This window comes from Macrotis lagotis, chromosome 1, assembly GCF_037893015.1.
Source record: "Macrotis lagotis isolate mMagLag1 chromosome 1, bilby.v1.9.chrom.fasta, whole genome shotgun sequence".
Classification (NCBI taxonomy): Eukaryota; Metazoa; Chordata; class Mammalia; order Peramelemorphia; family Peramelidae; genus Macrotis; species Macrotis lagotis.
In genome coordinates this window covers 343,919,842-344,161,722 of record NC_133658.1, presented here as the reverse complement: position 1 = coordinate 344,161,722, position 241,881 = coordinate 343,919,842, and the positions used below count along the sequence as shown (strand labels likewise).

Sequence of the window (241,881 nt, the reverse complement as noted above, 5' to 3'; positions counted from 1 at the left end):
TCCCTATTATTTTTTTTTCCCTGGGTCAACTTTCCTCCTTAGAATGTTAGAGCGGGACATATGCTCAGAGATCATCTACTCCAATGGGAAATTCCTTTGCAAGGTTCCACAAAGCTCATTGTATTAAGGTCCCTGTGATTGATCAAGTTGGCACTTGGGGAGGGGGAGGGGCAGAGAGAAGAGAGTAAATAGAAGAACGTATAATTTCCAAAGACTTAAAACTGACCCAAATCCCTTCTTTTCTGGCTATTTCTTTGGAAATGCTCCCAGTTGTCATTTTTTTCTTGACTAGTCTTGTGATTTCAACAATGCTGGGAATTCCCAATGAGGAACTTCTTCTTTTATAAACCAATACATATAGGCACTCTGCAATTTATAGTCTGAGAGAGTTTTCCGGGGGCAATAAGAATTTAAATGATTTGTCCAGGGTCACACAGTCAGTATGAGTTAGAAGTAATATTCTCTCTCTCTCTCTCATTCTCTTTCTTTTTTTCTACCCTCATCTCCCCCTGCCGACATTGCCTCTCCAGATTGTCAATGTCCTTTTACAAATGTGCGTTTTAGAATTAAACACATGGAGCATGATCTTCAAATTTTCTTTAAAAATTCATAAAACTTAAGAATTTAAATGGACCTCAGAAATCATCCTTCTAGTTATTTTCTCTACAATATCTCTAGATAGAGCTTCTGTGTGAATACTTTTGGTAACAGGGAATCACCATCCTCACTAATCACATTTTTTTTTATCTTAATCTATTATATTTCCTTGTGTTAGGAGCAAAGAATTAGGAGCTGGACAGTGCTTAGGTAATCTAACCCTATAGATTCAAAACCACATAAAATATATAACTTATAACTAACTAAAGAAAGAAACTAAGGAACTAAGACCACAACTCAGGTTAATGTCCTTTCCATACTGTCTTTCTAGGTGATTTCTAAGGTTCTTTCTAGTTCTGACATTCCAAGTTCAATGTTCCAAGGTCTGTTTGGACTCTCATGCTTTTTGGATGGGAGGAAGGGGAAGAGGAAAGGCAAAATTACCATTGTCCAAAGCTCTTATGCTTTGCCACATATTGTTGCCTTTACCTACAAGGTAAAGGAGAGGTTAGAATTATCTTGAATTCTGGGTTCACTTAGAATTCTGGGTTGGGAGGCAGGAGGCTTGGGGTTAAGTCTAGCTTAGACAGTAAATTTGCTGGGTGACTTTGACCAAACTTTCCTTCCAGTTCAGATATGGCATGCTCTAAGGTCAATCTGAGCTCTAATACTATATTCTAAGTTTTCTTCTAGCCCTGATAGCCCATTTGTAATTACAAATTCTCTTGGTGCTTTGATATTTTAAACTCACTCATAGCTCTAATATTCTGAGTCTGGATCCTTTAACTAGGGCACCCCCCCCCAAATAACTGTGTCTCAATTTCATAATCCAGGAAAAAACAAATCATTATTGGACCTGTTTAAAAAAATAGTTCTTTTGCAGCTTTTGTATTCCCAGCAAAGCATTCCTGGACTCTTTAGCGGACATGCCCATACAGGCAAACAATACATATATAATATATATCATGTATTGGCATGCAAATACTTACATATAGGTATATACACACAAGGCAATTCACCTAGATGGACAGTGCATATACAGCTTTCACAAATACTTAGATATTTGGGCAGATATACCTGCATGCCCACAAAGGGATATATAAATGTATAGCACAAACTTACACATGCAGACATAGATACATAAGCACACCCCCATGTACACACGTAAAATGCATAGTGTAGGCACACAAACCTCTTATGTATATACAGGGACCCTCACATGTTTGTACATACAATGTGTCTTGCTTTTTGGGAGCTTACAGCTTCTCAAATGAATCAAGATAAGTCTACATGGGTGAAATAGGCAATAAGACCAGGGAGCAGACAGAGATTAAGTATCCTACCTAAAGTGAATGGTAGAGATTCTAAGAACTATTTATATGGTCATTACTATAAGAATTCTGAGGTGGGAGAGAGGTAGAATTTCCTGTGGATAGGAGAGGTCAAAGAATACTATTCAACAGGGCTGTGGAGAGACTTGATCTGGATAAGAAGAATGGGAGGAAGAAAAAAGGCAAGGAATAAGGAAAGGAGGAAGGAGGGAGGAGAGAAGGAAAGAAGGAGGAAAGAAAGGAAATAAGCATTTACTGTCAGGCACATTTTTTTTTAAGAAAGATTTTGTTTATTTTGAGTTTTATAATTTTCCCCCATTCTTGCTTCCCTTGCCTCACCCCCCACAGAAGGCATTCTGTTAGTCTTTACATTGTTTCCATGGCATATATTGATCTCAGTTGAATGTGATGAGAGAGAAATCATATCCTTAGGGAAGAAAAATAAAGTATAAGAGATAGCAAAATTGCATAATAAGATATTTTTTTTGTCCTAAATTGAAGGTAATATAGTCTTTGGTCTTTGTTTAAACCCTATAATTCTTTCTCTGGATACAGATGGTATTCTCCATTGCAGATAGCCCAAAATTGTTCCTGATTGTTGTGCTGAAGGAATGAGCAAGTCAATCAAGGTTGGTCATCATCCCTATGTTGCTGTTAGGGTGAAAAATGTTTTTCTGGTTCTGCTCATCTCACTCAGCATCAGTTCATGGAAATCCCTCCAGGCTTCTCTGAATTGCCATCCCTCCTGGTTTTTAATAGAACAATAGTGTTCCATGACATACATATACCACAGTTTGTTAAGCCATTCCCCAATTGAAGAACATTCACTTAATTTCTGATTCTTTACCACCACAAACAGGGCCACTGTGAATATTTTTGTACAAGTGATGTTTTTACTGGTATTGCTGGATCAAAGGGTATGCACAATTATGTTGTCCTTTGGACATAATTCCAAATTTCTCTCCAGAAAAGTTGGATGAGTTCACAGCTCCACCAACAATGTATTCGTGTCCCAGATTTCCCACATCTCTTGCAACACTGATCATTGTGCTTTCTGGTCATATTGGACAGGCACATATTCTGTAAACCAGGCACTATGCTTAGCACTTCACAATTATTATCTCATCGATCCTCACAGTAACCTTAAAAGATAGATACTATTATAAGTTGAGGAAACACAGGAAGGCAGATTATTTAAATGACTTTCTTGGAGTCACACAGGTAAGAAGTATCTAAGGTTGGATTTGAACTCAGGTCTTCCTAACTCTAGGCCCAGCACTCTATTTAATGTACCATCCAGCCATACTGGACTGGGGAGCTTGAAGGATATGGATTAACAGACTAGAAGCAGGGGCATTCAAATTGGAGGATCAGTGTGAGAAAAGAAATAATAGGAACCAGGATTTAGTCCTGGAAAAAAGCTTAACCTTATCTAGAGTTACAAAAATAAAAGCTGCTAGATTTAGACCTGGGAGGGAGCACAAGTGCCACCTAGTCCAACTTCTTTATTTTACAGATGAGGAAACTAAGGCAAACAGAATTAAATGACTTCCTTAGGGTCATATAACTAACAAGTGCTTGAAGTTAGATTTGAACTCAGATCCTCCTGACTCCAGGGTTAGTGCTCTATCCATTGTACCACCTAGCAAATATTCAGTCTTATACAATTCAGGGATTAACCTAGATGATCTCCTTAGTTCCACTGAGTTTTATGTTTAAAAATCAGTGCTGGGGTGGCTAGGTGGCGTAGTGGATAAAGCACTGGCCCTGGAGTCAGGAGTACCTGGGTTCAAATCCAGTCTCAGACACTTAATAATTACCTGGCTGTGTGGCCTTGGGCAAGCCATTTAACTCCATTTGCCTTGCAAAAAACCTAAAAACAACCAAAACAATAAAGATCAGTGCTCTTGGCTCCAGCCTCCTTCATTTTCATTTTCAGTCCTTATTAAAAAACAGTCCCCACAAGGTTGATTGTACCCTATAGCAGGGCTGCCACCAGCTCTTTAGAAAAATTATTTTCATATTTCCAGTGACATTTGCATTTAATATTTTAGATTCCCTTGAATTCCTATTGATTGTCCAGGCATTCAATGCAGGACTGACTTGGTGGGGGAAGGGATTAAGGAAAGACACAGTTATTATTGCATAGTATTCCTTTGTTCCCTTTTGATTTACCAGATGTTCCTGCCATCATATGGGATGTTAGCATTATTTTTCTTTGGGTTGACAGGCAGGGGACCTGGGATGAAGATCAGATAGTGACCACTAATTTTTTTGTATGACCTTGAGAAAATTCACTTCTTTCTGAGACTCACTATTTCCCCGCCCCCCCTCCCCGTAAAATGAAGATATTAAACAGAAACAACTTATTGTACTTCTGAGAGCTAAGATGAAAATAGTGAGGAAAGTTCTTTATTAGGACACTGCAAAGTAGAAGAAAGATCAATTGAAATAGGAGTGAATCCTAGCATTGTCATTAACCCCCTGGGGGACCTCAGGCTTGCTCATTGCTTCCTTGCTCCAGGAATCAGTCTCTTCTTTGTTCTTGTTCTTGATCTTTTTCTTATCCTCTCCCTCTTCTCCTTCTTCTCCTCCTCTTTCTTCTTAAATAAGAAAGTTGGATAATATTCCTAAGTCATATGTGTACAGTTTCTAAAACATTTTCTTCCTACTTGCAGTGCTCTCAATATCTATTATTGCCCCCTTTTATAGTTAAGGAAACTGAGGTATGGAGAGGGGAAATAACTTGTCCACAGCTAAGAAGTATCAGGAATAGGGTTTGAATATATTTATGTATAGAAAAGCTTTTTTGATATATATATATATATATATATATATATACATGTATATGTACATGTACATGTATGTGTGTGTGTTGAGTTCCAAATCCAGTGTGTCTTTCAGTACCAACTAGATAAGCTCTCTTTAATGATTCTTTCTATTTCTAAGGGCTTATGATTATGAAATACAAGTTGTTAGTCCTGTTTTAGCAGCACAAGAGAGTCCAGTGAGTCTCAGAATGATGTGAGCTATCTGTCCAAGGTCACATAATAAGCCAGAGGCATAGCAGAAATTAAAACTTATGGCCCTGTGTAAAAGGAGAACATGATGTCCCATGGGACTCCTATGGTCAACTTGTTTATAGTCTTCTTTGCCACTGCTAACCCTCTTCAGCTGTGCACCCTGTGAGGTATGAATTTCTCATTTCTTCCTTTAAAAATTTTTTTGTGTTGCTTTTTGTTTTTACATCACAGTTATTTCCAGATATACTCCCACCACACACTCATCAATGAGTGAGCATGAAAAAAGAAAAAAATAATTAAGTAAAATCAATTAATACAGAAATGCAGCCTTCAACAGGCGTAGTTCACTTCTCCATGAAAGCAGGGAAGTATATTTCCTCATTTCTTCAATTTTGTTTAGGGGACTTTTTATATATTTTACTGTAGTCTCCCTTTAAATCCCAACTAAAATCCCATCTCCTATAGGAAGCCTTCCACCTCTCTTCATTCCAGTACCTTCCCTCTGTTAATTATTTCTTATTCACCCTCCATATAACTTGTTTGTAAAGATTTGCTTGTTGTCCTCCCCCCCCCCCCTTAGATTAGAAACTCCTTGAGGATAGGAACTGTCTTGCTGCTTTTTGTATTCTCAGAATAATGTCTGGCACTTGATAAATATTTATTGACTGTTTCTCATTTCATTTTTCTTGCAACATGGCTCATAAGGAGATGTTTTGCATGACTTTATAAGTAGAATGTTTATCATAGTGCTTGCCTTCTGAATCAGTGAGGGAGGTGATGGAAGAAGGGAGGGAGAGACTTTGTAATTCAAAATTTTAAAATATGAACGTTAAAATAAATCAAATACATTTCTTACAATATGTTTATTGATTATAAATATATATATATCTTTTTGATTATTCTTCTTGGTTTAATAGCATTCATTACACAATTATACTTCTCTCTCAGTTAAATTCATTCACATCTACTACTATTGCATTCCCTTCTCAATTTTTGAGAAAGGCTGGAAGACTGCTACAGGTCCCAGTCTAGTGGATGGGACATTTAACTTGTGTGATTTGCAAACCTGCTTCATGGCCAGACTTTTGTGAGCAGGACTGATGTTGAAATACAAACCAGGATTAGACTTATTGTACTTAGAGACCTCTATAAAGCTTTTCCTTCAGTCAGGCTGTTCCTCATTGTTCTCTGTGCATGTCTTGCATCTTAATTCACTCTTCTTCTCCCTCTACCTTTTCAGTCCACATTTCTTTAAATCATATTCATCCTTTAAAACTCAGTTCACATCTCTTTTCTCCTGGAGGCTTTCCTTGACCACCAGAGTCCACAAAGCTGTCACTCTCTTCTAATTTCCTATAACTCTTTAACTATTTGTTCTAGTCATGTGATCCTGATCATGTACTTCCTAGGAATGTGAATTATAACAACATTATAGGAATAACTTATGTTTTTATAGCATTTTAAAATCTGCAAAACACTTTCCTCGAAACAATCCATCATGGGAGGGCAGGCAAATGTTATTCCCATCTTATACATAAAAAACCTGATGTTCAGAGAATGGAAGCAACCTTCTTGGGGTTCACAGGAAGGGAGAGAGGCAAGATTAAAATCCAGGTCTTCTGACTCCAAGTCTTATGATTATTCCAATACAGTGTTGCTGCTTTTCTACTGAGTATATATTCCACATTCACACAAGTGCTAAGTTGGGGGTGGGGCAGAGAGATAGCTAAGACACAGTCCCTTTCCTTGAGAAACTCAGTTTAGTTGGAATGTATGATGATTTAGGTATAGATTTAAAGAGAAAGACACAGGAAACTTACTCAGTTATAATGTATTGATAATATAATGAGATTTCATGACAGTGGAGCAGTAATTGGCTTGGAGTCAGAAAGACTGGAGTTCGAGTCCTGACTCAGATACTGACTAGTTGTGTGATTCTGGGCAAGTTATTCAGTTTCCTTATCTGTAAAATGAAGGAATTGGACTTGATGATCTTTATCATCTGTTCTGATCCTGAGATCCTATCATGCTGAGGTCCTTTTGTCCTGATTCACAGCATACCTGGGCTCCATTCAGAAGCTGCCCAGATCTGCATCCTGACCTGAATGACTCCTGAATATTAGGGCTGAGGCTATCCTCAAGAGAACAAGAATTGTTAAAGTCCTTTTGACTCACATTGACCTAAGGTAAGCTGTTCCCAGGCACCTTTGAATACATTAGTCAGGAAAGAGCTGTATACAGGGGTTGAGAGAATTCTTTTGGTAATCACTGATTATACCTATGAATTGTGTTTTTCCTCTTCATTATGTTCCATGGTCAAGTAAGTGGTATAGGCAGTCAGGGATATGGAAACTCATAAAAAGGAGAACTCTTTGGGCCAGCACACTCAGGAAGTCTTCATGGAGGAGGCAAGACTAGACTTGGACCTTGGAAGATGGAAGAATATAGATAGGCAGAAAGGAAGAGAGAAGCTTTTAGAATAGATATGAACAAAGACTCACTGATTAGGCAACACTGTTTGCCCCAGAAATAGATAATCTAACAGTATTCTCCTTAACCCCTAACCTAACCCAAACCTTAAAAATCTTTAAACACTTTTATTTAAATTTTTGAGTTTTAATTCTTTCTCTCCCTCCCTCCCCTTCCCTGTCCCTGAAATGGTAAGCAATCAGACACAGGCTTCATCATTAGTCCTTTGGAATTGTCTGGGATCATTGAATTGCTCATTCACAGTTCTTCATCGAACAATATTGATGTTACTGTGTACAAAGTTCTCCTGGTTCTGTTCAATTCATTTAGCATTGTGTAAGTTCATGTGAGTCTTTTCAGGTTTTTCTGAAATCATCCTGCTTGTCATTTTTTATAACACAATAATATTCCATTACAGTTATATACCACAACTTGTTTAATCATTTCCCAATTGATGGGCATCCTCTGATTTCTAATTCTTAGACACCATAAGAGATTCCTTAAATATTTTTTTTGTATTAGTAAAGTCTTTTCCCTTTTTTGAATGTCTGTGGAATATAGGTTTAGCAATGGTATTGTTGGGTATGCATAGTTTTATAGCTCTTTGAGCATAGTTTGAAATTGTTCTCCAGAATAGCTGAATCAGTTCACAACTTCACCAATAGAGGATTAGTGTTCCAGTTTCACCACAATCTCTCCAACATCCAGCATTTTCCTTTTTTTGTCATATTAGCCATTTAATAGTGTGAAGTGGTACCTCAGATTAATCCAAATCTTTTTTTTAGGTTTTTGCAAGGCAAATGGGATTAAGTGGCTTGCCCAACGCCACACAGCTAGGTAATTATTAAGTGTCTGAGACTGGATTTGAACCCAGGTACTCCTGACTCCAGGGCCAGTGCTTTATCCACTATGCCACCTAACCACCCCCCCATCCAAATCTTTTTTAAAAAGTTTTTTGCAAGGCAATTGGGTTTAGTGACTTGCCCAAGGTCAATCACACAGCTCCACAATTATTAAGTGTCTAAGGTCAAATTTGAACTCAGGTCTTCCTTACTCTAGGACTGATGATCTATTCACTGAACCACCTAGCTGTCCCAACTAATCTAAATCTTAACCTAGAAGATAAAATTGACTGGAAGATAAAATACAAATATATCAGCTTGACATTAAAATTCCTCCATAATCAGTATACAAATTCCTCTGTTTCTCATGCTGCTACCCTGCAAACACTCCATCTCATTCAGATCTGTGTCCTCTCTAACTTGTAAATACATTATTATGTCTTATTACTACATCAGTACCCTACTTATACCCCATGGTCCAGACAAATATGCCTTATCTCTCCTCTTCCTTGTGGAACACTTTATTTTCATCTCTAAGTGTTCCATGCCTGAAATATATTACCCCCCCCACATGAATCACCTGCTAGAATTATTTTATTCAAAATTCTACTCAAGTGATACCTTCTATCCGAAGCCCAATTCTCTTGGCTGTTAGCATTCTCTTTCTATCTCTCTAGCATCTTTTATTTATTTTTGTATAAACTTATTTTTGTATGTGCTATTTGCCCTGATGGAATTTGCCTTGCTCTTTAAGTTTTCATATTCTATATTACATTAAACTACTTAGACATTTGTCTTATCTATTACCCATACTAGACTGTAAACTCCTTGAATGCAGAAACTGCTTTTTTTAATTTAAAAATTTTATTTTTTTCCAATTACATGCAAAGAGAGTTTTCAGCATTCATCCTTTTGCCAGCTTTTGAATTCTACATTTTTCTACTATGATCCCTTCCTTCCCCAGTCCTCTTGGCAACAAGCAATCTGCTATAGATTGTACATGTATATTCGTGTTTGATATATTTCCATATTAGTCATGTTTTGAAAGAAGAATTAGAACTAAGGTGGGGGGGTGGTTTCTAGGTGGTGTAGTGGATAGAGCAGTGGATAGAGCACCAGTTCTGGAGTCAGGAGGACCTGAGTTCAAATCCAGCCTCAGACATTTAATAATTACCTTAGCTGTGTGATCTTGGGCAAGTCACTTAATCCCACTTCCTTAAAATAAATAAATAAGAACTAAGGTGGGGAAACCATGGGAAACAAAGAAAAAGCATAAAAGAAGTTATAAAAAAGGTGAACATAGTATGCTTTGCTCTATATTCAGACACCTAGTTTTTTCTCTGGATGTGGATGGCATTTTCTTTAAAAGATCTGATAATATTGTCTTTGATCACTGAATGGCTGAGAGGAGCTGTGTCCATCATAGTGCTCATCTCCCAATGTTGCTGCCAATGTGTACAATATTCTCCCTGTTTAGCTTATTCCACTCAGCATCAGTTTATGCAAGTTTTTCCAGGCTTTTCCAAAGTCCAGCCACTCATGATTTCTTACAGAACAATAGTATTCCATCACATTCATATACCATAATTTGTTCAGTCATTTCTCAATCGATGGACATCCCTTCATTTTCTAATTCTTTGGCACTATAAAAAGAGCTGCTATAAATATTTTTGTACATGTGTTCCCTTTTTATGATCTCTTTGGGATATAGACCTAGTGGTGCTATTACTGGGTCAAAGGGGATACACAGTTTTATTGCTCTTTGGGAATGGTTCCAAATTATTCTTCAGAATGGTTGGATCAGTTTACAACTCCTTTGACAGTGCATTAATGTCCCAGTTTTCCTACATCTTCTACAACATGAATCATTTTCCTTTTCTTTCATATTGGTCAATCTGATAGGTGTGAGGTAGCACCTCAGAGTTGTTTTAATTTGCTTTTCTCTAATCAATAATAATTTGAAGCATTTTTATATGACTATAGATAGTTTTAATTTCATCTGAAAAACTGCTTGAGGAACTACTCTTTAACTGCCTCTATATCTTCAGAACCTAGCACACAGAACACACAATACATATTTATTGATTGAACTATTTGCTGCACACAGTCGTAGCTACCAAGGAAGATGCAAAAAAAATGAAAAAGGCCCAATTCCTGTTCTCAAGGAGTTCACAATTAGTATGAGTGATAAGACACATACATATATGTAAGTGTGTATATATGTGTGTGTGTGTGTATTTTATATATATATATATATATATATATATATATTAATGTGAAGTAGAATATGAAAGTTACATAGGATTAGCCAGGTCCAAATTTGAATAGGAAGAGAGTGGGGGGGCTAGATTGCATTTGAGAAACTGGGAACCATTTTCTTTCTTTTTTGGGGGGGGAGGGGCAGGGTTTTTGCAAGGCAGTAGAGTTAAGTGACTCGCCCAAGGTCACACAGCTAGGTAATTATGAAATGTCTAAGGTTGGATTTGAACTCAGGTCCTCCTGATTCCAGGGCTGGTGCTCTAACTACTGCACTACCTAGCTGCCCCATGGGTACTACTTTCAATGATCCCAAGTTGATTGCTGTTACAAAACCTTTATTTTTAATAGCAACATTCTCTTTGTGATGCTCTATAGTTGAGGACTAGAACTCTAATACTCAGAAGAATTAAAATTGTGATCACCTTTGCCCTCACAGATAATAGAAAGATAGCTGGTGGGTGTAAGGAGATTAGCACAAGCTACCAATGAGGACTTGCACAGAAATGACATAAAATATATCAGTGAAGACCTGTGACCCCAGGAAGAGATGGGTCAGTCATACTGCCTGCCCAGGAAACATACTAGCTTTGATGTCAGACAGATAGGATTCTAATTCTATCTCCTATACTATCTGTGTGACCTCAGGCAACTCACTGAACCTCTCTAGGCCTGGTTTTCCTGAATTGTCTAGTTCATCTAGAGTTTATGCATCCAAGAGCTATGGGCCTATCATAGACTATCAAAGGCCATTTCTTGTCAGCAAGAGATGAGAGAGAGTGACCTACAAAATACTAACAGGCATAGACAAAGGTCTAGCAGGTTGGGTAGAGCTTCTCATGGGGTTTCTGGAAGAGCACAACTAAGAAGCTGAAGGATGAAAAGTGTGGGTGGGTATCATTCTACCTAGTAGAATGATTCTCAACACCAAGTGAAATCTTGGATCCATCAAAGTATTTGGGGATAATTGCATAGAAGTATAGAGAGTTTTGTTGATGATATAACGTAGGAATTCTTTTGGTAAATCAGGAAAAGCTTCGTGAAGGAAACAATATTTGAGCTCAATCTTGAAGGATACAGAGCAAGGGTTCTCTTTTGTGAAGCTACATGGTACAGTGGATAAAGCATCAGGCCTGGAGTTAGGAAGATCCGAGTTCAAATTTGGCTTCAAACTCTTACTAGTTGTGTCACCTTAGGCAGGTCACTTAACCTCTCTTTGTCTCAGTTTCCTCATCTGTAAAGTGGAGATAATGACAGTACCTCAAAGGGCAGATAATAGAGATAATAATTCTAAAGTACTTAGCATGATTCCTGGTACATACATAATCACTATATAAATGTTAGCTACTATTTATTATTTTTAACATTATAGATTCTTTTTCAGTCTGATGACATCTCTCTCAGGATATTATTTAAGTGAATAAAATTAAAACATAGGAATGTGAGGGTAGTTAGGTGGTCTTGGAGTGGGGGTGGACCTGAGTTCAAATTTTACTTCAGACATGTAATACTAACTTAACTGTGTGACCTTGGGCAAATAACTTAATTCCATTGCCTTGCAAAAAACAAAACCAAAAAACATAGAAATGGAAAGGAAATAAGTTATATATTAAAAGTTATCAAAATATATATTTTTTAAAAGCAAGTTTATAAACCCTCTGGGTAGGAGATTTTGCGAGCTTCGTGCCCTTTGTTTTTATGCAATTAGTCTATCTTAAATGTCAGCTATGGGGGTTGATGGGATGGGAGGGAGGAGGGTAGGGAAATGAAGGGGGAAGTGTAGAGAGAGAAAGGAGTGTAATGTAAGTTGTTTTGCTCTCCCAGCTGCACGGACACCTCCAGCTGGTGGCCTGTCCCCCTAGGGGATGGCCAGTGGTGGGGAGGGGAACCAGGAACATGGTTCAATTACACAATTTACAGGTTGCTCCCTTCAGAAAAGAGGAAGTACCTATGTGACTTCCCCATGGGTTGGGGATGTCAAGTTAAGCACTCTTGGGGGAGGGGGAGCCCCAAAGGCCTGGGGAGAGGAAGACAAGAGGCTGCTGGAGCTCTGGGCCTACAGGGTACAGGAAGGACCTCTGGGACTTACCCGGCCCAAATTACCATCAGACATGAGATAATGTGTGTGGTAAAGAAACTGACATTTTTAACCTATATCAGATCATTTGCTTTCTTAATGAGGGGGACTGGGGTGGGAGGAAAGCAGAACATTTGGAACTCAAGGTTTTAAAAGTGAATGTTGAAACTTGTTTTTGCATGTAACTGGGGAAAAATAAAATAAAATTTGAAAGAGTGAAGAAATTAATCCCTACCATAAAATGTGGGTGGAGTGAAGATGTTAAAAGATAATTTTGTCCTATTTCTGAGATAATTACCACTTACATCATAATAACATCAGCTTTCATTAAATACCTTCTCTTGTGCCTCCTTGTGGTATGAAAGTGGACTATGTCAGTAGAGTACAAACTCCATTTAAATCCTACCAAACTTCAAAGACTTCAGGTTCAGTAATGGTCTAGGTGCTTGCTCTCTACAGCCCATCCAAAATTCATAGGAATATAGATTTAGAAGCTCAGAAGTCATCTAGTCCAACTCCCCTTGCTCTGCAAACTGAGATCCTGAAAGGTTGACTCTCTCAAACAGGGAATAAGTAGGAGAATGTGACTATAAATCCATCATGCTTTCCTCTGTACCATGCTGCCTCTAATAATTTCAGAAAGCCTTATTATGAGTTTGATGATGAATTTTTTAGTCATATCAAATTAAAGAATATCTTCTTTACTTTCTGAAATAGCAAAGATGTTATTTCGTTTTTTATTTGTCCTTTGTTCTCGAAGACAACCATGATATGAGGGTAGTGATGTCATGGCATACATGTGAATTGGATTTGAGTGAGAGAGGGTTACCCTAAATCACCAACCTCACTTTCTCTTCCAGAGTCATCTGGGACTAGTGGCCAGATATGTATCAGGACAACTGGAGATAGCCCTAGATGCAAAGCAATCAAGTTTAAGTGACTTGTCTTAGGTTACATATCTGTGTCAAGTATCTGAGGCTGGATTTGAACTCCATCCCTCTAACTCCATATCTACATATGCTAATCTACATATTCACTGTTGTTCAGTCATGATTGACTATTCAAGAGCCCATTTGTGGTTTTCCTAGGGCAAAGATACAAACACACACAGACACACACACACACACACACACACACACACACACACACACGAGATGATATAAGTTGTCTTTTGCAAAACTCAAAGTATTGTGTAAATGTCAGTTACTATTATTGTTATTTTAGGAGGGTTGTGCTCTATGTTGGTGAAAAGAAGACCTACTCTGACAAAATCACAGCTTCTTCAAGTGCTCATATAAAAAGAACAATAGTCCATATTTCTGTATTGCTTTACCAAGTCCTTTTCTTTTAGCACCTCCATTAGGTTAATAGTATTATGATCCTCATATTACAGATGAGGACATTGAACCCTAAAGAAATTAAAGGACTTGGCCTGGTTCACATTATAAGTGCTATATCCAGGTTTTTGAACCCAGGTCAGAGACCTTTACCCTAGACCAGGCAGTTAGAAGAAGGAAATGAATGTCCCTGCCTTTTCAGTGTCCTCCTCTTGAGCAATCTCCATCCTTGAAGGTCCAGTTCAAAACCTATACCTTCTGTGAAGAATTCCCAGACTACTGGATACTTAGTGATTTCTTTCCCCACAGTTCTAATCATCTCCATATCTTGAAGGTTACAGAGGGTAAATTGCCTGAGATTACTTAACCATAGCATCCTTTCTCCTCAGATACACAATGATGGTGGTGGACTTTCTTCCCTGTAAATAAGCCTCTCCTTGCCCCCCACTTCACTGTGTAGTTAATCAATAAGGGTTAAGCAAATGTCTGTTGTTGTTGTTATAGGTGGTACACTGAATAGTCTCAGACTCGGCGTCAGGAAGATTCATCTTCCTGGATTCAAACCTAGTCTCAGACCTTTGTGAGCTGTGTGAAACTCTGGGCAAATTCACCTTAGTTTCCTCATTTGTAAAATGAGCTGAAGAAGGAAATGGCAAACCATTCCAGTATCTTTGCCAAGGAAACTCCAAATGGTATCACAAAGAGTTGGATGACATGATAGAGACAGGACAGCAAAGCTGGGAATAATGGAGAGAGCACTGACCTTGGTTTCAAATTCTAGTTCTGCTATTACTAGTCCTGTGACCTTGGGAAATCTTTTTTCCAGCCCTCAATTTCTTCAGATAGTAAATTGGAGAACTGGCTTCTGAGGTGACCGCTAAGTCCTCCCAGCTTTAATTCCTGTAATCCTAAAGATAAATTAATATACTTTCCACTCACTGCCTCTATATGTTCCTCTCTTCTTTTTACTGGACCCTGATGCACTCCCCCAAGCTCCATACCCCTGGGCAGAGGCAACTCAATGTAATGATAGGGTCAAGTCAAATCAATCAACATTTATTAAATACCAGTCATGTGCCAGGCCCTGTGCTAGTATCTCACAGAATACAATATTTGTAAAGCCCTTAGCATGTTACCTGGATCAGTAGGTATTTAATAAATGCTTGTTTCTTAACTTCTCTTGTCATTGCTCTGGGAAGATCTCTTTTTATCTTTCTTTGCAATAAGAAAATGCCCTTCATCTCTCAACCAGATACAAGTCATTCATAGAACCATACTCTCAGAAGAGGAAGGGACCACAGAGGGCATCTTAATCCATCTCATATCTGCCTAGGAATCTCTTTTTGGAACAAATGATCAATTAACTTTCGCTTGAGCTTTTCCACTAATGGGAACTCACTGCCTTATAACTATTCCTTATACCCCTCAGCACCACTGCTTTTGGACAGTTCTTATTTTAGGAACTTCTTTTCCTTGAGGTGAGTTCGAAATCTGCCCACCTTCAGTTTCCATCCAGTATTCTCTGAGTTTAAGCAGAACAAGTCTCAATCCTCTACAAGAAGATAGCTCTTCTTATCCAGACTTGAACTTGTACTTTAGCATATCCTTGACCCTTCCTGGTCAGCAGGTAAGTTAGAGTAAGGGAGGGTGGGTGAGAAAGCAGAGAGCTTGGGGGACTTGAAGGAGAAAGTTCTTTCCGGTGTTGGGGAGTGTAGGAAGCTCTGAACTGAGAATAAACGTCACCAACTTCACAATCTTGCTTCAGGCTGACTTGACTCTATGTCAGCCTGAGGGGAAGTTCCATGCTTGCTGTTTCATTCACCGGACAGGGAACCAACTGCCCCTACCAGCGACTCCAAGGGAGAGATGGGGGGAAGTGAATGATGGAATAAATAAGAGTCAGTTGTAGAGGATGAAATGGGAAGTCCTGACCCCTTTGGGGTCAGTGAGACCTCCATTTCAGGAGAGTAACTTGTTCAATTTTTAAAAATTCTTTTAAGTAAAAGGGAAGTTTGGGGTGGGGTGAGAACTTCCTCAGCGATCAAGGAAGTTACCCCATTCTTGAGGTAACAGGATCCGATGACAGGACAAAGATGAGAGTCCTTTCATTTTCTTGGGGGCTGGGCCCTAAGCAGGGGAAGGTTGGTTAGGGAGGCCAGGTTCTATGAACACAGACTGAGCTGACACTGTTGGGCTTCTCTGGTCATATCTAGAGTCCTTTAAGATTTACAAGACATTTTCCTCACAATTACTCTATAAGGTAGGCAATGTGAGTTTGCCAACTTCATTATCTACATAAATGTTAGTTGTTATTGTCATTACTGATATATCATTCTTGTCTTAATGAAATTATTACTATAATTTCATTATAATTAGAATATAATGATTACAGCATCATTATTGCATCCTGAATTAAGTCCAAACTTCTCTCTTCCAATCTAAGGACTTTCCATTATGTCAGTCCATTCTAGCTAATCAACTGTATTTCCCTTGTAGAGCAGCTCTCAGCTCTATCCTGGTAGGAACCTTCACTACCTCTGAAAACACCAGGTCCAGTGGAATGTAGAGTACCTCAAGACAAGAAATGTTTGTTCTTTGTCTTTGTCTCCCCAGCATCTAGTACAGCTCCTGACTTAAAATCATTGTAATGCTTGCTAATCAATTGATTCCCACCCATGCTTTTCTTCATGCTGACTTTCCCTTGAACATCTCAATTTCTCTGTCAAAATCCTATCCCTAATAAGTCCCACCTATTATAAGACTTTCCTAACCATATCTTAGTAACCCCTTCCCATTCCTAAGATCTAATTTTGACCCTCCATTGCATTAAGTTTAGCATTATGATTCTGCCCTATCCTGTTTTTCACATGTGATTCTTCCTAATCGTCTCCATAACTGGATTATGAACATCTTATGGTCAAAAAAACCTTATTTTTTCCTTCTCTTACTCCTTTCCTTCAGGGAACTGCACACTGGGCCAAATACATGAAAAGTACTCAATGAAGATTTAGAAGGTTCTGGAGTGTGGGGTATATGTGTGGTACTTGCTCCTGGGGAGGATGCTGGTGGAGCTTCTGAGAATTCTGAGCTTCACTAAGGCTAGAATTTAGGAGTTCAAAGCTACATTAGAGCTAAAAAGCCAACCCAGCATCCACACTAATTTTGGTATCAATATAGTGATGGGGTGTATTGGGGAGGGAGGGTTACCAGGCTGCCTAAGAAGAGCAAACTAGCCCAGGTCAAAACTCTCATACCAGTCAGTAATGGGATCAGGCCCATGAATGTATTCAACCAGGGTGAGACAGGAAAATTCAGTCTTCTCCCTCCACCACCCCCCAAAAGATCAAAAGCTAAAGAAGGTCAGAGCTAGGAGAGACCTTTGAATATAGAATATCAGGGCAAAATATAATCTTAGAACAAACATATAACATGGCATATCAGAACTAGAAGGAAATTTAAAGTTCAAAGGGATTCCAGAGATCATTTAATCCCAATACTTGCAATTTACAGATGGAGAAATCACTTTCCCAATGTAACACAATGAGATGGTGGGAAAACTAGGTATAGAACCCAGGTCTCCTAATCTCTAGACCAAAATTGTTTCCACTAATCTCAATTTCTTCATCTGTAAAATAAGGGGACTTTATTAGATCATTCTGAAGATCCTTCTCAGTCCATATTCCATGATTGTCATTGAATTCCACCTTGGGATCCTATATAAAAATCACCTGTAAACTTTTGTGCAACAGATGGTGAGTGAAAACATCTTTTAGTTTTTATTAACTATAGGCTATTCCCATCTTCTATAGATTTCCTCCTTTAGTGCTTTCTTTTGGTCCCAAGGATACCCTGAGGCACCAAAAATATAAGCTCTTGGGCCAGCTAGGTGGATAAAGCACCGGCCTTGGAGTCAGGAGTACCTGGGTTCAAATCCGGTCTCAGACACTTAATAATTACCTAGCTGTGTGGCCTTGGGCAAGCCACTTAACCACATTTGCCTTGCAAAAAAAAACACAAACAAACCTAAGAATATAAACTCTGGTAGGTCCTGGAAAGTTGGAGGGGCTTTGGGACCCCAAGATATATCTGTTATTCAGCTTTGCTTATTATTGTTATTCAGTTTTATTATCTGAGGATTGGCCACCAAAGGATGGTTCTTTGGACCAAAGTAACTCCTGAACCCAGATTCAAAGGTTTGAAAGAATCAGAGTCTGTATCAGGAGGAAAAAAAAAATCTACATTGATGAAATAATGAATTCTTGAAAGTCTTGTAGGTTTTTCTATAATTCATCTTCCTATTGGGATGGATAGAGGGTTGTCCTGGGCTCTATTCAATCTGGCCCTGTCCAAGCAGTATTTAATGTTCCCCCTAGTAGCTGCTACCTTGTTCTTATCCAGTCTCGGGGCGGGGGGTACCATCCCTCTTTCCCAGCTGCCCTAAGCGAATGCAAGCTGGGAAAGAAGATGGTTTGTTTAAGGAGTTCTCCCTTCGGCTCCCTGCTTCCCCACCAAAAGGACAGTATCAGGTTGGGCTTCTGAGAACCTATGTGGGGTGGTTCCTAAACTGCCTGACCAAGGACCAGAGCCATAGGCCCCCTGCTGGCAGAACTCAGTTCTGCATAGGCACTGAAGCCCTAAACTAGGAAGGGGCTAGGGAGGCAACTAGAGCTTGACCATCTCACTATTAGGACTAGTCTCAGTGTTCTTGCTCCCTTGCCGGATCTGGATTCAAGGGTTCCCTGGGGTATGTGCCTCTTTCACTTCCTCAGAAATTAGTCCCAGATCTCTTTTCTTGAGGTACCCATTTCCTCACTAAACCCCGACACACCCAGCCCCCACTTCAGGTTCTAGGAACATTTTAAAATGTTCTGCCTTCTCTGAGTATATAGATCCCAATATTTAGAACTGAATAGGACCTTAGAGATTATCTAAAACAGACATTATTAACCATTTTGTGTCTGTTGGACTCCTTTGGCAGTTTGGTGAAAACCATGGACTCCTTTTCTGAATGGTATTTTTAAATGCTTGAAACAATATCCATATGATTACAAAGGAAACTGAAGGATAATAAAAATAAAGATATAATTTCTTTTCTCATTCAGGTTCAAGTACCCCCCTAAAATTTATTCATGGACCTTTAACTCTTAACCCCTGATTAAGAAGCCTAATAGTCCAGATCTCCCATTTTACAGATGAGAAAAATGAGGCCCAGAGGGGTTAGGTTACTTGTCCAAGGCTACTATGTAGTAAATTCAAATCTAGGCCCTCCTCCTCCAAATCTAATTTTCTTTTCATTTCACCACATCAAACCTTACCCAGTGAAAATCTCCCAGGACGCTTCATCCCACATCCCAAACACAGATACTGTTGTCATAGCTTCATCATTCACACACTCCATATGGCCCCAGTATATATGTGTTGTAGGCGAGGTTCTCACAGGTAGTTGTCCTCTCCTTCATCAGCTCTTCCCTGACCCCCCTCTTCCTCCTCACTACCCTCATCCTCTCCCTCCTGTGCCAGGGCCTCAATGTCATGGGTGATGCCAGTGAGAATACGATTGAAAGCCTCAGCCTCTGGGCGGGGAGCTCGGCTGTCATAGCTGCGTACAGCTGAGGCTGATGTGGAGCTCATGCTTCGCTTGATTCGACCAAAGCTGTCAGTGAGTATGCCACCTTCTCGAATGCCCACACCCTCCAGGAAACCTTCAAAGTAGCCGATGTCCTGGTCTGGGATAAAGGGTCGCATCCCTGTAGGGGCCAAGAGGCAGGTTTGTTATCTTCACTGTCTCTTGTCCCATACTTCCCAGCCAAAGGGGGAAGTCTGAGCCTCTGAATCATCACACTTCATATCTTCTGCACTATGTAGAGGGAATGACTTGAGAATTATAGGGTTATAGGTTATAGAAGTTAAAGATCATAGAAGAGGTCTTAGGCTTCCAGTCTAACTCTCTCATTTAATAAATAAGGAAGTTGACATCCAAAGGGTGTCACTAGTAAATGGCAGATTGCAAAGTTGAACCCAGGTCCACACAGACTTCAAATCCAGTGCTTTTTTTAAAACATTGCTATCTCTCTTAGAGCAGGTGTTAGAAAATGAACTAAGGTAAACTTAACTCAATATACCATTGCTTTCTGTGCATTGACTAGCAAGATCCCCCACATAAATAGACTTTTAGTACATTTATTATGTTACTAGAGGAAGCTCTAAAACAGTAGATTGTGTCCTTAGTCTTATCTCTTTCAACATTCTGCATAGGCTTCTTACACACATCATGGATGCTTAATAAAGGCTTACTGAATTAGATATAGGAATGCTTTTCTTATGATGGTGATGCTAGTGATAATTATATTCATTGACTGATGGTGATAATGGTGCTAATATCTAGAGAGTTCAATAAATTTTTGATGAATTGAATGGTGATGGAAAAAGGCCAGGGATATATATTAGGAAGATAGTGGTATTGATGACACTGGTGTAATGGGGTGATAATGGCAGATGTGATAGTGATGACCATGATTATGGTGAGAGGGATGATGGTGGGGAGAGATAATGGGGCAGTAGTGAAGACAGACATGGTGATGATGGAATAAGATCCCATAGGAACCTTGTGATCATCATGTCTCATCCCTTCATTTTATGGAGGAGGAAACTAAGACTCAGAATGAAATGATTTGCCCAACATTATATGGAAGAGCTGGGTTTTGAACTTAGTTCTTTGGGATCCATATCTAGAATTTTTGCCACTATGCCACATGATGGTAACAGTAGTAATGGGGATGGGAATAGTAATGATGGGGGTGGGGTCCAGGTCTGACTCTTAGAATAGGAGGAGGGTTTAAAGGAGGCTCACCCAGGAGAAGGAACTTCCTCTTGTCCCCATAGAGTTGAAGAAGATGCCCACAGTATTCCTGCACAGACAGCCCCAGTCTGTATTCTCGAAGCAGCAGAGCAAACTGCTGTATCTCAGGTGGTGACAGCTTATTTCGCAACTGTGGGGAAGAGCCAGGAGAAAGACAGAGGACAGACCCACTGGGGACTATGTATTCCACAGGGTTTGGTAAAGCTTATGGCAAATATGCCTGCTGGAGTGAGGACATAGGCAACACAAGGGGCAAAGGGTACTCTGGAAAGGGGACTGGATTGCAATCTCAGGGCTCTGTTAGAAATGTTTGGGGAACATGGCCCCCTATATCCCCTCTCTCACTTGCTTCCTAGAGAATGAGGGAGAGGATAGAGGATCAGGACAGAACCCATATCTCTATCCTCTGTCCTATCAGAGGACTCTGTCCATTGGGGGGTTTGGACATAGGAGTAAAGCAGGGATCCCATAAGGTAGGAGAGGATGTAGACTTCCAGGGAAGGAAAGGGGCAGATGGAAGCTCTCACAGGACACATGGAGGAAAGAGGCAGAGTTTTCGTAGAGCTTCACAGGATGTGGTTATGTGGGAGGGGAAGAGATATAAGTAGAGAGGGACATAAATGGGTATGGGGGAGAGTGGGGAGAAGCTGTGAGTGAGAAGAGGCTTTCACAGAGTACAAAAATATAGAGAGGGTCAGAAAAGAGATTAGATGAGCTTGGATAATCTCCAGACCCTGCCCAGGTCTTACCGTCACCATATAGTCCTGTAGCTGCTCCAAACCCAGGCTGCTGCCATCACTTTCACTGCAGTGAGAGCCCTGGAAGGAGGGTGTGGATGTTCCACTATAATAGGCTTCAAAGGTGTCGTGGGAACTGTTACTGGAAGGTACAAACAGAGGCAGATGTCCTGACTTACTCCACCAGGTCCTCCCTGCCTTGTTGACTACTCCCCACTCCATCTTCCCCCTCTGCTGGGATCCCTTCATCCCAGTGTAGTTTCCTAGGGGGTCTACCAGATTAGTCAGTCAATCAATAAACATTTAATAAGCAGTACGTGCTAGAATAAAAAGAAATACAAAAGACAGCCTAAGCTATCAAGGAGCTCATAGTCCATTGGGGGAGACAACATGCAAACAACTATGCACAAACATGTTGTGTACAGGATAACCTGGAAATAATCAACAATTTAGAATTTAGAAGAGAAGCATCACATCTCCAACATAGATTATGAGCTCCACTGGGGCAGGAATATTATATATTTTAACTCAACTTTGCCTCTTCACCCAGGGTCCTTTACATAGCAGGTACTTAATAGAAATCCCAATGACCTGAGGAGATTGCTCAGTTTTTTGAAAGCCATCTTAGATTTTCAGTCTGAGCCTTCTCCTCTTTCCCCCTCCCTTAGACAGACAGACAGACAGACAGACAGACAGACAGACATACACACACACACACACACACACACACACACACGCACACACAGAGATGGTTGTGAGGGGCTGAGCCAGTGTTACATTTTCAGTGAGTATTTACGCTGCAGAAATCTACAAATGCTGTAAATCAAGGCTTGATTTATTGATTATCTAAACTAAAGAACATCTTAAAATGCAGATTAAACTTTTAAGTCTATGTACATATAATTTTTTACCCTCTGAGAGCCCATTTGTTAAATATTAACCAGCACAGCACTGGTTGAGAGTGACAGTGACATTGTTGATGATAGAGGATTCGATAAATCTTCGATGAATACCATTGAATAGTGCTGGTGTATGCACGTGGGGGGGATTTAGTTACTGGAATGATCATAGGATCATGGAATGAGATCTGGGAAAAACTTTAGTCTAATTCTCTCATTTTGTCGTTTAGGAAAGTACATCATACACTGCTGATCAGAGACTGTTCCCCAGATGCAATCTCATCTTTAATCCAGAATCAATGGATAAATTTTAGACACAGAGAAATCATAAGTACATCACATATATCAAGGATAATTCAAAATAATTTCTCAATTATATACAGGGTTAATCAATCTATCCCATCGAAACAATGTAAAGACTAACAGACTGCCTTCTGTGGGGGGTGGGGGGGAGAGAAGCAATATTAGGGGGAAAATTGTAAAATTCAAAATAAATAAAATCTTTTATTAAAAAACTTGGGGTAATATAATTGATATAAGGTAATTGAAGATTAATAAATGCTTATTCAGTGAAAAAAATTATATATACAGGCTTAAAAAATTCACTGTTTGAAGGAAGCTCAAATGTAGCAGAAAGGACCCTGATCTTAAGGACAAAAGAACTGTGTGCCCCTGGAACAACTCTTTCTACTAATATGATGTGATACTTGTTGATTGGTGTGGATAATTTGTGAGATGACCCTATGTTACCTTGTGCTTACTTTGTGCTATAGTGGAAAGTGCTGGATTTGGAGTTGGAAATAGTTGGATTCAAATGCCAGCTCTTCTAGCTATTTATTATAAGATGATAGATAAAGTTCCTCTCAGCTCTTCTATTTATTACAATTGTTAAAATCCCTCCTAGGTGTTCTATATACTGCAACTGATAAGGTCCTTTCACTTTCTCAGACCTGTGATCCTGTAGCATGTGTAGCATTGGATAAGTTCCCCCCCCCACAACTCCCCTCCCCCCAGGTCTCAGTTTTCTTATTGATCAACTAAGAACACTGGACAAGATGAGCTCTAGTCTTTCTAGGCTTGACTTTCTAAGATCTGTGTCTAAGTCCGCTCTATTCAATGAGTTTTTGCTTAACTTATGTTTTACATCTTTCTATTTTTTGACTTGGTAGGTTTCAAGCCTGTTAGGTGATAGCTGAGCATCTTTAGTTTCCTCAGCATTCCCCACATTGTCTAGAGCCAAGCTAGCACACAGCAGAGACTCAGTCAGGGACATCCTTTTTGCCAGATAGTGTGAAGAATTTCCCAAGGTGTCTGGGGTATCTACTGGGTGTCTGGGGTATCTACCAGGTGTCAAGGAGAGGGATGGGGATTGGGCTGGAGTCAGGGGAGGAGAGCAAAAGTTCTGGTGGAAGTTGGTACTTACAAAGAACTGCAGCAACTGAAATCAGCATCATAGCCATAGGTCCCATCTGTGCGACAGCTCTCACCTTTGTCAGAGAAGACAAAGCAATATTCCATCATTTTCTGGGGCCTAATTCCTTCCCTCCACTGGCCCCTTTCCCAGATGGTATCATAGGCACCACTTCCTAATTCCTATACTCATGAAATTCTCTGTCCCTTGATAATAAGTTATTTTTTTCCTGGCCATCTAAAGTTTACAAAGAATTTTGCAGAGTTTTTTTTTTTTTTAAAGTACAGTGGATTAGGTAGTCAAAATATTGTTATCTCCATTATACAGATAACGAAACTAGGGAATCAGAGATAGGAAAAAGACTTACCCAGGATCATGTAATTAGTAAATGTCAGAATCAGAATTTGAACACAGATCTTCTGCCTCCAAAACAATCATGAAATATAAAGAATCTAGTGGTGTTTAGGCTAGAGAAGAATAGATTTGAGAAAGAATGGGGATAGGACCTCTCCATGAGTTAAAAAATCTTGAAAGTCATCACCAGATATAAAATTGTTCTTTGTGGTTCCAGAATCAGGAACAGTCAGTGGAAATTACAATGAGGCAGATCTAGGGCAGAAATAAGGGGAAATTTCCTTAAAATAGGTTGCCTTAATTAGTAGGATTCTACCTAGAGTCATCTAATCCAACCTCCCTGATTTAGAGGTGAAGACACAGAAGCCTGGAGAAGTTCAGGACTCTAGGCTCACATAGGTCATACCAAGAAGACATGGGATTCCAACCCAGGTTGTTTGTTTCCAGCGAACTCCCTGTGACTGGAAGTGTTCAGACTGGGCAGATAACCCTTAATCAAGGATACTGTAGAGGAGATTCTTTCGAAGGACAGCAAACTGATCTGAAGACCTCCCATATCACTTTTAACTTTGGAAGACTATAATTCTAATCTTAGATTTTACTCCAAAATTAAACCTCAGATCCTGCCAAAGGAGGAAGCAGGTATATTCCTTCTCCTCTTGGGTATCTCCCAATATAGCACTCAGGGCAGGGTACACAGGAGGGAGGTGCTCAGTAAAGATTTCTTGATTAGTTGATTAAGTCTGGAGTCTTTCAGGACCAGGCTCTCTGGCTCCTCAGTTTCTAGCTCCATTCTCCTTTATCACGATCTACCTTTTTCTTGGTCCTCCAACTCTTGCATGTACAATCAAACTTCTGGCTGAGTTGGGGTGTGAAAAGACTGGAGAGACAGATGGAGTCTAACCAAGTTGCATGACTCATTTGTCTGCTTCTGTACCAGTTTCCCCCCACAGCATCTAGAGCAGGGCTACATTCAATGGAAGCTTATCCAAAGAGACTGCCTCCTCTGACTAATATTGGCCAAGAATTTTCACCAGGAACAGAAAAGAGGAATATGGAACAACAGTTAACTACAGGGACAGAAGAAGGGATCTTTGCTCAGGCTCCAAGTCTTTTCTCTGTCCTTCCTCCTATTTCTACCTGCTGAAATCCTTTCTTTACCTCAAAGTCCAGATCAAATGCTTCCACTACCCCCCAAGCCTTCCTTGACTTTCTCCCCAATCTCTAAAGATGAAAGTTACCGCTTTCATTTAATCTTATTGTATCTTGTTCACACCCCACTTGGATACTTATTATTAGAGGGACATTTGCGTGTAATAGGAAATTACTGGACTTGAGTCAGAAGTTCAGGTTATGAGTCCAGAAGCATAGCATCCCAGAGATAAAAGGAACTACAGAGCTACTTGGTCCAGTAAGTAGAAGAATAGATATTCCTTCTATGCAGCCAACAAAGAACTATCCAGCCTCCACTTAAAGACCTTCAGCGCTGGGGGAGGCATTACCTTTCCAAGTAGCCCATTCTACTTTTGGACAGCTATGATTATTGTCAAGGGGATAGCTAGGTGGCGCCAGAGGGTGGAGTGCCAGCCCTAGAGTTGGGAAAACCCTTTTCCCTGACTTAAAATCTGGCCTCAGACACCTACTATGTGACAAGTCACTCAATCCTGTTTGCCTCATTTTCCTCATCTGTTAAACGAACTAGAGAGGGAAATGGCAAACTACTCAGCATCTTTGCCTAGAAAACCCCAAATAGGGTCACAATGAGTCAGACTTGAAAAACAACTGAACAAATTACTGACAAAATTTTCCTTGTATGGTTCTGAAGTCTATAGTATGTAGATTATTTACATTTATTTACAATTATGATCTCATTTGAACCCCACAACAACCCCTGTAAGGAAGGTATAGTTATTTTCCCAATCCTACAGATGAGGAAACTGAGGCAAACAGGGATTAAATAACTTTCCCAGGATTACACAGTTAGTAAGCAACTGAAGCCACACAAAATCAGGAAGATAAGTTTTCTGAGTTCAGTCACACTCTCTAGTGTACCCCCTGACTACTCCTTTATTTTTTTAATTTTTATTTTTTTTTTTGGTTTTTACAAGGCAAATGACTTGTTAAGTGACTTGTTCCAGGTCACACAACTAGGTAATTTGAATCCAGATTTGAACTCAGGTCCTACTGATTCCAGGGTCAATGCTCTATCCATTGTGCCACCTAGCTGCCCCTTAGCCTCCCTTTTATACAGAGAGGGTGCTGAATAATGTTTGGAGGGAATTGATGGATGAAGAATAGTTCTCTTGTCCTTGATTTTTCTAAAAGGTAGCTGATCTGTACTCCCAAGTTAGATTCTCTGACCTGGATTCAAATTTTATCTTTGAATCTTATTACCTGTGTGAGCCTGGTCAAATCACCAAACCTCTCTAGGCCTTATTTTCTTCATCTGTAAAAATGAAGGTTTTGGACCACAGAGAGGCATGATGGAGAAGAGAATAGTACTTCGGACTTGGAGTCAGGAACACCTGATGCTGACTAGCTGTGTGACCCTCAGTCCCTTAATGCCTCTACATTTCAGTTTCCTCATCTGTGAAAATAAGGAGGTAGATTGCTTGATCTCTTGAAGTCCCTTCCAATTCAAACTTCTCTGATCCATTTGGGTTATTTCATTTTGGTTCAGGGACAAGTGAGAGGAGAGTGACACTGAAGGAAAGCTGCCTCTGACCCAGGACTCACTGCGGCTGATAAGCCAGGGCCGTTCAGGGGTGGAGGTGTAGTGGTAGCCAGCCCGATCCACACATTCGATAGTTTGGTCACCATAGATGATCTGGAAGACCTGGCAGATGAGAGCACAGGATTCTTCTGCTGCATCCTGACCGCAAAAGAGAGGAAACATTAGCAACTGAGATTAGCTCTAAGCTGGAGTATGGGGATACTAATTTGAGGACTGGGCAGCTCTAGCAGTCTAGAAAGTGAGGGAGGGACAAAGTGGGGCTGAGAATAGAGCCCTGGGCCAGAGATTCAGTAGACTCAGCTTTTAGACTTCCCTCATTTTTGGTGTTTTTCCCATCATTTTTCCCCTCCCTGAGGGAAACTAATTTCTCCTATTTGTGAAATGAGTGGATTGGCATGTATGATATCTCTAGACCCTTTATAGTTTTAACATTCTGTTTTACATTTCACATAACATATGTAACATTTTTAACTGGTTGTAACATTCTTCTCTATTCCTCTCCTTTAGCTACCTTGAATATTCCCTACAAAGAGATATTGGATGGAGCCTAGAGTCTCAAGGGCTCCAGAGGAGAAAAAAAAGGTTTTTTCTCATACTGGGTTTTGACCACCAGGTTGGGGATATATTTAAAGCAGGCTCATTCTTTGAGGGAATCCCCTTTAATTACAGTTATCCCTTTCATATTACAGGAGTTAGGGGTGTGGTGCCCCATGATCTCGAAAATCCATCTAAAATTTTTTGGCTCTCCCTTTATATCAGAGAAGTCTGAATTTTTTCTTTTTCTATTATGGAGTACTTATAATACTTATTATAAAATTTGGATTGATATTATACAATATTCTATCTGTGTCTATCATCTATGTATAATGCATTTCTTAGTTTTTAAACTTTTCCTGTATCATCTGCTGGTCTTTGTTTGTCTAAAAAAAATTCTCATTTAATTTCCTATACTGACCCATACTATATTGAACCATGATTGGGAAAATCATGATGTAGAAGAGATAATTGTCTAGTCATTGTTTTCAGTACAGTTGTGATAGAGAATGAAACTTTGGGGGCCGCTCAGCTATAATGCTATACCACTGTCTTTTCTCTCTACTTGTAGGCATCTTCTTGTAGCCATCCTAGTCTGCCTGGTCTATCAGAATAACTGCTTAACCAATCTTCTTGCCTCCAAATCTCTCCTCTTTTCAAACTGTCTTTTCTGTGGTGCTAGAACTATTTTCCTTATGCATAGATCTCTTCATGTGACTCTTCTATTCAAAAATATTTAATGGCTCTCTATTGCTTCCTAAGTAAAACTCAGACTCCTCACCTGACATTAAAAGTCCTACCTTTCTAGTCTCTGAATACTCATCTTCTTGCATTCTATACTCTAATCAAACCATAAAACTTTGTCCCTATAATGTACCCTGTACCTTCCCAACTTCTGCACTCTGTTTATACTATATTTAGAAGGTACCTGTGTCCCTCACCATTTGAACTATTGAGTCTTTACCCACTTGTTAAAGAAATCTTTCCTGATTCTCCCAATTCGTAGTAATGACCTTGACCCTCAAGACTTCAAATTGCATTCTTCACCTCTCTAATGGACTTATTATATAATATTTTGCATTAGTTTTTTTTGGTTTGTATCATAAACCCTTTTTAGACTAAGAGTTCCATGGAGGTAGGGACTAGACAGAGTATTACATTTAAAATCAGAAAGACTAATTTGAATCTTGAGCAAGTCACTTAACTTCCTTGAAAAAAAGATTCCTTGTCTGTAAATTGGGGATCATACTAATTACTTCTTGGTTTATTGTACGGGTCAAATAGATGCAAAGTGCTTTGTGAACCTTAAATTGCTATAGAAATGAGTGTTTAAATTTTGTATTTTCCTCAGTTTTCAGTACACTGTACTGCAAGCAGTTGGTGCTTAATAGATGTCTGTAGAACACATTGTAGTGGTGAAGGCATAGTAACAAAGGTGGGAATGAATAATCAAATTTTGATACATGAAGATGATGGGATATTGAGTATAGTAACAAACAATGAATATGATGAATACAGAGAAGTATGGAGAGACTTGTGAACCAATGTAAAGTGAAAGTAAGCAGAACCAGGAAAACAATATACATAATAACTACATATTGAAAAAGGAAACAGTAGCAACAAAACAATCAGAACTAAATGTTGTAAAATTATAATGACCAAGTGGGGCCCTCAAAAAGAAATGTGGAAATGTACCTTCATTCCTTCTTAGCAGAAGTAGAGGATTATTGGTGGGGAACCTTGAATTTAATGTTGGATTTGGTTGATATATTAGTTAATTTTGCTGAATTATTTATTTCTCTTTTATTAATTCTTTGTTATGAGACAACTGTTTGGGGAGGGGAAAGGATATATTGGGGAATGCAGATGATATAAAAATAAAAGATATAAATGAGTTTTTTTTTTTTCAAAAAATGTCTGTTGAATTGAAATTGAATGAATGCTGTGACCCAGACTGGGGTTCTATGACTCTCCAAGGCCATAGCTCTTTAATTCATCTTGGTTGAGAGGCCAACTCACCCTATTGGCAACTGCCAGGATGATGAGGTTACAGTAGGCATCAGGGCTGGGGTCCTGAGGATCCAGGGGATTGAGACCAGGTTGTCGACGCTCCCAGCTGCCACCACTGAAGGTCTGTCGACGCTCCCAGCTGCCTCCAGGTTTGCCCCCTTGCCGCAGTTCCCAGCTTCCTCCAGGTTTGCTTCCCTGCCTCCGCTCCCAGCTGCCCCCAGGTTTGCCCCCCTGCCGTCGCTCCCAGCTGCCACTGAATGTCTGGCGCCGCTCCCAGCTCCCAAAAGCCTTGCCCATGGCCTTCTTCTCACCAGCACCTTGCTTTCGTTCCAAGCTGCCCCCACCACCTCCAGTGACACGACCCTCTGTGCCTCCCCATGCCATCCTCCAGTCCAAGCTGCAGATAGTATGGCGTCGCTCCACACCACTTGAAGGTGGTCTAGGCTCAGGACCACTGCCTGTTGACCTCTTCTCAGGAGTCATGCCAGTCACTCCAGTCTCCCGCCTGCCACCAGGGCACACATCCAGGCCAGCAGGCACTGGATCCACACCCAGACCTAGGAGAGTATGAAAGAATGATCACATGCTCAAGACTAAATGTTAGAGCATGGGGAAGAAAAGGACATGTCACCATTCAGAACCTGTTGGCACCTGATGCCAACAAGATCATTCTTTCTTTCTTTCTTTCTTTCTTTCTTTCTTTCTTTCTTTCTTTCCTTCTTTCTTTCTTTCTTTCTTTTTCTTTCTTCCTTCCTTCCTTTCTCTCTTTCTCTCTCTCTCTCTCTCTCTCTCTCTCTCTCTCTCTCTCTCTCTCTCTTTCTTTCTTTCTCTTCCCTTCATGTAAAAAGTAAGTGTGGGAGAGTGGAAAAATTTGGGGGCAAGGAGTCAGGATCTTTGGATCACAGTCCATATTATCACTAAGGCACTTCCCAGTTTTAACAACATACAACTAAATTTCAGCTTTTATCACTTTATCATTTATCACTTGCTAAATGGATGAACCCTAAGCAAATCACTTGATTGTTGAGCCTTAGTTGTCCATCTGTAAAGTGATGATAATTCCTGAATTATGGATCTTATAGGAAGGATCAGAGTACCCCAGATTTACAAATGGCAGGAATCTGAGAGGTCATCTGGTAAAGAAATAGGTCTAGAAATACCGGGTGATTTATCCAAGCTTGCACAAGTAATGAAAGGCACAGCAAGATCCTCTGCTTCTCAAGATCACTAAATGAATGATGAAAGGAAATCTGACTCTTATCAGTTGGGTGGCTGGTAGAGTGGAAAAAACATTAGATTGGGGAAATGATAGCTCTTGCCAGCCTCAGTTTCCCACTATGAGCCAAGTATTATGATTTTGTTTTATTTTATTATTAAATTGTGTTTTACTTATTTACTTTCCCCCAATTGCACATTGTGAAAATTTTTACATTCCTTTTTATAAGTTTTTGAGTTCCAAACTTTTCTCCCTCCCCACTTCTGAAAGTGTAGGCAGTTTTGATATAGTTTCTACATTTGCTATCATGTATGATATATTTCTATATTATTTTCATTTGCAGGCATTGTGCTTTTTACAAATATTAACTCATTTTTATCCCCATTATTATTATACTCATTTTTACATTTGAGGAAATAGGCAAGCAGGGTGATTTTAAGTGACTTGCCCAAAGTTTCACAGGTAGTCAGTGTTCTTTCTGACTCTGGGCTTCCTGCTCTTTCCACTGCACCACCAGCAATCTCTATCTATCTCTGTCATTAATAAAATAAGGTAGTTGCACCACTGAGATAGCTTGTCTCCTCCTCCTAGAATATAAGCTCCCTGAGAGTTTACATTTGTATTTGTATCATCCCCATTATCTCAAGTGCATCTGGCACAAAGAGGAGCTTAATAATACTTGTGGATTAATTGATGATCCTATAACCAATGTGTTTGTCTTTCATTCTCAAAGAAGACCATGACATCAGGGAGGGATGTCATGATAAGCATATGAATTGGATTTCAGGGAGGGGGTGTGTGCTAAGTCACCAGTCTCACTTTTTCCTCCGGGGCCATCTGGGTCCTGTGGCCAGATAAGAATAAGAATGACTAGAGATAGCCCTGGGTGGGAGGCATACAGGGTTAAGTGACTTGCCCAAAAGGCATATATCTAGGAAGAGTCAATTATATGAGTTCAGCACTCTTGTCTGCCTGACTCCAAGACCTGTACTGTATCCACTATGCCACCTAGCTACCCCTAGAGATGCTCTGGTGAGAAACCAGGGTGGGGTCAAGAGATGACCTTAAAGATAGAATCCTTAGGAAGAATGGCTTTGGTTTGGCCCCTAGGACACAGAAACTGGCCACATGTTCATTTCTGGAGCACTCGCAGTCTGTTGGCCCCTCGCCCCTCCTCCTCCTTCCCCTCCCCAGTCCCAGGACCAGTCTTCCCTCTGTTCCCTGTGTCTTACCAGTCTTGAGTACCAAGAGGTGAAGTGCATCATCCTGCAGGTAGGAAGCAGCCGCGATCTCGTGTGTGGGAATGCGCAGGATCAGCTCTTCATTGTCCCGCCACGTGAGGAGCAGGCATCTGGCCGACAGACTGAGGATGCTATCCTGCTCCGGGGTGCTCTTCAGAGGCAGCTCTTTCAGTTGCTGAGGGGCCAGAGCCAAGGAGTGTCGAGGGTGTTGTGAGTGGAGCCTCAGTCAAGTTCCTCCCCCCACTCTGCCAGCATGCCCACACACCCACGGCCTGCCCTTGCCCCTGCCCCATCTGAACTTGCCCAGAAGCTCCAGAGGAGGAAACTGAGGGTGGGATGAGATGGGGACAGTGCCCTACCCGCCCTGCGCACCCTCCCCACCCTCTCCACTCCTACCTTCCTCTCTCCTCACCCTTGCAGTGTCCAACAGCTGCAGGAGCTCATCCCGGCTAGAGGGGTTCAGGGAGGAGTTGACCCAGGTTAAGTGGCCTAGAAACTTAATAGGAAGCCCAGAGCAATCACTAGGGCCCTGAGAACCCAGGTTTCAGCTTTTGCTCTCTTCCCTTGAGTTGAGACACTCCCCTAAAGGGGAGGATCTTAGATTTAGACTTTAGAAGGGAAGAGAATAAACATGTATACAGTATCCAACTAGGCTAACCACCTTTTTCAACATCTCCATTGCTTCTCATTGGACCCTTTTGAGGTAGCCATTATTATTATTATTATTATATTTTATATTTTATATCTAAGTGGTACAGTGAATTGATAATTAACTATGGAATCAGGAAATTCCTGTGTTCACTAGCTGTGTCACCCTGGGCAAGTCACCAAACTTCTCTGTGCAATTATTTCAAGTTTAGAAGATACTTTTTTAGAGGAAATTGTGTTTTTAATTTATTTTGGTCCTCAATTTCTTCATCTGTAAAATGAGTAGAAATAGCAGCACCTACATTCCAGGGTTATTGTAAGGATTGAATGAAATGATCATTGCAAAGTGCTTAGCAGAGAGTAGGTGTTACATAAATGATAGTTTATTATTCCCCTTTTAAAGTTGAAGAAACTGAGGAATAGAGGTCAAAATACAGAGATGTGCCCAGGGTCACACGGTTGGATTTGAACTTGTATTTTCCTGATTCCAAATCCAATGCTGTATCCATTGAGCTACCAGATGCCTTATTTTACAGATGAGAAAAATAGAGGCTCAGAGCAGTTAAATGACCTAGCCAGCATCATGGCTAGTAATATCAGAGGTGGGCTTTAGATGCATCTTCTGACTCCAGATCCAGCAACATCTCTACTCTATTTCTCTGCTCCTCAGGAAATGGTGTAGGGGTGGTGGAGAAAGGGGAATTTTTTCCTGATAATAAAAGAATAATGCCTCTCATTATGTAGTTTTTTATCAAGTGATCACAGAGACCCCATGTAGTATAAATATATCTCTATTTCACAGAAAATTCAACTGAAGCTCAGAAAAAACCATCAAGGTCACAAAACTAAAAAGCATAACCAGGGTCTGAATCTAGGCCCTTTTATCTCAGATCCAGTATCTTTTCCATCATATCACTGCTGCAATTTCAGGGATTGGGAAAGCAAGGCAAGGGTGAGGCAGAATATTTGTCATTTGGCCTTCTGCCATTCTTTCCCCATTCACACAGATCCACTAGCTCCTGTCAGATGAGACTTTGTCCTTAATGAGACCATCCACATCATGGCTCTGCTGTTAGAGGACCCAGAATCAAATCTCATCTCTGACACTACCTGTATGATGCTCTGGGCCTCATTTTCCCCTTCTGTTAAGTAAGTGGATGGGACTAGATGACTTCTGAGGTTCCTCCTAGTTCTAGCTCAATGGTCTTGTGGATAAAGGACATACTTTTCAATCTGGAAGAACAGGGTTCAAGTCAATTCTCTGATATATACCAGCTCTGTTATCATTTGGAACTCACAACTTCTCAATGCCTTAGATAATTCTTTAAAACTATGTATACTAGGAGCAGCTAGGTGGTGTAGTGTATAGAGCACTGGCCCTGGAGTCAGGAGGACCTGAGTTCAAATCTCACCTCAGACACTTAATAATTACCTAGCTGTGTGTCCTTGGGCAAGTCACTTAACCTCACTATCTTGCTAAACCCCACAAAAAACAAGCCAAAACAAAACTATGTATACTAATGAAGGGACTGTATCAGAGAGGCAGTTTTGTATAGTGGACAGAGTGCTGCATAACTTGAGTTCTAATCCTGACCCTGCTATGGAATCTATCCTGTATGTCCTTCACAAAGACTTCTGTGACCTTTGGCACATCATTTTATTTCTTTGTGCCTTGGTTTTTTCATCTGAAACATGATGGGGCTGGGCTATTAAGGTTCCTTCCAATTCTTTATCTATGATCCACATCAGAAATTTCCCCATACTGAGGAAGTTGCAGGTTAGTTCAAATTCCCTCCCTCTCAAATACTTTCTTCACAACTCTGTAAGGTACAAGGACAAGAATGATTATGTATAATATATTATGTTATAATATAATAATAAGCAATGATATTATAAGTAACATGTTTAACTATTATAATATATAAATAATTATATAATTAACCCCATTGCACAGATAAAAAGAATAGGATTAGGGAGGGGTACTGACTTGCCCAGGGTCACATAGGATATTTTTCTTTTGCTGGATCTTCATTCAGGGCAAACTTCCTGATGGTGGCTATCCCCCAAGGCTCTGTCTTGGACTCTCTTCATTTCTCCTTCTATTCATTTCAATACCTGCCATAGATTCAGTTATCATCTCTATACAGATGTTTCTTAGATCTGTTTATTCAGTCCTAACTTCTCTTCTGATTCATCAGTATCCAATCTATAACTGTCTATTTGACATCTCAAACTAGATGTCCCATAGTCATATGAAACTCAAAGTGTCCAAAATAGAACTCATTATTTTCTTCCACAAACCCTTTCCTCTTCTGAACTTCCCTCTGACTGTCAAGGGCACTGCCATTTTCCCAATCAACTAGGTTTACAACCTAGGTATTATCACTGACTCTCTTCACTCTCTGTCCCTTCTGTCTCTGTCTCTCTCTCATCTCCTCCATTTCCAATCTGTTTCCATATCCTGTCAATTATAGGATTATAATTTCTCTTCTATATGTCTCCTTCTCTGCTCTCATTACTTCAATTGCTTTTTTGGCTAGTTTCCCTTCTTCAGGTCTTTCCCCATTTCAATCCATCCTCCACTCAGGGGTCAAATTAATCTTCCTAAAGCCTGGGTCTCATTGTATCATACAGACAGACAGCTACGCACACATTATTAACAATAATGAATTTATCCAGTGCTGTAAAGTTTACAAAGTGCTTTATAATGATGTCATTTTATTTTTATAACAAGTGGTATTATCATTTTTTTGCAAGGAAATGGGGTTAAGTGACTTGCCCAAGGTCACACAGCTAGGTAATTATTAGGTGTCTGAGGTTGAATTTGAACTCAGATCCTCCTGATTCCAGGATTGGTGCTCTATCCACTGTACCTCCTAGTTGCCCCAAGTAGGTACTATTGGTATTATTATTATCCCCATTTTACAGGTGAGGAAACTGAGCCAGGCATTGGTAAAATGACTTGCCTGGGGCCACACAATTAGTATTTGATGTTGGATTTAAATTCATGTCTTCTTGACTCTAGGTCCAGAGCTCTATCCACTGTGATACCTAGCTGCCTAGAGAAACCATTCAGTCCTGTACAGCAAATTCTAGTGTTACCTATTACCTCTAGGATTGACATAAAATCCTCTTTGGATTTTAAAGCCCTTTATAACACGGCCCCTTCTTCCTTTTCCATCTTACTCCCCTTTACATGACAGCAGCTTTCTTACTGTTGCTGTGACTGGACTCTTTTCCCACACTCTTGAGTATTTTCCCTGACTTTCTGGAATGCTCTCCCTCCTAATCTCTAACTCCTAGTGTCCCTGACTTCCTTCAAGTCCTGGCTAATATCTTACCTTCTGCAACACAGTGTTTTTACTATTCCCATAGTTCTACTGCCTTCCCTCCAAAATTAGTTTCAAATATATATTTGAAACTAATGTGTATATATATATATATATATTTATATAATATATAAATAAAATATGTATATCTATATATCTTGTTTGTATACAATTGTTTGCATGTTTCTCCCACTTAGAGGCACCTAGAGGCAGCTAGATGTAGGGGAAAGAGAGAAGTATTTATTAATCACTTACTGTATATCAAGCATATCAAGTATATCAAGTCCTATTCTAAGAGGATGATCTCATTTTATCCTGGGCCTATAGTGCTGAGCCTAGAACAGGAAGACCTGAATTCCAATCTGGCCTCAGATACTTATTAGCAGTGTGACCTTGGGGAAGTCACTTAGCCTCTGTCTCCCTTAGTTTTCTTGACTATAAAATGTGGATCCTCATAGAACCTGCCCTCCCAGGGCTGTGGTGAGGACCAGCTAGCACAAACATAAGGTAGGTGCTCAATACATGCTTGTTTTCTTTCTTTTCTTCCCCATTAGACTCTGAGCTCCTTGAAGGCTGGACTGACTTCTACCTTGCTTTATACCCTCTGTGCTTAGCACAACACCCAGCATATAATAGGTGTTCAAAATATGCTTGTTGACTTGTTGACCCAGAAAGTCAACACCAGAGCTGGGATTCAAAGCCCAACTTGTCTTTTTCCTCTTTTGCTTTTCATTCTTAAAGCATTTTTGAACTTTTATGAAGCATTTTCATTCTCTTATTTAATCCTAACAGAATTCCTGTGAGACTGAAAGGGCTGTTCATTCACAAAATTGAAATTTATTGTGGAAAGAACCTTGGATTGGATCCAGAAAACCAGAGTGGAACCCACTCTGGTGAGACTCAGACCTTCTTTGGGCCCATCTGTAAAAAAGGGAGTGTGGAAGAGGTAGTGCCTTGTGAGACCCTGCAACTCAAAACCCTTCCAAACTCCTGTGTGGAAAATACTCTGCCAGGGAGGGAGAGAGCAGCAAAGTAGAGATAAGATTTGGTTCCTTCTCTCCTAAAACTTAGAGGCTAAAAGAAGAGTAGAATACAAATGCACACACACACACACACACACACACACACACACACACAAACACACACACACATACATTCACAATACACATGTATACATATACCTATAAACATACACATGAAGACACATATGCATACATACACATGGTTGACCTTCATTATCAAAGACCACCAAAATGACATCACTAAGTTTGAGACAAATTACAGTGTGTCTGACTGTGGATGATCAGACCAATACAAGCTTGAAATGCTCTACCACAGGTCAGGCACAGTCCATGTACATACTTGGCATGCCTACTCTAAACATGAAAATGTCTAGAGCTGCTCCGATTCTGCCTTCCTCATAGAGTACAGCACCCTCACTGATGAGGGCATGCCATGCTGGGCAGTCCTGTGCCAGTGTCTCCCATGCTATACAATCAATTATTTTATTATTATTATTATTATTATTATTATTATTATTATTTTAGTTTTTGCAAGGCAATAGGGTTAAGTGGCTTGCCCAAGGCCACACAGCTAGGTAATTATTAAGTGTCTGAGGTTGGATTTGAACTCAGGTCCTCCTGACTCCAGGGCCGGTGCTCTATCCACTGAGCCACCTAGCTGCCCCCTATGTACAATCAATTCTAAAGTTCTTCAATGAGACCTCCAGGGTATCTCAGTAACCCTTCTTCTGACCCCCTTGTAAGTGCTTGCTCTGTGTGAGATCTACATGAAATAATCTTTTTGACAAGAGCATGTCTGGCATTCTAACAACGTGGCCTGCCTATCGTAGTTGCACTCTCTGAGGTAACATTTGAATGCTTTGAAGTTTAGCTTGAGAAAGGACCTTCTCCTGCCAGGAGATCTTTGGAATCTTCCTAGGACAATTTAAATGGAAATGATTCAGTTTTCTGACAGCACTGGTAGACTGTCTAGCTTTCATAGCCATATAGCAATGAGATCAGCACAACAGCTTTGTAGACCTTCAGTTTGGTAGTCAGTCTAATACCTCTTCTCTCCCACACTTTCTTTTGGAGCCTCCCAAATAATGAACTAGCTCTGGCAATGCCAGTGTCAACCTCATTGTTAATGTATACCTCCCTGGAAAGGACACTGCCTACCTAGGCAGTAAACTTGTCCACAGTGAACTTGTTCACAGTACTCACAACTTCTCCATTTGCTGAAACCAATGGTTCCACACAAGAATGGTGTGATGCTGGAGATGAAGCATCTGTGTTTTCTTGGCACTAATTGTTAGGTCAAAATTAGTACAAACGGCAGAGAATCAATCCATACTTTGTTGTATCTTGAGCTTCAGAGGCTGCATTGAGTACACAGTCATCTGCAAACAGAAGATCAGGCACCAACACTCCCTCTACTTTTGACTTGGCTTGTAGCCTTTTCATATTAAAGAATTTGCCATCTATGTGGTGCTCATCCTCAGTGAAGGCATTTGATACATGGCTGAAAACATCAAGCTAAAAAAGCGAGGGCAGCCTTGTTTCACTCCATTGATGACTGGGAAATCTCCAGAGCATCATCCACTATCCATAACCAGGACGAGCATGTCATTGTGAAATTGATACACAATCCTGATGGGCTTCTTGCCAACATACACACATACACACAATATACACTCCCATGCAACATAATACACACACACATGCAATATATACACAAAAATACATGTAACACACAAGCACATGCACACATGCACACCATTGTTCTCATTTTCCAGATAAGGAAACAGAGGTCCAAGGGTCAAGGTCATCTCTTAATCTAGTGGTCTCCAGTCCAGTTTCATAAGGGAATTTACCCAATCAACTAACTAGAAGTGACCAAATTCCTTCTCTGGGCCAAACCTAGGGGAGAGAAGATGATGATTTTTGGGTGTGGGGTCAAGCCTTTATATCAGTGAGTCCATAATCATTTATTAAGCACCTACTATGTGCTAGTCTAGGAGCCAGGGATACAAAGAAAGGTAAAAGTCAGTTCCTGCTCTCACAGAACTCAGTCCGATGATGGAGAAAACATTTAAACAACTATGAAAAAATAGAATAAATGCAGGTGCCATCTAAAATATGATAGAACAAAGAACTTCATTCTTAAGATCCATCCACTTTGGACAGCAATGTACTCTCTTCCAGTCTCTTCCTGAAGCCCCCAATCATCTCTAACCACAGGATTTAGGAGTCTAGGAAACAGACAGAGGCCTACCTCTCTTGATCTGGAAAACTTTAAAACAATCTACAAATGTGAACTATTATCAGTAACTAGATAATGAGACTTATTAGTTGTAGTCTATATATCCATTGCCAGGTCAGATAGGTGATAAAATGGATAAATCACTGAGCTTGGAATCAGGAAATTCCTAGGTTCAAATCTGACCCCAGACATTTACTAGTTGTGTGTCCCTTAACCCTGTTTGCCTCAGTTTCCTCATCTGCAAAATGAGAAGGAAATGGCTAACTACCCCAGTATCTTTGCCAAGAAAAGTTCAAATGGAGTCATAGAGACTTGGACACAAGTGTAATCACTCAACAGCAACAAAATGTCCACTGCTGAGGGCATTCCATTAAGTTGTAATGCTCTCCTGGAGGGAAGAGATTAGCTTTATTTGTATTTGTATTAAGTGTCATGCATGCACTTAATAAATGTTTATTCACAGACTGACTATGGAAAAAGCCTTAACAATTTATAGTTGTTACTATACAACTGAATACTGGATGTATACTGGAAGTCTACTGGACATCAGGAGTGGGTTTGGATAGGTCTCTGTGAGTGTGGATATATGTATCATCTGTGCTTGTATATGACTTATTGGAGTTAGAAGGAATCTGGAGCTTATCCAGGAAACCCTCTGGCGACAGATCGGGTGAAACCTTAGGAATCTTCTAGTTCAGTATCTCTTGTAATAAAGGAGGAAACTAAAAAATATAAAATAAAAAAAATAAAGGAGGAAACTGAGGTCAGATGATAGGGGATGTGTTCAAGGTCACACAACATTTCAGTGGTAAAGAAGGGGCAAGGACTAAAAGTTCCTGATTCCTTGGAGGGGGGGTGGGGAGGGAAGAAAGGGAAGACAGTCTAGAAGAGCTGACAGAGGAAATGAGGAGGAGGAAGGAAAGAATTAGCATCTGGAGTCAGAAACCTAAGTTCAACAACCAGCTGTATCCTTTACTACCTCAAGAACTTTCGGTAAATTATTTAACTTCTATAAACCTTCATTTCCTTCTCTATAAAATGAGAGAGTTGACTAATAGAAACCAGGAGGGATGGGAATTCAGGGAAGTCTGGAGGGATTTTCATGAACTGATGCTGAGTGAGATGAGCAGAACCAGGAAAAACACTGTACACCCTAACATGGGGGTGATGTTCAACCTTGATGGACTGGCTCATTCCATCTGCAACAACCAGGGATAATTTGGGGCTGTCTGCAATGGAGAATACCATCTGTATCCAGATAAAGAACCATGGAGTTTGAACAAAGTTCAAGGACTATTTCCTTTAATTTAGGAAAAAAAACCCAGATATCTTATTGTCTGATCTTATCTCTTATACTTTTTGTTTCTTCCTTAAGGATGTGATTTCTCTCTCATCACACTCAATCTGGATCAATGTACAACATGAAAACGAAGTAAAGACTGACAGATTGCTTTCTGCGGGGGTAAGTAAGATTGGGAGAAAAATTGTAAAACTCAAATAAAATCTTTAATAAAAAAATAATAAAATGAGAGAGTTGAGCCAAATCCTATCTAAGGATCTTTTCAGCTCTAGATCCATGCCCCTGCATTGTCCCTGCCCCCAATTTCCTACTCGTGTCTCCTTCCATCAGATTTTCTTCCTCACTCCTTACCTTTACTTCCTTTTCCAGGTAGTCACACAGCAGAATCTGGGGGTCAATGAGGTAGTCCGGGGGGTACAGGGGCACAGAGTGGAGGGGTCGTCGGCTCACAGGACTTCTCCCAGCTGACCGACGCCCTGTCTTAGGGAATACCAGCCTGCGAATGGGAGACACAAAGCCCTAGGGAGACAAGGGGGGTGGTGGTGGTAAGAAGCTTGGGGAGAGCCCTCAAAACCCAAGACCCAAGGGCTCAGCCAGTGGGTCTCCCCTGTTCTGTGTATGACTGGGGAATTCCCAGGAAGGACAGAATTAGGGCAGGGCTAGGGGGATGCTGGAGGCATCTCATGCCTCTGAATTAATTGTTAAATTTTCAGTATGGTTATATACACCTGGAATTGGTAAATGCTATAAATCAGGGCTTGATTTATTGTTTTGTTTAATCATCTAGATTGAAGAAAGTGACTCAGAAAATATTAATAATGCAAATCAAACTTAAAATGTATCATGTGTTTTTTTTTATTTTTAGAAAATTGTTGGGACTGTACTATTGGGACATTAAGTGGAACCAGAGTCTGTGTGAATGCATGAGTTGTGTGTATTTGAGTGTACAGGTATACTCTACAGGAAGTGTGAATGTGTATGGATATCTATGAGTGAGTGTGGGTTTAGGTATCTTCTATATTTACATATAGTTCATAGCATCACAGATTTAAAGATGGAAAGAAACAAAGTGGTTACCTGCCCAGAGGAGTCAAGTAACTTGTCCAAGGTCCCACAGGTAGGAAGTAGAAGGGCTGGGACTGGACTTTGAATGCCAGTCTCTTTTCAATAGACCTGTCTTATGTGTGCGTGTGTGTGTGTGTGTGTGTGTGTGTGTGTGTGTGTGTTCTTACATTTGAGTTTCTTCGTTCCTGTATACTTGTGAATGTATTAGTCCATGTTCATTCAAGTGGGTGAAAAAGCCCATGTATGTTCATGTGTGAATCTGTGCATGATCAAGGACATTTGCATACCCTAAAATCCTCCCTATGAATCTTAGCTTGTTTAGGTGGAAGGCTTGTAAGAGTTGCTTGGCCTCCACAAGGAAAGCCCAAGTCTCCAACCAGAGGAGAGAGGCCTATTCTGAAATCAGAGCCACATGGGACCTTTCCTAGATGGATAGACAGAGAATAATAGTTGTCATTTACATAGTTCTTAACATGCATTATCTCATTTGATAATGGTCAACTCTACTTTGCAAGTTTGAATCTATGGGTATTATGATCCCATTATACAGATGAAAAAACTGAGGCCCAGAGAGATTACTTGACCTATTCATAGTTATGTGGTTAGTAAATGTTGAAAGTGGAATTTGAACCCAGATCTTCCCAATTCTGAGTTCAACACACTAGTCATTAAATCTCATTGCCTATGAGTCTAGATAGATACAAAAAAATAGGCTGGCTTCTGAGAGCCAGAATTCCTAGGAGGAACTGAATGACCCAATCCCCCCCCCCCCCAAAAAAAGAGTTGGGGTGACTAGGTGGCGCAGTGGATAGAGCACCGCCCTGGAGTCAGGAGCACCTGAGTTCAAATCTGGCCTCAGACACTTAATAATTACCTAGCTGTGTGGCCTTGGGCAAGCCACTTAACCCCATTGCCTTGCAAAAAAAACTAAAAAAAAAAAGAGTCACTAGGAGAGAATTCTAAAAAAAGAGATTTGAGAAAGGAATTCTGAGGATGGATAAGCAGGAAAGTCCAGTAAACAGGGTCTGTTAGGAATATCGGAGAAATAAATTTGGGGTAGTGGGCTGGATCATTCACTAATCCATCTGGTACTTGGGACATAGTCCAGAGTCCAGAGCCATTGAGAGAGCAACAGAACAGAAGAAAGTTTGGGGTTTGCTTGCCTGTATTTTCTCTGGAAAAGATCTGGGAACAAGAACCACTTAGAGCAACTGGTGAATACGTTTGAGACATTGCACCTTAAGTATTAGCACAATCAGAAAGACAAGGCTATTGATATGTGAACCGATAACTCTGACAAGAGTCACAGCCTCTTTACTTCTGAGTTACCCATAATCAGCTTTCAAAAATAAAGCAAAAAGTAAACCAACAGAGGTTTCTGGGTCAGTGTCCCTAAACCAAACTTCTTACTGAAAGTTTCACAGTTAACAAGAAGCAAAAAGCCATTTATTTCATGAGAGACAGCCAAGAACTTCAAGATATGTTCTACATCTGGCTCACCTGCCCCACTGGCTCTTCCCAGGGACATCCACACACAGCTCTGGGAAACAGACAGGCAGTCTAACCCTCTCCCCCCAAATTCAGACTCCCGAAGTAGCTCTTCTGTACCTCACAAAAATGTGACTCCTGGTTCTCCCTCTTATTAACACAAACAACTCTGCACAAGGGCCAGTTTGAGAAGCTGCTTTTATTCAGCTAGTTATAGGCAGTCTTAGGGAGGGGAGAAGCTGGTGCCTTTGTTAACCCTATCATTAGAGTCTTAACTGTGCTAACATTTGACTCGAGTACACTTTTTTCCCAGAGCTTCAGTTTTTCTTCTACAAAATGAGGGAATTAGACTAGAACTGGGGTTCCTAGTTTTTCTCCAGCAATACATTAGTTCACCCCATCAGCAAATTTCAATGAGGAAAATAATTACATCTTCATTTCAATGTAATGGATTACCTTCGTAATCCTATATATTTTGCTTTATGCTGTTAAAGACATTTTGAGAAGGGCTCTGTCTATAGGATTCACTAGACTGCCTGAGGGGTCTGTAATATACAAAAAGTGTTAAGGAACCTGGACTTTAAAAAAAAAAAAGTTGCTCTCCAGCTCTAAGTTCTATGATCAGTCTATATCAGGGAGTTAGGAAAGATAACAGGATCCTATCAATTAATAGGAGAGTCCCTAATATCAGTCTCACCCTTCCAGCGGCATCTTTTCCTCCTCCTCCTCCTCCCCCTCTAGGATCCCCCCATTTCTGGGCCCTGAAACCCATTCCCAAGTCACAGCTCCAAACATACCTTTCTCCCTTTCTTCCCTTCGAACTCCATGCTGTGTCCCCCCCAACCCCCACCTCTCTACTGACTGAGAATTTTCTTTGTTATATTTCCTGCCTCGGAAACTCCACCAAGCCGACCAGGAATTCCTGCCCCTCCTGGCCAGATAAGAAGCTATGGACTAGAGTGGGTGGAGGTCCTGGGGACCCTAGGCCAGGGAAAGGAGTTCTGAGCAGGGGACAACCCCTCTTGAGGAGAGCTGGGTAATTACTGAGAATAAGGGGGAAGATATGGGAACTACTCTCCCAGAGGGCTGACAGGAGATAATCAGGGCTGGTAAAGCACACCTGCCAAGCCCTCTGTGGCTAAACTTTGTGACTAAGGATGAAGTTTAACCTCCTTTCAGTCTCCTTAAAACCACAAAGTTGCCCTTTGTTCTCGTGTAATCCCTGACTACCTAGAACCCAATACCCTACCCCTACTCAGAATCTCTTCCTATGCCTTCATTCTTCTCCATCCCAAACTATCTCAGACCTAATGAACACCCACAGAACCCCCAAGATTTAGAGAGGGCTTTGGAGGGCATCTAGCTCAATTTATAGATGGAAGTGAGGCCCAGAAAGGGCTCTCATCCAAGGACATATAGGTGGCAGCCATGGCTTTGAATCCAGTTCTGCTTCCAAACCTAGACTGTTTATATTACACTATGGGTAGAGATGGGCAGTTAAATATTTAATAATGTCATCAAAGGCTCTTCCTCCTTCCTAAATCTGCTTTCAGGATATACTTTTAAATTTAATCTGCCTTATTAACACCTTCTAAATCTATTCAACAAACAGAAAAAACAATTAATCATGCCCTGGTTTGTACCATTTGCAGATTTCCAAGCTGTAGATGCTCACACTGAAATGATGAGCTGTGGCAGTCTGGTAAGAGCTGGTTCAAGCAGAGCCCTGATCCTTGAGTCAGCACTAGATTGTGAATGGTTAAAACTAGGTGGAATGAGCCCAAGAATGGCCTCAAGAACCTGGAATTCTGGTTCCAGGTCAGATACTGAATTTCTTCACTTGTTGTGTGACCCTGTATAAATTGCTTAACTTTCTTGTGCCTCAGTTTTCCCATCTGTTCAAATTGGAATAATTATTTACTTCAAAGCAGAGTTGTGAAAATCAACTGGGAAGGAATGGAAAACTATCAAGGGTTGAACAAAATAAGAGATTATTCAGGAGAAATTGCAATATGTATATTGATGATTTACATAGTCTCTTCTAATCCCAGTTCTGCCACAATTACTGAGTGCCTGCTCTGGGCTTTACTTACCTTAGCTTTCAGATGGGTTAGACTTTAACAGTTGTCTTGGGTCTTTTCCAGCTCTGATATTTTGTGATCAATTTTTGGAAAATATAGGTACCTCCTTAGATTCAGGGCTTCCTCCTCTAAGACATAAAGGCTTTTGGAGGAGTTCCTGGCCCTTCTCCCTCTCCCCACCTTTCCCCACCCTCCCCACCCTCCAGAGGCCAGATGGCCTGGGCTGGGAGGGACTAGACCCTATAATTGCTTCCTCCTTCCTCTTGTTATATCCTGTGTTCTAACCATGGTGGCAGGAAACTGGTCTGGATCAGGCTTCAGTCCCAGGCAGGAAGAGAGCAGATTTAGTTCTTGTCCTCTCCAACAAACTCTCCTATAGTCAGCTCAGATCTCCTCCCAGTACAAATATCCTTTAAGATCTTGGGTGCTGTCTGCAATTTCATAGGGTTGTGAATGGAAGGAAAACCAGGTTTTCTTTATGTCTGTAGTGAAAAGCATAATGAGATCAAATCCTTCCTCAAGCACTATTTCCTTATCTGTAAAATATGGAAAGTAATATTTATATTGCTTAACCTGTAGAGTTGTTGCGAGGAAGGTGCTTTATAAACTTTGGGGCATTGGGGAGACAATCTGTATTAAGTGACTTGCCTAGGATCACACAGCTAGTAAATGCCCAAGGCTGGATTTGATCTTCCTGATTCCAGGGCCAGTGTTCTATCCATTGTGCCACCTAGCTGTCCTGATTTCTAAACTTTTAAGTGCTATAGGAATGTGAGAAATGATTATTTTTGTGCTCTCTAAGCATGTCAGCTGGTAGGAAGATCCTCTAGGGATTACTTAGTCTATCTCTTCTAGCATAAGCCTCCACCCCCTCATCATTGGAATATTTCTAACTAGTCTCTAGTATCTTCTCTTTCTATTCCTACTGTACTTATTTTCCTGGTCATATTCCTAATGTATCATTTTGTTCATGTCCTTCCCCTTGCACAAGACCCTTAAGAAGCTTCCATCTATTCACAGGGAAAAATTCAAAATATTTAATCTTTAATTTAATGAAATCTTCTTTAAGGCTCAGCTCTGATGCCACCTTCTCTAAGAAGCTCCCCCCATTTCCCTCTCTTCTCCTCCTTTTTCCCCTACATCTTTTCTAGCCAAAAGTGACCTCCTGTCCTCGAGTCATTTGACGACATTTTGTTTCTGCTTCTCTTATGTCACTTACCATGTACCAAAAGTCCTGACATTGAAGTCAGAACTCAGTTCAACTTCTGGCTCTACCTAAGAACTAGTTTTCTGACTCTGGGGCCTTTATCTTTGGGTTTCATTTTCCCCTTCTGAAAAAGGAAGCGTCTGGATGATGATCTCTAGTTGTAAGGTATAATCCGAAAGCAGCAGCTCAAAGCAGTCTAGTGATTGCTTTATCCTTTTGTCCAATCAGTAGATGAAATCAAACACAAATTTCTCCTCCCAGCCTCGTTCCTATTCCTCACAACTGAAGTAGGAGACACACAGGGAGAGAATCACTTCTTATGCATAGTAGGATTTGTAGATTTGGGAGGAAGGCCCTTTAATCCTAGCTGGCTTTCTCCCATCCCTATTCTCAATTTTCTCCTAAAGATACCCCATTTCTTGGCATATTTCCCAAGGGTGGCTGTTCCTTCTCACCCCCCCCCCTTGATGCACAATACCAAGAAGAGGAATTAACATAATTCTGGCACCTTGCAGAGTCCCCTTTAGACTATGTCTGTGATAGTATCACCCCATCCTGTCCAGATCCCTGTGGCAATGATCCCTATCTCCCTCAGGGTTCCTGGTCCTTCTCTCCAATCAGTTCAGTACCTGGCTCATATCTCCTCCCCAACCTCTAACCACTTTTAAATATACAAATCTTTGTTTCTCAGCTCTCATGACTTCTGCTTCCAGACTACCTCAACCTTTCATAGGACTAGATTCAGGTTCTCAACCTCACCCCTAAACCCCACTGATTTTCTCCCCAGATATCAGAATTCCTAGTTGCTGCTCTGAGGCAGGCCCTTTCCCCAAAGAGGGAAACCTGGAAGGGAGACCGAGTTGTGGTCTCTAATTCAGGAAATATCCACAAGAGTCAGGAGGGTTTGTACTGAAATGACTTTAATATCTCATGTTGCAGCAAAATTAAAAATATACAAAAAGTTTGTGGCATACAAAAAAGTCTCAGTACAGAAAGCCTGGCCTGGGGATCCCCCAACCTCCCCCTGCCTAGGCCCAAGAAAGGAAGGCAGAGGAAGAAGAGGGTGGCACCAACAATATTGAAGTACATGGAGGGAGACATAAGGGCTAAGGACAGAGGGAGGGTGCAACGGACTTGAAAAGGGAAAAGGGGAGGGTGTAAGGGTTGGCAAGGCCAGTACTCAATAGGGCAAATGAGCTGACAGAGAACCCACTGAGCAGAAGCTGCTGGGGCTTAAGCTGAGGGAAGGAGTCCATAACTAGGGATTCCTGTCAGTCAACAGCCAGGCAAGGAGTAGGGGATAGGGAGGAAAGAGGAGGAAGAGGAATGAGTTCAAACTTGAACCATGTCTGAATTTGGAATCACATATAAAATGGGGACTGCATCCAGAATCAGATCTTTATATGGCCCCTAGAGCCAAGTCCATGAACTCTGCAAAGAACAAGAGCTTAGGAAATGCTCATTGAATTAAATTCAATGTATGGACAAGCTCAGGGGCTGAGGAGATGTCAAAGCACTGAACTCATCTGGGAGCTTCAGCCCTAAGAGAACTCAAAGGCAGCTTGTGGCTGATTGGGATACCAGCCTGGTTGGGGGGGGGCCCTCTCTCAGCTGAGTTAGATGCCCTCTCCTACACTGGTCTTAAGCATTCACAGAGTAGGTAGAGCCTAGGGGCCCCCTCCCAGCCTGCAATGTAGCTAGGCCCCAACCCTCTCCCCATTATTGCAGGTGCCTCCAGCCCCTTTGAATATGCATAGAAATGTGCCTTCTCAGAGTGCCTCCCCAAGAAAAGGGGATCCCATCTGCTCAGGGCCTTCCTGGAGAGAGGGAGCTGAGGTTCCATGACAATGTCCACCTATTTCTCAGGTTTCTCATTCTACCCTACTTCCTGGCAGTCATATTCCTAGGGACAGTTTTGGGTTGGGGAGTTTAGTTCTTCCATCTGGTTTCTTCTTTTCTTGGGTAACCCCTTAGCAGAACCAGACAACTAATTCTCTCTCTCTCACACACACTCACAGAGCACACACATGCAACTCATGGCAGCTTTCAAACCTTTTCCTCCCACCCACATCTGCACCCACACCCACCCATCAGAGCCCTCCCAAGGTCACAGTAGACCCACGAAGGAACAGTGTTCATCCCAAACCAAAGCCTGCAGTCCAAGGAAACTTTCCATATTAACCCTCTCTCCTCAACTTAGAATATTCTGGGACGCTACCCACATGGCTTGGTGATTTCTGGGCCCATTCCTGCAATGTATCTTAAAGCACTTTAGCAACCAGTTGGTGCTGTCTCTTATCCTCAAAGGAGAAGGGAGGAAGAGAAAGGGCAAAAAAGGGGGCCGAGTCCTTGGAATCCATTCCTACTTGTCACTCACATACTCTTTCTCAGTATCTCTTGAGGCAGGGGTCTAGGGGAGAATCTGACTTAGTCCCTTCCTTTACTAAATGACCCTTGAACCCTAGTGGGTTTAGTGTAACTGTCCCTGGATAGGAATAGTGTACTGGGATCTGGCCTCGTTGGGCACTGAATGTGACCCTAGCCCTTTAATCATGGTTATCCCTGAAGAGCCAAGGGGCTCAGGTGGTGACTGTCTTTAGTCTCTGAGTGGGAAACAGCTGGAATGGAGATAGGGTTAGGACTCTATTATTGACAGGCATGTGGGGGGGGTAAGGTTGTCAAGCCCCATCAAAGTCAGCACCTGGCAGACAGGAGAAACAGAAGCAGAACCTAAATTAGCAGAAGACAACGAACTCAATCACCTAGACTCAAGTTTGCTCAAAATTAAAAGCCTCTAGGCTCTGATGCTTTCTGCATTGCTCCCAACTTCCAGCCCCCAAGGTTAGAAACCAGTAATTAGGCCAATTCAGATGAGGCAGAGCACAAGAGCTGGCCTGGTGCTAAAGTCAAAGCAGGAATGATCTCTGTCTCTGGGTAGGCTCTAAAGCCAGGTGTTCCATTCCAGGTAGATTCTCATTCAAGCCCCTGCATCTGTTCTACTCTGGAAACTAAATTCTCTTTCAATTAGTATCTAAGTCTCATTGGATTGGGAGAAGACAAGTAACAGATTCTAAGTTCTCTCCAGCTCTGAGATCTCAGGAGACAGCCCTACCTCCCTTCCTGGTCACTGGATCTTCTCTCTAGGAACCTGATGGAGATGCCTCCCTAGGGAAGCAGAAACTCAGTTTTTCAGCCCCTCCTAGCCCTGCTTTTAAGGGGAAGGACCTGGGAAGAGTTACAGCAGCAAGCTTATCCTGTACATCTACACTTGAGAAGCCTTTTCCTTAGTCCCAAGGAGCTGTCACGAGATCTCCAGCTTCTCCAGGAAACTTGGAGGGATCCAAGGTTTTTCAGAGCCCCATGGGGATAGAGAAAAAAAAAGGGGGTCTAAGCTGAATTCTGAGAGCTCTTCTAATTCATAAGATGTTGAGAATGATAAAAGAATTCAGAGGGGCCATCAAGATAAGGTCATTCAAGGAATGTCCACATATAGGAAGAGAAGAAGTTCTCTCCTCTCCAAGTGCAGACCCCTTCCCTCTTCTCTCCTGAACAAAGTCCTTGTTCTTTCAAGTCCAAGTTAGAGCCCTACTGCTCCCGGTCCAGGAATAGATCTGTGTACTCCAACAGGATCTCCCTGTCCGGGGGTTACCCCAACCTTCCTGCTTAGATCTGGTTTTTCTAGCTGACCTAGTACCAGCCACAAAGCAGTGAACAATAGAAAAAGATCTCCATTGACCCCTAGAAAGGTAGCTTTGCCAACCAGCCCTCAGTGTATCTGGCAACAGGATTGGGGTATGAAAGAGGTAATGGAGGGCGTAACATCTGGGGTGGAGAGTAAGGACAAAGAACTTGGGTAGGTGGGGCAGGAACTTGTCTGAACCCAGGAGGCAGTTGATTGATACTCAGGGTATCAATAACAACCTGGGACCATTTGATAGGGGTGGGTTCTGTGCTGTACTGGGAGGAGAAGGGGAAGAACATGGTAACAAGGCACATGGTACAATCAGTGCATTGGGTGTATGATGGGTGTGGTTGGTGTGGAGCAGCCTGGGAACCTAATGGGACACCATGGCCGGTACATATGGTGTTGGTGGTGGTGTGTGTGTGTGTGTGTGTGTGAGAGAGAGAGAGAGAGAAAGAGAGAGAGAGAGAGAGAGAGAGAGAGAGAGAGAGAGAGAGAGAGAGAAAACACTTGCACAGTGTGAGAACAACTGACCCCGAGGGTGGGCAGGATCAGAGGGTACACCATAGAATTCGCTCACATGGGACTAGGCACTTTTTTTTACCTTTCATGCTGACTTTTAATGATGACCCAGTAGTAAGCTGGAGAATTTAGAGGACCCTTGGACTCAACCTGACCCTGTCACAGAATCACAGAGCTGAACAGGACCTTCAAGATGATCTCCTTCAACTCCTTCATTTTATAAGGGAAACTGAGACCCAGAGAAGGAAACCAGATGAGTCAGTGGCATAACCATGTATCTAATAATAATCATGATAGCTGGCGCCATCCCAGTTTGTAACGTATTTTGTTCCCCACCCAAACCCCAAAGAGTAGAAACCTGATGCCAAACATAAGTAACAGGAAAGAAGGGTGGAGGTGAGATGTCATGGTTGACAAGCCCCCCCATCTCCACTCCATCAGCAAAACTCCTTGGGGGTCCAGCTGAATAGCAGTGGAAAGAGCAGGCGACCTGGCTTTAATTCTGTCTCTGTCACTAATTCTCTATGACTTTGATCATGGCCATCTCTAGGCCTCAGTTTCTTCTTCTGTAGAATGAGGGTGTTGGGTTAAATGATCTCCTAGTTCCCTTCAGGCTTTTTCTGTGAATCAGGGGACCTGGACTCTACCCTTATATTAACTGTGTGACTTTGGGCAAATCACTTCCCTCTCTGATGCTCAGTTTGCTGATTTGTAACAAGAAGGGTCTCTCTAAGGTCTCTCTCAGCTATAAAGTTCTGTGATTCTAGGACTTGTGCCATCTAAGAGATCAAAGAGGGGCCCTAGGAAAGTCCCAGGAAGGAAGAATGTGGGAGGGAGGGACAAAGACATCCAAGGACCAGGCAGGGAGTAGAAAGACCAGCTGAGGTAGATCATGTCATAGAAAGGAAGACAAAAGGACACCATAGATACCCCTGGAGGAGGCCTGGGGAGGCCCCAGTTTCTTCGGCACTTGATCGGATGATCTTCAAGGTCCCTTCCAATTCTGAATTCTGGAGATCTGGTTTTGAATTCAGGTCCTGCTGCTTATTCGCTGTCTAATCTTAGATAAATCATTTTATCCCCCTGGGCCTCAGTTTCCTTTTCTGTAAAAATAAGGGGTTAGGACTATACAAACTTCAAGGTCCCTTCAGTTTCTGAATACTAGAAATACTAGAAAGCTCAAACTTCCAAACTGGTTTGGAAGTATTTCAGATTTGGATCCAAAGCAGGGAGAACCCTCGAGTCTGACAGTTTGGATGCTTCAGAGACTCAAACCCCCTTTTTTCCCCTTAGAGCTGCCCCTAGACTTCAGGGTTCTTGAATTCCTTTCCATAATCTGGTGGTGGAAAGAGGCCTTCACTGGAGATGGAGTCTTTGGGAGTTGAACCTATAAGGAAGAGACTTCATTCTTGCTAAGACCCCTAGGGAGTTCCAGACTTTGATAATCTTTCAGGCTTGTTCTAGTCTCTGGCACACATCCTTAGAAAAAGTTTCTTTGCCACTCATGGTCATGTATGACCTTGAATAAATTCTAGTCTCTCTCTCTCTCTCTCTCTTAAATTTCCTCCTCTTTAAAATGGAGATCAAGGCCAGGGGAATCAGAAAGCCATTCTTGGCAAAGGAATGGCCATACCTATCTTAGAGGCAGGTCTAGTCAGGTTTTTGGTACCACCTCAACCTGGTCTTAGCCCCCTCATTCAACCACATGTTGTTTAGACCACCATCCTAGGACTCTTCCAGGGATGTATGTATAAAGTGGGGAGAGATGGAGAAGCAGCTCTGTATGTTGGTGTGATGGGATTTATACAGGATTTCATTGTATGGGGATATTTGTGGGAAAATTTAATGTGTTCTGAGTAGGGGTTGAATCAAGTGTTATGTATGTGGGATATGTGTATGTATCTAGAGATGCATGATATCTGTGGGTACACTTGTGTGTACATTGGGAGTTACTTTGTACTCTACCTCCTAACCTTTTTTCCACCCCACTTCCCTACCTTTAGTAGAGAAAGTGTCCACCTGAGTGCAGGCTCATGGTTTAGGGAAAAGAACTGAAGGCTAGGTGTCAGTAAACCTGGGTTCTATTCCTCCTCTGAAGCTAACTTACTGTGTAAGCTGCGGTAAATCACTTCCCACACCAGGGACTCAGTTTCCTCATCTGTAAAATAAAATAGTTGGACCAGATTATCTCTAATCCCACACTATCCTGAACCCCAACTCAATTTGGGGCCCTGAGGCAACAACCTGATCTGTCAGAGGGGCCTTATTTTCAATTCCCCCTCCCCAACTTGCTCTATTCATATTTTAGTCATTGGCCTAGTCTCATCTCTCCCATTGGTTCCATTTTAGAGACTGGACAGGGAGTACATACATTATTCAATCTGTGGTTTCTTTGGGAGAAAAGGATATCTCAATCTTGCCCCAGGGCCTAAGCATTTCTTTTTTTCCTCCTCCTAAGGAATACCCTGAGACTGCCCCAAACCTGACACCCTCTGTCTGAAAACCTTGGAAGACTTCTATGGGATTCTGGGCTGTTTGTCTCAAAGCCAAAGGAGCCATTTCCCAGGCCCCAGAGCAGGGATTAGCTGCAAGTCTGGCTGAGAACCAGAAATTCCTGTCATTCCCCCCAAATTTCAAGTTTCCCAGTAGGAAAATTTAGATCCTTAAAAATCTGATTTAAGTCCCCAATAATTTCAAAATCATAGTTTCCCCCTTTTGATAGCAGTTGTATCATAAAGTGGTCAGGAACTAGAACCTTCTGTGAGCCATAGACCCTGGAATACTCAGAAGGTTCCCCATAGGTAGTTTTCTTATCCCCCAAACCTCCCAACAAGGACAGGGTCTAGACCTCAGCAATAGCTTTTAGAAGGAAAAATTGCAACACTAAGATGGTCCCACAGACACACTGTCCTCAAAGCTCTACAATAGACAGTTTAGAATGAAAAAAAAAATGTGTAGACTCAGAACATTTCCCAGAGAGGATTCTAGAAACTCCCTCATGCCTTGACATTTGGAAAGTATTATAGAGGATGCTGGAGCCAGCAGACCTCCATTCAAATTTCAAGTAAATTATTTCCTTCTGATAGGACCCTGGGTAGCAGATAACCTCCCTTTTCTGGCTTCATTTCCCTTGTCTGTAAGATGAGGGGTTGACTAAATGATTCCTCTAACTCCTATAGTAGGAGCCTGGCCTTAGGAATTTGATCCTTGAATAGCTACAGACCTAGACCTTTCATCCTGACCCTCAACCTCAGGAATTCAGCTTGGCCCAGACACTCTATGGGATCTGAGAATTCAAGAAGCCACATGGTACCACATCCAGATCTTAGGCAGATCCCACTGACACTCAAAAGTTGTCACAGCTAGAAAGGATCTTAAGGATTATCTGGTCCAATCCTCTCATTTTATAGGAGAAAACTGGGACCCAGAGAGAAGATATGACTTGTTCAATGACTCAGCTGTCAAGATTCAACCCCAGATTCTTTTAACTTCAAATCCAGCCCTCTTTTTATCTATACCATGCTGCTTCAGTTCTTTAGGTACCCACAGTACCTTACAGAAAATTGTAATTCAGCTAATGGAACCTATAGCCTCTCTACCTTTGTTCATCAGAGATGTTGGCATGGTGGTGGATAGGAAATGCCATATGGAAGAGAAGATTCTGGGCCTGGTGGGGAAATTTAGCACCAGTTAATTCCCTGGATCCCAGGGAGTTTGATGGACTGGGTATAGGAGCTTCTTGGGCCAGGGCAGGAGGCAGAGTATCAGTGCCAATGAACTCACTCAGAAAATTGCAAAGAAGTGGGGAGGAGGATTTCCATTGACTGGGATCTTCATGTTCCCCTCCCAGCTACCCTTGGCCCAAAAGACCTACCCACCTTTGGACCAATGACCCTTGAAAACTCTAAGCTCAACACTGACTGGTTTAGGGGAGTAGAGCCACCCTATCCTTTGTCCCCCAACCCTATTGGTTGTGGACAGCCTACACTGTGGTCTCATACTCCAGTAGCTCCCGGGAGGCCCCCATGCTTCGGTATTGCAAGCGAGGGGTGGCCGGGGATGAATACTCAAGTGCCAGAATGGTCTTACGGAGCCGGCGGTCTATAAAATGGGCATCCCATGCTGGATACTTTTTTCGGGGTAGGTCTATTCGGATCACAGGCCCCTCTGTCCGGGGGGTGCGAGCCACTGGTGTGGCAGGGAGACTGGGTCGGACCTGGAAGACAGCTGGTGTACCACTGTCCCGGTCTCCAGGGACCCCATCCCGCTCTCCACCTGTAGTCCGGGGCAGAGACCGTGGGGGACTGGTAACCGCATCAACAGATGGACCAGATGGGCCAGCACCCACAGCCTCAGGAAAGATGCCCCCGGGAGCCTGGGGGCCAAACATAGGCCCATTGGGGTGCAGGAGGCAGTAATAGACAAGCATGAAAAAGATGCCGAGGGCAAAGCTAGCTGCCACCACGCACACCATGATTAAGGCGCTGAAGTCAGTGGGGAAGTTGTGGTTGTAGTACCAGAAGCCAGTCAGGGCAGCATTCTCCACCAGGACGATACAGTAGTAGATGGACATCCGGCAGCGACTGGGCCCCTCCTTGACGTTGAACCAGCAAAAGATGTAGATGATGCCCACCACCATGTTGTAGATGATCTCTTCCCACTTGGACATACAGAAGTCTGTCTCCCCCTGGATGACCCAGAAGGTCATGACGCACCAGTGGGCAACAATGAAGATGCCAAAGTAGAGCTGGAAGACGCTGGCAAAGAGCGCAAAGGCCAAGGCTCGAGCGGCTATGGTGAAGAGGTGCCAGAGGATCTGGACGATAGCCCCTTTGTAGGACATGGCTCGCTTGTCGTCCCTTGAGTCCCGAAGCACCTTCTGATAAGAAGCAATTATCCAGGCCAATGATACCAGTGAGGCTGAGGCTGAGAGACCTGTGGAGACAGGGGCCAGAGGTGGGAGGTGGGGGAGGGGCCAGGGTTAAGGATAGGGCAAGGACTCAAAGGGAGGGAGAAGCGAGGTAGCCAGAGGTGGGGAGGAGGGCTCAGTGTTCAGGGCAGGGTCTCTGTGAGGAGAGATAAGGACAAGGTGGTAGGGGTTGGGATGGGGATAAGGGTTAGGGTTAGGGTCTCTGAGAGCAGATGGGGTAAGAGGTCATAGAACCATAGGTTTGGAGCTAAAAGGGAGTTCAGAGGTCATTAGACTAACCTATTCATTTTACAGATGTGGAAAACTAATCCCAGAGAAAATAAGGGAATAGTGAAGCCAAGATTCAGACCCAGCCCCTCTAACTCCAAGTCCAACAATCTTTCTGTTATTCTTCCCTCTTTTTACCTTATCTCAGGATACCTACATCCTGAGAGTTTAGTCAAATTCCTGTAGGAAAACTCCTGTGGAGAACAGAGAAATGGATGGTATGAGAGGAGAGGGAGATTTTTGAGAGTGAAGGGAGTGATGGGAGGCAGCACCTGAGGTAGTTGACATCAGGGCTATGTATGAATACAGATCAGGATCTCTGAGATTAGAAGTGCAGAGGAATCTAGAAGAGGGAGTTGGCAGCTGTGGATAGTAGAAGGGGAATGGGGGGAAAGGCAGAGGAAGAAGTAAGAGAATGAAGAAAAGCAAAGGATAAAGAGAGAGAGAGAGATGTGAGAAGAATGAGGGGGAGGGACGGAGAGATGGGTAAGCAGCCAGTCAATGGTTGGGCAGAAAATAGAAACACAGAGAACTGGATGATCCAGTGAACTAGAAGGTAGAAAGGACCAGGCCAAGCCAAACACTTTTGTCTTGCTTCCCTCACTTAAGCTGAACCCAACCAGGTGATTTTGCTGACTGGGCCTGAGGGCTTTGGGAGGATTAGGACAGAAGCCAAGCAGTTCTTTCCACCAGAGGATCCCAAGGACACCTCAGGCAGGCCTATGGCATGGGCAAGGGAGAAAGAGAAAGAGATAGAGAAAAAGACAGAGGTCTGAACATCAAGAAATAGGGAGAAAGCCCTTGGCCAGATCTCAGAGGAATGAGGATATGCCAGGAGCCAAGCACCCTGACCTACCTTAGATCATTCACAACAAATCACTCTCACCATTGACGCTAAGGAATCTCCCAAGCCAGGAGATCATGCCAAGGGGTCTCCCAGAGAAGGACTGGGAAGAATGAAGGAGCCTTAGATGAGGGCCTGGGAGGGAAGAGGAGTCAGGAACCAGAAAGGGGAGGGAGTGGTAGGAATGGGGGAGGAGAGGAGAATCCCTAAGGTGAGGGATGGGTAGTCAGAGAACTGAGGGAAATTCAGGGTGAGTGCCTAGGAGAGGAAAACTGAGGAGGGTGGGCAAAGGACAAGACTCCTCCTCAGGGAGGGGCTGGGAACACCCTAGAGGGATGTCAGTGGTAAGAGGCGGTCTTAAGGTGAGGATCTGGGGACCCCAGGTCAGGGTGTGAAGGAGGAAGATGGGAGGAGGGAAGCGTTAGGCCCTCACCCTGCAGGGCTTCGATGTGTCCTTGGAGGACCATGATGCTGAGCTGTAGCACAAGTTGTGGGGCGCTCTTCAGGAAGGCCTCCAGCAGGCGCAGCATACTGATGTCGGCACTCTCAAACATCATGCGCCAGTAAAAGTGGCGCCTCAGTTGCTCCCCATGCCAGCGGCTCTGCAGACCCAGGTACATGGCCCGGAGGTACCTGGGGAAGATGGGACAGTGGGCAAGTGTGTGTGTTTGGGGGTGGGGACAGGTGCTTCCTAGGGCTAACAGCCCCCAACCATGCTCAAGGTAGACGAATTTTCTCCAGTCAGGTGGAAAGGCAGGGAGTCTATGACTCCTGGCAGATTGCCTTGGAGAGAGGGATGGGGACTTTAATAATAACAGCTCTCTTTTGAGTGCTTTTGGGTTTATAAAGCACTGTCTGCAATGGTCCTGGGAGTCAAGGATGCTTATTCCCATTTTACTGGAGAGAAACTGAATCTCAGAGAGATTAAGAACCTGGTCTTAAATCATTACTAGCATCAGAATAAGATTCAAACCCAAGCCCCTTGACTCCAAATCCAGGGTTCTTGCTACTACTATAGTATGATAGCTTTTTTTTTTTTTTAGGTTTTTGCAAGGCAAACAGGGTTAAGTGGCTTGCCCAAGGCCACGCAGCTAGGTAATCATTAAGTGTCTGAGACCGGATTTGAACCCAGGTACTCCTGACTCCAGGGCCGATGCTTTATCCACTACACCACCTAGCCGACCCTATAGTATAATAGCTTTAATCTAGTCTGTGGCATCTCAACCATTTTTGTACCATGGACCTCTTTAGCTGTTTTTCAGAACCTACTTATGGGAGCCTTCTCAGCATAATATCTATTACCTACATTTATTTAAATTTTAGTTAGAAGATAGAGCATTGGCCTTGCAATCAGGAGGATGGGAGTTCGAATCCTTCCTCTTGACTCTTACTAGCTGTGTGACCTTGGGCAAGTCACTTGACCCTGATTGCCTCACATCCAGGGCTATCTTCAGTCATCCTGATTCATATCTGGCCACTGGACCCAGATGGCTCTGGACCAGAAAGTAGGGCTGGTGATGTAGCACAGACCCCCCCCCCACTCACTCAAATCCAATTCATGTGCTTGTCATGGCATCACATCTCTGATGTCGTGGTCTTTTTCAAAAATGAAGGACAAACATTATTATCATTATTATTAATGAAAATAAAGATGTGGTTTTTTCATGGTCCCCTGAAATCAATCCACAGACCCCTTTAATACCCCAGGTTAAGAAAGGAAGGAAACAATCATCTATTAAGCATCTCTTAGGTCAGATACTATGCTAAGCATTTTTTACAAATAATATCTCATATGATCTTCCCAACAACCCTGAGAGGTAGATACTATTATTATCTCTTTTACAGTTGAGGCAACTGAGGCAGACAGATGTTAATTGACTTGCCCAGGCTCATATAGCTGGTAAATATTTGAAGTCAGCTTTTTTTTTTTTTTAGGTTTTTGCAAGGCAAATGGGGTTAAGTAGCTTGCCCAAGGCCACACAGCTAGATAATTAAGTGTCTGAGCAATGCTTTATCCACTGCGCCACTTAGCTGCCCCCCGAAGTCAGCTTTGAACTTAACTTGCCCTCAATTCACTGCCCTCACTGCTTTATCTAATCCAATCCCCTCCCTTTACACTAAGGAAACCAAGGCCTAGTGACTTGCTCAAGGTCCTACATTGAGTTACTAGACAGACTGTACCCAGAACTCATTTATGAATAATCATAGTAACAAGTCCCATTCTATAGCTCTTTGAGGGCTAGAGAAATACAAAGTATTTTTTTTATTTGCAATTTTCTCTCTTTTTCTCCCTCTCTCTTTTCTTCTGTCTCCTTCCTTTCTCCCTAGTTGCCAATACTCTTTTCTGGACTCATCCTATGAGGATGCTAATATGGCCAATAATATATGGCCAGTATCAACCCTGATTTACAGACCAAGAAACTGAGACCCAGAGAAGTGATCTCCTTTTCTAATGTTCCCATGGCTAGTAGGGTCAAAACTTCCCTGGAATCTAGTTAAGCTTTCTGCAAGCCAAGCCTAGTGCTCTTTCCATCATGGTGGCCTCCACTCTTTGGCTGGGATCCATGGCCACAGCTCAATGCTGACTCAGAGGAGCATCAGGTTGGGGGATCAGAAGTAGCAGTATAAGCAAAAGCTAATGAGGAAGCTGGGATTGGCTCATTGTTGGAGGGGATCCAGACCCCCACACACACATCCTTCCTCTCCAACCCTACCCACCCCCACTGAGGGTCCCTTAGGCCTCACCTTCTGCAGCCTTGGGGGCTTCCAGCCCTGCCACCAGGGACCCTGGGACAAGCGGTCATTATTTACAAGAAGCTGCCCAGCCTGGCAGTCTTTGTCACCCTCCCCTCTTCCCTATTCCCTGCAGCTCTAGGCTCCTACAGGAAGAAGAGAGCAGCTGGTCCTACTGTGAACAAGGTCTGGGGAGGAGGGAGTAGGAGCTGCAGAAGAAGGGAGGGGGGTCCCAATGGAAGGCCCAGAGTGCCATCTGTTTGCCTGGCTTCAGTCAGGGTGAGGATCCAAGGAGGGCCTGGGACCAGCTCCCAGACCCACCAGCATCTATCACCACATGACAAGCAGCCTCTGCCCCTACCCACCTGCTCTGCCTCCTGTCTTCATTCAAGCCAGTTCTAGACACATAAAATAATAATATTAATAATGATTTCCCTTTCTATATAGTACATTAAGGTTTTACAAACCATACAACGCTAGTGAACTGGGACAGTGCAAGTATTATCATCCCCATTTTACTGAAGAAGAAACTGAGGCCCAGAGAAGTACCCAAGGTTGTCAAACAGCAAGTATTATGGCAAAGCAGAGATCTGAACCAGAGCTAGCAAACAAAAGATTCTTCCCCCATCTCTTCCTCCCTCTCTGTTTTTCTGCCTCTATCTTCTCTCTCTCTCTCTCTCTCTCTCTCTCTCTCTCTCTCTCTCTCTCTCTCTCTCTCTCTCTCTTCTCCTCCTTCTATCCCTCTCCAGCAGGAGAGGAAAGCTATAGTTGTTCATTTCCCCCAATCTAAGCCACTAATCCTCAACTCCCAACTGGACCCCCTTCTTCAATACCCGACCCTCTTCAGAAGGAAGCTCCTTCTGTATGATTAGAAGGAGAGGGAGAGAGAGAAGAGAGACGAGAGACAGAGAGAGATATCTTCCCCACCTTTGCGCCTGTACTGACCAGCTAATCCCACCCAAGTAAGAGACTGAGATGTCTGCCAACAGAGAAAAATCAAAGGATGAAGGTGCCCAGGGTTTTGGGTTTGCATTCCATGTGTGGGGCTTTGTGGGGTAGTATGCCATCTGTCTGAACTGTCATCCTACATTCATGGTCCTCTTGGAATGTAGGGCCTGAGAATTCTGTAACTAACTGTGTATAGAACCAGGGCAACTTGGATCTTCAGAGAGGATAAATAGTTCACATTTTTTTGGTAGAGTTTTTGAGTTTACAATACCCTTTCCCCACAATAACTTGTGTAGGGATGGCAGGGGCTTGGGTGGGGATCTGGGACACAATGCAAATAATATTGAACCCATTTAACAAGAGAGGAGAAAGAGGCTCAGTGAGATACCAGTCTTGCCTTTATGAATTAGGGACAGAACCAGCCTGTGGAGGGGGTGGGGTGTGTGTGTAAATATATAAATACATAAAGATAGATATCTCTCTCTGATTTTATATAGATATAGATATAGATATAGATATAGATATATAGATATAGATATGAAAACCATCGTTTCTGTAGGACTTTCTTTTTTTACTTTTGCAAGGCAATGGGGTTAAGTAACTTGCCCAAGGTCACACAACTTGCTAATTATTAAGTCTAAGGCCGATTTGAACTCAGGTCTTCCTGACTCTAGGGCCAGTGCTCTATCCATTGCTTCACCTAGTTGCTCTAATTTATAAACTGCTTCTTTTAAAACAAGCCTATAAAAGGGGCAGGACAAGGATGATTACCCTCCTTTTTAAGAAAAGGTGCAGAATTACAGGTTCAAAACTAAATAGAGTGAGAACTAAACTTAGTCCTTCATACTCCCAATTACTGATCTTTTCCAAATATGTCCCAATATATTGTATTATATTGTATTATATTGTATTATATTATATTATATTATATTATATTATATTATATATATTATATTATATTACTATTATATTATATTACTATTATATTACTATTATATTATATTACTATTATATTACTATATTATATTGCTATACTTGATTTCCTTTTTCCTACATTTCTCCCCTAGGGGCAGAGGTCTACTAATCTTTGATAACCTACCTCTTGGTCACTCAGGGAGGAAGGGAAAACTGAAGCTTTTTAGGATCTTTGAGTTCTTTGGAACTCTCTGCATTCTATAATCATAAAAGAAAATATCCATAGCCATCATTATGACAGATTTGTTTGGGGTTGGAGGAGAGGATAAATTCCTCAGATTCAGAGCAGAGCAAGTTTCCCTGGGATTAAATCTAGACTCTGGGTGAGAGGGAGTACTCTGTTAAATATCAGTTGGTCTGGGAGTTATAAAAAAAAAAAAGTTGAAGAAACAACACCAGACATAGCATAATACCTGAATCAGTAAGACCTGGGTTCAAATCTGAACGTGGATGCTTTCCAGTGGTGTGACTCTAGGTATGTCATTTAACCTCTGTCTGCCTCAGTTTCTTTAACTATAAAATGAGAATAATAACAGCGTGTATCTCTTAGGATTGCTGTGGGGATTAAATGAGTTAGTAATTATAAATCACAGCATAGTGTCTGAAGCAAAATACTATAAATGTTTATTATAATGTTTGCCCTTTATTTTTGAAGAAGACCACAACATTAGGGAGGTGAATTGGATTTGGGTAAGGGGGTGCTGTGCTAAATCACCAGCCTCATTCTCTCCTCCAGAGTCATTTGAATCCAATGGCCAGATATGGATCAGGACAACTGAAGATGGCCCTGGATGTGAGGCAATCAGGGTTAAGTGACTTGCCCAAGGACACATAGCTAGTGAGAATCAAGGGTCTGAGTCTGAATTCAAATTCCTATCCTCATGACTCCAAGGCCAGTGCTCTATCCACTGTGCCACCCAGCTGCCTCAAGTGTTCATTATTATCACATTTAACTCTTGGCTCCAGTATTTACTACCTATGTGACCCAGGATTGGTCATTGAAACTCTCTGAGCCTCAGTGTCTTCCCCTATGAAAAAGGAGTGTGAATATTTCTATTACTCGATGCACAGGGATGCTGTGAAGAAGGATGTTTTAAAACTGAAAAGTGCAATGACAATGTGAATTTTTTTGTTTTTGTTTTTGCAAGGCATTGGGGTTAAGTGACTTGCTTAAGGTCACACAGCTAGGTAATTATTAAGTGTCTGAGATCAGATTTGAATTCAGGTCCTCCTGACTCCAGGGTCAGTGCACCACCTAGCTGCCCCTAGACAATGTGAATTTTAGCAGTGACACTGATTTCTCCATGGTCATCAGGAAGAATGGCATGCACCCTGAAGCAGGGGCTTGAATCCAGATCTTTGGAATTTAAGGCTAGACTTCTTTCTACTTTACCCCATGTGACAAGGTAATATCACTGAGAAAATAGGGGGGCAGCTAGGTGGCACAGTGAATAGAGCACCAGCCCTGAAGTCAGGAGAACCTGAGTTCAAATTTGGCCTCAGACACTTAATAATTACATAGCTGTGTGATCTTGAGCAAGTCACTTAACCACATTGCCTTGCAAAAACAAACTAAAAAAAACAGAAAGAGAAAAAAGGGCAAGACTAATTAGGGTATAGATCAATAAAGAGGAGGGAGACTCAGTGAGCAGATGGGGTCTCAGTGAGAGGTCCTGACTCTAGATCAGTCTGTCTACCTAGCTATCTTTCTGATCTTGTCTCAAACCTTTTTCTGATTCTAGGTGAGTTTGTCCCCCTCCAGACTTACCCAATGTTAGGTCAGTCTGTATGCCTCTGCTCAGCTGTTCTTCCCTCCACCCCCTTCTGACTGTGGGTCCCTCTGTCTGTTTGGGTGTCTCTTACATCCTTGGTTTCTCCATCTGTCTGTCTCTTGGAGATTCTGCATGTGTCCTCCATGAGGTTTTTTTTTCCCCTTCTTAACTGATCTTAACAGATTCAAGCTAAAAATTCTTCTCCTAGAAGTCCTAATTCTCTCTCCAGAAAAACATCCTAGCTACTCCTAAACTGTGCAAATATGAAAAAAATGATTGTCCATGAGCCTGTACTGAAGGCTGTCCTTGGTGAATGGATAGGAGTGGGATACAATCTTGTGGGGAGTAAAAAATTTAAAAACATGGGTCAAATGAACACCTGCCCTTCAGATCCTGGGTCAGAGGTCAGAGGCTATAGCTTTGAACTGGAAGGAACCTTGGAGACAATCCAGACTGTTATTCGGTCATTTTTCAGTCATGTCTGACTGTTCATGATCCCATTTGGAATTTTCTTGGCACTAGTCCTGGAGTGGTTGGTCATTTTCTTCTCCAGCTCATTTTATTGATAAGAAAACTGAAGCAAACACGGTTAGGTGATTTGCCCAAGGTCACACTGCTTATAAATGACTGGAGTCAAATTTGAATTCAGGAAGATGAGTCTTCCTGACTCCAAGTCCAATACTCTATCCACTGCACCACCTAGCTGCCTGAATCATTGTTTTATTGTGGATGTTTGTCCTTCATTCTTTTTTTTTTAAGTTTTTGCAAGGCAATGGGGACAAGTGGCTTGCCCAAGGTCACACAGCTAAGCAATTATTCTATCTGGCTGCTCCTTGTCCTTCATTCTTGAAGATGACTATGGCATCAGGAAAGTGATGCCATGACAAGTATGTGATATGGATTTGAATTAGAGAGGGTGTGCAAAATCACCCGTCTGTCTCACTTTCTCCCTGAACCAGTGGCCAGATATGAATCAGTAGGACTGGAGATAGTCCTGAAGGAGAGGCAATTAGGGTTAGATGACTTGCCCATTGTCACATAGCTAGTAGGTATCAAGTATCTGAATTCAGGTCCTCCGGACTCCAGGGTTGATACTCTATCTATTTAGCTGCCCCAAATCATTGTGTACCCTTAGGAAGATAACCTCCCCTCCCTGGGTCTCAATTTTTTGCTCTATAAAATGAAAGAGCTAGACTCTTGGATTTCTCCTTGCAATGTAGGGAATACAGGCTTCTCAAGATCTATGCAAAAGGAGGGATCTTCCAGGCCCTGCTCTGGGAAACTGCATTCTCCTTACCACTTGCCCCACTTTTAATAGCCTGGATTCCTCATTTATATCATTAGATAGCAACTACGGTGAGCTTTTCTTAGAGGAGCTCATATTCCTGATATTGGCAGTAGAACAAGACATCAGTGTCAGCAAATAATTTGATTGTAATCACTTAGATAGCTATCTTGATGGGTGGGTAGGAAACCAAGCCACTGCTAGTAATCTTTGTGCCAGTGGCAATCAGCATGAAATATGTTATCAAATCAACTTTTTAAACCAAATATTTCTTAAATTGTAGTGTGAGTGGGGTGGCTAGGTGGTGCAGTGAATAGAGCATCAGTCCTGGAGTCAGGAGTACCTGAGTTCAAATCTGGCCTCAGACATTTAATAATTACCTAGCTGTGTGGCCTTGGGCAAGTCACTTAACCCCATTTGCCTTGCCAAAAAAAAAAAACCCCTTAAATTGTAGTGTGAGGACCTTTAATTTAAAAAAAATGTTATATTATTATGTAATACTTTATGTTTCTTCCTTAAGGATATGATTTCTCTCTCATCATATTCAACTTAGATCAATGCATACCATGGAAACAATGTAAAGACTAACAGACTGCCTTCTGTGGGGAGTGGGGAGAGGGAAGCAAGATTAAGGGGAAAATGTAAAATTCAAAGTAAATAAAATCTTTCAAAAAAAATTGTGGTGTGAGGGCATGGAGGAGCTCACTTGAGTACCAATAGTACCTGTTATTTTAACCAATTACTCTTACTAATAATAAGTTACTAAACTCAGTTTTTTCTAAATGGATGAAAGACTAGGTGGCGCAGTGGATAGAGTACGCACCCTAGAGTCAGGAGGACCTGATTTCAAATTCGACCTCATACATATAATAATTACTTAGCTGTGTAACCTTGGGCAAGTCACTTAACCCTATAGCCCTGTAAAAACTAACTAACTAACTAAATAAATAAATAAATTGATGGATGGATGGATCGATGGATGGATCAATGGATGAAAGACTGGACCAGCCTCCCAACTCTGAAGACCACAATTCTGTGTTAGAGGGGAAACCAAAGGTAGTGTACTGCATAATAATATAGTATAAAAGTATTGGGATTGGCGCTAAAAGATGGATTTGAGTATTGACTGTGCTATTTTAGCTAGCTATGTGACATTAGGCAAGTCACAAACTTATCTGAGCCATAGCTTCCTTTTTTGTAAAATGGTGATGGTGGAGACAGGAAGAAGATTACATAATAAAAGTTGACATTTATATGGTAAAAGACTTTATATATACATCATCTCATTTGATCCCCACATAAGCCCTATGAGTTAGATACTCCAGGCACGACTATTTTCATTTTACAGATAAGAAAACTGAGCTTCTTTCACACTACGTTGGTTTGCCCATCATTGCATAGTTGTCTCCATAGACGCACGACCACAATTCTAAGCTCCCACTCCCAGACTTGCTGCACACTCTCAGCCAAGTCTTTTTTCCTGTCTGGGTCTTCATTTCCATCTGTTAACTTCAATTCTACTAGACTAAGCTCGATAAAGTCAACTCTATGGGTTTTATTTAAACATCACACACTGCCCTCCTCCCAAGGTAATCAGCATGGTACTTGGACACAGCAGGCACTTGATATTATTTTGTTGGATAAAATCAATTTCATAAACATTTACTAAGTGCTTACTATATTCAGGCACAGTGTTTGGCACTAAGAATACAAAGACCTCAATCTCAAGGAGTTTATAGTCTAATCATATGGAAAGAATCATATGCATAAAGAATCATATGCATAAACTCCAAAGCTTAGAGGAGGCCACCTGAATTCAGATGTTTCAATCTAACCCTTTGAAGCCCAGAAAAAAAATCATAATTGTTAAAGTATCCTTGATCTGGGATTCTGGAGACCTGAGTTCTATTCTAGTACCAATTTGTCACCAATTTCATATGTAATTCTGAGTAAGTCACTTCACCAACCTGGGCTACCCTTCTAACTTCGGCATTCTTTGATTTTATGATCTCAGCTAATCACAGTACAGTTTTAAAGGCTAAATTACTGCCATGCCCCAATCCCAAACCACTCCTCACTTCCAACCCTCAGGCAGTCCTGGGTTAACACAGGAAACCCAGGTTCTGGTTCTAACTTTGCTGTTGACAGTGTGGCCTCTGCCAATTCATTCCCCTTCTCTTGAACCTTGGTTTCACCTCATCCAAATTGAGGGGCTTGAATTAGTGTTTTACCTTATATTTTTCAAGTTCCCTTTCAAACAGAAAGAGAATGGATTTGGAGTCTGAAGAGTCAGGTTCTAGCCCAGGCCTTGCCACTCTCATTAGCTCTGTGGTCATGGTCAAGGTGTCTTGGTAGGACTATTATTATTATATTATTATATGAACTATTTGTGCTTGACCCGAGGTGGACTCTTCTGAGCTCATATTAGTTTAATCAGATACATTATATCTCAACCCCAACATAGTGATGTCATTTGGATCCTCTTTGGGAATGCAGGTCAACCACCAACTAAATATGCCAGGATGAAAAATCAATAAATTTGGAGTTAGAGGACCTGGATTCAAACCCCACCCTTGTTACTTATTGTTCTGTGTCTTTAAGCAAATCACTTGCCTTTTCTGGGTCCAAGTTTCCTCAACTGTGAAATGAGTGGGCAGGTTTGAGATCTCTATGATTCATCTTTGGGCCTATTTTCCCTCTGGTTTAAAAGGGAAACAAATCATGCTTATATTCCTGCTTCTCAAAGTTGTAGGGAAAATACTAGAAAGCTTTCTCTGAAGGTGGGCTCTGTTCTTTTCTGCTCCTCCCCCCCTTTACTCCCTTTATCTCTCCTAGTCTTGTCTTTCTCCCCATTCCCCACCAGAAGAGTCACAGTGCAAAGCAGTGTGGTGATGTGTGGAGGGAGGTACCCAGAGGGGTGAATATCAGAGTTTGGAAGTTCAACAGAAAGAAGTTATTAAGAACTTCCAAACAGTCAGAGTTATTAAGATCTCTACAATGGATTTGGATGCTTTGATAATTAGAAATTCCCAAAACTCCTTGATTAGAAATCAGTTTTTGTTTGAACACCAGTGTTCAATCTGAAGTTAGATAGCCAACCCTTAGGGAAGCTGTGGAGGGATCCCTACAGTGGTTGAAAGTTTGGATTAGGGACTTCTTAGGTATGTTCTGACTGGTGAGGAGGACTCTGTGCCACGATTCTAAGAATCTATCTAATCCATATACCAATATACCAGAAACTGTTCTATTAGAAAGTCTTCATTCCCTAGTTCCATTACTTTTCTTTAGCATTCTTATTATCCAACTTAGCACTTAGGCTATTCATACTACCCATTGCCCTTTTCATACTGAGGACCTAGGAGTTTGTGCTTAATATAGTCAAGGGCTATGTGCTATCCCTGGAGTCAGGTAGACTCATCTTCCTGAATTCAAATCTGATCTCAGAATTTGTGACCCTGGATAAATCCCTTAATCCTGTTTGTCTCAGTTTCCTCATCTGTAAAATAAGCTAGCTGAGGTAATGGCAAACCACTTCAGTGGTTTTCTTCCAAGAAAATGACAATTGGGATCATGAAGAGTTGGACATGAATGAAAAATGATATAGGAACAACAAAGGATGTCAAAATGATCACTCTTCCACCCTACCACCATCTACCCAGATCATATATCCAGTTAATGGGAAAGGTGGGATTGGAATCCAGTTCTCCTAAATTGGTCAGAATTCTTTTCATTGTATTATAGAGTCATTGAATTTGGAGCTAGAAAGCTAGAGATTACAAATTTTAGAGTCTAACACTCTCCTTTTTACAGAAAAGGAAACTGATGTCCACAAAGGTAAAGGGTCTTGCGAGGATCCCATAAAGTATTAAGATGCAGAACTGGGATTTAAATCCAGTTATTATTGATGACTCATATCCAGTCTTTCTTCCTTTAACAAAGTTTCTGCCCATGATCCTGGGAGGTCTCAGAAATTACTAGAAAGAGTTTGAGGATCCAGTAGTCCTTGACAGAATTTATTGCCAAATCCCTTCTTGTTAATGGGCTTAGTAAATTATACTTATCAGGTTAACAGTCCACTCAGGAGAAAGCTGAAGATTAGCAAAAAGATAAATCCTGAGCAAGAAGCCCTTCTGTCCTAAAGGTCAGATATAGAGTTACGGGCTTAATTGGCTTTATATTCCCCAGAGTGGAGGCAGAAGAGAGACTCATGGGCTGAGCATATGGACCCCTAGGTCCACTTCCCAGCTTCAGACTTATGCTACCCTATCAACCAGGATGAGAAGGGAGCCCAGGAAGCTCTGAGTGAAAGGAGTCTGCCACTTGGGAAGGGGGTGGAGAATGGCCTCCACTCAGGAAGAATATTTTGAGATTTCCAAAGGATGATTTCTGAAGGGCACAAAATGTCTTCCAGTTTGAGATCATCTAGTTTAACCACCTCACCATCCAGACAAGGAAACTGACAGTTCCTTCCCACAGTGAGGGGAAGATGCTTGCCTAAAATCATACAGCAATAAACAATGAATTCAGACATTGCTTTGCTACCTGCTACCATTGTGACTTTGATAAATAAGTCTCTTTCCCTCTTCTGATCTCAGATTATTACTCTGTAAAGTGATGTGGATACACAGATAATCTCCAAGATCCTTCCTGGCCTTGAGTTTCATGATTTTAACTTCCTAAGTCAGTGGTGGGACAATGTGACTTTTTAACTGTGTAAAAGGTATGAGCCAGAATATTCTCCTGGACCTGCATTAGTTCACTTGGGGAATTTTCCAGTCAGAAAATCCTAACAGTAGCAATAATAATTATTTATATTTATATAGGCTTACAAAGCATGGTCTCTGATGATAACCCCATAAGTGCACTTAGTACAGTCAGTTTGGGGCAATAGAAAGAGCACAGAATTTGGAGTCAGAAAATGGAATTTACATTTCAAACTCTGATAATTACTACCTTGGTAACCTTCTTACTTAACTCCACTAAGTCTGTTTTCTTATCTAAAAAAATTAAAAGTTGAATTAGATTATTTCTTAAATGCCATCCAGCTCTAAATTCTACGATCCTATTTTACAGATGAAGGAACCGAGGTTCAGAAAGGTACAAATGACTTGACTAAAGTAAGAAAAGTAATCATTTAGGTCATATAATTCCACATATAAAAATACTCCACTCCATCAGACATGGATTCAATTACTTTCTCAGGATTTTTGTTCATTTAGTTACATCCACAGACTGGTGCTGCCTTATATATAGACTAAGGAACTCAGACTTGTTGTCCAAGAAGGAAATCAGAAGTAAGCTAGAAGAGGGTGAGAATGGAGAGTAGAACAGATTGCTCGATTATCTTGCCCTAGAACTAGTATAAATTACCTGATAGTCATCATAAAATTCCAGAACTGAAAAGGGATCTCAGTTTGGTACAGGGGAAAGAATGCTGGAGGACACTGACTTTGGAGTCAGAAACAAAGGCTTGAATGTAGATTCTTCCACTCTACCAAGTCACTTCATCTCTAAGGCTCTAGGGGTCCTCACCTTTAAAATGAGGGGTATAGACTTTAAGATCCCTGCCAGCTCTAAAGCTATATTTCTCAAGTCCAGCCTCCTCATTTTTTTGAGAAGGAAACTGAGTCTTATAGAGAATGGAGGGGAACTACTCAAAATTCAATTAGTGGAAATATTAAGCATGGAACCCGACTCCTGACTTCTAGTTTCTACTCAGTGTCTATATGACCTTACCTCCCTTCTCAATTCCTTCTCTCAAAATATCTCAATCCCTGACTTTCCTCTATTTTCTTAGAATAAGTGACTGAATTTTAGCATGTTAAAACTGAAAGGCCCTTAGAAGGCAGGCTACAAAATGTGAAAATCAGAAGATACCTGAGAACATAAGCATCTGAGCTAAACTTTGAACTACAGATGTCAGATCTAAAAGAGACCTGAGAGATTTGGTTCAATGTCTTCATTTTATTGAAGACATTTTTGTCCCAGAGAAAAACCTGGTCCTCTCTGCTAATTTTTCTGGAACTCATCTCCATTTGGCCATCAGAGTGGCTATCCCTAGTCCCAGTCTTCCATCCAGTGCTGGAGGTGGCACTATTCTGGTGCTACCCTCTACACAAGATCTTTCCCAATCTCACCAATTCTTAGTGTTCTATCCTTCTTGATATTACTTTGTATTGTATGTTTTCACCTGTATATATGCTATTTACTCCCCCCCCCAAAGTAGAAGAAGGAGGGGAGGGGATGGTGTTTTTTTTCCTCTTTATATCCTCATTACCTAGTGTAGAGGAGATGCTTAATAACTATTGAATTGAAGCCACCATCTCTGTTCATTTATTTCCAGCCTTTTTTGAGGACAGTTTTCAGTTAGTTAAAGAATGCAGAGGTGGATCATTGTAAGGAGATTCTGAAAGGAGAATAAAGGGTATGGTTTGAGGTTGCTAGTGAGTAAAGGCCAGTTATGTAGGACTTAGGCTGATGGACAGAGGGAACTGAGCTTTGGCTACCAAGAATAGGAAGTTACCATTTCAGTATCTAAAAATATCTCTCTCCATCTGTCCACTCAGTCAACGGAAGAATAAATGTGGATTGGTTCCTGGATATAGACTTGATTATTTTTATGCATCAGGCTAATAATAATAATAATACTTTGAATGGTGAATTTCTCCAAGATAGTCTGAGGGAAATCAAGTTTGCCATCTTACTGGTGATTGGTTCTGTCACAAATGGGGGAAACTGAGGTTTAGAGAGGCATGGTTACACAGTCAACATGACACATGGTGTAGACAACTAGAACAAAAACTAGAAGTCTTGATCCCAAGGTCCAATGCTCTTTCTTCCAAGCCAAGCGGAGAATGATGATGATAACAACATACTAATATTTTGCTTTTGTATGTTGATTGATACTTTTCAAAGCACTTTCACATCCATTATCTCATTTGATCCTCACATGAACTTTCTGAAGTATGAAGGATAAATATTAGCTCTGTTCCACAGGTTAGGAAATTAAGCCAAAGAAAGGGTAAGGAACAGTTCATAATCAAGGTTATTAATAGAGATAGCACTAATAGAGAACCCAGGCCTTCTGACTCATGTAGAACTTCTTTCAGTAGAATAGCCTACATTTTCCCTTCCCCAAGTAGTGTCAATATAGGACAACCTGGTTCATCCCAACAAGATAGGAGCTTATTCTACTAAGAGTAGATTATGGATTAACTAGGGAATAGGGGAGTTACATTCATCATAGGAGTTTCATTCTTTTGAATGAAGAGATCTTTTTTACAGGATTCTCCAGTTCTTGGTCCTGTTAAAGTGAAGTTTTCTTTCAATGTGCTTCCCATTGCCTTTATTGGGGAAAATTCTTTTAGGTCCAACTCAGCTCAAAGGGCTCCAATTGCAAGGGAAGGAAAGAAATTGGAATAAATTGGAACAAATCTATGAAAAAACTTTAAGCTCTCCCCTCCCATGGAAGCTAAACAGTTTTTTCTTTTTCCCTTATGGGTTCCGAGAGATGACAAAGATGGTTTCCAAATTCCTATTGAGGTGAGGAGAAAGAATCATTACCCCAAATCTAGTTCCAATCATAGAATATAAAGGCTACTCAGAATACAGAATACCAGAGCTGGAAGGGACCTTAGAATTTAAGAATTATTAGATTTGGAAGAAACCTTAGAGATAATTTTTGCTCTGTATGTGAGAAAAGTAAGGCACAGAATGGGGAAGGAATTTGCAGACCTCAGAACTTGAAAATGGCAAAATCAGGATTTGCAATAAAGTCCTCTGACTCTATTAGTTTTATGTCCTTAGCCCTACACTAAACTAAGAGTTGGCAACCCTGAAAAAGCAGTTCAGTACAGGGGGGGAAATAAATATTGGTGGAGAGTAGGAAGCTTTCAAAGTCGTGAAACAATGGGCCTGTTTTCTTGGGCTTACTTTCCTTTCCAAGGATCCCCTTTCTTGGGGTTTAAGGTGGAGACAAAAAAGGGAGGGAAAGACTTGGAGTACTAAAAAGAGGCAACAGAATGGAGATGTCAATTTATCAATACATACTAGTTGAATATTGACTGCTGATTGTAGACCAATGATCTTCAGACCAGGAAATGAGGGTGAGGGTATATGGGGAAGGGATGAAGAGAACTAAAGAAATGAGAAGTTCTGCTGCCTCTCACAACCCTTTCAAAGATCCCCTTTTTCAAAAGCTTTTTTTTTTATCATTCCTAAATTCTCCTCACATTAAAAGAACAAACATTTCCAGATAGCATGATATTGTCAAAAAGGAAATGACCTTTGAATCAGAAGATTTGGGTTTAAGTCCTAATTGTCATTTACCATTTGTATGACCTTAAACCTCACTTAAATGTATAAGACTAAATTTCCCTATCTATAAAATGAGATTATAACAGATTATATTTGTAAAAAGTTCCAGTTCTGACAATCGATGAGACTATGAAAGAGCCTTTTACTTGGAATCATGATTCTAGTCCTGGTTCTGTCGCACTTGCTGTGTGACTTTGGGGAAGTCACTTATCCTTTCTGAGCCTTAATTTCCTCCTCATTACAAGAGGGTTTGACAAGAAGGCCTCTAAGTTCTGAGATAGTCCTTCCAGTTTTGACATTCTGTGATTCTCTCACCTCGTCCCTCATCTTGTATTGCCTCACGCAGGCGGGGCCAGAGGGGAGACCCTCTGGGATGTGAGGGAGAGGAGAGAGGGCAGGGTGGGGCTGGGAAATATGGGGAAGGAAATGAATAAGACCAGTCCCTCCCAGTCCTTCCCCCACCATTTTTCCCTGTCTCCAACCTCCCCTCCCAGACCTCTTGCCCCCCCCCACATCAGATCAGATCAGATTCGATCCCACGCCATCCCATGCCATCCCATGCCATCCCATCCCATGCCATCCCATCCCATCCCATGCCATCCCATGCCATCCCATCCCGCCCCATCTAGCGGAACCTCCTCATTTTCCTACCTCCAGACCTGTCCGAGCTGCAGGACGTGAACTAGCGACTGCAGGAGCCAGACGCAGAGGCGGCAGCAGCGGCGGCGCGGCCGCCGGGCGCCAGATAGAGCGGGAGGGGCGGGCACGCCGGGCCCCGGGCCGGGCCCGCTGTCCTTGGTGCTGAAGGCGGCGCCGGCGCTGACGCTGGCGCTGGTGCTGTCCTTGGTGCTGAAGGCGGTCGCGGCGGCACCTGGCCCGGCTCCGGCGGACGAGTAGTCGTAGACAAACCATCGGAAGCTGAGCAGCTGCACCACGAGGGAGGGCAGTAACGCAAAGAGCAGCGTGAGGCCGAACAAGACGGGCTGGCCCTGGAGGTAGTAGTCAGCCGCCAGCCACAGGTCGGTGGCCCCGTCGGAGAAGAAGACCAGCAGCGCGCACAGCGCCCAGCAGCAGTCCCACAGGCTGTAGCGGGGCCGCCGTGCCCCTCCCGAGAGCAGCCCGGCCCCAGCCCCGGCCCCGGCCCCCAGGGCCCCCGGAGGCCCCGAGCCGGCCCGGGCCGCGCTGGCCGCCCCCTCCGGGCCCGGGCTGGCCGCGGCGGCGCCTCCATCCGACTTCGCGGCCATGTTGGCGGAGGAGGAGGCGGGGAGAGACTTCCGGGCGGCCGCGTGGGGGGGGGGGAGGGGGCAGGGGGCGGCGGTGGTTGAGAGGAGGTTCTTGCTGGTGCTCCTCTCTTCTTCCTCCTCCTCTTCCTCCCCCTGCTCTTCTGCTCCTCCTCCTCTCCTCCTCCTCCTCCCCTTTCTTATTCTGCCTCCCCTTCCTCCACCTTTCTCCTCCCCTCTTCAATTATTCACTGACCCTACTCTGCTCCCGCTTCCCCTAGTTGATGGGGGGATGTAATGGGGCAGCCAGGAGAGGGCAAAGATCTAGGAGGAGTTGGGAAGAGGTTGCATCCCTGGTTACTCCTCATTCCCTCCCTCTGCCGCGCCCCTTTCCCTTTTCCAAATAGAACTCCAGCCCCCCCTTTCATCCTTTTTCATCTCTCCTTCAAGTGCCCCCCCTTCCCCCAGTACTACATTCATTCATCTTTCCTGTCTCCCTTCTCTCCACTCCACCTCTCCATTCATTTCAAGGGGTCTGATCCTACTCTGGCCTTGTAGGGTGTGGCCGAGACTGGAAGAAGGGAGTTGAAGTCCCATTTGGTGGGTGTCCTAATACCTCCAGAACTGGAAAGCTTAAGGAAGAAATGTATAGTCAGACAATGTTAGCGCTGGAGAGGACCTTAGAAAATAGAACACAGAATATGAGAACTAGGAAGGCATCTTACAATAGAGAAAAGAGATCAGAGCTGCGACAGAACAATCTGGTATAGTTGAAAGGCTTTGTAGTCAGAGGACCTGTTTTTTAAATCCTGGCTCTTTTCTCAGTATGACCCTGGTCAAATAATTTCATTCTCCTGGGCCACAATTTCCTCTGTAAAACGAAGAGATTAAACTAAATGATCCCTAAGGTTTCTTCTTACTCTGTATTTATGATCCTAAGACTTTAGAATTCTTTAATATTAGTTGCTGATTTTCAATAGAAGCTCTTACATAAATGAACTCATAAATCAGTACTATTCTTTCCCAAAATACATTAAAATAAATCTGAGTTGGAAGGACTTTGAAATTGTTTAAATTTCTATAGTGTTGATGTTAGTGTTATACAGACTATAGAAAGAGAAAGGTTTAGAAGAAGGTGAGATTCTGTGGTAATTATCGGATCCTGTAAAAACAAAGAGATAGAACTTGTCCAAACCTGAACAAAGTGTTTCCCTCAAAACCAGCACTACTAGATAGTACAATTACTATTATCTACATTTTATAAATGTGGAAACAAAAAGAAATTAAATAAATTCCTCCATGGTCAGAAAGCTAGTGAAGTCTGAGGAGAGATTTGAACAGATTCCATGATTTCTCCCATCATCCAGTAGAATTTCAAAGCTGGAAGAGACCTTAGAGATTATCTAGTCTAGTGATTCTTAACTTTCTTGTGTCATGGACCACCTTATTAACAGTCTGGTGAAGTCTTAATATTTTAGGATACATTAAAAAATCCATATGATTACAATGGAAATACTGTTATCAAAATATAAAGAATCAAAATCAGATTCTCCGAAATATATCTATAAACCTGTTGGTGGTTCTTGATCCCCAAGTTAAGAATCCTTGATACCCCTTCTTTTTATAACTGAGAAAACTGAATCATAGAAAAGGGAGTGACTTCCTCAGGGTCACCTCACATAGGGAAAGACTCAAGACCAGAATTCAAATTTTGCAACTCCTAAGCCAATGAATGGGCTTTCAATGACCCCATTTTGCTACTCCTGAAGAACTACTGCTGTTTCCACTAGAGTTAGGGATTGGAAGTGTTGATAGAACTCTCTACTTTCACCTCTCAGCACTATATATCTAAGTCAGTAAATATTAGGGTGACACCCACTTCCCATTCATTTCAGGTGTGTAGGTCTTATACCATCTCTAGATAAAGAAACCCCTCTTTGAGCCCCTGCCTTGATTAGAAGACAGTTTTTATTAATGCTCTCCCTCTTCAAACCCCTAACCCTATTCACAGTTCTGACCCCCAGGATCCTTTCTGAGTCTTATGATAGAGGAGAGGGAGGTTTCCCTATAGAAAAGTTCTCAAGAGTCTTGAACTGCTGGGTGAGGGAGATGGCAGTTCTCAAGAGTTCTGAGACAGTCTCACAGTCAGCAGAAAGCCTCTGCCTGCCTGCCTAACTTCCTTCCCAGCTGATGCTCCCCCAGTGTGGGCCCATCCTGGCTTAGGGCCATGCCTGGGGGCTGTGCCAGACCCAGCTGTTGCTGACAATCTCTAGAGATGGAGGAGGGGAAGGTAGGGAACTGGAAGAGCTTTTCCCTGCTGAATCAATGCTGGTGGTCACCATCTAAGGGACAGCTGTGGGGTGCCCATCAATTGGCTGTTGTGGACTGCTATGGACTCTTGCTGACAGTCTCTAGAGATGGAATAAAGAGCTGGGAGAGCTCTGAAGATTCAGTATTGGTGGTCCTCACCCAAGGAACAACTGTGAGGTGCCAACTATGTGGAGAATATGAATATAAGATTGCAGGAGATTGTCTAGGCTTGGGGTGAGGATAGGGGATAAAACATAGGCTACCTCCTGTCTCCTCTAAGTCATCCATATGTAACATAGCTTCAGAAACTCCAACTCTTCTTCAGACTCCTCTTTGAAGTTCTCATGGGACCTTTGAAGACCATTCCAGAAATAACTGTTTATTAGGACAGGTTTGAGGGGAATGGGGTAGATGCACCTCAGCATGATAGAAAAGGGAGATTGGAATTGGGCACCAAAGTGTCAGAAGTTCTGAATGGAATCATAAAATATTAGAGCAGAAAAGGACACTTAGAGCTTAGAATATCAGAACTAGAATCAATCAATAAGCAATTATTAAGCACTTACTATGTACCATTTACTGTACTAGTCATTGAGTATATAATGATCAAAATTAAAGAGTTTTATCCCTAAGAAACTTTCACTCTAATGGAGAAGGCAGCAGGTACATATATGGCTATATATGAGACATTTACAAATCAAATTTCAAGTGATCTTGGAAGGGAAGGCTTAGGGGACCAGGAAAGGTATACCAAAGCAGGTGGCCCTTGAGCCATAGGTGATGAAGGAGTGATTTCCTGGAAAGATGGATAGCTACTGAGATGGAAGTTAAAGTATCATGTGTGAGGAACTGCAAGTAGGACAATATGCCTGAACCATAAAGAGCATTGGGTGGGAGTGATGTGTAAGTAGACTGTAAAGATTGGAAGGAACCAGGTTGTGAAGAGCTTCAAATGCCAAGCAGAGGAGTTTAGCTTTCATTTGAGAGATACTAGGGAGTCACTGTGTTGCATAAGAGGGTGTGGGAGAATGGACAACTGGATTGATATGATCAAAACTATACTTAGCTGCTTTGAACAAGATAATTTGGAATGAAGAGAGAGACTTAGGGCAGGGAGACTAGTTTGAAGTTTTTGCAATAGTACAGGCAAGAGGTAATTTGAGGCTTTACTAGCCTAGTGGCCATATAAGTGGAAAGAGGTGTTTCAGGGAAAGATGGAAATGATAAGATCTGGCACTGGAATTTGTTGAGTAAATGAAAGTAAGGAGCTGAGGATGACACCAAGATTTTATTCTGGGTAACTGGAAGGATGCTGGTGCTGTCAATAAGAATAGGAAAATTCAGAAGGGTGAGTTTAAGGAGAAAGATAATGAATTATTACATTGAATCTGAAATGATTACTAGAGCTAGGAACTAATACTATATCTGTGAAGATATGAAGATTTGGCATCCAATGAAGAAAATAGAACTAAGTATAAGTGATTAGGAAATACAGTGTTTCCTGATAAATAACGTGACTTTTGACTGAGAAAAGAATACTCAAATACCTGTACCCTGCAACCAATAAATCTATATCAGACTGGACTGGCAATCGGAAGGTCTAGGTTAAAGTCCCAATTCTATCATGTATTACCTCTCTGGGCTTCTGTTCCTCACCTGTAAAACTGAAATAATAATATATGTTCTAAATAACCTCACAGAGTTGTTATGTGGAAAGTACTTCATAGACCATAAAATGCAATAAAAATATGAATTGTTATTTGTTCTATACTCAGTAGGTACTTAGTATATGCTGTTTGAATTGGACTGAATCTCTTAAAAAAAGAGGATAATAATCCTTGTCTTACTGGTCTTATGGGAATTGGGGGGGGGTGGAAAGTCCTGCAAACATATGAGCTATTATTTTTCTTATTAAGTATTTTAAGAACTTTGGAAGTATTATAGGAAACACAAAGGTGGGATCTGAATTGAGTCTTAAAGTATGGATAGGACTTGAGTTAAGCCAGAAGTAGGGAGAAAGACATTCCAGAGCATAAGGGAATAGAAATGTGAATAGGACATGTAAGGGCCAAAGAGCGGGTACATAAAGGGAATTGGAACATAGACGAGATTAGCTCTTTTGATGCTGAAAAAAATTCTCCTTTTATCCTAATGCTGAATATTTTGTCCTAAATTTGGGCAAAATATGAATTTCACAAGGGCTCAATTATAATTGTAGTTTATGTTAGTTTCTTTCTAATTACCCTATAAATGAATCTAAAAACAGTTAAATAACAAGTAAATCTTGCAGAAAGCATATTTTTCAACATAACATGCTCCTGCATCAAAAGAGTTAAAGAGGTATTCTGAGACCATCTTGGACTATAAAGTATAAAGAATTTGAATTTGGAGTAAGATGACCTGGGTTCTAGTTCTAGTCATGTCAATTAATTGCTTTGTAATTTTGACAAGTCACTTGACCCTTCTGAATCTCAGTTTCCTTATCTGTAAAATGAAAATAATATTATTTCACTACCTACTTCACAGGGAGTGTTGTGAGAATAAAAAAATAGAGCTACAGTACTGGAATATGTATCAATTTTGTAACCATAATGATATTTAAATATAATATTTTAAAATGTTGGACAAGATGATTCTTAAGTTCCCTTTGGGTTCCGACATTCATGATTCCCCATCCCTTCCATGGCTGGTTTCTTTATACTTTAATTCAAACTGAGCTTCTCTACCCCCAACTAGGTCTGACCTATAAATAGAACTAAGGGGAGGAGGAAACATTTGGCACTAGTCCCTCCTCCCTCTGACCTCTAACCCCAGCCCTTTGAAGCCTCAGTGTCTTGGGAATTTTAATGAGGATTCTAGAAGCCAAGGAGGTGATAATGATCTCTCCTGATAATTCTCCCCACCCCCCCAAAAAGTCCAACAGCTTTGGCAATCCAGTCCAGATGCCTAACTGCAGCTCATCCATCTGTCTGTCTGTGGCTCCATCAAGGACTTCTAGAAAGAGATGGAAGAGAAGGGAAGTACTGGGAATGAGAGATAAAGCTGCTTTCTCCTAATTTCTTCTAAGTTTTTTGAAGACTAGGGTCCATCAGGTTAGTGGAGGCAGTGGTGCCAAGATAAATTATTATCATGGCAAAAATCAGTTATGGGAAATCATAGCACTTTTAGAGCCAGAAGGAACCTTAGAGATCATGTTATCCAATTTCATTTTACAGAGGAGGGACCAAAAAATGTGCTTCCAGTTCAGCACAAGTCAGAGATGTATCTAAAAGCATTTGTCACCTCCCCTTTATCTAGGTTGGAAGTACTCATCAAGTGGAAAAATCACTGAGCTAGGAGTTCTAGGTTTGAACTAAAAATTGTAATGCTTTCAAAACCATCATAACATCTTCTCTCTATATCTCTATGAGGTAGAAAATGACCAGATTATTTCCATTTTCCAGATGATGAAACTAAGGTTGGGTAGTTAAATGACTTCCTGAAAGCTGCCTGGCAATTAGTTGAAAAGCAGTATAGTGGAGTGAAAAGCATTCCAAATTTGGAATCAGAGGCTCTGCCCTTAACTTCTTGTGTGACCTTGGAGAGATCTCCTAACCTCATCTGTAAAATAAGGGACTTAGAGATTAGCTGATTTCTAAGGTGCTTTCAGATTCAGAAGATTGGTGCACTTACATTCAATATGACCTGGTTGGGCTGTAAAATCCTGGATTTGAAAAACAGATACATAGACTTATATTGTTGATCTAAAATATAGGTTTTATTGGTTGTAAATAAATTAATTGAGTAGACAGGACATATTATAGATGTGTACATCCAGACTGACTCATCACCACCTGAGTCTCAATATTGGCTTTGTTTTAGAAAGGTGAAGAAGTAATAAGTCCTTTCCAGCTTGCTCTGCCTAATTCTGGATGACTGAAAGAGGTTAGGGTCTGGAGAGTTTTATATTAAATTAGACAAAGTCCATCAGGTCAGACATGACTGAATTACTACAATAACAAGACAAAGAGAGCTATAGCCTTTTATGAAATCATCAGGCCAAAATAAGCACACTCTAGCCACCTCTGAATATCCTAATCAAGAGTAGGTTGGATAAGGATAAACTTAGGTACTGGTAGAATTTCTTTGGTGACAGAGGTGACAATTAATGGACTCATCTGTTTCTGGGGTGGCTAGGTACCACAGTGGACAGAGCACTGGCCCTGGAGTCAGGAGTACCTGAGTTCAAATCCGACCTCAGACACTTAATAATTACCTAGTTGTGTGGCCTTGGGCAAGCCACTTAACCCCATTGCCTTGCAAAAAACTAAAAATAGTTTTAAAAAAATGACTGTTTCTGCCTTCTCTGGGGTCCTGTCTTTCCAGATTGCATCACCTGAGGCAAGACATTACACCTGTTTCTTCATTTGTAAAATAAGGATGACAATCCCTTTGTATCAGAAAGAGTTAGAAAACCAGGTTCAAACCCTGATCATATCACATCATATCATAACTGTGTGACCTTAGACAAATCATTTTCCCTTTCCTGTTTGCCTTTTCTTTTATAGAGAGATATGATAGGGAAAGCATTTTGAAAAGTACTATATAGCTAGGATCTATTATTGTTGTTTGGAATGTAGAAATAGGTGGGACTATTGTACTACTGACTCAGGGCTTGGAAGGAGGGCTGAGACCCCAGAAGCAGCTGGTGGAGCAGGGACTGTACCAGATGTAACCCTCCCCTTGAACCCCCTCCCCCATCTACAATGACCTGGTGGCTGAGATAAGGCCCAAGCCCCTGAGGAAGCTGATCTCATCTGCCTGGGCAGGGAGAATAAAGGAGTGAGAGGCGACCCTGGTACTGCTAATGAGCCCATATGCCTGACATGGACACATCGTTAGCATCCCCCAGGGAACAACTGGGAGAGGGAAGGGGGAGAAAGAGAGGGATCAGTGCCTGAATGTGAATTATTGACGTACCCAAAGATGCAGTGGACCAAGGTTTTCTTTAAAGGGAGTACCCAGCAGGGGTGAGGCCCTGGAGGGGAAAGAGCAGGGGTCTAAAGTTACACCCCAGTGGTTCAGGTGGTATGGGGGAGCCTCTACTTGAACAGCAGTGGTATTAATAATAACAGCACGCATTTATAGTTTACAAAACACTTCCTTCCCATGTCAGGTGCCATTTCCTACCTTCACACATTCTCTTTCCCTCTCTCCCTTTTCCTTTCCATCTTCTATTTCTCTCTATGTGTTTCTGTTTATTCCTCTCCCTCCTTCTCTCCCATCCCCCTTTCACTTTCTCTTCTTCTCCTTTTCTCTTTTTTTTCTCTCTCTTCTCTCTGGCTCTGTTCCCTTTTTCTATCTCTCTTCCCCTCCCCCCTCCCTTTCTCCCCTTCCCTTATTCCTCTTCCTGCCCCACCATTCCCTTAGCATTTATTCTCTGCATACATGTTGTATTTTCATAATAGAATGCAGGTTTCTTACATGGACTACTTGATTTTCAAGTGCCTTGAAAATACCACATGCTTAAGACCGTGATATCAGGAGGTGACACCATGTCAAGCACTTGAATTGGATTTGAGAGAGGGGAGGCTGTGCTAAGTCACCAGCCTCACTTTCTCCTCCAGAGTCATCTGGGTCTGGTGGCCAGATATGGATCTGGATGACTGGAGATGGCCCTGGATTAGAAGCAATCACGGTTAAGTGACTTGCCCAAGGTCACACAGCTAGTATGTGTCAAGTGTCCTTTAAGGCTAGATTCAAACTTCCATCCTCCTAACTTCAAGGCCAGTGCTCTATCCACTGTGCCATCTAGCTGCACTTACATGCTTAATTAAAGTTAAATTGAACACCTTTTGAGGTAGGTAATCCACATATTGTTACCCTCCATTCTGGAGACAGGAAACTTAGAGAGGAAAAATTACTTACCCAAGGGTGACAATATTAGAGTCAAGATTCAAACCTAGGACTTCCTACCATAAGATAGATCAAGCAACCGATCAATCAGCATTTATTAATCTACTACAAGCCAGACATTGTGCTAAGCACTGGGGATACAAAAGAGATGAAGTCCCTGCCTATAAGGAGCTTACAATCTAATGGAGAAGACAACATTCAAATATCTACAAAGCAAGCTAGGGACACCATAAATAGGAAATAATTAAAAGAGGAAAATAATTAAGAGGGGCAGGGAAGGCTTCCTGAGGTGGTGGTGGGATTTTATTTAGAACTTGAAGCCCAGAGGGTGACCAGAGGAGGGAGAGTATTCCAAGCATGGGAGATAGCTAGCAAAAATGCCTGGAGCAGAATGTCTTGTTTGTGGAACCTCTAGAAGGCCAGTATCACTGGATTAAGAAGTACATGTCAGTGAGAAGGCTGGAAAAGGAGGAGGGGGCTTGGTTATGAAGGACTTGGAATGCCAAACTGAACATTTTGTATTTCATCCTGAAAGCAATAGGAGTCATTGGAGTTTTGGGGGTCAGGAAGTAATATGATCAGATCAATGCTTCAGGAAAATTCCCTTAGTGACTGAATCAAGATGGCCTGGAGTGGGGAGAGATTTGAAGCAGGTGGATCTACCAAGAGACTATTGAAATAATCCAGCTATGAAGTGATGAGGCCTTGAACCAGGGTGGTGAGAGTATCAGAGGAGATGAAGGGACATAGTGAAGAGAGGTTGCAAAGGTGAAATTTCTAGGTCTTGGCAGCAGATTGGATATTGGTGGTGGTGGTGGTGGTGGTGGTGGTGGTGGTGGTGGTCGTGGTCGTGGTCGTGGTCGTGGTGGTCGTGGTGGTGGTGGTCGTGGTGGTGGTGGTGGTGATGGTGGGGAGGGAGTGATACCAGGTTGTGCACCTTAGAGGACTGAGAAGATGGTTGATCTCTACAATATTAAGTAAGTCATGGGAGGATTGAGGAGGGATGAAAAGGTTTGGAAGAAGCTCTGTGGAGAGTGTGATAGTGAATTGATAAGGATTGTCCAGCAGCAGTGAAGGCCCGGTTGAGATCATATAACAAAAATTTGTAATGGACCCAGTCAGAACAGATGAATGATTTTCTCCATTTTCATACATTGTAGCAGTTAAGGTGATAAATGGTGGGAGTGATCCAAGATTACACTCAGGAATAACCATAATGGCTTTTGAGGAAGAAGTCTAGGACTAGCTGAAAAGAGTCAGGAGACCTGAGTTCTAGTTACAACTTTGTCCCCAACTTTTACTGTGACCTTGGGTAAGTTACTTTTCTCTCTCAAAGTCTCAGTTTCCTTCTCTTTAAAATGAAGAGGCTGGGCTAAAAAAATCTCCAACTCTGATAGTCTATGCTCTAGATTATGTGTGTCTAACCCATCACCCTGAGACCACATGAAGCCCTCAAAGCCCATTCATTTTATTATTATATTCATTGGTAACATGGGATGTATTGTAGTCATCAATAAATATTAAATTCTATATGCAACCCTTGACAAGTTTTTGTTGGATGATGAAGCCCAGAGAGAATATCCTCCAGCTTTAAAATTTTACTATTCTTAGTGAATCTCAACCTTCTTTTTCCTCCAAGAAATTAGCCTCTATCACCAGAAGATCTTAAGTTGAATAATAATAGAGCCCAAACCTTGACTCACTGTGTTCACCCTTTCCCAATATGCATTAGTATGGTGAATTAGGATTGGGGGTTCCTTAACCCTAATATTTACCTTTACCTTAGAGGAGCTGGGATTGTAGCCTCTTCTATGGTCCCTCAGCCTTTACTTGACCTGGTTTTTTCCTAGCAAATGTCACCCTTCCCTGTCCATACTTCCCACCATCTAAAAACCACAAGGAGTTTATACACAAAATAGTCTTGATTTGGACACAAATTCATGAGGAATTATTTTTTAAACCTAACATCCCTTTTGGGGAGGAAACCCCTCTGCTTCTTCATCTAGTGGCTACTTATGGAATTAAATTTTACCATATAGGAGGGAGAAAAGAGCTGGAGGCTTTTCCAAATGTTCCAACAGCCTTTAGATGCCTTTGTTTTTTATTAAATATTTTAGTGAAGCTTTTTAAAAAATATTTTTGGTAAGAATTAAGGGCCTTGCCCAAGGTTACACAGCTAGTAACTATCAAGTGAATTCAGATCCTCCTGACTTGAGGATCAGTGCTCTATCTATTGCACCACCTAGTTGTTCCTATTGAGACTTTTTTAAAGTGACTGTCTCTTTCCCAGGATTCCCTCACCCCTAAAGAATCTTCTTCCCATGCAACAAAGAAGTATAGAAAAGTAAAATAAATCAACATACTGGCAATAGGTTCTTCTGACAACATAAGCTTCATTTTGTGCCTCTAGTTTGTCTAAACCATCACTGGTGAGAAGAGAAAATGTGCTTCAACAACAGTTCACTGAAGTCACAATAGTTATTGCATAGACCAGAATTCTATCTTTAGACAACTATTGATAGCTTTCCTTTTTTAAGTAATTATAACTAACATTAATGTAGGATTTCAAAGTTTGTGAAGCACTTTACAAATATTATCTCATTTGATCTCCCCAACAACCCTGGGAGGAAAGTATTATTATTATTTTAATATTATAGATGAGAAAACTGAAGCACACAGGTTAAGTAACCTGCCCAGGGTGGAACAGATAGCTAGTGTCTGAGACTAGATTTGAATTCTTGTGTCCAGTGCTCTATCCACTGTGCCACCTAGTGGCCTTCATTTCTCAATTTAGTTCATCCCATTCCTCAATTCAGAAAACTATCCCTTATGACAAAAGAACAAAAAAGAAAGGAAAAAACTAATCAACACAACAACCAAGTTCTACATTATGTGAATTTTCCATGTATTTAGTTTCTTGCTTCTTCAAAGAAGGGAAAAGGGTTTTATCTTCATCTCTTTTGGAAATAAATTTGGTTAATAAAATTGTGCTATTTTGATTTTTTAAATGTTTTTCATTTAATTTTTGATTTTTGTTCTTTCCACTTATTGTAGTCACCAGTTTCTTGGTTCTTCTTACTTCCCTTTGTGTCAGTTCTTTTCATATGTATCATTGTGTTCATTGCATAAATTCATCTGCTGCTTTTGCAAACTTTGATCTATATCAGTACCAACAAGTTTTTCCAAGAACAAAGTAATGTTCCATTATAGTACTATGCATCAAGTTGTTCAGTTAATCCCCAGTTGATGGACCCACTTTATTTCTACTTTGCTCTCAGAAGAAGTGCTGGTACAAATATTTTTGTATATATGGGATCTTTCCCTCTCTCTTTGACCTCTTTGGGGTATATAACTTGGTAGTGGTATTATTTAATATCTTTGGTTTAATAAAAATTCTAATATAAAGCTCAATTGTTTCCCAGAACAATTGGACAAATTCACAGCACCACCAACAGAGCATTAATCTGCCTATTCCCCCCCATAGTCCCTCCAAACATTTTCCATTATAATATTTTGATATCTTTGTCAATCTTATGGAATTGTTTTTAATTTTATCTCTTATAGTGATTTAGAGTATTTTTATGTGGTGGCTGATACTTTGCATTTTTTTTTTTTTTTTAGGTTTTTGCAAGGCAAATGGGGTCAAGTGGCTTGCCCAAGGCCACACAACTAGGTAATTATTAAGTGTCTGAGGTCATATTTGAACTCAGGTACTCCTGACTCCAGGGCCGGTGCTCTATTCACTGTGCCACCATACCACCTGCATTCCTTTTATGAAAATGTCCAACCAAGTTTTTGAATACACCAATCATGATAAAGATGAATGTGTGTAGAAAACTGGTGCTATACTCACACATTCTTTAGTAATTCTAGCTATTTCTTTTTGTTTCCTCTTCTTTGTCTTTCCCTTTTTTTTTTTTTGATTCCTCCTATGGCACTATCTGACCTGACTGCATAATTTCCTTATAAGTGCACAGATTCTCAAGGCTCAAAGTAGGAACAAATTAATTTGTTTCCCATTATTGGTTCCCTTATCTGTTACTCATTATTCTACCTTCCTATCTAACTTCCAACAAACAACTTTCATTTCCCTTTTTCAGAAGACCATCTCCCCCTTCTACCAGCATTACAATTCAAAGACACAGCTCCTTTTTTCCAAGAAGGCTCTTTTGTACTGGTTAGTTCCTAAGACCACTGGTTCAATAACCTTCACTAGTTCCTTTTCTTCTCATCTTCATTGCTAAACCAGGTTGCAGACTTAAAACCTATCATTGGGTTAAGGGAATGTTTACTCCAAGCATGTGAAGACTTCCGTGGCAGAATGGGCAGATGAGAAAAATTTTGTTTCAATGACCACAAAGGCCATTGAAACAGGTGCTGTGGAATACTTAAGAGTTTGATCAAATATTAGAGGTTCCAAAGTCATTCTCTGCATCCCAGAAAAGCTCCATTCATCTTGAATTTTGTCTTGCCATTGGACTACAATGACTCTGGAAGAGAGAGTGAGGTTGAGGACTCTGATTCATAGGCAAGTCATTACCCCATGATGTCATCCGTCCTCTTTGAAAATGAAAGAACAACATCTTTACTTATACTTCTCATAGTTCTAGAATCTCAGATGAGCACCTTGATATGTGCTGATAAATGTTTAACAACTTGCTCTTCACACACACACAAAAAGATTTTTGCAAGTCACACTTTTAAGTTTAACTTGCATTATTAATATTTTCTCTACTACATTCTTAAGATTAGAAACAATCAACAAAACATTGTCAAGCCTGTAGGATTTGCCAATTTCTAAAGTGTAAATGCTCACACCAAAAATTTAATAACCAGCAGTTTCAGTTGACTCTAACACTATAATACTGAGGATTTCATTCTCTGTCTCAAAAGTCTTTCAGGTCATTATGGAAATTCTCCCCTAAAGCAGCTAGTCAGAGTTAATGAAATTTTCTAATGCTAATTCCTGAAACATCTAGGAAAAGCTGGAATTTGAGTCACATACTTCCCCTAAGTATTTCAAGGTACTAGGGAAATAAAATGTTCTCACTGCTATTAAAATTTTTTTCCATTTATTTTATTTTTATTTATTTATTTTATTTATTTTTATTTTTCAGCTTTGAAAGAAATGTGCTTCAGTCTGTACTCTGAGTCCATTGGTTCTCTATCTGGAGGCGGACAAGTATATTTCAAGTATATTTCATCATGAGTCCTTTAGAATTGTTTGGTCATTGTACTGATCAGAATTACTAAGTCTTTCACAGCTGTTCATCTTTATAAGATTGCGATCACAGTATAAATTGTTCTCCTGGATCTGCTTACTTCACTTTGTATCAGTTCATACAAGTCTTCCCAGACTTCTCTGAAACTATTCTGCTCATCATTTGTGATAGCACAGTAGTATTCCATCACATTCATATACCATTCTCCAGTTGATAATCATCACCTCTGTTTCCAGTTCTTTGCCACAACACAAAGAAATAGCTGAGACAAATATTTTTGCATATATGAATTAAACAAAAAAGAATAATGCAATCTACAAAGAACTAAAGTTGAAGGTCACCCAAAGGATAATGGAGAGGCACATCATGATTTTTTTAGTAAACAGAAAAACCAGCAAGGAATTGGATAAGAGGTTTAAATGATATCTTTAAAAAGATTGTTTTCTAGAGCTAGAAAAAAATTAGTTGAGCCACATTTATAGAGGGAAAGATAATGGCTTTGAAGTCTGTGTACTTCATTGCTACCCATGCAATGTCAAGAGATATATAGTGGATCTCCTTTGAAAGATTTATAGATGGACCAAGTCATGAAGAAGAAGCAGGGGTGAATGGGTTGCAATCTGCATTATTGAGGGAATGCTCACTTTGATACCCTCACAAATCCATCAAACTATTGAGGTAAGGATGGAAAGTAAGGAATATGTGTTTTATGCTAAAAAAAATGGAGAGATGCTGAAGATTTTTTTGAGCAAAAGAATAAGTTAAGATTTGTGTCTTAGGAAAATTATGTTGGCAGGGGAAATATAGTTGACAGGGAAATGAATTTAGGAAATTTTTATAATAGTTCAAGTGAGAAATAATGGGTACCTGAACAAGAAGGGTAGCAATGTGAGTGGACTGAAAAGAATGAATTTGAGGGCAGCTAGGTAGCACAGTGAATAGAGCACTGGCCCTGGAGTCAGGAGTACCTGAGTTCAAATCCAGCCTCAGACACTTAATAATTACCTAGCTGTGTGGCCTTGGGCAAGCCACTTAACCCCATTGCCTTGCAAAAAAAAAAAATCCTAAAAAAAAAAGAATGAATTTGAGAAATGTTGTGGAGATGAAACTGACAACTGAATGGCTTTAGGAGGCTGAAAGAAAAGATTCTAAGATGACTGGGGTGGGAGTGGGAGTGGGGATGGGGGTGTGCTTCTTCCATTTGTTGTTCAAAGTTATTTTCAGCCATGTCTGACTCTTCATAACCCCATTTGGGATTTTCTTCACAAAGATAACTGGAGTGGTTTGTCATTTCCTTCTTGGATCATTGTCCAAATAGGTAACTGAGAGTTCTTTATCTGTAAAAGGACCAGGGTTAAGTGACTTACCAGGGTCATACTAGTAAGCTAATAAGTGTCAGGGAAGATTTGAACTCATTAGGATGAGCCTTCCTGACTCCAAGCCTGATCCTCTATCCACTGTGCTGACTAGCTGCCCTAGTGCCTCAAAAGACACAAGGAACTTTGGAGAAGAGAGAGGTTTGTTGAAAAAGATGGAGAGTTTAGTCTTAGACATATTGAGTCAGGAAGCCAATAAAACATATTTTTCCAAATTAGCATAAGGAATTTAGAAATTTTTAATATTTGTGTGTGTGTGCAGTCTTTTCTTCTTCCAGAACAAAATTAGCAGTCCTTGAGCTTAGAGTTGAAAAGATAGCAAATTTCTATTTGATCTTCTTGCAAGATAATCTTTCCAAGACTCCATTTCCTCAACTGAGAAAGTTGAGCTTGATGACCTCTGAGGTCCTTGCCAACTCTGTAGCTATGATATTATCATCTTCCCAGGGCTAAGATGAGAGGGAGGAGCTTAATCTATGAACTTAAAACTTTATTTCAAATAATGGGGAGCCAGGGGAAACTATCGATCTTAAGAATTTAAAATGAATGATGAATATGAAGTCACTAGAGTAAAAAAAAATAAAAACAGGAGAAACTGGATCAGTCTAAAGAATTTAAGACCAATGATGAATGAGGAATCATTGGAACAAAAATCTATACAAACATATCTATGTGTGTGTATATATATATATATATATACACACACATACATTTTTATTATCTATTTACATATTATATATACATATATATATATATATATATATATATATATATATATATATATGATATATATGGCATAGTAGAGAGAATGCTAGGCCCAGAGTCAGGAAGACCTGAGTTCAAATCTGTCCACAGCCACTTCCTAGCTGACACTTACCCTGGATAAGTCATTTAACCCTGTTTGCCTCAGTATTCTCATCTGGAAAAAGGGAAAAGATGAAGGAAGAGTCAAAGACAGCTCTAAATTTGCAAATTGGCCTAATATGTTAGATCCCTTTCTGGAGGGAGTGAGGGGGTGAGGGAAGAAGTGGTGAGATCATAGAATTCAGAACTTTAAAATCTGTTATACCTTACTCTAATTCACTTATTTTAGAAATGAGAGGATAGCTATATTACTGCACAAAGCCCAAGCTGTCTTGTCTCTCTTCACCAGATCTGACACAATGTGGTCATAATTAATTTGTCAACAGCATTTATTAAGTATTAGCTACTCCCTGGAGATACGAAGAAAGGAAAACACATAGAACCCAGCCTCAAGGAGCTTACCGATTAATGGGAGAGAGAACATGCCAATAACTATGTACATACAAGATACATACAATGTAAATGGAAGGCAATCTCAGAAGGGAGGCCTTAGAGGAGTAAGTGGAAGGGGGAGACAGACAGAAAAAGTCTCCTGAAAAAGGTGGAATATGATCTGAGCCTTGAAGGAGGCCAGGAATCTAGGAGGCAGAAGTAGGGAGGGAAGAATATCCAGGCATGGGGACTCAGAGTCAGAAAGTGGAGTATCATGTGTGAGGATCAGCAAATAGGTCATTTTAGTTGGATTGTATAGAATACAGAAAGGGGAATAAAGTAAAAGAAGATTGAAAGGTAAGGGGGCAGGTAATGAAGGGCTTTAACTGCTAAATAAGCAATTTATATTTGATCCTGAAGAGAGCCAAGATTGACCTGTGCTTTAAGAAAATGATTTGGCCATTCAGTGGTGGATAGACTTGAGGCAGGGAGAACAACGAAAAGTTGATTGCAATAATTCAGTCCTAAGGTGATGAGGGTCTACACTAGGTTAGTGTCTGGGTGAGTGGAGAGAAAGAGACATTAATGAAACTTGATGGCAGATGGGATGTGTGGTAGGGATGAGCAGGTTGCTTGGTGGAAAGAACTTTGGATTTACTAATGGTGGGAGGGTTGGGAGTGAGAATTGGATATTGACCACCTCCCCTCCAAGATATAATTTAAGAAAGTAAGAAGCCAAAAAAAGGTAGAAGGAACTTTCATGAAATGTGAAAAATGACCTTGTTTGACTTAGAAGGAGAACTTGGTCATTGTCTGGGCAAGAGATTGGCCCTGCCCTGGGTCATCTATAAAAACAATTCCAGATTTGAGAATTCATGGAATAGTTGAAATGCATCTAACAAGGGCACACAGCCTGCAGACAGAATCAGACTCAGGGAAAGAATATAGTTGAAAAACTTGTGACAGAAGCACTTCCAAGGGATCAGAATCACTGGGAATAAAAAAATCCCACTATGGACTAGCCTGGCAATCAAGACTCAAGCTGCTGAGAAAAGCAGACTGTGGGAACACATCTAGGTGACCTGCCCTGGCAAAACATTCCAAAGAGGATCAGCATGAAGAGAGAAAGGATATCAAGGTCCTACAATAACAGCAGTGTGACTGGTCTTGTGTTCACGTGGTTCATGTGGGACTCACTACCATAACTTGAAAGTTTGTAATTCACTCTTCCCAATGTATAAATTTGTGGGAATGCACATTTCAGGCTTATGGAGGGAATACTTTAAATATTTTATTATGTCATTGTAGAAAGTGTTTTTTCTTTGAGTTAATTGTTAAGAGGGTGCTCACCAGTGGGATTTTGTGCAGTTTCATTCTAGTATCACACCAGGATTGTCATTATAAACCCTTTTGCACATTTAAGCAAAAACTTCCTAACAATCTGAGGTACTAGTTAGCTTAGCTGGTCTCTATGGTTCTTCCCAACACCAAGATTCTTATATTCCGTAGTCTCTTCTCTGGGAGTTAATCCTTACCCTGACAGTTGCAGATTAGGCCCTCAGAGTAGGAGTAGGAGAGAGTAGGAGAGAGACTAAATGCTCCCAAATTTCCAAGGATACCCTATGGGTCTACAATCCTTAAAGCCTTAGCTCACATAAATCCACAAAAAAAAGTTAAGGATTTTTATTTTTTGCATTAACAAAAGAACTAATACTAATCCTAAAAACCTGTGGAGATCATGGCAAAAATCTGAAGCTAATAAACCTTTATATACTATTGTTTTCCTAAATCATGTAATCCCTAGAAACTCAATCATCTAAATCTAATAAATGAAGAGAATTGATAGGAAGCAAAATTTTCAAATGTGGTCTGAGGGTTTGAGAGGAGAGATCCCTGATTTTCTAGTTTAATGATGTTGGAGTATATTCTATATCATTCGCTTAGAGCTATATGGAGTCCAGTGACAAATCCCAGGTACGGTGAGATGGTATATCTCCATGAACCTCACTGGTGAAGAGGAATAGTCTGCGTTTATAAGCTGAATGGCCTCTGAGGAACAGTGGGGATGACTAGTCTTTTGGGGAGTTAGGGCATGAGTATGGAATATTCCCTGAGGGTGTTAACTTGCCTGGTAGACCCAAAGCTGAGCCAGGTCATGGCCATGCTCACTTGCAGCTTAATTAATTTTGTCGTTTTTCCGCTTGTTTTCCAGTTGCATCTGCTTCTTTGTAACCCCCAACTGGGGCTTTCTTGGAGACGATACTGGAGTTGTTTGACATTTCCTTCTCCGGTGTAGATGAGGAATGAGTGACTTGCCCAGGGTGCACAGCTGCCAAGTGTCTGAGGCCGGATTTGAACTTACCCCTCCCTGCCCCAAGCTTCAGTGGGAAGCCGGAAGCCCTTCTTTTTGGGTGGGGGGAGACACTGAGCGCAAACATTTTCTATAGAGAGCTGGTTTACGTCGTGCCCTCTCTTTTGATCCTCTTTTGATCCATCTGACAGAGGAATGAAGGCAGGATTCACACTCAACCTTTCATGGGCCGAAATCTCCCATCGCCCCCCCCCACAGGACCACCTCCCAATGAATTCTGGGAAGGCAGGAAAGGGGAGCCCCGAGTCGGGGTTCCCGGGGAAGGCCGGCGCTCCGCTGCCCCGGGAACTGGGGGCGGCGGGGCCCTCTTCTCACGCCACTCTCCCCACTTCCTGGCATCGGGAGGACTGCGAGGGCGACGCCCGGAAGCAGCCTGACGAGGGCGCCGCAGCGCGGCCCCGCCCCCAGGCGTGCGTGCCGGCTTACGTGCGCCGTGCGCGGCGGGCGGCCGGCGGCGACTCGTGGCGTGCCTGCGGCCGTGGCGCGTGCGCGCTGTGAGCCCGCTGCCGCCGTCATGCTGGGGCCGGAAGCCGAGCGTGTGCTGCTCTACCTGGGCGAGATAGAGGAGCTGGCCGAGGAGGTGCTGGCCGACAAGCAGCAGGTTCGCTTCCCCCCATCCCGGCCGGAAGCCCGGTGCGCCGGGCGGGGAAACCGAGGCCCCGGGGGGGAGGGGCAGGGGGACACCCGGGCCCGGCTCGCCCCTCTGACGCCCTCCTCCGCCGCGCCCGGCTTGGGGCTTTCCTTCTAGATAGTGGACCTGGACTCGAAAAGGAACCAGAACCGGGAAGCCTTGAGGGCCCTGCAGAGAGACCCCCGCCCGGCCGGTAGGTTGTGGGGGCGGGGTTGGGCCCTTGGAGGGCCCTCGGGGGAGCCGCGGCCCTCTGAAGCTTCCGGGGATGTTGAGCGCAGGTAGGGCCGAGGGCAGGTAGAGGGAGAGAGATCAAAGCGCATGCGTGCATCAATCCCTTTTCTCCTAACTTTGCTCTCCTGTGTAATCGATAGTGTTTTTGTTTTGCATTTTAAAAAATATGGCTGTACAGAAGTGTAGACGTCTCATTTTATCATTTTTCTCAGAAATTACGGCTACCTGAAAGTCTTTTGGAGGACAATAGTAATAGCCGGCATACAACACTTTGAAACTTTGTGAAGCGTCCTACATGTGATTTCATTCAATTCTTAAAACAATCCCGTGAGATAAATACGATTATTTTAACTTTATAATTGAAGAAACTGGGGCTGAAAATAGCTAAGGTGATTTGAGACTTCTTGAATCCGGGTCCACTGAAAACTACACCTCAAAAATTCTTGAATATCTCTTAAAGGGTGTGAATAATGCCTTTATGCTTCCTAGTCTCCCTATCTTCATTAGAGCCTTTGCTGATCCTCCTTGCCCTCACCAGCTTCCGGTGCTCTCCCTCCCAAACTAATTTGTATTTATTTTTCATTTGTTGATATGCCACATATGTACTTATGGTCCCCTCCATTAAGAATGTAAGCTCCTGGGGCGCCTAGGTGGCGCAGTGGATAGAGCATCTGCCCTGGAGTCAGAAGTATCTGAGTTCAAACCCAGCCTCAGACACTTAATAATTACCTAGCTGTGTGGCCTTGGGCAAGCCACTTAACCGCATTGCCTTGGAAAAACCTAAATAAAAAAATATATTTGTGTCCCACAGTGTCAGGCACATGGTAAGTGTTTATAATCCTTGCTGGTTTATCAAGCTGTGACCATGGATTATTTATCATTTCAGATAAAGTGATGGTTTGTTTTGGAAACATGTTCATCAGGCTTCCCCTACCCCGGACAAAGGATATGATTCAGAAAGGTAAGGCACCCCAGACTGCTGTTAACACTACAACTTCACCTCCCAAATCTTTCGCTTTGCAAAACTTAGTCTTAGTTCTTTATTCAAATCTATCACAGAATCTCAGTTCTAAAAGTTTAATAACCTTTAACTTAGAAATACTGCTTTAGGGGCTGGCTAGGTGGCACAGTGAATAGAACACCAGCCTTGGAGTCAGGAGTACCTGGATTCAAATCCATCCTCAGACACTAATTACCTAGCTGTGGCCTTGGGCAAGCCACTTAACCCCATTGCCTTGAAAAAATCTAAAAAAAAAAAAAAAAGAAAGAAAGAAATACTGCTTTAGGGAATGTACCTCAGAGGTCAAAGACAGAAAGTTAATATATTTCAAAATAATGACACTTGAAACAAAGTGTTGATTAGCTATAAGAAACAACAAATAGGAGAAATTCAGAGAAAAGGAGGATTTGTCATGCACGGTGTTATAAGCAGAACCAGTAAAATGATAAATCAACAATAAATTGGTCACAATTTAAAAAGCCTTACCCCCCAAAACCAACTTCTTGGGGCCATTTTTTTGGGGAGGGGGAAGGTTGTGGGGCATTACAGCAGAAAGATGTATTCTGTATTCTTCACTTAGGAAGAAGGAATTGGACATCCTTCCATTCTGGTAGGAAATAGCACTGACTGAGCTGCCAAGATCTGGTTTTAAGTCCTACTTCTGCTGCCTGAATCTGTAAAATCTGCTGTCTGCATGATCTTGGCTAATACACAATTTTGGGCCTCAATTTCCTCTTTTGTAAAATTAACTAGATGACCTTTATCCCCTCCAGCCCTAAATATCTGGTTCCCTACAGAAAGTCCTGTCAAATTAGAATTGCCAAACAGGTTAGAATTGTGTGATTTGAAAATAAAGTATCCAATCCCATAAAAGAAATTTCACAGTCTGAACCGACCTTTCTTACCTATGTACTTCCCCTTCATTCTGGCCAGGCCCATCTCTTCACTCTGTCTGGCACATTGCTCTTTATGACTTTTCCCCTTCTGTGTGTCTAATCTTGTGGTCACCTTTGCTTATAAAAGTCTTCCTCCTCTCATTGGTCTCTGTAAACTATATATATTCTTTTGTTTTTTGCAAGGCAATGGGTTAAGTGACTTGCCCAAGGTCATGCAACTAAGTAAGTATTGAGAGTCTAAGGCTATTTGAACTCAGGCCTTCCTGACTCAGGGCTGGTGCTCTATCCTCTGTACCACCTAGCTCTCCAATTGTATGTGTTCTTCAAGATTTAACTCCAGTCCTGTCTCCCGAATCCTCCTCACACTCGCTGTGTTATTAATCTGTATCACTCATTAAATGCTTAAATTTTGCAGTCAGGCATTCGATAATTTTTGTTAACAGAGCAGCTCTTGACATCATGTCATAAGGATCATAGAAATGTCAAAGCTACAAGAATTTTAGAGACCCATCTACTCCAGCTCACTTGTCTATGATCACCTAGCAAGTTGAATGCAGGTTTTGTTTAATTAGTTACTGGCTTCCTCTAGGTTGCAGCCCAGCTTGCTTTATGTTTCGTACATTCTTAGTCTAGTTTCTTCTTTCTCTCAGACAACTGAAAGCTTCATAAACCTAATTCCAGCAATGTTTCCCTGCCTCTCCCACTAAACACACAATAGACCTCGTTCTCACTCCTCCAGATTATGGTGTTGACAGGCAGTGTGGTGTTGTGTGAAGAGAACACACAGCTTGTCAGAACACTAGGAGATGAGTCTTGACCCTGTCATTGTGTTTCTGTGAACTAGTCATTTGGCCCTAGTTTCAATTTCTTCTTCTGTAAAATAAGGACAATGCCACTTGGACTGCCAATTCATAGAATTGGAAGAAAGTGCTTTTAAAACTGCAAAATGTTCTGAAGATGTTAATTGCTGTTATTGTGGGGGTTTTGATATTTTTTCAGATCAGGAGCACTTGGATGAGGAGATTGAGAAACTCCGCAAACAGCTGAAAGTAAAGGTCAACCGTCTCTTGGAAGCCCAAGGTAGGTAATTCCTTAGTGGGGCCTGAAAAACTGAAACCTAAATCCCAGCTTAGCATGAATTTCAGAGGTCATAGTAAAGTTAGTGAATGTAGGCTTCTACAAAGGGAAGAAGGGCATAATGGACTGGCATATGCAAAGACCTAAACCTTTCTGAGCTCCTTATAACAATAATCTGTAGTCCCATTAGAATTTCTTCATATAAAGTTGTGCTCTCCCACTGGTCGACCACCAGTCATTTTGAATTAGCTCCTGCTAAAAATTGAGGAACAGAGGGAATGCAGATATTATGACCTAGGGGAGATGTCTTTGACCTTGGGTGAGCCCAAAACTGGCTCCTCTTCCATGGGAGTGATTGAAATAGACAGGAAAACCCCAGGAGAGAGGTGGGGAAATAAGTTTCTGTGGACCCTTAAGATTGTCTTGCCAAACCCCAAGAGAATCGTTGATGCTTAGTTAGGACAGTGAAATTGTTTTTGTTTAGCTTTTCTTATTAGACCATTAGTCCCTGTCATGACAGTATATAGAAGTAAAGTAAGCTCTCTTTTGCCCATCTAGAATGAGGTAGGACCATCCAGCACCTCCTCCTTGTCAACTTTTACAAATCTCTAACCCATTGACTTGATTCTCCCCATAGGTAAACCAGAGTTGAAAGGATTCAACCTGAATCCCCTGAGCCAAGAGGAGATGAGAGCCCTTAATGTCATCTTGAAAGGTTGAGGTTCAGCAACCAAGGACTGGCATGGGAATTAAACAATTAATCCCTAGATGTCCAGAGAAGAACCACTTCACAACCATGGCAATAGGCTATAGTAGGAACAAGCTTCAGAAATTTATCAGATAGCAGTTTGCTCCTAAAGACTTTTGTTTACAGAATTTGGCTGCTCCATTAAGACCAGGAACCTACAGCCTGTTATTATCCACCCAGGACACCACCAGGGTGGGCTAAAACACCAAGCCTATTGATAGTCCTTGGAGAAGATCCAAGATGAGAGGCTGGGGCAGCAGCAGTGGGAGCATTAGAATGACTGCCACAGGCACTTCCAACAATGTCCTGCTGTCTGGGAGTGTGTGGTTTTTCCTTTGCCTCAGACTCACAGTTTGGCCATTGTTTTAGGTCTGGAGAAGGGAGTGGGAGAGCCTGAGCACTTCATTCCAGCATAACTCCTCCCTTCCCTACTCATTACCCCAATAATAGTATCCCTAGCTACACTCCCAAAGCTTCATGGAATTTCCCAGAGCCCAATCCTTGAGGTAGATACACCATAGGACTATAACCAAATGAGCCATTAAGAAAACTCAGCAGAATAAAGACTCTGAATTGAATCTCCAGTATCTGTGGTCTGCTTCCAGTGTTTGCAAATGGTATATACCCTTCTGCAGTCTCAGTGACTAGGGTGATCATCAGTAGTGTCCCATTGCTAGAAGTTGTGTAATTTACCTTGCATGTAATCCACAGCAGTTTGAATATGAGATCACTTTGAAAGGAAAAAATTATGCTATACATAATCATTCTAGAATGTGCAATTGTGGGTTGGACTAAGATTGGGAGGGGAGGATGGGAGATTGTGACCTAGAATACAGCCAATGAATGGCTCCTGACACATTAAATGATGCTCATAGTTGCATTGCTCTCTCATCAACTCCTAGTTGGACTCTCACCTCATTTAGGCTTGCTTTTTCCCACTCCAGCACTCTCATTTCTGGCAATGCTAGAGTGAATGCCATTTGACCTTGAGTCAGGAGAGACTTGGTTTCCCCCTCAAACAAGAGTGTACCTGAGTCAGTCACTCACCTAAGTTATTGCTATTTGATGGAAAAGGAAGTTAATCTACAACTGTCTACCTCATGGTGTTGTGAAGAAAGTGCTTTGAAAATTTTAAAATGCTATACAAATGTGAGCACTTAGCTAGTTCTAAAGTGGCATATTCTGGAAAGCTGATGCCCTGTTCACGTAAAAGGGAGATTATGACTGGTCTTTGAAGTTGGCAAAAAACTATTTACATGTGTTAGCTCATCTAAGCTACCTAGCAGTCTGGGAGGAGGGTACATTGACGGGCATTATACTTGTTTTACAGAGGAGACATTCAGAAAAGTTCAGGGCCATTTCATCTTTGGATCTTGAAGTAAGCATGACCTCCATAAAACCCTTCCTGCTCTAGCAGTTCTTGTGTTTCTTTTATGAACTAAATGACATTTTCTCAGCCCCTCTCAAAGCTCTTGGATTTCTTTGTATTTTAGGGTCTATGAAGGGCTTAAGATCAAGAGACTGATTTATATGTCATCCCTAACTCCAAATTTGTCAAAATGCATTATATATTTCATTCTTTGGTCTGGATCTGTGATTCTGCTGAAACAACTTGTGCAGTCCAGATCAATCACTGTTTTGTAATTCAGCTTCTTGACAGGATGGATTGTTTCACTGATTGTATTTAGGTCCCCAATACCTAAGATAAGGGCATAATAAAGTGGTGATTAATCAGTGACAAGCTCTGGATCACAGCCAGTTGGTGTTAAGTAGGACTGCTCTACCCTAAGAATGTGCACAGTAAATAGCTGGTTGCTTTGTTAGCTTCATTAGATGTGAAGAGAGGTATCCTGACATTAAATGAAGAGCTGACCTTGGCTGTGACTCTGGGTAAACCACTTCTCTGCAGGTCCTTCAGACCCTTAAGGAGCTGCAGAGCAGTTGCTGGGCTATTCCTCAATAGTTATGAGTTCTTGATACCAGTAAAGTCACATATGGTCCACCTGGAAATGGTTCTAGAGGTTAAGTGACCTGTCCGAATCCCTATAGCTAATAAGTATTGGAGCTCCTCTTACTGGTATCTTCTGACTGAATCTACTCCTTGGCAGCCCAGTGAAGGCAATTATTCCCTGGCCTACCCTGAGCTTTTTTACTACCCCCATTCCTCCCCCCCCCAATGCTAAAATGGGGATGACCTTGCCTGTCTGCCTGGAAGGGGGAAGTGTGGTGAGCATACACAGGTGATGTCCGGTGCTTCAGCCAACAGGATCCTTGATGGATCAGAAGCTAGTCAAATGACGATTGGCTTTTATTAAGAAAGTTCTCTCTAGGATTGCAAGGTTTGCTGCATCTCTACAGGTTAAATCCTCAGTTTCCAGTTATAGAACCAATGCAGACTAACCCCTGTCAAGGTCATAAATCCATCCAGCTTCCAGACTGGCACAGTTCCTGAGCATGCTTCACCCACAGCACGCCCTGGAGCCAGCAAGTCCAGGAGGCGGATGGTGACATGCTGAGCCAGCAAAACTGTTGGCAGGCCTGAGAGAAACTGGAGGCATTGCTCCAAACTTGGGAGGGGTCATTGGGCACCTGCTTGGGCTCAATTTCCCCTGGTCCACCATGATTTGCTGGTAACTTTCTTCTGGCTGTTAAGTGAACGGAAGAGCTGCCTCAGCTGTTTCTTTCGATCGTTGTTGCAGCCTGAAATAAAGGCAAGAGGGAGAGATGCCTGTAGGACCCCCTGATAATGGCTGGGTGACCCAGTGTGGGTTGGTAGGGAGAAGAGCAAACCTCAGTTTCCTCTGTTAAATAGGAATATAAATGGCCCATGTGATATTTAAAAAATTATAATCACTATAAGCTCTTCAGAGCAGGGTGCAATCATTACTACCCATATCTGGTAGATGAGGAAATGGGCCTAGAAAGAAGGGGTTTGTCCACGGAATGTATCCCGAGACCAGGACCAGTCTTTACCTGATCCACCTCTCATTATCCTTCCTCAAAAAGCAATTTTCAGGGAAGTGCCTTAAAAAGTGGAAGTGTGAGCTGCTGACACCAAATTAAGTCCAAACTCCTTTACCTGTTTTTTAAGACTCTTCACAAGTTGTGACCCCTCTCCCCCTTCTGGCCCTTTTTCACATTCCTCTCATCTTTGGGCTTGTGTTCAAGCCTGTCTGGATTATCTGTCACATCCCACCCTTGCCCCATCCCACAGCTCCGCTATCCTGTGGAAATCCCTCCCAGACTTCATGACCCTGTCTGAACACCACATCCTCCAAGAAGTCTTCCTTGAGGGTCCTAGTCTTCAGGATCGTTCTCAGATTTCACCTGATGGAAAACCATGGAGCCATTCCTGCTTGCTCTTAGAGTTTAGAATGAAGGTAATGGAGATGGGCCTCAGATTTGGGGAGAGTTGATACCAAGGGCTTCAGAGCAAGCCTAGGTAAATTACCATGGTCTAAAATTCTAAAAGAAGACAGTCAAGTCTAGCAGGAGGGTAAAACTAAGAAGGATATTATAAAACTGAGAAAACAATTGTCTAAATAGAGACATGCATGTCCAGGGAACTCTGCTTACTCCCTGACAGGTAGTAGAAATGTTCAAGTCCACTGGTTCTTCTACTCAACTACATCCTTCTCCCCCACTACCTGTAGATCCACCCCTCTGAGAACCTGCTGAGAAGCCCCACATACCCAGGTGGGTGTTGGCCACAAAGTTTCCAGTCCCTGATATGTCTATGCAGTCTTCTTCCCTGCTGACTGGTCCATCGTTCCACATGAGGTCAAAGCCGCCAACTCGCTTTTCCTTTCCTGTGAGCCTAGAAGACAGGCAAGGGGGATGAATGCAGCCCTTTGACAGGAACCTTCTACCCCAGCCTGCCAACTTCCTGGTGCAGTCTTCCCCCAGGAGACTGCAGTCTACTGGAGGGCATCACTCTACCAGAGGGCAGCAGCTGCCTTTTTTATGTCCCCAGTTTGGGCTTAGAACAGTGCTTCATACATGTCTTCCTCAAACTTTTAAATTAAACCATTCCTCAACAATTACCCTTTCACAATAGGAAAAAAAATGAGCGTTGTTAGGTCTTCCCCTGGAGATCAGGGGCTTCTATCCACCTAGTTTTCTGTATAGTTTAGCTTCTAAAATATATACAGTGAGACAGAGGACAAAGAGCTTCCCAGAGTCAGGAAGAACCCTGGTTGGAGTCCTGACTGTCAAATGCTTGTTGGGTGAATATTAGGCAAATCATTTAACCTTCCCCTCATCTTCCTAACTCTCAACACATAAATTCCAGAGAAGGTGCTGATCTGCACCAGAGAACTTAGCAAAACCTCTTTTTCTTGAAAGTGGAATAAATCATATTTTTAAAAAGTTATAATTAGAAAAATGCAAAGTTCAACAATTGTGAAGTACCACCTTATACCCATAAAATTGGCTAAGATGACAAGGAAAATGACAAATGCTGGAGGATATAGGTATACCTAATGCACAGTTGATGGGAGCTATGATTTGGTCCAATCATTCCAGAGAACAGTTTGGAACTATGCCCCAAACCATTAAACTGTGCATACCTTTTCAATGGCACTGCTAGGTCTGTACCCCAAAGAAATCAAAGAAAGAAGAAAAAGACTCATATGTCCAGCCCTTTTTGTGGTGTCAAAGAACTGGAAACTGAGGAGATGTCTATCAACTAGAGAATGGTTGGACAAGTTATGGTATATGAATATGATGAAATATCATTTAGCTATAAGAAAGATGAAGGGGAGAGTTTCAGAGAAACCTCAGCAGACTTGTATGAATGTAAAGTGAAGTGAGAAAAACTAGGAGAAAAATGTACTTAATGACAGAAATATAATAAAGATAATCACCTGTGAAAAATTTAGCAACTCTGATCAACAGAATGGTCAAACAATTCCAAAGGGCTCATGATGAAACATACTATCTACCTCCAGAGAGCAACCTAATGAACTCAGAGGCCCGATGTAAGTGTATTATATTTTCTTTTTTGGGGTGGAGGTGGGAGTGGTAACATGACTAATATGGATTTTTTTGTGATTTTTACATATTTTAAGGGGTTTTGGTGTGTTTTCCCCCCTTAATGGGGGGGAGGAAGAGAATTTAGAACTGAAAATCAATTAAAATTGAATTTAAAAAATTAAACACCAGCTTCATTGGGGGAAAATAATCAGCCAAAAATTTGTGGACATTGTAAGTACAGTAGAAAAGGTGACTATGGTGGGAATCAGGAGAACTAGATTCAGATCTTGTCTCAAAAAGAAATTATTTTGTAAATCAAGGTTTTCATATACTTAAAGAAAATGGCCCATCAGGACATTTTAGGTTGTCATTAGTGTTCCCACCTGGCCTCCATGTCTACAACATGAAGTGTATCTTCCAGAAGACAAGTTTTGAGCTGATAGTCCTCCTGGCTGCTGGCAGTGAGGGATGGGGAGGCATTGACCTCAAGAAGCCATCTGAAGACAAGAAAAAGGAGAGTTGGTGATCTCTCAGCTCTGTAGTAAAATGCCAGACAACCTCAGATGGAATTCCTAGATTATTCTTAACTTGGTCCACTGGGAAAAAAATGAAAACCCATCTGCTTTGGGGAGAAATTGGTGTCATCTGTCATGATGATGTTGACTCTTTTATAAGGCTCTTTAAGCACTTCCATTGTCTATGAACATTTTATTCTCAAACTTCTTTGAATTCTTGTGATTCTCATTTTAGTGAGGATTAAAACAGATTCACAGAAGGAAAAGTACTCATCTAAAATTACAAAGTAAATCAATGACACACCCTAGGCTAGAACCTAGGCCAGAGCCCCTTCCATACTGTGTTCTTAGTGACTGTTTTAAGGGCTCCAAGTCTCTAGATCTAAATTTTTTAAATGTTTGAGATGTGGATGCTGGTTGCCTTATCTGGATGTTCTTTGCAACCCTTACTTAGCTTATTACATAAGTCAGTTGTTTATCCACCCTCTCTTGACTCTGAATGGAGAAGGCTCTATTGCTGTTGGAACTTGCTGGGGATCGGTGTTTGCTGTTCTCTGGCATGAGGACAATTGTGCCTAACACATGACCCACTAAGGATACAGGTTTGGTTGGAGCCAGAAAGCTCTCATCTTTGGACTCATACTGGTTAGAAATGGGCCATCCTGTAACCTATAAAATAGTCTTCCCTAAGAAGAGGCCAAACTTAAAAAAAAAAGAGAAAGAAAGAAGGAAGGAAGGAAGAAGGGAGGGAGGGAGGGAGAGAGAGAGAGAGAGAGAGAGAGAGAGAGAGAGAGAGAGAGAGAGAGAGAGAGAGAGAAAGAAAGTCATTCTATAGGATGGCCCACTCTGTGAAATACGTCACTTGGCTCAGAATGAACTTGACCTGAACTGTGGAACAGGCCATCCTCTCCCTAAGCAAGAGGCTAGCACATGGAATGGACCACATGTCACTGCCCATGAGGAGCCCCTTACGCTTTGAAGTTCTGGTCAATGAGAATGTCATAGCCATAGAGCTCAAAGCAGTGCTTATCACTGATGATGACTTTCTGCACACTTTGCAGGCTTTTGATGAAGATGTTGTCCATGTCCTGGAAGAGCTTCTCCACAGTCTCAGGGCCATGCTTGGAAGTCAGGTACTGACGAAATCGCTGGATCATCCATTTGCAGCCCTGCCACAAAACCATGGGGTGAATGGAAATAACCTCAGACCTCAGTAACCTGTCCCTAGCTCACAGGGATCGGGGGAGAGAGGAAAGGCTTAGAGCTAGTCCAACCCCCCCACCCCCCACCCCCATCATTTTATAGAGCATATGCCTGGGGCCCAGAGATGGGAAGTGTCTGCTTCACTACAAAGGCAGCAATGAACAGAGACTGGATTTGAACCTGGGATCCCCTGATTCCCACTCCAGAGGTCTTTCCTCTGCCCCATACCATCCCTGAATATCTGGAATTATTTGAGGCTCCTGAATTTTCAGGTGGAAGAGCCAAATGGTTAAGTGAGCATATTAGGGTTTAACATAAAACCAACTTTTAGGAGGGATCCTGGGTTCAAATAATGACTAAGACCATCTTCACCTCTATGGGAGAGCTAGTTCACAGTAACAGGGAAATCTCAGGGATAGCACTTCTGCTTAACTTTTACCTAACCAGAATATTCCATTTCAGTTGTGTTGGGCTGATAAGTCATTGTCTCCCTATCCCCAGACACAGGCCCTCCCCTCTGGGAGCTTAAAGCCAGAGACCTCAGAATCTTCCTTTTTGGTTCCATGTCAGACTGAGTCTCAGGGGCTCTCATTTATTGGTTGAACTATATGATCTCTGGGGTCCTGGCAGACAGGCTCTTCTCACTCTTTTTCTCTTAAGATTTGAGTACAAAAAATATCCATCACTGAGACTTAGTATCTTAATACCCTTTGGCTGTCTGTCACTGGTCAAAGTATAAAGCCCAGAAGTAATAACTATTCAGAGTCTATACAGACTCTGTGAAAAAAATAGCACAAGCAGAAGATTACAGAACCTTGAGGTTGAAGAAGACTTTAAAAGTAATCCAATCTGTGGACAGACACTGAGCATATAACTTCATATGAGAATAGCTGGCTGACTATGGGTATTATGGCCTTGTGGGCCTATTGACACTTACCTCTTGGGAAATGTAGGCTAGGACAGATCAGCCTGGCTAAATAGACTTTCCATTGGGAAGTCCTGGTGCTAGAAACTAGTTGGAAGATCCCAAGAACCTAGGTTGGGGAGCAGCTTTTTGTCCAGATGTTTCTGCAGAATGACTAGACCTGTCTGGGCCCATTTGCCAGCCCATTTTGGTCTGGCCTGTAGGGCCACATGACAGGTACCTATGTAATATTCACTGCCTCAACCACTCAGCAGTCAGAGGGATCTGTAGCAAGATCTGAAGGTGTTATGGACTTATGGCAAAGAATGTGATCCATCCCAAAGACAGAGTTGATGGTATCTGAATACAGATTAAAGCATACATTTTTTTTCTCTCATTTTATTTTTCTAGAGGTTTCTCTTTGGGGGGAGGCAGGGAATTATGCTTGCTTTTACAACATGACTATTGTAGTAATGTGAAAAAATAAAATAATAAAAATATCTATAGGTGTTGGGGTTTTATTTTACTTTTCAGAACTAATGAAGCTCTTTTACAAAGAAAAATACAAACCTCTCTTTCTAGATGAACTAAGAAGAAGGAGAAGCAGCATGGTACAATGGAGAAAGGAGAGAGGAGAGAGAGAGAGAACATGGTGTATTTGGAGTCAGAGGACCTGTGACCTATGTCATTGCCTTTGACCTGGGACAAATCACAACTTCACTGGACCTCAGATTCCTAATTTGTAAAATGAGAAGATTGGACCAGACAGACTTACAGGGCTTTTAATCTTGAAATCTATGATTTTTTTGAAGGATGTATCTAGACCAAACCAAAAACCATTCAGTAGCAGCCAGAGAGATAGAAAGTTTTTTTCTCCAATTAGCTTTGAGGACAATCAGAAAAGGGCAAGTAAGAGAGGGCAGAAAAATAAATGGGTCAAAGCCCCTGGGTGAGTCAGAAATCTAGTCAGAATTTCTAGCCAGAAATCTTTCCTTCCTTCAGGTCCAGTTCCTCTCAAGAGTCTACCCCAACAGTGTCATCTGGTAGAATGGGCTTTTTTTCCCTTGAGGGGAACAGCCTCTTATCCCATGTCCCCAAAGGCTTCAGATATTGGTCAGCAAGGATATAATGACCTAAGAAGCCTTGCTCCCAGGACCCTGGCCCCAGGATGCCTTTATTTGGTCCATGCCCATGGGTAGGGGTGGCAGTTACCACAGCTCACTCACCTTCTCTGGGTCATAGTCAGGGGATGTCTTCTGCACAGCAACATTGGTGAGGTGAACATCTGAGAGAGGTCAGGAGTCAAGGTCTAGGATTAGAAGATAAGGCATCCTTCCCTCCACAGCTGGGCAAGAAGCTACTCTCATGTCCCCAAGCTTCCCACACTTATCTTAATGTCAAGTTTTTCCATCCTCCATCCCAAGATGAAAATAGAAAAGGTGTTGTATTTAGAATCTCAGAATCTTATAAAGTCAGGGCTTTGGATTATCATTTAGTTCCAACCTATGTATTTGATACACAGGAAAAACTGCTGACCAGGTATGGTAAATGCCAGACTATACAAGTTAAAAGTCACTTCCTTTCTCTGGGTCCCATCTATAAACTGAGGGGATTGAACTAGGTCCCTTCTAGCTCTAAATCTTTCCCATGTCAAAGCTAACAATCGCTACTGTCTTCTGTTGATTCATTTGGAGACAAATGATATAGTGAAAAAGAACCTAGAAAACATTGCTAATAATTCTAGAACTTTGTGGAGGCCAAGTAGGGTTTTCATTGCTACTCTCTGTTGAAGGCTGTAAATTCATACAGGAGAAAGGCAGATTCTGGATTTCTGAACTATGGCTTAAATCACAAGAATGATGGATGGGGCTGCTGCCAGGGATGGAATACACCTCCCAATTCCAGTAAAAACATAATTCTTTGGATCCTTGCAGACACAAGAAAGAATAGCTGGGGAGAGACTCAGTAGTTCATAAGAAATAAGGAAAAAGCAAAAAAAAAAACTTCTGGATCAAAGTATGGGTAGCAAACCACCAACTAAAAATCTAATGTAAGACAGCAAATTGGATCTCATTGGTGTCACTGAAACTTGACTGGAATATGGCTCTAAAAAGGTATACTTCTGTAAAAATGTAGTAAATCAATAAATAATAAGTCAATAAAAGAGGGTAGAGATTTAGTAGCATTACATATTGAGAAGATAAATATACTCATGAAATTCAAAAGTCAGAAGAGGGAATAGGATGCAAAACATTTGGGTTAGTACTAACTAAAGAGAAGCAGAGCAATATTGTCATGGCCTACAAGCCTTGACAAAAGGAGGAATTAAAAAAATAGGTTGGGGAACAGGTGAAAAATACTGCATTCCAGACATGGAAATATGATATTAATTTTGAGGGGCTTCAGTAGATGTAGACATCTGCTAAAACTCTTCCTCTGTCAATCATCCAGCAGCTGATATATTTGTGATTTGTATTAATGATCATTTTATCCTTCAAAAGATGGAGGAAGTAACAAGGCAACAACTATTCTGGCCCTGATTCTGACCAATAAATAGGAACTAGCTGCTAAAATCCACAGCATCAGAGAGATGGTGATGGAGAAGAAAGCTGGCCACAATCTATAAGCATCCAAGATTGGGCAGAGAGGATCCCAAAGGGTCCAGGGAAAGGAGAGCCTAATGATGTGAGGGGGTGGTTGGCCCAAGGCAGATGGGAAACTTCCAAAAATAAAATTCTAAAAACTCAAATAGAAATTATTCCAGTGGGGGGATTAAAGGGTGCTTTGGTGTGGAAGCACCAGGAATTCATTAACTGCTGCAGATTACAAAAAAGACAAGCACAGCTATGGCAAGTGATGAAGAATGAATACAAAGAAGCAAGGTCCCATAAGAATTAGCAAGTGTGCTAAAACCTCACATGAACTGCATCTGGCAATCAAGGAGGAGGACAAAGAAGAGCTGGGTTTTTATTAAGTAATGTTAGAGGCAAAGGGAAGATCAAAGCAGGATCCAAGGGGTGGGAAGAAGTTTGATAATTGATGACAGTGAGAATGAACTTTTCAACTCATATTTTTTTCATTCATTTTCTCTCAATGAGAATAATTTTTGGATTGGTTTGGTTAACAAACAACATAGGTAAGTAGTAAGGAGATCAGACAAGTAAATCACTGGACCCAGATAACCTAGATATTGGGGTACTGAAAAAAATTAGATGTGGGTGTTAAACCTTTGCTAATGATCTTTAAAAGACTGTGGGAATCTAAAACAGTACCAAGGACCTGAATAAGAACAAATACAACCATTTTTTTAAAGGGGGATAGAGAGCAGGTTTTGCAAACTATAGATTAGTGACCTTGACCTTGCAAAATTATGGAACACAATTAAAAGCTTTGATTGTGAACATTTAATTCAATGAAGCAAATTTGTTAATTGCCGACTATGTGCAAAGCATGAGGAATATGATTTCTCTGCTCTCCAGTGACTTTAAATTCTACTAAGGAAAAACAATACATAAATGCATAAGTAAATATGATGTGCATGTATTAAATTAATTTCATTAAAATTAAAAAGAAGCTTCAAGACAGAGAGAGTGATCAATTGAGGAGATCGAGGAAAGGAGAGTGAAAGTAAGCTCCTCCCAGAGTAGAGAATTGTTTCATTCCTTCTATTTGTACTCCCAGGACAAAGCTACTACATAGCAGATCCTCAATAGTGAAGTCAATAAGCATTTCTTAATCTTCATGAGCATCAAGGATACCTAAGGAAGGTAAATCTTCTTGTTCTGAAGGGGTCTATGCTCTAAAGAAGGGAAACTATAGGTCTAAGTAATATCTTAACTGGTATATCAGGGACATGTCATAGGCATGTGTGTTTTCTCTGCTATTTGACTGTGAGTGCCTGGAGGACAGGTCTCTTATTCTCTAGTTGTTTCCTTAGGGTTTAACACTGTTCTATGCAAACTTTAAGAACTTGCTTCATTCTTGATTCAGATTCATAGTATAATTAGATTTTAGCAAAAGATTTCACAGGGTATTGCATGCTATGCTTCCATGTGGACAAAATGGAGAAAACAGTACGCTTAAGAGAACATACTATTAGGAGGAATCAGAACTAATTGAATCACTAGACTCCATAGGTCAATGTCACCTGGGAGGGAGGATCTTCGTGAAAAGATTTCATGGATCTGTCCATGACCTTGTTCTGTTATTTGTATCAATGTCTTTAATGAAGGAATCCAATTTAATTGTCAAATTTGCAGATCACATGACAGCTAACACCCTGGATGACAAAGTTCAAATCCAGAAATACATCTATAGGTTAGAACAATGGATCAAAATAATAAGGATAAACGTGAAACTCAACCCTTGAGTTCAGATAATCAACTTCAAGAATACTGAAGAGGAGGACCTGGCTAAACAACATTCTTGTGAAAGAGATCTGGGGGTTTTAGTGGACCGCTAGATCAATATGGGTCACTAGGGTGACATAGCAGTCAAGAGAATAAATCCTAGACTTCATTAAGAAAAGTATAGGTGGCACAGTAGATGGTACACCTGTCCTGTAGTTAGGAGTACCTGAGTTCAAATCCAGCCTCAGACACTTAATAATTGCTTAGCTGTGAGACCATGGACAAGTCACTTAACCCCATTGCCTTAAATAAATAAAATTTTTAAAAAAGAAAAGTATAGTATGCAGAACAAGGAAGATAATAATTTCTTATATTGTCTCATTTAGATTAGATTTATCCCTGGAAATACAGTAAAAAATCTTACATGGGGAAAAAAAAGTGATGTTAATAGGATTTTTGAACATTCCCTATAAAGTAAGGAATGCCTAGCCTAGGGAACAGATGACTTGGGAACATGATCATTATTACTTGCACCAGAGGAAAGAACTAGGAATACTAAGTAAAGTTGAAGAGGCAGATTTAGCTCTATTAGAGCTGTCCCAAAGTGAAATGGGGTATCTGAGAAATAGTGGACTCTCTTGCATTCATTTCAATTCTACAAGCGTTAAATACCATAAGAATTGTGTTAGGTATTGGAAGTCTATAGGCAGAGACTGGACAGCTTCAAGTATGTTGTAGAAGAAATTCTTGGTCAGGTACAGGCTGGATTTGATGAATTCTGAGCTTCCTTCAAGGATCTTTGAATTCCAGTTAACACTGACATTCTCTGATTCTGTGACCCCAGGTCCAAAGTTCTTACAAGATGGGAAGTTCACTAGAAGTCCATGGACCAGAATTTAAATTAGGAAAAGGAAAGAGGGGGTGGCTAGGTGGCGTAGTAGATAGAGCACTGGCCCTGGAGTCAGTAGTACCTGGGTTCAAATCTGGTCTCAGACACTTAATAATTACCTAGCTGTGTGGCCTTGGACAAGCCACTTAACCCCGTTTGCCTTGCAAAAACCTTAAAAAAAAATGAAAAGGAAAGAGTATAGCCAAGGAACAGAGGGAATGACAAAAAGCAGTTTGGGAGGAAATTCATTCAGTCTACCACTCCTAATCCTAATAATATTGCATCTCCAAAAGCCTGAGCTACAGCCCTACTTTTTGAGGTTCCTTTGGCATCTCAAATTCAACATGACTAAAACAGAACTGATCATCTTTTCTCCAAAATTCTTCTTCCAAACTTCTCTATTAATGTTAAGGGCACTTCATAGTCCCAATCACTCAAGTTCATAACCTCCACATCAATATTCCCTCTCCAATACAGTATCTCCCATACACAATTGGTTAAGCATTTCTTATCTGGTACCTCCACAATATCTCTAGTATCCATCCATTGCTCTTTGCTCACAGATTTACAGTCTTAATTCAGGTCTTCCTCTGTCCTTACACTTGAACCACTGAGATGTAGCCCTCCTGTTTCTGGTTTTCCCTCTCTAATCCATTACCCACACATCTGACCAGATGAAATTTCCATGACACAGGTCTAGCCATGTCATTCCCCTATTTCTCTATAGCTCCCTATCACTCCTATGATAAATATAAATTTCTCAAGTGTTTTAAGGCCCTCAGAATATACTTGTGACCTACCTTTCTAGCTTTATTTCATATTATTCTCCTTCTACATGCCAGCAAATCAGTCTATTAGGAATACTGAGATCTCTAAGCTTAGCATTTCATGTCCAATCTCTGTTTAACACACAAGCTATCCCAGATGTATAGGTTCATTTGTACAAGCCAGTCCTCTCCTACCTTTCTCCAGGCATGGAATATGTTCTTTTATATTGATTTCTCAGAATTTCAAAACCTCTATTCACATGTCACCATCTCGATGAAGCTTCCCATCAACCCCTCTCCCCTGGTGGTTAATATTCTCTCTTCAAATTTTGAATTTACTTATGCATATACATAAATCTACTAGAGAAATAGATAAGCTTCTTGAGGACAAGACCTCTTGTTGTTGATACTCAGTGTTCCAGACAAGTACTTAACCAATGTTTATTGAGGATACAGTGATCATCAATACTGCTCAGTGTGAAGCGGGTGTTGGAGAACCGAACGAAGCCATCTCGGTATAACCAGGCCCGAAGGGGGATGTACTGTTGAAGAGAAGCCAGAAAGAGGGAGACAGGAGAAGGATTGAGGAAAGAGAGGTAAGGAGGAATAGAGAGACATAGAACAGATGAAGAGATGAGAGATGGAGGAAGAGAATGAGGGAAGGAGAAGAAAAGGGTTGGGGGTGGAAAGAAGGGTAGAGAAAAAATAGTGGGAGAGAAACAGTGTAGGAGAATATCGAAGAAAGATAGATGAAAACAGAAGGAAGAGGGAAGACAGAGGGTGACAAAAGAATGGAGAGAGAGAAATGAGAAGGCAGATATACCGGAGAAAAGGAAAAAGAATCAAGGATGAAAGAGTGAGAAAAACAGAGGGGCAAAGGTGAAGGGAGCAAAAAAGGACACCCAAGTGTCAGATCAGAGAAAAATTCATTGCCATCCCCTGAAAAGCTTAAGAATGTGTCTCCTGCCAGCACTTCAACTTACTTCTAGTTTACATTAAAACTGGACAAGGAAGTTCATGTAGGTCCCCAGGACTGATCCCCAAACTCAAACCACCTCCCTATTGCAGTCATTGAATTCAGTTACTTACAGACATGACCAAGACATATACTCGCAGGTCAAATTTGCGCCCTATGGAGCAGAGAATTAATGTTAGATATAGGTCACTTGTTTTGTTCCACCTCCATCCCAAGCCAATTAGTGTCCCACAGAGAGTGTGTTATACCGAAGATTTCATCCAGCTAGCTCATAAGTAAGATGCCCTTCTCACAGAAGCAGTGAATAGTGGATGGCTCAGTATCCCCATCTCCACTGCTGAGGCTACAACTCAAAGCACAGGTACTTGATTTTTCATTTCCATTTCTTTAAAATTCAGATTTTCAACTCTTGGTGCCACACTTTACCTCCCACCCTTTCCTCTCTTGATGGACAAGGAAAGGATCTCAGAACAAGGAACCTCAAGTAAAAGTTAGGTCACCAACCAGAGTGTGCCTTGTGTCCTATCATACATGGTTGCACCATTGAGTAATTTAATTGCTTAACTGTTTTTCTTGTTAGAAAGGCAGGTTCATTGGGAATGAGGGTGGGTATATTTGGGGGGGGGGACTGCAATGGAAAACAAAAGGCCTTTGGTTAAAATCAGATTTTTAAAACTGTTTTTAAATTTTTATTAAAAAAAAAATAAGATAAAAACTGTATCTAGGGTAAAAAAGAGTCAGCCTACTAACTTAATCCTGCTGGAACCATCCCAGAAGAGTACATAAACTACTGAAGTAAAAGGAGAAAGTAATCCTACCCTCCAAAAAGGCAAAGTAATTGGTTCTCCAAAAGGAGAATTCAAGGACTGAGGTTTGTTCCACAGTAGGAGCTTATTGTTATTACCACAAACAGCTATCCAAGTTATAATGTCCAAGAGCATTATACACAAAACTCTCACTTCCAATCAATTCAATTTAATTCAACAAACAATCCATCTGCATGGAAGACACTGTGCTCCATGCTGGAGAGACAAAAACAAGATGACCCAATCTCCTTCCTCAAAGAGTTTACATTCTACAAGAGGAGGTGGGATATTTCCTTGGGATATTGAAAACAGTAAAGTCTCATCATTCTCCCAATATGCACCCAGATAGAAGCAACCTCTGAAAATAACTTTTGAGGATGGTTTAGTATAAACAGTCCATTAGAACCGGGGTTCTTAACTTGGGGACCATGATAGTTCTCAGGGGAATCTGTGAACTTGAATGAGGGAAAAAAATCACCTCTTATTTTCTCTAACCTATAACTGAACTTTGGAATTTCTTCCAATTATGAATTATTATTTTTAATTTTAAAAAACCATTATTCTGAGATGGAATGCATGGCACAAAAGAAGTTAAGAATCCCTGTTCTCCATTGAGTGCTGACTTTGTAGCTGGAGGCTTTGGGTTTGACTCTTGGCTATGAATCTTATTTACTGCCTTAGTAATCTCTCTCTCTCTCTCTCACTCTCTCTGTTTCTTTCTCTGTGTGCATGTGTGTGTGTGTGTGTGTGGGTCTGTGTCTATCTGTCTCTCTTTCCCCCTCTCTTACATATATACATACACACACACACACACACACACATACATACATACAAAGAGAAACGTCTGGTACTTGAGTCTACTTCCTTTTTTACTCTCTTCACCTTTGTATCTCTATTTGTCCCATATCCCCATGAAGCCTTCAGTAATAAGAGCTGCCTCTTGAATGGTGGTCTTGATGATGTAGGGAGAAGGTGTCTATCTGAAGGACTACAGTGTTGAGAGATGTGATGATTATGAGGAGGGGTGGTCCATGTAGATGGACAGCATGTCAGTAAGTGTTCTTTTCCCAACAACCAGGTGAGGGAAGTTGTACAAGTATTCTCCCCATTTTACTGACAAAGGGACTAAGGATCAGAGAAGTAACCTCTTCTTCAGGTTCACATAGGGAGTTAAGTATCAAGGCTAAGACTCATCTCAGTTCTTTGGAGAAGACCAAGTAATCTTCCTACAACATTGTGCCCCAAAATGATATTGTCACTGATATGACCTGAGATAGATTTCCCACAATAGGACTGGGCTGCACAGAGTCACAGAGGAAGCCCTTTCCTTCCAAACTCTTTGAGAACCCCAGTGTCCAGATATAACTGGGATGAGGTTTGTGGTCAGGAACTGACAGGTCCCTGAGGAACAAATCAAAACTCTGACCTAATTAGCACCTGATTCTAACCACTAAGCCAAACCAATCAAGGGGCTTCTCAACTTTGGGGGCAGAACTAAATGACTGATGAGACACACAGATCTGACTCTGATCTATTTTCGTTTTTTGCAAGGCAATGGGGTTAAGTGACTTGCCCAAGGTCACACAGTAATTTTAAGTGTCTGGGGGTTGGATTTGAACTCAGGTCCTCCTGGCTCCAGGGCCAGTACTCTATCCACTGGACCACCTAGCTGCCCCCTGGCCTATTTTCTTAAAAAAAAAAAGTTTGAATGGTGTCATTTGTTTTAACATTGTGATCATTCCTGGAAATACCACTTCCATGCCACAACTTACCCCTCCAAAACTGGAATTAAACCTCTCTTGTATCAAAGAGAAAGTTAAAAGGAAAACCCCTGATGCTGTGACCCAGTTGAACTCCCAAGCTGTACCAGGTCCTAGTACCCTCTTTTTTCAGAGAAAGGGGTGACCCATTTCATGACCCACTCTCCTGAACCTTTGCTAGGTTTATGATCATTCAGTTCTTCATCTTTTAAAGTACTCTTTTCATTCACATCATTGTCTTGTGTGAATTGGACCTCTGGTTTTTTCCCAGGTTTCTCTGAATCCCCCCTATTCAGGGCATCTTATTTTACACAGTAATATTACATGATATTCATAAAATTACAGTTGGTTTATCCACTGCACAAAATACTGATATGAATATTTATGTATATACTTATGTTTCTTTGACCTTCTTGGGCTATATGTCTGGTAGTGGATCAGGTAAATCAAAGTGAATGAACTCTTTAATTACTTTTCTTATATAATTCCAAATCGTTACATCATTCTATGAACAGTAAATCTCATATTGGCTTCCATGTTTTTGTCGTCTTTGCCAATTTGCAGACTGGAAGGTTAAACTTCAGAGTAGTTTTCCTTTGAATATCTTTTGTTAATGATTGGAACTGATCTCATTTGGCTATAGTTTGCATTCCTACTTTTGAAAACTATATATCTTTGGGTCACTTAACTGTTGGAGAATAGTTCTTAGGTTGATAATGTGTCAATTCCCTATGTAGCTTAGATATCAGACCTATATCAGTGATATTTGTTACAAGCATTTTTCTCTAGTCTATAACCTTTCTTATTTGTTATGCATTGCTTTTATTTGTATAAAAGCTTAACTTCTGCAATCAAAATTTCCTATTGTGTTTTCTTTTGTTATCAGTTCTAGTCCTTTGTTTTTAGGGTTGTTTTTTTTTTTGCAAGGTAAATGGGGTTAAGTGGCTTGCCCAAGGCCACACACAGCTAGGTCATTATTAAATGTCTGAGGCTGCATTTGAACCCAGGTACTCCTGACTCAAGGGCCGGTGTTTTATCCACTGCCTCATCTAGTCCTTTTGATTAAGAATTGTCCCTCCTTCTATTCTCTAATTTTTAAAAATGTGACCTTTTATACTTAAGTCTTATATCTCTTAACAATTTATTGTGATTATAATTTAAAGTGCCTGTGACCTCTTATTTTCTTTTTTTTTTTTTTAGTCTTTTTAGTTTTTTGTAAGGCAAACAGAGTTAAGTGGCTTGCCCAAGGCCACACAGCTAGGTAATTATTAAGTGTCTGAGATCGGATTTGAACCCAGGTACTCCTGACTCCAGGGCTGGTGCTTTATCCACTATGCCACCTAGCCGCCCTGTGACCTCTTATTTTCAAGGAAAGTATTAGTTTAGGATCAAACTGTGTCTGGTTCTCAGCCCCTATAATTTTTCACTATCATTCTCATCACTAGGTGAAGCTCCTGCACCAGTATGATAAGATTTAGAGGTTTTCAGAGCTGAGAAGTTGAAATATTTCTTCACTCAAATGGAAAGAGCCTCATTTGAGATCCACCCCCACCCCACTATGCCTTTGCAGGAATGGGTCATATCCCTAACTAAAAAACCAACCCCATTCCCTAGACAATCAAAGTCAAACTCTCCTGCCTGGCATTCAAGGCCTTCCATGATCTACCAAAATTTCCCTTTGTAGCCTTATCTCCAATGACTGACCTCAAATCAAGCCTATCACCATCTGACCCATATGCTTTTGCTAACACTGTACCAGCCAGGAAGGCTCTCCCCTCCTCTCCACTAATCTGAAACCAAGCAGCTTAAGCCATGGGAACCAAATTCATGTGGAAAACACTTATGAGATCTGTGGATCACATGCTCCCGAGTAGATAACTGGGTGACTTGGAGGCCAGTGCATCCAGCCTTGGGGTCATACTCATAGGGCCCCCCAGAACGAGGGAACTAGGAGTCCTTTTGTCTGTGGTTTTCCTCTGCACCTCTAGAACCTGATGTTCAGAAGTTCTCACCATCACATTTTAGAAAGACTATTGAGAAGCCATTTAGAGGAGAGTGACTGGGGTAGGAAAGGAAGCTTTGAATCCTGGTCACATGCCCAACATTTGAAGGAATTGAGGCTATTTAGCCTGGGGGAGAGAAGACAGCAGCTTTCAATTAGCTGACATTCCAGCCGTGTGAAATTTATTTGATTTGATTCCAAAAGGTAGAAATAGAAACAGAGAGTAAAAAGCCAATTCTGGCTCACACTAAGAAAGAGAATACCAGCCATCAGAGCTGCACATTAATGTAAGTGGTGAGGTTATGAGTTCCCTGTCCCTCATTATGATAAAGCAAAGGTTGGCTGATACCTTGTGATATCCTAGGAAGAATTCATGCTTTGGTTAAGTCTGAGGTCTCTTCCAACTCCAAGATTCAGATGCTAAGACTCTACCCATCACACTTCTCCATTTTCCCCTGAGTATTGTATTACACCGTGACTTCCCAATCTACTTGTTTTGCAGGGAATTCTTGGGAATTTTTGTATGTGTATCTGTATTATCTCACACTAAGAGAGGAGAGGCACATTGTCAGCTCTTTGAGGTCAGGAGCTGGGCTTTAAAACACTGTCTCTCAGAGAAGGTCTAGTACCTGGCTGGACATGGAAAGATTCCCCAGTAAGTGTCTGACTAGTCAGAAGGGATTGCATGGGGTCAGGGAGCCACTCTACCTCCTATCAAATAAGGATTTTCGATGTAACGTTGAGCTACGTAGTTCTCCACTGGGATGTCATCTTTCTGGTCATCGTAGCGGCTCACATCCTGACAGACACAAAGCCCCAACTTCTGTTTCCTTCTTGGCCAGCACAAGCTAGAAGAGACATGACCGGGAGCTCCCTGTCCCACCCTGGGCTTCCCCCTCTAGGCAACAGCCCCTGACATCCTCCATACATACATGGTGTCCATGGGGAGTGGTGGCATTTCAGGACTCAGGGGCATTCCCACACATATGATAGCCCTCCTGTACTTCCCTACCTCTGGTGAGAGGGCAAGGGAAGGGCAACTGACTTGGGATACCAGTCCTTGCTGGCTTCAATTCCTACTTCTGGTCTCTCCCCTACCCCTACCCCCCACTCCAGGCCCCACTCCTATAAGAGGTTCAAGAGGGCAGGTTTTCCAATGCTATGTCACAAATAGGATAAGAGAACTTTAGGAACCATCTACTCCAACCCCTTCATTTTACAGAGGGAAGAACTGAAAGCCTGAAAGGTACAGTGATTTGCCAAAAGGCACAGAGAATGTCACTGTTAGAAACAGTGGTTGCCCTCTGGCCAAGGTTTCATCATTCCAAGGATGGGGGGGGTGGACATGAACGAGTAAGCTTTCAGGGACCAAAGAACAAAGCTGAATCATGGTCAGAGTCATCTCAAAGTCAGGAAGTAAAGGGAGAAATATCCTTTCATATGGGGGAAGTGAGTTGATGGTAGGGGAGAAAGGAAGACACGAATCTCACCTTCCTCCAGTCTATGATGTCTTTGAGCTTCCGGAAAAGGAAAATGCCTTTTCCCTGAGACCTGGCCACCTGGATGGGGAAAAGGAGAGAGGAAAGCAAAGAGGAGAAAAGAGAATATTTAATTAGATCTCTAAAGGGAATGGTGTATATAGGAATGTCATGGATGTTAGTGATTATGTGTTTTGTGTAAGAGTGTGTGTGTGTGTGTGTGTGTGTGTGTGTGTGTGTGTGTGTGTGTGCAAACTCCCAAAAGTCTCAGTGCTGTGAACTTTAATAGATTTAAAAATGGCATGAGTGTATATATCACCACTCCTGCTTCCAGCTTGGTCCCCCTGGCCATCAATGGGGGAACCATCCCTGTAGAGAATGGCCCTGCCATCCTCATCATCACCAATTGCTGACCAAGCAATTGGTGAAGGTGAACTCACCTTCTCAAGGAATAGCAGTATCTCCCAGACTACTGACTTTGCTTCCAGTCTGACTGAACAGCTGTTACCCAAGGGAACAACTCCTTTAAGGAAGGTGCCAACCCCCCTCACCAACCACTAGCCTACAAACCCATAAGCAAGTCTAACTGCTTTTAGCAGGGCAATCTGAGGGAGGGATATGAAGTACATTCTTGGGAAGTTAAATTTTCACCACCACCTTCTTGACCATTTTTTGTTGTCAATCAGTTATTTTCAGTTTTGACCATTTCTTTGAGAACCCAGTTGGGGTTTTCTTGGCAGACATTCTGGAGTGATTTGCCACTTCCTTCTCCAACTCATTTTACAGATAAGGAAACTGAGATAAACAGGGTGAAGTAATATGTGTAGGGTCACATAGCTATTAAGTGTCTGAATTCTGATTTGAACTCAAAAAGATGAGTCTTCCTGACTCCAGATCTGGCATTCTATGCACCATGCCACTTAGCTCCTGTGTTCTATAGCTTGACCACTATATCCTCTTAAAGCTCAGTGAAGCCAGCTCAAGATTGATTCCAAGGGCCCCAGGAATGGCAACACTATATAAATCATCAGCCTTGTTTCCAGGCTACCCCCTGGAGCCATCATCTAGGGAAGCAATCTTTGTGTAGATATGACCTAAAAGCAGCTTCTGCAGCACCAGACATAGGTACTGAAGACCAAGAAAAGAAATTTCTTGTCACCAAAGTCCTTAGCATTGTCAGCTAGTTCAACATCAGAAATAGATAGGTTTTATCAGTGGAAATAATATAAAAGAAAAGATAAAGATACCATTTGTTAAATGGGATGGCTCTCTGGGAGGGGGAGAGAGGAATACTGGGGAAAACTATGATAATGTTAAAAAAAAAAGAAGACATCAATACAAATTTATTTTAAAAATAATAATATATAGTACCACCTGCTCTGCTGCTAAGTCCTAAGGACTACAAGGCCTTTTAATCTGCAGCTGAAACTATGAACATGAACTCCTTTAGAGCACATAGAAAACACTTTTTAATCAAATATGAGTATGTAAATGTATTTCATGTGTGTGTATATACATGTATATATAAATCTAGATTAGATAGATAAATAGATAAAATTCATCTCTATCTAGTTGGGAAGAATCACTCCTTTAGTCCTTTGTTCATTCCTCCTCTGCCTCCTCCCAGCCCAAGCATGCCTGCTATTTATACTAGCCAGAGGCTCTAAGAAGCTGGACCCTAGGCAAGCTTAGGGTTCCTGATGTGAGTCAATAGGTCTTTCTGTCCCTGCTTCCTTCCCGCAATGCACTGCCATGTGGAAAATGCCCCAGAAACCAAAGCTGTGATTAGCAGTCAGCACTCCATTAGCCAAATAGCACTCATTTCACTTCTAATGTTTTTTAAATTCATGACATGACTATTTTTTAGCAACAGATTTACCAAGTAAACTTTTCTATTAAAATGTGTTTGCAATCTCAGAACTCAAATCAATTGACGATGGTCAGTGGGGACCAGAATGGAGTAAGATGAAAACATTCAGGATGACAACTAAATTTAAACAGCTGTCCTGGAAAATTCACATCCATGTCATAAGGGGAGCCAGAGCTAGGCCTTTCCAAGGTCCCAGATGTCCCTTCATGCTCCTTATTAACAATAATCACTCACACGTGTACTTTACAATAACACATTCCCATCCACTGTCTTATTTGATCCCCATGACCACTCTGGGAAGTGGATAATGAAATTATGTTATCCTTATTTTAGAAGAGAAGATTGAATTTCTACATAGCTTGTCTGGGGAGGCCACACTGCTTGTAAATGTGAGAGCCTGCCCAAGTCCAGTGCTGAATCCCAGAGTGGACCATATAGAGGAATATGATTGAGAAAACAGAATGATACTCTGGACCATTTTAAACTCACATCAGTCCATCAACAAGTCATTTATCAAGCTCCAATAATGTGCCAAAAACTGTTCCAGGTATGAAGGATATTCTCAAGGGTCTTATATTATCAAGTTGTATATATGTGACCACATACAAAGTATATGAAGAATGAAGACTAGTGGGACAGAAAGTCAGGAAAGGTTTTATGCAGATAGATAATAGCACTGGAGCTGGATCTGGAACAGAAACAGGAATTCCAACAAGTGGAAGTGAGGACAGCAAACACTTCATTCACTCTTGGGGATGAAGAGCTGCCAGGGTAAAGGAGAAGGAAGTATTGAAGTAACAGCAAGTAAACTGTTCTTATGAGTCAGGACAAGGGGGAAGCTAGGTGGTGAAGTGGAGAAAGCTCTGGCCCTAAAGTCAGGAGGACCCAAGTTCAAATCCGACCTCAGACACTTAATAATTACCCAGCTGTGTGACCTCAGGCAAGTCACTTAACTCCATTGCCTTGCAAAAAAAAAAAAAAGTCCAGACAAGCAGGATGGGGTCAGGTGATAAAGAGATCAAAATGACTAACAGATACATTTAAATGTGATCCTAGAGATATGAGAATTTTACTTAGTGGAGGAATGGTTCAAATAGCTCTCTACTTCAGAAAAATTGCTCTCACAGCTACATGGAGAGTATATTCCAATGAGGGTAGACATAAGGCTGGGACACTCATGAGGATACAACTGCAACAATGGTGCAGATGTGAGATGATGAGGGTCTAACTGGGAGGGAGCATGTGACTGGAGGAGCTGTGATTGGGAAAAAAGAAGACATGTGGGGGGAAGTGCTGTGGACAGATTTGGTAACTGGAATCGATATGGGGGATGATGAGAGTGAACCTGGATGACTGGGAGGATAGTGGTATCTTCAATAGAAACATAGAATGTCAGAAGATGGATGGGTTTAGGGGCAGCTAGGTGGTGCAGTGGATAGAGCACTAGCCCTGGAGTCAGGAGTACCTGAGTTCAAATATGACCTCAAACATTTAATAATTACCTAGCTGTGTGGCCTTGGGCAAGCCACTTAACCCCATTTGCCTTGCAAAAAAAAACCCCCAAACCTAAAAAGAACCCTAAAAAAAGCTAAAGAAGATGGATGGGTTTGGGGACACTGAGCTTTGTTTGGGGCAAGCTGAATTTGAGATTCCTAACAAGACATTCAATTTGAAATGTCCAACACACAGTTGGTGATATGAAGATCAGGAGAGAGAATCAGGTTGAAGTACTATGAGTGGCCAGCATGAGGTGAAAATTGAACCCATGGGAACTCATGAGGTCAACAACTAACTGTGGGGAGAAAAGATAAGAGGGCTCAGGATAGAGTCTTGGAGATCACCCACAGTAAGTGAACTTGGCATGAATGATGATGCAGCAAAGAAGACTGAAAAGAAATTGTTAAACAAATAGAAGAGCAATGTGTCCCAGAAAAACTCCAAAAGAAAGAGTATCCTGGAAGAGAGGGTGGTCCACAGTCACTAGCAGTTGTAGTTGAAGGATGAGGTTAAAAACCAGAGGATTTAGAAACAGTAAATGAAGTGACTCTATGGAGAATGAATAGCTTCAAAGAATTTGGCTGGGGAAAGGAGAGAAGATATAGGATAATACTTGGGGGAATGAAAGACCAGACGATGTTAAGGATGAAGGAGACCTTGGTGTGTTTGTAGACAGCAAGGAAAGGCTGTAATAGGGAGAAGATTTCTCCAGCAAAAAAAGAAGAAATTGAAGATTAGAGAGAGGTGATGCTAGTAGGGAAAATCTACTAGAGAAGATCAGAGAGAATGGGATCAAGGGCATGAGGAGCTGGCCGGCGCATCATTAGAGAATAAAGTAAAGAAGAAATTCGGGGTGTGGCAGAATGATTTCAACATATGACAAAATGAAGGAGGTGAGGGAGCTCTGGGCAAATGATCTCAATTTTCTTGATAAAATATGAGATGACAGGGTAGGTAGAGTTATGCTCTGGGGGATAGAGAAAAGAAGGTTTAAAACAGTGATTGTGGGAAGTGGAATAAAGAATCAATAATCAGAAAGGATTAAAAGCATTGCCTTGCCATGATAAAAGGACCCAGTTAGCAAGGTTGTATGGCTTCTGTCAGCTTTTATTAGGTAGCTTATGAGTGGAATAGAAGAGACAAATCAGGTGAGGGATGCTAGGTTAGGGTTTGGCAAGGAGTGATCACTGATAAGACAAGGATACAAGGGATTCAAAAGTATGAGACAGGGTGGAATTGAGCTGGTTCATTAAGGGAGGCGAATGATACCTCTGAGGAGTGGAGGAATTGGTAGTCACCATGATAATGAAGAATGTTACAGGTCCACAAGGAATAAGGCATAGGAAAATATGGAATGATAAATTATGACCAGACAAAGGAATTTCAGGGTTCTTGATTGAATGAGGAGGCAGAATACTTATGGGTAATGCCAAGGTAATGGGAGTTGAGTAGACTGAAGAACTGGAATGTTAGAATACTTGAGGTAACAACATATATGTTGATAACCTAGTATGAAGGTAAGAACTGAGATAGAGAAACAATGAGCCACACATCAAACCCCTTAAGAAAGGGGTAGGAAGATGTGTCCTCCTGAGGATTATCATTTAACCCAAATCAGATGATAAATTTGAATAACGTGAACCTGAAAAAAAAGAAAAGTTGCTTAGTGAAGGTGGTAGAGGGAAAGTCTGGAAGTGGCAAGTGAGAGCAAAGGGTATTCAAACTTTTTCTCTAAGACCACTAAGTTGGTGGGGGTATTGGGAGAGGGCTCAGTTAGCAATAGAAGGGTCATCCAGTGTGTGTAAGTGGCAGAAGATGGAAGGGCTATAAGAGGAAGAGATCTAGAAGGAAGGGAAATTTGTTCATTATAGATCAGGAAGTCCAAGAAGCCCAGAGGAAGGGGCAGGAAGATATGGAATGGGACAATGTGGGGGAGGGTGGAGGTCAACAGGTTTGAGAGACTGAGCAGTAGAGGGTTTGTTCTTGAGAAGTAGAAAGCTCAGGATCAAAGGATGAGATAAATAAGAGAGAGGAGTTTCTAACCATTGAAAAATAAAATAGGGTGTGGATGGGAGTAGCTCTACTGATAAAGGCAAAAGAGTGAAATGTTCCAGGTCTTTGATCAGTCTCCCTAATAACTGATAATAACATTTCATAAAAGTTTAAAAATAGAGAACGTCAGAACATCAGAGATTATCGAAAACCAGGGAACCTTTTCTCAACTGGGCCTTCCCATGTTCTCATAGGATCCTTTCTTTAATCTAAACAACAGGTTGGCAGACCAGAGAGAATTATCCCCATTATGAAGAGGAGAAAATACCCAGAGAAAGAAGTGTCTTCCCTAAGTTCACCTGATTAATAAGTGGTGGAGCTGTGAATCCAGGGACAGTGTTTTTTCAATGATAAACCTCAAGCTGACTGGAGGGAGGGGGGACAGCTTAGTTCATCTACAAACCATAACCCCCTAGTGAAGAAGTGGAGGGAGCTTCTACTACCATCCTCTTCTCCTTACAGACTAACTCCTCCTCTTAATGATATTCCCTTTACTGCTGCTAATTGAGGTGGTGAGAATCAGTCTAAATGCAGGGTTTCTAGTTACCAATTAGCACAAATTACCCTTTGTCAATGTTCATAATAACTACTTAGAATCATCCAAGGCCTCCAATTCCAGTGCTCATTTGCATAATTATCTACAGATTGTTCAGAATACAGAACCTCCCCACTGCTTCACTCCTGAGGTCCAGTTTGAGGTCAAGTCCTCCTCACCTCCCTTCTCACTGCTGCAGCTGGTCAGTCCCACAGTTTCCAATCTCTCCCTTTCAATCACTGTTCTACTCCCTTCCCCCCTTCCCCGCCTCTTCTCCCCCACCCAACCCAGCCAGCAGAAGCTGCTTTTGTCACCTTCCTAATATACAAATTTGATCCTGACTTCTCAGGGCCTACAAATTAAAGTCTTGAACTCTCCAACACCTGACTATATTCAACCTTCCAGTCAGGGATATTGTGAGGCTCAGATGAGAAAATAGGGAGTATAGCACTTTGCAAACCTATTATCAATGGCTCTCATCATCACCATCATCATCAACATTCATTAGCCTCCAGTCATCAGGTCTAGTGATGATTTCATTCTCAGAATCTTCTCCTGAATTCTGTTTATTGAGCAATACAGGCAAGTGTTAGTAAATGTTTGACTGGGGGAGGAAAATGTGTGAGAACACACTTTTATGTTTAATCTGCATTAATAACACTTTCTTAGGTCTAGACAATAAACAAAATAAATGACTTGCTGATTTGTAAATTGTAGATTTCTGATAAATGCTCACACTGAAAATTAAACAATCCAGTTTTACAAAGCCAACTAGAGCTATCTTCATCAAATCTCTGTGTCCAATCCCCATCTCATTAAAATATGCTCCATGTTCCTTCTAAACAAGCCAGACTATCTAAACACATACTATAAGACTTGTTTACATTATTCCCTTCATTTATCCAAATCTTACCCATCATTCTCTGTCCCAAACTGAAAGACTGGGTATAATCTTGGAGGGCTTATCATAGAATTTTAGAATTAGAAAGGACCTTTCAGAGGTCATCCAGTCCAACTAATAACTGAAAAAGAATTTGCACTACCCTCAATTGTGGCCATCTGGCCTTTTCTTTGAAAACCTCCAATGAGGGGAAACTTCCAGTCCATTCCACTTTGGGACAGTTCTAATTGTTTTTCTTTTTCTTAAACATTCATTTTTTGAGTTCCAAATTCTTTTTTTTTTCAAGACAATGGGGTTAAGTGAGGTCATATAGCTAGGTAATTAGTGTCTAAGGCCAGATTTCAACTCAGGTACTCCTGACTCCAGGGTCAGTGCTCTATCCTAGTTCCCCCTGCCCCAAAGATCTCTTAGAGTAGTACATTTGTATTCCATCACAATTCTGGATCACAATTTTTTCCACCATTCCCCAATTGATGAGCAGCCCCACAATTTTCAATTCTTTGTCGCTGTAAAAAAAGCTGCTATATTTTTATACATATAAATCTCTTCTTTGATCTCTTGGGGACACAGTCATTGTTAGTAGCATTATTGTGTTAAAAGGCATATATATATTTTTTAGTTCTTTGGGCAGAGTTCAAAATTGCTTTCCAGAATGGTTGGAGCCGTTCACAATTCCATCAAAAATGCATTAGTGTGACTAGTTTTCCACATTTCCTTCAGCTTTTGTCACTTTCCCTTTCAGGCAGCTCTAACTATGAGTACATTTTCCTTACATGAAACCTAAATTTTCTTCTTTGCAACTCCTGCCCATCACTCCAAGTTCTGTTTTCTGGGGCCAAGCAGAACAAGTCTAATCCCCTTTCTAAATGGCAATCTTTCAAGTAACTGAAGACAGATATAATGTCCTAGCTGAGCTTTCTCTTCTCCTGGCTAAGGATCCCAGGTCCTTTAACAAATCCTCTTATTTCATCTTTATTATCCCAGATGCACTCCATTTGGATAGAGATACACAGAACCCAAAATGGGCACTTCCCTACTCTTGCTGAAGTTATTCCCATTCATATGGCCACCCAGGTTTGTAATCTAGGAATCATCCATGACTTTCCCCTTTCTTCCACAACAACCCCACATTCAATGAGTTTTTTTATTCCACCTTCACAATACCCCTCACATCCATCTCCTTCCATATCCAAATACACAGCTTCCACTGCAGTTCAGACCTCCATCACACCTAGCCTGGACTATTGCAATACCTTCTCAATTAGTCTCCTGGCCTCTAGTCTCTCCCTTATCTAATCCATCCACTCTAGAGCTGCCAAACATGATCCAAGGACACAGGTCTAACCACATCACTCTATTCAAGAAATTTTAGAGTGCCCCCCCACAAATGTGTCCATGATCAAATACAGATACTTTTGTTTGGCATTAAAAGTTGACCACAATCTGGCTCCAGACTCCCTTTCCTGGCTTGCTGAACAATACTCTCTTTCATGAATTGTACATCCTAATCAAACTGACTGGTTATGGTGCCTCATGACCAACATTCCATCTGCCATCTCCATTCCTTTAGGCAGGCTGTCCCCAGGGCATGGAATTCACTCCTCCTTCACTTAGGCCTCAAAGAAACTTGGTTCAATTCAAGAGATAATTGCAATGCAAGGCTTAGTCTGATAATCACCAATTGTTAGTATCCCAATTCAACCTCTCCCCAGAATCCAATTACTTTGTACTGCAGTTATTTTGTAGAAGCAGGGTATCATCAAGTAAGACCTCTGAGTTATGAAGACCTGGAGTCAAGTCCTATCTCTGACATATTTTGGCTTTGTCACTATGGCACTGTGGAAATTTCTTATGCAAATGAAATCACAAATCCTATGTCTAGTTACCTTGTATAAATTTCATATTTCATATTCATATTTCATTTCATTTCAATTGCCTTCATGATATATCCCCCAATAGAATGCAAGCTCCCCAAAGGCAAGGATGGTTTTTGGTTTTGTATCTCTAGCACCTAACATATTGCAAATACATTTATTGTTCAGTCGTGTCTGACTCTTCAATTGGGGTTGCTTGGCAATGATCCTGGTTTGCCACATCCTTCTCTAGCTCATTTTCTCAGATGAGGAAACTGAGGCAAATAAGGTGCTAACTTGCCCAGGGTCAATAAGTGCCTGTGGCTAGATCTGAATTCAGACCTTCCTGACTCCAGCCTGGGTTCTCTAACTACTGTTCCACCTAGATGCCCGAGGCTTTTAATAGATGCTTGCAGAATGACTACTCTGGATATGTTTTGAACAGGTAGCTTTTGGTAAAACTCTTGCCTCCTTCTTCCTGAAAATTCTGCCTCTCAATACAGTTCACATTACATTTCTTGGCTGACATCATTGTTGACTCATATTAAGCTTGCAGTCACAATTCTATCTGGCTTAGGTCTCCACCTAAGCTTTCCCATGAGAAGATTATAATTTTATTCACTTTGCTCCAGATGTCCCATGGGAACATCAGAATATATGGCTCCTGTCTAAGTCTCCACAAACTGGAAATACAAATACTTAGGCTAATACACCGCATTCAAGGCAACGTTTTGTTTCAAATTAAAAAAATACAAATCATAAAGAAAATATTTTAATCCGGGCCTATAAACAGTCAAGTCAATTCTTCTTTCCTCACTGGTAGCTCCACCAACCCCAGAGTCCTGATACAGTTCTTTAGACTAAAGTAATCTGTCTTATGGTTCCAGATCTCCCAAAAGGGCAGAATACTGGGGCTCACTAGGGAACTGATCCTCCTTCCCAATACCTGTTTAGTGCACAGAACTCACAGTACTTAAATGGAGGGTAAGAACTGGGTGTGCTCTCCACTGTCTGGCCCTATCTCTTGCTCTCTCTAGCTTGGTTCCTGTTTGGTCAAGGAACTCAACTGACCCCCTTTTCTCTTGAGAGGTTTGGGTCAGCTTTCAACTCTGTGCAGGGAGCCTAGCCTAGAAGTCTCCTCTTATTCTAGGCTGTTGCCATTTCTGGGAACAAGTCAATGGAAAGTGTGCTCTAAAATAGTTTCTCTCTATTCAACTCAGTTCTAGTTGTCTTTATTCTCTGCTGACCCAGCACTGCTCTCAAGTCCAAAGCTTCAGCCCAAGAAATCATTGCCCCCACCTTCCACCCACCCCCTACTTGGTCATCATTAACATCTGGTCAACACCCCCAGAGGGAGGCATACATATCAGCCAGGACCCTTGATCAAAGTTCCAAATGTGAAGTCAGTTGTGGATTTTATGTAAGATATTTTCAACAAAGACTCCCCTTTTCTAACTTTGTTAGCTTTTACCAAACTCTCCTTGGTCTCTCCCTTTATAGAAACCTTTCCCATTGCAGCTAAGCTGAAGAGATCTCTCCTCCCCTCTGCACAGATTCAGACTGTCAAAATTAAGAAGGCAGCTTAGAACAAAAGAATAGGGAATATCAGAGTTGGTTGGAAATCTTAGGGGCCATTTAGTTCAGCTCCTTGATCTTACAGAGAAATAAGCTAAGATTCAGAGAGGAATACCTTCCACATGAGTTGGGGGCAGGGCCAGGATTAGAATCTAGGTCACTGGTTCCCAGCCTAAGAAATCTCATTTGATGTGTACTACTCGTGACCAATTGGCATACTACATTGTATTACATACACATCACCACCAGATGCCAATAATGGGCAACTAGGTGGTACAGTGGAGAGAGCACCAGTCCTGAAGTCAGGAGGACCTGAGTTCAAATCTTTCCTCAGACACTTAACAATTACTTAGCTGTAAGACCTTGGGCAAGTCACTTAACCCCATTGCCTTGCAAAAATCCAAATATGGAGACATATATGTATATATATATATATATTACATATGTATATGTATATATATTACATATGTATATGTATATATATATATTACATATATATATATGAAGAGAGTTGAGAATGTGTTTGCTATTTAGGAGTTTTGCAACTGCAAATGTCAACTTTCCATCATAAATGTAAAAGAGTTGCTATTTCTTGCCATAGAATATATACTTCAGTTAGTTATATTGGTTGGTAAGCTGAGACCTTTTACTCCTCAATATTAGAATCACTGTGAATGTCCCCCTCTCCCTTACCTCCTGCCATCCTATCTGCGTCAGAATTTCATAACTATAATTGAGAGGGAAAAGCTAAAAATTTTTAAAGCAAAGAGGCTATCATTATCCCTTGAGAAGTAAACCCCAATGCCTTTTTGCTTGGTGAGAGACAAAAGAAAATTCCTTAGGATACTGTGTTCATTCTCCACTTAACTTCTCGATTTCACTATTTTTCTTATATTACTAAATTTTCAGGAAACTCTCTCCCATCTCCAAAAGTCAAATAATTCTCATTACAGTCCAAGTGAAGTAACTTTTTGTAGCACCCTAATAACATTTATGATTCTAAGCAGAGATAAGTCAGATGAATCCTTTGATCCCTTTCTTACATCCCATCCAAGGAATCACTGTCCTGGAAATCTCTGGGAACTAGAAAAACTGAGACAACTCTTTCAGAAATAGAATCCTTTTTTGTACTAAAAAGAAACCTGCAAACCGTCTTAGGAAAAGGTTTATTTTTTAATTCAGTTTTAATTTTATTTTCATTTCAAAATTCTTTTTCCCCTAATGAAAAGACAAGAAAAATATTTTTTAAAATTACAAATATGTATAGTCAAGCAAAACAAATCCTCACATTAGCTATATCAAAAAAGGAAGGCAAAGAAAGGAGAAAGGAGAAGAAAAGAGGGGGGAGGGGAGAAAGAATTCAGAGTTTATGAAGGATAACAAGCAGCTCTCTCCCCAATCATAGCCACTCCACTCCACTTCCTCCCAATATCCAAATAGCTGGGAGTAAACCCTCCATGGTTCAGCACCTGAAACTCTTGGGGGTTACAACCTTCTTCCCCATTAGCCTACTGCTGAGCTATACCCCTTTCTCTTAAGCTTGCCTCCAGTGGTCAATATGAAACCTGCTATGTCAGCTGGTAGCAATCCAACTCAAAACAGGTCTGAGGAGCCTGTCATCTGAGATTCAACATCCTCAGACCACTACTGACTACAAGGAATACCCTTCATGCAAGATTTGTGCATGTAGCCCATCTCTTTCTCCCCTGGCTGTGGCTAGTAGTTTATCATAAATTATTTATTTATTGGGCAATGGATAAATCATTATAGGCATATTTTATACTCTTATTTAAGTACCAAATAGGAATATTTGATAAATCTTTTTATTTTCTTTAAATTTTCAGAGAAATCTTGACTCTTGGGGGAAATAACCCCACTCCAGACAGTCTCTCTGCTCTGTGCAGCAAAAGGATAAGAGGGGAGGATGGGGAAGGACAAGAAAGGCCAGTCACAGAGACCTTGCTGCTCCTCTTCCATGACCTTTTGCCTTTGTGCCATAGCAATGATCAGCAGTCCCTATGCTGCAATATAGTCCCTGTCCACCTCCAGCTCTTGGAAATTCCATAGTGTTCTTTAAGACCAGGCTCAAGCAACACCTCCTACATAAGACCTTTCTTACTCCCCCAGCTGCCAGTGCCTGCCAAATTAATGTCATAGTTACTTTGCTTATGAGTTAAGCTTTTGCTAAATCCCTGTTAAATATATTCATGGTGTCTCCCTAAGAGAATGGAAGACTCTTGAGGGTACGGACTTTTATTTTTGGCATCTACCTAGCCCAGGGCACAGTACAAATGTAGGATTTAATCATTTATGTTTTCTCTTTCTGTCTCTGTCTGTCTGTCTCTCCTGCTAGCTACGAGTTAATTCCTTCCCTACTGCCTTCAAACATGCTCGTCTCCTCTGAACTCACATCTATCTGTCCATCCCCTTACTACCATCCTACCTCTCTACCCCAAACTCCTAGAGAAAGCTGCTTAAACTCCTCTCCAGAGCTCCATTCAGCTCTTAACTCTTCAATCTGACTTCCAATCTCATTCCTCATTCCTGCTTACCAATCGTCTCGTAACTGCCAAATCTGACCTTCCTTTCTCAGTCCTATCTTCCTGACCTCTCTGTGCATCTGCACTGTTGATCATCCTCTCCCTCTCCACTGTTCTCTCCTGGCTCTCCTATCTTTTTTAATTTCCTGATTCTTTCGCTGTTTTCTCTGGATATCATGACCCCTACCTGTGAGTACTTCCCTAAGACTTTCCTAGGTTTTTCCTCTTTTTCCTACACTCTCTCTTTCTTGGCCTCACCAGCTCCTATGGGTTTAAATATCACATCCACATTGCTGCTCACAGATCTATATGTCTAACCATAGCCTCTTTGTGATGATGTACAATTAAGTCCTATATTACCTACTGCTTTTTGGACATTCTCCAGAGGCCTCTTAAACTCAACACATCCAAAAGAGAAGTGATTTCTTCCCCAAAACCTATGCCTATTCAAAACTTCAATATGTCTATTGGAAGCATCACTGTTCTTCCGATCTGTCAGTTTTATAAATTTGGGGTTACCCTTAATTCTTCACCCACTCATGTATCAGTCTGCAAAGACAATCAATTATTGAATTTTGCCATTTCTACCTTTACATTTCTCATATACAATCCCTTCTACTCATACAGTCACTCCTTGCCTAGGCTGTTTGCCATAGTCTCTTTCTCAACTCTTCCCACTCTAATCTACTCCCTTCATGACTGCCAAAGCTGAGTGATTTTCCTTAAATATAGATCTATGTTATTCTCCTTCTCAATAAATTCCAGTGGATTCCTATTGCCTTGAAAATAAAATATAAACTCTTCTCCCCTTTCACTAAAACCATCTGGACTTTGTCCCTAGGTCCCTGGGCCCTTATAGATGAATGATCACTTTGTCTTGACCAAACCAGGTCTCCAAGTACTTTCCAACCATTTCTAAACTATGTCCATTTTTCTCCTGACTTCTAGCTTCTCCTTTATGTGTTGCCTTCACCCATGTACATCTTAAAATTCTTGAGGACAAGGACTTTCCCACTTTGCCTGGATTTGTATCTACAATATTTAGCGATATTAGTCTGGCCATTAATAAGCTTTATTATTTGTTCATTCATTACAATACAGCTTAGTTGAAGCAATAAGGTATCCTGAGGTAGAAATAATGGGTTGCATGTTGAAGTTGAGTCAAACCAGTGCCACTACTTTGACCGCCACCCATCTCCCTGCAACCTGAAGGAGATAGTTGAAGACCTATACTCAAGAACTCCAAGAATAGAAGTATCAACACCTCTCCAATGCTCAGGACACAAGCCCTGGGTTGGGAAATACCTCTCTACAGGTCCTAAAGCTCCCACCTCCTGAGACCCAGAAAAGAAAGTTCTCAACATCGGTCTTGATATTGTCACATGATTCAAAATCAGAAACAGATAAGAAGCTGTACTGCCATCTGTTCTGCTACTGCAATCTAGGACCACAGATTCTTCACATCTGACTTGCAGTTGAAATTTTGGGGGTGTTGTCTCCCCAAAGTTCTTTGTAAGCAAGGTCTGTCTGAGATTTTATATTTCTAAGCCAAGTACTTAGCACAGTACTTTGGATGGTGTCCATCTTTCTGGCTTCATTCTACTTTACTCCCTTTCCCACTTTTACAGCCCTCACCTTGACCCTCAAATACTGAGCTCCATTCCTATGACCATACCATTCTCTTCCCACCTCTGCCTTAAAGACTACTAAGAACACTTCCCTTCCCTGGAGACTGCTCAAGCACCAACTTCTCTCCACGATGGTTTTATTGACACCGCCCCCCCAGCCAATGGATACCATATCTTTCTCCCTCTGGAACTTTCTTGTATTTAACTACCTAGCATTTATTTTATATTATTATTATTATTATTATTATATTATATACTTATAAATGTATGTATTGTCTCTTCCAACAGAAGCTCCTTGAGAATAGAAATAACTTCATTTTGTTTTTATATCCTCATCTTCTAGCTCAGAAACTAGCACAGAGGAGGCACTTAAGTTTGCCAATGATTGGTTTGATAAGGATGACTAAGATACTCATCTAGTGGAGCCTTCTCTTCCATCCTGTACTACTTAAAGTATTGGATTTAAGATGAATTACAAAAGATTTCAAATATTTATTAGGAACCAGAACAACTGGCAAAGGAATAGAGAAAATCACTTCAGCCAGAGTGAAGGGGGACGAATTAAGGTTTCATCCCCAACCTAGGAGGTCATCTCTGAAAGAATTCTCTAACTGGGGAAGGTATCTAAAATTTCCGGGACAGCTTGATGAAAGTTGGCCAGTTTCAGCTACACCTGGATCTCCATGGAGCTTTGAAAGTCTGGATCTTTTCTCCTTTTTCCCTTTGAGGTCTCAGGAATTAAACATGCTGCTCCTACAGAACCAGGCTATGAAATTTCCCCTCTTTTTCCCTCTAACCTGAATGTCATCTTAGCTCTAATCAGAGTCTACACCTCTTGAGAATCAGTTGATCTCAGTTCTTCGGGTCATATTTGAGAAAAGGACTTAGAGCTACATAGGGCCATCTTTTTTCTCCTCCAATATCTTCTTGTCCATTATTTTCTCTGAAGGATTAGGAGGTTGCCCTTGATACACTTACAACAGTACAGATGTAACAGATGATTTTTTTCATGATTACTGAGTTCACACCAAGCAAATTAGCAAAAATGACTAAAGATAGACAAAAGTAAACATTGGAAGAAGCTACAGATAAATATGCACACTAATATCTGGAAATTCTGGAAAACAATCTGGAGTTTTGCTAAAAAGTAGTTGGACAAAATGTCCGTATCTTTTAAATCAAATATTCCACTGCAAATCATATATACTCTAAGGAACTCAAAACCAGAGAAGTCCCATAGATAACAAAATATTCATAGCAGCACTTCTTTTTTGTACCAAAGAACTGGAAACAAAGTAGATGCCTATTGATTTGGGAATAACAAACAAATTGTGGTACATGAATGTAATGAAATATTAATGTACCGTAAGAAATAATGACTATGAAGAAATCAGAGAAGCAAGGCAAAATTTATATGAATTGATGCAGAGAGAAGTAAGTAGACCCAGAAAAATAATATGCATAGTGACTATAATAATATAAATAGAACAATAAAAAGGAAGACTGCTGAATAATTAACACTGATTAAGCTTGGCCCCAGAGAACAGATGAGAAAATGCAATCTCTTCTTTGAAGAGAACCACCTGGAGAGAATTGATTGTTAATTTTTCAGCATGAGAACTTAAAATTCAAAATTTGGCAAAAGATAGAAATAAAGTTATTGTTTTTGTAAAGTTATTGTTTTGTTGATTTCTAGACTTTAGAAAGAGAAAATGTTCATTTGCAGATTAAATTTAAAAGTGCTATCATGCATACTTTTTTCCCTTAGACCATTAATAGTTAAACATAACAGATTAGATTGTTGTGGTTAGTTTTACTAAATTTGTTTTTTCTCCCCCTCTTTGTTTTTTTATTCTTTGTTACAAGGCATAGAAGGTAGAGGAGGCAGTGATACTTAAGAACATAAAGGACAAAAAAGACAAAATATGTCAGTAAAAATGATAAAGAAAAAACAATGAGACTTTTCTCTCACTCCCCCTAAAAGTCATCAAGACAACTTTAATAGAGCACCAGCCCTGGGGTCAGGAGGACCTGAGTTCAAATGTGACCTCAGACACTTAATAATTGCCTAGCTGTGTGACCTTGGACAAGTCACTTAACCCCATTGCCTTGCAAAAACCAAAATAAAAGACAACTTTAATGCTTGAACCAAAACTCAGTGAACAGCACTAATTATCCCAGATAAGGCCTCCATAAATGCAGTCCACAAAGTATGCTCAGGGCTAGTCCCATTCTAGGTTCCACTTCCCATCTAAGCATAGCCAGGAACCTCTAAAATTAGCTAAATTTTATTTGAATCAAGCTAGCTGACCAGAGAAAGACATGCATCTTCAGGCAGCTAGGTGGCGCAGTGGATAGAGCACTAGCCTTGGAGTCAGGAGGACCTGAGTTCAAATCCAACCTCAAACATTTACTAATTGCCTAGCTGTGTGACCTTGGGTAAATCACTTATCCCCAATGCCTTAAATAAAATTTTAAAAAAATTTTAAAAAGGGGCAGCTAGGTGATGCAGTGGATAGAACACTGGCCCTGGAGTCAGGAGTACCTGAGTTCAAATCCGACCTCAGACACTTAATAATTACCTAGCTGTGTGGCCTTGGGCAAGCCACTTAACCCCATTGCCTTGCAAAAACAAAAACAAAATATCAACCGAAAAGGAACAGGGTGTATGCTCATTATCTTTGAGTTCCATAGAATTCTCTGACACCCTAAAACCACGATCTCCCATTGTGGGGGGAGGGCAGGAAATGACTCACCGGCTTCATGATCCAGGTAATACCTGGAGTTTTTCGGAACTCCTCCACAAAGAGATGATAATCAGAAGGTAGTTCAAAGGTCTTAGGGAAGAAGTCACACTTGGCTGCTTCAAGTTTGCCCACATCTCTCTCTAACTGCTTCCGAAAACGCTTCAGGTTCTTCACCATGTAGTTCTTCCTAGTCAGCTGAAGGACCACAAGGGAACAGGATCAGCCAGTCTCCTCTCCTGCCTGGGAGCCTTGCAGCCAACCTAAGCCCCTCACCTTCAGCCCCCCTTGTCCACCTGAACCCTTGTGCCCACCGGCTGGCCACCTGTCTTGCTCATGCTCAGGTTATACCACTGCCCGGAGAAAGCAATTCTCTTCAGCCTGGGTATTCCAGAGACTCAACCAATCTAGAAAGAGGTGATTGCCCTAAACAAAGACAACTCTTATCCTTCCAAGAGGAATGTGTATTCTGTCATGGGAAACCTCTCCAGTTCTTCCAATACTTTACCTCATAGTGATTTCGGAAGTGGCTGATTCGGACATGTTCATCCATATAGATGTGGTCAAAGTTCTCCCGGAGCCAGCTGACATCACACCAATAGAAATCCCATTCCCCCTCACTGTAGGGAAGACAAGCTTTGGTCACCATGGGACTCTGAAGGATCTAGTTACTACAATTGAGAGTGGTGAGGGAAAAGCCAAGATACCACCTTCCTATTCTCTGATTACTGAGGAGATAGGTTTGAAGTTCAGAGAAGGACTACCTGAAGGTCAGGGGCAGCAGAAAAAGACCCCCTCTGGACAAGAAATCAGGGGAACTAAATTTAGATCTTGACTTTTTCCAGGATTCAAATCCAGTCCTCTATCCTCTTCAGACCACTTTAGTATAGATGAGGGAGAGTTAGCTGGAAAAGGAAATCTCTACTCCTATTCTTAATAATAGGAGAGAAAATAGGAAAAGAAAATTTCTAGAATTCAGTGAAAAGATCTCACAAATGAATGAGTTCTCCAATAGTACTCAGAGCTATATTCAAAGGAGTTAGTTCCACGGGGCTCCTGCTGCCTAAGATTTCTTGTCCAGATTCCCTTTTGGCTTGGAGGGGCAATGGAGATGGGAGTTAGAGAATGGTAGGGAGGTGGGAAAATTTCTGGTGACTTGGAAAAGAGGTTACAGTCTCTAGGCTCTTCACCCCTGAGCAGTTCACCCATTAAACCTACAGTTTAGGTACAGGGGGTTGTACCTGAGGTCAGATAGGAGGAATGAGACAAAAAATCCTTAAGCACAGTTTGGTTCAGGCAGATTGTTTTCCTCATGGTGAGTCCCCAGTGTAAGTATGAATAGTCAAGAGCTATCCCCTCCTCTCCTTAACCAACTGAAAAGTGGGAACACAAAAGATGGCAGGAAACCACTCAGAGCAGAGAAGTGAGAAAAGGGCTGTCTTACTCCTTCACTTCCACCCATCCAGGCCTGTGGCGGAGGACATCCATAAGAGTATTCATGACAGAGCACTTGAATCGGATACAGACTTTTTGTTCCCTAAGAGACAAACCCACATCAAAAATTTCAGAAAATCCATGACTTTCCAAGGGCAGTTCTGGGAAGGCAGGAAAAGGATATATGAAAAGAAGGCCGAGTCCCTTCACTAAGGGACTCTCCTTCCTTCCCTTACCTCCCCCACAATTTTTCTTTCAATACCCTTCTAGCTTCAGAATTTGGAATCCCAAGACCTGAACTTAGGCTCCTTTTGTTATTTTGTGTGGTTGGGTTGGCCATTTGGGGTTAAGTGACTTGCCCAGGGTCACACAGCTATTGTATTGAGTATCTGAGTCATATCCAAACTTGGGTCCTCCTGACTCCAGGGGAGGTGCTCCATCCACTGCACCACCTAGATGCCTCTCCTCACCCCGCTACCTCCACCCCCAAGCTTAGGACCTTGCAATTTTTTAAAGTTAGCAGTGAATAATTAAGGCTTAATGGGGGTGAGGGGGAGAAATTTTGATGAAAGAAGATAAGGGAAGAGATTTTGGTGTTGTCACTCTAGTAAGACAAACAACTTAATTTATCTCACCCACTTAAAAATTCCAAACTATTAGGGTTAAAAGGTAATTTCTATGCCATCTAGTCCAATGCTCTCATTTTACATGTGGGGGAAAAAATGAGGCCCTAGTCAGGGAAATGGGATGTACTACAGATCACAAACTTATAGCTGGAAATGTCCTTAGAGGTCCTCTAATTATCTGACAGCCTTATTTTACAAATGAGGAATCTGAGACCCCAAAACATTAAGCCTCATGTTTCATTATAGAGATAAAAAGAACACAGTTAGGATGGAACCCAAGTCCTTTTACTCCACAGCCAATGTCTTTTTTCACCACTGCTCAGCTGTGATGACTTTGGAACAATTACAAGATAAAAAAATAATGACCATCTTATGACCAGCTAGTCAGTACATATAGACTGTACCATCTCCTTCCTGCCTAACCTAGGAAGGAGTCCATCCATCGTATGATCACTTAGTCACCTCAGGGTGACTAACTCTTGAGTCTTCCCTGTCCATTTGTAAAATAAGGGTCCCAAAGTCCCTACTGCTGACCCTCCCAGAAATTGTTGGGAGGATCAAATGAGGTAACAGAGATGGAATTGCTTTACAAATGTGTAGAGCTATGTATTATGCAATTGCTTTTGGCCTTGGAACTGGACAACCAGCGTCCTACCCCTCTTGTCTTCCTCCAAAGCCAGGCTACTCACCGATCCCTCGCCTTTGGTGCTCCATGGCCCTTAGAACACTGATTCTGGAATTTAAAAAAAGAAGGCAGGAGATCAGCAATTCCACCAGGCAGGAGTTCAAGGCAGCAGGAACTACTTGAGGTCTTCCTATGAAAGGTCCTTTTCTTACAGTTGTACTGAAGAACAGAAAAGAGTCCCTCATATTCTACCAAAGATCAGACTGTGATCACACAAAGGGTAGGGAGGGGTTGTAAGGCTGGTCTCTGTATCTGCAGAGATAGGAGACCATTTTTGTTCTTGGATCATAAACTATCACCTGGTCACAAAACCTTGGGCAAGTCCCTTCCTCTCTCAGTATATCAGTTTCTCTGTCCTTAAAACAGAGAAGTTTCAGAAGCCCCAGGATTAGAATAAACCAAACCAACTATGCCAGACACTATGGATACAAACAGCTCTGTCCTCGAGGATCTTACATTTGGTCAGGGAAACAACCCATACACATATAAGCAGAGTAAAAGTAAAAATGCAATATAATTTGTGGTGGGGGAGGTAGAGGCCCTAGAAACTGAGGGGATCAGGATAATCATCCTGTAGGAGGTGGCTCTTGTGCTAAACAAATTAGACAAATTAGAGGTTGAGGAAGGAATGTTTTCCAGGCACATTGGGAGAGAGAGAGAGAGAGAGGTCAAGAAGCCAGTTTGGGTGAAATAAATAGTGCATAGTGCAGGTAGGTCAGATAGTGAGGGACTTTAAATACCAAAGGAGTTGTTTGAACGGGAGTTTTCTCAACAGGACAGTGCTTGGGGCAGCCCTGTCCTTTCAGAATATCACTTTGGGAGTTATGGAGAGAATTGAATGTAGAAGAGAATGACTTAAGGCATGGAGGAGGAGAGAGGTGGCAGGAGATGTGAATGAAGGTGATGAGTTCAAAAAATACTATAGAGACTGACAGGATTTGGCAACTGTTTATGAGAGGTGAGGGAGAATAAACGGTTGGGGTTGACTCCTAAGTAGCAAATTTATGTGACCAGAAGGATTATGGTGCCTTTGTCAATAGAAATAGGGGAGTTGAGAAAAAGGTTTGGGGGAGAAAGGTAATGAGTTCTATTTGGATGGGCTGGATTTTAATAGCAGTTAATGATGTGGATCTGGGGCTCAGGAGAGACTAGGGTTGTTTATATCAGTTAAGAGAAATAGAGAGTTAGGAAGAAGGTTTGAAGTAAAAGGGTAATGAGTTCTATTTTGGATAGGTTGGATTTTAACAGCAGTTGATGATGTGGGTCCAGGGCTCAGGAGAGACTTAGGATGGTTTATGCTATCTACATCTCCCTGATAATGGAAGTAGATAAGATCACTGAGAGTAGGTGTAGAAAGAGAAAAAAATACAGGATATAGTCTTGAGATGTATGTGTGTGTATGTGTTCATGTGTCATTCACACATGTATATACATACAAATACATATATGCCCAAATTTAGGAGATGGACTCTGTATAAGGATCTAGCAAAGGAAACTGAGAAGTAGTGGCCAGAGAGAATCAAGAACATTAACTATATGAGAAAAGACTCCCAATTTGACAAGAACTACATTTGTTGTCATTCAGTTATTTTAGTCACATTTGACTAAATAGTCACAGAGGTGACTCTATTTAGGGTTTTCTTGGCAAAAATACTGAAGTGGTTTGCCATTTCCTTCTTTAGTCCATTTTGCAGATGAGGAAACGGAGGCAAACAAGGTTAAGTGACTTGCCCAGGGTCACACAACTAATAAAATTTCTGAGGCTAGAGTTGAACATAGGAAGATGAGCCTTCCTGACTCTAGGCCCAATACTCTATTCACTGCACTACCTAGCTGCCCCCAAACTAGGAAACTTGAAAAAGAGTTTGGCAGAAAATAGATTTAAACCATCACTTTATATCACAATAAATTCCTTTATAAAAATTTTTTTGACAAGTTTCAAATGGATACCCAGCTTAAATAAATATACATGTCACATAATATTTTAAATATCAGAAAAAATGGAAGTAACTTTCCCAGAGATGATAAGTCAGACAATTTTAACTACCTAAAATTTAAAACATGTCACACAAAGTCAAGATCTAGGAAAGAAGGAAAAACTATAAGATGGGAAAATATCTTTATAAAGAAAAGAAATAATTCATTTGAACCTCCAATCTATTCCAATTAATATCAATCAATCTGATATAATTCCATAGGGGTAGTGATTATAAGCTCTGAAAATTAGGTCCCAGAGCTATGGTAAGCTATGGTCCCAGATGGTAAGATCACTGACATAATCATAGGAAGTTAGCTAGAGGCCCTTCATCCTTGTTTTTCCTTGTCTTAGTGACAAAACTGACTCAACTACATGGAAAATCCTTCAACATATTTTTTTGTATCCCCAGACTATTCTCTCTCTATCCAACATACTCAAGTGACCATCTTATGACCAGCTAGTCAGTACATATAGCCTGTACCATCTCCTCCTGCCTAACCTAGGAAGGAGTCCATCCATCTTATGATCACTTAGTCAGCAAAGATATTTTTGCCTTGCCCAACTTGTGACCCTGCTGACCATATTGTTCTGCCCATTTTAGCCTATGTGTCATTTGTTAACCAATGAAATTATTCTGTTTAAGAAATTGAGACCTATAAAAATAGGGCCATGGAGGGAGAGGCCATCTCAGATTGTGAGGACGATCTGAATTCCACGTCATTAGAGGGTACCACGGACCCTTTAATAAAGTGTCATGGGCTCAGAGCTCTTGTCTCTTTTATTGTAGACAGGATCATTTTATTCACATCAAAAAAATTCTGAAAATGTGAAATCCAAATATATGATCAGGAATTATTCCCTCAAAATTAAGTTGTCAAGGAGTATTCATATACTTTGCAAGCTATAAACAATCACCACAAATTACACATCCTAGATACCTGCATCCGCTAGCAATCATTCCAACAACTGATGCATAAAATCCAAAAGAGTCCAGAGGGTGAAGATCCTACTTCACCCACACTGAAGATGCAAACTGGCATCCCTCCAGCTCAGGTAGGTCTGGATAGGGTATTGGTTTGAGCCCTGGTCCCCTTGGAGCCAGATGGCAGGTGGGACAGGATAGCGAGTCGGTCTGGCAGGGAACCCCTGAAGACAAGGTGCCGAGGACTGGAGCCCATGGTGAGTTTTGGACTTGGCTTTAATGGGACTGAGTAAACGGCCCAGTTCTAGTCATATGACTAATAAAGTACAAAGTAATTATTCTGATGTAAAAAAAAGGCATGAATAAAATGTCATTTTTTTTTAAAAGGACATATTGCAAAAATAAGTGAATGCATTAAATCTTTGGGGGCCCCTTCCAGGTCTGATCATAGTCTAGGCCCCTCCTCCCCCAAGAGGAGGCGGCGCCGACCACCCCCATGTGGCCCACGTGATCCAGGCGCGGCCAAGGAAAGGAGAGCAAAGGCTCCATTTCCTAGAAAGTGCTAGAAGCCCGGGGGTAAAGGTAGCACTCTAAGTCCCGCCCCCTTTTCGATGAAGCCCCTGGAAGTGAGCCCGTTTCCCTTCCCCCGCCCGGGGCAGCCTTGGCGGTGCAGTGCATGCCGGGACTTGTAGTCTCTCCCCAGACGAGGGACGCATACGCAGTCCCGGAGGGGCCCCCTCCTCCGCGCCCTGACCGCGGCAAATGCGGGCACCGGGGGGCCTTCGGCGGCTTCGCCTTCCTCCTCGGGGAAGGCCGCGGCGCCGCCGCTGGCTCGGGCTTTCTTACCTTCGGTTTGGACATTGCATTGCCTCCCGGACTTCTGGGGTCCCCCCCCGCCCGCCTTAAAACGACCAACGCGGCCCTCTCCCGCCAGTGCGTCGCGTTGCCGGAGCAACGCCTTGGCCGCTTTCCCCCTCGGTCTCTCCCCATCCCCCACCCCGTCTATCAGGGGCTGAGCTTGAACGCGATAGGCAGAGCCGAGGGCCGGGGCGGGGCGGGCGCCCCTGGGGGGGGCGCTGGCTTCTCCACGTGCTTGTAGGGCGCCCCGCGCCCCGCCGCTGCGAGTAGATGTTCTGCGGGGCGGGTGACTCCAAGGGAATTAAGGAGACCAAGGGAGGGGGGGCGATGTGCCCCAAGACAGCGGGCAGGCGGGTGGCAGAGGCGGCATTCACTCCCCGGCGCCTGCCAGCCTCTCCCGGGTCTCCTACGGTCTGGGTTGGCAATGCAGCCTCGGGTGGATGGCTCCGTGTTGAAGCTTCCTGTGGATCCCAGCCTGAGCATGAGCTCACTCCCCGCCATCTCTTTTTTGTGTGTCCTTGTGTTGCGCTGTGTGTGTGTGCGTGTGTGTCTGTATCTGTGTGCGTGTGTGTGTCTGTGTGTGCTGCTCCCCACTCGGCTTTAACACGAGTGGGGGTAGCTGCTTGAGTCCCTCCTTGCACCCTGCCGCCTGCCAGCTGACTCACACCCAGGACCATCCCCAGCGTCTTGATTCCTCTCTGGTCTCCGGACCCAGAGAAGGGGAAAGTGAAGCTGGAGACTCGGCACTCACACCCACTTCAGCTTGTCAGGGCATCACCTCCCTCATGTCTTGGCCTTTTTTGAGAATGAAGAACCTTTATTAACGGGTGGGAGGCGCTGTGCTAGACTTTGCTTATACAAAGCCAAACATCCCCGGGGTATCCACACCCATCACTAGGCAGTGACTAGATTGGGGCTATCCTAGGAAGAGGGCCGCCCTCCTCAACCACAGTGCCCTTGTCTGGAAGTCAAGAGTCCAGGGTCTAGCTGGGCTCTAGTATTACCAGTTGAAGGATACTTTCCTCCTCCTTAGTGGTCCCTCAGGTCCGCTATGTAAAAGGGTCCCTTCCAGCTCTGACATTCCAGGAGTCTGAATCTAAGACAAGCATCCCCTCCTCTCTACTTCTCTCCCTTTCCCTCGGCCCAGGTGAAGAGGCTGTGTATCGTCAAGATCTGCAGAGACCGGGATCCCACGCCAGAATCCCTCCCTGGAAACAACTGTCTTCCCTTCCTCTCCTCCCCCGGCTTCCGCTCCCCCCCACCCCAAACCCATGCATGGTGCCTGCCTGTGACAGCCCTGCAAGGGTTCGCCCTCCCCCCAAAGGTGCTCACGTCCCCTGGGCATGACCAGCGGGGCCCAGGCGGGAGCCAGCCTCCCACTGCAAGGTTGAAACAATCTCTCCTTGTCCCTAGTGGGGTTACAAAAGGCAGCCCTTGGGGGAGAGGGACACTGAGGCTTTTGTTCATTTAGCTTAGCCTGGCCTCCAGTCAGCGGCCCGGCAGCCTGCACATGATTAGGGAATAGGTGGAGCCTTCCGGCTCTGCCATTGTCTCCCTGCCCTGGGCTGCCGGGACCTGCTCGGGGAGAAGTAGCACCTTTGAAGGCTGGTTGGATCATCGGAGCTGAACCAGGGGAGAGAGCCCGCGCCTGCGCCTGGGTCCGGGTCTGACCTCCCAGGCAGCCAGGGGCCCTGTCGGGCTGGATCCTGATTGGGAGCAGGAGGCAGGGGCAGCTGGCTGGCCCACAAGGACCATGGGGAATGGCATGAACAAGGTAAGGAGGCAGTGGGGATGGAGGGTGGGGTAGCCCTCATTGCAGACCCCCCCAGGCCAATCCCCCATCTCCCATCCCCCCAAACAAGGAATTTCTGATGAGATCAAATTGACTCAAATCTGTTTTCAACCCACTGCAGAAGGGACTGTCTCTATGTAAATCCTCTGTCTCTTGCTTTCCCTCCCATTTCAATTCTGTCCTTCATCCCTGCCATTCCATCTCATCCTCATGGTGTGCCACCTCTCCTTTTGGGCTTTATACCTGTCTCTGTCCCTCCCTCCTCCGCTTCCTCCATTTCTGTCCTTCTATATATTTCTCTCTTTGTCCTTTCTCTTCTCTGTCTCCCTCCCTCCCTCCATCTCTGAGTCCTGTATTTCTGTCTTTCTCTCCTCTTCTCCCTCCCTTTCCATCCCTCAAGGCCTTTTCAATATTTATCTCTTTATTGTTTTCAATCCTTTCCATCCCTTTCTGTCCTTCTGTTCCCCTCTCCATCTATCCTTCCTTGCATCCTCTATATTTCTGTCTGTCTCTTCTGTACCTCTCCCTCCCTCTGTTTCTCCGTCTCCAAATTTTCCTTGCAAGTCTCTGTCCCTTTACCATCTCTGTCTATTGTAGTTCCCCCTTCTTTCTATTTCTGTTCTCAATGACTTTACATCTGTATTTCTGTCTCTGTTCACTTTCTGAAGGTCTGACCCTGAACCTGTTCCCCATCTGACTTTCTGAGATCTTTCTAACTCAGGCCCAGGATTTTCTTTGAGTGCAGCTTGTCTCACCAGTATCCTGGGTCCTGATCTCCCTGTCCCCAAACTTTCCACACTATTTTACTGACCTAGGAAAGATCATCAAGATGCTACCCAGGCTAGCAGGGTGCCTGATTCAGCTCTGACCATCTGGATTTTTGGATTCTCCTCCCTGATCTGGGCTGATCCCTCAATCATTGAGTGCAGTCTTTCAGAAAGAAGAATGGGTGGGTCAGATGTGGGAAAGGTATTATGGAGACAGTTGCAGGGGTGGGGATGGGGCACAGGAGTCAGGGAGAGATGGAGAGCTGTATCTTCAGCTAAGCTCAGGTCACTCCTTGGGGAGTATTTAGAGAGCAGGCTGTTTCTGATGTCAGTATTGGTGTAATGAATGAAAAGAGCATTTGGCTGCTGAGGAATCTGGGTTTGCATCCCTCCTTACTACCTCTTAAGGCCACAGACAAATCACTTCCACTCTTTAGGTCTGTTTCCTTACCTGCAAAGTTGAGGGGATCTAGATTGCATGATCTTTAGCTCTAAACCCTATGATCCTGTAATGTCCCAGAAATACTGAGGGTTTGAGAAGCATGGGCAGCAAGGGTCGGAAGACCTCTTTGGTTCAATTCATGTGAAGAGCCCAGTGCTTGGGTGAGGGGAGAAGGTACCACTTCTGCAACCCCACTGTGGCCCAAATCTGACCTTCCTCCTTTCTATGCTCCTACAGGTTCTTCCTGGACTCTATCTGGGCAACTTCATTGGTAAGCAGTGCCTGCCCCCAGGGTCCAAACACTGCTCAGCCCAACCCCAGCTCTATCTCCCACCAAACAATCCTGTAGACCCAGTACCTGTATAGGTGAAGCAGCTCTCCAGGGCAGGTGGGAAGAGCCTGAAACTAGGAGACCTGAATTTGTTTCCTTTGATCACCAATTCTGTGCCTCTGTTTCCTTCAGTGGAGCACAGTGAGGAGTAGCTATGAAGTTGACCTAGAGGCTTTAGTCTGGCCTTTGTTCCAAAATAAATGAAGGGGAGGTGAGGAGAATAACTTGACTAAGGATACATTTTCTCCTACAAAGAGAACCTAAAGACCTAGGTTCTCATCCTGATTGAGCCACTGACTGATTCAGTATGACCTTGGGTAAGACATTTCCCCTCACTAGGCCCATTTCCCTACCTATTAAATGAGGGTCAGCCGTGTATAATGGGAAAAGCATTGGATTTGAAGTCAGAGAACCTGAGTCTGAATCTCAGCCCTATCATTTAGTTCTTGTGCAATCTTGGAAAAGTTGCAGCCTTTCTGGACTTCTATTTCTCTCTTGTAAAATGGAGGAGGCCTGGGGGGGGGGGGTAAACTAGACATTATCTTATGATTCTTTTAGCCTAGACATTCTGTTTTCTAAATTCCTAAACACAGACTACTCAAGGTAGGGAAGAAAGAAAGAAGACACTAGGGGGAAGGAATAAAAAGTTCCCCCAAGAGCCTGGTTCTTAGCTAGCCTCCTGGAAGGCACCCTGCTTACCCATTACCCAGCATTACCCCCGGGGACTGAAAAGACAATTGGTTTAGTTCCTCTTCTTCCTGGTAATGGGGGGTGGTCAGGAGGGTGTCTGCAGGAGCCCAAGTCCTAGGACTGCCCAGAGGCAATGTGGCTTCAGGAATGGGAGAATCTGGGTTCTGCTTCTGCCTCTGCTGTTAATTGGCTGCCTGACCTTGGCCAAGTCTCTGCCTTTACTCAGGAGAATAAAATAAGGTAACAGATGGGATCCAATTTTGAAAACCTAAAGTGCTCCAGAGGAAAGAGAAGAAAGGGATAGAGTTACTGCAATGAGCTTGGCCTGCTGATGCTGCTCCTAACCTGCCCTACTCTGGACCTAGTCCAGGACGTGTCCAGAGCCTGACCTCGGGGTGGACAAAGGAGGCAGCCACCAGGAATGCAATACCCAGAGGAGCATCATGGGGCACCTTTTTTTAACTTACCGCATAACCTCTTGCAATCACTTCAAGGAGGATAATATTACTTATAAGCCCTTTATCACAAGGTTTTTGGAGAGTCATATTGCATAAATCTTAAAACACTAGAGAGATAGAAGTTGTTCCTATTATTATTGGGTAGCAGATAGGACACACGAAGCCCAATAGTAGCCGATGCCAAATTGCATGTGTTACAGTGAAAAGGGCAGTGTGGTATAGGAAAAACAACACAGTACTTGGGGTCAGGAAATCAAGGTTTACATCCTGGCTGAGAATGTGTGCAAATCATTCAGAGCTGTCCCTAGCCCAGGCCTACTTTCACTGGTCACTTCTAGGCAGCTCAAAAAGTCTTCTGCCCTGTCCCAAGCTGCTAAATTTTCCCATATGTTGTACCCAGCACTTACTTGGCTCCTGTGGGAAACAATGGGCTGTTCTTATGTTGAACCATGAAACCTCCCACCTCCCACCTTCCTCCTAACACCTTTCACACACACACACACACACACACACACACACACACACATATAATTGCACTCACATACCCACACATACACACCCCAGGAAGTAGAATTAATTTTCAGTAATTACTGATGGGGAAGAGGGAGGGGTCCCTTATGTGGTTGAGGGCAAAGTAGACTTTTTAAAATAATGCTTTATTGATGTCTTTTTTCTTTCCATCACAATTATTCCTGGAAAAATGCTCTCCCTTGTCCAATCCACCCCTTTGCCCATTGAAGTCTTCATTGTTACAAAGAAAAACAATTAAGCAAAAATCCTCAATGTACTAACTGCATCTGATCATGCTTACAACAAACTAGGAGAGATTTCTTGAGTTTTTAGCCATAAATTGTGTGTCCTTTGACACTACCCCTAGACTGTGCTCATTCTTTTTCCTCCTTGCTTTCTCCAGGAGGAGAGGATTTTGAAAATTTATCCCTTTTCTATTCCTTATCCTTGAGCACCTCACCATGACCCAGAGGTCTTTCCCCATGACTTTTCAAGCTTTTTCCAAGCTTTTTCTTTTTTATCGTAACCCTTTCTGCCCCTCAACCCCAAAGCCTTAGTACTCATCCTCTTCCCTTTTACCTTTCCTTCAAGTCCCTGTTCCTTCTTTGGAAGGTCTTTACCACCTTAAAACCATGAGAAAGGTTTCTCATCTTAGAGAACAGAACATTAGAGCGAATAAGAACCTTAGATATAAATCTGGAAGTAACCAAAGCTGATATTAACCAAAGGACATAGAAGACAAGAACTAGAAAGAATTTTAAGATTCAAGACTATCAAAGTTGGAAGGAATCTTACTGACCATCTAGAATTAGAGTTTGTAGATAGGGATCCATGAATTTGAATGCATCTTTTTTTTAAAAACTAACTTTTGATTTCCCTTGAGATCATATATATTTAAAAGCATAATTCTGAAAAGGGGTCCATAGGTTTCACCAGACTTCCCAAAGGGCCCATAATACAAAGGTTAAGAAATCATGGTCTGAACCAACTTCCTCATATTCCTGAGGGGGAAACTAGTTGGCTAAAGTCATGTAAGTAGGTCTGGTAGAACAAGACCCAGGATCTGTTCCTCCTGACTTCAAATTCAGTGCTTTTTCTACTGCTGCCTCTGGGTGCGTGAAACTCCTACATATGTTTTCTCTTTCCTTTTTTGAGTTAAAGACTTGACATTCTTGGTTAAAATGCAAATATGTTTCAGGGAAAAGTAACCCTTCTAGTCATAGTCAGCTTTTAATACCTTAGCAAGAATTAGTTTATCTAAGGCCTAGTAGACACAGCCCTGTGTAGACACAATCAAGAAACCTGCCTTCAAGTTTTGCCCTTTCCACTCCATGCTGCCCCAGGTGTGACCTGTGGTGGAGAAAGGAAGAAAGGGCAGGGAGGGGGTGGGAGAATGGGGGGCCTCTTGGCCTGCTCTGCCAGGCTCTAAGGGCTATAAATAAACCCACTTGATCAGCACTGGCTTTTTCCTCCTCAGATGCCAAAGACCCAGACCAGCTGAGCAGAAATAAAATCACACATATCATCTCCATCCATGAGTCTCCCCAACCCTTGCTGCAGGTATTGGCAATGTTCCCTTTAGAGCTTCCCAACCCAATAATACCTCCTATAGTCAATACCCTGCCTGAGAATGTGACCAGAGTGTCCCCCAAGCCCAGGATCATGCTCAGTTCAAGGGTAAAGGGAACCTGTTGTTTCCCTGTTGAGGACTTCTTAGAGCTTAGGGAGGGGTGGGGAGTGGCAGTAGTGATAGGTTAAATCCTGGGATGATAAGTTGGTTGGGAAAGTTTAGAATGGGAGTCAGGAGACCTGGGTTCTAGCACCAGGCTTGATTTATTGGGGGGGGGGGTAAATGAAGGGAAGTCCATAACCTGTAATTTTATTAGTGAGGGAAATTTCCAGTATGGAAAGTCCTTCCACAAATGCAGTCTGCACAGAAACGTTAAGAAACTTGCAGGGGTCACATAGTATCCATCATAGAAAAGACTTGCATCCTAACTTCAAATGTAGGCACAATTTATCCCATCACCTCTCACCTTGATGCTGAATAAAATCAATAGCTTTGTTTCCTTTCTGTAAAATGAGGTGGTTAGAACTAAATGGTCTCTTCAGGTCCCTGCTAAAACTAACATTCTATGTGTTGCTCCCTTTACAATTCTGATACTTTTATGTCCTATGTTTTAAACTCCCATTGGTTCTAAAGTCCCTTCTAGCTGATGTTCAGGCTTCTATAGTCTAAGGGCCATTTCAGATCCCATATTCTGGGCTTCAGTTTTCCTATCTATAAAAGAGAGGAAATGGATTAGCTGGTCTCTCAGGTCCTTAGAACTCCAAAAATCAATTGCTCTTTTGATGTAATGTATTCCCAATCTGAACCTCCCCCCCAAACAACTAGGACTGGAGATGGCCAAAGTAGGCAGCACAAGGAGATTTTTTTTTTTTAGGTTTTTGCAAGGCAAATGGGGTTAAGTGGCTTGCCCAAGGCCACACAGCTAGCTAATTATTAAGTGTCTGAGACCAGATTTGAACTCAGGTACTTCTGACTCCAGGGCCGGTGCTCTATCCACTGTGCCACCTAGCCACCCCAAGGAGATTTATTTTGAGATAAATCAAGTCACCTTTATTACAGTGAATGACAAAGACTCTGGGTCCCACCTCTTCTAGTTTTGCCAGTTATTAATTCCCATGTTTTAACTTTTGTCCTTACAATTGTATCCTACAAAGAATTCAGGACTGGAAGTCAAGAGACTTCAGGTCTAAATCCTTGCTCTATAACTAATTCACTATGGAAATTCCCCCTCTGAAGCTAAGTTCCATTGACTCATGGAATATCAAAACTGAGAAGGACCTAAGAGATCATCTAGCCTTAGGGTTTGCAAAACTAAGGCCTAGAGAGGAAATGACTTTGAAGCAGAAATGAATCTGGGACTGGGGTTGGAGGATGGAAATGAGAAGCTGGTACTTGAGCATTTTCTAGCTTCCTGAGCTTGTATTCTTTTTTTAGGACATTACCTATCTTCGGATTCCAGTGCCTGACACCCCTGAAGTCCCTATGTAAGTATTATACTAAAGCTATTGAAGGGGCAGGGGGCTCAGAGGACTCTTCCCTACAAGGGACTCTACTGACCTCCATTTGATTCAGACAATGTATGAAATGTTATGGAACACTAAAGGGTAACTCCAGACATTTTAGAAGACATGGACATTATTGAATAAATTATTCAATAAATTATATTTCATCATCAGATTTTTAGAGCTAGAAGAAATAATTTAAATGAACTTCATTTTATTTATTTTTTAAAGTTTTATTGATTCCTTTTTGCTTTTTTTATATTACATATACTTCCTATTATAATGCACACACCCAATCAAGTAACAAAAAATAAAGTTGACATTGTTCAGTTGTTTTTTCAGTACTATCTGATTCTTTGTGGCCCCTTTTGGGGTTTTCTTGGCAAAGATACTGGAGTGTTTTGCCATTTCTTTTTTCAGGTCATTTCACAGATGAGGAATCTGAGGCAAATAGTGTTAAGTGACTTGTCCAGGGTTACACAACTAGTTAGTGTGTGAGGCCAGATTTGAACTCAGGAAGATGAGTCTTCCTGACTCCAATAACAAAAAGTACAGCTCAATAAAATCAACCATCACAAAAACTTTGACAGACAGCTTTTATATAACCACACTTCTTAAGATAGAGGAGTGAGGTTCATCTTCTCATCTCTCCTCTGTGGTGAAGCTTAAACATTAAAGTTACACATAGTTTGGTTTTGTTGTCCTTTCCATTTCCATTGTATTCATCGTGGATATAGTTTTCTTCATTCTGCTTTTCCATGTTCTTCATGGTCTTATGGTTGATGGGAAGACAGGTGTGGAAAAGAAAAAAAATCTCTTCCTCCCCACTAAGAGGTTCCCTCTCAGGGACTAGATTCTTTCTTAACTGCTGGCCTATATTGACTAACCAGCTAACTTCTTAAGAGCCAACCAGTATAAAGCCAATTGGTTTTCCCAACCAATAGCGGGAGGTTCTCCTTCTGAATAAATCAGGGCTCCCCCCCCCCCACTAATTCTTCTTAGAGGAATTACAAGATAAAGACTTGTCTTTATATGTAGTTTAACATACTCCTTACTTTTTTTCTGTTGCCTCGTAGACTGGACAGTGGGACAAATTTGCATGCTATAAATTTTTGGTGTTCAATCAATGGATATCCACTACAAAGTGCTGCCAAAACTCTTTCACTTTACAGAATTGATATCCAAGTACCATGGTAGTATTATGCTAGACTGGGAGCTAAAATACTGTGTTCTAATCTCAGCTATATCACTAACTCTTTGTGTAGCATCCCATTTCTGTCATTTTTCCTGTGTAAAATGGTGAAGTTGTAATAAAAAAAAAAAGGTGTTCTTAATGTTTTTGGAATCATGGAACCCATTGTCAGACCCTGATTCAGAACATTATTTTTAAATACATAACATAAAATGCAGAGGATTACAAAGGAAACCAGTTAATTGTAACAAAGTTATCAAAACATATGTATGACCCTGTGGCGAAGAAGAAGACCTGGCTTAAATGATCCCTACAATATCTTTTAGCTCTAACATTCTGTGTTCTGATAACCACAATTCATATTTCTATCATGACAATCTTTGCAGAGCACTTTCCTCACCATGATAAAATGACTTACTTATGGAATTAGTAAGTGTTGGAGACAAGACTTAAACCTGAAAAAAACCTAACTTAAAGTCCAGCTCTCTTTCTATTTTAGTCTGTGAAAGATCCTTCCAAATTCAATATTCTGTTTAATAAGGTCCCTTTCAGTTCTGGTATTTTGTGTTCATAAGATCATAGATTTAGGGACAAAGGAGACTGTTAAGAATCTTTGGTCTCATTTTATAGATGAGGAGACTGTGTATAAGTGATTTACACCAGGTTGAATAGGTATATGTCAGAGGTAGAATTCTATGGTGCTAGCTACTATATTCTTTCATTTAATAAATAAATAAAAATAAATTCTTGATTTTTTTGCTTCTTTATCACCTTTATTTCCAAATATATCCCTTCTCTGGGGCAGCTATGCGCACAGTGAATAGAGCACTGACCCTGGAATCAGGAGGACCTGAGTTCAGATTTGGTCTCAGATACTTACTAGCTGTGTAACCTTGGGCAAATCACTTAACCCTAATGTTCTCCACATAACATCAAAAAATATATCCCTTCTTCACCTGTAAAGAAAGTCATTTTTCATGACAAAGAATTAAAAAAAAAGGTGTGGGGGGAAGCAACATGAGAGTCTAATTAATCAGCACATCTGCTGAGTGAGACAGGGTCAGCAATGTGCAATGGCCTCTTCAAAGAGAGGAAGGAGAGAATTGCATTTTTCTCATCTCTTTTGGCGAACTAAGTTAGGTCACTATCATTACCCAGAATTCAATCTTGTAACTTGTTATTCTTTCCATTTGCCTGGTTATCATTATTGTATGTATTTTCTTGGTATGGTTTATGTTCTTTCCATTGCGTCACAGTTTATGTCTTGCAAGAAGGCTCCTCCCTACTTTGACATTTTAAATTCTAAACTCCCTTACAGCTCTGGCAATCTTTGATTCATCTTATCTGAGAATATGAGAATCTCAAGACACTTTATCCTAATAATACCTTAGAGGAAGGAAAAGAGAATGTGGCAGACTCAAGCTAGGCCTGAGCCTCCCAATTAGGTCCAGGCACACCAGGAGAACCTAGGAGCCCTACCTCCCTCTTAGCTGTGTCAGCCATTCACCGGGGTCTCTTTCTCCACAGTAAGAAACACTTCAAAGAATGCATCAACTTCATCCACTACTGTCGACTCAGTGGAGGAACCTGCCTTGTGCACTGGTGAGCCACCCATTAAACCAGAATCCTGCCACTGTCTGGGACCCACCTCTTTGCACTGTGGGATAAGGAGCTAGAAAAGGAAGGGACCAAAGTTCCAAGTGGGATTTTTAACTCAATTAGATGCTCCTTTTCTTCCCTTACCCCATCCCTCCAACCCCTTGTTCAGAAAACACTTCCCCGAAGGATCGATTGACTCATTCCTTTGGGAAGAGTGAGCAGAATAGAAACAGCACTGGGCTAAAAATTAAGGGAACCCCAGGCTCTACTTCTAGGTCTGATACTGATTTATTATGTGACCTTGGGAAGTCACTTTTCCTTTCTGATTCCTGGCTCCCTCATTTATGAAATGAATAGGTTGAACTCGATTACTTGTGCCTGTAAAAGTCCTCTGTTAAAATCTTAATATTCTCTGTTGAGTCTAAAATCATTAATACCTAAGAAGAGATTCATTTATCCCTTAGACTTCCAATCTGGCTCCCACAATCCCCAGTAGCTCCCTACTTGGAAGTTTTGTTGGAGAATGTATAGAAGAGGAGTTTCTTCAACTTCAGGTTCTACTAGGGGAGAGTCAGCCTGATTGAAGAAACATGGTTAGCCAGGGAGCTGAGAGTTATATAAGGTCTCCATAAGGGGGCGAAAAATATTGCAAACATAGACCAAAAACATAAAAGAGAAATGTTATCAACTTCACCATTGAACTGAATTCTAGACCTACTCTATCTCTTCTTCCCACCCCAACTGTGGGCTCTTAGGAGCCACCAAGGTGACTGTGCTGACACCAAGGATGATGGGGCCCAGGGAACTGCTCTAATGAGGCAGTCACCAAATCATACAATCATAGAACATTAAAACATTACTTAGCACAGAGGACACAGAAAGTCAGAGCTGAAAGGGATCTTATAGATCTGGTCAAAATTCCTATTTATGTGAGGAAACTGAGGCTCAGAGAAAGGAGGAAGGGGAAATGGCCGATGGTCCCACAGAAAGCTATTACAAAACTCAGATTTCATGACTCCCATTTCCTGTGTCCTTTCTACTAAACTATAATTCTAGATGAAGGGACCAGGGATCAAAGGGCAAGAGCAACTCAACTTTTTCAGTTCCTGGGAACAAAGAGAAAATCTCTAAGCTGAAGTGCAGTCAGAAAGTCTTTTTCTTCCATGGAGAAGATAGGCTGGAGTATTCTACAGGAGAGGCTGAGAACAGAAGAGAATAAATTTTAGGGCTTTGTGATCACAAGTTCTATTATTTGTGAGCTGCTTCTTGAGATCACCCTGGATCATTGCAGAAACCCGTCTCTGCCAGGACCATTGACCCCCTCCCAATCTTTCCTTGCACTGAGTCTTTCTAAATGACCTTTAGGGGATTGGTTAAGGTAAGGGGCTTCTCAGTTGCCCAGGCAGCAATACCAGTAACATAAAGGTTGGGCATCCTCAGTTTTGCAGGTATCTCTCGAAGCGCCACCATTGTGACAGCCTACGTGATGACAGTAACAGGACTGGGCTGGCGTGAGGTTCTGGAGGCAGTAAAATCGGTCCGCCCCATTGCCAATCCCAACCCAGGCTTCAAGCAGCAACTGGAGGAATATGGCTGGGGCAATGCCCGGAAGGTAATGGGAAAGACTGTGAACCTGACTACAGGAGTGGGAGGAAGCCTGGAAATGGACATTCTCCCTAAGGGCTTCCTTCCTAAGAGCAGGCTTGGTTAGGGAAGGGGAAGAAACTTCCAAGTACCAGGCACCAATGTGAGGTCTCCAGGGAGTGGGGAAGAAGGGAGAAAGGGAATAAATGTTTATAATCTGTACTGTATGCTCAGAACAAAGTCAGATCCAGTAATTAATCTTGCTCTTTATGGCCCGACTGTCCTCATGGCAGAGGGGTCCCAAGTCTAGGGGTTTACTTGTGCCTAAGCAGATGAAGGATTCTGGGGGCTGGCATATCCACCCTCTTACCCAGGAGACTGGCATGAGACCACCTGTTGTTATTTGCTATAGGACCAGAGGTGTACTAAGGGATGCTTCTGGGGGGTGGGAGGCCTTTAGGTGCTTCATCCCTGCCCATATTCGGAATATTATTCTAAGGGAGGAGAGAAATGCAACACTAGGGGGTGTTCACAGCCCATCAGGAGAGGGTAAACCATAACTTCTCCTCTAGTCCTAACTTTGAGATATTCTCCTCAGTACCTTGAAGTAATTTGGACCTAGCCAACTGTCAGAAGGGAGGACTTCTGAGAATTGTCCCTGTCCGGTGTGTGTGTGTATGTGGGGGGGGTGTACACTTTCTAACTGGGGAGGGAGCATTAAGGACTTGAGCCACAAGTTCATGGGTTTTGGAGCTGGAAGAGGATTTAGAGATGCTCTTATTTTATGACTTTATGACATCTTCCTCTCTTGACTCCAAGCTTCAGTCCAATGGTCAAGTTTCCCAGGTGAGACTCTCCTGGCCTGGGTAGATAAGACTAGAATTGACTTCACAGTTGGGGGTGGGGAAGGACTAGGCTGCCTTGATTTTGTTCCTCTGTCTTTGATTTCTCAAATTCTTTCCCTATCTCCCATTTACACTCTTCTCTAACCCTCCCTTCCCCCACCCCACCACCCCACCACCACCTTCTACCCTCCGGGCCTATAGCTGCGCAGGCAACTAGAGGAGAGGTATGGAGAGAGTCCATTCAACGATGAAGAGGAGATCCGGGCCTTGCTACCCCTATGCAAGCGCTGCCGGGAGACATCGCCATCCGGCAGTGCTGAGGGTACTCTGCAGAGACTGGTCCCTCGACCCCCTCGAGAGGTCCGGAGGCCTCTCCCTCTTCTCGCCCGAGTCAAGCAGACTTTCTCCTGCATCCCCAGGTGTCTGTCCCGGAAAGGGGGGAAATGATGGCTGTAAGTTATGTCCAGGCCCTATTGGCAAAGCTGAGTTGGGTGGGAGTCAGACTTAGGACCCAGGAACATCATGCAGAAACTGGAAGGATGGACAGGACCAGGCTACAGCAGAGACACACAACTGGCAGCAGTCTTGTGGTTTGGGGTGGTGCAGATATACCTGCCTACCCTGAAGAAGAACAGACCATTCCTGGGCTTGAACTGGCCATGCCTCTTCCTGCTGATGGTTTCTCCTTTCCACCTATTTGTGTCTCTCCCTTGTCTCTTGTCTCCCTCCTGTCTCCATGTCTCTGTTGGTTGCCTATGGCCCCTAAGTACCCTAGGGTCCAAAGGAAGGTCCTCGTCTCCCTCACCCCCATAAAAGATGGTCCCAGATATGAGCTTCTGGACCATGCCACCTGATTCCCTGGGTCCCACACGTCTGGGTCTGGTGTCTGTGAGTCTGTCTCCTGTCTGCGTCTGTCTGTGTCCGGTCTGTTGAGGCCCTGCTGTAGTAACTGGTGCCTTAGTTCTTGGGGAGACCCAGTCTGCTTGGACTGATTGAACCCCTGCCTTACTAAGGAAAGGAACTCCTAGGATTTGGAGGTGGATAAGACCTTGCCTCACCTCTTCATTTTCCGAATTGGGAACCTGAAGCCCAGAGAAGTAAATAGAGTTTTTCCAAGGTAGTAAGTAAGTCTTGGGGACAAATTCTAATGCAGTCCCCTGGCTCTAGATTCCAAACTCAGAGACAGCATCCCTGGGAGAAAGATTTGCTATATGGGCCCAAAGGAACCATGGGTAGAGTGAGAGAAGTTGAAGATGGGAGGATGCAAAGAGGTGATATGATTAAAAAGACTGAGAAAGTACTGGTAACCAATGAGGAGCTTTCTCTTGGTACTACAGGTATTATTTATTCCCATTTTACAGATGAGAAAATAATCTGAGAGAGGTTAAGTCATTGTCAGAAGTGAGACTTGAATATTTGCCTTACCTGACTCCAAGTCTGACACTCTTACCACTATACTACACTGCCTCATTTCACAGAAGGGAAAACTGAGGCTAGAAAAGGAAAGGGCTTGGCCAAAGTTAGAACCAGAGCCAAAATTAAACCCTTTTCTATCTTCAGATTTTGAACCCTTGGAGACTCCTAGGAATACCAGACACCAACCTCTTTCTATCACCACCTCAAGTGGAGGCTGGGGTCCTAAAGAAAAGAAAGGCAATGCATGAACAAATTAGATATTTTGGGTCTTTTTTGGGCAGAGAATTTCCTACATTCAAGGCTGAGCTAGCAGCTAATAGGGCCCCAGATCATGCCCTAGTGTGGTCCAGGATTTTCAAACACCACCCAATCCACTGAAATTAGTCCAGTCCCTCACAATGAGTCCCCAATACTCTCATGGCCCTCATTCCCCTGAGCAATCACCCTAATTGAACCTCATTCTTCTCCTGCTCAAAAAATTTACCATTTCATCAAGCACCTTAATTTATTTTTTAAAAAAATATGGTGAGGGGCAGTTAGGTGGCACAGTGGATAGAGCATTGGCCCTAGAGTCAGGAGGACCTGAGTTCAGATCTAAACTCAGACAACAGTAATAACCTAGCTGTGTGACCTTGGACAAGTCACTTAAAGTCCATTGCCTTGCAAAAGTCAAAAAAAAATAAGGTTGATTGATGCTTTTGACATCACAGTCATTTTGAAATAGTCTTCTTCATTCCCTCACACCATCCTGTCATTGATTTTACTCTCTCTTATGGAAAAAGAAGACTAGTTGGAATACACAAACCATACAATAACCTCGTCTGGCAAGATAAGTGACATTCGTCCTTGATAGGTCCCTATATCTTTACAGAAATATCTCATCTTGGAGTTAAGATTGGTCATGACAATTACATAGAATTGGACTTCATTTAGTGGGGGGTTTTGTTTGCTTGTTTACATGGGTATAATCTTTGTGTATATTATTTCCCTCTTCTTTCTACATCAATTCATATAAGTCATCTTATGTTCTCTGAATTTCTCATATTGGTTATTCTTTACCATGCAATAATATTTATTACATTACACACATGTACCACAATTTGTCTATTCCTTCCCCATTGGGCACACATTCATTTCTGGCTTGGTTTTTGGTATTTTTTAAAACCATAAAAAATGCTACTTTAAATTTTTTGGCATGCATGGGGCTTTTTACCTCCTTGGAGTATGTACCAAGTAATGGGATGTCTGGGTCAAAGGGCATGAAGAATTTAGGGACTTTTCCCACATAATTGTAAATCATTTTTCTTAACAGTTGGACTAATGCACAATTCCACCAATAGTATATTAATGTGCCTGACCTCCAACCTTGGACTCTTTCTTTCTTTTGCCATCTTTGGCAATTTCCTGGATGTGAGATAAAAACCTCAGAGCTGTTTTGGTTTACATTTCTCTCCTTGGTGAGTTGGAACAATCGTTTATATGGTTGTTATTAGTTTGCATTTTTTAAAGAACTTTCTTCATATCCTTTGACCACCTATCTATTGGATACTTTCTTTTAGCTACTGTTACCTTCATTCAATTCCCCAGCCCCTCAAGAAGCCCCTGTTCTTCTCACAGTTTCCATTCCTTTAGGACTCAGGTCCCATTCCCTCACTAAGCCTTCATCTCCCTTCTAATTCCTGCCATGTCTTTTTCTAAGTACCTCACCCTCTCACTAAGCCTCCTTCCCCATTCACTGAACCTCTCATCCTCCACCACAGAGTCACCACATCTCAAAAGTCATTTAGTCCAACCCTTACCTAAACAAGAATCTTCTGTGTTCATTCCATTTTTGGATAGCTCTAAATGTTAGGAAAGTTTTTTTCTTATATTCACTGAACCTCCCATACCCCCCACTAAGTTTCCTATATTTTTTTTTTTCATCCCCTAAGCCCACTTCCCAATTCATTCATTTAGTCTCCATCTCACTCAGGTCCTCTTCTCTTCACTGAGATTTCCTGCACCCTCATTTAGTTATCTGGTCTTTAGTGATCCCCATCCTTGTCAGTGAGACTTGATCCTCTCATTGAACCCCTGCATCAATCACCAAGTCTCCAGTCTCTCAATCAGCCCCTATTCCATCACTGAAGCCTGAATTACCCTTTGAGCCTGCAGTCCCCTGGATGATCTGCCACCTCCTTCACTGCTTCTTTATCCCCTCACTCCTCTGCCATGCTCTTTGTGTCAGCCTTCTTCCCATCCCTTTAATTGAAACCCCTTCTATATGTCACAAGGAGGACTGTGTCAGAAATCCTCACCCCTGGGGCAGCTAGCTAGCATATTGGATAGAGCACTGGCCCTGGAGTCAGGAGGACCTGAGTTCATATCCGGCCTCAGACACTTAATAATTACCTAGCTGTGTGACTGTGGGCAAACCACTCAACCCTATTGCCTTGCCAAAAAAACCAAAAAACTAAACTAAAAAAAAAAAAATCCCCACCCCTCACATAGCCTGGAACATCTACTGTAGCTTCTTCACATCCCTGCCCCTCCTTCATATAGTCATTGGGTTCTCCTCTAGCTTTGGATGTTGGGCCACTTCCCAAGAGGAAGAACCCAAACTGGACCTGCCAGGATTCACTGGTTCACTCCTCACATCCACTGCCTCAAACTCTTCCTGGGCTTTCCTGAGGAAAATGGGGAGGCTATATGCCCTCAGAACCACTGTGCCCCACGACTATCTTTAATATAGAGAAACCACGAACCTCTACTTCTCAGGCACCACTGATTTTGGTGACTCAGAAAGGGAAGTATGGACCTCATCAAAGGAGCAGCCACTAAGAACATCCACAACTACAAGGCAATGGTTACAAAATTCATGGGTGAAATAAGGACATAGCCTTTCTAAATCCACTGAAGAATAATAAGGGAGGTAACAGCAATTCCTTCTCTAGGTGTTTAGACTCATAATTTGGCAAAGCAGCATTTTCCTGCCTATTATACGGGCAAGTGTTAAATGCTGGCCATACTTACAAAGGAGATTAAGAAAATGGAAATAGAAAAATGATTCACCCAAGGTCACAAAGACAGTGGCAGCTGGAACTAGAATTCTGGTTTCTGGACTCCCATTGAGAATCTTTCCTCCACACCTGGCTGCCTCCACTTTCTAGTATGAAAAGGATCATCAGTTTAGGGTTTTGAGAAACCAATTAGTACAAGGCTTAATTTTACCCTGCAAAGGGATGGCTAGGTGGTGCAGTGGATAAAGCACCGGCCTTGGAGTCAGGAGTACCTGGGTTCAAATCTGGTCACAGACACTTAATAATTACCTACCTAGCTGTGTGGCCTTGGGCAAGCCACTTAATCCCATTTGCCTTGCAAAAACCTAAAAAAAATTTTACCCTGCAAATCACAGAGTCCTACAGGCAACACATAAGAAGTATTTGAAACCTGGTTCTCTGATTCCAGAGTCAGTGCTTTTTCACTGTGCCATGCAGGGAGTGCTTCCTAGGTGCTTTTGAACAACATTCAACAAATATTTTCTGAGCATCTTCAGTGTGCAAGCTGGGCTCTGTTAAATAGATGAAATAAAACATAGTCCCTAACCACAGAGAGTTCATAAGCTGCTTGGGAGATTGGACCAACCCTAGTTAAAAATATTATTCACCTCTTACTTCATGAGTAATGTACAAAATGATCCTGGCATTCAGGGTCAACCATAATCTGTCTCCAAATTACCCATCTAGCCTTATCTACCACTATATTTTAGTCAAATGAGACTATCATATTCTCTCCCATTCCCTATGCTTAGAATACCCTCCCCTCTATCTGTTGGAAGCCTTCTCTTCAAGCCCCAGAACATGTGCCAAACCTCCATGAAGCTTTCTCTGGCACCCTGCTCCAGATGGAAGGGATCTCTCCCTCTTAAACTTACAGCACTTGCCTGGATCTCTTCATAGCACTTATTTCATAGGAATGTAAAGTAGGAAAGGAAGCCAGAAGGTATCTCATTTAAATTTTACATAAACTACAGGTGATACAAAAGTAACCTTGAGTTCTTGAATGCTATGCCCTTGAAGTCCAAGACCTGGTGCATTCTACCATACTAGAAAGCCTTCCAGTATGGTCCTGGTGACAGGCTCTTTTCCAAGGACTACCAGTCGCTTAGTCACTCAGGGATGAATTCTCTGACCACTGATTTGCATACTAACAAGAATACAATGTAATACAAAGTGACCTTCTGTGTGTCCTGGCCTCTCAGCCCCTTCTACCTCTGCAGTGATGTGGGCAGAGGATTGAAAATAAGGCCAGATGGTTCTGTGAATCCCACACATTCAAAACATCTATAACACACTCCATGTGAAATCCTTGTCTGGTGTTGGAATCAAGAAGTGGGAAGATACTCCTCAGGGGAAGTGACACATTCAGATTCTGGAGTCAAAAAAGTCAAAATTAAATTTGAGGCCCCAGGATTCTCTGGAAAGACAGTACAGGAGTTGATTTGATTGCTCAGCTGCAGCTCATTAAGAAACATCCTTTGGGTCATTTCATGTAATGTTCATGGTGAACATTTGTGAAGTCACTCAACTAGTATTTACTAAGACCCTCCTACACTGTGCTAAGCTCTGAGTCTACAGAGGAGAAAAACTGGTTTCTACTCTCAAGGAGCTTGAATTCTAAAGGAGAAGGCAACAAATAAATAACATATACAATGTAAATGGTAGATGATTTCAGGAGGAAGGGACTAGCAGAAGGGGGAAACAGGGAAAGGTTAGGAGAAGCCAGGAGGCAGATGTGAGGACAAGAGAGCATTACGGGCATGGAGGGCAGCCAGAGAAAAGGTTAGAGTCAGGAGATAAGAGTATGATCTATGAGGAACAACAATTAGGCCATGGTAGCCAGATTGTAGAGTGTTAGAACAGAGTAAAAGTAGGAAGGGGCTAGGCTGTGAAGAATTTTGAATGCCAAGTGAAGAACTTTATTTTTAATCCCTGAGGAGGTAGTAAGTCACCAAATGTACTGAGTGACATGAACAGGCATACACTTTAGGAAAATTATTTTGGCAATTTGGAGAATTGGTTAGAGAGTTGGTAGACTTGAGGCAGAGAGACCTAGTCTGGGTAACTCTCTGGGCAAGACACGACAAGGATCTTTTGCATAAGTTGTGATCAAGTAAGGATCACAAAAGTTGAGTATATAAGTAAGAAAAAGCATGTACACAAGAGATGTTGTAAAGGTTTTAAAAAATGGCAAGATTTGGTAACAGATATATAGTATGAGTCAAGGATGATACAAACCTGGGGGAGTGGGAAGATAGTGGTGACTTCAACAATAGTGAAGTTGGAAAGAAGAGAAAATTGAAGGGGGAGGAAACAGATGAAGAATTCTCATCTACCAAGAAGATAACTACTGTTTCAAAGAACAATCAGGGCAGGGGGGCAGCTAGGTGGTGCAGTGAGTAGAACACCAGCCCTGGAGTCAGGAGTACCTGAGTTCAAATCCTGCCTCAGACACTTAATAATTACCTAGCTATGCGGCCTTGGCCAAGCCACTTAACCCCATTTGCCTTGCAAAAAAACTAAAAAAAAAGAAAAAAAAAGAATGGGCAGTCATGTAACACTTTACAGAGTATTTCATGTGCATTATGTTCTTTATCTTTTCTTGATTAAAGAAAAGACTTTATCAAACACTTTCAATTTTCTAGGCTGTGTGCTAAGCACTAGAGATAAAATACAATCAGAAACAATCCCTGCCCTCCAAAAGCTTACATTCTAATAGGTAGGACAACTCTCAAAAGGGATCTGAAGGGCAACTAGGTGGCATAGTGGATAAAGCACCGGCCCTGGAGTCAGGAGTACCTGGGTTCAAATCCGGTCTCAGACACTTAATAATTACCTAGCTGTGTGGCCTTGGGCAAGCCACTTAACCCCGTTTGCCTTGCAAAAACCTAAAAAAAGAGGAACTGAAAGGGGGCAGGATAGGGACAAGAAGGGGCTGGGAACTAAGGAACCCAGTGTAGAGGACATGATTTTTTTTTGAAGTCCAGAAGGAACAAGACCCAGAGGAGTATGAAGATTGGCAGGTTGGGCAACTCCACAAAATGGAGGCTTTAGGAGGAACTCACCTATGGGAGAAGGGAGGCAGGCTTTGAAGAGGGATATATCTTGGTGAACCTGCCACTGACAAGAGAATGCCCCAAACACTGAAAGAATTCCCAGAACGAGTCAGCAGGAGATGAACCATAGATTTGAAATTCAGGAAAAAGTTAGGAATGGGGTCTTGAAGGTAATGAAAGGTAGGTTGGGGGTTTGTTTTTGTACAAACTTGTGATTTTTATCAGAGAACACCATGTGAGGAATATTCCCAGATCAAATCAGCAACTATCCTGGAATCTATATTAGAGAGGTACTGGAATACTGAGAAATTAAGTGACTTGTCCAGGATCACCCAGTCAGTAGGTGTCAAAAGCAGGAATTTATTCCAATAATAAATGGACATTATCTAGTGCACCACAGTATCTTCTAGTTTATGAGCCAATATCTGTTATAGAGCATGAGAAGGTAGAAAAATTATATAAAGAACTTGATTAAGAAGTTCTAGATTAGAGGCAGCTAAGTGGTGCAGTGGATAGAGCATTGGTCCTGGAGTCAGGAGGACCTGAGTTCAAATCCAGCCTCAAACACTTAATTACCTAGCTGTGTGACCTTGGGCAAGTCATAACCCCATTTCCTTGCAAAAAAAAAAGTTCTAGATTAAATTGTTTATTTTTTAATATTTTATTTTTTCTAATTATAAGTAAAAATTTTAACATTTTTCAAATTTTGAGCTACAAATTCTCTCCCTTTCTTCCATCCCTCTAATTAAGAAGACAAGCAATTTGATATAGGTTATATACTAATATATACTTCAATACTTAGTGACTTCAATGCAAAGGCAGACATAGGAAGTATAATATTATGTTGAAAATAAAATTATGTTGACAGTATGGCTTAGGAATGAAAAATGAAAGAACTAAAAAGATTGAGAGACCATGCAAAACTTTCTCAGGAAGAGGGGATATTCTTTTCATATTGAACATCAAATGATATTTAAAAAAAAAAGAAATTTAAGTCAAGAATTGACTGCTTACCAATTTCTGAATCAGCTGCCTGGGTAGTTAGATCAAGTTGTTAGAACAATCAAAATCAATACTAAGTTGGGGTGGCTAGGTGGCGCAGTGGATAGAGAACCAGCCCTGAAGTCAGGAGTACCTGAGTTCAAATTCAACCTCAGACACTTAATAATTACCTAGCTGTGTGGCCTTAGGTAAACCACTTTCCCCATTGCCTTGCAAAAAAAAAACCTATAAAATTAATACTAAGTTAAAAAAAAGAATAAAAATGAAAAGGTATGGTGTACAATTTTAAAAATTGCAACCTATCTCATTTAAGCAAGGTATTGATGCAAAAAAAAAAGAATGGGAGAATGAAAAAAGGAAAGCTATCAAAACTGACTCACCATTTTCCTAAAGAAGTTTCAACAATATAAACCAATCTCCAGATGAAAACAGTTTGGATACTGTTTCAATCAACAAACATTTGATTTTCTTAACCATTGGAAAGGCAAGGTAGTCAAAGTTGTAACAGATCATTTGCAAAACCTTACATTAGAGGATAGTGGAAGATCATGAGCTATATATCCTGATAAAAGAGTAAGAAGTATCAGAGGGGAAAACATAAGCTTACAAAAAGCTTAGCAAGAAACCCAATTGAACCAGAATAACCTAGGTGTATTTAAGACTGAATCTAGAATTACTTAGCTGTGCAGCCTTGGGCAAGCCACTTAACCCCATTTGCCTTGCAAAAAAAAAAAAAAGACTGAATCTAGAAAAAGAAGAAATGAAAAAGGGAAAAGATCTGCCATGATATTTATATTTTATTCATCAGTTACAATGGAGACTCCATATTGTCACAAACCTCAATATGCATTGGAAAGGCATAGAAAAAACAGTAAGCAAAATGAAGATGGGAATTCCGATTAGTTGGCCCAGACTATGTATACACTGAGGTCCATGAGTAAGCAAAAATTAAGGGATTAAGTCTCAGGGAAGATGAAAGAAGGAAGAGTTCTGAAATACTTGGGAGAAAAATCTTTGGGAAAATATTACTATCAAAAAGAAAAGAAAAGATTAATAACTATTCAATGAAATGCTTACTTTCTCATCTCTGCTAAATTCATACAATAACCCAATGTGCTTATTCTCTTTGTTAAGTATTAAAAAACATTTGCTCCAGAGACTGTTTCTCCCTTAAAAGTTTTCCTCCAACAAGGCACTTCCCGTGTATATATCAAAAAACTCTACAAGAGTTCTTGATTCAACAGAGATAATTTTAAGATAATCATATATAGAGAGAGCCCAATTAGCCCAACAAATAATGAATCCCATGAAGTGGTGACATTGTTCTAATTAGCCATGCTTAATCTATTAAGCTGGAACCAATGGCAGATTTAATATAATTATAACTTCAAATAGCACAAATTTGCAGACATGTGATCAGTTCTGGGGATTCATTATTTGCATTAATCTGGACCAATCTGTTATGTGATCTAAGAAAGTAAAGAGATAGACAGTAAACAACTTTAAGGCTCTACAGGTATCTACTAGCTGTCAAGAGAGGTAAGTAAAGGGCCTTTAGTTTATCAGATGAATGTTCTGCAAAGAGCTACACTTGAACACTATATATATATGTTTCTACATCACAAGCAAAGGATCACTGATTGACCTTAAAGCCCTCTAGAGAAGCTTCTGAAGCAGCAAGTTCTACCTTTGGAATTAGAGAACTGTTCAACTCAAATTATGTGAGATATTTCTCACATGAATCTCAAATTTTCCTCTCTGCCCTTCTACACACTGCTCCAAGTTCTGGCCATTTATGTTCAAGGGTTCCAAAAAAAGGAACTACTATCTGTGATATCTTAAAGCAGAAAGAAGAAGAGATATACTGCAGGACTGGATAAGGGCATGAAATAGTTTCCTTACATTTGTTTAAAGGGGAAGACGATGAAATCTACAAACCAGGGGCCAGGGAACTAGTCAAATTCTGTAGCGATATTGCTTTAATAAAGTCTCTCATGTTATTAAGGGGACAGTTTGTGAGCTTCGGACAAAGCAAACTGTGCTAGAGTCAGCACACCTTCCTCAAGAATAGCCTGTAGTCATAGATTTGGAGCAAGAAGGGACTTTAGATGTCTACCCTCTTCATTTTATGTATACTACCTAGTCTTGGAGAAGTTTGACTTGGACAGGGTCATTCAAATACTAAATGACAGAATCTGAACCCATGTCCTCCTTTATCAATGTCCTGGATAAAGACAGATGGCATATCTCTAAATCTCATATTCTTTCCATTATACTCCACTAAAATAATTTCCTTTTTGGATTGAGTTATGGGAATTGGTGGAACAGGTACATATTGTTTATTGACCTAAGTATTAGCAAAGCATTTGAAAAAAATTCTGCCATATTATTTTTATGGATCAGGTGGAGAGTTGTAGACTACACAGTAGTATAGATTGATGCATTTGGAAGAGGTTAAATGGCCCAAACCAAAAAGTGGTTAGTAAGGTTTGATGTTGTTAACCAAATTTTTTTCTGAGTCAATCTCTAACCTGAGCAGAGCAGAGCAGGCCAGAAACACAGTGCCGGTAAACAAACAAATCATTGTTAGGAAGTGATTTGAAAATATAGGATTTTTCCTAATTGGAATTCCATCTTGTTGTAGTTCAGGCAGAGAATATATGATCATAAGTGAAAAGGGAGGGGGTAGGTGGATCATAAAATAATCAGTTTTGGGGCTTGTGTGGTCTTTCCAGGACAAGTGTATCATGCAATCAATACTATACAAGTTGAAAAAACACAGGTGTCCTTGAGTCTCGTGGGAATGTCTAGGTTGATAGTATAATCTTGGGAGCACATAGGGTACAGTATAGGTTATACTTATTCACTTCACTTAACAAAGGCAAAAAAATGTAGGACTCACCAGGATTAAAAGGAGTTATTCCACCTACTTTGTTTTTACTAATTCCCAGGCCCAGAGTCTGTCTGGGAAAAGAATTTCTAGAAACTAAATTATTATTAAATTTATTATATATATATATATCATATTAATCAATATGAAAATTATAACTCCCTTGACAATGTCAACCTGGAAGGTCTCCATTGAAGTACCCAGAGGCTATGGGTTGGTTGGCCTGTGCTGTGTAGTATTTTTATCATTGTCCTGGATAAAGGCACAGATGGTATATCTCCTATCTGTAGGTAACAAAAAAGCTGGGAAGCATTCCTAATATATTGAAAGACTCAAAATAAAGAATAAAGAGCTTGCTGTGATAATAATAAATATAATTATTATATAGCTAAGTATAAAGTCTTACACTTGAGCACTTTGAGCTAAGTGTAGCAATTGCAGAAATTCAAAATGGGGGGGAGATGTCTAGACAGCAGTTTACCTGATTTTGAAATTTCAGTGCACTGCACACTATCAATCGACTATGCTATAGCAGACAAAAAGGAGGCACCTAGGTAGTACAGTAGATAAAGTGCCCAGCCTGAAGTCAGGAAGATTCATTTTCCTTAATTCAAATCTGATCTCAAATTCTTTCTAGCTGTGTGACTCTGGGCAAGTCACTTCACCCTGTTTGCCTCAGTTTCCTCATCTATAAAATGAGCTGGAGAAGGAAATAGCAAACCACTCTATTATCTTTGCCAAGAAAAATCCCAAATGTGGTCACAAAGTGTCAGACACAACAATATGAACAACAAATAGCATAGTCCCTGCTACATGATAGGTACTGTATAAAGGTTAGCTATCATCAACAACATTGTTGTCATTGTCATTGTTATTATTTTTAAAAGGCAACAAATTCTAAAGGATATTAAGAGAGACATAGTATCCGAGTTTAGACAAACATTCATAAACTAGAAAAAACTCAGAGCAAGTAGCTTGGATGGTGCAGAGATAAGAGATTATGTTGAATCGCTAGGATATTTAGTTTATAGATCTCAAAGGTTCATTATGGCTATAGTCAAATATTTAAAAGGATGTCATATGGAAGAGGAATCAGCTTATCCTATTTAGCCCTAGAGGGTAGAACCAGGAGTAGTGGGTAAAAATTATAGAGAGATAAATTTAAACTTGTCCAGAAAGACTTTGGAGTTTTAATAAAGCACTGTGCTAAGTGTTTAATAAATATCTCATTTGATCCGCACAACTCTGGGAGGTAGGAGCTATTATTGTCTTCATCTTACAGTTGAGGAAACTGAGACAAACAGAAGTTGAGTCACCTGCTCAGGGTCACACAGCTAGTAAGTATCTGAGGCTGGATTTGAACCTAAATCTTGCTGATTCTGACCCCAGTGCTCTATTCATTTCAACAATCATTGCCTAGACTCTGAAGTCATTTCCTATGCTGAGATTCTCTGATTCTGTTTTATTGCATCATAGATTTAGAATTGGATAGGGCCTTAGTGGTCACCTAGTCTAAGCCCATTCCCCTGTTTTATAAAGCAAGAATCTGAAATGGGGGGGGGGGGGAGTGAAGGACTGGAACAGGTGATGGTAGGGAATGGGTGTAATATATATGACTCATCCAAAGTCCTATAGATATTAGATATCTGAGGCAGGATTTTTACACAGACCTTCCTGACTCCAGGTCCTGCCTCTTCTTGATCCACCACACCACACTCTTCTACAACTGTCATATTCCTCCCTAAGCCTTTTCTCCTCCAGGCTAAATATCACCAGCTTCCTCAACAAATTCTTCTTTTGTCTGACCTCTCTGCTTGTCTCTCCTCCACACACAATTCTTCTGGCAATGTCCTTCCCAAACTGTGGTGCTCAGGACTGCAGGCAACACTTCAGATGAGGCCTGGTAACAGGGCAAGTGACCTTGAGGCAGGCCATCACCACTCTTGTTGTGGACTCAGGGTACTCAGCTTCTGCACAGGCCCTTTCTTTTTCTGACTGCTGATTCGTACAAGATCTAAGACTTTGTGGTGATGATGATGATGATGATGATGATGATGATGAAATGTATATACCTCCTAAAGGTTTATACAGGGTGTTCCAAAAGTCTTAGTTCAGTTTTATATCATTAAAATCTTGAAACCACACTAAGAATTTGGAGATATCCTGCATGCACGATTTCATTAAAGGACTGTGAGGCAGGTACCTTTGGCATTATTATCCCCATTTTACAGATGGGGGAAACCAAAACCAAAAAAGATTAAATCACTCACTTCTACTGCTGAATGCAAATGCAGGTTCTCAACTCCAAGTCCATCATTCTGTCCACTATTCCTCACTGATTTTATTTGTCCTGATTAAGTTTCATCCAATTAGACTTCACTTCTCATTCCAATAGGTTGATATCCTTTTGGATCCTGACTTAATGTATTAACTATCCCTCCCAAGTCATCTATGCCTTTAAGCAAATACTGGCCAGTCAAGGACACAAATCAATCCCTGGGGCACTCCACTAGAGACCTCTTTTCAATTCTTCAATTGCCAGAGATATATGAGGCATGTGAGGTATGAAAGAAAGAAAAGAAAGAGAGAAAGAGAGAGAGAAGAGAAGAGAAGAGAAGAGAAGAGAAGAGAAGAGAAGAGAAGAGAAGAGAAAAAGAAAGAAAGAAAACCAGTTTCTGCTTTCAAAGAACTTATAAATGGTGGGGTGGAAGGGTGGGATACAACATGTAAACAAATAATCGAGTAAATGCATATTGGGAAATATAGAGGGATTTAATGGAGAAGAAGAGGAAATCTACTGTAGGAGCTGGCAGCTTAACTGAACCTTAAAGAAAAACAAAGATTTTACAAAAAGGCAGAGATGAGGAAGGGAGATCCTAGACACAGGGAACATCACAGAAATAGAAAATGGAATGTCAAAGTTCAGGGAATAGAAAGTTGTCTGGTTTGACTGGTCCATAGAGGCCATGAAAGAGAATGATGAAAAATAAATTTGGAAAGACACAAGAGCAGGAGTGGGAGTGGGAGGGTGGAAGGAGAGAACCAATCTGTACAAGGTTTTAAATTCCAGAATGAGGAGATTTAATCATACAGACTGCTGAAGATTTACAAGATGACATGGGTATATTAATGCCCGATTTTTGGAGATAGTTATTCAAAAACTCATTGATCCAAATTTATCTAACACTATTCTCCCTCCCTTGTACCAGTTATTTGGGAATCGCTCCTTCTTATTAGACTTTTTCACTCCTTGAGGGCAGGGATGCTTTTCATTTATCACCCCAAGCACTTACCTAACAAAATTACCTGCCCATGATATTTTAATTTGCTTAATTTATTGGGAAAAAATCTGAAAAATTAAATTACAATACAAGATTTTTATTACAGTTCAGTTCAGGAGAAGGAAAATGTATACCATTTATAGATGTATTAGAGGATAGCACAGAATGTTAAAGCTAGAAATCTAAAAAGTCTCTTAGTCAACACTTTCATTTTACACAAGGGAAAACTTAAACTCAGAAAAGAGAATTTATTTGCAAGGAACTAAGATGGCATTTGAATAGAAAAGAGAATTTAATGTCAAGGAACTAAGATGGCATTTGAATCTATTTTTCTTTCTACTACAACAGAGAGGAAGTGCCAAAGGCCCCATATGTGCTTTGCAAAGTTAGGGAAGGGAAAGATCCTTGTGGACTAAAAATAGGACTAGGAGTCAGGAAACCTGGGTTTTCATTCCTGACTCTGCCATTAATTCCCTGTGTGACCTTGAGTATGACCATTTCTTTCTCTAGGCTTCAATTTCCCCATATGGGAAATGAAGGGATTGGATTGGATGTTCTTTCAGCTTCTATTGAGGAGGAGGAGAGGAAGTGGGATTTACCCTGGACCTCTTCTCTCCCAAATTCCTTTGACAGTTGGGTTCAGGTAGGGAAAGGGGTCATGGGGTGGGTTTTAAAGTTACCTCCAATAGGATACCCTGGGGAACCAACCACAGGTACAGCCAGACCCCCTTCAGGTTTCTAGAATCCTAAGTACAAGTCATCCCCAGGGAGTGAAAAGAAGAAAGAAAAAACAGGAGGAAGGGAAAGAAGAAGAAAATAAAAGGGAAGGTAGGACAGGGAGAAGGAAGAAAAAGAAAGGTGACAGAACAACATACATTTAAGCTCCTACTGTGTGTTGAGATAAAAACAAAATTTCAATAAGATATGTTCCTTTCCCTCACCAAGTTCATTGTTCAGGAAGGCAATAAGATGTATGTTAAGTTCATTAAAGAGGAGCAACGAATCTATGAAAAAATGCTCTAAGTCACCACTAATTAGAGAAATGCAAATTAAAACTACTTTGAGGTACCACCTCACACCTATTACATTGGCTAATATGACAGAAATGGGAACAAATAAATGTTAGAGGGCATGTGGGAAACTGGGACACTAATGCACTATTGGTGGAGTTGTGAACTGATCCAAGAATTCTAGAGAACACTTTGGAACTATGCCCAAAGGGCAATGAAACTGTGCATACTCCTTGATCCAGAAATACAAAGGATATCATACAAAAAAATGGAAAAAGTCTCACATGTTCAAAAATATTCATAGCAGGTTTTTTGTGGTGATAAAGAATTGGAAAATGAAAGGATGCCACTCATTAGGGGAAATGGCTGAACAAGTTCTGGCATATGAATTTAATGAAATATTACTTACATGAATGGATGCTAAGTGAAGTGAGCAGAACCAGGAGAACATTGTACACCTTAACAACACTGATCAACTATGATAGACTTAAATCTTCTCAACAAGACATCAAAGACAATTCCAAAAGACCCACAATGGTAAATGCCAAACACAGCCAGAGAAAGAGCAATGAGATCTGTATGCAGATCAAGACCCACTACTTTTTACCTTTTTAAATTAGCTTTTTGTTTGTTTTTTCTGAATAGTATGGAAATATGTGTAACACAGTTGTATGACCTATGTCAAATTACTTGCTGTGGGGGGGAGAAAGCTTTACAAAAATGAATGTTGAAATTTATCTTTATATGTCATTGAAAATAAGTGATATATACTAGTATCATAAATGAAAAAGGTGGACTCACCACCAATGAGGAGGAAATTGAAATAATAATTTGAAATTATTTTGCCCAACCCTATGCCAATAAATTTGACAATCTAAGTGAAATGGATGAATATTTATAAAAATATAAGTTGCCCAGGTTAAGTGAAGAGGAAATTAAAAAACCTAAATAACCCTATCTCAGAGAAAGAAATTCAACAAGCCATTATTGAACTCCTTAAGAAAAAATCTCCAGGGCCAGATGGATTCACAAGTGAATTCTATCAAACATTTAAGGAACAATTGGTTCCAATTCTATATAAACTCTTTGAAAAAATATGTGAAAATGGAACTCTGCCTAACTCTTTCTATGATATCAATATGGTGCTGATACCTAAACTAGGAAGAATTAAAAAGAAAATTATAGACCTATCTCCTTGATAAATATAGATGCCAAAATCTTAAATAAAATTTTAGCAAATTGATTACAACAAGTTATCACTAGGATAATACACTATGACCAAGTAGGATTTATTCCAGGGATGCAGGGTTGGTTCAATATTAGGAAAACTGTTAGTATAGTCAATTATATCAACAACAAACCTATCAGAAATCATATGATTATATAAATAGATGCTGGAAAAGCTTTTGACAAAATACAGTATCCATTCCTACTAAAAACACTAGAGAGTATAGGAATAAATGGTTTGTTCCTTAGAATAATAAGCAGTATCTATCTGAAACCATCAACAAGCATTATGTGCAATGGGGATAGTCTGAAGGCATTCCCAATAATATCACCACTACCATTCAATATTGTATTAGAAATGTTAGCCTCAGCAATAGAAGAAAAAGAAATTGAAGGAATTAGAACTAAGAAGGAAGAGGCAAAACTCACTCTTTGCAGATAACATGATATACCTAGAGAATCCCAAAAAATCATCTAAAAAACCTCTAGAAATAATTAGCAACTTTAGCAAAGTCACAGGATATAAAATAAACCCTCATAATTCCATAACATTTCCATATATGACTAGCAAGATACAGCAGAAAGAGCTAGAAAGAGACATCCCATTCAAAGTAGCCTCAGACCATATAAAATACCTGGGAGTCTATCTGCCAAAGAAGACTCAAAACCTTTTCAAAAACAATTACAAAACACTTCTCACACAAATAAAATTGTATTTAAATAACTGGGCAAACAACTGCTCATGGATAAGCCAAGCTAATATAATAAAAATGACAATTCTACCAAAACTAAATTACCTGTTTAGTGCCCTACCAATCAAAATTCAAAAAAATTTACTTTAATGAGTTAGAAAAAGTTGTAAGTAAATTCAAATGGAGTAATAAAAAGTCAAGAATTTCCAGGGATTCAATGAAAAAAAAAAGTGCAAAAGAAGTTGTCTTAGCCTTACCAGATCTAAAATTATATTATAAAGCATCAGTCATCAAAACTGTCTGGTATTGGCTAAGAAATAGAGTGGTGGACCAGTGGAATAGACTAGGTGAAATAGCAGGAAATGATTATGGTAATCTGCTGTTTGATAAACCAAAGAGCCCAGCTATTGTAATAAAAACTCTCTCTTCAATAAAAACTGCTGGGAAAATTGGAAGTTAGTATGGAAGAAACTTAGATTAGACCAACACCTCACACCCTATACCAAGATAAGATCAAAATGAATACAAGATTTAGACATAAAAAAAATATTATGAGCAAACTTGAAGATCAAGGAGTAGTTTACCTGTCAGATCTATGGAAAGGGAAGAGATGGAGAACATCATTAAAAACAAACTAGATAATTTTGATTACATTAAATTAAAAGGCTTTTGCACAGATAAAACCACTGTAACCAAGATCATAAGAAACATGGGAAACAATTTTTACAACTAGTATTTTTGACAAAGGACTCATTTCTAAAATATACAGAGAACTGAGTCAAATTTTCAAAAAAAGCCATCCCTCAATTGAAAATGGTCAAAGGATATGCAAGGGCAATTTACAGATGAAAAAAATCAAAGCAATCCAGTCCTATGAAAAATTGCTCTAAATCATTACTTATTCGAGAAATGTAAATTAAACCATCTCAGAGGTACCAGCTCACACCTCTCAGACTGGGCAATATGACCAGAAAGGACAATGATCAGTGTTGGAAGGATATGGAAAATCTGGGACACTAATATATTGTTGGTGTAGCTGTGAACTCATCCACCTTTCTGGAGAGAAATTTGGAATTACACCCAAAGGGCAACAAAAATGTGTATACCCTTTGATCCAGCAATACCACTACTGGGTCTATACCCTGAAGAGATGATGACAAAGGGTAAAAACATCACTTGTACAAAAATATTCATAGCGGCCTTGTTTGTGATGTCAAAGAATTGGAAATTAAGTAAATATCCTTCAATTGGGGAATGACTTAACAAACTGTGGTATATGTATGTCATGGAATACTATTGTTCTTTTAGAAACCATAAGGAATGGAAATTCAGGGAAGCCTGAAAGGATTTGCATGAACTGATGCTGAGTGAGATGAGCAGAGCCAGAAAAACACTGTACACCCTAACAGCAACATAGGGGTGATATTCAACCTTGAAGGACTGGCTCATTCCATCAGTGCAACTATCAGGGACAATTTTGGAGTACCTGTGATGGAGAATGCCATCTGTATCCAGAGAAAGAATAGTGGAGTTTGAACAACGACCAAAGACTATTACCTTTAATTTAGGGAAAAAAACCCGTTATCTTACTATGTAATTCTGCTATTTCTTATGCTTTATTTTTCTTCCTTAAGGATATGATTTCTCTCTCATCACATTCAACTTAGGTCAATGTATATACCATTGTGTGGGACAAATGCCACTTAAATAAATTTTGGAGTTCTCTCAAGGTATGAAGAGAAGGCTTTATTCGTTTCTTGAGAAATGGGCCACAACCAATTAGAGAGATTGAGGCAAAAGGGAAAGGCCCAAGAATCACATTTATCCTAACTCGATCCCCCCCCCCCAACTGACCCACCCTCATTAATGAGAAATGTGGTTTTACAATCTAAACATGAGAACTACCCTAGGGAAAGGGGCATAGAATTCAAAGAAAGCAAACTAATGTAGGGAAAAGAGCATAAAATTCAAACCGAAACCAAATTATCTCTTTAGTCCCAGGAATTGAATGATTCTCCAGACATCAACAGATAAGATGAAGTCAGTTGACTCTTCAACAATATCCCAGAAGTTTGCTTTGTCAACGGAGGAGGGGCACATAGCTAACCAATTTCAATCTATAATATTTTACTGAAGAAATCTCAAAACTTTATCCCACACAATGGAAACAATGTAAAGACTAACAGACTGCCTTCTGGGGGGGGGGGGAAGGAAGATTAGGGGGAAAAATTGTAAAACTCAAAATAAATAAAAACTTAAGGAAAAAAATTATAATAAAAGAAAAATAAGTAATATAGTCTCTCAATCTGATAGGTGTAAAATGCTATCTCAAAGTTGTTTTAATCTGCATATCTGTAATCAATAGGATTTCGAACATTTTTCATATGACTATATAGTTTTGATTACTTCACTGAAAACTCATTTGTTCATATCCTTTGACTAACTCATATTCTTTTAACATATATAATTTTTAAAACGAGGAGCAAAGAATCAGCCAACAAATATTTATTAGGTGCTTACAGTGTGTCAGGCCCTGAGGCTACTAAAACAAAAATTAAATGGTGATTCCCATTAACGACCTTATATTGAGTATAGGAACAAAACGTGAGGGGGATAAAGAGGAAGGCCGTAACTGGCTGGGGTATCAGGAGAGAAGAAGAAAAAGACGCAGGGAAAGAGATAGAGTTGGGTGAACAAGGGGGAAGGGGAAAGGGGAGAGAGAGAGAGAAGATAGGAGGGCCAAGGGACTGAGGGAGAGGAAGAAAGAGGGGGAGGAAGAGATGGAAAGAGGGTAAAGGCAGGAAGAGAGGGAGGAGAGAGAAGGATGAGAGGGAAAGATAGGGAAATAGGAGGGTCAGAAAATGAGGAAAGGAGGGTGGGGGGCAGGGTGCGCACCCCGTGGCAGAAAGGGAAAGCGAAAGCTGCCTGGGGCTTTCGCTTTCGTTGCCTCTGCAGAACCTCGAGCCCCCCCAGACACCAAGCAGCCCTTCCTGCCCCGTCCAGTTTCGGCCTCCTGCTCCGCGCCGGGGTCCTGTTCTCCTGAGCCCCCTGGCTGAGCCCCGGGGTCCTGGCTCGGCGGGAGCTGTCCCGGGTGCCGCGCTCAGGTTCGCTGCCCGGTGCTGAACCTCGACGGGCCAGTCCGGGGGAGGAAGGCAAGCGCATGGCCATGGCAGAGCCCGGCGGCCCCCTGCGTCTGCGCGACTGGCTGGTGGCTCAGATTGAAAGCGGCCGCTACCCCGGGCTGCGCTGGGAGAATCACGAGAAGACCATGTTCCGCATCCCCTGGAAGCACGCCGCCAAGCAGGACTACAGGCAGCAGCAGGACGCCGCGCTCTTTCGGGTAAAGCGGCAGCGCCGAGCAGCCGCCGGCGGGGAGCCTCCGGAGCCCTGGAGCCAGGACAGCTTGGCCAGCCGCCGGGGCCACCCGCGTGGGGGAAAGTGCGGCGAGGGCCGCTGGGAGGGCACGTCGGGGTCCGTTCTAGTCCATCCAGCCCGCTAGCTAGACGACCAACAAATTGGGACAGGAAGCCGGAGAGCCAGAGGCTCCGGGTCCAGCCTTATTCTGGCCTTGTTTCAGTTTCGCCTTCACTCAACTGACGAATTCGGACTGCGTGCTGCCTGGGCTCCCCTCTAACTCGCGGGGTCATTTGTCTATCGGAGGAGTTTAGGTTCATAATTTTAGAGCTGGAAGAGACGAAAGAGGTCATTTAGTCCAGTTTGTTCACCCATTTTACAGAGAAGGAAACTGAGTCTCAAAGAGGTTAAGTGACTTAACCAGTTTTGGTCAGGTGGGAGCTTCTCAAGTCTTTCAGACATCAAGTTCAGCTCTCTATCAAGAGACGTGCCCCTGGGGCGGCTAAGTGGCGCAGTGCATAGAGCACCGGCCCTGGAGGCAGGAGGACTTGAGTTCAAATCCGACCTCAGACACTTAATAATGACCTAGCTGTGTGGCCTTGGGCAAGCCACTTAACCCCATTTACCTTGCAAAAAAACTAAAAAAAAAAGACGTGCCCCCCCCTCCAGGAGGCCTAAGTTGAAGTGGAGAGAGACACACACCAGAGGCACTCAGAGATGTGGAGCACAGACAAGATAGAATGGAAACAGATCCTATGGTATAGATCCTCAGAGCATTAGGTCCTGAAGAATAGAGGAAAAATTAACATAGTCTGGACCAGCTGTCCTCAGTGGCAGCCAGGTGATATAGTGGACTTGAGTTCAAGCCTCAGACACTAGCTGTGTGAGCATGAGCAAGTCACTTTATCCTCTTTCTTTAAAATTTTTTTTTAATTCATTTTAAACTTTAATATGTAAAAACAAGAGAACATCTTTATGTACATAGCACAACACAAATAGAGGATTGAATGGAAACCCATTAACTTCCAGTTCACACTGTTTCCTTTCTTTTGAAAACCTATATAAGGAGTATAGCATATCATTTTCAAAACTATCCCACTTTTCTGTGCTTCCTTCAAAGTTTTCTTTTGTTCTCTGGTATGCATTTTTTCCCTCCCTCTCTTCCCATCCCACTCTAGAGGTTACCAGTAGATACAAATATGCATATACATCTATATCTTTCTGTCTGTCTGACTGTCTGTCTGTCTAAGTATATGTAAAACCATACTACACATGCTTCTATTTATCAGTTCTTTCTCTGGAGATGGATAGCATTTAGTTGATTTCAGTATTTATAACACTCAAAATGACCAAATCATTCAAAGTAATTCTTAGAACAATGTACAGTGTACAATGTTCTCTTAGCTCCACTTATTTCCTTCTTCATTATTTCCTTCAAATCTTTTCATATTTTTTCTAGAATCAACCAGCTCATCTTATAGTGCAGTAGTATATTCCTCTACAATCATATACCACAATTTGTCTAGCCATTCCCCAATTGATAGGCATGCCCTCAATTTCTCTTTCTTTGTCGCCACAAAGAGAGCTGCTATAAATATTATAAAACATCTAAGTTCTTTTTTTTCCCTGATCATCTTGATGAAACAGACCAAATAGAGGTATTGGAGGATCAAAGAGTATAGGAGTTTTATAATTCTGGGCATAATTCCAGATTGCTCTCCAAAATGGTGAGATCAGTTCATAGTTCCACCAACAGTGAATTAGTGTCCCAATTTTTTCACATCTCCTTCAGCATTTATCGCTTTCTTCTGATGTTTTAGTCAATCTGATATAAAATGATATCTCAGTTGCTTTAATTTGCATATCTCTAATTTATAATAATTTTGAACATTTTTCATATGACTATAGTTCTGATTATTTCACTGAAAAGCTATCCTTATACTTTGACTATCAATTGGGGAATGACTCATATTCTTATAAATTTGACAAAATTATTGTATATTTGAGAAATTGATTATAAAACTTTTCCTCCAGTTTTCTGCTTTCCTTCTGATCTTGGCCACATTGGTTTTATATACAGCAAAACCTTTAAAAAATTTAATATAATATAAATTATCCATTTTACACTTTACAATGCTATCTCTTATTTATTCATAAACTATTCCCCTACCCATATCTGATAGGTAATATGTTCCATGCTGTTCTAATTTTCTTATATCTAGTTCATGTATCCATTTTGACCTTATCTTGGTAAATGGTATAAGATATAGGTCTATGACCAATTTTTACCAGATTGCTTTCCAGCTTCCCAACAGTTTTTGAAAAATGATGAATTCTTATCTCAAAAGCTTAAATCTTTGTTTGTCAAACACAAAGTTATAATCATTTACTACTGTGTATTGTATGTCTACTTAACCTCTTTCAAGACTGAGTTTCATCAACTGTAAAATGGGATCTAAATAGCACAAACCTCCCAGGATTGTGGTAAGAATCAAATGAAATAATATTTGCAAATGCTTAGCAAGTGCCTGGCACATTGTAGGCACTTAAATATTAAATATCTCCTTCCCTCCTTTCTTTTTTTTTCTTGTGTTAGGTTTTTAAGATACAGAGTTGGGGGGAAGGGGAGACCTCAGAAAGTATCTATTTTAATCCAGCTCTCTCATTTGACAGATGAAGAAACTACAAAGAATGTAAATGCAGAGAAGTGAAATCACTTGCTCAAGGTCACATAACATTTAAGCAGAAGAGCTGGGACTTGAATCCCTACCTAACTACAATGCCAGTTAGGTTTCTACTACACCAGGCTAGAAGGGACTTTTGAGACTGCCTAGTCTCAATTCCTCATTTTACTAAGTAGGGAAGAAGTCCTGAGATCAGAAGTGATAGTCAAAGGTTTCCTGGTAAAGGAGCTAAAAGACTTTAAATTGGGCCCTGAAGGACAGGGCAGATTGGAATAGGTATTATATGGTCAACAGAAGCAGAATCATAGAATTACTCTCAGAGTTTATCTAACCCAAATTCTACAACATCCTGAGAAAGTAGTCATCCAACTTCTGCTAGAAGACTAAAGAAGAAAGTCTTCATAAAGAATACTAGATGATCTCTATTTGAACTAAGGCTTGATTTTCTCTCCCTCTTTCTTTCCTTCATTCTTTCCTTCCTTTCCTTTCTTTTCCCTTTTTCTTCCCTCCTCCTTCCTGTCTTCCTTACTTCCATTTTTCCTTCTTTCTTTCTTTCCTTCCTCCTCTCCCTTTCTTTCCTCCTTACTTCTTTTTCCCCTTCCTTTCTTCCCTCCCTTCTTTCTTTATTCCTTCCCTTTCTTCCTTTTCTTCCTTCCCTTATTCTTTTCTTCCCTCCTTCTTTCCCTTCCTCCTTCCTTCTCTCCTCCCTTCCTTCCCTCCCTCCTTACTTCTTTCCTTCCTATCTCCTAGTTTTAAATCTATGCCTTGCTATTTATTAACTATGGTATTGAACAATTCACTTAACCTCTCTGTGCTTCATATTTCTCATATAAAATGAAGCAATTTTACCAGATGGTTCATAAGATCCCTTCTAACTCTACATCCTAAATATTTATGTGTGTGTTTGTATCTATAGACATATATAATGTATATATATATATACATATATGTATTTATATATATATATTAGCTGACTAAGGCAATATATGCAATATGAATTGGAAAGGGAGAGACTGAAGATGAAGAGCCCAGATAAGAGTCCAGGGAAAAAGGGGAAATACTCTAGTAGAGAGAATAGAAAGGAGGGCATGAATGGGAGAAATAATCTTGAGCTGAGGGGGAGGCTAGGTGGCGCAGCAGATAAAGCACGGGCCCTGGAGTCAGGAGTACCTGGGTTCAAATCCGACCGCAGACACTTAATAATTATCTAGCCAAGTGGGCTTGGGCAAGCCGCTTAACCCGTTGCCTTGCAAAAAACTAAAAAAAAAAATCTTGAGCTGAAATTGAAAGGACTTGGCAACTGATTAATGGTAAAAAATGAAAGAGAAAAAAAATCACAGATGACTCTAGGTTTCTGCAGGAGTTGGTTTCTCAAGGGAAGATCTTTCCCAACATCAAATTCCTTACCCTGCAATCTCTTCCCGGACATGCTTCATTAGAACTTGCTGACCAGGGTGTTCTCCATTCGCCTCCCTCACATAGGTAGAATCCCCAGACCTAAGTCCCAGAAGAGTAGAGACAATTCTACAGGGCTCAGAGGTTTGAGACTTGACCCTTGTTCTTTTCCCCCAGGCCTGGGCCATTTATAAAGGTAAGTACCAGGAAGGCACAGATAAAGCCGATCCATCTGTCTGGAAGACCCGCCTGCGCTGTGCCCTTAACAAGAGCACGGACTTCCAGGAAGTGATTGATCGGAGCCAACTGGACATCTCTGAACCCTACAAGGTCTACCAGATCATCTCTGAGGGAGCCCACAACACGGGTATGTACTTCAAGACCTTGGGTTTGGGGAGCAGGAGATTCAAGCTCAGGTCGTCAGGGCATCAAAGATCCTGAGCATTGCTGTGGGAGGGGGGCTTTAGAGATCTTTGGGGACCCCTAGAGGTAGAACTTGCAGACCACTAGAGTGCTTTGAATAGAACCTAATGCACTTGCTTTCCCTGCAGAGGATGAGGGGCAGAAGGGCCGTCTGAAAGCCTCCAAAGATCCATCAACTGTGCCTCTCCAGAGGCCAGACCAGGTCAGTCTACTGACATCCTCTATTCCTGCCCCATCATCTGGACCCTCCAGTCTCCTTTACCTTCCTCATCCCTCCATACTTAACAGCCCTATCCCTTACATCCCCACAACTCCATCTTCCTCCTATCTTTGGACACTAAGAGTTGGAAAGCTGCCCTTCTCCTAGCCTAGCCACATCTATTTCATTCCCTTCCGCTTTGAGTTGTCCTGCCCGTATTCCTGATCCCAAAGCACTTGCGCTGTATCTGCAAAGAATCAGGTGTTGGTGTGTGATTATATGATTGGTTAGTGGGCCATTATACTTAGCAATGACTCCTTACCATCTTCTTTCCCCAATGAGACTCTGTTTCATCCTGGAGGATCAGTTCGCTCTGATGAAACCAGTGGCTGAGCTCTAGAGACAGCTGCCCCCCTAAGCCCTCAAGCCCTCATAAATTTCTCCTACTGCCTAGGCTGGCTCAGACTCAGCTGCTGAGGAGACTGACAAGGAAAGGATTTCCAAGGACTGCCAGCAGGTTTTCCCAGCACCCTGCTTTACCAACCCAAAGGCTGAGTCTGGTAAGAGAAGGGCCTCTATGGACTTGGGTCTTATTAACCTCTTCTGCCCTCCTTAACTTTTAATTCTTCCCTCTCTTTCCACTCCCTGTTCTCATTTCCCAGAGATGTCCTGACCTCTGAGCCCTAAAGGGATGGAGCTGATCAGGAAGATAGCCCACCACACTCAGGGTATACCAGTGTCCTTTCTATTTTCCTTTCCCTTATCCAGGATACCAAGTGACAGGCACATTTTACAGTTGGGATCCTTCACAGAGCCACCTTCCTCTAAGCCTGACCCCCTTTGAGAATGTCAGCACCTCTGGTAAGGATCATCAATCTTGAAAATTCCTCTGTACAACCCTTCCTTTGCCCTAGTTTTCAAGGCTGATACTGTGCTTTGCTCCCCATGAGACCCAGAAGTGTATCTTCTCCCATTCACAGAGGAGGAAGCAGGTTCAAAGAGATTAAATGACTTGCCCACAGCCAAGCTGCTGGTGAAGAGGAAGGATCAGGACTAGAACTCAGGTTTTCTAAGTTCAGGGTTCTCCCTACTACACCCGATGTCTTTTCTTAATTAATTAATTTTACAATCATGTGTAATGCTAGTTTTCCACATGGTTTTTTTATGTTTTTTTTTTTTGCAAGGCAATGGGGTTAAGTGGCTTGCCCAAGGCCACACAGCTAGCTAATTACTAAGTGTGAACTCAGGTACTCCTGACTATGAACTCAGGTACTCCTGACCACATTGGTTTTTGTAAAGTTTTTTTCCCTCCCTTTTCCCTAAGATAGCAAGCTATCTGATATAGGTTATACACACACACACACACACACACACACACACACACACACACACACACACAAATGTCTTTTCTTACTGTGAAAAAGGGTGTGAAACTGAATTGAGAAGTGATGGGAGGTGAAGAGGGCTCTCTCCTCTTAGAGAGAAGGTCAGGTTTGGACCTCTGCTTATCAGTTACATACTCTCTTCCCCTATCCCCAGTTCAAGATGGCTCAGGCAGAGGTTAACATCCATACTACTGAATGACCTAGCCAGGAGTTCATGCCTTTTTTGTTTGTTTGTTTGTGGGGTTTTTTTAGGTTTTTGCAAGGCAAATGGAGTTAAGTGGCTTGCCCAAGGCCACACAGCTAGGTAATTTTAAGTGTCTAATTTGAACTCAGGTACTCCTGACTCCAGGGCCAGTGCTCTATCCACTGCTCCACCTAGCTGTCCCCTTTTTAAATAAATATATTTTTATAATTGTATTTTATTGTGATTGGTTTCCTTCTTAATATAATATTTTATTTTATTTCATATACCTAAAAATATTTTTCTGAGAAGTCAAATAGGTTTCATCAGATTGACAAAGGGCCCATGATATATAAAAAAGATTAAGAATCCCTGGCCTACCAGCCATCCATCCATTCCCACATGTGTCTACAGAGACACACCCAGGACTCATAAATAAATGTATCTGCTGCCTGAATACACTAATGTCACAATTAACATATGTGCTCATGTGGTTATCATATACTCAACATGTCCATATGTGAGTGTACATGAACTCACATTCATACTCACTGAATTGGGACTATACTTACACTTTATCTTCTTCCTCCTCAATGAGTTCAGTGCCTAGTTCACTTTCTCTCCGCTCTAACTCCTGACCTCACACTAGGGAAATTCAATATACATGTTGATGTTCTCTTAAATACTTTTATTTCCCACTTCTTCAATGTACTCAGTTCTTATAATCTATTCTTCCACTTGACTTCAGTCACACACAAAGATGGTTATATCCTCAAGCTTGTCAGCATCCATATGCACACTGTTTCCATGTTATCAATAGCCATCATAGATATAATACTTTAAGATTTAACAGGCACTTTGAAATTATATCACTTGATCCATTTAACAATTCTGGGAGATAAGTGCTAATATTATTTCTATTCTACAGATGAGAAAACTGAGGCAGGCAGTAGCTAAGTGACTTTCCCAGGATCACACAATCAATAAGTATCTGAAATCATATTTTGAACTCAGGTCTTCCTTAGTCTTCATCCATCACTATCTGCACCACTGTACCACCTAACTGCCTATAGTACACATTCATGAACTCAAAAAATATTTTTCACAGTGGGAAGAGTCAGTCTTGGAGCCAGAAAGACTTGGATTTGTCTTATCTCCCATATATACTTGCTATGTGACATTGGGCAAGTCATTTAATTTTTTTTAGTTCTCTAGGCAACATTTTTAGACAATAAATTACAGAGAAAGTGCTGACCTGCACTGATTGAGGGAGTTTCTTCATACAGGAGTTTTCTATATTTATATACTGATACAAGTCCATTCACTATCCCTATTTCTGTCTTCCCTTTTGCCTTAAGACCCCTAATCCTATTCTTTGTGCCTGGGACCTCCAGTCACTCCATCCCCTCAGTACTTTACCCAGCTTCTACATTTGTTTTTCCAATTTCAATCCCTTTTGGTAAACCAGCTCAACACTGCCTTAGCTTCTGCTCCCAAATCCCTTGTTCCCCTTGTCCTACTCTAGGGATGGGGAAAGTTTGGCCTACAGGTCATATAAGATTCATGAAATTGTTTGGTCTGACACTACCATAGCAACCCCAGGTAGAACTTGAAATTCAATAAATCTAGAAGCTTTTTAGGGGTGAATTAATTAAATGTTGATCAAATGTAGCAGGCCAATTTTTAAGCTGATAATTTTGAATGACCTGCAAATAATGTTATAAATATCCAAATGGCCATTGGTTGAAAAAAGGTTCCCCACCCCTGTCCTATTACCTTGATATTTGACTTCCTATTCAGATGACAAAGTGATTCTCCTAAAATATAGATCTAACCGGTGACCCCTTTATTACTTCCACAATCAAAGACATATTCTTTTCTTTGGCATTTAAGGCTCTTCATAATCTGGCCCCTTCCTACCTTTCCAACCTTTTTTGCACTTTATTTCCTCCTAAAAATCCAGCAACTTATTTGTTGCTCTTCCACCCTCCATCCTCTATCTCCTCTTGTCAACCTTACCTCAATACTCCACTCAGAAGTGGTCTTTCTGTATCATTCCAGCCATAGGTTTCCTTCTATCTTTTCAGCATACATATTTATTTACATATTGTCTCACCATAGAACATAAATTCCCTTCTATATTTTTCAGGGTTATACATGTAGAACCTATATCAGATTGATTTCCAACAGGGGGAGGGGGAAGAGAATGGAGGAAAGGAGAAAAATGTAAAACTCAACATCTTGCAAAAAATGATTATTGAAAACTACTGTTGCACATGGGAGAAAATAGATAAAATATTTAAATTTTTAAAAAAGAATATATATATTTTAAAAAGCATAAAATCCTTGAGGGCAGGAACTAGTTTTTGCTTTACTTGTATGCACAGTGCTTGGCATAGTATCTGGTGTACAATATGCCCTTAAGAAATGCTTGTTGACTGATCCATGTCCTTTCACTTATCTTTCATGAAATAGGTAAATATTGAGTATTTAATGTATGCTAACCTTGTGTTCAGTTGTTTTGTAATAGAGAGCAGAAAAATGATTGGCGTTCCTCATATAGTCAGGAAGACAAATAAGAGAGGAAGGGAGCATGAAATCAGAGGGGTGGATGGTGTGACTCAGATTCTAATCCCACTTCCTTCAAGAGTGTTCCCTAACCATTCTCAGTTCAAAGGGGGAACATTTTCTCTCTACCCTCCAATCCTATTACACTCCCTGACCACAGTCTGCCTGGGTTAGTTTCCTAGCCATTTCCTTTGTGTGAGCCCCATTTCCTCAGCTAAACCTTCTATTACTTGAGGGCTGGGATTTAGGATCTGTCCTTTGTCTCCATCTCCTCAGTACCCTGGACAGGGCTGAGAATTTAGTCAATGCTCAAGGAAATGATTGCAGATGATTTGATGTACTTCAGACTGCTGGCTCCACATCCGTTTGTATTACCGAGATGTTCTGGTGAAGGAGGCCATTGCCCACACTGCCGAGGGCTGCCGCTTGACAACCCGACCTGTGCCCACAGACAGTCCACATCTTTATGGCCCTGCCAGGTTGGAGCAAATTCAGTTCCCATCACCTAAAGCTCTGCCAGGGGCTAGCTTGCCTGTCACCCAGATCCTGGAGCGTCTCTTGCCTCACCTGGACAGAGGAGTCCTGCTCTGGGTAGCACCTGAGGGAGTCTTTGCTAAGAGGCAATGCCAGGGCCGGGTTTACTGGCGAGGCCCCCTGGCACCTCATTTTGACCAGCCCAACAAATTGGAAAGAGAGAAGACCTATAAGTTGTTGGACACTCAGCAGTTCTTGTATCGTAAGTACCTGGTGGAGAGGGGGAACTGTCAACGTCCAGGTTGGGGGTTAAAGGAGGATTTCTGGTGTGGAGAAAAGCACATGAAGATTAGTCCAACCTTTTTGTGAAGTAATATCAGTATTTAGGCAGGAGGCATGGGCTAAGTTCTAATTCTGCCATTTACTAACCCTATGTATATCTTCTGAGTAAGTCATTTCCTTGAACTTCAGTTTTCTCACCTATAAAAAGTAGACCACTTTTCTACTCCCTACCTTACAGTTCCATTATGAAGGAAGCATTTTGTAAAACTTAAAGTGATATAAAAGTGTAAGCAGCTGTTAATGTCACTTTACCTACAAAATTTCAGAGACTCATGTCATAGTGGAGAGACAGAAACATGAGAGAGAGAGAGAGAGAGAGAGAGAGGAAGAATAGAGGAGAGAGTGGGAAGGGGAAGGAAGGAGAGGAAGAAAGAGATGGAAAGTGGAAAGATTAAGGGAAGATGAAAAGAAGGAAGAGAGGGAGGGGAAGAAAAGGAGGGAGGGAAAGAGTAAGGGAGAAAGGAAGGGAGGTTAAAAAGAAAGAAAACAATTATCAAATGTTCTTAATTTAGAAGTCCATGAATTTATTTTAAAATATTTAATATTTTGATAACTGTTTCCTTTGCAATCTTATGCACTTTATTTTATTCATTTACAAACATTACTCTGAAAAGGGGACCAAAAGTTTCACTAGAATGCCAAAAGGGTTCATGAAAGTTAAAAACATGAAATAGGTAGGTAGATAGATAGATAGATAGACTGATAGATTAGATAGCTAGAAAGAACTGAGGAACATTATACCCTAAAGAAGCATACATTCAAATGAGGGGAGACTATGTAAAGGAGGCGAGGGATAAGACTGGAGTAAAATAAGGTGAAAGCTCACCTATCAGAGGGGCCCAGGGATAGGGTTCTAGTGAGAGAAGGATAAGGACAATGAGAGAAGATGTGATGTGAAGACTGCTGGGAAGTAGTGAGGAAACCTAGGCCCCTAGGGAAAGCTTACCTATAGGAGAAGGGGAAGAATCATGGACCAGAAACTAAGATTCCAGGGAGGAATATGAAGATGATTGACTGAGAGCCAGCCACGAAGCTAGAAAGTCTTGCCTCTGACATACACTGGCTATATAACCCCAGATAAAGTCACAACCTCTCAGTTCTTTAGGCATCTTTCTAAGATATTAAGTTGCAGAGAATTAGAAGAGGAAGTTTGCTATTGCAGAAATTTTATATATATATATATATATATATATATGTATGTATGTATGTATGTATGTATGTATCAGCATCCTGGTCTCTAACTTGTGATTTACTGGATCATTTTACAAACTGCTATAGCAAAAAGAAAGAAAGAAGACAGAAAGAAAGAAAAAAGAAAAGAAAAAAGAAAAAGAAAATAAGAAAAGAAAGAAAGAGAGAGAGAGAGAGAGAGAGAGAGGAAGGAAGGAAGGAAGGAAGGAAGGAAGGAAGGAAGGAAGGAAGGAAGGAAGGAAGGGTGAAAAGGAACAAAAGGAAAAAGTTTTACCCTGGTGGTCAATCTTCTCTTACTGAGCCTCTTCACACTTGGGCTAATCAGTAGGAAAAAACCCAGTCTATCTGGACCCTGGTATTTGAAGTCTTTTGAACTTGACAGACTGTGCCAGGATTTGGGTGCTGTTATCAGGACCTTCCTAAGGTCCCACCCCCTTCCTGCCACAGAAAGGAATAAGAAGAGTAAGAAATAAGCATTTATTAATTGCCTTTTATGTGGCAAGCAGTGCAGTATCTTACAAATATCTGGGAGGTAGGTGCTATTATCCTATTTTACAATAAAGGAAATAAAGGCAGATAGAGGTAAAGTGACTTGCCCAGAATGGAAAGAAGAATTTAGTGATAGACAAAAAAATAGAAGAAGAAGAAGAAGAAGAAGAAGAAGAAGAAGAAGAAGAAGAAGAAGAAGAAGAATGTGTCTAAAGTCTCACAACAATTGAATGGCCAAGCCAAGACTCAAATCTGGGACTTTTGAGGTTGAGGCTAAAGTTCTTTGGCCCCAGTCATGGGTTGCTTCAATGGTTATTAAATGGCTCCTTAGACCACCTACTTCACTGGGTAGTTGTGAGGAAAATGTTTTATAAACTATTAAACTCTATAGAAATGTGAGCTGTTATTACTGTCATCAAAAATGAAGGAAGAATGAGTGTCTGAGGGCACTAATCAGGATCAGTACAGGGGCTGGGCACCCCTGTTTGCAACTCAAGGTCACCTAAGCCCAATTTCCAAAAAGAATGGGCAAGAACAGTGTAAAAGACCTTCAGTGCAGTCAGGTTGGACCACCACTGGAAGACAGATTTCATTCCCTCTTGCTTGGGGCTGGGATCCTGACACAGTCAAGAGTTGGAGTTAGGGATCATCAGGCCCCACTTCTTCCCTTGTGCTTTTCAGAGTTGCATCGACACCTGTGTCTTGGGGAGCCTGCACCCCAGTACCAGATTCAGCTATGCTTTGGAGAGGAGTACCCAGGTCCAAGTTGCCAGTCCCAGGGGAGACTCATCATGGCTCATGTGAGTTTAGGAAGGAGGGAACAATCAGACCTCTCATATCCAGTGCTCTGCCCATCCCCAGGGGATTCCACCCATAAGACAACCATACCCTCTGTATTTGGACAAGTAACTTCTCTTAGGACCTCAGTTTTTTCCTCTATAAGACTAAATTATTGGATTAGATCATCTCTAACATTCCTTCCAGTTATAATATTGGTGCTCTGTATTCTTAGGTGGTCCCCTCTAAATCTCACTTAATTGACTAACCAAACCTTCTATAAGGCCTTGCTGGGGTTTTTCTTTCCAGCTCCCTCTCTGAATTTCTTCCAGTCTTTGGGAGGACTTGTGGAAGTCCCTGAGGCAGGTCCTATTGAAATAAAGAAGGTAGAAGGAATAGGGGATAACCTGGGGGGAAGGAGGAGGGCAGATCATCTCCCATCCTTGGATGGTTTTACTTTTGAGGGTCTCAAGGCATCCTCCTCCTGAAATATAGAATTATTATTAATATAGAGCTTTAAACTTTGCAAAGTACTTTACTCATTTGATCCTCATAATAACCCTATGAGGTAGATGCTATTATCACTACTTTACAGATGAGGAAACTGAGTTAAGAGAGATTAGGTGAATTGCAGGGGTAACACAGCCAGTAAGTATCTGTGGCAGGATTAGCTTCAGGTCTTTTGGAGTCCCCCCACCCTGTGTTCTATGCCATCAGAGCTTCCTCTCCCTCTCAGGTCCATACTTTCTCAGGGGATGCCCCCCTACTTGAGATCCCTTAAGACATTGAGGGAAGGGGCAGGGAAGTGGGGCGCTCTAAGAGGATGCAATGAGTGAAGTCAGAAGTGGGATACCTGAAGAGAAAGTAAGGCCCAGGAGGAGCCAGGAGATTAGGGACAGTCTCCCTTACCCTAAACCTCCCTCCTTTCCCTTCTTTCCCAGGTGGAACCTGTGTTTGCCCGAGAACTCTTCTTGCATTCTAAACGTCTCAGTCCCCAGGATCCTCCAGGTTGCCAACCCAGCACACCAGAGAATGCAGCTCACATTCTGAACCAACTATGCCATCCCTGACTGTGCCCCCATCATCTCTGGAGCACTGCCCCACCTCCAGAGTACCACCCTTCGAAGATGCATCTTTGACCAAACTGAGTCAGTATACCTGGGGCTGAATCTTTTGTCTACTCTCCTTGTCTACTCTCAAAGCCTGTCACCCTGCCTTAGAACAGGTTTAGTGTGTGCCTATTGGGTGGGGGTGATGGGGTGGGGGTGGGGAGAAGCGTATTTTATATATATATGTATATATATATATATATATATATATAAACTTAACTTCAATGTGCTTTAGGATTTATTGATAAAAGGAGCTTCCTGGTAAACTCTTCAAAATTAGACATCCAGAGTGCACCCCCAAACTTACTTACAATATCTCTGGATAGCACTGCATAGATCTGCCTTTTTTTTTAAAGGGTAAATCCCATGGTGTGGAGAGTTGATGAGGAACCATCCACATTCTTCCCTGCCCTTGGAATGTATTAGGTTAGAGGGAACCAGAGCCTGTCTATGCTGGTATGACTGTTAACAGAATTTTCAAAACATTTTTTATTTATTTAGTGAGAAAAGCATTGAATATTTGGAGTCAAGAAAGATTCAGATTCCACACTAAGTCACATTTATTAGTTCTGTGTTGGCAGGCAAGTTACATAACCTCTGAAAATCAATGTTTGTGGTAATCATTCCAGTAGTACCTACCTCACAGGGTTGTGATGAAGATGAGATAATGGATGTGAAGCAGTTTGTAAACTTTTAAAATGTCCTATGTAAATATAAGCTGCATTATTTCATTTGAATTTCTCAAGGAGAAAAATGTGAAGCCTGGAGAGGGAAAGAAACTTGTCTGGGGTCATATAGTTGCTGAGCTAGGATTTGAAATCAGGTCAACTTCTAATTCCCAGCCTGGGACTCCTGTTTCCCTCATTAACAACTTGCTTCAAACACTGTGAAGACAAGTTCAAAGACCTTTATTGATTAGATCTAAAACCTCTCTTCTGCCACTCACTTGGGCAGAGTCTTTGATGAGATAAACTGAGCCAGGAGAGTCAAAAGGTGAAGTGGTCTACCTGGCCTTCCTAACCTGCCCCCTTCCTCAGTCTATTTCCTTCTTAGCTGCATCCTGGGAAAGGTCTTAGTGATCCTCTAGATTGTGCTCCTCATTATATGGTGGGGGGAGGGACTTCCTAGAGGGAGGAAAGGGACCTGCACAAATTCACACAAGTCAGTAAGGAAACTGAGATTCAAATCCAGGTCCTCCAATTTCATTATCTTTCCACTGATACCTGTTTTCTGGGTTCCAAGACAGGAATCTGACTCAGAACCACTGATCAGCCTCTAAGTTCAATAGGTCCTTCCTCTCCCTATACTTCCTGCAAGATCTAAAAAAGGGCTAGGGCAGGTTGAAAGGAGAAAACATGACTCAGCCCAGCAAGACAAACTTTTCTTCAAAGCTCAGCAGAGGGAGCTAAGGCCAAAGAACTGCAGTACTTACTGAAGTCTCTCCCACATCCTTCCTCTGCAAGGGCCAGGGGCTTCCCCACACCCATCCTTTCTCCTCCTCTCTCCCAACAGCCCCTGTCCTCTTCTCCGACCTCATGGCTTCTCTTTTCTCACTCCTTTTCCACCTCTACTACAATCCCTTTCTGGCTCTTGGCTTGCATCCTACCCCCTCCTTCCACATTTCCTCATTCTCCCCTCTGCCACATAGCCCTCAGTCCTCCCTCCCTTTCCCCATCTCCCTCTTTTCCTCTTTCTGCCAGGACCTTCAATCTCTCCTTCCTCACAGCCCTTATTCTTTCCTCCTTCCCAGCAGCTCCCCTAGAGGTCCTTCCATCTTTTATAATCTTCCCCCTCCCCAGTTTCTTCTCCCTTCATTGTCATGCGATCATCTTCTCCCCATGAGGGAGGAGAACAGTTGACCCTTGTTTAAAAAGGGGAAAAGATGAAGTACTAAAGGGAAAATGAGGTGACTGGAGAAGAAATATAGTGAGAAGGGAGATGGTGAGCATGCATAAAGGAAGATGAAAAGGAAAAGGCAAGAGAGAAAAGAGGGGAGAAGAGAAACAGCGAAATGAAAAGAGAAAGGGAAAGACAGAAAGGGGGAAGGGGAAATAAGAGAACTCTGAGAAGAGCAAAGATTTAAGAGAAGAAAAGTTCTACATTGTGTCTGAAGGTGGAGGAGAGCTCAAGCAAGGAGAGAGAAGAGAAGCAGGATAAGAAGGCAGTTAGGAATCTCGAGTCCGACTTTGCATTTCTTTTTTCAGTTCTGCCCAGCCAACCCAGCCTCTGCCTCAACCTCTTGTTCTCTTTCCCCTGGGACCCTCGGCTCTGAAGCCTGTAGGGGCTGGGCCAAGCTTGGCCCCTCCCCAGGCCCCCACGAGCAGGGCTGTCTCCAACCAGGACTGGCAGCTGGGTGGGAAAGGGGTGGGGGGAGAGAGGTCTGATCCCTCCCCTCTAGCCTTTCCAGGCCACAGGGGCAGGGCTGGCCGAGGGCTTTTAACCAGCTGGAGGAGGCTCCTGACCGGCTTTTGGCGGTGAAGGCCTCTGGGAAAGCAAGGAGATGCAGCCTGACTGCCCCACTCCACGGGGGCCGGGGATCGGCCAGGGCCAGGATTCGGTTCCCAGCCGACAAGGCCAGACCCCGGGGCCCAGTCGTCCCGGGGAGCTAGCCAAGCCCCCATACAGCTACATTGCCCTCATCACCATGGCCATCCAGAGCTCCCCAGGCCAGAGAGCCACCCTCAGTGCCATCTATCACTATATCATGGGCCGCTTTGCCTTCTACCGAGATAACCGGCCTGGTTGGCAGAACAGCATCAGGCACAACCTGTCCCTCAACGAGTGCTTTGTCAAGGTTCCCCGAGATGACCGCAGGCCTGGAAAAGGCAGCTACTGGACCCTGGACCCTGACAGCTACAACATGTTTGAGAATGGCAGCTTCCTTCGACGGAGGCGCCGCTTCACCCGTAAGAGAGGGTCTGAGCCCGAGACCGAGAACCAGAGGAAGGTCAAGAGCAGGGCCCGTGGTGGGTCAAGTCGTGGGGGCTACCGGGCCTCTGGGATGCCAGACCCACACAGTGATGCCCGAGAGAGGGAGGGAGCTTCTGGTCAGGCCAAGGCTACCACTGGATCATGCCTAGGCCCATCACTGGAGCTGCCTGAGGCCCAGGGCCTATGCCACACTAATCCAGAGACATCACCCAATGAGAGCCTCTTTGGGGGACTTGCAGATGCCCTCCCTACAACCCCAGCTGGTTTGTACCTTTCTTCTTCTTCTGAGCCTCTGACCTTGCCAGCCTCACAGATGCTGATGGACCTGAAGGAGCCTCCTGATTCAGCCAGGTCTCCTGGACAGAGGGTGGACACTCGAGAGCTGCCACCCTCTTCCTCCTCCTCCTCCTCCTCCTCCTCTTCCTCTTCTGTCTCTCCATGCCCAGCATTCACCCTGCCCCCAGTCTTCTCTGCCCCTCAGGGCCCTCAGCCCTCCCCAGCCCGGTTCCCTGAGGGTGAGGCCTATGGCAAGGCAGGGCTGCCCATCTTTGGCAACTTTGGTGGGGCTGAAGCTCTGGGTGGCAGCTACCAGTGCCGCGTGCAGGCCCTGAGCTTCTGCATGGATGAGCGGGGCTGTGGCCCGGGGCTGGATCATTTGCTTGCACCCACTCCAGCTTCCCCAGCCACCCCCACTCAGTCACCTCCCTTCCAGTCCCCCTTACCCCTTCGGGGGAACCAAAAGGAGTCCTGGACTGGGGGACCATTCCCACTTCAGGGAGGAGGAAGCTACCAGCTAGGGTTACCGCACTGCCTCTATCGGACCCCAGGCATGTTCTTCTTTGAATGAAGTTGCCCTTCTGGTCCCCTGCTTCTTCCCTTGTACAGACAGACCTTTCCACTGCTTTCTACAGACATGCTAAAGAATGGATTCTTACCTGAGGACTAGAGTAGATGCCCTGCTCATCTATCCTCAGTATACTGGATCTCTGAGACAGAGGGTGGCAGGGGTGGCAGAGGTAGGACTCTCCCTTGGGTCAAAGTGAGGACCAGAAAAGTCTGGGCAAGGGAGAAGGATGACTCGCAAAACCCAGTGAAAAGCTAAGGAGTAAAACAGAGACTGTTAGAGCTGGAAGGGACTTTGGAAGTCATCAAATCCAAACTCATCACTCATTTTACAAAGAAGGAAACTGAGAGACCCAAAGAAGGGAAATGACTTGTCCAAGGTCATACAACCAGTAGTTAGGAGATCCAGGGCCCAAACCCAGGCCTTCTGACTCTTCTTAACCCTAAAGCTCTTCCCATTACTGAATAGAACTGAAGAAGCAACAGAAACAGGAGATCTTTGTCTTCCTTGAATGACACAGGGCTCTGCCTGACCAGGATTCCAGAGCTTGGTGAAGTGACCTCATACCCTGGCCCCTCTGTGGACAAACTTGGGGAGTGTGGGGAAGGCGGTGTGAGGCTGGACCTATGTCAGATTTTACTGAATACTCTACTTAATAAAGCAAGTGAGTCTTGAACCTAAACTTGTTCTGGTGGATGGGGTCCAGGACTCCCAGTTCTTCCAGGGTTGCCTCTGGGTAGTAGTCTCCCCTGGGGGATAGGAATGGAGAAGGATTTGGGTTAGGTTTCTTTGTCCCCTGAGGATTACCCTTCAGGAGGAACTTTTGGTGGGAGTTTCCTGCCACGCAGGGAAGGGGAAAGAGGGAGCCTGGAGAGGGAGGAGGAAACAAAGGGGGAGGGAAAACAAGGAAAGGGAAGAGTTTAGAGAGAACACAATGAGGAAAAGGAGTCTATTCCTTGTCCTTTCCAGATGTTGGCCCTTCCTTCTCCTGCAACTTGGGATTGGGTTCTCTCAGGGCCTTGGCACTGACCAAGAGTCCCAGGGATAGACAATAAGGGAGCCTCCTTAGGACCCCCCCACTATCCACTTTCTCTGTCCCAATCCCAGGAACTAGGTTCCTTCTCTCAGGGGTTGGGCACCTCCATAATCCATATATCAGACATACCCACCTCATCTCCACTTCAAATTGTTTTTGCTATTTGGGAGGTCAGATCAGAACTGGTAAGACCCAGAGGGAGAAGCATCCCTGATAGAGGTAAAAAGTAAAGATACTTTTAGCATCATAGCATCAAGTCTCAGATTTGGAAGCATCCTTAGAGATTCTCTGGTCCACTTTCCTTATCTGATATAAAAAGGAGTTGGGGAAGTGATTTGCCTCAAATCACAGAGTAAAATTAAGGTGGAGTCAACATTTGAACCCAGAGTTCTTGATTTTCAGGATATTATTCTTTTCCACTAAAATAGAGCCATATTCTGCTTCCCTTTGTTCCAGCCTGCATTTCCAGGCACTGAGGAGCAAGTTCCAAAGATTCCAATCCTTCTTGAAATATGGTTTTCCTGGCCTGCTGCACTTTCCCACATCCCCCATCTGAGGAAGAGGAAACTGGGACCCTGAGAGTTTTGTGCCCATTTCCTTCCTCTGGCCCTTTCCTCTTTTCTGGAAGTTGTCTGGGTCTCCTTCTTGTGATTAGGGTAATGAGGAGGGTCAGGAAAGGATATTTTTCAGCCTCCCTCTAGACCAGTGGACTCACTAGGATCCTAACCCAGCATCCTTTGGAGCCTTCCCCACCTCCACAGCTCCCTTCTCTCAACTGTGGTGAAGCAAGGAGAGAGTATATTGCAGACTGAGAAACAACAAACATTGATGGTTAGAGGGAGGGGACCGGAGAGAGAAGGCACTTATCCCAAGGATAAGGAATTCTCCTAAAAACTCCTCTTCTGAACCCTGGAATAAAAAAAGACCACAGGACTGGGGGCCAGGATTCCTGGGTTGTGTTTCCCCCCCCACACACACACACCCTATCCTACTGGGACGTCCCTAGCAAGTGACTTCCTTTTTCAGAGCCCTTAGCTTTCCCATCTGGACCATGGGAAGCCAGATGCTCAGGATTTCTGGAAGAAGGAAGAGGGATGTTCATCCTCTCACTGGGTTGGCCTGCCAGGGAATTAGAATCGGACAGGGCAGGGACTGTTGCTTCTGGAGTCTTGATCTCTGCCAATCCCAGGACCTAGTCCTAAGTGACTTCTGTACATAGTTTCCAGTAATCCTTTTTACTAAATGACTGTTCTGTAAAGGCTGGTGACAGATACCTCAGTGATGATTCCCAGACTTTCCTTTTATAGCTAAATGTGTCCATCAGCATCCCTCCCCCCTTTCTATGTGGAAGGGGCAGGAAGAGAGTGTTGGGAAACGGGGAGGGAAGGAGGTTCTAGAGTCAGTCCTGGACCAACTAGGATCCAGGCTAAGAGGTCGACAATAACCTCTGAACAGGGACCCCGCATAAAAGAGTGCAAAGACCAGGAGACATTCACTGAGCCTGTAGTAGCAGGTAGATGCTATAACAGAAGGACAGCGTGTAATAGGTAGCAACAAAGCTGACCATGGCCACAGTCAGGGACGCGGATACACAATGATAGATGGACACACACCCAAACCAATACAGGAAGGTTAGGGGAGACTGAGGTGGAAGAGAAGCCGCTACTGATGTTGGGAAACCTAAGGCTCTCAGAGAACCTGCTCCCTCCCTGGAAAGGGCAAAGGGCCTGGACACCAGGGTAGGAAGGAGAACAAAAGCACCAGGATTTCTGTCCTGCTCCTGAGGCCACAACTGGAGGGAGGGGCAGGGCAGCCAGCGTGTAGGTAGGCAGGGAAGTGAGAGGTTCATCTACCCTCAGGGCTCACTTCATCTTCCACCCCCAAGACTCCCTTAGCCCTTCCTTAATCTTCATTCTTTCCTCTCTAGAAATAAGCTCTCAGTTTTCTCCTCACTCTTTGCTGGTCTCAGTCTACATCTCTTGTCTCTTCTCCTATCTCTGTCCTCTCTTCTAGCCTCTAGGAAGCCCCCCTGGCTGACTGGCCCAGCTCTGTGTGTCTGGGCTGGCTGATCAACCTCACCGACTTCTGCCTCCTCCCTCCCTTCCCCTCAGACTCCCTCCCTCCCTTCCCGGGGTTCCCTAGGGGCTGGGGAGGAAGCAAGCCCGGGGAGCAAGTGCCCTGAGCTGTCTGGTTCCCACAGACTGGCCCCCGCTGTGGGCAGCCCCTCATGGGGGCCAGGCCGGGGCTCAGAGACGGGAGCTGAGCTGGGAAAGTGTTCCCAAGGCCAGCTGCATTCCCCCTACACACACACACACACACACACACACACACACACACACACACACACACACACACACACACACACACCCTCCTTTCTCTCTCCTCAACTCCCCCATCCCAGAAGTCTTTATGAACTCGATGATCTTGGCGGGTAGAGATGGGGAAGACCAAAACTGGTGCTGGGAGAAAGGAAACTGAAGGAAAGGGGGTTTCTTGTGACTAAGAGAATATTATTCCTGCATAGCTGTGTGTGTGTGCAAGAGCAGGGTTTTATATGTATGTTGGGGGGGGATGTACAATGAATACAGTGGATGGGGAGGTGTAAGTGATGGAAGAGAGGAGATACATATCACATTGCCTTTCCAAAACTTTAAAATGCTATTTAAATTGGAATTATTACTACAGTGTCTAGATTTTATCAAAGATATAATTGTGAAACCTATAAATATATTTTTAAAAATATGTGTTCCAGAGAGTTGCGTGTGTTTGTGTGGCAGATATACGTGTGTGTATGTATATGTATATAGGTATCAAGAATGTGTTCCAGATGATGATGTATGACTGTACAGGATATACTATGAATATATGTGCCACAAGTCTATGTTTAGATGAGAAAATGGGTCTGTATTGATTGGGTTATGTATTTTTCTATGGAGTATAAATGAATTTTGACAGGGGAAGCAATCAGGGTTAAGTGACTTGCCCAGGATCACACAGTTAGTATCTAAGTGAACTCAGGTCCTGGTGTCTCCAGAACTGGTGCTCTCTCCACTGCACCACCTAGCTGACCCATATGTATGTATTTCTACAGATTGGTATGTTACAAATATTCCAAATATAAAAGTATGCCTAGAGTCATTCCAAACCAACTTTATACACTGATTAGTTGATGACTTTGGGCAAGTCATTTAATTGTTGTCTGCCTCAGTTTCCTCAATTGTAAAATGAGAATAACTATAACTCTTACTTCCCAAGAATGTTGTAAGGATCAAATGAAATGTATTTAAAGTGTTCTATAAATGCTGACTCTTGCCTATCTAAGTGTATGCCTGTATGAGTGTGTATGGGGTATATGTGTGCATGAGAGACAAGTGTGTGCATAGGGTAAAGTTGCATTCATATGGGACAACTGTATGTTTGCATGGAGCAGTTATCTGCATATGGACTGGGAAATCAGAGATATGTCTAGTTTGTGGGTGTATCAGTGTGTGGCTATCATGTGTATATGGGGGATATGTATATATGGGAAATGTGGGGGGTGTCAGAGGGGGAGGGCATTTGTGAGTTCCTTATCTGATTGCTCAGAGGGAGGCCTTTCCTTCCCTTGCCTGGAGTCCTTCCCAGGCTCATTCTTGCAGGGACCTTGTGACCCCAGTTCCTGTGCTCTTCCGTGCTGTCCCCTGAGCCCAAGGAGGGAGGGAACAGGGGAGGGAGGGAACTAGCACCAGGCTTAAGGTTTGGGGGATGGTGAAGGTCATCCCAGACTCTCACTCCTTTCTGCTGGAGGCCCCCAGCTCATGACTCCCTTTCCAGGATTCTCACTGCCCCCACCCCCAGCCTCAGGCGTCTCCCACATAGAGACATGGCTCCTTCCTGAGCTAGAGCCCCTCTGCCAACCTCTCCTCCCTGGGCTCAGTTCCCACCATCTCCCTGGGTGGTGTTGGGAATGCTAGGGTGGAGTGGGGAGAGGGGATCCAGGGATTGCAGAATTTATAGCTGGAAGGGACCTTAGCAATCGTCTCGTTTTTGGCTTATAGAATCCAAGGTTTTAGAGCTAAGAGCAGAACTTAGAATATTAAAATATTATGGTTGGAATGGACCTAAGAGACCATTTATTCCAACCTCCTCAATTTAAAGGGATGGAAATTGAACCCAGAGGGGCAAAATGATTTGAAGGAGAGGAAAGATCCCTCACAAGCCAATGGGACTATGTTACCTGTGAGGAACCTGCCCCATGGTTCCTTTCTGATGGAAGAGGCAAAGAGTATTAAGGTCACCCCAAATCCCCTATCTCTCTTATCTTGGAGAAATCAGTTAGTGCTGAGCAACCAAAATCCCTCTTATTCTAAGCTTCCTCCCTACCTCAGCCAAGGATTCTCTGCTCTATGTCTCACTAAGTAATGGAAAATGGACTAGACTAGAGTCAGGATTTTTAAATCCCCATTCTGGTACTTGGTAGTCAATTAATCCCAGGCAAATCACTTCTCCTTTCTGGGACTCAGTTTCCCCAAATGTAAAAAGTGAGGAAGCTGAACTAGTCTTTCCAGCTATTGTTTCTAACTATATCCAACACCAGCCATAGATTTCTTCTTTAAAATAAAGATTTTCGGGGCAGCTATATGGCTAAGTGGATAGAGCACCAGCCCTCGAGTCAAGAGTACCTGAGTTCAAATTTGGCCTCAGACACTTAATAATTACCTAGCTGTGTGGCCTTGAGCAAGCCACTAAACCCCATTTGCCTTGGGGGGGAAAAAACCCTAAAAATAGGGATTAAAAATGAAAGTAAAATAAAGATTATCAGGGGCAGCTAGGTGACGCAGTGGATAGAACATGGGTCCTGTAGTCAGGAGTACCTGGGTTCAAATCCAGTCTCAGACACTTAATAATTACCTAGCTGTGTGGCCTTGGGCAAGCCACTTAACCCCATTTGCCTTGCAAAAAAATCTAAAAAAAAATAAAGATTATCAAATTTAGAATTGGAAAGAATCTTTTTTTCTAAATTTAGATTTGTGATTTCATTAATGAGAGTTACTCCCAATATAGAAACCCCCTCTACTACTGCTGATTGATAACTCCTCCATAATTTACACTTAAAAATTTTTTTTAAATTGTCTGGGAACATTGAAAGATTAACAGATCATGATTATATAGCCAATGTGTCAGAAAGGAACTTGAACCCAAGTCTTCCTGCTTCCTAGGACCACCCTTTAGCCACTACTTTGTGATTTCCTCTGCAACCTACCTTGGTAATAGATACACATCCAGCATTTGTTATATGTAGCTTCAAGGTTGGTCAAGGGCTTTTCATTTCACAAAAGCTACCATTTTATAGGTAAGGAAACTGAGGCTGAGAGAGAGTAACTTGCCCTTGGCTAGGCAATATCTGAGGCAAAGATTCAAACTCAGATTTGACTAAATCCAATGCTAGTCCACAAAGCTGTCTAAGATTGTTGTGAGAAAGTAATCACGAACAAAACAAACATCCTGGTTCTGAAACGAGGAATTTAAAGAGAAAAAAGAAAAGCTAGAATCCATGGAGGTGCCTTCAAATGAGGAATGCCTGAACAAATTGTGGTATATGGAACTGGAAACATTTTTTTTTAAACAAAAGGGAACAGTCAAGCAACATGGAGTTTTTATATATGCATATAATATATATACACATGTATATATATGGAGAGAGTCAACCAACAGACACAACACTATAAGACAACATATGTATATGTATATATGCTTATGAGAGAGAGGGAGAAAGAGAGAGTGCATGTCTCTCTATTTCACTTTGGATAGAAGTACAAATGCACCTCACTTGCCTATTCTCAACTTATCACCAGCAAAAAAGCTTTTACCTGTTCCATTACTGACTTGGATCAATTCACATCTCCTTGGGCAGCTTGGCAGTCCTATTCTTTTTTTTGTTGTTGTTATTTAATTTATTTATCTTGAATTTTAAAATTTTCCCCCTAATCTCACTTTCTTCCCCCTCCCCCAACAGAAGGCAGCCTGTTAGTCTTTACATTATTTCCGTGGTATACATTGATCTAAGTTCAATGTGATGAGAGAGAAATCATATCCTTAAGGGGGGAAAAAGTATGAGATAGCAAAGTTACATTATAAGATAATGATTTTTTTTAAATTAAAGGTTATAGTCTTTGGTCTTTGTTTAAACTTCACAATTCTTTCTTTGGATACAGATGGTATTCTCCATTGCAGAGAGCCCAAAATTGTCCCTGATTGCTGCACTGATGAAATGAGCAAGTCCATTAAGGTTGATCATCACCCTCATGTTGTTGTTATGGTGTACAATATTCTTCTGGTTCTGCTCATCTCACTCAGCATCAGTTCATGCAAATCCTTCCAGGTTTCTCTGAATTCCCATCCCTCCTGGTTTCTAACAGAACAATAGTGTTCCATAACATACATATACCACAATTTGTTCAACTATTCCCCAATTGATGGACATTAATTCAATTTCCAATTCTTTCTGGCATCCCTATTCTGGGGGAAGGAGTATATTCACCATATTGATTTGAATTTAATGCTAACATCCCAGCTTTAACCCTACTATATCTTGGGACTTTTCTAACAGACTTCTCTACCGTGCTGCAGCATTGGGTCCCTTCCCATTGCATTTTCATTTTCACCTTTCTTTTGGGTTTTGTCTTCTCCCTTTAGATTAAAAGTTCCCCTGGAACTATGCCCAAAGAGCAATAAAACTAATCATACCCTTTGACCCAGCAATTCCAATACTAGGCCTACATATATCCAAAAGAAATCATAAATAATAAGTAAAGTCCCACATGGTCAAAAATATTTGTAGCAGTTCTTTTCATATTGTCAAAGAATTGGAAATTGAGGGGAGTCTATCAATTGAGAAATGATTGAACAAGTTATGGTATATGAATGTTATGGAGTACTAATGTTCTAAAAGAAGCCTTGAGGAAGTAGGACTTTACTGAAGCATAGAAAGAATTACAAGAATTGATGCTGAACAAAGGAAGCAGAACCAAGAGAATATTGTACGCCTTAACAACAACACTAGGTTGATCAGCTATGATGGAGTTCCTCTCACCAGTTCAGAGATCAAGTACAACCCTGGGAGACCTGTTATGGACAATGCCATCCACATCCAGAGGGGGGGGAAGCAACAAAACAAAACCACAGAATCTGAATGTCTACTGTGTTCACTTTTTAAAAACTTCTCTTATTTTTTCCTTCCTATTTCATGGTTTTCTTTCCTTTTTCCTTAATCCTAATTCCTCTTACACAAAATGACTATTATGTAAATATGTTAAACAGAAATGTACATGTACAACTAGACTGTTCACCATGGGGAGGGGGACAGGAAGTGAGGGTGATAGAAAAATTGTAACTTTTAAAAATTTTTTTTGTTTGTTTCTATGGTATACATTGATCTAAGTTGAATGTAATGAGAGAGAAATCATATCCTTAAGGAAGAAAAATAAAGTATAAGAGATAGCAAAATTACATAGTAAGATAACAGATTTTTTTAAAAATTAAAGGTAATGTCTTTGGTCTTTTCTCATCATATTCAATTTGGATCAATGTATACCATGGAAACAATGTAAAGACTGGCAAATTGTCTTCTGTGGGGGGTGGGGGGAGGAAAGTAAGATTAGGGGAAAAATTGTAAAACTCAAAATAAATAAAACCTTTATAATTCAAAAAACAATAGTCTTTGGTCTTTGTTCAAACTCCACAATTCTTTCTCTGGATACAGATGGTATTCTCCATTGCAGATACCCCAAAATTGTGCCTGATTGTTGCACTGATGTAATGAGCAAGTCCATTAAGGTTGGTCATCACCCTCATGTTGCTGTTAGGGTATACAGTATTTTTCTGGTTCTGCTCATCTCGCTCAGCATCAATTCATGCAAATCCTTCCAGGCTTCCTTGAATTCCCATCCCTCCTGGTTTCTAATAAAAACAATAGTGTTCCATCACATTAGATATACCACAGTTTGCTAAGCCATTCCCCAATTGAAGGACATTTACTTGGTTTCCAATTCTTTGCCACCACAAACAGGGCTGCTATGAATATTTTTGTACAAGTGATGTTTTACCCTTTTTCATCATCTCTTCACGGTATAGACCTGGTAGTGGTATTGCTGGATCAAAGGGTATGCACAGAAAAATGTGTAACTTTTAATTTGCAAGTGGATGAATGTTGAAAAATCACCAAAGAATAATCAGAAAAATAAAATAAAATATATTTTTGCTTTAAAAAAAAGATTATAAGCTCCTTAAAGACAGCAACTGTTTTCTTTTTCACTTTTTGAATTTCCAGATCTAAACACAATGACTGGAACATATTAGGTGTTTAATAAATATTTCTTGACTATTAACTACCACAGCTGAGAATTCCTAAGCTTAGAATCTGACCAGCTTCAAACCTCTCCAAGGTTTGCTCTCCAAGCAAGCATTATAGATATTCACCACCACACCCAGCTAGTGTATGCTTGTTTCAAACAAAGTTAACAATATTAAATATACAAGGTTTTATATATAGCTCCCTTTTTATGTTCAACTGTATAGATGGAAATGTTCTGTAATATGTCAGACTAAAAAACTAAAATTTAAAAAAATTTTTGTTACAAAGGATGACTCCATGAAATATATTAAATATGATTGTCCTTGTATAGCCTATATCAGATTGCTCACTGCCATGGGGATTTGTAGAAAAGAAGATGGTAGAAAAAATGTGCAACTCAAAAACTTACAAAAAGATGAACGATAAAAACTATTTTTGCATGTAAATGAAAAAAAATAAAACAACAACAAAAAAACAACAAAGGATGACTCCATAGCCAGGAGAGGGGAGAGCAATATATTCAGAAATGAAAGAGATATAAAAAAAATCAGTAAAAATAAACTTTAAAAGATTGCTATAGAAAATCATTTAAAAAACATTAAAGTACTAAACTTCTGGTTTAAGATTAGAATATTTTCATAAGACTTTCCTCATAGAGAGAAGGATGACTCCACCCCAATGCAACACCATGGAGAGGTAGAGTTGGCCCCAGCATGAGAGAAGAGACATATGCCTGGTTCAGAAGCGGAAACCTCTGGTTTCAGACCTTCCATGGGGAGAAATCCATAGAGAAAGAGGTCAGCTTTTGGAAGGCAAATGTGCAGTGAAAATCAAAATCTCAATAGGTCTCTAATTTCTACCTTTGCTCCTCTAGCAATCTCCTGAATCAAATCTACCTCTTGCACAGGTGAAAAAGGGGAAAAACCATCCTTCCCTCCACTCAGGGGAAGAATCTTCTGCAAATGACCCAGCTTTGAACCCAGGTTTACAGTGCTGTAGAATTTGGAACTTTTTTTGGTTATCTCACATACAGTGGCAGAGGTCAGATCATAAGAGTTATAATTCTCTTTCATATTATATCAAGAGTTATATCTTATAATATCAAGAGTTATATCTTATAATACATTTTGTGTGATGTTACATAATTATATATCTGACATTATGTAATGTATATAATATTTTACATACAGTTTATAAATCTCTGTCATATCTACTACCTACTATGACCCATACAATCAATCTGTAAAGTAGGCAAGGCAAGTTCTTGTTCAGTTACTTTTCAGTCATATTTGTGTCTCCATTTGAAATTTTCTTCAAAGGCAAACAAGAGTGAAGTGACTTGCCCAGGGTCACACAGTAAATATCTGAAGCCTGATTTGAGCTCAGGATTTGAGTCTCCCTGACTCCAGACCTAGGACTCTATCCCCCTATACCACCTAGCTGTCCTACAAGACAAGTATTTTCCCCATTTTGTAGAGTTGGAGACTGAATGACATCCAAGTTACACAGTATCAGAGCTAAGATTTAAATCCTTATCTTATGATTCCAAGTTCAAGACTTGTGTCCTTATATCACATATATGACAGAGAAGGGTTGTATCTCAATAACTTAAGAGGCAGAATATAGAGACCTGAAACTCAAATGGATTTGCATTGTGATTAACCTAGCTATTCCCTCCAGTAATGCAACCGCAAGGCCTCCAGCCCAATGAGTGAACCCTGTGGCAAATTTATAGAGGACATGGATATGAGTCCTAGATGAATATAAAGACATAGTAGAAAAGAGGAACTGTATCCAAGCTTCCAGGCTGGACTTTAATCTGTTAGCTCTGTTTCCTGCCTGGGGTTCCTCACATGAGCAAGAGTTCCTATTGGCAGTAAGGAAAGAAGTATTTATAAATTCATAGATCATTCATGAGGGAAGAGATTTTAGAACATGGAATACAGAATGTCAGAGTAGGAAATGGTCAACTAGTACAACCTTTTCTTTGTACAGAGAGGAAACGGAGACCCAAGGTGGGGAAGGTATATGTTCCAAGTCACAGAGCTAATTAATAAATTGAGCATTTGGGGGCCCAGCAGGTCAAGGGCAGGGTGGGGGTGGAACAACTGGTGCAAGCCCAGCCTGGCCCAGCCCAGACTGAGGCACTGGCTGGGTGCTGAGTCCCAGACATTGTGATCTCATCTCCCACTCCACCTTAGACTCCCCCTACGCTCCTGAGCCGGTGCCCCCGCCCAGTCCGGCTTCCTGCCCTCACATTCTTTCCATTCTGGACTCCCCACGTGGCTGTTGGCAGCCCCCTGGGCCCCAGCCTTCCAGAATCAGAGAGGGAGGAACAGAGAGAGAACAGGCAGCCCTCCACAACCCAGGTCTAACTAAAATGTTATATGAACTCCATACAACAAGCATTTATTAATACCAGCTATTGGATTTTAAGATAGGCAAAGTATGACAACAAACTGTGTGACAACACAACAACCTAGTGATGGAAGTCTCACTAGGATTATTAGCCCCATGTTGTAGATGGAGAAACTGAGATATTGGTTAAGTGATATGTATATGGTCACATAACTATCAAGTCCCAGAGCTAGAAGTCTAACTTAGGTACTGGTATGTTGGTAAATGATTAACAACTGGCCCTCCAGACACAATGTAATCATGATACATTTTGAAGTTTAATCTGTGATAATAAATATTTTTTATTCATTTACTAAATCTGAACAATAAACAAAAACAATAAATCAAGCCCTGATTTATAGCTCGTAGAGTTTTGAGATGAAAGTACTAACAATGAAAATTTAACAACCAGCTCTAGGGAGCCAGTATTGATTGGATCTAGCATATCCCTGATCTCAAATCTCCTGACTCCCCCATCAGTAAGTCTTTCTACTACTGCCTCTCATAAGTATAAAAAAAAAAGTCTCCAAGAGAAAACAAGTACAATCAGCACAGCAGAACCCAAGATTAATGTCACTAATATGCTGTCCCTACACAAAATAGCTTTGTCGCTCTCCATTCTCTCATAAACAGACAGAAAGGGCAAAGATAGATACTGGACCTGAAATATAATATAGAAATAATAATAAAATAGAGGAAACTCCCTCTACCTTTTTAGGAAGGAACCTTCTCTCCAACTTTTAGTCTTTAGAGAGTTGTCTAGAACCTTGAGAAGTTAAATGACTTGATTGGAATCTCCCAATTAGTATTGATTAGACCTGGGCCTTGAACTCAGATCTTCCTGAGTTCTCTCAAGACCTGTTCTCTATGCACCATGCCCCCTAAAGCTTAATTGTGTGTCTATGATATAAACATACTATAATATTTACAATGTGATGTATATAAATGTATACATATAACATATGCATGTCTTAGGTAGGCATAAGTATGGTGAGAATTTTGTGTTTACAAAAGTTTTCTATACATTAACTTTCTTTTAAGTGGCATCGATGCCTTTTTTTTAAACCATTTTCCCATGACTCCATTGTCCCCTCCACCAGAGATCTTGGAAATGAGATATTAAATCTGTCGTGTCTGACAATGCAAGCCTCATTCCAGACCTGTATTTCACTGTCTCTCTGATAAATTAAAGTGAGGTATGCTTCAGCATGAATCCCATGAGGCAATCTTCAGCATCTCCACCTGCCCAGGGCAGCTGAGGGTAGTGGTTCTTTTTAATCACTCCTACCAGACCCTCCCTCATCCCTGATTGTCCCAAGCACTCTTAGCTTCACAATCCTGTTTCTTAATCCCATTAAGACCAATAGGATTAAAAACTCAAATATTTTAGCATATCATTAAAGGAATGAGTAGCAAAGAAGGTACAGTGTGCTTAAATTTCAAAAGGTAAGTAAGATATAGTTGAATAGGTTCCAGATCTGACTGTGTGACTTTAGACAAGTCAACTTAACCCTCTGGGCTTTGACTTCTTCCTCTGTGTCTTGGCCCCAATTGCTCCCCTACTTCCTTCACAGGGGCATAATGGGGGGAAAAGTGCTTTGCAAATTGTGCCTAGCAATGGAATGACCATTCTTCCTCCAGTCCCTCATCAAGATATGAGAACAGGAAAATGAAAAGGAACTGGGCCACTGGGAAGATGGGTGTTATAAAAAGCCCACATTTCTACAGCCCTTTACAATGTACCATTTCCACAATGCCTGTAGACCTGTGAAGGAAATGTTAGGAGATCCTATTGGGTGAGAAAAGCTCACAGCCTGAATGAAGGAAACCTTAGGCTTGACATGTGAGTCTGGTGACTCAAGGTCAATGACCTACCCTCTCTGAACCTCAGTACCTTCATCGCTACAATGGGTTGCTTCTCTGGCACACTTTGTAACTTTAAAACTGAAAGGAAAAAAAGAATAACAAACTTAGGACAACCAGAAATGGTCATTGCAATGCAAATGAAAAGAACAACTAAGGCCACCAAAGTGAACCTGGCAAAGGCTCAAAATCCAGCTTAGCTCTAAGGGAGAGGGAGAAAAAAACACTTCCTCTTCTCCTACTCCTAACCACCACCACCCCCCTCCCCCCACACACACTTTTCACTGGTGGGGAAAACATTGGTTGGGAAAGAACACTGACTAGAACCACAGACTTTTATAGATATTTTAGTAAATTGGACAGGATTTTTTTCTTCTCTTTTTAATTAATTGTTCTTGAAAAGGTACTACTTTCCTGGGAGGGTGGAAGGAGAGGGATGCAGCTGGAAATGTAGGTCATGTGAAAACAAAAAGAATCAGTAAAAAATATATTTTTAAAAAATGATTCTTGCAAAATTATGAAGAACAAGTCTGACTACAAAGTCGAGATATAAGACACCTTCCTCCAGTCCTATGCTGAGGTGTTGTAAGTGACTGGGAAGAGAAAAGAAGAGAAGAGTAGCAGATCCTACACAGATCCTACAGGATAGAACATCAATATAGTCACATTTTATCAATACATTGATTAATTTTGTTTATTTTTTTCCTTTTTCCTCCTTTTTTTTTTTTTTTAGGATTTTGCAAGGCATTGGGGTTAAGTGGCTTGCCCAAGGCCACACATCTAGGTAATTTTTAAGTGTCTGAGGCTGAATTTGAACTCAGGTACTCCTGACTCCAGAGCCAGTGCTCTATCCACTGCGCCACCTAGCAGCCCCCTTCCTCTTTTTCTTTAAAAAAAAAACTGTTTTAAAAGATGGATCAGGATGGAGGGAAGAAGGATACAAAGAGAAAATTGGATTTAAAAAAACTGATAGGAAAATGAATTGTTCTGAGCCTAGAGACAAAATGACCTGAATTCATCAGCCTTAGACACTGATTAAGTCACTTAACTTCTGTTTGCCTCAGCTTCTTCAACTATAAAATGGAGATAATAACATCAACTTCCTTGAGGATAAAAGGTGATATTTATAAATATTTCACAGTATCTGGCATATAGTAGTGTTATATAAATCCTTGTCTCCTTTCTTCCCCTTGTTATTCTGATGCCAATACCTCATTGTGAGGTGGTTGTGACCTTGAGTTCTCAAAGGCTCAATCAACCTAGTGTAAGCTGTGGCAGGTCCTGTGGATCAGAAAGATTTGAGGGAGGGGCAGGGGACCTGTCATCTGGGGTTCAGCTTAAATTTAGAACTTCATTACCATACTGACTTCACAAAAATTAAAGTGGTTTGTCCTTTGAAATTCATACAGCTACCTCCTAAGGCATAAACAGACTGAGATCTCCACTGGTAAAAGGGGTACTCATATTGATGAAATCATAGCTCTTTGAAGTATCGAAGCCAGTAGGATTCTTACAAATGGGAAAATCAAGGCCCATATGTAATGGAAATTACAGAAAGGAAGAGGAAATAAATATTTGACCAAGGTCACATAGAAAAGTATGGCCAATCTTGAACTAGAAAGACAACAAAAATCAGAACTGAAAACCAATTATGTACAAGCCCAGCTCTGATGGAGAGATATTGAAGTTCACCTCCATTCTTTCTTTGCAGAGATGGAGGGCTGTGATGTGGTACATTGCATACACAGGCAGATTTGACCAATGTTCTGGTTAATTTTGCTAAACTTTCATTTCTCTTTTATTCTTTGTTGTAAGTAGTGGTTTTAGAGGTTGGGAGAGAATCTGTTATGAAATGAAGGTGATACAAAAACAAAAGATACTAATAAAATTTCTACATAGCCAAGAAGCACCTGTAGCGACCTAGAAAGTGACATATGATGCTGAGCAAAATGATCTGAGTAGAGAGCATTGTAACTTTTGGTTTTTTAACTCTAGGTGAGAAGGAATTTTTTTCATAAATCATTCAAATTAAACTATGGTGTTTCTAATAAACTTGAATATATTATTACCTGGTAAAAAAGGGAATTTTGGCACTATGAAAAAAAATCAGGTCTCTTGCCTATGATCCCAAGCACTTTCTACCAGTATTTTTGCGTCTTACCTTGGGTAGGTCACTTAACCCTGACTGCCTCACATCCAGGGCCATCTTCAGTAGACCTGATCCATATCTGACCAATGGACCCAGATGGCTCTGGAGGAGAAAGTGAGGCTGGTAACTTAGCACAGCACCCCTCACTCAAATCTAATTCATGTGCTTGTCACAGCATCACCTCCCTGGTGTTATGATCTTGTTTGAGAATGAAGAACAAACATTTTAAGAGGCAGCCTGGTAGAGTGGATTGAAAGCTGGTTATGATGTCAAGAAGACGCACTTGGATTTGAATCTCGCCTCAAGCATTTACTAACTTATGACTTTAGTCATTTAATTCTAAGTTACTTAACCTCCCTGAGCCACAATATCCTTATTTTTAGAATGGGAATGATAAAAAGCAGTCTAAAATGATGAGGAGCTACTGCACCCTTTCTCAGAGGGTTGTTTTGAAGTAATATGAAATCATTTATGTGAGTATGGACATGGAGTCTCTACTGTCTAGCAGGGTAGAGGTTTGAGAGTTAGGAAGATAAGCTTGTTTCTCTTGGATCACTGAAGGTAAATAAGGGGTGTGGGGGGCCAGAATAGCTAAAGTCAGGGTGGAGATGGAAAGAGCCCTCTCCCAGGAGACAATGGGTCAGGGTGGAACAGCACCCTGTTCCACCCTGGAAGGAACAGCAAAATATCCTAATTCCTAGGACATTCTGTCTTTTGGTCCAGTCCTGTGAGGACAGCCTGGTCAATGATACAGATGGGATGTTAGGCCCCTACCTCCTTTCCTCTGATAGAAGCTAAGGCAGGGGCAGGGAGGGGAAATTATAGCAGAGGGAAGCTCAGGAGCCTGGAGCTAAGTGAGTTGCTCTGAGCTTTCTTGGTCCCCTTCCTCATCCATCTGGGGTCCTTTATTAGGAAAAGGCCTTAAGATCATAGGATCCAGATTTGAAAGGGTCTTTAGAGGTCGTCTAATCCAACCTTCTCATTTATAGAAGAGAAAACTGAGGCCCATAGAGAGAAAGTCACTTGTCCAAGGTCACACAGCTTCCACCTCCCCTCTCTTCCTCTTTCTCTAGGAGTTTCCCCACTCAGGCCTTATCTTCTTTTACACCCAGCCTCTCCCCCACATTGCACTTCCTGCCTTAATTTCTTACATTCTTTTTCCCTGGGACAGACTCCCCAGGACATCCTCTTTCCTTCCACCCACTGATGTTCAGAGGTATATGGAGGCTCTAGAACTACTTCTGTCTCCTCCTGTTGACTAAACAAGAACGGCACCTAACGTGCTTTAGAGTCTCCCTAGGAAAGCCAAGTGACCACAGTTCAGGCCTATTTACTCCACCCCCTCCAAAAAGGAGACTCCAAGACTCCCAAGCACAAAGCACATTGTTCTTGAGAATATCTGATGCCTCCATGCTATAACTAGGGAACTGATAGCTCTGTAAAAGCAGTCAGAGATCTGAGGTAGGGCTGATGTAAGGGAACCCCAAACCTCTCCTCCCGTCCCTTCTACCTTGACCCTGTAGTCAGAAACATAATCACACCATGTCAAACTGGAAGGGGTTGTAGAATAAAAGAATACTGAGTGCTTTAGAGATCATCTGGTCCAACCCTTTCATTTAAAGATGAAGAAACTGAGTTATAGGTTTGAAGAAACTTGTCCAAATTCACACAGCAAGCTACAGAGTTGAAAATCAAATTCATGTTTTAAGATTCCAAAGCCCACTTTAGCTTGTTCTCCTGGAATTGGATCTTTGTCAGTTAATCTACAAGCATTTATTATCATACATGCATAGGAAGGTAAAAAACCATCCCCACCCTCAGGCAGCTCACAAATTAAATGGGAAGATGCAAGTACCCAGGTCCAAACAAGATATATAGAGGTCAGATGATTTTCAGAGTTGTAGTTTGCTGTTAGAAATCTAGGGGTGACTCAGGAAAGAAGTCAGTGGGAGAAAAGCAAGAGGAAAAATCCGAGGCTTATATCCACATGGATTGTAAGCCTATAAGGCAAAGCTGAGATTGTCCACTCTTATCCCACCCTCCCCTCCATCCACCAGTTACCACTGTTCACTTGGATCCACAAAGGGGAAAGGAAAGAAGAATTCCATCAGTCAAAAACATCTAATCCCAACCTTTCCTTGGGAAGGTCTTGGGCCACTATCATCCACCTATGACTCCTATCCCTCATAGGAATAGGCTTAGTAATACTCACATTCTTTAAAGACAACAGTGGTCCCCTGTAATGCCTGGAGACAGATAGAACTCTTCAAATCCTTCAAGGATGTTCTGAGATGAAGATTTGTGTGTGTGAAATGAGCAGAACCAAAAGAATAATGGGAACAATATTATAAAGTCAAAGCTTTGAAGGACTTAAGAACTCTGACCAATTCAGTAACCAGTCATGACTCCAGGAGACTATGATGAAAGATGTTACCTACTTCCTTATTGAGAAGGGATGGACTCCAAGATACAAAATGAGATACACAATGTTTTAGATATGGTCAATATGGGAATTTGTTTTGTTCACTATGCATATTTGTTATGAGGATTTTTTCTTTGTTTCAATGGGGAAAGGTTGGACAGAGTAAAAATAGATTTTTGTTCATCATTCTTTAAAAGAATGATTTTAGATTCTTCACACCTTTTGAGTAAAGCCCTAAACCAAGGACCTTTATATATTCTATGGATGACTTTGGGCCCCAATGCAACGCCTAAGGACATCATTGATCCTCCCAGTCTCAAGAATGACTTTGCCTCTGGATCACTCTCTGCTGGACTTTAGGGACATACCTCTCCCTTCCCCCAGGGCCAAAGGTGGCAGCTGGAATCAGAGGCTGCTGGGCCCAGACAGGAAAGACAACGTCACTGACCCAGGCCTAATCCAGACCAGATGGGACCTCTGTGTCTTCCAGACTCGCAGGGGTGGTCACTGGAGGGAGTTGGGCCAATGCCTGGTGACAGGAAATCATCTTGGAGGGAACCTCCCTGAGTGAAAAGAGATTGGAGGGAGGCAGAAGAGGGCAACTGGTGCCAAGTATGTGCCCAATTGTGGGACAGGGCACCAGAGTAAGGAAAGAATTCCCAACCTTGCTATTCTTATAGTCAAAAAGGCAGAAGGAGGTATTGGGACTTGGAGTCAGAACAGGATTTGATTCTTGAGCCTATTGGCTCTACTTAGTGCAATGGATAGAACACTGGGCTAGAGGTTAAGAAGAACTGAGTTCAAATTCAATCTCTGACACTAGCTAGCTCTGTAATCCTGAGCAAGACCCTTAACCAGGGGCAGCTAGGTGGCACAGTGGATAGAGCACCAGCCCTGAAGTCAGGAGTACCTGGGTTCAAATCCGCTCTCAGACACTTAATAATTACCTAACTGTGTGGCCTTGGGCAAGCCACTTAACCCCATTTGCCTTGCAAAAACCTAAAAAAACAACATAAACAAAAGACCCTTAACCACTGACTGCCTTAGTTTCCTCAACTGTGAAATAGGGCTAGTTATCTATCTTTCAGGGTTGTTATAAGGATGAAATTAGTTAATATTTGTAAAAACACTACCCCAGCATATAGAAGACTTCTAATAAATACTTATTTCTTTTCTCTCTTCCTACTTACCCCAGATGTGATTTGGGAGAAGAAGAAGAAGCCTTTTTTATGAGTTAAGGCAAGCTAAATTGATAAATCTTTTGGGGCCTCAGTTTCTCTATCTGTAAAATGAAGAGGTTGAATTAGATGTCTAAGTTCCTTTTCAGTTCTAACATTCTATGACTCTAGTGTCAGCTCTGCCACACATTAGATGGATGATCCTGGACAAGTCCCAGGACCCTCCTGATCCCCTGGTTGTCCAAGTATAAAATGGAAAGAGGGCTAACTAGGTGATCTCTAATTTCCCTTCCACTCCTCTAAACAGAGGGCATCCTGGGGAGGGCCCCATGCAGAGGGGGGCTAACAGCTGGGGTAAACTGGCCTGTACCTCTCAGACCTTCTTCCAGTTCCTCAGCAAGAGATGGCAGGAAGCCAAACTTTTGGAATCCGCCTCCTCCCCTCCTCCCTCCTCCATCCTCCCTCCTCCTGGCCGGCTGGGCTGCTTGGGGAGACTGCCCAGGGCTGGGGCCACGCTGACTCACCAGCCTTAATCAGATGGTGGGAAAGAGCCTCCTTTACCGCCACCACCCCACTTCCCCCAGACCCCACCTCCTGGCGGCCAAAAGCGGGCTGGGAGAGCTGGTGAGAGTGACACGTCTGGGGCCAGTGCCAGGGTCGAATTCTGGTTGCTGACGCCATAGAGAGATGGGGGTGGAAGCGGGTCCCCCCCAGAAAATCTCAGCTTAGGCCCTGGGAGGAGAAGGGAGATAGAGGAGATGAGCCACAGAGGTCCTAGTAACCCTGCACCCTACCCCACACCCCCAAATTTCATGCTTTCTCAGCTTTGGATTTGTTCATTGAAAAAATTAATTCTTTAAAAGATGATCCCAGATTCTTCATCCTTCATCTTTTTGGGGAAAACCCTGAGCTTCTTATATCCCCAAGGGATGTCTGGGGCCCTTTATATAGTCTAAGGATGACTCTGGGCCTCCTCACATCCCCTTAGGCCACTACTCTACAAGTGGAGTCTAGTTACCTCCTCCTTCATCATCATCCCCTCTACCTAAAAATTCTTCTGTTCTACCTATACCAGGGTGGGGGTAGGAAATCAAAAGAGCCAGGGGCAAGGAAGGCATTTTTAAAAAGACAAAGTTTTGCTCAGTGAGGAAGAAGGCTCTATCCTTCTCCCTGAATTTCTTGTTTTCTGGTAACACTAAGTAGGAAAAAAGTATCAGCATGAAGCTGGAGATAGAAAACCATATTCCTGTCTGTCTTGGAGTCAGGAAGACCTGACTTCATCTCATTTCTGACCAAAAAAAATTACTATGTTCCTGAGCTAGTTACATAACCTCTTGGTGCCTTTAAGCAATTTTCTAAGGCTATAAATTTCAGAACAGTAAAAAGAACTTCCTCACTGTGAACTGCTCTTTGCACCAGTGAAGTCAAGGTCCAGATAAAGAAAAAAATGGCCACATTTGTATTACATTCTCCAGGACTGTCATGAAAAACTTCAAGCACTATAGAAGGTTTATTATTAATTACTATTATCGGTATTATAAATTATTATCAAAATCAGTTGGGTGATTTTGGAAATATTATTTTATGTCTATGAATCTCATTTTCTTCATCTGTCAAAAAGGAATGATAATATACCACCTACTCCACAGGGTTATCGTGAGGGAAATATTCATTCCCATCCAGGTGAGATAGGGGAAGAGCAGTAAGGGGCTGTGCTTCAAGTAAGCAGAGGAAGATTGAATTCTGATTGGCTAAGAGAATTTGGAGCACAATGCTACTTATTTTTAAAAGGGGCAGATATTGCAGATGTTTTCAGAGAGGACCTCTAAGGAGGTGATTGAGAGAGATGTGAACTTTTGAATAGCTCCTGAGAGAAGCCAGTCCCATTATGATCCTTCATTGTCTGAGGGTTTTCAACTCTGAGACTTCTGAAAATGGAACTCCCCTGGGTGAGATCATTCTCTTTCTCCTGGACTGAGCTAAGATTTTTTTCTGACTTCCAGTTGAAGAGTTCATTTATTTTTGTGTGTCTTTTGATATAATCTAATCTTTAGAACATCTTCAATTTCTGTTTGTTGCTTTGTCTAAGTAAGTGGGTTTGCTTACTATTTGCTAATCATGATGGTCTTTTGTGTGATCAGCATTTGGTGAGAAGAAGTTAAGCTGGAAGGATAAACCAAGGAACAACTTCCATCCCCTTGAGAGCCATCAGGGAAGGAGTTTTCCTTCTGAACTCAGATTCATATTCCTAAATTAGAGATGTTTAAGGGGTGGTAGATAGATATAATTCTAGCTTACCCTTCTTGGAAATTGGAGAAGAGATAGTATAGTTTTAGCTCAATCCCGAATTCTCTCTTCCCCGTCCTCCAACCTCAAGCTTGGCTACTGGTCTTATTAGCATGATCATTCTCCCATTCTCTGAAGAGATGAAGATATATGCATACAAATGTATATACATAAATACATGTGTACATATACACATATAAATATATTTAGATAACCCTATAATACATATCTTACATACTATAGGCATGTAGGCTAATAGTATCATAATTGTTACCTAGATAGACCCAGGACATAGATTGCATAGGATGGGAATGGCATAATCTTAGAGACCTGGGGGGCGGGGACTCTCCAAGAAGGAAATGGGGCAGATATCTGGTGATTTTGCAGGGAGAAATTCTTTTGGGGGAGGTGGAGAGGACATGTTATAGAATCATAGATTTAGAGTTGGAGGAAACCTTAGGAATCCTCTTAACTCCTTCATTTTATAAATGAAGATTCCTGAAGTAAATCACTTAAATCTCCCTAGGCTTCAGTTTTCTCATCTGAAAAATGATGGGGTTGTTTTCATTGGTTCTGAGGTCCCTTCTGTCTTTATGGATCTATTACCTGTGAGAACTAGAGGGCTTATATGACTTTTCTAATATTACACAGACAGAAAGTAGCAGAATGGGTGTTTAAACCTAGGTCCTCCTTCTCCATATCTAGTACTATTTGTATTATGCCCCACTGCCCTACAGGAAAGGACTCAGAGAGGGCATCCTTCCCCCTGGTTGGCTTCCAAGGACTGAACCTTGGGGCTTTGCCTGCCAGAAGAAGGCACCACTCCCTGGCAGAGCCGGATGCCTCACCCCATTAGCTCACTAGCATTGGCTGGACCACCACACTCCTTTCTGTGTAGACCCAAGGCTGATCTCCCCACCCCAGCCTCCCCAAATGACTCATCCCACCCTCACTGGGTGGCGACGCAGCCTGGGTGGGGGAATAAATAGGACTAGGGGAAGAGGAAGTGGTGGAGATGATCCAAATGGCAGGTGGAGTAAAAGGCTGAATGGGAGGCCAGGGAACTCCTGGGAGTGCTAAAGTTTCCTTTATCCCTGGGGAAAATTCTCTGACCACCCACTGTGATTGTGAACTAAATCCCCCTTGTTGTGCAAGCCTTGTTAGCTGGGTTTTCTCTGAAAGGTCAGAAAAGTTGGGAGCAGATTCCCAGGTCCACAGGTCCTATTCTTCCCCCTACACCTGTTTCAGCAGTCAACTCTATTCTCTGAGCTGTGTGACCTTAACTAAATCACTTTCCCTTTTTGGGACTCAAGTTTCAATATCCAGCAATAATACCTGCTCAACCTTTGGGGCAGGGTCTAAACTTAATTCAAGGGGATAAGTTCAGCCTAGGAATCTTTACCTTGAGCTGGAAAACAGGGGGTAGAAAAAAGCCCCCTTTTTAACAATGGAAATAGTCCTAGACTGGGGAGTCAGTTGACCTGGTTTCCTCTTCCATTAATTTTCTTTGCACAGAGCCCTTCATGAGCTTCAATTTTCCTCCATTTGTAACTCTGTTTATTCTAACATTCTAGACTAAATGAAAAAAGGAATGTATCTAAGGGACAGAGAACTGGGGCTTGGAGCTAATGTGATTTGGAGAACAGGTCCTTCCATTGACTGAGAGTAGTGGGGTGAGAGACCATGCCCCTTGCCCAGGCCCCCTCCTCTCCACTCCCCTCGCCATATTCAGAATGATGCTGTTCAACCTGTACATTTATTTACATGAAAGCAAGAGCTCTTGAATCTCCTCTTCATTCTAAGGATGTGATCCCATCCCTCACCCCAGGCTGCTGTACCATAACCATCCCTTGTGACTTCACTCTAACAGCCCAGAAGTGATGCATCACTCATACCATCCAAGCCTGGGCAGGAAGGTGGGCTGAGCAGTGAGGTCGCTCTTGGACACTTCTGGACAGGAAGATGTCATCTAAAGAGCTTGCTCATGTCACTATACCTTTTAAGGGTATATATATATATACAGGAAGGAGAAATGGCAAGGGTTTCTGGAGCACAGACCTATAAGAGCTAGCTGACTCTGTTAGAAGACTGCTGGAGTGCCCTGCCCCCATCTCTGCTTTCCCAGGTTCTTGCTGACCCATGGTGGGATGTGTATATGGGGGGGAGGGAAGAGGGAGAGGGAGAAGGGATATAGGGAAGGGCAGGGCTGCCCTCCTCCTTAGTTCTGGCTCACTCACACACAGAAGTTCCTGCCTGTTGGTGGTCACTGTGAAATAGTGCTTTCATTGGGGTGAGGAGGCCGGCTAGGGGCCCAGCTGGTCTGCATTAGCACCACAGCCTCTCTGGACTCTAGCTATGTGGGGGAATCCTTTTCTGGGGAGGAGGCAGGTTCCATCTCTCTCTGCCTCTGTTGGTGGCTTGGGAAGGGCAGGAGGGTGAGCAGAAAACACAAAGCCCTTGTCTGTCTACCCCCACCCTCACCCCACTAGCTAGGGACTCCTTTGGGGATCTGGGTCAGGGGCTTCCTTCCTTCCTTTCTTCCTTCCTTCTGTTCTGTGAAATGAGCCTTCTGGCATAATAGGAACTGTTTTTCCCCTGGACTCCCCCCACCCCAGCTGTAGAGCTCACCCAGTAAACAGTGGCTTAGAATCTGGGTACCCTTCATTTTAGGGGAACTGGGAGCATTTGGGCACCCAGGATCATAGGATTTAGAGATGAAAGGGAACTTAGAGAACACATAGTAAAATCCCCTCACTTACAGAGGAGGAAACTGAGACCCAGAAGTTGTGACTTGCTGGAGGTACCACAGCTAGGAAGTAGCAGAACCAGAACTCAAATCCAGATCTCACGACCCCAAATCCAGCTCTCTTTCTATTATACCATGTCTCCTACTCATTCCAAGGGTCCCTACAACTGACCATGAGCCACACTAACCCCAAGAATGAACTTTTAACTTCCCTTGAGGCTAGAGAGCTGGAGGGTGGGAAAAAGGATTGAGGTCAGAATAATTTCTAGAATCAAAACTGGCTGGGGTTTTAGACAACCCTTGGAATCATGGGCTCCATATCCCCAGCAGAGTGAGACGGACCTTCTCACAGAATTTGAAGCCAGAAGATTGGGTTCCAATCCCCAGTCTGCTATCTGATCACTGTGTGACCACAGATAGTCACTTCTCCACTCTGGCTTCAGTTTTCCCATCCATCAAATAAGAGAATTGGACTAGATGATCTCTATGCTCCCTTCTTGCTTGAAATCCTATGAAGCCTATATATGCAGTGGTGTCCAGTCAGGGAAGCATGACAGGACCCAGAGGGTTAACTGTGTGTTGTGTTTTGGGGGCCTGGAGAGGAACAGGAGGGATCTGGATCTGGTCACCTTTTGGCAGGAGAAGCTCCTACCCAGAGCCAGAGAATGGGTCGGGTCTCAGTTATGAGGCAAGTCCACCAAGCACAAGCTGTTGAGGTCCAGGCATTGTCCCCAGACTGTCCTTTCCTTGGGGGCCTGGCCCATTGCCCTCAGGCCCTCCCAGCTGCAGGGCCCTTGGACCCCCCCCCCAAGGCTCTCTGGGTTGTTCTGTTGCAGCCTCCACACAGTCCCCCAGCCTCAGACCCCCAGAGCCATCAGGGCTCCTGAGCTGCTAATCTTCTTGAAACGGTTGGCAGCACTCACAGCGATGAAATTTTTCTAGGAGAGAATAGAGAATATCTAGTTAAGGACATGGATTTTCTTCTCCCAAAATTTGTTCAAAGATTGATGGCCCTTAGGACATTTATATTTATCATATTAGTGGGCTACCATATCCAGGTGTCAAAATTCTTCAAAGCCCATCTCAGCTATTACCTCTTCCAGGAAGTCTGCCTTAATTTCTCCCAGATGGAAGTGAGCTCACTCTCCTTGGACACTACCCTAAATCAATTTATAGGTGCCCATCCTATAGCATGGGTCACACATTGCCTTGTATCAGAGTCAGTGGAAAGAATACTGGCTCCAGAGGGAAGAGGCTTTCAATTCAAATTCCTTCTCTGATATTTACTACCTGTGTGACTTGGGGCAAGTCTTTGCTCTTTGAGCCTCAGTTTTCTCACTAAAATGAGGATAATAATAATAATAATTGCACCAGAGCTCTAACAAATATGGAACCTGAACCAAAGACCAATGGTGGCCAGGTGGCCAGGATAAATGTGAAAGACTCCCTCTCATCAAACTTTTTAAAAGACAGTTCAGTTCTAACTGAATGCTAAGGTCAAATGTTTCTGAGCTTCAGCTCCACCAAAGGTATACTGTTGATGCCCTCCACATTTCAGCACCTTAGAACATAGCCCCAATTGCTCTGTCCTGGTTACACTTGTACCTAAATCTGTCATGAGGAAAATTCTTTGCAAACCCAAAAGGAGTGAAGAAACAGGAGTTCAGTTCTTCAGGCACCCATGATTTCATCAGGGAAAGTACTACTCAAACATAAGCTATCACAGGATCTTCACACTTTGGTGGGTTCTCATGTGGTGTGGTGGCCAAGGCACATGGCATTCCCTGGGTGGGCCAGCACACAAGTGTCCTGTCTGCATTGAACCAGATTGATTCTCCTGAGTCAGACACAGTCTAGCACTAGGCTATCCTCAAAGCCTTCACAGCCTGGCAAGACCAACCAAAGTCTATGCTGCCTCTGAGAGCCTAGCATCACCTCCATGATCACCACCAAGAGGTAGCATCAAAGGGCTTCATTTTTATCATTATAACAACTGTTATTATTATTATTGTCTACAAGTTCCCATTGCTCATATTTCACTTAATCTTTATGTGAGGCCCCCCAAGGGGATTTGGAAAATGTTTGCTAAATCGAGTCAAATGACAGACAGTCAGATGGCACAATAGATAGAGCACTGACTCTGGAGTCAGGAGAACCTGAATTCAAATTCAGCCTCAGACTGACTGTGTGACCTTAGGCAAAATATTTGACACTGCCTCACATCCAAGGTCATCTCCAGGCCTCTTGATCTACATCTGGCCACTGGATCCAGGTGGCTCTGGCGGAGAAAGTGAGGCAGGTGAGCGAGCACAGCACCCCTTCATTCAAATCCAATTCACGTGCTTGTCATGACATCATCTCCCTGATGTCATGGTCATCTTTGAGAACCGAAGACAGACATTGTCATCACCTATCTTGAATGTACAGTTTTTTATACCTTAGAATGTGGCAGCATTTTATCTTTCTTTTTATTCTCAGTAATCAACACAGTGCTGGACAAACAGTAAGCACTTACTAAATGGGTATTGATTGACTGACCAAACTGAACTGAATCAAATAACAGATCTGCCATTCCAGTTGCAGTTTTAAAGTAGTAGAAAGAGATCATCATTTGAAATCGGAGGGCCCAAGTATTATTTCTGGTTCTGTTACTCACCACCTAGGTGACTTTGGGAAAGTCACTTGCCCTAATTCCAAAAGGTGGGAGGGGATTCTGGTCTGGATGGTCTCTTCTTACTCTCTGCCTTGATTCCAAGGCAGTCTGGGTCCCTGACCCAAATACAGTGAACTTCTCCCTGTCCCCTCTGCTGGCCCCACCCTTGTTGGCCTCACCCATACCCTCTTTGACCCAAATACCTTCCAGCGTCGCTTCATCACATATTTCTTGAGCAGGATCTGAGATTTGAGGCGCCGGTTACAGCGTTTGGCCTTCTCAGCCAGGTTGTTGAGCCAGGGGTGTGCCAGACACTGAGCGGCACTCATCCGTTCTCTAGAGAGGCAATTGAAAGGAAGGTGGGTTCCATCAGAATCCACATCCATCCTGCACAGGTTCTATTGACCCACATGTTCTGACCCATGGAGATATGGGAGAAGGGATTCTTGGCTAGGAAAAAAGATGGTTCTACTCAAAGAATCCCAGAATGCCAAACATAGAAAGGGCTTTAGGAATCATTTCTATCACAGTCCAGCAGTTCTCAAAATTTTTAGTCTCCAAACCTCTTGACACTTTTAAAAATTATTGAGGTCCTCTCCAAAGAGCTTTTGTTATTGTGTAATATATCTCTCAAAAGATACAATGTTAGAGGTGCCTAGGTGGCACAGTGGATAGAGCACTGGCCCTGGAGTTGGGAGTACCTGAGTTCAAATCCAGCCTCAGACATTTAATAATTACTTAGCTGTGTGGCCTTGGGCAAGCTACTTAACCCCATTGCCTTGCAAAAACTTAAAAAAAAAAAGATACTATGTTAGAAATTAAAATATCTTAATATTCCCATTAAAATAGCTTTATTCCACAGATTTCCCGAAAGGGTCTTAGAGACCCCCAGGAATTCCAGGACAACAGTCTGATCTAATCTAATCTGATTTTACAGTTGGGGAAACTAAAACCCAGATAAGGAGAGGGATTTGCTCATAGTAAGTGAGAAGCAGAATCAGAACCATAGTTTGGGTTTCCCAAGCTGTGGGTCATTTTGTATGGGACTTGGGGTCAGGTTTCAGTCACATTAGGATGGGAACAATGATGGGTTCAGGCCTCACCCAGGGGTCTTGATAATGAGCTTGGATACAAAATCCTTTGCCTCCTCTGAGATGGTCTCGAAGGTCTCTTCATCAAAATACCAATTGGCAGCCAGGACATTGTTGAGGGTCTCAGTGTCATCATCTCCCAGGAATGGGGAGAGGCCACTCAGCCTGCCAGGAGGGGTAGGAGGGGGAAGTTTGAGTAGGAAAAAAGGGTTATGAAGGAGGAGAAGAGAGGGAGAGGGGCAGAGTCAGAGTAGTATGGCTATAAATGCCATAAGATGGAAAGGAAAACTTTTCAACATAAGAACTGTTCCAAAGTAGAATGAATGGCTTCCCTTAGAGATCTCAGGGTTCCTAACTTTGTGTCCTCAGCAGACTAGAAGTCTATAGTCTCCTTCTCAGAATTATGTTTCTAAATGCATAACATAAAATGCATAGTATTACAAAAGAATCTAATTACATTGAAATATAGGTATCAAGGGGTGGCTAGGTGGCGCAGTGGATAACGCACCGGCCCTAGAGTCAGGAGTATCTGGGTTCAAATCCGGCCTAAGACACTTAATAATTACCTAGCTGTGTGGCCTTGTGCAAGCCACTTAACCCCATTTGCCTTACAAAAAACCTAAAAAAAAAAAAAAGTTAACAGATGCCAGATTAAGAACCCCTGCCTTAGAGGTGATGAGTCTCCAATAAATGGAGGTGTGACCAAGAGGTCAGGTATTTTTAGAGAGGATTCCTATTCAGGTATAGATTAGACTACATGGTATCTGAAGCTCCTCTAATTCTATCTCCAAATAATCTGAGACTTTATAGCTCCAAGTCTATGACTCTTATGACATGATTATGTGATCTTTCCCAATATTAAACCACAGTTTTCTGTACATCCTAAGTACTTAATAGTTATTTGTTGAATAAATAAATGAATGGATGAATGAATGAATGAATGAATTAGGGACTCCAAGGCCTTGGTTTAACTTTTTCTCTATCAGAAGGAAAGGGTGCAATTTAGATCTTTCAACTACAAAATCTATGAGATTTTTGCCTAGCCATACCATCCTAAATGCCCCCACTTCCAATAAAAAGTTAGGATATGCTTTACTACAGACTTTAGAAAAACATAGGGACCACAGTGGAAAGGAACACCATAGTGGATAAATTTCAGAAGAAAGGTAAGAAGGTTTTAAAAAAAAAAACAACAAAAGGGATCCATTAATGCAATATACACTATAACTCCTGCAATATAGACAGAAACAACAAAACAAAATTGAATTCTATGAAATAATAATGACTATTAACCTCAAAGAACTAGAATATGATGTTTCCTCCCCTCTTTGAAGAGGTGGGGGACTGAGGGTCTGGAACACTGAATGTAATCTCAGATTTGCTTGATATCTTAGTTTTACTGAACTTTTTTCTCTCCCCCCCCTTTTTTATTTTTTGTTATAAGGGAGTGACAGATTGGGAAATGTAGTTGATATAAGAACAAAGGATATCAGGACATTAAAAAAAAAAGAAAGAACCCAGTGCAAATTGTCACCTCCCCTTCAACAGAGTCACAGAGTTCCTTAGAGTACTAAGGAACTGTGTGACTTGCCCACATTCACATAGACAGTAACATGTCAGTGGGAGGACTTGAATCCAGGTCTATCTTGGCTGACTCACATATCATAATTCATTATTTATCATTAATTGGAATAATAGGTGGGTAGCTGCCAAAGTAAATAGATCAATTGACTGGAATCAGGCAGATCTGAGTTCAAATCCAACCTCAGATACTTTCTAGCTGAGCAAGTTACTTAACTTATGACTTTTTCAATTTCCTCATCTCTATAATGGGGGTAATAATCATACCTACCTCCCAAAGTCATTATGAGAATAAAATGAGAAGATATTTGCAAAAAGTACTTTGGATACCTTAAAGCAGCTAGCACCGGACCTGAAGTCAAGAAAACTCATCTTCCTGAGTTCAAATCTGGCCTCAGATACTTTCTAGTTGTGTGACCCTGGGCAAGTCACTTAACCCTGGTTGTCTCAGTTTCGTCATCTGTAAAATGAACTGGAGAAGGATTGGCAAACTACTCCAGTGTCTCTGCCAAGAAAATCCCCAAAAGGGTCACAAAGTATCAGACACAATTTAATCAAACAACAACAAATCTTAAAGCATGATTTAAATACTAACTTGCTTTATGATACTGATATTTTTCAAAGCAGCTTCCCATCTATTATTTCATTCTGTTACTGGAAGGGAAGTATTATCATCTGCATTTTTAGAAATGGGAAATCTAAGGCCCAAAAAAGGTCCCTAAGTCACTCAGCAAGTCGGTAGTAGAGCTGGGACTCACAAAGAAAGGGTTCTTTCCGATGTCCCAGCAGACTGACCCCTGAGCAGGGGTTGTCTGTCCCAGTCTTCTCTGAAGATATCTGATCCTTAGGCAGCAGGAAGCACCCTGTGGTGGGAAGGCTCATTCCTCCTCCAACCCTGAATGCCTCCCTGGAAGTTCACACCCGCCTGCTCCATTTTTCAAGTCTCTGACAACCTCCAGCAACTTGGATTCACCTCTGGATCTTAGGGAAATTATTCCTCTTGAGAGATCTCCCTCCCCCCAATTTCCTTTCCTTCAACAAGGCTAATAAATAAAGAAGGCTAGCAAATAAAATAAACTTAACCAAAACTCACATTTCTATAGCATTTTAAGGTTTGCAAAGTCCTTTTCTCTCTGTAACAACCCAATGAGACAAAGCTAAAATACTGATCCATCCTTGCTATAAAAATGGGAATTATGAAGAAGGATAATAGAGTTCTGTCTAATTTTGGTCTAGATCATGGGTATAGGGATTATGGGTATAGGGAAATCCCTTCACCCATGCCTCTTGGCAGTTATTCTGCAAACTACAGAAGTTAGATGATTTGGCCCAGGGTCACACAACCAGCCACTGTCAGAGATGGGACTCAAATCTTGTTCTTGTTGGCTCCAAGGCCAGTTTTCTATCTATCTGTCATCAGACAGACCTCCATTATAAAGCTGGAGACTTGGCTCCCAGAAATGAAGAGACTTGTCCATAGTGATCCAACAGATTGGTGGCAAAACTATGACAGATAATGGGCCTTCTGAATCCAACTGTGGTGGTCTTTCTCCTATACCTACTCCCAGGATTTAGAGAGAGTAGAAAGAACATTGAAGATCATCTAGTCCAAACACCTCATTTCACAGATGGGAAGACAGACCCAGAGTGGTCCAAGGACACATACAGGTGAAAAGTGAGATGCAATCCCTTAGGTGCTGGCACTAAACCCAATCCCCTGGACACACACTCCTGGCTAGGCAGAGAGTTCTATACCCTGTCCTTTCTACCCTCAGCTAGGCTGATCCCCTTCCCCTTCTCCCTGGGCTTCAGGGAAAGACCTCGAGGCCCGGCTCACAGCATATAGGTGATCACGCCCATACTCCACATGTCTGTTTTATCTGATATTTGGTCGTAATTCACCACCTCTGGGGACAGGAACTCAGGGGTCCCAAAGTTGACTTTGAGCTTCTCATTGGGGTTGTACCTAAAATGGGAAGGGGAAAGGGAAGTACTAGTTAGTGGGTGAGTGTTGCCTCCCAAAAGGATCATTATCTTTTTTGCCTTCCCCTCCCCCCCACCCTCCACCCCCAGCACACAGCCGGGAAGCCCAGGGCCCAAGCTCAGGGCATGCTCTTGTTCTCAAACTCCTGGCCAAACCCCTAGGAAGACTGCAGACCGCAGACTGGGACACTCCCCTTCCGCTGGCCTGTCCTCCACTCCCCTCCCGGAGCAGGAGGTTACTGGGCTGGAGAAAAGTGGCTCTTCCCTACTCCACCCACTAACCCTGTGTGGAAGGAGAGAAGGGCAGGAAGAGGGAGGGAGGAGGGGAGGGGTACCTCCGTGCCAGGCCAAAGTCAATGATCTTCACCATGTGTCCCGTGGTGCTGACACACAATATGTTCTCGGGCTGCAGAGACAGGACAAGGCCCCCACACCCACACAGCCCCTCAGACCTAGAGGCTCCTATTTCTGCCCTGACCAGGATGCCTATCCTGATTACCCGAGCACCACCTGCCACCCCTCTCCCTGAATAATCTCAAGGTACTCCCTGGGGAAGGCCTCCCCACTCCCCTTCTTCAAGTCTCCAAATTATCTCTTTCCTTCAAAGTCAAGACTGCTTCTAATGCTGATCCTGTCACTAAGTGGCCCTGGTTATTATTCCTATTTTTGAGTAATCTAAAGAAAACTGGAAGACACCCCCCCCCCCCCAGAAGGCAGGGATTCTCTCCTCACGTGAATTCTGCAAATTCAAGACAATGTTCCACAACAAGTGGGGCCCAGAGAACACTCAGTGGCTGACTATTCTGGATGTCGGCCGTCCCCTGCCCCTCACCCTTCCTCACCAGTCCACTGACCCAAGTTGAGACTAGTTCTGGCATGGTCTATTTTCCCATCTCTGAAGTGATGGGAACTCCACTGTTTGTTCTTTCCAGCCTTTCTAACATTTAGTTAAAGCTCCCAGCTTTGCCATTCTATTTTCTAACACTTTGCATTCTAACATTCTGTCAGACCCCACCCCCCCAGTTCTGACATTCTGTTTTCTAAGGACCCTGACATTATATGTTCTAAGGTCCCTCCTAGCTTTGCTAATCTGTTCTAAAATTCTATGATTTAACATTCTGTGCTCTAACATTCTACTTGACTTCTCCCACCCCAAGTTTTGATGTTCTGTTTTCTAAGGTTTATCTCCCTCTCTGACATTTTATGTTGTAAGGTCCTTCCCAGCTCTGCCATTTTATATTCTAACAATCTGTTAAACACCACCCCTAAGTTTTGACATTCTATTTTCTAAGGACCACCTCCCTGATATTCTATGGTTTAAAAAGTCCCTTCTGTGTTCTATCATTCTATTAGACACTTCCCCCCAGGTTCTGAAATTCTATTTTCTAAGGATCCCCTTCCCTGCCACACACACACACATACTTTTGCCATTTTTTTTCTAATGTCCCTCCTAGCATTCTGAATCTTGCTATTGTCTAAATGTTCCTCGGGGTGGGGGGCAGGTCATTTCTCCCCTTCACCTCTGTATAACTTGCACCCAGGCTTGGTCTTTGGTGATGATAAGCCAGTAGAAAGAGTGTTAGGGCTGTTTGTCACCACTGCAGCTGTTGGCTTCTCAAGGCCCCCCACCTAGGCTGGTCTGTCTTGCTCAGACAGTATCCTGAGCTTGGACCTCTCTCTCTCTCTGTTCCCTCAAATCAAAATCTGTTCCCAGCAAAAGTTCTGATAAACTCGGGTATTAATGAATGGCAAGAATAGAATTCTAATGGTGCAAAATTCTGGCACTGGTCCAGGACAGCAGGTACATGATATTCCCAGTGCTCCTCTAACTATGGGTTAGTACATCTTGTCTCCCCAAGGCTATAATAATAAGTATACATACTTCAAAATTCTAGAGATCTTAATATTTACAAAGGGTTTTCCTCACTCAGTCTGTAAAGTAGGCAATGAAAGCATTATTATTCCTATTTTAGAGGTCTAAAGAAAACTAGAAGATCCCCAGAAGGCAGGAATTCTTTTTGTATGTGAATTCTGCAAACTCAAGACAGTGTTCTACCCAAGTGGGGCCCAGAGGACACTTAGTAGCTGACTATTCTAGATGTCAGCCGTCCCCTGCCCCTCATCCCTCCTCCCCAGTCCACTGACCCAAGCAGAGGCTGGTTCTGGCACCCCAGGTACCTTGAGATCAAGGTGAAGGACTCTCATTTTGTGCATAAAGAGGATCCCCTCACAGATTTGCCTGACGAACACCATGGTATCCACCTCTGTGAGCTGGTAGTCCTCATCCACAATCCTCTCGAACAGCTCTCCGCCCTCCACACTAGATGTATAAGATACCACCATGACCCCAACCATCAGCAGCCACTCTCTTCCCAGTCCCATCCAACAATAATCATCAGAGCAGGAATTTCTATATCAATTACCCCTCATAGCTCTGTGAAGGTTAAAGCATGATTATCAGTCCCATTTTACCTGTTCTCAGAGCAAGAATAATGACTTGCCTAGGATCACAAAGCCACAAAATATTCAAAAATGTTTGCCTAACATCTAAGACCCTCTACAATCTGGCAAAATTCCCTTTCTAGCCTCAGATTATATTCTTCATATCTTCTATTTTCTGCCCAAATTGCAATTCCCTCAGGGCCCCAATCTGTCAATACCCTCCTTTTCAGTCAAACCTTAACACCACCTTTGTCTCATCTTTCTCCTTCACCTCTATCCAGTTTAACCTGTCAGTTTTGGGTCTGAACTCTTTCTCATCCTCATCTGTCCTCTCTGTACCTCCTGCCACTCCTCTTGTATGGATCCTTATTACTAACTGCCTGGATCCTTTCTAGTTCCACACTTTCCCCCCCTTCAATCTATCCTTTATCCTGTTGCCAGAAGAATCTTCCCTGGATATAAATCAACCTTGCCATGTCCCTACTCAAAAATTCCAGTGACCTTTTATTACCAGCTAAGTAAAATTTAGAGTCCCCTTTTTGACCATTCAATGCCCTCAATTATCTGGCAATATTACCTCTCTAGCCTTCCACTCGATACTCTATCCAAACTGGACCTCTCCCAAAACACCTTCCACTGACAAGTGCCTTTGATCAAACAATATTTTCTATGTCTGGAATGTTTCCTCGGTCTATTTCTTTTGCTTTTTGGAATTCCCCCCCCCCTCCTTGAAGGCCCTCCTCCTTCAGGAAGCCTTCCTTGATCTTCCTCTGATTTCCCATAGTGTTTTGTTCACACTGCTCACTACATATATAATGAAATATTATATCTCCTAGCAATCATGCCTGTATCCTTCCTCCTACCTCCCACCCCTACTAGAATGTGAGTTCCATGATGGCAGGGACCCTGATTCAACTAAACTTTGTGACTTCCCCAGCACAAAATACATGATTTTACTCATGGTAGGTGACTCGTAGATGTTTCCTGCACAGATGTTTGTTGATATGGCAAACCAGAACTTGAACACAATTCAAGTCAAATACAAAACAGGTTCACTACAATGCATTGGCTAGATGTGTGTTTGGTACAAGAGGATCGATTTCCTGGGTTAAATGTGGATCAAGGGGAGGGGGACATGCAGTTCTTTTTCAGGGAAGGTCACTCATTCTGAGGTTTAGGAAGTAGAAGTCAGATTGAAGGCTCAGGTGTAGGAGGAGTTTGCTCCTTGATCTTCTTGGAGAATGCCTGCCCCTCCCCATAATTGTTCACTCACAACTCCATGAAGAGGATGATCTCATGTGAGGTCTCGATGGCTGCATAAAGCTGGATAAGATTATGGTGGTTTAGCTGGTTCATCACTTCAATTTCCAACAGTGCCATCTCCTAGGTTCCAGAAAGGATCAGAAAACATAAACAGCATCACTATCATTACCATCAACATTATCACTAGTAGGCAATTTTTTTTTACTATTTTCCACTTTTGCTATTATCATCACCTCCATAGCCACCCCACACCAAACTATCATAGTACCCATATTCACCAGCAGCATCAGTACTGCATCATCATCATCATCATAACCATTATTATTATCACCACCAGTCACTGTATCCACCATCGTTAGCTCTGCATAGCCTCACTACCATCATCAATATCACTACCACCATCAACCAAATCACCATCACCATTATCATCATGTTCACTATCACCTTCATGACCACCAAGGCTTAAATAAATGTCTCACAGCTTTCAGTCCTGTTCTAAGTACTGAAACTATATAGGTTAGGTATCTTCCTAGGGCAGGGTTGGGGCGGGGGGAGAGGGAGAGAGAGAAATGGACTTCAAATTACTCTCCTTGGATCAAGAGAAAGTCTAAAATCTGATCAAGCAAGGGGAACCCTAGGTAGGGAGAAAATCTGCAGTTCAGAGATTCCCTCCCCAGAGCCTTTTTTTTTATAGTCTTCTTCAGGGAAGAGGGACTCTAGTAGGGATGTGTATGATAGATGGAGGGAGCTGGGAAGGACAGAATTCCTGAAGAGCCAGGTTTCTCCTGCAGTCATCCAGTCTACCAGTGTCCCATTCACTCCCTAAAAATGATTAGACAGAGATCTACCTGCTGCTCCAGTAGACCCCACCTTGTCTTTTGGGCTTTGCTTCTTGATGATCTTCGCAGCCAATTTGAGACCTGTGGCTTTTTCTGTACATGTGCAAACTTCCCCAAATTTTCCCCTAGAGAAAGGAGGAATTGGGGGTCAGAGGGCCATTGACAAAAGGAATAGCTTGGTGCCAACCCAGATTGATCCCTGACCCTACCAATTCTTTGGGGAAGAAGATAACTGGACTAGATGTTAAGCCTGGCTCTGTGTGACCTGCAACTAGGTGCTTTTTCTCAATGAACTTCATTTTCCTCATCTTTTAATGGTCAGCTGTTTCAGTTGTGTCTGATTCTTTGTGACCCTATTTGGGGCTTTCTTGGTAAAGATACTGGAATGGTTTGCCATTTCCTTCTTCAGTTCATTTTACAGATGAGATAACTGAGGCAAACAAAATGAAGTGACTTGCCCAGGGTCACTTGGCTAGTAAATGTCTGAGGTCAGATTTGAACTCAGAGCATCTTGGCTCCAGGTCTAACAATATATCCACTGAGCCACTTGGTTGCCCCTTTCCTCATCTATAAAATCATAATGACCAAGTGGACTGACATGAAGATCTAACAATAAAACAGATAAATTAAGTAGATTTGAGGAGTAACTAAAGAACCCTTCTGACCTCTCTAAGGAGAAGCTCAATTCTTTCCCCAGGGGAGGTCCAAAAGATCAAAACCTACAGGGGAGGGAGTACCAAGAAGGACTGAAGTTTTTGTATGCATGGTATATCTGTGTTTGTGTGTGAGTGTGTGAATATCAAAATGTTTCACAAACATACCCCACCTTCTAAACTGGGTCACTGCCATATCCTATGACCTGGGCAGTGAGAGGCAGTTTGAGCTAAGTCAGGGCTATCCAAGGTCAGACATAATAATAGCTAACATTAATCTTTTAATCAGGAGTATGCTGGTAAATGTTTAATAACCAGCTCCTAAAAAAATAAATATACAAAGCACACATTTAAGTTTAAACTTCATTAGCACTTTCTCCAACACTTTCTTAAATCTAGACAAACAACAAAACACTAACTGATAAAACAATAAATGACTTATAGGTTTGCCAGTTTCCGAGGTATAAATGCTCATATTAAAAATTTAACAGTTGGTTGTCCTGAGCCAGTTGGACTTGGTTCAGCATACTCCAGCTTTAAAGTTTACAAAGCATTCCCAAGTCTGGACTTCACAACAACTCTTGGGAGGAAAGTACTGTTATAATCCCATTCTGCAGATGAAGAAACTGAGACTGAAAGAGATTAAATGACTTGCTTAGAGTTCCACAGGAAGCAAGTGTGGCATAGTTCAAACCCAGATTTTTTTCCAGCCCTCTTTCTGCTCTCTCTGAAAATAGTTCACTATTCCCTTGCCAAGGGGAAGATACCCCCTCATATTCATTCACTTTTTTCTACTTCTGCTAAAGGGAGATACTTAATAAATGGTTGGTTGAAAACAATTTTGGTTTAATTCAGTTCAATCCAATTTGATTGAACTGAATTCAACCAACATTTATTAAACAGCTTTTATGTACAAGACACTTTGCCAGGGAACTTAGACCCACTTAGCTTCACCCATGCTACCTGGGCAGGAGGGAGCTCCAATCTATTTCCTCTCCCTGCCTCCTCCTCACTCTTCCCCCATTCAGGCTCGGGTCTTGCCTTGATCCCCAGCAACTAGGATAGGTGCCTAATAAATCTCATGGAACTGCACTGCATTGCCTGCCCTCCTTTCTTCCTTCCTTCTGCACCCAAAATAGTCTGCCATAGGCTCTCCATTCATGACATCAGTCGGGCTTCTTACCCTCCCAGTTGATGCTGGGAATTGATAGCGAATTCACTGCTCACATTTGCGGTCCTTAGCTCCACAATTCTGTGGGGGAAGGGAGCTGGAGGAGGGGGGCAATCATCTGAGAACAAATAAAACACACAATCATTGAGGCAGAGGTTGGATTTTGGTATTCTCATTATTCCTGGTGCATAGCACAATGACCGGCATACAGCAGGCACTTAATTTATGCTTGTTCATGATTAAGAATCAGTTGAGTGCAGAATATAGACTGGGCTAAGCAAACTGACTGATTCAGCTCTGGGAAAGGAACAGGACTGCACTCCCTTAGAAAAACACCACTGCAACTGACCCACTCATCCCCCAAGGGTGGGGAACCTTTTTCCTGCCAAGGACCATTTCACTATTTATAATATCATTCATGGGCTATATTTTGGTCAAACATATAATGCACCTGTAAAAAGCACTAGATTTATTGAATTTCAAATCCCATCTGTGGTTGCCATGGCAACACCAGACCAATATGGTCAGTAGTCCAGAAGTTCCCCACCCCTGCCTAGGAATTCATGTGGATCCCTAGTCCTATACTTAGTTTCAGTCAAGTTCAGTTAATCCCTGCTAAAGCTCTGGGAGCAAGGATTAATGACTAATTATGTGGGTAGGAGACATTACCATTGTGATGGAATGAGTACTGGATTTGAGTCCTGACTTGGACTAATTGTGTGAGCCATAGGGAAGTGCATTGAGAATCAGAGAACCTAATATCATAAAATTTCATAATTGAAGTTTTGAATTCTAGCCCTGTGTGATCATAGGGCTAGAGAATTTTATGAACAAGGCCATATACATAGTGAATAGCAAGACAAGAATTTGAACCCAGATTTTCTGATTCCAAATCCATTGCCACTTTCAATGCACTCAGTTCCCCAATGTGAGGGTGTTGGACTTCTAAACTTTTAGAAACAGGTCTAGAAAGTTGGGATTGTTAAATTCTATACAAAAATGTAAGGAGTTAAATTATAGTTGATGAGAAGTAGGTGAGAAGATTTTGGGTTGTTTGATTCTGTGTGATCCTTGTATTAAGTGACTTGATCTCTCCAGGATGGTTTCTTTCTCTGTAAAATGAGGGAGTTGAACCAGTTCTATCATTCTATATTTCATTATAGTTCAGGACCCCTAAAAGCCTTCGGGACACTTCTCAGGACCTCCCAGCCCCACTACTACCAACATCAAATGTTCCTTTCCTGGGGATCTATATAATGTTATTCCTGGTAGCAGGGGCTTAAGACTGAAACACAAGGAGGGTGAGACAGCAAGATGACTGATAAAAGTGTCTGAATAGTACTATAACAATCTGAGTTCATATTCTGCATTAGCTGTGTGACCTTGGCTGAGTCAATTAACCACTGCCTACCTCAGTTTCCTTTTCCATAAAATGAAGATGTTACTAACATTACAGTTGTGAGGGTCAAATGAGAAAATAATTGTGCTTATCTTAGTGTCTGGAACATGGTAAGTGCTATATAAATATTATTATTATTCTTATTATTACTATTATTATTATTATTATTTTGAAGACAGAAAAAGGGAAGAAACCTCCAGAGGCTAAGGAGCCTCATTTGCCATAGACAGAGGTTGCCACCTAGTGCCAAAGACTGGGAATAAGCAGATCTTTGCTCAGGGCTAAAAGCAAAAGGGTTGGCTCCCTGGGAGCAGGGGAACACCTTTTCAGGCATCTACTTTCAGACCTTGGTAACTGGGAGCCCAGCCTGTTTGCCAAGGAGCAAGAAGACTTTGGGTCTAGTGAGGCAAGTTGCTACTGACTCCACCACCTTCCTGATCCCTTACCTCTCCCCAGGGCCCTAATAGAGTCTGTTCCAGTCATATCCATTCCATGAAGAATCAAAATTAAGTCTCCATCATCTCAGGTGGTGGCCCAAATTGGCATGGCTTTAATGTGCCCCGAGGAGGCTGCTAGATGGTACAATACATAAGATACTGGACCTGAAGTCAGGAAAACAAATTCAAATCTGGCTTCAGATATCTAAATATTTCTAGCTCTGTGATCCTAGGCAAGTCAATGAACCGCTGTCTGCCTCAGTTTCCCCAGAAGAAAAATAGAGGATCTAATAAGATAATATTTGTAAATCAACTGTGAAATAATAGGTTTTACTTTGTTCCTCATCTGCTTAGGAACATTCTATGGTTCTCTATTGCCTCAGGATAAAGTCATAGACTCTAGATCTGAGAAGGACCTCACTACAGAATTTTTGTGCTCCATACCAATGATTTGATGTTTAGGGAAATCCCAAGATGGAAATTCCTTCCATGATGAAGAACAGTAACTCCTCTCTAACTTATGGTTTTATGGAGTTTCCTGGGGACATTTAGGGGTTAAATGACATGCTAGCTTGTGTCAAAGGTAGAATTCAACCCAAGTCCTTCTGACTCCAAAACCAGTCCACTATGCAGAATGCCTGTTCAGCTGCCCCTTTCATTACAGAATGCTAGAGCTGAATGTGACTTGGGACATACCACAATGGAACCAGAAAGGATATTAGAAATCATTACATCTGACTCCCTGAGTCAGAAAGTGCTAAAGAATTCCCATCAACCCTACCCATAGCAATGCAGCACAAGACCATGTTGAGCTCTCTCTTCACTGAGTTCCTGGACTCCCTTTTATTGTGCCCCAAAGATCAGCATTTACTTTATCTGATCCATGAGAAATCTGTCTCTTCAGCCATTGTGATTCCCCTAAAAACAGGACTGAGGTGTACTTATGTCTAAATCAGTTGAAGTTGAGGACAAGTGGTGAGCTGGGAAAGTCACAAATCCTCTATTTCTGTAGCTTTCTCACAGTCCATCATAGCTGTATCTAGAAATTATCTAGAAAACTCAGCCAAGCACACCTAGAGACCAACAAGCCCAACCCTTCATAGCCATATCCTGAGACTACCACTTCCAACCTCTTACTTAACCAAGCAATCTGGATATCTCCCATCTGAATATATAACCCAACAATCCCAACCTTTCTCATCTATATCTGGAAATAAACTATTTCAGTTTCTTTCATCTATATCTCGAATCCAACAATTCCAACTCCTCATCTCTATCCAGAACCTAACAAACCTCAAATCTTCTCATCAATATTTCACCCCTCACAATTGTATCTAGAACGTAACAATTCTAACTCCTCTCATTTGTATCTAGAACCTAAAAATTTCAGTTCTCTTTATCTATATTTAGAATTTAATCCCTCACAGTTGTGTCTAGTACTCCTCTTATCTTTATGTGGAATATAACAATTGCAGTTTTTGTTATCAACATCTAGAATTTAACACTTTACAATTGGTCTAGAATCTAACAATTCCAGCTCTTCTCATCTATATCTAGAACATAACAAGCTCAACTCATTAATTTTCCAGAATCAAACAACCCAAAATCTTCTCATTGTTACTAAAATTTAATTCCTCACATTTTTTTTAAGTTTCTGCAAGGCAAATGGGGTTAAGTGGCTTGCCCAAAGCCACACAGCTAGGTAATAAGTGTCTGAGGTCATATTTTAACTCAGGTACTCCTGCCTCCAGGGCTGGTGCTCTATTCACTACTGCGCCACCTAGCCACCACCTCACCACCACCTCGCCGCCACCTCCTCACATTTTTGTATAGAACTTAATCCCAACTTTCCAGATCTGTTTCTAAAAGTTTAGAAGTCCAATACCCTTACAATGGGTGTTGGGGAATGGGGAACTGAGTGCATTGAAAGTGGCAACAGATTTGGAATCAGAAAATCGGGGTTCAAATTCTTATCTTGCTATTCACTGTGTATATGGCCTTGTACATAAAATTCTCTAGCCTTCTATGGAAATGGGAAGATTAGTATCCTTTCCAGCTATAAATCACAATCCTTAATTGGTATCAAGAGCCTAATCATCACCATCATTCACATTTACCTCCCTGGGTCACACAATTAGCACTACATACAGATGCATAACACATACTTAGTGACGTATCGAATTTATAAATCATTCTTTTTCTTTGATTTTTATAAATGAGGAAACCAGAGCATTGGTCCTGGAGCCAGGAGAGCCCAAATCCAGCCTCAGACCTTCCTAGCTGTGTGATCCTGGGCAAGTCACTTAACCCCTGTTTGCTTAAGTTTCCTTATCTGTAAAATAGGGATAATAATGATTGCCTACAGGGGCTGTTGTGGGATCAAATCTTAGCTCATTGCCTAGCATACCTTAATCTCAGCATAAATGAGTTATCATTGTTATTATTATTATTGATATCACCCCTGTGAGATGAGTGGAGAAGGGATTATTGTCCTCATTTCATGTGAAGAAAATACTATGTAAAACTTGTGATATGCAATTATTATTCTCTTTTAGCAAGTCTGCTTCCTTCCTTTAAGAAATAAAACAAACTAAAACTAAAATCTTCCCTTTGGTCTAAGAAGGATCTCAAAGCATCCTATATATATTACTTAGGTTTCTGCCTCACTAGGGTGGTAGAAAAAGTGTAGACATGGGGTGGGATGGGAGGTGGGAGGGGGACAGGGAGAGGACAGATGGTACACTAGGGCAGAAACCAGAGCTGAACTCCGACTTCTGCCCCAATGTATGAAGCTGCCTATTTTCCAGCCCTATCCAGTGACATCTGCTCCATGTTAGGGCTCAGTGTCCCTACCTCGAGCTCTCTCCTTGGCTAGGAAGGGAATCCTGTCCGGCAGCCTGAGCTGAGTGAGCAAAGGTCAGGCCCCAACTTGTCCCCAGGCTGGGGGAGGGGAGGGGGCCGAGGGGGGGGAGTAGGGTTGGCAGTGTCTTTTCTGAGTCTAATGTTACTGCCCTGGGGGCCATTCAGACTGGACCTTGGGTCTGGTTGGCACAAGATCCTGGTCTCAGCAGGCTGCAGACCCCTTTGAGTTGGGGGAGGAGAATGCTAGAGTTTGGGGACTGCTGTTCCTAAGTACTAGATCACCTTGCATGCTGAACCCCACCTCATCACAAAACCTACCCAGAATCTCAAAGTTATGCTCTTTGTTGGCACTAGGACAGGCGGTCTTCTCTGTCGCCTCTTTTTCCAAAGGAACAGCCTGGAACACGATCTCTTCAGGGTTGTCCCCTTCTCCTTTAGCTGAGCTGCTGTCCGGCTGGGTGTTGGGAGGACTAGCAGGGCTGGGCTGGGCCTGGGTTGTCTCTCCTTCTGGGCCTTGAGCCTTCTCCAAAGGTTTCTCCTTCTGGCTCCCTGCCTGAGGATCCACCAACTTCTTCCCTCCTTCTGCAAGCTTGCTGGAAGCACCCGAAGTGGAGCTGGCTTGTCCTGGGATGATTTCTGAGATCTGAGAGCCTTGTTTTCCATTGAGAGCTTGCTCAGCTTCTCCTAGGCTCTTTTCCATCTGTTTCTCAGAGCTGGAAAAGGGCAGATTTTAGATCTACTGATCTCTTCAATGATCAAGACTCTCCATTCCCCAAACATCTCAGGGACAACTCCATCATCAGGTCAAAATCAAGTAGCAGGGTAAGAGATGAAGGGAATAGGTGTCCAGGAAAGGTCATATATGGCATTGGAACAATTGATAGGCTGTGTTCCTCAGGCTAAGGACTAAGACTAGAATTCCAAGAAAGGGAGATAAGGGAAATAATTTTATAAGATGCTAGACTTATAAATAATTTGTCTTATCAGAACTGAAAGAAACATTGGAGAGATAGCTAAGGAAACCCTTCTTCATTTTGCAGAGAAGTTTAAAGGCCCAAGGAAGGAAAATGATTTACGATCACACAAGTTGGTAACAGAGCTAAGACTAGAACCCAAGCCTTCTTTCCTTTCACTGGCATTGGCTCCAAGGTCCCATTGCTCAGTCAAAAAGCACTGTGGCTTCAGGATAGGAAAGCACTTACCTCTGGATAGTGGCAGGACAGCTGGGGCTGTGCAAGAAGGGTGGGGGCTTCTTAGGGTCTGCTTTGCCCGCTGGCTTCTTTTCTCCCTTGGTCTGTTCTCCTGCCCCTTGGCCACCCTTGTTGTTCTGCCCAGTCTCAGACCCCTTGGTGCCAGCCTCTGGTTTCTTCCCTGATGATTCCATTGATTGGGACTGCTGGGGCAGGGCAGCCATTGGTCCGGCACTTCCCTCCGCTGCCGGAGATGCCTCCCCTACCCCTCCATCTGGGTGGGCCACCCCACCAGCTGCAGTAGCTCTCTCCTTGGGGGGGCCTGGGCTGCCAGGCAGGGGCTGGCCTGGAGGCACAGCTCCTTTCTCCTGGACAATAGAAGCCTCATCAGCCCTGCCTTTGGGGGCATTGTCTGCAAGTGAGAAGGTGATAGTAAATTGGGTGGTCCTGAGCTCCACCTAAACCAATGTATTGGAGCTCCCTGCCCCAACCTTGGGTCTTCTTAATACTTCCCAATCACAATTACATCAACTTAGATTTCTATAATTCAAGCAACAGATGAGATGAGATAAGGATTATAGCCCTCCCCAACTCTTCCCTTACCACCATTTTTATAAAGGTAGACTAAGTTTCAGAGAGGATCTTAGAAGTAGAAGGAACTTTAAGCATCATCTAATGCAGTCCTGTCTTTTTGTAAAAGATGAAACTTGAGACCCAGAAAGAGAAAGGGACTAGAATTTGAACACAGATCTCTCTTGACTCCGAGTGCAACACTTTCCCTACTACATTATTGTTAGGGCCTAGATTTCTGGCCTGTGTGCCAGGCCCTTTCAGTCCTTGGTCTCAGGTCTCCTACCTCTCCCAGTAGATAGCTAGATAGTACCCTCAACTTCCACCTCCTTATCTGAGATGTTCATGTCCTCCCAAGAACCTGTTTGCCCAAGCTGGCCATCAGTGAGGTCCACCCTGTATCCTGCTTGCCCTTTCCAGGAATTCAGACCTGGACCTTTTGCATGGGGTGACTATGGATCTTTTCAAATAGAGGAGTGGGAATATGGCAGGGGTTTGTCCAGACTTCCTGCCTGCCAGATGACCTGGAGGCACTTCCCATCTCTCTTAAGGAGACCTGTGGAGTACTGAGGAAAAGCCCCAGATTTGAAGTCCAAGGACCTGGTACTTAAGGAGAAAGTTACTTCCTGACTTTGGGCCTCCATTTCCTAATCTATAAAATGAGGGGCTTGGACCTGGCAATAATCAGTGAACTAGAATCTATTGAGTGCTTTCTATAATCCAGGTTCTATTCTAAGAGTTAGAGCTGCAAAGGCAAAAACACAGCCCCTAACCTCAAAGAGTTTCCATTCTAATAGGAAGACAACAGCCTCTTCTCACCCACCCAAGATTCCAGAGGTCCCTTACTTCTCTGCCCTCGGAGCTAGGGACTATAAGCAGAGGATGGCAGGAAATATCACAGCTTAGGGTACAGACTCAAAAAGAGAAGGATTCCAGCCCAGAGGGTAGCAGGGCAGGCAGGGGTCTGACCTCAGCCTCCCACTTCAGAATTTCAAGTTCTCTATTCCCCAAGGCAAACTATTCCCACCACCTAGCACCTGCTAGCCACCACCCACAATCCCAACATCTGTACCTGTTTCTGGGCTTGGGGTTCCTGGCTCTGTTGCTCCTTTGCCTGTGGTTGCCATGAGGGAGGCTGGTCCTTCTGTTTGCTTCCTCTCTATCAGACTATTGCCTGCAGAGAGAGGAGGGGAGGGGAAGCTTCGGTCCCAGGAAATGAAAGGGCAGAAGGTAAACTAGGGAAATTCCTGACCAGTTTGGGTCCTAGCAGGGTGGGAAATCTCAAGAACTGTGGTAGGGGAGAGAGAAGGCATTGGTGGTGGCTCCAGGACATTCCATGGGGGATAGTTAATCCAGTTCTAATTGCAGGGTGAAGTCTGGTGGGTTGCACAGACTGAATATGAATGGCTTTCCAGATTGGGAAAGTGTTGAATGGTAAGGGACTAGGAGGCCCATCGGGTGAATGGAGGGGGTGGGGAAGTTACCTGGTGACCAGGCCAGGGTCAGGGCAGAGACGTGTGGCTGCCGGAGTGGTTGCTGCCCTATAACGAGAGCAACAGAGCTGGGGAGCCAGTAGAGGAGGAGGAGGAGGAGGAGGAGGAGGAGGAGGAGGAGGAGAAGGAGGAGGAGGAGGAGGAGGAGGAGGAGGAGGAGGAGGAGGTGCAGATGAGAAGGATCCCTTACACGGGGGCCATACAAGCTTCTACTTTCGGGCCACCTGTTCCTTTTGGCCCAGGTTCAGAGGACACGCCATTCTTCCCACGGCCACCCTGCCGGCCAGCAGGGGCTCAGGCTTGGGGGAGCTGGAGCAGGGAAACAAACAGAAGCAGAGGAGAGAGGAGAGAGGGAGGAAACAGGAACTGCCCAATCACTCAGGCCTCTGTACCCCTGCATCTACATAGATATCTGTCCTTGACACCCATGCTCCTCCTTTTCCTTGGGTCCTGCATGGTACCAGGAGATGGTTGGAATACCAGAGTCTTGCTTGGGGATCACCCCCTTATATATCTCTTTAGATCAGGAGTTTTTTATCCTGGGTTCCACAAACCCATTTTAGGGGCAGCCTGTAAACTTGATTGTTGTTTTTATTTTGATAACCACATTTCAATATGATTTCCTATTTTCCATATGGTTTCCTATTTCAATATGATTTCCCTTGAAATTCTATACATTAGATTTTATGATTTAAAAACATTACTATGAGGAGTCAGGTTTCACCAGACTTGCCAAAAGGGTCCATGATACAAGAGAAAAGAATAGTAAGTTTTGATCTAGAGCCACACTTGTGAGGGAAGGGGTGGTGTTCCGAACTGAGCTGGTTTAAAAATTCAGCCCCTAGGTGAGCAAAGGACAAAAACTGCTTCATTCTCTGAAACATGAGGGGACTAGAATAAATAGATTCCAAGGTCCCTTCTAGCTCTAACATTCTTCTTTCTGCCCTCTAAAATTCTTGCCAATTCAAGAAGAGGAGTCAGGAGACTTGAATTTGAAACCCAGCTTTGCCTCATACAATTGTATGACTCTGGACAAGTCATGTTGCTATCTGAGTCTCTGTTTTCTCAAAAATGGATAATTTATTACAAAATAGGGGCAATAATAATTGCACAATCTACCTTGAAAGATTGCTGTAAGGAGAAACTTGGTAAATTTTAAAGTCCTATAAAAATAGTAGGTTTTTCTATAATTATGAAGGTTTCTTCTGGCTCTACCATTCTATGGGCAAAGTCCTGAGATCTTTCCCAGCTCTGATATTCTATGTCCTGTGTCCTAAATTCCTTCCTAGCTCCATCATTCTATTAGTCTGTGACTTTGGGCACTGACCCTAAAAGTTGTGCCCTGAGGCCCAGGACACTGGGGAAACTCAGGGCCTTCCCATTGGAGGCACAAGTCTCCCCATATCTGGTTGGCATACTCAAGTCACAATCACAGAAAGGATATGTTGCCCCAGGTTGGCTGCCCCATGCTGGTACAGAGCCCTGAGGGGCTATTTAGGGGACATGACAACTAACTCAGTGTGAAATGACAGAGACAGAGAAAGAGAGACAAAAAGAAAGAGAAAAAGAGAGCAAATATAAGAATGAGAATGAGACAGTGAGAGAGAGAGAGAGAATAGGAAAATGAGTGAGAATATGAGAATGAGAGAGAGAGAGAGAGAGAATATGAGAATGAGACAGTGAGAAAGAGAATATGAGAATGAGAGAGAGAATATGAGAATGAGAATGAGAGAGACAGCAAGACAGAGAGAGAGAGAGAGAGAGAGAATGAGAGAGATTTAAAAATCAGAAGAACTAGGTCTTAGTCTTAATGCATTTGATTGTGACATCTGTGAGAGGAGGGACTGTCTTTTGCCTTTCTTTTCCTAATCTTTAACATAGTGTCTGGCAAATAGAAGATGTTAAAATGTTTATTGAATTACTTAACTCCTTACTAACCTGTCCTTCCCAGGTCAGCTCAAATAAAGGGTGTTCCCCAAATCTAAGTCTTAGACTTTTGGGACACCTTACAACCTAACTTGTTTGAGAAGCCCTTCCCTGGCCACCCCAGTATATAGAGCTCTTTGTCCCTTCTGATTCCTAAATCTCTTTTGTCTATATGGCTCATGGGGCACAGCCTGCAGGCAGTCAAGGTTGTGAGTTTATTTCTCCTATCTCAGCAGACAGATGGTATGTCTTATCTCCTTTATATTCCCTCGAGTGCTTTGTAAGGAGCAGTGTGGCATTGTAGATGGACTGTCTAGGCAAGTCACCTAACCACTCAGTAACTAACTTAGCTGACTCTAAGTTACTGGTCAGTGTCAGTGAAGGAAGCAGCTGCCTGAGGAGTTCCTTATAGGGATGAAGCTCAAAGTCTGAAAAGGAAAAAAAAAAGAAAAACAGAGTGTGTCTTGCAAAACAGCAGGTGACCAAAGCTACTTGAGAGTACAGGTCCTCTTCTGAAGGAATTTCCTGGTCACTTGGGGAAATAAGACTTTTAAAAAATCATTATTGTCTTAAAACTGTATTCACACTCCTGCTAAAATAATCTTACTAATTATGGTGTACCCATGTCATTAACCTGTTCAAAAACCTTCACAGTTTTCTCCTGCTATGTTTCATATATGAAATACGTAAAAGTTGAATGAGAGTGAAGTAAAATGGACCTTTTGAGGTAAAAATAATTTAGTTCTTGAGGTTGCTAATTTAAAAAAATCTTAAAAACATGAAAAAAAAGTGCCTTCTCATGCTCCCTGTTGACCATAGGCTAAACTACAGCTTTCTTGACCAAGGCATTCAAGGTTCTCCACAATTTATTTCCAACCTATGTTTCCAGTCTCATTTCATATTACTCTCTTTCACCAGACCCAGTAGCCGCTAAACTACTTTGCCTCTGAACTCCTTTCCTGGGGTCCACGCATCTTCTCTCCAGCCATCTGCTACCCATTTACCTCTCACACTTCTTACTATGGAAGTTACAATGAAATCAACTCCTACTACCATTGTTTACAATCTCTGTGAGGGCAGGAACTGTGGTGGTTTTCATCTTTGTAGCCTTGTACTTGGCACATACTTTGTATTTCTTTATTGATTAGAACTGGACTCAACTGAATGTTGAAAAGGAGTAGAGACAGGGAGGGTTCTAGGATTCCAGGATTTCTTCCAAGTAGGATAGGAGAAGAGAAAATAAGCTTGTCTTTCTGCAAGAGAACTGGAGGTTAATACCAAGACAGACTACCTGTTACAGAGAATTAGCAATCTTAAAGATTTCAAGAATAAATATTATACTTCCATCTTCCCTTCTCATTTCCTTTGATCATATGAAATAATAAAAACTGACATTTATATAGGACTTTATGGTATTAAAAATGTATTGCATATATTAATTCATTAACATGTAATATATATATACCTATACATGTATGTATATCTTACATGTAAAATGAGAATATATGCAATTGCATATATAGACTGTCCCAAAAGTCTTAGTTCCAGTTTAATTTCAAAAC

The 241,881-nt window shown here is 42.0% G+C and overlaps 8 protein-coding genes across 18 annotated transcripts; 4 read left to right on the top strand and 4 right to left on the bottom strand.

The window, feature by feature from the left end:
• Positions 1-14,846: 14,846 nt before the first annotated feature.
• CCM2L (CCM2 like scaffold protein) lies at positions 14,847-43,860 on the bottom strand. 3 transcript variants are annotated; one of them, XM_074211855.1, is made up of 10 exons: positions 43,819-43,860; positions 40,820-40,987; positions 32,340-32,423; positions 31,919-32,102; positions 29,480-30,027; positions 26,929-27,064; positions 23,851-23,914; positions 21,541-21,670; positions 20,783-20,921; positions 14,847-19,679 (listed from the first exon to the last, which is right to left on the bottom strand). In XM_074211855.1, exons 1-10 carry the CDS (start codon positions 43,846-43,848, stop codon positions 19,366-19,368), a joined length of 1,797 nt encoding a protein of 598 aa, XP_074067956.1. In that variant the 5' UTR covers positions 43,849-43,860; the 3' UTR covers positions 14,847-19,365. The 3 variants fall into 3 exon arrangements, with proteins under 3 accessions (XP_074067956.1, XP_074067957.1, XP_074067958.1); XM_074211856.1 differs by lacking the exon at positions 32,340-32,423; XM_074211857.1 differs by lacking the exons at positions 40,820-40,987; positions 43,819-43,860 and adding an exon at positions 34,563-40,812.
• Positions 43,861-54,495: 10,635 nt separating this feature from the next.
• On the bottom strand, positions 54,496-73,827 carry XKR7 (XK related 7). Its single transcript, XM_074228903.1, has 3 exons — positions 73,235-73,827; positions 57,004-57,187; positions 54,496-55,476 (listed from the first exon to the last, which is right to left on the bottom strand). Exons 1-3 carry the CDS (start codon positions 73,825-73,827, stop codon positions 54,496-54,498), a joined length of 1,758 nt encoding a protein of 585 aa, XP_074085004.1.
• Positions 73,828-92,676: 18,849 nt separating this feature from the next.
• Positions 92,677-97,380, top strand: PDRG1 (p53 and DNA damage regulated 1). Its single transcript, XM_074211854.1, has 5 exons — positions 92,677-92,814; positions 92,962-93,037; positions 93,962-94,036; positions 95,971-96,051; positions 96,686-97,380. Exons 1-5 carry the CDS (start codon positions 92,728-92,730, stop codon positions 96,766-96,768), a joined length of 402 nt encoding a protein of 133 aa, XP_074067955.1. The 5' UTR covers positions 92,677-92,727; the 3' UTR covers positions 96,769-97,380.
• Positions 97,381-98,868: 1,488 nt separating this feature from the next.
• TTLL9 (tubulin tyrosine ligase like 9) lies at positions 98,869-141,216 on the bottom strand. 5 transcript variants are annotated; one of them, XM_074211853.1, is made up of 14 exons: positions 141,106-141,216; positions 137,364-137,407; positions 136,059-136,151; positions 135,123-135,234; positions 134,627-134,812; positions 117,432-117,500; positions 116,650-116,740; positions 111,487-111,527; positions 110,852-110,939; positions 105,619-105,677; positions 103,258-103,454; positions 102,154-102,267; positions 100,489-100,613; positions 98,877-99,496 (listed from the first exon to the last, which is right to left on the bottom strand). In XM_074211853.1, exons 1-14 carry the CDS (start codon positions 141,118-141,120, stop codon positions 99,396-99,398), a joined length of 1,335 nt encoding a protein of 444 aa, XP_074067954.1. In that variant the 5' UTR covers positions 141,121-141,216; the 3' UTR covers positions 98,877-99,395. The 5 variants fall into 5 exon arrangements, with proteins under 5 accessions (XP_074067951.1, XP_074067950.1, XP_074067952.1 ...); XM_074211850.1 differs by lacking the exon at positions 102,154-102,267 and having other exon boundaries at positions 98,869-99,496; positions 141,106-141,212; XM_074211849.1 differs by lacking the exon at positions 136,059-136,151 and having other exon boundaries at positions 98,875-99,496; positions 141,106-141,212.
• A 177-nt stretch (positions 141,217-141,393) lies between these two features.
• Positions 141,394-157,602, top strand: DUSP15 (dual specificity phosphatase 15). The gene is made up of 7 exons (XM_074211848.1): positions 141,394-142,891; positions 144,356-144,389; positions 147,585-147,667; positions 149,112-149,161; positions 151,899-151,973; positions 153,411-153,582; positions 154,601-157,602. Exons 1-7 carry the CDS (start codon positions 142,871-142,873, stop codon positions 154,844-154,846), a joined length of 681 nt encoding a protein of 226 aa, XP_074067949.1. The 5' UTR covers positions 141,394-142,870; the 3' UTR covers positions 154,847-157,602.
• Positions 157,603-175,177: 17,575 nt separating this feature from the next.
• On the top strand, positions 175,178-188,706 carry LOC141505739 (interferon regulatory factor 4-like). The gene is made up of 8 exons (XM_074211847.1): positions 175,178-175,351; positions 179,622-179,811; positions 179,996-180,069; positions 180,521-180,626; positions 180,835-180,927; positions 184,547-184,936; positions 187,378-187,496; positions 188,415-188,706. Exons 1-8 carry the CDS (start codon positions 175,178-175,180, stop codon positions 188,541-188,543), a joined length of 1,275 nt encoding a protein of 424 aa, XP_074067948.1. The 3' UTR covers positions 188,544-188,706.
• Positions 188,707-188,818: 112 nt separating this feature from the next.
• On the top strand, positions 188,819-196,934 carry FOXS1 (forkhead box S1). The gene has a single exon (XM_074211846.1). It carries the CDS (start codon positions 191,083-191,085, stop codon positions 192,358-192,360), a length of 1,278 nt encoding a protein of 425 aa, XP_074067947.1. The 5' UTR covers positions 188,819-191,082; the 3' UTR covers positions 192,361-196,934.
• A 16,463-nt stretch (positions 196,935-213,397) lies between these two features.
• MYLK2 (myosin light chain kinase 2) lies at positions 213,398-238,473 on the bottom strand. Of its 5 annotated transcripts, XM_074211844.1 has the most exons (13): positions 238,385-238,473; positions 237,973-238,074; positions 236,343-236,742; positions 235,459-235,853; positions 230,455-230,560; positions 228,650-228,743; positions 227,790-227,899; positions 226,253-226,394; positions 224,410-224,480; positions 223,929-224,057; positions 220,523-220,675; positions 219,623-219,755; positions 213,398-217,704 (listed from the first exon to the last, which is right to left on the bottom strand). In XM_074211844.1, the coding sequence occupies exons 2-13, from the start codon at positions 238,025-238,027 to the stop codon at positions 217,624-217,626; spliced, it is 1,869 nt and encodes a 622-aa protein (XP_074067945.1). In that variant the 5' UTR covers positions 238,028-238,074; positions 238,385-238,473; the 3' UTR covers positions 213,398-217,623. The 5 variants fall into 5 exon arrangements, 2 of the variants coding, with proteins under 2 accessions (XP_074067945.1, XP_074067946.1); XR_012473681.1 differs by lacking the exons at positions 213,398-217,704; positions 219,623-219,755 and having other exon boundaries at positions 220,583-221,612; positions 222,422-224,057; XR_012473682.1 differs by lacking the exons at positions 213,398-217,704; positions 219,623-219,755 and having other exon boundaries at positions 220,583-221,612; positions 222,850-224,057.
• Positions 238,474-241,881: the final 3,408 nt, after the last annotated feature.

Excerpts from the sequence above, each read along its gene's own strand:
- FOXS1 (XM_074211846.1), top strand. The coding sequence starts at position 191,083 with ATGCAGCCTGACTGCCCCACTCCACGGGGGCCGGGGATCGGCCAGGGC.
- MYLK2 (XM_074211844.1), bottom strand. The coding sequence starts at position 238,027 with ATGGCAACCACAGGCAAAGGAGCAACAGAGCCAGGAACCCCAAGCCCA. Across the intron at positions 228,744-230,454 it reads TCCCAGCATCAACTGGGAGG|GGGAAAATTTGGGGAAGTTT; the intron begins GTAAGAAGCCCG and ends TCCTTTCTCTAG. Across the intron at positions 224,058-224,409 it reads GACTTTGGCCTGGCACGGAG|GTACAACCCCAATGAGAAGC; the intron begins GTACCCCTCCCC and ends TTCCCATTTTAG.
- XKR7 (XM_074228903.1), bottom strand. The coding sequence starts at position 73,827 with ATGGCCGCGAAGTCGGATGGAGGCGCCGCCGCGGCCAGCCCGGGCCCG. Across the intron at positions 57,188-73,234 it reads CAGCTCGGACAGGTCTGGAG|GTACCTCCGGGCCATGTACC; the intron begins GTAGGAAAATGA and ends CATCTTCCCCAG. Across the intron at positions 55,477-57,003 it reads TCATGGTCCTCCAAGGACAC|CTCCCACCTCTGGCCCCTGT; the intron begins ATCGAAGCCCTG and ends CCCCTCCCCCAC.
- LOC141505739 (XM_074211847.1), top strand. The coding sequence starts at position 175,178 with ATGGCAGAGCCCGGCGGCCCCCTGCGTCTGCGCGACTGGCTGGTGGCT. Across the intron at positions 175,352-179,621 it reads AGGACGCCGCGCTCTTTCGG|GCCTGGGCCATTTATAAAGG; the intron begins GTAAAGCGGCAG and ends CTTTTCCCCCAG. Across the intron at positions 180,627-180,834 it reads CAACCCAAAGGCTGAGTCTG|GATACCAAGTGACAGGCACA; the intron begins GTAAGAGAAGGG and ends TCCCTTATCCAG.
- PDRG1 (XM_074211854.1), top strand. The coding sequence starts at position 92,728 with ATGCTGGGGCCGGAAGCCGAGCGTGTGCTGCTCTACCTGGGCGAGATA. Across the intron at positions 94,037-95,970 it reads AAAGGATATGATTCAGAAAG|ATCAGGAGCACTTGGATGAG; the intron begins GTAAGGCACCCC and ends ATATTTTTTCAG. Across the intron at positions 96,052-96,685 it reads CCGTCTCTTGGAAGCCCAAG|GTAAACCAGAGTTGAAAGGA; the intron begins GTAGGTAATTCC and ends TTCTCCCCATAG.
- DUSP15 (XM_074211848.1), top strand. The coding sequence starts at position 142,871 with ATGGGGAATGGCATGAACAAG. Across the intron at positions 142,892-144,355 it reads TGGGGAATGGCATGAACAAG|GTTCTTCCTGGACTCTATCT; the intron begins GTAAGGAGGCAG and ends ATGCTCCTACAG. Across the intron at positions 149,162-151,898 it reads GACACCCCTGAAGTCCCTAT|TAAGAAACACTTCAAAGAAT; the intron begins GTAAGTATTATA and ends CTTTCTCCACAG.
- TTLL9 (XM_074211853.1), bottom strand. Across the intron at positions 135,235-136,058 it reads GGATGGGTGGAAGTGAAGGA|TGAGGGGGAATGGGATTTCT; the intron begins GTAAGACAGCCC and ends TCTTCCCTACAG. Across the intron at positions 102,268-103,257 it reads ATTGACCAGAACTTCAAAGC|ATGGCTTCTTGAGGTCAATG; the intron begins GTAAGGGGCTCC and ends TCTTGTCTTCAG.
- CCM2L (XM_074211855.1), bottom strand. The coding sequence starts at position 43,848 with ATGGAGTTCGAAGGGAAGAAAGGGAGAAAG. Across the intron at positions 32,424-40,819 it reads ACCTGGAAAAGGAAGTAAAG|TTTCTAGGCCACTTAACCTG; the intron begins GTAAGGAGTGAG and ends CTTCCTATTAAG. Across the intron at positions 23,915-26,928 it reads GCCCTGGCTTATCAGCCGCA|GTGAGAGCTGTCGCACAGAT; the intron begins GTGAGTCCTGGG and ends TCTCTGACAAAG.